At 46.8% G+C, this 284,814-nt stretch overlaps 10 protein-coding genes, 1 long non-coding RNA gene and 1 pseudogene across 34 annotated transcripts; 5 read left to right on the top strand and 7 right to left on the bottom strand.

Annotated features, from left to right (window-relative positions):
* Positions 1-19,055: 19,055 nt before the first annotated feature.
* On the bottom strand, positions 19,056-31,517 carry LOC306647397 (uncharacterized protein). The gene is made up of 4 exons (XM_079116726.1): positions 31,387-31,517; positions 24,102-24,228; positions 23,624-23,684; positions 19,056-23,218 (listed from the first exon to the last, which is right to left on the bottom strand). Exons 1-4 carry the CDS (start codon positions 31,387-31,389, stop codon positions 21,139-21,141), a joined length of 2,271 nt encoding a protein of 756 aa, XP_078972852.1. The 5' UTR covers positions 31,390-31,517; the 3' UTR covers positions 19,056-21,138.
* Positions 31,518-40,096: 8,579 nt separating this feature from the next.
* ATP13A1 (ATPase 13A1) lies at positions 40,097-57,322 on the top strand. Its single transcript, XM_079116548.1, has 26 exons — positions 40,097-41,247; positions 43,708-43,797; positions 43,904-44,094; positions 45,834-45,906; positions 46,108-46,263; positions 46,367-46,436; positions 46,518-46,624; positions 47,113-47,242; positions 47,350-47,405; positions 47,590-47,716; positions 47,793-47,930; positions 48,011-48,131; positions 48,600-48,757; positions 49,118-49,293; positions 49,370-49,480; positions 50,500-50,625; positions 51,504-51,612; positions 53,154-53,353; positions 53,439-53,535; positions 54,471-54,631; positions 54,702-54,816; positions 54,897-55,093; positions 56,153-56,295; positions 56,551-56,662; positions 56,751-56,894; positions 56,994-57,322. The coding sequence occupies exons 1-26, from the start codon at positions 40,672-40,674 to the stop codon at positions 57,102-57,104; spliced, it is 3,795 nt and encodes a 1,264-aa protein (XP_078972674.1). The 5' UTR covers positions 40,097-40,671; the 3' UTR covers positions 57,105-57,322.
* Positions 57,323-58,568: 1,246 nt separating this feature from the next.
* GMIP (GEM interacting protein) lies at positions 58,569-68,621 on the top strand. 4 transcript variants are annotated; one of them, XM_079116349.1, is made up of 22 exons: positions 58,674-58,818; positions 59,109-59,242; positions 59,723-59,807; positions 60,263-60,338; positions 60,426-60,483; positions 60,805-60,930; positions 61,024-61,088; positions 61,180-61,287; positions 61,898-61,978; positions 62,072-62,242; positions 62,338-62,475; positions 62,767-62,969; positions 63,286-63,392; positions 63,465-63,554; positions 63,919-63,996; positions 64,070-64,224; positions 64,419-64,607; positions 64,703-64,840; positions 64,939-65,135; positions 65,446-65,833; positions 67,632-67,698; positions 67,835-68,621. In XM_079116349.1, the coding sequence occupies exons 4-22, from the start codon at positions 60,273-60,275 to the stop codon at positions 68,200-68,202; spliced, it is 2,793 nt and encodes a 930-aa protein (XP_078972475.1). In that variant the 5' UTR covers positions 58,674-58,818; positions 59,109-59,242; positions 59,723-59,807; positions 60,263-60,272; the 3' UTR covers positions 68,203-68,621. The 4 variants fall into 4 exon arrangements, with proteins under 4 accessions (XP_078972476.1, XP_078972474.1, XP_078972473.1 ...); XM_079116350.1 differs by lacking the exon at positions 59,109-59,242 and having other exon boundaries at positions 58,569-58,818; XM_079116347.1 differs by lacking the exon at positions 59,109-59,242 and having other exon boundaries at positions 58,664-58,818; positions 63,474-63,554.
* Positions 68,622-69,432: 811 nt separating this feature from the next.
* LPAR2 (lysophosphatidic acid receptor 2) lies at positions 69,433-72,579 on the top strand. The gene is made up of 3 exons (XM_079116361.1): positions 69,433-69,665; positions 70,463-71,204; positions 72,004-72,579. The coding sequence occupies exons 2-3, from the start codon at positions 70,463-70,465 to the stop codon at positions 72,315-72,317; spliced, it is 1,056 nt and encodes a 351-aa protein (XP_078972487.1). The 5' UTR covers positions 69,433-69,665; the 3' UTR covers positions 72,318-72,579.
* A 3,130-nt stretch (positions 72,580-75,709) lies between these two features.
* PBX4 (PBX homeobox 4) lies at positions 75,710-111,697 on the top strand. 8 transcript variants are annotated; one of them, XM_079116763.1, is made up of 9 exons: positions 75,710-76,358; positions 90,658-90,731; positions 100,262-100,315; positions 103,134-103,381; positions 103,666-103,856; positions 104,241-104,376; positions 106,177-106,333; positions 106,718-106,824; positions 111,211-111,697. In XM_079116763.1, the coding sequence occupies exons 1-9, from the start codon at positions 76,111-76,113 to the stop codon at positions 111,220-111,222; spliced, it is 1,227 nt and encodes a 408-aa protein (XP_078972889.1). In that variant the 5' UTR covers positions 75,710-76,110; the 3' UTR covers positions 111,223-111,697. The 8 variants fall into 8 exon arrangements, with proteins under 8 accessions (XP_078972889.1, XP_078972890.1, XP_078972891.1 ...); XM_079116766.1 differs by lacking the exon at positions 111,211-111,697 and adding an exon at positions 84,169-84,314 and having other exon boundaries at positions 76,249-76,358; positions 106,718-107,908; XM_079116764.1 differs by lacking the exon at positions 106,718-106,824.
* On the bottom strand, positions 76,885-80,346 carry LOC306646415 (small nuclear ribonucleoprotein E-like; annotated as a pseudogene). Its single transcript has 2 exons — positions 80,275-80,346; positions 76,885-79,878 (listed from the first exon to the last, which is right to left on the bottom strand). The product of its transcript is annotated as a small nuclear ribonucleoprotein E-like (transcript).
* Positions 111,698-123,988: 12,291 nt separating the features above from the next.
* On the bottom strand, positions 123,989-131,699 carry CILP2 (cartilage intermediate layer protein 2). The gene is made up of 8 exons (XM_079116546.1): positions 131,542-131,699; positions 130,463-130,561; positions 129,796-130,068; positions 129,099-129,254; positions 127,842-128,120; positions 127,498-127,606; positions 127,043-127,200; positions 123,989-126,760 (listed from the first exon to the last, which is right to left on the bottom strand). The coding sequence occupies exons 1-8, from the start codon at positions 131,603-131,605 to the stop codon at positions 124,440-124,442; spliced, it is 3,459 nt and encodes a 1,152-aa protein (XP_078972672.1). The 5' UTR covers positions 131,606-131,699; the 3' UTR covers positions 123,989-124,439.
* Positions 131,700-132,229: 530 nt separating this feature from the next.
* On the bottom strand, positions 132,230-140,614 carry YJEFN3 (YjeF N-terminal domain containing 3). The gene is made up of 6 exons (XM_079116547.1): positions 140,489-140,614; positions 136,797-136,905; positions 134,560-134,670; positions 134,275-134,388; positions 134,047-134,197; positions 132,230-132,483 (listed from the first exon to the last, which is right to left on the bottom strand). The coding sequence occupies exons 1-6, from the start codon at positions 140,545-140,547 to the stop codon at positions 132,278-132,280; spliced, it is 750 nt and encodes a 249-aa protein (XP_078972673.1). The 5' UTR covers positions 140,548-140,614; the 3' UTR covers positions 132,230-132,277.
* Positions 140,615-141,128: 514 nt separating this feature from the next.
* Positions 141,129-148,856, bottom strand: NDUFA13 (NADH:ubiquinone oxidoreductase subunit A13). Its single transcript, XM_079116801.1, has 5 exons — positions 148,730-148,856; positions 143,035-143,113; positions 141,970-142,041; positions 141,515-141,584; positions 141,129-141,318 (listed from the first exon to the last, which is right to left on the bottom strand). The coding sequence occupies exons 1-5, from the start codon at positions 148,821-148,823 to the stop codon at positions 141,199-141,201; spliced, it is 435 nt and encodes a 144-aa protein (XP_078972927.1). The 5' UTR covers positions 148,824-148,856; the 3' UTR covers positions 141,129-141,198.
* A 20-nt stretch (positions 148,857-148,876) lies between these two features.
* Positions 148,877-155,719, top strand: TSSK6 (testis specific serine kinase 6). Its single transcript, XM_079116786.1, has one exon. The coding sequence runs from the start codon at positions 149,650-149,652 to the stop codon at positions 150,469-150,471; it is 822 nt and encodes a 273-aa protein (XP_078972912.1). The 5' UTR covers positions 148,877-149,649; the 3' UTR covers positions 150,472-155,719.
* An 826-nt stretch (positions 155,720-156,545) lies between these two features.
* On the bottom strand, positions 156,546-264,605 carry GATAD2A (GATA zinc finger domain containing 2A). Of its 13 annotated transcripts, none has more exons than XM_079116732.1 (15): positions 264,264-264,605; positions 220,715-220,810; positions 201,531-201,651; positions 193,884-194,152; positions 176,268-176,306; positions 169,840-169,972; positions 169,546-169,677; positions 167,990-168,079; positions 167,196-167,327; positions 166,862-167,029; positions 164,606-164,885; positions 161,883-162,193; positions 161,214-161,288; positions 160,625-160,820; positions 156,546-157,611 (listed from the first exon to the last, which is right to left on the bottom strand). In XM_079116732.1, the coding sequence occupies exons 3-15, from the start codon at positions 201,573-201,575 to the stop codon at positions 157,481-157,483; spliced, it is 2,001 nt and encodes a 666-aa protein (XP_078972858.1). In that variant the 5' UTR covers positions 201,576-201,651; positions 220,715-220,810; positions 264,264-264,605; the 3' UTR covers positions 156,546-157,480. The 13 variants fall into 13 exon arrangements, with proteins under 13 accessions (XP_078972858.1, XP_078972853.1, XP_078972860.1 ...); XM_079116727.1 differs by lacking the exon at positions 264,264-264,605 and adding an exon at positions 248,003-248,311; XM_079116734.1 differs by lacking the exon at positions 264,264-264,605 and adding an exon at positions 248,003-248,311 and having other exon boundaries at positions 176,277-176,306.
* Positions 264,606-265,150: 545 nt separating this feature from the next.
* On the bottom strand, positions 265,151-273,138 carry LOC306647441. The gene is made up of 3 exons (XR_013760104.1): positions 272,786-273,138; positions 268,408-268,500; positions 265,151-266,724 (listed from the first exon to the last, which is right to left on the bottom strand). It is a non-coding gene; the product is annotated as an uncharacterized lncRNA (long non-coding RNA).
* Between the last annotated feature and the right edge of the window lie 11,676 nt (positions 273,139-284,814).

Raw genomic sequence — 284,814 nt, 5'->3', positions numbered from 1 at the left:
CTCTCCTCTATGAACAGGAACACAGTCTCCCTCTAGCATCCATGGTGCCTGAGGCAACCGGGACACCAGTGACGGCCTTGACTTCTTCCCTGACAAAGATTCGCTCCTCCTTGTCAGGTCAGTGGTGTCACAGGGCCCCTGCTCAGTCAAAAACATCTGGGCATTCTGCCCTCTGAAGTTCAAGATAGGCAGGTCCAGCCTCACACACCTGGGGTTGCTGTCAGTCACAGAACTTTCCCTGTGCGGGCCACATGTGTCTGCATACCAATCACATGTGCTGAAACACTCATAGGCACATATGTTCCTCATTGTCTAGAGAGCCTTAATTGAATTCAGAAATTCCAAACCAGGTCTCAAGATCAATGAAGAAATCAAGTTGTATTTCTGAGTTATAAAATTTGATCTTCACCAGTGCTTAATTTTTTAACCATGCTAATCCCATGGATTAATATATGGCGAGGACCCATTTTTACACTCACGACGTTGGGTTCCTCCATTATTTATGCATTCATGAGAACGTGGGCTATGTGCCAACCTTGGCAACATAGAAAGATGCTGTCTCAAAATTAAAAATAAATAAAAGGGCCAGGATATAGCTGAATGGTAGCATGGCCCTGGTTCAATTTCCATTGCCTTCAAAAATATTGATTACTTGGTTGGTGAATTCACTTATCATGAAACGAAACCAATAAATAGGATATGTCAAGGTGAATTTACATGAAGTATATTTAAACTCTTCAAAAAAGTAAAGAATCTGTTATGTTTCTGTATAGTAATATTACAACAAACAAAAGTGAAATAAAAACAAGACTCTGCAAATCAAAAATAGATATGATGCACTGAAATTATAAATCATGAAAACCAAAAACATACTGATTGAACTAAATTATATATGTTAAATACATTGTCAAAAACCCCAAGACCCGAACTGAACATAGCAATAGAGAATTGGCAAACTAGAAAGTAGGACTGAGGAATTCACTAAGTACAGAAGAGAGTGAGAGGGGCTGCGGATGTGGCTCAGTGGTAGAGCGCTTGCTTAGCATGTGTGAGGCACTGAGTTAGATCCTCAGCACCACATAAAATAAATAAAATAAAGATACTATGTCCATCTACAACTTTTTTTTTAAAGAAGAGAGTGAGAAAGGGTGAAAAACACGAAAGAAAATGAAAAATGTGAAAGTTACCTCCAATGATTCCAACCACTAAATGGTTTCAGCACAAGTGATGATAAGAATTGTTGGCATAATTCTCCAAGAGGAAGAAAATAAGACATTACAGATCTCCTGGGCAACACAGAAAGATCCTGTCTCTTTTGCCTCTTATAGCAAAGGGAAGAAAGATAAGTATGTACCTTAAATTGCTTCTTTTCACCTAAATGCTGAAAATATTTATAAGAAAGTAATAAAATTGCTCTTTAGGAACTACACGTGATTGCTAGAGGACATGTGGCCTTCAGGCAGACTTTTAAACCTCGGGCTGAGTTTTTCAATCAACATTCCCTATGTATCTTTAAGGATAAATTTAAGAAATTTCATATTAACCCTGTTTTATTTTTAGTAATTTTTAAATCAAATGACTTATTTTTTTATGTGTTTATTCTTTTTTTTTTTTTTTTTTTTTCTTTTTGTACCTGCGATTAAACTCAGGGGCACTTAACCACATCTCCTGCCCTTTTTTGTATTTTATTTAGAGACAGGGTCTCACTCAGTTGCTTAAGGCCTTGCTAAGTTGCTGAGGCTGGCTTTGAACTCATGATCCTCCTGCCTCAGCCTCCTGAGCCACTGCGATTACAGGCATGCATCACCATGCAAGGCCGTACAATGTTTTTACAAACCATAAAAAAAATGATTTTTAAAATTTTGTTTGTAAATTAAATGACAAGTGTTATTTCAGCTGTTGCTGCCCTTGTCTTGCTACATGAACGTACATATTTGGGAGACAAAGAGTTAGGGTGAAGGAAGTCAGGTTTTATTATGATAAGTTTATCAGGAAAATGGCCAGATTCTTGCCCTAATGATATTTCAAAGAAGTGAGCCATGCACAAGTGCCTTCATGAGGAGCGACAGTCAGGAATGGACAGAAAGCTTTCTGCTCAGTTGAACATCTTCAGGGAATTTTTTTTTCTCTTAGTTGGAACAGTTCCTGTGATTATAAATGACATTTGACTCCTGGGCTAGTCCTGTAATCTTCTTTAGATGAACACTCTGTTTTCATACAAGTTAAACATTCTTCTTTTAATTATAGAACAGGATTAATAAATTCACAGCCCACATTTTGATGTTATTTGAAGATCATCAGGTGTTCTGGACTCTGAAAAACTAAAGAAAGATTACTGATTAGGTGGTCTGGGGATCACTGTTTTTTCTTTGTCCCCTTTTCCTGAAATGGTTGACTCTAGTAGGTAGAATCTAGGTCATTTAAATAGGGTTTTTCTTCTAGAAGTTACAATGTTGGACCAATGGGAACACAAAAACCAAAATAAATAAATAAATAAATAAATGACTTTACAAGGGGCAATTTTATAAAGCAAAGCTAATCTCAAATGGGGTATGTGTGAAAGGAAATGGTATAGTCAGCATCACTATCACAGATATGGTGACCGTGAACATGGCAATCTGAGAACTAGCAAACTGGAAAGTAGTACAAAGGAAACTGAAGCTGACAAGTATTTCAAAACAGTCTGGCACAGTGGTGCACACCTGTAATCCCAGCAGTGCAGGAGGCTGAGGCAGGAAGATCTCAAGTTCAAAATCAGCCTCAGCAAAAGTGAGGTGCTAAGCAACTCAGTGAGACCCTGTCTCTAAATAAAATACAAAATAGGGCTGGGGATGTGGCTCAGTGGTCAAGTGCCCCTGAGTTTAATTCCCAGTACCAAAAAAAAAAAAAGTATTTCAAAACAACTGTGTAAAACTGCTGAAGATCACCCTGTGCTGTTCACAGCTCAGCTGTGCCAGGGCAGCAAGGTTGGCTGCAGACAGGCCAAAGAAAGGGCCACGAGACAGCATGGGATATATCGTTTAATGTGGAAAGCTTACAAGAGCTCAGAAACTGTCCCAAGAGTTTAGTGGTGACAGGCTGACAGGGAACACCTCTGTCTGTCATGGTACTTTGCCAGGCAGTGCCCCCTCTCTCTTATGGTGTTTTATTCAGTGGCAGCCAGCTGGACAAGTGACATGTATCCTTTTCACAGGGTCCTTAGTTTTGTGCCTGTCCCCACTTAGAGAGGGATTTTATGTCTTAGACTATAATATAGTGACAGTATCAGAATTAGCTTACTTAGGGATGATCAGCATCCCAAGGAGCAACTGTCCTGATGTACATGTAAGGAAGTAGCTTTTTATAGGTAATACTAACTTCCCCTAGTTTCCAGTGTGTATAAGGGAAAACCAGGGCCCTCCAAGATAATATACATCTGGAATTTTGGGCCCGTGCTTGCTGTCAGTGTTCCCTTAACTTGGCTAGGTTTGGGGGGAACAGAAGAGGGGGGGACATAGGGACATGGTGTTTCACTGTCCCCCTTTGCACTTGGAATGATACACTCTACCCCCCATGTGTTTGAACGTCTTTACCATTTTATGGTACCCATCTTTTGTCATGTGCCTTGGGCAGCACATTTGGTTGTGTAACCAAATCCCACAACAGCAATGCAGAGAGAGCAATGGCCTGTGGTAAGCCATGTTATAAGAACAGATAGACAATACAACATACCTTTAGATAGCAGGGAGAGATTGTAACCACATAGAAACAGGATTGAAACCAAGTTTACCAATAGCTGTAATATGGGTCTGCAACTTAACATAGAGTTAGATACATTATAAGAATTATCAGGGATACACACACAACATTCTATTTTATTGAGGGCTCGGTACCTTTTGGTTGTAGTGCATATATGTAGCACCATTTTACTTCCAAGTACCACTTTTCATATTTGGATAGTTTCTTTATTAAGTGAAGTTCTGTCTCTGTGAGTATTAAGGCAGCAACTGCATGCTTAGGTAGAGCTTCACCCTGAATCTCAATAACAATGTCTGTTCTTGAAGAGAAACTACAAGTGGGTAAAGCCACCAGGCAACCTGGGTCACTCGATGCCTAGCTTTTACTCAGTAGCAATTAGTAGGAGCCATAGACAAAGTGGAAAGTATACAGGCTGGTGTCCACAGTCTCCCCCAAGTATATCAGCAAATTCAGTTATGAGGCAGGTGTGACCAGCCACGGGTGCCATATGTTCATAACCACTACCTGGGGGAGGGATATGCTGTCCTTCATGCTGTTCAACTTTGCCATCCTAAGTAGTCAGTGTCTGGGGGCACAGCAGCTAACTTATATTGATTGACAGGGCTCAAACTCATACTTCCAGAGGGTAGAGAGTTGTGACTGCCATTGTTTATTTTACAGAGGGAAGAACTTTTTTCAAATAATTTAATGTGTGCTGCACTTAGCCACCACAAGCTGTCAAACATGGTGTACCCCAGCAAAGGCTTAACCATGGTCAGTTGTTTCCACACAAAATAGCAGCCATGATATTTGGTGTCCTTAAAAGAAGGTAAATTTATACTTAAATCCATAGGGCAGTTGTTTAGTTGTGTCCATGAGTGGTAGGTGTTGTTCTAGTTTCACATCCACTTTTATGGTACCAAAGTGGCCCGTTTAGGTGTCCTAGGAGACCATGGAGGAGGACACAGTCAGTTTATTGTATACCCAGAAATTCATTTAATCTTGCACCTCCGTATTGGTACTTACCCATTGTGTGATTGTGTGTGTGTGTGCGTGCTGTCTTTTTACACAGCCAGTCACATTCTTAATCTTTTAAACATTTAACTTTACTTAGGTTACATATTTTCCAATGGCCTGATGGAGGAGCTTAGCTGTGCGTATCCATATAATACACAGTCACATGGTAGTCATTTTTAAATGTCTTTATTTGTTGTCCCCTTTCATAGTTGTGACCGAGGTTCTAAGGGCACTCATTTATTGTCTCGTTGTTGTCCCAGGACCCATTCGAACCCCATCAGGACAATCAAAACCATCCAATTCTTAGGGTTGTTTATGGACTCCTATGCCAAGTCCTGTAACTGCTCTACAAATTTTTTTGCTCGAGAAGAGGCCTCGAGGGGTTTCAGTTTCCAGTCCTATAATGGCTTTAATGTTTAAGTATAGAAAGTAGACACGCCAGCATCTCAACACTCAACACTCCCACTCGTGAGAATGGGAAAGACTTGGACTTTGTAACAGCAGAGTCCAACCAGATAACTCCTGAGGTCTTGGCAGACAGTTCAGGCCCTCGTTACATGAAGGAGCTGAAGGTCCATCCTCTCTCTAGGAGATGCACCACCACTGTTTGAGTCACCTTCTCTTGGTGGGGAAAAGACTTAGAAGTTAACTTCACATTATCAATATAGTGACACATCGATACTGTCTCAGGTTTTGTCCACCAGGCCAGAGCTGTCACCACCATCTTATGAAATATGTTGGGCTGCGTAAAGATCCTCGGTGAAGAGTGCTGAGATGGAATGACTCCACACCTTGCTTGTACAAGTAAATGACCAGCATCTGTCTAGTATGACCTTGAGGCATAAGCTGATAAGTTATCAAGCTACTAAGAATGACCACCCTTGAACTTATCAAATTAATCAGAAGTACATGGACTCATGGGTGTGTTAAACTCATCAGAAAAACCAGGCCCACGAGTTTACCAAACACTTCAGACCACCAAATGATGCAATCCCCTCATGTGAGACCCATTAAAAGAGAGGTTCCTTGAGACTGTCCTCAATGGCTCCCTGTCCTTGTAGTCTGGTCTCTTGTCATAGCCTTGTCCAGGAAAACTGCCACAGCCATGAACCTCTGAATCTCTGTCCTCAGGCTTTAGCAGAGTGCTGTTTCTCCTGCTGACAACCATGCAAGTCCCACCCCACGTTGACATTTCAGGCTGACACAGTGAAACTGTCACCCATCGGGACCTTGGCCTAGAATAAGTTCTTGCACTTTGACAGCTCTGTGTCCTGAACAAGTTTCTTGGCTGTTTCATAACCTTATCTGACATGTACAGTGGCTCTTTGTATTCCTATCTGCTCTCTGCCTCTCTCTGTTCTCTCAGTTCAACCTCCTGAACCCCTGTGGCCTCCTTAACCCTTTCTTAGCATTTCTGTAATATACATATATAAAGTATGATGTCTGACTTGAGTGTTTAGATATTAGAAATTAAAATTAGAATAAAGAACATGTGAATGCCAGCCTTATGACCACCAGGCGACCCACAAGTATTCAGTTAACTGCCACTGCTAAAAGTGGTGTAGCCTATCAGTTTATTGTTATTCAATAAATTCTGATATTGTGGAAAGACATACATGTGTTTGTTCTATGGTAATAACAACACACTCAAAGAACATACTAGCACCTTAATTGCCTCATCCTGTCCTTATCTTCTTCTTCTGAGGTGTTGGGTTAACAGGGGTCCCACTTATGGCGTCACAGTCCTTTTGCGTAACCACCATCCTTACTCGAACTCTTGGTAAACGTTGACCTTTTAGTTTGGCAAAGCAGCAGCTAGAGTTTCCGACTTTGTGTCAGCCCCTCCCCATGAGCAAGGAACTGTTCTGCAGTTCCCACTTGGGTTACACATGCTTCGTGCTCCAGCTTTAACTTCTGCAGTTGCTGACCCAGGCTCGGCTGCAGCTCTGCCTCCCTTGCTGCCCGCACTGTCATGAGCAGGAGCCACCTCACAGCTGTTATCGTACATAGCTCTTTTATTTTCCATAGGCCATATTGCTAGCCCATGAGCAACATTATTTTCTCAATCCTTGGGGTGTGTGGGGGCATCGACATACTCATGTGGTGGCCCCCTAGCATTCGTAATAACCACCGCCCTTCCCCCACAGAGGTGGAAGGTCATCCCAGGAGTTCCCCCCCGATGTATTTCCCCTTCTCAACTGCTATAGTGTCTGTGCTCCAAGGGGTTTCTTTGACCTCCTGGCTGGCTTACCAAAAATTGTCTCATCCACATTCCAGCTGTGGCAGGGCAGTGGGGGTAGACTGTAGAGAGGCCAAATAAAGTACCTGGAGACAGCATGGGAGACATAGGGTTTATTGGGGAAGGTTTACAAGAGATCAGAGACTGTTCCTAGAAGAGTTCAATGTCTACAGGCTGATGGCACCTCTGTTCCTCACAGTGCTTTGCCAACAGGGCCTCCTCTTCTTCATGGTGTTTTGTCCAGTGGCATCCAGCTGGATGGGTGACATGTGTCCTTTCTACAGTGTCCTCAGTTCTGCACCCATTCTCACTCAGAGAGGAGTTTTATTGGTGGCAGAAGCAGCAACGTCATCAGCACTATCTTGCTTAGTTAGCTTGTGTGACCAACATCCCAAGTAGCAACTGTCCTGGTGAACATGCAAGAAATTAGCTTTCTACAGATAACACTCACTTGCCCTAGTTCCCAGTGTATAGAAAAGACAGTCATTGTCCTCCAAGATAATACGTGTCTGAACTTTCTGGCTCAGGCTTGCTCTCGTGGTTCCTTTAACTTGGTTAGGCTTTTTGGGAACAGAAGGGGAAATTCAGGGATATGGTGTTTTACTATTCCCCTTTACTTTAGGGATGACACACATCCTAAAGTTCAATAGCAAATGAGGGACATTTATTTACTTTTTTAAATCTATGACTATTCTGTGAGGAATGTCATGGTATGTGGTATTAGAACCCTGGCTGCTTTCTGCCTCCACATCTCGGCTCAGTGAGGCAAACACTGCTGTGAACACCATGCAGCCGAGAACACAAGGTCCTCTGTCTATCACCCAGGCGCCCAGTCAGAGGGCTTTTATTTTTTAAAACAGTTGATATCATTTTTTATATGCCTTTATTTAATTAATTAATTTATTTGTAGTGCTGAGGATCAAACCCAGTGCCTCACATATGCTAGGAAGAGCTCCGCCACTGAGCTACAGCCCCAGCCCTCAGGGGGCTTTTTTGAAGGAAGAACAAAATGTGAACATTCTCAACCTACCTCCAGCTATCCATTGCTGAGTTACAACCTATGTATGTGTGCTTGAAAACTGGGGACACAGTTCTTGCACCCAACCCCTACTGATGGAATGGAGGCTGCACTTCCAGCATGGTATGCTCAAAATACTGGGAAAGTGATTCACCTTGTCCCAGCTCAGAAGGCAGTAGTAGAGCCGCACCAGGAGACACATGCCAAGAGGTCATCAGACTCTGAGCAGTCAGTTCCTAGAAAGAGATGATTACTCAGAGAGCAGTTTGCTATTGTCCCTATCCAAATTTTAGAACCCTACTAGAGCCATTATGCCTCATAAAACAGTTCCTATTTACTTGTCAAAGAAATTAATTTCCATTGCCACAGAACATGAGAAATTCAAGACAAGGGGCACTCCACACTCAAGACAGTGAAAATAGAGGTAAAAGGCAAATCATAGGGGCTTCATGGATTTAAAGAAGATTCAACTGAGACCATAGACCAGCTTGTATATAGGACAGAACAAGGGAATAATAATGCTAAGAGAAGTCCATTAAGGGTCTGAACAAATGTCAAACAGAAACCACAGACAATGTTCTATAAAGAAGTCACTACACAACGTGGTGGCACACACCTGTAATCCCAGGTAGGAGAGGCTAACGCAGGAGGACTATGTGTTCAAGGCCAGTCTCGGCATCTTAGCAAGAACCTGCCTCTAAAACAAACCACAATACATTTGCGTAAGATTATAGGGCAAATTTTCCCCAGACTTTGTTGAAAACAATAGAGCCGTTAGTCACCAATTAGTGCATTTTAATATCTGAGTGCTGTCCAAGACAGAAGAGATTCTCACCACTACTATTGTCACCTCAGGGTTACTGTGGGCAGAAATATAGCTGAGCCACCACCCTCTCCTTGAAAAGCTTGACAACTGTGAGGCAGAAATAGACTTCACCAAAATAACTGTCAGTCACTAAATTAAAAAGGCAAATAAGGCCAGGTGCAGTGGCAGTGACACACACATGTAATCCCATGACACTGAGGCAGGAGGATTGCAAGTTAAAGGCCAGCCTCAGCAACTTAGTGTAAGGCCCTAAGCAACTTAGGGAGACCCTGCTTCAAAATAAAAAATAAAAAGGGCTGAGATGTGGCTCAGTGGTTAAGCACCCCTGGCTTCAATCCCCAATCCCCAGTACAAAAAAAGATAAAAGAAAAATAGTAAAATAAGGCCCGGAGAAGGGGAACACACTCTGAGAGGGTCCTATGTATTATCTAAATAGTCCAATTTGCAACAAGAATTATGAGAAATGCAGAGAAACAAGTATGACCCATGTGTCAGTAAGAAAATAAAAAAGCTGGCAATAGACTACAAAAAACAACAGAAGTCAGATATGAAGGAAAAGACATCAATGTAGACATTTAAAACATGTTCACAGAGCTGAAGGAATGTAGAAGTAAGGGGTAAAGGAAACAACATCAAATACATTTGGAAGTGAACTACCCCCTCTGGAAAAAAAAAAACCCAGAACAACAAAAACAACCAGCAAATAACTAGGGTTAGTGATATTGCAGAGGAAATTGTTACTATATAATGATATTTTCTTTTGTTCTAGTATTTGACATAAAGTCTATTTTATCTCCTATAACTGTACTTAACCCCACTTTCTATTGATTTCTATTTTCAGGTAATTTCTTTTTTCTGTACCTCTATTTCTGTGTATCTTTAAAGATGTGATTCTCTTGTAAGAAGCTTTTAGTTCAACCGTGGTTCTATTTTGTTTTAAACCATTCAGATATTCCATGTCTTTTGATTGCAGAATTTAGTCCATTTACATTTAAATTGTTAGAAGGTAAAAGACTTATTAGCCCCACTTGGTTAGTTATTTCCTGATGGTTTGTAGATCCTTTATGTCTCTCTTCCTCTCTTCTACTGTGATTTAATAGTTATCTGCAGTGGTGTGCTTTAAATTTTGTGTATTTACTAAAAGTTCTTGCTTCATGGTTAACATGAAACCTCCATAAAACATCTCTTTTTTCTTTATTTGGTACTGGGGATTTAACCCAGGGAAACTTTACCACTGAGCCATATCCCCAGTTCTTTTTCTTTTTTGAGACAGGGTCTTGCTAATTTGCTTAGGGCCTCATTAAGCTGCTGAGGCTGGCCTCAAACTTGTGATCCTCCTGCCTCTGCCTCCCCAAGTCACTAGGATTACAGGCCTGCACCACTGTGCTTGGCTCCATAAAACATCTTAAAATTTTTCAAGTCCATTTTAAGCTGATAGCTACTATGGCTGGGATGTGATTATCCTCCCAAAGGTTAATAATGTATTGGATCTTGGTCCCCAGTGTATTGATGTTTAAAAGTGTTGGGACCAGTCAGGTGTGGTTGTGTATATCTATAATCCCAGTAACTTGGGAGGCTAGACAGAAGGACAGCAAGTGCAAGGCCAGCCTGGGAAACTTAGTGAGACCCTGTCTCAAAATTCAAAAATAAAAGGACAAGGGGTGGAGCTCAGTGGTAGAGCACCCTGGGTTTAATGTCAATTCTCTCTCACACACACACGGGCAAGTGGTAGGAACTTTATGTGATGGGGCCTAGTAGGAGATCATTAGGGGCACTATTAACTGTTCTCTCCCTCTCTCTCTTCTTGTACTGGGGATTGAACTCAAGAGTACTCAACCACTAAGATACATCCTCAACCCTTTCTATTTTTTATCTTGAGACAGGGACTCAATAAGTTGCCAAAACTGGCCTTGAACTTGCTAAGACTTGCCTCAGTCTCCCATGTAGCTGAGATTACAGACATGTACCACTGTGTTCTTCTCTCTTCTTAATTTTTGAAGGAAATTTTTGCTGGATAGAATATCCTTCATTGGTAACAGACAAGGCCACTGGCTGAGATCCATAGTCTGATAGAACTCCAGGGTGGGATACGGTTTCTGACTAGGCTTTGTAGTTAGTGGGGCCCGTAAATGGGTTTGACATCCAGCACATGTCCCAAAAGTCTTGATACTTGAGCAAGATTGACTGGGAGAGCTCCAGAGTAGTCTCCCAATATGCTCTAGTCACATAATGCCTGTGAGGCCCCTCCTGGAATCAAGGAGTCTTCCGTTTTCATGCACCAGTCCCAAAAGCCCCGCCCTAATTCTTCCTTCCTAGCTGTACTCAGTCCACTTGTGCCAACTCTCCCAGTAAAGAAGTTGACAGTGAGCCTGTCAAGCAGTGTCCAAGAAGCTAGGTAAGCTGGACATCCTCCTTGGTCTCTCTCTTCTCCATAGGAGGAGATGCTAGAGGGATTCTTCCCAGTAATATACTATATTGGTTTGGGAGAGTAGCAAAATACATAAAGTGAAACAGTTCCTCTTACCCTTCTGTGGTTTTCTTCATGGGATTTTTTCCTCCTCAGAACTGTAAGCTTTCCTCTGGGTTACAGTATTCTCATAAAGATATTCTCATTTGTGCAGTTGGCTAGTGAGTATTTTTGTGTGAGAAATGAGGGGTGGGGACATGGGATATCTTTCCATTTCGGGGGAATCTTTATTTTTTTTCTGACACTCTTTTTTTAGGGGGATGGGTACTGGGAATTCAACCCATGGGGAACTCTACCACTGAGCTATACCCCCAGCCTTGTGGTCCACCTCAGTCTTCCAAGTCTCTGGGATTACAGGTGTGTGTCACCATGCTCAGCTATGGCAATATCTTTTTTATTGTGTGTTGCAAATGGAACTGTTAATTTCATTTTCAGATCATTCATTGCTAAGGTAGAAATTCAACAGAATTTGGCATGTTGAATTTCTATCCTGCCATTTTCCTGAACTTCTTTACAAATTCTAAGCACTCTTGCTCATCTATGAAGAATTTTATTGCTTCCTTGACAATTTGGATGTCTTATTTATTTTTCTTGCCTAATTGCTCTGACTAGGTCTTCAAATATGATATTTAACAAAACTGGTGGAAACAGGTGACCTGTCCATATCCTGATCTTAGTGGGAAAGATTTCATCTTTCACTATTAACTATGGTATTCACTGTGGGTTTTATCTATATTGCATTTATTATGTTGAAGCAACGTTCTTCCCAGTTTGCTGAGTATTGTGAACATGAAAGTGATGAATCTGTCAAATCCTTTTTCTGCATCAATTGAGATGACCATGCTATCATTCTGCTAACATGACATTAGTTTTTTGATCTTCATATGCTTCATATGCTGATCCCTGCATCCCAGGAGTAAATCTCACTAAGTCATAGTGTATACTTTTTATATACTGCTGATGGTTAGCATACTGGCATTAATACTCATAAAGTACATTTATCTGTGGTTGTCTTCTCTTGTACTGTCTTTGTCGGGATTTGGTTCAGAGTAATGCCTCATAGAATGGGTTAAGAAAAAGATTTCTCTATAAATTGTTGGAAGATTTTGAGGATTAGGATTAGTTGTTTAAATGTTTGGTAGAATTCACCTGTGAAGTCTTCTGATTCTGGGTTTTTCTCGTTACAAGGTGTTTGATTATTGCATCAAACTACTTCCTAGTTAGATGTCTGTTTACATTTTCTAATCTTTCAATATTTGATCTTGGTAATTGGTACAATTCTAAAATTGATCTATTTCACCTATGTTGTCTAATTTCTTGCCATATCTCCACTTCTTAAGGTCTGAGGAATACAGGTCTTTTAGATGCAATCCCTCATGTTTATTAACAAGAACCTTACTGATGTGTTCACAAAGGACCAGAGGTGGGAAAGAATTATATAGTTATATGATTTAGCCTCATTCATGTGAGCGTATGCCCCTGGGATGGGACTTTCAATCCTTCTGACTGCAAGCTGAGGCACAAAGAGTAGGTGGGGGAAAATAGAGATTTTCTTTACCCCAGATTGGGCAGGATCTGGGGATATCCCAGTCAGGCTTTGTTGAAACACTTTCTTTTGAGGGAAGATCTGTTGAAAAGTACAGGATGCTCTGGATATACTTTCAAATGGGAAAATAAACCCAGGGAAAAGTAGACTTTTTGAAAGGACATCCAGAACAACTAATCCACTTTAGGACACTAAAGAAAGCAATGAAATATAAACCTAAATCAACCAGAAGAAAATAAATTTTTAAAAATTAGACCACAAAATAATGAAATTAAAAATCAGAAAGCAAAAGCTGGTTCCTTGAAAAGATCGATGAAGTTGATAAACATCAAGTCAGGTTAACCAAGAAAAGCAAGGCACAAATTACTAATATCCAAAATGAAGCAAGAGGGCTGGGGCTATAGCTCAGTGGTAGAGTGCTTGCCTAGCACATGTGAGGCACTAGGTTGGATCCTCAGCACCACATAAAAATAAATAAAATAAAGATAGTGTGTCCATCCATAACTAAAAAACTTTTTTTAAAATGAAGCAAGAGCCAGGTGCAATGGCACATGCCTGCAATCCCAGCAGATTGGGAGACTCAGACAGCAGGATCATGAGTTCAAAGCCAGCCTCGGCAAAATCAAGGCAATAAGCAACTCAGTGAAACCCTGTCTCTAATATTTTTGTTTTGTTTTGTTTTGCATGTGTGGTGCTGTGGATTGAACCAAGGACCTTTTTTCATGCAAAGCAAGCACTCTACCAACTGAGCGATATCCCCAGTCCTAGAGACCCTTTCTCTACATAAAATACAAAATAGGGCTGGGGATATGAGCTTAACTCAATGGTTAAGCTGAGTACAATCATTTGGTACAATCATTTCCACAATCCCCAGTACCAAATGATAACACTCTAATCCTGATCCCAATGGCTCATTTCCATCTCATAGTGCAAAGTGCATTCATTCCATCTCCAAGACTCCCATAGCCTTAACAGTTTCAGTATTTCTCAAAGTATCAAAGTCTCCTCTGAGACTCAAGGCAAACTGTTAGCTATATGCCCCTATAAAAATCAGAAAGTTATAGGCTTCCAACATACAATGACACAGAGTATTCCTATTCCAAAAAGGAGGAATGGGGCACAGAAAGGAGGGATGAAGCCAAACTTCAACAGACACCCTGCAGGCAAATATTAAATCCTATAGCTCCATGTCCAGCAACTGGAGCACAAGGTGGTAGAATATAGGCCCTAAAGGGTTTAGGTATCACCACCTGTATGGCCCTGCTAGCTGCAGCCTTAATGGCCACTTCTTGGGCTGGTTCTACTCATTTCCTGTAGCTTTTCTTAGCAGACATTTTATATTCCTGGCATCTCTAACTTTCTGGGATCTCCACTGCAGTTTTAGCCTAACTTTTATATCAAGTATTGTGCACGTAGGGAATGACTGCAGGAATTCTGACCCTGTGACAAACTGGATTTCCTTTGAAATCCCAGTGTAACCCTCCATGACCCCATAACTCCTGAATTCTGAATGTCTAAAAAACCAGCATGATGTGGATCATGCCAAAGTCTCCTACTAGTAGGAGAAATAGCTAAGCCCACTTATGCCATGGCTACAGAAGCCTCTGAGTGCTGCTGAACATGGGTAAGCCCATGTTCAGGGGTAAGCTTCCCAGGAAGCCAACTACTGAGGTGCTCTTGTGAGCAGCTTACTCTCACTTAGTCATTCAAAAGAATTTACACCTTTATGACATTGAACTTGGGATTGATGGGGTCTGGTCAAAGCCTGAGATGCCCTAAAGGCATCGTTCCTATTGCCCTGGTGCAAAGTACTTGGCCTCCCTTTAATTGTGCTAATCTCTTCAGAAACCACACCTTCCTCAGCCCCAACTTTATATGTACTTCTTTTCTGGTCATAGTGCAGGATTTTCAAATCTTTATGATCTCTGCCTTTTACTCTCAATGCTCAGAGTGAACATGGCTAAAAGCAGTCAGCAATTCCCATGCCACTGCCTGAATGCTGTGTTGCCTTCAAATTTTCTCTGCCATATTAGTTACTTCATCTCCTTTAAACTAAGTCTCACATAAAGTCTCAGCAAGGACAAAATGTAGATATGTGCTTTACCATAACGTAATACATATAGCTTCTAGGCCAATTTCCAGTACAGTCTTTATTCCCATCTGAAACCTCATGAGCCCAGTCATTACTATCTATACTCTTTGCAAAATTCTGCTCTTCTAAGTTCACACCATCATCATCCATTTAGATCCACTTAGAGCATTTTAAAATTTCTCTAACCATCATCATCAAGCCTTTCTAAACTCCTCAAACCAGTTCCAATGGTTTTCTGAACTACATGGTATGGTATAATCACAGGAATGACCCCACTTCTTGGTGCTACTTTTCTGTTACCTAGATTTTCTTTGCTGGGATGAAAGACATGAGACTATCAACTTAAATGAAGTTTATTTTAGCTCAAGGTTTTAGGGGTGTCAGTCTATGATCAGCTGCCTCCATTGCTTTTAGGACAATGGCAAGGTAGATACTTCACAATAGAACATAGTAGAGAGTTTCTCACCTCAGAGCAGCCAGGAAGCAGAGACATCAAGATAAAAGGTCCAGGGACAACACAGTCCCCAAGGGCATGCCCCAAGCACCCACTCCCTTTGACTAGGCCCCACATCCTATAGTCCCCACTGCCTCCCAATATTCCATTCAATGATGAATCCATTAATTTATTAAACCACTGATGAGGATGGAGTTCCCATGATCCAAACACTTCCCATAAACCCCACTTCTGAATATCACTGCATTGGGGACCTAACCTTCAAAACATGAGCCTTTGAGGGATATTACAGATCCAAACTATAATAGAAATAGGTTATAATTTTGTGATATCTTCAGGTATATGGTTTTTATATGGTGCTGGGGAGCAAACTTAGGAAATTGTATCTCCGATGTAAATACTCTACCACTGAGATACATCCCCAGAAAGAAGGTCAGGTCTCATTAGAACTCCTAATGGTTTAAGAACATGGAAGTTCCTCAGTCAATGAATTTCAAAAGAATTCAGTTCACAACCTATTTTGAATTAGTATAAAATTCGATCAATACCCATTTAACATTCTGTCTTATATTTTACTAAAACTTTAGCTGAAATTAGGTTACATTTCAAACTTGTATTCCAGGTTTTTTTTTTTTTTTTTTTTTTTTTTTTTTTTGCGGGGGTGTTGAGGTGGGGGTGGAAGTTAGGGTTGCTTTGAGGTTAAGGCCTGCTTGTGTATTCTACATATATTTATAAATTTCTTCTTTTAGAGCCTCCAATCAGTGCTTTCAATGTTACAGGCTTCCCATACAGCAATTCTATCATAGGGCTTAAGGACCTTAGATTTATGTCTGATTGTATTAACCCCTTTGCTATGGTTCAGGATTGCTGCAGGTGATTTTCATTATAAAGCAGGTCACTGGGCACTGGTTACCAACTTGTCTAATAACTTAGGTGAGACAGAATAGACACAAGCCACATGAAGTAGATTTATTACTTATAGAAGATAGGCAAGAGGGGACAACAGAAGTCTTAACTTTTGGTCCCCCAAGACTCAGCAAAGTTGCCAAGAGAGAATGGAGTCTTACTGAATGTGCCCATGAACTCAATCCCAGAAAGCAAACCACACTGGGTTTCATCTGTCAGAATAACAAGACTGACTCAACAGGCAAGAGTGAAGAAGGATGTCCAGTTTCCACAGGGAACTGAATGTAACATAGCATGGTCTGTTCTGACCAGCCTCTTGAAATCATAATGTTGCATCTCTACTACAGTCTATAGTTATTAAAATACAAGTGAGGAAGCAGGGAGAACTGACCAATCAAAGACGTAAAGAAGTATGGTCCTATACCTCAACTTTGAAGGATAAGGATGTTTGTTCATATAGAGGCAAAAGCAGTAACAACAGTGGCAGTGGAGGTATGAAGGGTTCTGGTGACCCACCTGCTAATAGATTTCTGGACCTGCACATGCCACATGGCTGCTTTTCTATTTTCATTATTAAAATCTGCCTTACGGGCTGATGGTAGAGAACTTTCCTTGCACATACCCCAAACCCACACACATCCACACAAGAAGATATACTTTCCATTTCTACTCATGTAAAGTTGTGGGTTTCACAGGTACTGTCACCATCTAATCACCAGTAGTGTAGATCACCTACATGACAAGGGGAAACCGGCAACACACACTGGAGAACAGCAACTCAGCTTCCAGAGTGCCATTCAATGTGGCTGAGGTGAGAGTCTACATGCAACAAGATCATTTTGTCTAAGGCCCTCAAGCCTTGTGATCCCAAGATTAGAACTCTGCATGCTGGTGATCAGCATAAGGAAAACACAGAGACTAGGGTTTTGCACTGTGAAAACAGCTGCATTACCTCCTCCCATGCTTTGGGAGGGGTTAACAGCAAATGCTCCTCCTTGCTTTCTTTCAGCACCTAGACCAAGAGGCAGCTCAGATGTCCACCTTAATATTCTTGGGGATCAGGAGAGTGCACATGACAGCAGCAAGGGAATCAGCAGCACCAGAAAATACTACACTACTCTTCCCTGTACACAATGAAGCTAGGCAACTGGGTGACACACTTACTTCTCTCTTGGGAATAGAATCCCTTTCCATTCTGCAACTTCATAAATCATCCCTGAACCTATCCCAGAGATAGACTACAATGAACGATGTTCACCTGACTACCCTAAGCATCCAGTCGAAGACCAGAGTATATGCCATAACAAAAAGTGGTGGCCTGATTCTTGGTTTTTAGGACTGGAATGCCAACTGGCTAAGGTGCTGTGTTCCTGCTGCCTTCATAGGTGAGTAACAAACAAGTCAAGCTGAGGCATAGCAAATTAACCATTCATGTCTAGAAGATGTGTTTCAGTATGTGTACTAAAGTACTGTGTAGACCAGTGAAAGTCAATCAGCAATTGTTGGTTCAGACTAGATAATAGAGAATGGAACTGGTAGCCAAGAACACTTCACTAATATAGAGTATATGTTGTTGGTCATGGTTAGACCATCCTGTTTTTATTGCCATTTGTTTCAACATCTTTCTATTCACTCCACTGATTAGGAAGAAATCACCCTAAGGTTACTGGGACAAACACATGATACCCATTACATGGCAGAGATGATTGGCAGGAGCTTATTATTTATGTATTGTCTCAGTCAAGAGGTGGAAGGTACTGTTAAGCTATGCAAGCCCACATAGGGATTATACTTCAGAGCAAAAAAGAAACCAGGGGGTTGGGGGGAAGGCTTGTAGTATCAAGAATGTGAGATATTCCTTGATTCTCACAAAGGGACGTAAGGTTTTTTTTATATAATTTAGTCAACTGGTTGTGAACTGAAATGTATTATATTACAGACTGATAAGACTATAATACCACAGTATGATACAATAAAGCTACAATATCCTATATCCCATGCCAATCACATATAAATACATACAATATAAACTAGTTACAAAAAGTACACATTAGTTTTATACAAAACCATACTATATGCTAATTATGTATATGCTTACATATACACGCACACACTACATATGCTAGATAATGCTACATGCTGTACAAGGGTACACAAATCTTTGAATGTAGATACAACAAACCTCACTAAAGTACTAGAAAAGCAAATCTACCAATACATTAACCTCCGTGGCACCCCATGACAGACTTAATCTAGAAAAGCACTTTTCACATCTGAAAGTCAAGTAATGCCAACACAACATATTAGGATAAATGTCCAAAACAACCTTGTCCCAAGAAATAAAGAAAAACCATATATCAAACCCCCTTCACGATGAAACACTCAATAAATAATGAACAGAAGGAAAGTTCTTCAACCTGTTTTAAGGCATTTACCTAAAACCCCACAGTTAACATCACACTTAATATGAGACCGAATGCTTTCCCTCTGATTAGATACAAAATACAGTCCTTTCGCAAATCTTTCTCCTTAGTTCAAAGTGAAGTATCCAAACAACAATCAGAAAAAAAGTAAAGGGAAACAAGAAAATAATTCACATGAAGAGATTCTATGACAAACTTTACATACTTGATACCAACTCTTTATTAGCAAAGAAAATGGAATAAACTTCTTTTTTTTTTTTTTTTTTTGGCGGTGCTGGGGATTGCACCCAGGGCCTTGTGCTTGCAAGGCAAGCACTCTACCAACTGAGTTATCTCCCCAGCCCTGGAATAAACCTCTTAATGTGCACACAAAAGAAGTAGCTTTTACCATAAGAAAGGTAGAGATGGAGCTGGGGTTGTGGCTCAATGATGGGCCACAGTCTGTGGTGATTCCATATCAGTGTAACAGAGCTTAAAAATTCCTATCACATAGTAAATACATACCTGACAAAGAGGCAAGAGAAGGAAAAAAAAAACTCAGAAGAAAAAAACAAGAAAATTCAGTGAAGGGTCTAGAAGAGAGCTGCAGACCTCAATAAGCTCCTTTAAAAGTTTGAAAACATGTACTCCAATAATCAAAGGTTCTCATAAATGGAGAGGAATGTCCAAGGTGTATTACCTGCTCACAAGCAATTCTGATGCAAAAAAGAAACAAACCACCATATACATATTTATGAAAATACTGACACTTTCTTAAGAATAGCCTTGGTCAGGTCCTTCAGAAGGGATTCCAGAAAAAAGCATTATAATAGGAAAGGAAAACGCTCATGTGTGTTATTGCCACTGGAGAATTTCCACTGGGACAGATGTGGAGTTGGAAGAGAGTGATACTGATGATCCTGATCCTGTACAGGCCTAGGGTGATGTGTGTTTGCATCTTAGCTTTTAACAAAGTTTAAAAACTAAAAACTAAATAAATAAATAATATACAAGTTCACAGAATAAGTATGTAAAAAATATTTTTACACAGCTGTATAAGGTGCCAAGGTAAGTGTTATTACAAGATTCAAAAAGATTTTTAAAAAATCAAGAAGTTTATAAAGTTAAAAAGTTACAGCAAGCTTAGGTTATCCTTGTGGAAAGATAATATTTTTATGAATTTAGTATACTCTAAGTCTACAGTGTTTATAAAGTGTATAGTAGTGCACAGTTACATCCTAGGACTTCACATTCAATCACAAATCTCTCACTGACTCACCAACAGCAACATCTAACCCTGCAAGTTATATCTGTGATAAGTGTCCTTCACAGGTATGCTATTTTTAAATTTTATATATCATATCCCTACTGTATCATTTCTATGTTTGGGTATGTTTAAAGACATATATATGCACACACACTTACCATTGTGTTACAATTGTCTATAGTATTCAGTATAACATACAATATAGGTTTGGATCCTAGAATAGGATACCCCCACCCACTCTAAGTGTGCAGTAGAATGTACCATATAAGGTTCTTCACACAATGATAAAATTGCCTGACAAGGCATTTCTCAGAATGTATCCCATTGTCAATTGACAATGATTATACCAAGAATATTTACCTCATTGTTTCTGGGCTAAAGAAATGGAAACTCAAGAGTCTAGAGATCTTCCTTCAGTATAAACCCCTCATAAACACAATATAATTGTAACTTGTGTAACATTTCATTCATATTGGGAAATGTGGAATATTATATAATTTGCACCAGCGTTTCAATATTACTTGCCCTTATAGGATTTCTTTCCAATTTATAGAATTTATTTCTTTTCATGACATTTAAAATAAATATTACAATAAAATTTTATTTGCCACTGGGTATGGTGGTGCATGTCTATTATCCCAGTGACTTGGGAGGGTGAGGCAGGAGGATACCAAGTTCGAAGCCAGCGTCAGCAACTAAACAAGGCCCTAAGCAACTTAGTGAGACCCTGTCTCAAAATAAAAAACAGAAAGGTCTAGGAATATGGCTCAGTAGTTAAGCACCCATGGGTTCAATCTCCAGTATCCAACAACAACAATAAAAGTTTACATGCCAATTACTAGGGTTTTAATTCAACATGCATACTTATATGTATAAGGTCTATCTCTAATGTGTATTATTATGTGTCCTTGAATGGATGTGAGAAAAAAATGGAGATATTCCTATATTCCACACATTTATAGGAATTTTCTCCAATAAAACTATTTTCATGTCTTCAAAGAGACCTGAAACAAATGAACACTTAACTCGGGGCTTTCCTCCAGTGTGAGAACTTCCACATTTTCAAAAAGAACTGGAAAAACTGGAGTCTTCACCAGTTTTTTATAGTCCAATAGTTTTTTATTTTCCTCCAATGAGTTCTTCATGCCTTTGAAGGGAATTAGAAAGTCCAAAGGTTTTAACAATGTTCACATTTTTTCTCGAGTATGGGTTCTGGCATGACTTTGAAGGGAACTGTGAAATCTGAAGGCTTTACCACACTGTTTACATTCACAGGGTGTTTCTCCAGTATGAATTCTTTCATGGCAACGAAGGGAATTGGAACTACTAAGAGCTTTCCCACATTGTTTACACTCATAGCGTCTTTCTCCAGGATGATTTCTTTCATGATATCGAAGGGAACTGGAACTACTGAAAGCTTTCCCACATTGTTTACATTCATAAGATTTTTCTCCAGTATGCGCTCGTTCGTGATATTGAAGGGAACTAGAACAACTGAGTACTTTACCACACTGCTTACATTCAAAGGGTTTTCCTTCAGTGTGAATTCTTTCATGTTCTTGAAGGTAGTTGTGACATCTGAAGGCTTTACCACATTGCTTACATTTATAGGGTTTACATACAGTATGAGTTCTTTCGTGCATTTTAAGGGAACTGGGAAATCTGAATGCTTTACCACACTGTTTACATTCATAAGGGTTTTCTCCAGTATGAATTCTTTCATGGTATCGAAGGGAATTGGAAATAGTGAAAGCTTTACCACATTGTTTACATTCATAGGGGTTTTCTCCAGTATGAATTCTCTCATGATATCGAAGGGCACTGGAACAACGAAGAGTCTTACCACAGTGCTTACATTCATAGGGTTTTTCTCCAGTGTGAGTTCTTTCATGATATTGAAGGGAACTAGAACAACTGAGCACTTTGCCACACTGTTTACATTCATAGGGTTTTTCTTCAGTATGAATTCTTTCGTGTTCTTGAAGGTAGCTGTGATGCCTGAAGGCTTTACCACATTGTTTACATTCATAGGGTTTATATCCACTATGAATTCTTTCATGCACTTTGAGGGAACTGGGAAATCTGAAGGCTTTACCACATTGTTTACATTGATAGGACTGTTCTCTGTTATGAGTTCTTGCATGAGATCGAAGGGAAGTGGAGGAACTGAGAGCTTTACCACAATGTTTACATTGGTATGGTTTTGATTCAGTATGAGTTCTTTCATGTTCTCTAAGGTTACTGTTGCGTGTGAAGGCCTTACCACATCGTTTACATTCATAGGGTTTCTCTCCCGTATGAGCTCTTTCATGCCTTAGAAGGGAACTTTGATATTTGAAGGCTTTACCACATTGTTTACATACACAGGGCTTTTCTACAGTATGCACACTTTCCTGATGTTGAAGGGAAGTGGAACAACTCAGTACTTTCCCAGCCTGTTCACGTTCACAGAGTTTTTCTTTGATATGAGTTCTTTCATGTTCTTGAAGGTAACTGTGACTTTTGAGAGTTTTACCACCTTGTTTACACTCAAAGAACTTTTCTTCAGCATGAGTTCTTTCATGTACTCTAAGGGCACTGGAAGAACTGAGAGTTTTACCACAATGTTTACATTCATAGGTTTTTGCTTCAGTATGAATTCTTTCATGTATTTGTAGGGAATTGGAAGAACTAAGAGCTTTACCACACTGTTTACGTTTACAGGGTTTTTCTTCATTATGAGATCTTCCATGTCTATGAAGGGAAGTGGAACAACTCAGAGCTTTATCACATTGTTTGCATTCATAAGATTTTTCTACTGTGTGAAGTCTGCCAGGTGTTTGAAATGAACTAGAACAAACAGAGGTCTTCCCACACTGCTGGCTGTCAGAGGGTTTTGCTGCAGTGTGAGTTTGCTGATATGTTTGAAATGAACTGGAGGAATCAAAGACTTTCAAACACGCCTCACAAGGAAAAGGGCCTTTTATCCTGTGGGACACCCTGTGACTTTCAATACTTCTGAGAGACAGGAAGGACTTCCCACACTGTTCACATTTATGTGGCTTCTCTCCATAATCCTCACACTCATGTGACTTGTGTCTGGAGTGAGACTTCAGGTGCCTCTTAAGGGATGAATGACACAGGAAAACTTTTCCACACACACTGCATTTACACGGTTTTACTCCAGGAGGAATTTTCATGCTCAGATTAAGATTTAAAGTGTGGGTGAAGGTTTCTCCACACTGACCTCTTTCTTCACTTTCACAGAGTCTCTCTACCAAATAACTTCTGTAAAAAATGACAAGTGCATTAGCAATGGTTCGACTATTAATACCTATTTATTTATTAGTACATCTTAGAGTTAGTTACATTGCTCCCTCAAATCAGGGAACATGTGGGAGTTTTGCCATGGTCAAATGACTTTAAAGTAGGTGGACTACACTGAAACATGAATCCCACTTAGCTATTTTCAGAACAGTGACATTCATGTATAAAGGTGCTTAGTATTATTTACAAGTGAACCGTTTTGTGAACCCTAAACATATTCGTTACATTTAAGTAAGTATTTCTGGTGAAAAATTTTCCAGTGGTAAACTTAAAGTTGTACTTATCTGTTTTGTATTTGTTCTTAAAATTTCATGACATACTAGGATTCTCTCAAAGGACTTTGATTTCCTTGTGTATGCAAATTACCTCAAATTTCTCCCAGAATGTTTGTACTGATCTTCAATGTTCTGGTCTTTCCACTTGTTTCCTAAAATGGGGACACAAGATTATTGAATTACTAAAAATTATTAAAAAAATTGTCCAGGCATGTGGTACACACCCATAATCCTAGCTAGTAGAGAGGCTGGAGTTGGCAGATTCCAAGTTCAAGGTTGGCCCGGGCAACAGTGAGACACTGTCTCAAAAAAATAAATAAATAAAAGGCTGCGGGTGTAGCTCAATGGTAGAGTGTCCCTGGGTTCAATCCCAAGTACCAATAAAAAAATTATATGAAAATTATTACTTTCTTGGTCTAATGTACACTGTAATGATTCCTATGCCTATGCCTACGCCTATGATCAACTCACCAAAATCTTCTCTTTTCACATTCCAAATCACAGAACAGCATGCATGACCAAGAAACACTTGTCCTGTGACTGACTAAGTAAAGGAATGTCAGTCTTACCAACAGAAGCCAGGTTCCTGAAGGTTTCCAGCATCACATCCCTGTAGAGATTCTTCTGGGAAGGATCTAGCAAAGCCCATTCTTCCTGGGTGAAGTCCACAGCCACATCATGAAAAGCCACTGAATCCTAAAACATTCCACATACATGTACAGGAGAATGAGTCTAACTAACAAACAGAGGATCGACACTCGATTCAAACTGTGGTTTCCAAACACACACTCCATGACTTGGTCATGAGAATTCTTGTCCTTGGATGACATCCCCTTCCACATAGAAGTTCTAATTCTAGAACTGAGCTTCTTAGGAAACAGCACAGTTGGAACACTCTCTCATTAGTAGGCTGCTGGAGTAAGATATGCTGCTGGATCACTAATTTCTCTTTGTAGAACTGGTTTCTGGTATCTGTCATAACAAAGTCCTACCACCTGATCTGAAGAGTTAACATTAGCAATCCAAAATCTGCTCACATAGTTCAAACTTTCTAGTAACAGGGAACTTGGAACTTGGAGGTAATCCACCAACATAAACCATAAGTGCTTCATTGTGCCTACATGATTTATGCAAACACGACAGTCATTTCTGAACTCCTGTTTCCCTTCTGAATGTCTAGTAATTTGTTCCATGCTCACAGTAGTGCCTAGAGGATAAGACTCCATAAACACTGTGGGCACTGAGTGTGTAACAAGCTTATTACTTGGCAGACACTATTTCAGGCATGTTGTCACAACTTGTCCATCAAGAAATTGAGCTCATCTTGTGTGATTACACCAAGAGAGATGATTTGGGAACCTGCAAGCACATTACTCCAGGCCAAATTTAATAAAGTACTAACTATGATAAGTGATTGATATATAATGATATATATAATGATATTGATATATAATGATCCTAACTGAATAATTTTTAAATTGTGAAATATCAGTGGAAAGATGACACAGGTTCTTAGAAAGAACTCAATATCACCACATTAACATCATCTCTTCCAAACCATACTTCATAAAAATCCCATAAATCTCTAAAACAGACTCTTCAGTAGTCAACAAAAACTGTTTTTGCAAACCTAAAAGGAATAACAAATGTCTAACAATGATCAAAGTCTAATGCAAAGAGGTGATGGCTTGCCTCATATACATTAAGGACTTTTCAACCTAATATTCAGAGCAGTCTTGTATTAGTAGAAAACAAATAGCCAAAAGGAAAGGAGTCTTCCATGAGCTGGCATTTGTATAGAACATGAAAAGAGCAGCACTTCAGAGCAGAGTGAGAAATCACAACCATTTTAAAACATAGGGTAAGGTAAACTGGTCTCTACTTGAAAAAATGCATTGCATTTCCAGTTATTCCAGGGACAATAAATTTGTTGTAGGTTCAAACGTGAAAGATCAGCCTAGAACACGTTCAGAAATCATAGACAAGTATTTCTTAAGTGGAACAGAAGGGATATATTTTATATATATATATATATATATATATATATATATATATATAAATAGTGATATGTATATAGTGATATATATAAAATATATATAATAGTGATATATATATTTATATATAAATATATAGTGATATTTATATATATAAATATATGTAATATAAATAGTGAAGAGTGGGAGATTTTCCATATATATTGATATATTTATGTTTTGAAGAATGGGAAGATGAGTAGCCAGCACATACACCACAACTAAACTGGATCAACAGTTGTGCAGCTGTTGAGAAAGAGAAAGGGGAGCAGAGGGCAAGTGGTGAATTCCAACTCAAGAGTCAATGAGTGGTTGAGGAACAGGAACAGTGGTTGTCTAGAATTATAAGTTAGAAAAAGAATGACAGGCTGGGATATAGCTCAGTTGATAGAGTGCTCACCTTGCAAGCACAAGGCCCTGGGTTCAATCCCCAGCACTGCAAAAAAAAAAAAAAAAAAGAAGAAGAAAGAAAAAAATAGACTTTTATCAGTGCTGGGCACATGGCTGCTCTGTTGGGGAGGGGAAGCTCCTCTCCAGAGAGTTGGAAAAGAGTGAAATCTTAAGGATTTCGAGAAAGGCCAACTCTACTATCAGGCATGTATGCAGTTTGAACAGAACAAAGATTTAAATACAGTGTAACAATGATGATGTGGCTGAATGGCATCCCTGCACTCCCAGGTACCTTCTCTGGATTCAGTGAGAGCTGGGAAGGGGAATACTCTTCAAAGGGATATCACTGTCTAGGTTGCGTGAAAGATCAGAAATCCCTGCACAGTTTTGTGTATTTGTTTGGTTCAGTTTCTGTCTTTTCTTTTTTCTCTGATTTTTTTCTATCCCCAAGACCCAACAACCTCATGTTCTTTTTTTTTTTTTTTTTTTTTTTCCAATTTAATCAATGTGTGCCCAATCCAAAAATCATCTAAGGATCAGGAGTGAGACTGTGGCATCTGGGAACCCTAGTCTGTGAAAGGCTGATGCTAGGACCTCTGAAATTGGCATTTTGAGTCTACACAGTTCTATACACACCAGTTGCACTTTGGGACAATTTAATCTGTCCAGATCTCAAGCTGTGGAATTTGTCATGGAACTTTCAGAGCCACCTGGGCTGCACAGGGTGAGGTAAGAGTAGTATGATATTCACAGGGGCACAGGAGTCCACACCTGTAGGTGTCTATCATTTGGGACTTTCAGAGTCACCCTAACGAGAAGGACAAGGCAAAGTACATGCTCTTAGTCCCAGGGACACAGGTGTGCACACACTTGCCAAAGCTGCTGGGTGTTCATCACGTGGGACTTTTAGAGACACCCTATGCCCTGGAAAAGGACACAGTTAGGTATGAGTTGTTAGCCCCAGGGACACAATACTTGCCACAAGACACAAAGCCACCTTCCCAGTCAGGGAAAAACTGAACAGCAGGACTGCAGACACTTGGATCATTCTCCCCTCTTAAAAACTTTTAGGTGCCCAGGAATGCCACAGAAACATGCTCCCCAGACTCATAGCAGGCTGGGGAAGAAAAGCACAAGAACTTGAGTTCTAGGTGGTGTCTGAAGCAGAAGACTGAGCAAGAGAGGTGGAGAACTCAATGTATGTAGGAACTGGTGCACTTCCTACCTTCACCCCCAGACACACTCAGGATTATGTAGCCAAGGCCTGAGCCATCTCCTCAGACTCCCAATAGCTGGCACAATTCAGTAAAAATTCCTGAAGGCCCAGTAAAAATTCCTTCCACTTCAAAGTAAGAAGCAACTGAAACCCTTTAAGTTTAGCTTTTCTTATATCACTCGTACTGTCTTCTGTATTGATTTGATAGATTCCCCCACCCTATTTGATATGGCATTCCTTAATCCAATTTTATGCCTTTTTTCTTTAAAGTTGTAACGTGTTAACTAGAGGTATTCATTCTACCGTTGTCCTCTTCTTTATGTTCTCGCCCTCTCTTTTCTCTCTCCTTGTTTTTTCTTCTCTTTCTCTGTCTCCTCTCTCTCTGCTGTTCATTTGTTTTGTTTTTCCCTTTGCTGGGGATTGAACTAAGGGGCACTCTGCCACTCATTTTGTTTTTGTTTTGAGACACACATGCTCCTGCTGGGCTGCCAAGGTACACCTCAGGCTGTGATCTTCCTGACTCAGCCACCAGAGTAGCTGGGGTCATGGCATGTACCACCACACCCAGATTTTTTTTTAAGGCTGCAATATGTTAACTGGATTTTTTTCATTCTTTTCCTCCCTCCTCTTTCCTATACTCTATTCCTCTTATTTTCTCCCCTTCTTTTCTCTCTCATCACTTCTCCTTCTGTCTCTCTTACTTTTCTCCCATTTTTCCTGTTTGTTTTGTTTTAGTTTGTTTTATTTTATTTTATTTTATTTTTTGGCTTACTGTTTGTTTGGCTTATATGTTATTTCTTTTTTCTTCGAAGTAATGTGTTAATCAGGTTTATTCATTCCACCTTTCTCTTCTTTTTCTTCTCTACTCTCACCCAATCATTTTTCTGCTACTTGCTTTTCCTTTTCCTGCCTCTCTTCCTTCCCTCTCCACCAATTTCTTCCTGTACTTTCTCCTTTTATACTACTCTTCTTCTTTCTCTTTTGTTTTCATATTCTGTATGTATATGAATTTTAAATGTCTTTAAATTGGTTTTTTTAGCCTATTATAGGTTATTACTCCAGTTTCTAAATATGGACTAGCAGAGTATAGAAAACATTTTTAGTAAGTATTTATGGTGTACAAATATACATTTAGCTCTCAAGTAATGACAGTTGCGGTGATCATCATCTCCTCTCAGAGTGGGGCCAGAAATTGATCAAAGCATTGTGAACATGTTCAGTAGTGCTTTGACAGAGATAGATCCCTGGCTTCAGGCACACAGTAAAGAGAAAGCAGCTTACTAAGGAGACCTCCGTATAACAGTAGGGGAGAGATTTGTTCAAACAGATGGAAAGGATTGGCAGTTGTTTGTCAGGGCTTGAAATACATTGTTCCAAGTCCTTTTGAACTCTGGTATTTCTGTTGAGAAATCTAATGTTATCCTCATTCATTTTCCTGTAATGCGAACTGTTGTGTCTCTCTCACAGCATTTAAAATTCTTTCTTTGGTCTGGATTTTATGGTTTCTAATTGGATATAAATTTCAATACCTCCATATAGAAATACAGGAAACGTGAGAAAACCAGGAAACGAGATGCCTCCAAAAGCATATAACTCCTCAATAACTGACTCCATAGATGTCTAAGTGGATAAAATCCCAAAGGATTAAAAAACTTGATTGTTAAAATAATCAATGATTTAGAAGAAGTCTAAAGAATGAATGAAGGGAGAAAAAAGGGATATGAAAGAGTATTTCAATAAACAGAGAAATTCTGAAGAAGAACCAAAGAAAAATCTTGGAAATGAAAAGAATCGAGTCTCTCCACTAGATTCAATCCATTTCGATCCATTTAATCTGCTAGATTAGGTCAATTTCAAAGTAGAAATCTCTCATTTCTTGGTGTGACCCATTCATTGTTCTAAAGCATATTGTTCAGCTGGGCCTTGTAGCACACACCTGTAATTCTAGCAATTTAGAAGGCTGAGGCAGGAAGACTGTATGTTTGAGGTCAGCCTCAGCAACAATACAAAAAGTTGGTTCTTCAAAAATATCAATAAAATCAATAAACCTAGAGCCAAGCCAAGAAAAAAGACAAAAAAATAATAGTATCAGAATAAGAGGAAAGATCACTACTAATTCCATGGATACTGAAAGGATCATTAAGGAATATTATGAAAATTTCATGACCACAATTTTGGTAACTTAGATCAAACGGGCAAATTCTTTAAAAGGACTAACCTACCAAAAGGCACATGAGGAGAGATAAAGATATGAATACATGTATTAATAAACTGACCTAGTGACAAATAATATTCCAAAAATAGTCATCTGGACTAGGCCCAGATGATCTCACTGGCAAATTCTTCCAAATATTTAAGGAAGAATTGACACCTGTTCTCCACAATCTCTTCCACAAAATAAAAGCAGAGAAAACACTTCATAATTAATGTAACAAGGCCAAAATTACCCTACAATAATGTAAGACAGAGACATTACAAAAATGGAAAACTACATAAGATGTGTAAGAATTCTCAACAAATGTTAACAGATTGAACCTTAAAATGTATTTTTAAAATTATACACTATAGCCAGGCACAGTGGCACACACCTGTAATCTCAGGGACTCAGGAGGCTGAGGTAGGAGGAGCACAAGTTCAAGGCCAGCCTCTGCAATTTAGAACCAATCTCAAAATAAAAAATAAAAGGGGTTAGGGAAATAACTTAGTGGTAGAGGGCCCTAGGTTCAATCCCCAGTATCCAAAAAGAAAAAATTCAAAAATCAATTAATGATCCATCACATCAACAAGCTAAGTAACAAAATTCATATGATAATACCAATTATTGTAAAAAATCACACAGCAAGAAAAGAGAGGGAAGGGGAACCACTGAGATTGAGAAGGAAAAAATTGTCCATAGATGATACAACTGTCTAGGTAGAAAATCCCCAAATCAACAAAAAACTCAGGGACCTAATAAGATGATATAGCAAAGTTGTAGAATATGAGATTAATATACAAAAGCCCATCATCTTGGGCTGCGGAGATAGCTCAGTTGGTAGAGTGCTTGCCTTGTAAGCTCAAGGCCCTGGGTTCAATCCCCAGCACAGCAAAAAAAAAAAAAAAACAAAAAAAAAAACACCCATCATTTTCCTGTATGATGGCAATGAATAATTGGATTTGAAATTAAAAACACAGCACCACTTACATAGCATCAACAAAAAGAGAAACAAATATAAATCTAACAAAGACCTATATGACAAAAACTACAAATTTCTAATACAAATATGGAAGAACCAAATAAATGGAGAGATATTCCATGACCATAGATAGGACACCTCAATATTGTTAAAATGTCAGTTCTCAATTTTAACTATGAATTCCATACAATCCCAGTAAAAATACTAACAAGTTGTTATCAATAACAAAAATAAATAAATAAGTAACTCTAAAGGTTGGATGGAACGGCAACAAAACGAAACAAAAGAAAAAACAATGGTCAACACAATACTGAAGAATAAAATGTACACAGGATTGACAATCCCTAACTGTAAAATTTAATATAAAACTACAATAATCAAGGGAGTTTGTGGGAAAGAATAAACAGTTTGACAGAAGAGAAAAACCAGAAATAAACCCACAAAAATATGGTCAATTGATCTTTGACAAAAGAGCAAAGGAAATTCAATAATGAGATTATGGTCCTTTCAACAAATCATACTTGGCCATCCGGACATCCATATGCAAAAAAGACATAAGACGCACACTTCCAAACTTTACAAAATTAAGTCAAAGTGGGATCATAAACCTAAATGTAAAATGCAAAGTTTAGAACTTGTACACGACCTTGAGTTTGGTAAGGAAGTTTCAGGTACAACACTAAAAGCAGGATCGAACGAGAAACAGTTAACCAGGACTTCACCTGAATTTCGGTTTTCGAAAAACAGAGCCTCCCCGGTCCGCACCGCACAGTCCGGGGAGAAGCTGGCAGCGGCACAGAGCTGCCGGTCGGGGATCGGGGCCCGGGCCAAGCCGCCGCGCGGAACCGGAGAGGCCACGGGGGTCCACCAGCCACACCCGGGCCGAGGGGACCGAGGGCCAAGCGGCGCCGGCGGCGGCGGCGGACTCGGCCGCAGACTCCGGAGCAGACGCGGGGAGGCCGGTCCTGCCCCAAGCGGTTTCCGCGGGATCCAACCGGCCTGTCCTCCCTTGCCTCGGACAACTGGTTCCCGCACTCACCATTTCCCTGCTTCAGGGTCTCTAACGTCCTCCCTACTGCTCCTATGGTCATTAGGGAGCCACAGCCAACAAAAGGCTACACCGGTTCTGAGCCTGCCGGGGGCGAAACCACAACCTGACGGTACGGCGAGCGAGCCCCGCCCCTAAGAGCCTGATTGGCTAGTGACCCAGTGCCCACCCCCTGAGGCCTGAGTGACAGGAGGAGCGATCTCTTGTGGTTGAGTGGAACTGAAATGATCAGTGGTCATAGCCCAGGCCAACCTCCCGCTGCCTCCGCCGGGACGGTCCTGGCCAGACCTGAGGGATAATTGCATTGAAGCAGAACTTGCTCCCAGTTTTCCAGACCGTGCACTGTTATCTTCTTGTACTCAATGGGTGCTTCCTGTTGTTCCTCCTGGACACCGAGTCACACGGGTGCTCAATCTTTAAGACTCGTCATCCAATGGAGCAATACCCTTACTGAGAGCTGGACAGCCCGCCAGACCACACGAGGCCAGAGTGGGTCAGGAAGTATGACTGGGATGTCCTCCAGGGATCAGGAATTTGGGTTGAAGTATGCCAACAATTGTTCACACCTTATCTCTCACGAAACACATTTTCAGTCCCCCCTCAAAAAAAAAAAAAAAAAAAAATCTATCTATCTATCTATCTATATATGTGCGTGTGTGTGTGTACACACACACACACACATACATATGCACTGAAGGGGGAACAAAATTATTAAACGCGTGGAAAAACCAGAGTTATGTGGTAGAAAGAAATAGAAATCAAAGCCACGATCCATATATAGGGAATAAATACACATATATGTATATATATATATAATCAAAAAAAATCAAAAAATTGAGGGGGGATACTAGGGATCTAACTCAGGGGCATTCAACCACTGAGCCACATCCCCAGCCCATTTTTGTATTTTATTTAGAGACAGGGTCTCACTGAGTTGCTTAGGGCCAGGCTCAGTTGCTGAGACTGTCTTTGAACTCAGGATCCTCCTTGCCTCAGCCTCCCAAGCCTCTGGGATTACAGGCATGTGCCACAGTGCCTGGCCCAAGTTGTCCTTTTAATGCTTAAGGAGCTCCTTTTATTGTTTACTTTTAGGAGAGGGCATGTTAATTGACTTCAGATATACTCAACTCAAGCATTATATCCTGTGCTAAAGATGTTGCTGTAAATGTTCAAGAGAACACATACATGGCACCCTTGACCTCAATGATAGAAAGCTGACACTGGTTGAGGGTGGCACAAGCCTCCCGAAGTCTGCTGTCAGGCCATCACCCAAGGTGCAGAACTGCATTTGCCCTTTTTCTTTTGGTGTTTCCTTTCTCATTATTACTAACCTTACAGAAAGAGAATGGATTAGAAGAAACTACTTCACCAGAAAAAATTAGATAACCTGGAAGAAGTGAACAAATTTCTAGAAATGCTAGAAATGCATAATCTACTAACACTGAATCATGAAGAAATAGAAACTTTGATTAGAACTACAACATGTGAGGAGATTGAATCTGCAATCAAAAGACTCCAGTGATAAAAGGCCAGGACAAGATGACTTCACTGGTAAAATTTGCCAAATATTTAAAGAAAAATTAGCAACAATCCTTCTCAAACCCTTCCAAACAACTGAAGAACAGAGAATGTGAGACCAGGCTCACCCTGAATCCAAAGTCAGACAATGGTACTACAAGAAAAAAAAAAAAAAAAAAACAACCAGAATTGTCCTTTATGAATACTGATACAAAAACTCATGAATGGAATGAGCAGCATGCTAACGGGATTATAAGTGTTGTATTTATTCCCAGAATGCAAAAATGGGTCAACATAAAAGCAATAACTATAGTATCCCACATTAACAAAAGAAAGGGAAAAGCCTACATGATCAGTTCTACTGATAGAGAAAAATCATTTGATAAAACTCATCCTTTTATCATGAAAAACATAAGTAGCTGCACTCAATGGGTACAGAATTTCTGTTTGAAATGATGAGAATTTTAGGGATAGCAAAAACAGTTATGTGACATTACGAATGTACTTAATGAAACTGAGTTATACACCTAAAATGTTAAAATGAAAAATATATGGATGCATATTTTACCACAAAATGCTTAAAGCTCAAAAAACAACAACAACAACAACAAAAAACAAATCAAACTAATAGAGATGAAAACTATTTAAAAATACAATGGAAGGTGCTGCAACCTATGTAGCATCAACAAAGGATCTGGAGTAGAGGTGATGGGAGATGGAAAAAAAAAAGCAGACATGGGCTGGGGTTGTAGCTCAGTGGAAAAGCACTTGCCTAGCACATGTGAGGCACTGGGATTGGTCCTCAGCACCACATAAAAAAATACAAGCAAATAAAATAAAATTATTGTGTCCTTCCACAACTATTTTTTTTTAATTTTTAAGAAAAACACAGAAAAAAGAAAAAAAAAAAAAAAAACCCAGAGACATTTTTAAGCAAAGCTGGGGCCAGGTTGAACACTGTCCCCTGATTAAGGAACAGTAACCCAGAACTAGCTCATGTTTACTATATAGGAAGGAAGTCATTATCAGGAAATTAAACTACAGGAACTTTGTAAATTGTTTAAGACTTATGAGTTATCAAGAGGCTTCTCTGTGCGCTAAAATGTTATAGAGCTAGAAACATTTTGTGGCTATCCTGTTGTCACAGTGTTAGAAACATTCTGCAGCTATTCTGCTACACACAGAAAACCCACTGTACTGGAATGTCTGATAACTATTGATGTCGGAGCCAAACATCCACGCTGTTCATATCCTTGCCTTTTGGCAAGAAATATTTCTGAGGCTTGGCTTTTGCCTATACCACAAGATCAGCAGATGACCTGGGTTCACTCGCTTTCCACAGGAAGAATAAACAACAGGAAAGAGACTGCAGATGAAAAGATGAGTAAAGTTCAAGATTTAGCCATAGAAACTGTTACAAGTGAAATACAGAGAAAAATAATAGAGAAAATGAACAGAATATCAGTGAACTCTGTATTGGTACAACTACAAATGCCATAATATTCTTATAATTGGACTCCTTGAAAGCAGGGAAGGATGGAAAAAATATTTGAGTATAATGGCTCCAAAAATTTTTAATTAGGTAGTAAGTATAAACCCAAATATCCAAAAAGATCATTAAACCACAAGCAGAAGATTTATTTTAAAAATTTTACACCAAGGCATATCATTAAGTGCTTCAAGACAGGAAGAAAGAAAAGTTCATTAAAGTAAATAGAGAAAAAAGACATTCACTATAGAGAAGCAAAGATAGAGTTGATAACATACTGATCAGAAATAATGCAAATCATCAGACAGTGGAACAACATCCTTAAAGAACTGAAAGAGTAATTACATCAACTTAAAATCCTATACCCAACCAAGAATAGCTATTCAATAAAGGGAAATAAGTACTTTGTTTAGACATAATGAAAGAGTTGCAATCAGCATTCTTACTCTATAAGAAATGTTGAAGGGATTCCTGAAGCAGAAGAAAATCTAGACATACAAAGAAGAATGAAGGGCACCAAAAATGACAACTCAAGTAGTCTTAATAATACAAAAGATTTTTACTATATCTAAATCTTTTTAAAAGATCATTGAGGGGTTAGCTCAGTAGCAAGGCATATATTTAGCATGCAGGTGAGCCTGGGTTCAATCCCAGAATCAAAAAAAAAATCATTAATGCTATAAAACAAGAATAATAACAATACATTATGTGGTTATAAAATTAATATGGAAATGCAAAGGATCTGGAATGAACAAACAGTTCTGAACAAAATAGAAAATGAAACTTTGGATAATATAACATTGCTTAATTTAAAAACCTATAAATAAGCTTTGGATAATATAACAATGCTTAATTTAAAAACCTATAAACCTTTAGTAATCAAGACAGTGTGCATTTGGCATAAAAATAGATACATACACCAATGGAATAGAAAAAAGTGTCCAGAAATATACCTACACATGTGGTCAAGTGTTTTTTTTAAGTGAACAATGCAATAGAAAATTGTCTTTCAACAATGCTCGACAACAGAATATGTATACACAAAGATAAAGAACATGGATCTATACCTCACAACATGTACGAATATTAACTCAATATGAATCATAGATCTAAATGTAAAACCTAAATTTTCACAGTCGCAAAGAAAGTATGGGTAAAACTATTGAACTCTATGTTAGGTAAAAATATTCACACAAATGAGGTGTGGGGGTGTTTTGCATTGGTAAGTCATGTGCATGCACAAGGTCCTGGGTGGATCCCCAGCAACACACACACACAAATGAGTATGACAAAAAGACAGGACCAGTTTAAAAGTTTTTAAATTAAGCTTCATCAAAATTAAGAACTTTTGCTGGACATAGTAGCATGTGCCCAAAGTTCCAGTGACTCAGGAAGCTGAAGCTCACTTGCACCCAGGAGTTCAAATCCATCTTGGACAACACAGGGAGACCCTGTCTCAAAAATAAATCAAGGGCTGGGGAGATAGCTCAGTCGGTAAAGTGCTTGCCTTGAAAGCATAAGGCCATGGGTTTGATTCCCAGCACCACAAAAAAATAAAATAAAATAAAAAATAAAATAAAATAAATCAAGAATCTCTGCATTACGATACTGCTAAAAAAAAAAAAAGATACTGCTAAGGAATTTTAGAGTGTTACCATCAAATGGGAGAAAATATTTACAAATGATAATCTAATAAAGTATCATATCCAGAATATATAAAGAATCTCAAGAACTAATAATCTTAAAACAAATGCAACAAACACTTAACTACAGGATTTGTATCAGAGGCATATAAGACTATGAAATGTCATTTGACATCATTATTCATTAAGTAAATGCATATGTAAAACACCATTAAGAATTTAAACTTCCTACTTGGAAGTCTCAAGTTATAAATAAAGCCTGACTATATCAAATGTTGATGAGGACGTGGAACAATGGAAACTCTCACACCTGCCAGTGATATAAAATGGAACAAACACTTTGGTGAATAGTTTGGCAGTGTCTGAAGAAGTTAAGCATATACCTACACAACACCCAATCATTTTGCCTCTAAGAAGAATAATAGAAAATTTCCTAGAGACACAATATCATGTTTTTACAAACGCTTTTTTTAATTTATTTTTTAAAATTTATTTTTATTGTAAACAAATGGGATACATGTTGTTTCAGTTTGTACATGGAGTAACAGCATATCATTTGCATATTCATATATTTACATAGAATAATGATGTTTGATTCATTCCGTTATTTTTTTCCTTCCCCCCACCCCTCCCACCTCTCTTTTCCCTCTATACAGTCCCTCCTTCCTCCATTCTTGTCCCCCTCCCACCCCCCATTAAGTGTCATCATCCGTTTATCAGTGAGATCATTCCTCTTTTGGATTTTTGAGATTGGCTTATCTCACTTAACATATTCTCCAATTTCATCCATTTGCCTGCAAATGCCATATTTTATTATTCTTTATAGCTGAGTAATATTCCATTGTATATATATATACCACAGTTTCTTTATCCATTCACCAATTGAAGGGCATCTAGGTTGGTTCCATAGTCTGGCTATTGTGAATTGAGCTGCTATGAACATTGATGTGGTACAAACTCTTGAATGTGAATTTTCATGAGTTTTATTCTTAATAGGCAAAATCTGAAATGAGCTGAAATACTCATCAAAGGTTGGATAGATCCAGGTGCAGTGGATATCTGTAATCCCAGCAACTTTCAAAAGATGGATAAACAACAACAAAAAAAATTATCCAGCATACATATCTGCTGATGGACAGTGATTACCTAGCGATAGATTGTTGTAATACAGGGAAGCAACAGTCAGCCAGCTTTGCTGTAGGGTCTGATTGGCTGAGCTGCCTCAGGGAAATTCTTCCTTGTCCCACTCTAGAGACACACAAATCTGCCTCTGCTCTCAGAAGTCAAAGGGAAAGGAAGAGGAGATCAGGCACCTGCAGAGATCTGAGGTGGAACTAGCAGAGACTGGGCCTGCAGCTCCTCCCCTGGAGAGGGCATGTGTGTATTCCCAGAATGTGTATGTAAAGGCATTAGGTTAAGTCCATACCTTCAGTGTCACTGGGAGGTGCTAACACCTGCACCCTATGCACCTGGAGAGTTGATTAGAGCCCCAGGTTTGCATGGCTGGGTTGCAACTTCCTACTTAAGAGACACTGGACAGGGGTTGGTGATAGGGACAGTGGGGGGCAGAGGGCAGCAGATGTTTGGATGGTGCCATGTTCTGGCATGCAGCAGAATGGCTGTTGGTGTTAGAGAAGTGAACAGATATAGCACCTAGTATTCTCAGGTCTGGTAACCCTGTTTGACTTTGGAGAGCAGAGAAGGGTGCGTTTGTATTGGTGCAACCATTGTCTTTTGGAAACTTGGGTGGTGCCCTAGGAGACCTCACAGGTGCCTACACCTCTGACCACTGCAGCCCAGGATCTTCTGGCTACTCCCAACATTGAGGCCCTTGGAGCAGTCTAGCTTAGTGCCTGGCCGCCCTTCCTGTCTGATCACAGATTACCTACCAGAGCCACTGCATACCAAAGAGGGAGCCAGACCTGCTGCCCTCCTCAGTATCCCCCAGTTCACCCATCCTGACCAGAACTGGTGCCCCATCACAATAGAGAAAACAAAAAGAACTTTTCCTGATGGAGATGCTAGATTGGGTGGAAAGGGTATTCAGTTACCACATTGCTGGGTGATCATGTCACTGGATAAGGATTGAGGAGGTCCCCTAGAAGGGAGACCAGTCATGGCTAATTGACTCTTGCCACAGAAAGAAATTTCAGGACATGTCAGAAGAGGAACATTGTAAGATTTATTTAGGAAAACAAGATTTATTCAGTGTATTTATTTAGGAAAACAAGATTTATTGCAGCAGGATTTTATGAACTCCAAGGAAGAAGTACAAGTACTTCAGAGTAAGGTGTGCTTTTGGGGTCTCCAGTTTTTCTTTTAAAAGAAACGTTAGAAATAGTGAACATGAGAAGTGTGTGGGGTAGCGACAACCTGGTGAATTGTCTTAATCATGGAGCACAGGGCAGGTCACAGTGGTCTGGTTCTTTCAGGAACTCTAGGTTGACATCATTTAGTTAATAGATAAGAATATGGAATGTACCCATGAGTCCCCAAGTTTTTTCCACTGCTTTTATTTAGTCTGAAAAACAAGTTGTGTAAGTTAGCATAACAATGTATGCATGCATTAATTTTAAACTGCTCATAATACTCTAAGATCAATAGGCTTATTAAGAATTTATATGTAGAGGAAAACAGCCTTGGGAATAATTGTGAGGGTGTTCATAGAGCTTCTTAGATTTAAAGTTATAGTTTCCTATTCCTTCTCTGTTAATCTCACACATGCTAGGCAAACACTACCACTGAGCTACATTCCTAATCCAGAACCCAGACATTATTTGTGAACATATGCTGGATTATACATGCTTTCTAAATGGAAAGTCACATTTCAGTTTGGAGCAGATAATGATATAGCTAAGCAACATGAATTATGAATGGACCCATAATTACAATAGTTCAACTTTATTAGAGTGTGAAATTGTTTCAGTAGAAACTACACATCAAATTTTGAATTTTGATTTTTTCCCCCAGGTTAGTTATGTGCAGTATGATACTCTCTCATGATGCTGAGAGGTGGCAGCAGGCTGCAGGTCCCAGTCAGTTATGTGATCACAAGGGGAAACAACCGATTCTCTATATTATAAGGTATATCAAGTAGGTTAGGTGTATTAAATGCACTTTTTACCCTGCAGTCTTGGGGATCCAACCCAGGACCTCACACAAGCTAGGCACTCTACCACTAACCTACACCCCCACTCCTTTTTAATTTTATTTTGAGACAGGATCTTACTAAATTTCCCAGGCTGGCCTTGAATTTACAATCCTGTTGCCTCAGCTTCCTTAATAGCTAGGATTAAAGACATATACCATAAATGCATTTTTGAGCAGTGGTGCCGGCCTGTAATACCAGTTACTTGGGAGGATGAGACAAGAGGATTGCAAGTTTGAAATTGGGCAATTTTAGCAAGACCCTGTTTCAAAAAAAAAATTTTTTTTTTTAAATGAAAGGGCTATGAATGTAGCTAAACGTAGCTCATGCAACTTGCACAAGGTCATGTTCAATTCCCAGTATCATTAAAAAAAAAGGCATTTTTGACTTACACATTTAACTTAAGACATGATCCTACTATGTATGTATGCACGTGTATATAAACATACATATACTATATATTTGTACATATGCATATATATATAATATATATTTGGAGTAGGGAAAGAGAGATTTATGTTGTGGTAAGGAAATGGCTCATGTGATTGTGGAAGCTATGCACTTTTTCTTCTTAAGACAGGGTCTTGCTAAATTGCCTAGACTGGCCTTGAACTTTCAGTCCTCTTGCCTCAGCTTCCCTACTCCCTAGGATTACAAGTATGCACCACAGTGATGGACTTACGAAGTCTTACATGTATGTATCTTAAGAATACCCAACAGTAGGAGCTGGGGATGTAGCTCCATTGGTAGTGTTTGCCTAGCACGTCCAAGGCTCTGGTTCACCAGCACCACAAGAAAACAAAAGCAAAAACAAAACTCAACAATATAGCCTACGAAATTGAAACATGCAATAAAAAATCTTAAAAGAAGTTAAAAGAAATTGCCACAACACATACATTTTAAAATACTGTTATTTTTTTCTCACATATACTAACTGTTCTATCCTATTAATTACTATTAATTGGCACTGTTCAGTAGTCCTATTTAGCGGTTGTGTTCAAATAATAGCATTTATGCAACACTACATTGAGTAATACATAATAATACATAATTTCACATAATCACCAATTTTCACTTCTTAATTTTAAACTAGTGACTTTATAGTGTATGTGTCGATTAACATTACAGCTTTTGTCTGGTATAGCTGTGTGCTAGGTCGGCTCTGTAATCCCGTCAGCCCCGGAAGGGAGGCATCTCCATCCCGGCCCTCATAAGACCCGCCCTCAGGCAGGCCCCGTCCCTAACGGACCCAGTTCCTGAACTCCGCTTTTCCTGGTCTGGCCCCTTCTTCTTACTCTCCAGGCTCCGCCCCTCGTGACCGGAGCTGGTGAAGTCACCAAGGAGGGATCGCCTCTTCCTGTTCAGGTTGTCATGGTGGCGCCCAACCTGCCCTGCCTGCTTTGTCTTTTCCGGTCATAGTCCGGCGTGGCAGCGGAGAAGGCCGATTTAGGCCTCTCGGGCCCTGTCATGGCGACGCCATGTCTCTTCTTCCGACCACAGGCTGTCATGGCGGCTCCCTGAGAAACCACTTCCGGACCCAGCTTTCTCGGTTGCCCTGGTGCTTCCTACTGCCAGGTCTACCATGGCGGCGATTAGGGTTCACCGGAAGTAATACATCGGAAGTGAGGCGGTGCCTTTGCCCGGAAACGAGCGCGGCTCTGGGAAAGATGGCGGCGGTGGGCAACACGGTGCCCTGCGGGGCCGGGTCTTGTGGGGCCCGGCCCGATGGGCAGCCCAAACCCGGGCTGCAGCCGCGCGCACTCCTTGCTGCCGGGCCAGCGCTCATAGCAAGCGGCGACGAGCTGGTTGCCGCTGTGTGGCCATACCGGCGGCTCGCTCTGCTGCGGCGCCTCACCGTGCTGCCGTTCGCGGGGCTGCTGTACCCAGCGTGGCTGGGCGCTGCGGCCGCCGGTTGCTGGGGCTGGGGCAGTAGCTGGGCTCAGATCCCCGAAGCCGCGCTGCTTGTGCTCGCCACTATCTGCCTCGCGCACGCGCTCACCGTTCTCTCGGGGCATTGGTCCGTGCACGCGCACTGCGCGCTCACCTGCACCCCGGTAAGTGCGCGCGCATGAGCCCGACCCCTGGCTAGGTTGGGCCTCGCCACCGATCTCAGCTGCAGCAGTCTTGTAGTTCCCCAGCACGTCCGGATCCTCCCATCTGCTAGGTCTGAGTCCCTAGTGGCGCCCTCTACCCTTTGGCTCAAGCTTAATCTTGACCCCGTTGCTGACTTGCTGTGCGATCCTGTTATGGATTTACTTCGTTTCTCTGGGTGTAATCATTTAAATTCGATAAAGCAAACCTGTAAGACTTGCGCATGACCCAGCATATGTTGCTGTTTGATGGGACCTGTTAGTCTAGCTCCCACACTGTCAAATATTCTGTTTCTCCAGAAACAGTCCTGCCTTCCTTCTGGAATGCCTATTACTTTGATTTTCAAAGTGTGAGGCTAGATCTGTGGGGTGGGTTCCCCCCATCTTTGATGCCTGGTCCTAGAACCAAGTAATGCTGTGCAGTGTTCAGCCTCCCATCCATGCTAAACCAAAAGCATGAAATGCAGTGAATTGCAATGTTTAAGGTGAGCTATTTGTGAGTAAACAGCTTAATAGCGCGGAGTCTCAATGTCCATCTTTAAGATAAGGGTGGTGATGAGGAGGACTGCTTGGGACACAGCTGCAAGATAGTGCATATAACTCTCAGTCCAGAGTTCTAATTGAATGGATACTGCTATAGAAGGTGGTGACCACAAACTGCAATAGGTTGGCAGTTGACATCCAATGACTGTGCCACCATCCTCTGTGCCTGCCTCATATGATACCAACAGGTTTGGAGCCCTGGGCACTGCCTCCCAACAGGTTTGGAGTCTGCCTCCACTGAGACTCCCTTCTAATCCCAGGTGTATGTTGACCTCAAGAAGAGGAAAAGGGGAGAACAGTTGCAGAGCTACCTTTTTTGGCTTTGAATGTGCATTGGATCCTCTTTCTTTTGACATTGAACCTATTCTCCCTTCCAATAAGATATCCCACACGAGGAGCCCAAACTTCTGGGTTTGGTGACTTTAGTTGGTACAATGAAAGACCCCAACAGTAGACAAAGGAAGGGAATTTGGGGATTGACATTCTCCCCACACCGTCACTGACTTCTAGCCACCTTTTGATCTGTAGCTAAAACAGTGTAGCTGTGAACTTCCTTTCCAGGAGGAGCTAAGCAGCCTTGGGGTTAGAAGAGACAGATCTGGGTTTGCATCACAACTCAGATGGATGGTTTTGCTCTTTGGGTTTCAGTTTCCCCCTCCTGTAAAGTGAGAACGGTAACACCTACCTCCAGGTGCCATTGTGAGAAGCTGAAATGTCATCTGCAAAGTGCCTACCATAGATCCAGTACCTTGTATTTTGTACTTTTCTTCCATGGCATTACCAGAGTTCATAGTTATGTATTTACCACTGTTTTATGCCTGCTTCCCTGTCTAGTCTACTCCCTTCATGGCAGTTTGTTAGAGCCATGACCATGCTCCTATCCTCTTCTTCCCCACCAGTCATCACAGGGTCTAGCTGAAAGGAGGGTCTAACAGAGCAGCCATGGAATGAATACAGCTCACAGGATTGAGGGAGTACTGCCTTTGTCTTAGGTAAACAGCATGAACAAAACAGGCAAAGCCAACTGCCTTTGTGACATTGGTGGGAGAGAGAACTCATTCTCAGCAACTGATGCTAAAAAGAGACAACGTTGAGACACTGCCTGTAATCCCAGCTACTCAATTACAAATTTGAGGCCAGTCTAGGCAACCTGATTTCAAAATAAAATAACTTAAAAAAGGAGTTGAGGGTGTGGCTTAGTGGTATAGCACTTGCCTCACATGTGCAAGACTTTGAGTTTGATCTCCAGCACCACAAGAAAAAGTGATAACTTTGAGATGAGCATGGGGACATTGCCAGGGAACTTTAGATGGGGCAGCCAGGAAAGGGCTTCTGAGCAGGTGACATTTAAGCAAAGGCCTGAAGGCACCAAGGGAGCCAATTGTATGAATGTGTAATCCAGGCAGAGAAAAGGGCACATACCAAGGCCCTTAGTTCAGTCACGGATAATCCTTGTGTGTTAGAGTACATAACAAGAATGGGGAATGGGGAGAGTCAGAGTGGTAAAGGGTGGGCTGTGACAGGGGCTTGGCTCATAAAGGATGTACTATGTGCCAGCTGTTATTCTTCCTACCCCCTTTGTTCTGGGATCAAACCTAGGGCTTCGTACATGCTAGGAACATTTTTAGCACATAAGTTGATGTCAGCTCTGGGTGTTGGGTGCTATCCATGACCCCAGCTTTATGATATGGGACCAGGAGCACAGTGAGGTGGAGTCCCTTATACAGTGACAGACTGGAAAATAGCCAAGCCAGCATCAGAGCGCAGGTGACATGTTTGGAACATGACCATGAAGCTGCTACGCCCATGTTGCCCCTGCCCATGGGAGCTGTGGACCCATGGGTTGAGAAAGGCTCAGTGGCAATGCTTTGCCTCTGGCAGGAATACAACCCTAGCAAAGCGACCTTCGTAAAGGTGGTACCGACCCCCAACAATGGCTCCACCGAGCTCGTGGCCCTGCATCGTGACGAGGTAGGGACCACCTCCTGGGACACCCAGATCAAGGGCTTGGGAGGGATTCCTCGATGCTGATGTCCCTCAGATCAGAGGCCTCTGTCACAAACACCTTCTACTGCAGGGTGAAGATGGGCTTGAGGTGCTGTCCTTCGAATTCCAAAAGATCAAGTATTCCTATGATGCCCTTGAGAAAAAGCAATTTCTCCCTGTGGCCTTTCCCGTGGGAAACACCTTCTCATATTACCAGAGCAACAGAGGGTTCCAGGAAGACACAGAGATCCGAGCAGCTGAGAAGAAATTTGGGAGCAACAAGTGAGTCCCTGTACTGGCCCCTTTTGCATTTCTACCCTGCTCTGCTCTGCACTTAAGGTGTCCAAGAATTGAGACAGAGGAATCTGACTTTTAGCCAAACATACCAGGTGAACATGGCACCTTTGGGAAACATGCTGTGCTCTAGAATCCCCCAAACTTGTCTGCTGACATGAATCACCAGAGGGCCTAGAACACGGAGCCCTTGCCCCATGGTGTGAGACTCTTAAACATGCTACTTCTCAAGGGAGCGTGGCCCATGGCCTTCCTCAGCAGCGGTCCTTATTTTGCTGTTCTTGCAATTTCCTTCTTCCTGTTAAATTTGTTCTTTAAACTTCTGTCCCTAGCCATGTATGTTATGGTGGACACCTGTAATCCAGCTATTCATGAGGCTAAAGTAGGAGGATTGCAAGTTCAAGGCCAGCCTGAGGAACTTAGCTAGACCTTGCCTTAAAATTTTAAAAAAGCTAGGGATATAGCCCAGTGGTAGAGCACTTACCTCTATTCAGGGTGCAAGACCCTGAATTGAATGCCCAGTACCACACACACTCAAGGATGTTAGTAGAGCTGGAAGTGGAGCTCTGTGGTAGAACACATGCTTAGTATGTGTAAGACCCTGGATTTCATCCCAAGTAACAAAAGAAAGACATTGATGGTCACAATAGCTATTCTTTTGTATTGGGTAGAATGACAGATGCTCCTAATGCGCTTTCTCCTTCAGTCTTTACCAAAACCACATATGCTGACATGCATCCAGGAGGGGACAACTTGAACTTGAACTGCAAACCCTGTCAAGCTCCCATCCTGGCCACTGTGGCAATGGTCCTCTTCCTGGAAACCTACAAGATCTCCCAAGGGATTCTTTCCTGGCTCAATGACTTTCAGAAAATTATAAAGGTGTTTACCATGACTGTTCATCTAAGGTGAAGATTTAGAAGAAGGATTTACCATTCTCCCCTAGCCTGAGATGGACCACATAAATGGACTGTCATCGACTTATCTTTCATGCCATTTTCCCTTGAGTAGAGGCCCCTAACAGGATACAGGATGGGAGCCCGTTGTTATGGATTATTTTTACAACAGTGGGGTCATTCTTTGGTTTCATCATCTCACATCCCATGATATCTGGGCATGTCCATTCACTTCAAGGGCAAAGCAAAGCAAGGATGGCCCTTGTTGGTTGGTCCTTAGACTGGGCCACCATACAGTGCCACAGAAGACACCCTTGAGCCAAGCTCTGTGAATTCTAGGGATTTTATTCAGGAAGTTAGATAATCCCAGTTCCACTGGGGGTAGGACTCAGGATCTGTGTTTTAGATCCCCCCCAGGGAGAACCCACAAGGGAAATCCACAAGCCAATGCCCAGCTGTCAGCACCACCTCTGTAACTTTAGGGCTCCCCTCCTTTGATTAGACACTCCTCCATTTGCTTTATCACCTGTCCAGGTGGCAGGGTTCTGATCTTGCTCCAGGCCCTCTAGGTGAGTGATGCCAGAGGAGCCCATTGCAGATTCTGAAGCCTGGGTTCTGCAGAGCAGGGGGCTGCGTGTGGCCAATTTGTCAGCACTGGGCAGAGCAGAGCCAAGAGGGAATCATGGTCTGCCTGTGTGGAAGCTTGCCATACCTGGGTCCTTGTTTCTCCTGGAGGCCTGCAGTGTCCCCAAGTGGAGGTGTCAGGGATAGGACCTTTGCACCTCAGAGACTTGGCATCAGTAACTGGATGTGGGGTGTGGTCTCTTACAGGGCTGAGATGGTGGTGCCTGACTTCTCTGAGCTTTTCAAGGAGAGAGCCACAGCCCCTTTCTTCGTGTTTCAGGTAAAGGAGTAGGTCTGTCCTTATCCCTGCCCCCTCCCTTGAATCTTTAACAACCAGTGCAAATCTGCCACCTCCAAACCCCAAAACCTCTCCCTGTCCTCATGGGTCAGAGCCTGTGGGTGGAATTTGTATTCCTCAGGTATACAGGGCTCCAGGGGGGGAGCACCAGTGAGCATGGATGGACAGTCCAGTGTCCCACAGGTGTTCTGTGTGGGGCTCTGGTGTCTGGATGAGTACTGGTACTATAGTGTCTTCACACTCTCCATGCTGGTGGCTTTTGAGGCCTCCTTGGTGCAGCAACAGATGCGGAACATGTCAGAGATCCGGAAGATGGGCAACAAACCCCACATGATCCAGGTACAGCCAGCAGGGCAATCGGGGGTGGGGGCATCCCTGCCCATTCTTGGGGTAAGTCCAACACAGATGTGTCTTTTGTGCTGACAAACACACCCCCATCTAGGTCTACCGAAGCCGCAAGTGGAGGCCCATTGCCAGTGATGAGATTGTTCCTGGGGACATTGTCTCCATTGGTGAGACCTCTTTCTGTTATATCTAGGTGGAAGCCCCTGCCTCAGGGCCACTGGTCAGTTCTTGCATCCTTCCCCCCACAGGCCGCTCCCCCCAGGAAAACCTAGTGCCCTGTGATGTGCTGCTGCTGCGGGGTCGCTGCATTGTGGATGAAGCCATGCTCACAGGGGAGTCGGTGCCACAAATGAAGGTGCTTGGGGGCTCGGGGAACCTTGGTCCACTCAGGTGATCTCCTGGCTCATTCATAAAGGAGGTAATGGGCCAGGAGATTATCTGAGCTGGGATCCTGTCCAGGCACAGATGGAGGAGGCAAAGTGGGCTTAAGTTAATGCTATGGACAAGAGGTAGTTGGGGGTGGTATCAGGGGGCTGAGGTGAGAAACTGCAGGCATGTGGAGTATATCCAGACACCTGAGAATGTTGGACTGAAGCAGGTAGGGAAACCAGGGAGGGTCTTAGTAGAGGCCAGGTGTGGAGTCACGGGGATCAGTGCTGCACATGTATGTGGTCAGAAGACAGGAAGAGACCTGATGACCTGGTGGGATTTGCTAGGTCAGGTACAAAAACCCATGGGGGTCAGACTGGCTCCTCCTAGTCTTAGGGTCCAGCTCTCCAGAGACTCAGACCAAGGAATCCAAGGCAGAGGATGACCATCAAGATCTTTCCTCTTTCCCTCCAGGAACCAATTGAAGACCTTAACCCAGACCGGGTACTGGACCTCCAGGCTGACTCCCGACTCCATGTCATCTTTGGGGGCACCAAGGTGGTACAACACATCCCCCCACAGAAGGCCACCACAGGCCTAAAGCGTAGGTGCCTCAAAGGTGTCCGAGGGTGTCCTGGCTCCCACCACCTCCCCCTACATTTGCTTGATCATGAGGTACTCGAATGATGATGGCTCTGTTTGTCTCCCCAGCGGTTGACAATGGGTGTGTGGCCTATGTCCTGCGTACTGGATTCAACACTTCCCAGGTGCGAGACTTCGACCAGGTCTAGAGAGGACAGGCCCTGGGGTGGGTAGTGGACAGCTGAAATGTCAACCCATTCAGACCCAAAACATAAGAGAATCTGGCCTTGATGCTCTTAGGCAAGGAAGGCCACCCTTCCCCTGCAGGTCTCCCAGCCAGAAAAGGCTTCTGTCCTTCTACCCCTCTAGGGCAAGCTTCTGCGCACAATTCTCTTTGGGGTCAAGAGGGTGACTGCAAACAACCTGGAGACCTTCATTTTCATCCTTTTCCTCCTGGTCTTTGCCATTGCAGCGGCTGCCTATGTGTGGATTGAAGGTAAGCAACATCACCCTGACGCCTCTTTGAGACCTTGCCCCCTTGGTTCTTAGGCTGGCAGGCCCTGTCCTTGCAGGCACCAAGGACCCGAGCCGGAACCGCTACAAGCTGTTTCTGGAGTGCACCTTGATCCTCACCTCGGTTGTGCCCCCCGAGCTGCCCATCGAGCTGTCCCTAGCTGTCAACACCTCCCTTATTGCCCTGGCCAAGCTCTGTGAGTATGAAAGGAGGGACTGGGGTACTGACTAGATTGGGTCCTGGTGGGACCTCTGACTCTTGACTCCCACTCCCCAGACATGTACTGCACCGAGCCCTTCCGGATCCCCTTTGCGGGCAAGGTCGAGGTGTGCTGCTTTGACAAGACAGGAACCTTGACCAGTGACAGCTTAGTGGTGCGTGGTGTGGCTGGGCTGAGGTGAGTGTCAGAGATCATGGATCTTAGGGGTGACCAGCAGAGGGGCTTCTGGGAAATCAAAGGACAAACAAAGTCCAGCCCAAACCCTTGAAGTGAAGACCTGCCAGAGACCCTGCCTCAAAGGTCTGCTTCCTGGGGTTCCCCATGTTGTCCTTTATAGGAATAAGTCCATTAGCATGAGGGCTTACTTCAGGCCCAGAGCCGCCAGCCCAGCCTCTGTTCCACACTAACCATGTGACCCCTTGCACAATGGATGACCTCTGGGGCCTTCTGTGAGGCTGGTATGGCCTCATGAGGACCCAGACTTCTCCCCAGGCTATACTTACTGATTGACACAGAACAAGTGCTTTGTTAGGGTGCATCCGTGGTGTCCCTCACTGGCAATTCCTGGGGTCCCCCCCCCCGGTAGAAGTACAGCTCCAATTGGTTTGCCTCTGTCCTGTAACCAGCTACTCCCCGTCCTTGCAGAGATGGGAAGGAGGTGACCCCAGTGTCCAGCATCCCTGTAGAAACACATCGGGCCCTGGCCTCATGCCACTCCCTTATGCAGCTTGATGACGGCACCCTTGTGGGTGACCCCCTTGAGAAGGCCATGCTCACAGCCGTGGACTGGACACTAACCAAAGGTGAGGGACTAGGGTTTCAGGCTGTTGTGGGTAAGTTGTCTTCTCTGGGCAGGTGGGTCCACAACTGTGGTGTTAGCCTAAACAAGTGGGCACAGGCTCACCTCAGTCCCGGGACAGGGCACATCCTTGGGTGTCCTCCTGGATTGGAATCCACACTGTTCTGGCTGAAGCCACAGTGCTAGCATCCTCCAAGTTCAGGTCTCCCAGCTCTGACCCCCTTGGAGCCAAGAAGCCTCACCTCTGAAAAGGCCCTGGGGGAAGCGGGAAAGGAAGGAGGTGGGGAGGCTGGGCGGAGAGGTGGGGGCTTGGCTGCCTCTTTGGAGCAAAGCCCCCTCAGGACTCGTACTTATTTGTTTCCAGATGAGAAAGTATTCCCCCGAAGTATTAAAACTCAGGGGCTGAAAATTCACCAGCGCTTTCATTTTGCCAGTGCCCTAAAGCGAATGTCCGTGCTCGCCTCCTATGAGAAGCTCGGCTCCACTGACCTCTGCTACATCGCGGCTGTGAAGGGGGCCCCCGAAACCCTGCACTCCATGGTGAGCCTGCCCTAGTCCTGGAGAGAGGTGGGGAGGGCAAGGGACAGACAGTGACATCCCCTTGCATTCCCTGCAGTTTTCCCAGTGCCCGCCTGACTACCACCACATTCACACTGAGATCTCACGAGAAGGAGCCCGCGTCCTCGCACTGGGGTACAAGGAGCTAGGGCACCTCACCCACCAGCAGGTAAGGATCTAGGCTCTTCATCTGCCATCCTTCTAGCTCCTCCCCTCCTACCTTGTACCTCAGATCTCAGCCATGGGACTGTATTATCTGGAGCACATCTGGGCCTGATCTGTCCTGACTCTGGCATGTCTTTAGAGAATGGCAGGAGGCATAGCAGATTCCCATCTCCAACCCTACTCCTGCCCTTCCATACTTTCTGATCACCAAAATGCCTTAGCAGCATCCTCAGCTCTCAGCCTCCATCTCTTCATCCACACATTCTTCTCCCACCTCCATTGCCAACACAACCACCCCTTTGCCTGCTTCTCCCTTGGCCCTTATTCAGTCTGCTTACATACCAGAGCCTCAGCATCCTTCTAGAATTAAATGTCAGGTTGTGAAGTTACGTACAGAGCCCTAGTCTAGGCCTAGGCTCACAGCCAGCACGTGTCCTTCCTTGTGGTCACTGTCTTGCTCCTGAACCTGGAACCCTCTGCTCCCCAGTGGCATAGGCCCTTGTCTTTTTAAGAGTCACCATCTCTGAGGCCTTCCCCACACCCCTAAATGCCACCAGTTGCCCCATCTCTCTGATGACACTCAGCACTCTGCTTTCTGTGATTCTCTTTTATTATCTGTTTCTCTTGGTACCCCGTGAGTTCCCTGAAGGTACAGGGTAGGTAAGGGTTATCGGCTACAGGAAAGAAAGTCCCCAACCTTTTGGACTCAGAAGCTAAGCCATAGTGTTCCATGACATGCCCATGTCCACAATCAGAAGGTACAGGCATGATCTGAAGGCCTGGATCACCAAGCCACTGCCAGACCCCATCTCTTGAGAATGCCTGGTGTCTTCCTTATCTCTCTCCTAACCCTAGCCTGACTCTCCTTCAAGGACAGGACCTTTCCTTCCATCCCCCACCCCAACACTGTCACATGAAACTCTAGTTGCTAAGAAAGAGCCTGTTTTTTCCACTCCAAGGGAAATGCAGAGTGGGAACTGGCGGGAGGGACAGATCGTAAAGGCACCTCACATCTGTCCACAGGCCCGGGAGGTCAAGCGTGAGGCCCTGGAGTGCAGCCTCAAGTTTGTTGGTTTCATCGTGGTATCCTGCCCTCTCAAGGCTGACTCCAAGGCTGTCATTCGAGAGATTCAGAATGCATCACACCGGGTACGGGATGGGCCAGGGAGGTGGCAGCAGAGAACAATGTCAGCCTTAAGTCTCAAAAGTGAGATTTTAGCCAGGTGCAGTCATATCTGCAGTGCTCACTCTGCCTCGAGCCAGAGGACAATCCAGGATACTCTTGACCCTTTTCATGTTACCTCCACACATTTCCCAGTATCACTGGAAAGCAGAGACTGTTCTCCCACTCCCCACCCCAGCCCTGTCTTAGAGAGAAATTTGCAGCTCACATTGTGGGGGTTGAGGGAAATGAATCGGCAGTTCCAGTCTGTCCTGGTGGTTTTGTTGTTTTGTTTTTTACAGTGCTGGGGCAGAACCCAGGGCCCTGCACATGCTTGGGAAATGTTCTATCACTGAGCTCCCTCCATCCTTTTCCTAGGAGTTTTTGTCTGGCTCTGGTGGTTTGTTTTTTCTGTTTTGGGACTTGGGATGCATTTTAGGGTGTGGGAGATAGGTAATCAGTCCCAGATGGTAACAGCTCCATGAAAGGCCTATTGGTTCCTACCAGGCCCTCAGAGGTCACAGCCCATCTTTCGCATTACTAGAATGTTCCCCACATAGGAAGCTGCTAAGCCAAGAGGGTCTGTACTAGAGGCTGGTGCTTAATTTGTATTGCAAACAAAAATTACAAAAGTTTGGGATTGAAAATAATTTATGGATGTTCCCAGAACTCACACATACATATAATTTTTGCAGTATCCCCTGGGTGGGGGTGGGTTGTGGCCCCAATCCCTGTTTGGGGTCAACATTAGAGGGCCTGGACCTCCCTCCACATCCTGCCTTAGAGATATGATGGCCAGGTCTCCAGACTTGGGTTCTGCCCTGCCAGGCCCACTTTGCTAAGCCTTCACTCTTGTCTCCCCAAGGTGGTCATGATCACAGGCGACAACCCACTCACTGCCTGCCACGTGGCCCAGGAGTTGCACTTCATTGAAAAGGCCCACACGCTCATCCTGCAGCCTCCCTCAGAGAAAGGTGACGCTCTGACACAGCTGTTGGGAAGGGATGCAAGGGAGATCTAGTCCAGGAATAGCTCCTGTCCCAGCATCCTGCCTCAGTAAATAGCACAGTGTCCTTAATCACCTACTGCCATCATGGCATTGCTAATCATACCCCCAGGTCATTGAGCAGCTTATAGGCAGTCACTGGAACACTGGTTCCAGGATCTGCAGTGTTTATTTACAGTAATGAGCCGCTGGGGGTTATACCAGCTTGGGGTTCCTGCACATTCCTAGAGTCACTGGCTACTGCTCTAGTGGCACTGGCTCCCTGGCCATCTCCTCATAGGCACCTTGGGCCCAGCACGCAGTCCCTGTACAAGTACTCCTCTCCCAAGTTAAGGGTCTTCTGGGCTCCCCAGCACCCAGTGAAGGCACCATTTGCCAAGTGCTCAGTATGACCAAACCCCAGGTAGGTGACTTGGTGCATGTTACCATGTCAGTCCTATCCTGTCCCACACTGTACAGTACTGCTTATCTTGCCCACACCACAGAGAAGGTCAGCTACTAAGGCAACTACTGGTGCCCCTGTTTTATACTCAAGGAAACAGAGGTTTGGAAGTGAACCTACTTGGCCCAGTTCACTTGATGTCACTGGCACAGAGTGTGCTCAGTGCAGGACCTGGGTGGGTAACAACAGAGGATTATAAGAGGAGTTACCTGGAGCAGTGGCAACATAGGGCTGTGGGTAGCAAATGTTTATAGGACCAGGTAGTGCTGGGTAGGATCCAACCAGGCCAGCTCCTGCAGCCAGCCAACAGCCCCTTGGAAGTGTTGGTCCCTGGACCCTGGGATTGTGTACAGGTGGCCCAGAGGGAACAATCAGAACTATTGATTGACAACAGAGCTGATCTAAACAGCCACAACAAAAGCCAAGAGGAGCTTGGTTTCCCTCCCACTTGTGACATTTCCAGGGTGAGTGGTCCAACATGGGGTAGGCTGCTCTTGGTCATCTGCATCTTCAGCTCCTGTATTCAGGCCAAGGCCAAGAGTTCTAGAAAAAGAGAAAGGAAAAGGAAAAAGAAAACACACAACTTGGGAGGGAGGCTGCTCTAGGAAAACGGGGTTTAAAGCAGGCAATGGAGATGGGAATGCATTAGGCAAGGGATTGGTATCGAGGGTGCTTTGTACAAGGTGAAGCGTGGTTTCACTTCTGAGATCAGGCAGACTGGGTTTGCATCTGGCCCCATCACGCAATCTCAAGCAAATTGCTCAGGCTATACCCAAGGGTTCAGTGAACATTCTCTTTGGAAGTGCCTGGAGCAGGAGCAGGATTGGGCATTTGGTGAGCCTATGCTTTTTTTTTTTTTTTTTTATTTGAAATGGCTTAGAATTTTTATTGGGCCCTTTTATTCTTTCCAAGCTTTGATCTTTCTTTTGAGCCTATGCTTTTGGTTCAGGTGTCCAGGGCTCAGGTCATGGGCGGAGAAGTGGGGGTTGGAAGATGGGGGATTCTAGAGAGGAGAGACTGACTAGTGGGTGGCTGAGCACCCTTCCCTGACCTTGGATGCCCCACAGGCCAAATGTGCGAGTGGCGTTCCATTGACGGCAGCATCGTGCTACCCCTGACCCCAGGCTCCCCAAAGGCACTGACCCTGGAGCATGCACTGTGCCTCACAGGCGACGGCCTGGCGCACCTGCAGGCCACCGACCCCCAGCAACTGCTTCACCTCATCCCCCATGTACAGGTGTTTGCCCGTGTGGCCCCCAAACAGAAGGTGCGTGTAGGGCCCTAGGGAGGCAGGTACTGGGGACCCTGGGGGTAGGCACACAGCCCCCACTCAGCATGTCTCTGCCATTCAGGAATTTGTCATCACCAGCCTGAAGGAGCTGGGCTATGTGACCCTCATGTGTGGGGATGGCACTAACGACGTTGGCGCCCTGAAGCACGCTGATGTGGGTGAGCCTTAATAGCAGCTGGCAGCTGTTCCTCCCTACAGGGTTCTGGTGTTGGGCACATATCACTGCAAGAAAACCTGGCCTTGGTTGCACACAGGCAGTCATGAAGGCACCACCTTCTATGAGGAAGCAGTACAAGGGATGGGAAATCCAAGGGTCCCAAGGTCAGAAAGGGATGCAAGTGACAGACAGAGGGTGGGAGAGATGGAGCAGTGGGGAGGGCAACTCAGAAAACCAGGGGCCAAAAATGATTGCTAGTCCTTCATAGACTGGGCTCTGCCAAATGGACACCAGTGTTAAACTTTAAAGGTCAACCTGAAGTTGTTTCTGAGCTTTTCCAGTGTTTGACTGCTTTACCTACTGAAGAATTGTGTGAAGAATTGTCTTCTTCCAGTTATCCTCCTTAGGCAATAAGTTTCTTTGAAAACAAGTGGAGTTATAACCCTTTCAGTGTTGTATTTTTTTGTTGTTTTATTTGTTGTGGATTTTGTTTTGTTTTGTTTTATTTTGGAGGGAGTACCAGGGATTGAACTCAGGGGCACTCGGCCACTGAGCCACATCCCCAGTCCTATTTTGTATTTTATTTAGAGACAGTCTCACTGAGTTGCTTAGCGCCTCACCGTTGCTGAGGTTGGCTTTGGACTCATGATTCTCCTGCCTCAGGGTCCCGAGCTGCTGGGATTACAGACTTGCGCCACCATGCCCTGTGTGGATTTTGTTTTCTTAAGTAGTTTATTGAAAGCAAAATGGGCATCTTCGGAGATCTCTTTAGGGAGGTCAGGTGAAATAGATTTGGAAACTATTCTGGACAAGAACAAGCTGAAAAACTTGGGGGTGGTCAGTGGTTCTGAGGCTGGCATGTCCAGTTCTGCGATGAACAGATATACTGGAGTCTGTTTCTCAGGGCCTTACCTCCTACTCCTGATGCCCTACCAGGTGTAGCACTCCTGGCCAATGCCCCCGAACGGGTCGTTGAACGGCGACGGCGGCCCCGGGACAGCCCAGTTCTGAACAACAGTGGTATCAGGGCCACCTCCAGGACGGCCAAGCAGAGGTCAGGGCTTCCACCCCCTGAGGAACCACCAGCTTCCCAAAGGGTGAGTCTCTGGAGGGAGAGGCTGGTAACCACTTTGGCCAAGGCTGATCCCCTGCTGCCCAACCCCACAGGACCGCCTAAGCCAGGTGCTGCGGGACCTCGAGGATGAAAGCACGCCTATTGTGAAGTTGGGGGATGCCAGCATCGCGGCACCCTTCACCTCTAAGCTCTCATCCATCCAATGCAGTGAGTCCCGGCCCCCACTATTAAGGCCTGCCCGTCCCTGTACAGCACCCCACCCTCACCTGCCTTTGCTCACCCCACAGTCTGCCATGTGATCAAGCAAGGCCGGTGCACGTTGGTGACCACACTGCAGATGTTCAAGATTCTGGCACTCAATGCTCTCATCCTGGCCTATAGCCAAAGTGTGCTCTATCTTGAGGGTGTCAAGTTCAGCGACTTCCAGGCCACACTGCAGGGGCTGCTACTGGCTGGCTGCTTCCTCTTCATCTCTCGTTCAAAGGTAGGCCCTGGAGGTGCTGGGAGGCCAAGGCCTAGCTGGCTGACTGTTAAAGGCCCTGCCACGTGCTATCCTTTCACCCTCACAGCAGCCCCTGAAAGGGCAACTCTTTTTTTTTGCAGTGGCAGGGCAGGGAAGTGTACTGGGGATTGAACTCAGGGACACTCAACCACTGAACCACATCCCCAGCCCTGTTTTGTATTTTATTTAGAGACAAGGTCTCACTGAGTTGCTTAGGGCCTCACTTTTGCTGAGGCTGGCTTTGAACTTGCGATCCTCCTGCCTCAGCCTCCCAAGTTGCTGGGATTACGGCTGCTGGGATTATAGGCGTGCACCACCATGCCTGACTCTGAAATGGGAACTCTTATCCCTATGTTGTAGTGGGGGATCCAGAGCCCAGAAGCTGTGTCCAGGGTGTTATAGGAAGTACCAGCAGGGTGGGTGTAGGCTGAGACTCCAGGATACCTCTGAGTGGCATATCTGGGGGACCCCCAAGGTTTATGGACTGTGGTCCATAATTGGGCCAGAATCCTATAGACAAGGAGTCAAATGGGGAAACAGTTACCAAAAGCACTCAGAGGGTATGGAGGGCCATGCAAAAAACTAAGTGGGTCACAGGCTACGTGGGACCTCCTTATGGAGTCTTATGCCATGCTGATCTTCAGGCTTACTCATAAAGAGGGAGCTGCTGGCAACCAAGAACTGAGCATAAAGTCCCTGACATGTGGGCTGACACCCCAGTGTCTAGCGTTTGGGAGTTCAGTGGGGTTAGTTCATGGTTGCCCTGTGGGCCCCACGGACAGCTTTGAGTGGGTTCTGGTACAGCAGGAACAGGGAGAATAGGATCTGTTATTGATTAAGACCCCCAAGACTGCTGTGGGGAGTCTAGACACAGGGCTCAGGGCCCAGACCAGGGCAGCAGTGCCAGCTCACCCTAGGGTTTTGTGACCGCTATCTGCACAAGGCCTCCCAGGAGGGAAAGGGTATAGCTTTGTGCTGACTGGGTAGGGTGGCCCTAGGGCAAGCAAGGCCCTGACCCCACTCCCAACCCTTCTGCTGCAGCCCCTCAAGACTCTGTCCCGAGAGCGACCCCTGCCCAATATCTTCAACCTCTACACAATCCTCACAGTTATGCTCCAGTTCTTTGTGCACTTCCTGAGCCTTGTCTACCTGTACAGTGAGGCCCAGGCCCGGAGCCCTGGGAAGTAAGTATTGTCCCCAAAGGAAGTAATGTCACTATGATTGGAGTGGCAGGAGGATATGTGTGCAGATGTTTATAAGAGAGCCTGGGGGTCCTCTTGGATATTGGGAGGGGTGTGAGGACAGCAGGGTCAGGTAGGTAGGGGATCCTGGCTCTGTGCTAAGGTACCAAGGAACCATAGCAAGTTCATGAGCAAGAGAGACTCTTCCCTTGCCCACCCCAAACCCCCAACCATCCCCTATCCCCGGCATCTCTACAGGCGGGAGCAGTTTGTAGATCTATACAAGGAGTTTGAACCGAGCCTGGTCAACAGCACTGTGTACATCATGGCCATGGCCATGCAGATGGCCACCTTTGCCATCAATTATAAGGTGAGGTCTGACCCCTTGCCCAGCACACCCTGCCACATGCCCTCTTGGCCCCTACCACATGCAGCCATCTGTCCCACTGTCCCCACAGGGCCCACCCTTCATGGAAAGCCTGCCTGAGAACAAGCCCCTGGTATGGAGCCTGGCCGTGTCACTCCTGGCCATTGTTGGCCTGCTCCTGGGCTCCTCACCTGACTTCAACAGCCAGTTTGGTCTTGTGGACATCCCTGTGGAGGTGAGTGCCCTGCAGAGCTACATCTGAGGCTAACCTGGGCCCAGCTGCAAAGACCTGGTCACAGGTCCCCAACTCATCAGCACTCCCTGCTCTTGACAGTTCAAGCTCGTCATCGCCCAGGTCCTGCTTCTGGATTTCTGCCTGGCGCTCCTGGCTGACCGTGTCCTACAGTTCTTCCTGGGGACCCCGAAGCTGAAAGTGCCTTCCTGAGATGGCGGTGCTGGTACCCACCGTCTACCCTGGTTGCCACCAGGTGGGAGCCCTGCCAGGGCCCCAGAAGAAAACAGTGTCCCCCATCCCTACCCCCATGGTGAGGCTTCCTGGCCTCACCCTTGGAAGACTGAGCTGGGGCCCCCACAGCCTTCTGCTGGCCTGGCTAGTGGAACCAGCCCCTTTCTTAAATAAAGCAGCATCCAGGATTTTAAGAAGCCATGCCTCCATGTTGTGTGTGCCACATGGGGGTCATTACAGATGACAAACCAGATGAATCTCAGGTACTGGAAAAGGTTAGGATTGATTGGTAGTCTTTTTCCCTCTTCCAAAAATACATGCTATAACAGTGTGCCTTCTTCTTGGTGGTATCTTAGATGTGTAGAACATGATCTATACCACTATAGATACTGACTTGGGTCATGTTTCTTAGGGTCCTATGCCATGGTGGGGCCTTACATCACAGATAAAGGTGGCAATTGCCAGGGTCTGACAGCCAGGATGTGACCCAGAATCCTGGCTTAGCCCTAGTACACTCTGATAGTGTCCTTCCTTTCAAGGGACACACTACAACTCAGTTACAGAGTAGTGAGCTGAGGATGTAATGGTAGAGCACTTGCTAGCATGTGTGAGGCCCTAGGTTCCTTCCCCAGTACCAACAGAAATAAAAAATAAAAATAAATTGTGGAATGGGTAGCATAAGCCAATTAGATTTGCCTTTCCAAAAGCCAAAAACTTAAGGAAGCAAAATTTTACACATACTTTAAAGTTTTTTTATATCCAGCCAAAAATCCCACAGTGCTGTATGTGGATGCATCTTCATAACTGACTTAGCTGCTTGTAGTCAGTCCCCTCCTGCCCACACGTGGCTAGCTTCATCCAGCAGTGTGCCATGAGTAAGACCCTGGGAACAGCAGCCAGATAGAGGCTGAGGGAGGGGGCCGAGACTGGCAGTGAAGGGCACTCACTGGACAGGGCCTGAGAAGGGGAAGGGGAACCTGATGCCACCTGACAGAAGTTGCTGAAGTCACCAGGAGTTAGATGCCATATCCCTGAGACAGGGTTCTCTGTGCCCCGTCCCTGAGAGGGGTATTCTGACTACACTCGTGCATCAAGAGCCAGGTCCGGCGTTGAAGACCGGGGGTGACGGGGGAAGCAGAGACTGGACCCCAGCACATTAGCAGGTCTTTGAATTCGACTGAAATCATGCAGAACATCAGGCCTCCACTAGGGGCCACCATTGCCCGGATGGGGTGTGCGTGGATTCCGAGATCTCACGTATCTCGGGGCATGGAGGTTACTGGGTCATAGGGTGTGGAAGTTTCTGGGACAGACACCCCAGGCCGACGATCTCGGGGCACTGAGACTCCGTGGGCTTTGGGTTGGCACAAATCTGAGAAAATGATCCGTCTTGGACGAAGTCTGGGACTTCGCCCCTAGTCTGGGACGCTGCAACCTGGCGAGACTGACGAGACGCGAACTCACGTGCCTGGAGCAGTGGTCGTAGACCCGGCTTCCTGGCCTCGGGGGTGTGGCTGCCGCGTGGGGCGTGGCCTTTCCGGGGGCGTGGTCTCAGCGGGGCGGGGCGAAGCTGGACCCGGGCGGCGCCGGCAGCGGCAGGAAATCGGGGCTGGTCCCCGCCGGCGTGCAGCCCAGTCCCGGGCCAGGTCTCCGCTGAGCAATCTCGGCTTAACCATGGATACATCAGAGCCAGGTAGGGGGTCTTGGATCTGGGCATCGGGGGAGACTGCCACGACGTCCCTCTCAGTGCCTAAATTGAGTAACCCCTTCCGTCCCTCTTGGTCTCGAGAGGCGGGGAGAGTTCCTGAATTGAAAGATCGCAGGAATCCACCGTGGTGGGGATCCCCCAACCGGGAGGGGCTCAGGACACCAGCGCTTGACTCCCCCCCACCCACTTCCGAGCCTTCACCCAGGACGACGGGGGGAGGGGGCCCAGGAAAGGGAAGTGGCCGCTTCTGCTTCTGATTTTTGTGATGGGGGCAGGGTGTCACGACCGCTGTTGGAGAGGGCAACGCAGTAGGATCCCCACAGGGCTCCTCCATAGCCCCAGGGAGCGGACAGTGTTGATCTGAAGCCCCTAGAAGAGGGGCGGGGGCGGCAGCAGAAATGTGGAAAAGGTCCGACTTGTGTTTCCGGATGTCTTTGTGTCTCTTGTATGTGGAGAGTCGCTCAGTTTTGAAGTCCCTTGTGATTTCAGTCTGTCCATGTGTTTATGCCGCAGGCTCTGTGCCTGTGTGTCCCACGTGTATTTCCATCTGTCTAGCCTGGGGTCCATGTGGTTCCATTGTCAAAGCCGGCTCTCTCCTCCCGGATAATGTAGCTGCATCTGGGGAATGTTTTGTTGTTTTGCTTCTGGGTCCCGCCTGTGTGGGTGTCTGCTCCTCTGAGCAGCTGTCTCTAGTTGTATCTGGGTCCATCTGCCTGCCCTGAGTTGGCCCCACCTAAGCCCATTCTCCCTGTATCCCACTCTCCCCACACCCCCACACTCTCTCTCTCTACCCCTCTAAATGAGAGTGGTTGAGGTGCTGATTGTGGCTTGTGTGTGGTGGGTGGAGGGAGGCAGTGGTTGGCCCATGTATTACACTCTCCTCCTCCAGGGTTCCCCCCAGCTCCCGAGAGCAGGAAGAGGTACAGTGACATCTTCCGGAGCCTGGATAACCTCGAGATCTCACTAGGGAATGTGTGAGTCTGAACCTGGATCACCCAAATCCTTCCAGGATCCCCCAAATCTTTAATCATCTAGGTGCCCTTAAGCCCCATTTGGAACCCGCAACATCTGGACCCACTTATATAATAATATCAAAAGTCTAAAATGGGATCCCAGATGTTTAAGGTATACCCCCAAACTGGCCCTAAGCCCACACATATCCTTCTTGTGACCCCTTAAAACAATTGAGATTGCTATAATACCACTCTATGAACCCCAAAGTTATCTAGGGCCCTTCAAACCCTTTATCAAGTTCTATTAAAAAAAAATTCTCACCTAGTTTCTGCCAAATCCTCAGACCTCCCAGACACAAGATGCCACAGACGTAATATCCAGGACTGTGCCCAAGGTTCCCCAGCACCTCCCCACACATACATGCAGGACAGACTGGACAGAGGTGACCTCTGACCCTTTTACTTCCCCTCCCCAGAACCTTTGAGATGCTGTCTGGAGACCCTGTACTCTCAGAAGACCTGGATCCTGACAAGGTCACCACGGCCCCTGTGGTAAGTGGGACTTGGGGGACAAGGAAGAGGGGCCTGAGCCAGAGTCTCTGCCTTGCTTGCTCCTGAATGCTGTCTCCCCCCCACCAGACCAGTGAAGCCAGCCGTTGGAGTGGCCCCTCCCCAGAGGGTCTTGCACCCCTCACAGGTAGGGTACTTTGAGGCCAGGATGGTGGGGTCAGAAAGGAGTTCTTTCTTCAGTAAGTCAGCACTGACTCTTCCATGTCAGGCATTGTTCAGGTTCAGGGGACGCACAGCAGTGCACACAGCAGATCCAAACCCCAGCCTGCAGGGAGTCCCCAGTCTGAGTAGAGAATCTGTAAAGTTGCCATCAGGGCACTGATCCCAATGCGGAAATTGGAGCCATGAGGGTGTAGGACAGGGGCTATTGGACTAGTCCCCCAGGCTCAGGGAAAACTTCCACAGGAGGGCAGTGTTCAGAGTTAAGGGTTCCACCCATCTGCCCCAGGGGAGGAATTGGATTTGCGGCTCATTCGGACCAAAGGGGGAGTGGATGCAGCCCTGGATTATGCCAAGACATGGAGCCGCTATGCCAAGGAGCTGCTGGCCTGGACTGAGAAGAGAGCCAGCTATGGTGAGGGCCCCTTATACCCAACCCCAGCCCTCAGGCTGTGCCTGAATCCCAGCTGTACCCAGACCCCTGATGTCTCCCTCCACACCCCCACAGAGCAGGAGTTTGCTAAAAGCATCATGAAGATTGCTGAGGCTGGCAAGGTGTCCATCCACCAGCAGGTAACCATGAGCAGACTTCCCCAGAGCCAAAACCTCCGGATCCCCAGCCCTGTCCTCCCATCCTCAGCATCCTCCTACACCCTACTCCCAGAGCCACATGCCGCTGCAGTACATCTACACTCTGTTTCTGGAGCATGATCTCAACCTGGGAGCCCTGGCCTTGGAAACAGTAGCCCAGCAGAAAAGAGATTACTACCAGGTAAGGGGCAGGCACTCTGATGTCCTTCATGTGGGAGGAAGTCACAGCTGCCATCATTGCCATTTTGCCGATGAGGAAGCTGAGGCCCAGGGATGCTCAGGAACTTGCTCAAGGTTACCCAGCAGAGATTCAAACCAGGCTTCCTGTGCAGTTGCCAAACTACTTATGTTTGTGAGAAAGGGCATATGAATGTTGAGTATTCTCAGAAGACCTTGGTGTATCTGGGCCCAGGCAGAAAGGATGGGATGATCACTGAAGTTCTGCTCATGATCACTCAGAGGAGGGAGAGCAGACCTGGCTGAGAAGACTCCCAGGAAGAATACAGACTCAGAAAAGGGTCCAGAGTTTGGGGTGTAACTCAGTGGTAGAGCCAGTGCTGGAGGCCCTGGGTTCCATCCCCTGTGCTGCATAAAGAAAGAAAGAAAGAAAAGGAAGGAAGGAGAGAGGGAGAGAGGAAGAAAGAAAAAAAAAAGAAAGAAAGAAGAGAAAAGGAAAGAAAGAAAGAAAAGTGTTCAGAAGAGAAAAGGCATGTGGGTGTAAGGAATGGAAAAGACTGGTGGGTGGCACCTCTGGGGTGGCCCTGAGGCTGCATCACCATCCCCCTTGCTAGCCACTGGCTGCCAAACGGACTGAGATTGAGAAGTGGCGGAAGGAGTTCAAGGAGCAATGGATGAAGGAGCAGAAGCGAATGGTGAGGTGCTGAGTGGTGGGGGATGGCAAGCTAAGGAATAAGAGGCCAGGCAGTAACTTACCCCCAAACCCCACCCTCCGGTGACCCTTCCAGAACGAGGCAGTGCAGGCACTGCGGCGGGCCCAGCTCCAATATGTGCAACGCAGTGAGGATCTGCGGGCCCGCTCCCAGGGGTCCCCTGAGGACCATGCCCCTCAAGCCTCCCCTGGAACCACCAAGCAGCAGGAACGTCGGCGACGGTCCCGAGAGGAGGCCCAGACCAAGGTGGGGATTCCACCCTGTGTCCCTCTTGCATCTGGCACCCCCCACTCTCTTCCACACGCTTCTCTTGCCACCACCTACGGCCTCGGTTTCCCCAGGCACTGGAGGCTGAGGGGTTGTATCAGGCCTGCGTCCGCGAGGCCAACGCACGACAGCAGGACCTGGAAAACACCAAGCGGAGGATTGTGTCCCACGTGCGAAAGCTGGTGTTGCAGGGGGATGAAGTGCTGAGGCGGGTGAGACTCCTTCCCTTGGCCTCACCCCGTTTGCGCCCCAGTTGAGTGCCCCTCCACCCAGCCCCTACACCACTTCTGGGACCGCAGGACTCACTTCACCTTCCTGCCAGCCGATTGGGCCCCAGACCTTGAATAAGCCTGGACTTCAACCAAGCCCCGGGCCCAGCTGACTGGCTAGTCCCTAAACTACAGTTTTGTTACCGCCCCGCCCCCAAACCCTGACCAGTTGGGCTCTGGCTCCTCCCTCAGGGGCCCAGGCCCCGCCCTTCCTTGACTGCCTCCTTCCCACAGGTGACCCTAGGCCTCTTTGGGCTGCGCAGAGCACAGGCTGAACGTGGTCCTCGTGCATTTGCAGCCCTGGCCGAGTGCTGCGCACCCTTCGAACCTGGCCAGCGCTACCAGGAGTTCGTGCGGGCACTGCGGCCTGAGGATCCGCCACCCCCACCGCCGGCCTTCTCCTTCCAGGAGTTTGCACCCACCCCCACGGTGCACAGGTGGGCCTTGGGTGCTGGTTTGGGAGTGGGCCTGGAGTTGCTGGGCTAGGCTTTTGATACTATTGGATCAAGTACTGAAGATCAGAGAACCCAAAGTCTCAATGGAATTTAGTACTCTGGGTTTTGTTTGCTGTAGATGGGTGGGGAGAATTGACCCGGGTAGTAGAAGGTTCAGGACTTTGGGTCCATGGCACTTAAGGAAGCAGGATGCTCGTGGGCATCAGGACTTGCAGACCTAGAAGTGATGCCTGGGTGCTGTCATGCCAGGCCAGTTTCTTGGGGATGGAGCCCTCAAACTCCTCTCTTCTCCTCTCAGCTCCCCTCTGGACTCAAGAAAAAAGCTCTCTGGGCCCCCACCTCCCAGGCTGGATGAGAGTTCCACAGAGCCGGGCCCTTGGGAGGACACTGGCATAGGCTGGCAGGGTGAGTGTCGGGAGAGCTGGGTGAGAGTGGTACCAGGCTAGGGGCCATCCTTATTGACCTGTCTGCACCTAGGGACTCCAGGTCCCACTCCAGGCAGTGATGTGGACAGCGTGGGTGGCGGCAGTGAGTCTCGATCCTTGGACTCTCCCACTTCCAGCCCAGGTGAGGAATAGGACCTGATCCTGACCCATTCCCCACCTATGGCCATATTCCAGCCCCTGGCTAACCTTGAAACCTATGTCTAATCCACCCTTGACCTCTGACCTGTCCCACAGCTCTTGCCTATTTCCTCAACCTCTGACCTATTCTCTTGATCATCAGACTTATAACTACCCCACACATGGCTGACCCATTCTCTAATGCTTAACTTCTGATCTCTCTGACCACTTCCTGCCCTCTGAGCTCTTTCCTCTGATCCATCTGTCGGAGGTTCTGGAAGCTCTGAAAACCAAGACTGTTTGTCCTCAACCCTGGAATCTCCCCATAACCCCTGTGACCTCCAACTTCTATAACCCTCTGTCCCCAGGCCCTGGTACACGGCGGCTGGTGAAGGTCTCATCCACAGGCACTGAATCTTCAGATGACTTTGAGGAACGAGACCCTGGTGAGGCTGGAAGCAGGCAGGGCGGAGCAGGGTGGGAGGTAGACCAGGCAAATCTGACCCTGTCTCCCTGCAGACATGGGAGATGGACTGGAGAATGGGCTTGGCAGCCCTTTCCGGAAGTGGACACTGTCCACTGCAGCTCAGACCCACAGGCTTCGGAGGCTGCGGGGCCCAGCCAAATGTCGAGAGTGTGAAGCCTTCATGGTCAGCGGGACGGAGTGTGAAGAGGTGTGGCCTGGACTGATGACCCAATGACCTTTGCTTACTCCTGATGACCTGAGATCCCTATAACCTTCCTGCCCCCAGGACCCACCCTGATCTGACGATCTCCTGTGTACCCTCCCTTCCCTGAGGATCCCTGCATCTGTCTTTTTTCCCACTGACCTCCAATGACCTCACTGACTCTATGATGTTTCCCCCAGTGCTTCCTGACCTGTCACAAGCGATGTCTGGAGACTCTGCTGATCCTCTGTGGACATCAGCGGCTCCCAGTCCGGACACCTCTCTTTGGGGTCGACTTCCTACAGCTTCCCAGGGACTTCCCGGAGGAGGTTCCCTTTGTGATCACCAGATGTACAGCTGAGATAGAACACCGTGCCCTGAGTGTGCAGGTGCTGCTTTGACCCTTCACTGTCCCCAGAAATGACTTTACCCTACTGATGGCTGGATCATAAGCTGGGTGTCTCTTTATGCCCTTGCCCTACAGGGTATTTATCGAGTCAGTGGGTCCCGGGTCCGTGTGGAGCGGCTGTGCCAAGCTTTTGAGAATGGCCGAGCATTGGTGGAGCTGTCAGGAAACTCGCCTCACGACATCTCAAGTGTCCTCAAACGGTTTCTCCAGGAGGTGGGTGCTCAGGGGACATGGGAGGGTGGGATGGGCAGGAGCTGAGGACCCTCAGCAGCCCACCTATACTCGTGTACCCCTACCCATTCCACCCCCAGCTCACCGACCCTGTGGTCCCCTTCCACTTCTACGATGCCTTCATCTCTCTGGCTAAGACCCTGCATGCAGACCCTGGGGACAACCCTGGGACCCCCAGCCCCAGCCCTGAGGTTATCCGCTCGCTGAAGACCCTCTTGGTACAACTGCCTGACTCTAACTACAACACTCTGCGGCACCTGGTGGCCCATCTATTCAGGTGTGCACTGGTCCCTGAGCCTTGAAATGTGATCCCTTTCCCTGGACATGTGATTGCTAACCTCTATGGCTGACCCCTAATACTGACCTCTGACCTTTGACATGTTTTCTGAGCTCTGAACCTTAATACATAACTCATAACTTTGGGTACTGACACCTGACTCCCATCTCTGGACATGTGGCTGCTAGCCTCAATGACCAGGACCTGAGACAGGGGCAAGTCACCACTAGGCTGACCTACAGGTTGTACCCTACTCTCAGCTGTTACCTTGCACCCCATACCCTGACCCTTCTCCTCACATCATCCCTAGGGTGGCTGCACAGTTTGAAGAAAACAAGATGTCTGCCAACAACTTGGGAATTGTATTTGGGCCAACACTTCTGCGGCCACCAGATGGTCCACGGGCAGCTAGTGCCAGCCCGGTTACCTGCCTGCTGGACTCCGGACACCAGGCTCAGCTTGTTGAGTTCCTCATTGTGCACTACGAGCAGATCTTTGGGATGGACGAACTCCCCCTGGCTACAGAGCCACTGCCCCAAGACCCAAGCCCAGCTCCTAGGCCCCTTACAACCAGCCCCCAACCTCCAGTCCCATTCCTTGACCCAGAGTTACAGTCTTCAGCCCTAGCCTTGGACCCTGACCCAGACCCCACGTCTCACAGTGCCCAGGAGAAGCATTCCGAGACAACACCCTCTGAGGTAGGCACCTGCTGGGCCCACACATGTGGGGAGAGCCTTATCTCTGTTTAATTCTCTCATTTTCTATCTTTCTTCCCCTTTAAAATTTCTTCCATTCTGTCCTTCCTTCCTTATTTAATCTGTGCTCATTCTGGAAGGAATGGTGAGGAATGAAGGGGTAGGTAATAATGGGGATAGCCCTGCAAAGGTGTAGCATGGGTGATCATTCATTCAACAGAATATGTATCAAACATCTAGTATGTGCCAAACATTGTTCTAAGAAACATCAGTGAGCTAAATAAGCAAGACCTCATCTTCTTGGTCTCTGTATTTTAGTGGGAAAAGACCAACAATAAACAAATATGGTATAAAGTCAGTTATATAGGATGTTACATGGTGACAGAGACAAGTACTATGGAGGAAAGAAAGGACAAGGAAGTGATGGGACACCAGGAGCACCAGGTTGATCAGTGGAGGACAGTTTTAGGAGTTTTGGGTTTTGTTTGGTTTTTGATACTGCGGATTGAACCCAGGGGCACTTTACCACTGAGTTACATCCCCAGTTCTTTTTGTTTTTTTGAGACTGGGTCTTGCTCAATTGCCCAGGTTAATCTTGAACTTGTCATCCTCCTGCCCTCAGCCTCCCAAGTCACTAGGATTATAGGCATGTGCCCCTGTGCCCAGTGTGGAGGGCAGTTTGTAGCATTAGGTGGGATAACATCGGCAGATTTTATGGAACAGGTAGATTTCAGCAAAGACTGAAAGGATATGAGGATGGAATGAGCCAGGTGTAAACTTGGGAAAGGTATCCCAGGCAAAGAGAACAGCTAGTGCAAAGGCCCTGAGGTACAGCTTGCCTGGTAGAGCATAACCCTACCTTATAATGAATAAGCAAAGGGAAAGTGGTAAGAAGTGAGACCAAAGAAGGATCGACCCCAATGACTCTGCCCCCTGCCACTACTTATGCATCTACTATGCATGGGGTATGGGCCACTACTAAGCTCCTACTATGTATAGAACATGGACTACCATTGAATCCACACCTACTGCTCATGGACACTATATTAGCTTCCTGTCGTCTTTGCCACAACTCTGAGAAGCAGATTACCATTAGTGAAAACTACTTACTGTTAAGATGTCATAGCTAAGACTTTATGTAATTAAGTGACCCTGAATGGCAAGTCATGGCAGTCAGAATCTAGTGGAGCTCATCCGTCAGCATCCGGAGCTCAGCTGTGGACCAGGAAAAGGGCAGCAATAGCTACTCCAGGCAGTCTGTGTCCACAGCCTTGCTCAGAACTCTACAGGAGGCTCCCCTTTTCCTCCGATCCTGCTACACACACTATCTTAAGGATCCCTTCTGCAGAGGTAGGAAGAGGCTGGCTGTGAGTTGTGGGTATGAGAAATGGAATAGCTTGTGACGTGATCAGTGTTTGAAACGTAGAGTTCAAGTCATTATTACTATTTGGCAAAAGACGGAAACTAGAAAGCTGAGGTAGGTGGGTAAAGGTGCAGAGAATAGCCTGGGATAGAGACAGTAGCTCAGCGGCACCACCCAGTCCTAATTGGAACTGGCTAATCCCCTTCCTAGACTGGCCCTCTGACGAAAAAGGAAGTTCCTGCTCCTTCGTAAAACTCACATTTGAATCAGTGACGCTGCTCTGTAAGGAGAGGCAAGCAGAACACTTTCAAGAGCACCGTCTGCCCCAAAATTGCAAAGGAGACTTTACATGTCCAGGAATAAACCGCTGGCTCTACAAGAGTCTTAAAGAACTGAAATTTTATCATTGGGGTCACATTCTTGGGTTTCTCCCTGCAGATTCCAACTCTGCAGAGTGACCAAAGAGAGGAAGTGGCTGAAGACACCAAAGATGGGGAAGGGGAAGGTGAGTGTATTGGAGAGTAGCTCAGGAGTTCTGGGGATGCCCCTTCCTGGAGGATGGCTGACTGAGAGATGATTTTGGGCAGGGGGAGCATCCAAAGGACTTGGGGATGTTAAGCATTGACCACCCCACTCAACAGTGTCCAGCCAAGGCCCTGAGGACTCACTCCTGGGAACACAGTCCCGTGGCCATTTCAGCCGCCAGCCAGTGAAGTATCCCCGGGGAGGTGTGCGGCCTGTTACCCACCAATTGTCCAGTTTGGCCCTGGTGGCTTCCAAGCTGTGTGAGGAGGCCCCTATCACAGTGCACCGAGGGAGTCTGAGGGGGCGTGGGCCAGGCCCTGCTGCTGCCTCCCCTGACAGCAGCCCCCTGCGGCGCACCCCACTGCCCAAGCATTTTGAGATCACCCAGGAAACAGCCCGGTTACTCTCTAAGCTGGACAGTGAAGCTGTGCCTAGGACCTGCTGCCCAGACCCTCCGCCTGAGGAAACTGAGGACCATCTCTGACCACCCTAAGGAGCTCAGGACAAAGAAGATGGACCCATATCTCCTTACCTCCCCCCACCTGTAAGGAAAGACTACATGGCCTAGGGAGGCCTAAAACACTTTTTGGACAGTGTCCCAGGAGTTCCCCACCAGACGCAAGTGGTTTCAAGCATCAGAGCCACTCAGGTTCAGAGGTCACTCAGGGTCAATACTCAGGGTCAGTACAAGGTCATGAGATCCTTGAGGTCTGCCCTAATCTTTGACCTCTGGGATAGGGGTGCATTTTACTACTTTGGTTGTGATCACTCCCCCTTTCCCACCAACCTCCTCAGATTCAAAGTAATCTATTTTTGGAGGAGGAGGGGAACCCAGACCCCACATCCTGGTGGCGCCTGGAGACTGGGATCAGATGGCCTCTAAATAAACTGCCCTATATATTCTTGCATGTCTGTCTTTGCCCGGGAATGGTCACAGGGAATAGGCCGGCAAGAGCAGCACCCCTGGGCTCCACTTTGCCCATCAGGGAAACCAAAGCCCCCTTTCTTCATGCCCAAACACCCTTAAAAACCTACAGGCAATTAAGGGCTGGACCTGGACACCCAGCTGAGTCACACCGCCTGGCCCTCCCAGAGCTCCGCGTCCCGGATCTGGTCCTACATAATCAAACAAATAACCATAGCGCAGATAACCGGGACAATGGGACTGTGTGCTCCGGAGCGTGGGAGCCCGGGGCCTCCACGCAGAAGCTGGGGGAGGAAGCCGCAGTACAGGGCAGAACAGAGGTTGCAGAGAAGAGACTGCAAGAAATCTGAGTGGGACAGAAAGGTTTCTGGGGCAAGGGAGGCGGCTGCAAGCGGTAGTTGCGAGTTGAGGGAAGCCGAGACTGGGCTGGGGTCCCTGCAGTGGGAGCCAAGTCGGATCAGGGCGTGGCTTGTAACTCGGCGGACGATTGGACACGAGGGAGAGGGCGGGGTGGGGCTGAGTGGGTTGGGGGTCCGGAGAAGTGACGCGGAAGTTGAGACCACCTTCAGCTGCGCCCTGGCAGCGTGAGGTCACGGCGGGAATTAAAGGGTGGCCGAGTGAGTCAGTTCCGAAGGCTCGAAACTGCGGGCGCGCGGGGTGTGCGGGGCCTGGGGTGGGAGTCCCGTGCCGGAAATAAAGGGGCGACCACAGGGCCGCACGGCGAGGAGGAAACTGCGGGGCCGCAGTTCCGGGCGACCCCACTTCCGACGCGATCTCAGGGGCGGAGCTTCCCCAGGTGGCGGGGGCGCGGTGGGGCTCCCCCAGGTGGCAGGGGCGGGGCACACGACCTGGGTGGAGGCGGAGGCGGGGCGGTTGAACCCCGCCTCCCGCGCCTTCTTGCCCGCGGGCGCCCGGCACACCCGAACGCTGCTCCGCTCCCGCCGCGGTTGCGGGGCCATGGACCTCAGGCCCGCCGCGATCCCCCACGAGCCCGCCCCGTCTGCAGCTTGACGGAGAGCCAGGTAAGGGCAACGGCGGGGCACGGGCGGGTGCAGGTCCCGGGAAGGGCGAGGCACGCCCCCTTCCCTGCTTCAGCCTAGGGGCACCTGGAGGCCCCGCGAGCCCCGGCTTCTTTGACCGCCCTCTTTGTCCGGGAGACCGCCAGGGTCCTCCATCTCACCCGGCACGGCCGATGCCCCGCCTGCTTTGGGAGCTCTAGCGCGCGAATCCTGCCGCCCAACTACCGGAGCCGCCTCGCTACCTGTTCTGATCTGCCCAGTCACCTCCATACCTTTCACCACCCGCAGGGTCTCAGGGAGTGATCTCACCCCTTCGCACACACGCCCCCTGGTCTCTGCTCGGTGCCTTGACCGCGGCACCAAATTGACCTTCCCTGGTCTGGCTTCTCAGCTCACGCCTCTTTTGTCCTGCCCTAACTTCCCCTCCCCCTCAGCCCTTACTCCCCTACTAGGTCATAGATTGGCGGCTCTTGAACCGGAATTGAACTGTAGATGAGTTTTGTTTGGTTCTTCAGGTTAAAAAACAAAATAAGTCGTTGCTTTGAGAGAGATATTTCATAAGTCTTTATTAGTAGGTTTTTATTAGTAGATGAGAATCAGCTGCTCCCCACCCCCCACCCTATGGCGCTTGCCTTTTCTAGGGCACCCTAGTCCCCACCACAGCCGATTTGCTCAGAGGTATCAAAGTTTGCGGCCCTTGCTCTTCCTGTCTTGTCTGTGACTAGCTGCTGCCTGCTCCTGTGTCCTTCCAGTAAAGGCCACTTGCACTGATACCTCTCTCTCTCTCTCTGTGCCCCCAGATGGTCACCATGGGCCAGTGCTACTACAATGAGACCATCGGCTTTTTCTACAACAACAGTGGCAAAGAGCTCAGCTCTTATTGGCGGCCCAAGGATGTGGTGGTGGTGGCACTGGGGTTGACAGTCAGTGTGCTGGTGCTACTGACCAACTTGCTGGTTATTGCAGCCATCGCCTCCAATCGCCGCTTCCACCAGCCCATCTACTACCTGCTTGGCAACCTGGCTGCAGCAGACCTGTTTGCTGGTGTGGCTTACCTCTTCCTCATGTTCCACACAGGCCCACGCACAGCCCGGCTCTCACTCAAGGGCTGGTTCCTGCGACAGGGCCTGCTGGACACAAGCCTGACAGCGTCAGTGGCCACACTGCTGGCCATTGCTGTGGAGCGGCATCGCAGTGTGATGGCTGTGCAGCTGCACAGCCGCCTGCCCCGTGGCCGAGTTGTCATGCTTATTGTGGGTGTGTGGGTGGCTGCACTGGGCCTGGGGCTATTGCCTGCCCACTCCTGGCACTGTCTCTGTGCCCTGGACCGCTGTTCACGCATGGCTCCCCTGCTCAGCCGCTCCTACCTAGCTGTGTGGGCCCTATCCAGCCTGCTTGTCTTCCTGCTCATGGTAGCTGTCTACACCCGCATTTTCTTCTACGTGCGTAGGCGAGTGCAGCGCATGGCCGAGCATGTCAGCTGCCACCCCCGCTACCGAGAGACCACACTCAGCCTGGTCAAGACTGTTGTCATCATCCTTGGTGAGTGAGCCACTTAGTCTGCCCTGGGCCACAGGGACCTAACCTAACCATTGTTTCCTGGGAACCAATGAATTCAAGAGGTAATCTGATTGAATATGATGGTAGGGCGTGGTTTGGGTGGGGGGACATTCTCCATGGAGATGATTGTTTTTTTGGTGGGGGGGTACCAGAGATTGAACTCAGGGGTACTTGACCACTGAGCCACATCCCCAGCTCTTCCATGGAGAGGATCTTTAAGCAGAGACCTCAGTGCTAGGAAAGGAAAAGAATTCCAAGCAGAGAAAACAAAGTGCAAATCCTAGGACAGGACCGGGCCAGAGCCCATGTGGTTAGCCTGCAAGGAGGAGAAAAGGTCAGCAAGGCCTTGAAGATCATGAACAGGGTCATATTTTGTTCCTGAGTCCCATGTGAAACCCTTAAGAGTTTTTAGCAGGGCAATTGTATGTAGAAGGAACTGGATGACGATACACTCGACCACCCTAGAACAAAGATCAACTCTTTCCAGTTATCCCCCTACCCGTCCTGCCACAGTAACCTCCTTTCCTTCATTGGACAAATCTCCACACAGAAGCATCCAGGTCCCTGTCCACCTTGTACTAGTGAGGAAAGGAGAGCAAATCAGGGCAAGGTATCCCCTCTTAGCATTTTTGTCCATCACACTGCCAAGCCAGCAAGACACATAGCGCTTGTAGCACAGTTATTGCCTGAGCTCTGGAGACCTCTCCAGCCCTGACCTCTGAGCCGTGAGTGCCAGGCCTCCTGACAGCTTGCTTTGCTCACTTTGGCTTCTATCCTGCAGGGGCATTCGTGGTCTGCTGGACACCCGGCCAGGTGGTGCTGCTCCTGGATGGTCTGGACTGCAAGTCCTGCAATGTCCTGGCTGTGGAGAAGTATTTCCTGCTCTTGGCTGAGTCCAATTCACTAGTCAATGCGGCAGTGTACTCATGCCGAGATGCTGAGATGCGCCGTACCTTCCGCCGTCTCCTCTGCTGTGTGTGCCTCCGCCGGTCCTCCCACAAGTCTGCCCACTATACGTCATCTGCCCGGACAGGTGCCAGCACTCGCATCATGCTTCCTGAGAATGGCCACCCTCTCATGGACTCTACCCTTTAGCTACCTTGGACAGGCTGTAGCTCTTGACAACTCATGGATACACCTGGCTTATCCCAACCAGCAGGACAGATGTAAAGACAGACCCATGGTCTGGCATAGCACAGCAGCACTCCCCAGGCATGCAACTCTGCCTGCCTGGGGCACGGGGAATTGGGGTCATCTCCAAGCACCTGGGAGGACTCAGATGGTGTCTGGGAATCTGGTTCTTCAATCATCTCAGGTTTTAGGGTTTTTGAACAGACATTTTTGTACTTTTACTGCACATTCCTGGTAAACCCTGTGGACTGGTTCCTCCTATGTGGTACTGTGAGTGGGAAAAGTAGAAGAAATGAGGGCCCTCCTAGGCCATGCTGTGCAGTGTGACAGGGATGGACTGTGGGCACACTATCTAAGGCTGATTCTTTAGCAGCACAGCCTGAGGGGTGCTGAGCATGAGCTGGGAAAGGCTTGTGGCCCTTTGCAGGCTGGCCTGTCTCGATTAGTATTGAGGGGACCCATAGGGAGGACATGGAACAGGGAGTAAACCTTTCCACTCTAAGGTCTCCAAAGCATTTTTGTCATCAACTAAATCTGTCTATTCTGTGTCCTGAAGTTGCGTCCCATGGCTGAAGCCTTCTGGTTCTGTTTTTTTCTCTATCCGCCCCTTTCCCTGTGTTCATCTTCTGGAGCCTGGGTGGTCTGTGGTCTATGTGAACCCTCTTGCTCCCACCTGCCCTTTTGTCCAAGTCCAGCTTGTTGAAAATCATACATGTAGCGTCTCCATCTCCTTGCCTGCCTCACCATCTACATTCAACTTAGCAAGTTCCAGTTAGCAGGGTGAAGAATTGGAGAGTTGCCATTTTCAAGCTCCTTTGATGTGTCTGGCACATTTATAAGTACTTTAGGTGCATTGTTTAACCATCAGCTGCACCTTGTAGTTCGTGTATGACACTTATTTTCACATGAGGACAGTAGTTCAGAGAGCTTGAGATCTGGCCCATGGTTACACAGCTTGGACAAGGCATAGAACTGCATCAAGAGATTAAAGGAGTCCTGGAGAAAAGGTTTCAGAATCCCAAAAAGCCTGGAATTAGTCAAAATTCAGCTGGACAGTCCCCTTCTCATCCACAGACCCAAGTCCTCAGATGTGCCATGCCCATGTCGAGCCCCTTCTCAGTGTCCTAAGAGGCCCCCTGCTAGGCACAGTGAGCCTAGAATTGGGTTGTTCATTCCTACCTCACCGGGGAGGAGACAGGGTTGTGTCTTTACTTCAGATTCACATGTTGAATAAAAGCAGGAATTTGAATCCAGCTCTCATCAGAGGCCAAATTCTTTTCTTTCTTTTCTTGGGTACTAGGGATGGAATCCTGGGTAGGCAAGCACACTGCCACTGAGTTACATCCCCCACTCTTTTTGATACAGGGTCTTGCTAAATTGCCTGACTGGCTTCGCACATGTGATCCTTCTGCCTCAGCTGGGATTACAGGCATGTACCACCATACCTAGCTAGAGGCCAAAATCTTAAATTATTAAAGCATCCATTTTGGGTGAACCAAAACCATCTAGGTCCTTCTACATTAAATGGATCTAGGTTTCCCATTGGGAGAACTTATCTCCTCTTCTGTGAAGTACCAAGAATATATCAAGATACTTGGTACTTCTCAAGGGTTCAAGTAGACAGCACAGCTCTTAGGACCTCAGTCTCCAGAGGTAACTACCCAGGCATTCATTCAGGCATATACCCATTAAAGATGCAGGCCTTGTCTCCATGAAGCTCCAGGTCTAATGGACAGACATGTCACTTTGGGTACCAAGGCAGTCGACCAATTCCTACAGGCTGGGCACCTCTGATGACCTCTGAAATTGGCTCTTTGACCCACTCTGAGTGGCTACTTTAAAATTTTTTTTTAATTTTATTGTAAACAAATGGGATACATGTTTCTGTTTGTACATGGAGTAACAGCATACCATTTCCGTAATCATACATTTACATAGGGTAATGGTGTTTGATTCATTGTTATTTTTGCCTTCCCCCCCCACCCCTCCCACCCCTCTTTTCCCTCTATACAGTCCCTCCTTCCTCCATTCTTGCCCCCCCCCCCCATTATGTGTCATCATCCGCTTATCAATGAGATCATTCATCCTTTGGTTTTTTGAGATTGGCTTGAGTGGCTTCAGCATCTTCCAGGTTCTCCTTTAGGACTTTGTCCCATCTGTTTTTCCTTCTTGGTCTCTCTTCTCTGCCAGGTGATATCAGGTTTTCTCTCTGCTGGTCTCTGAAGCTTTCAGTGCCCCTGCCCCAAAGTTCTCTGAAGGCCACTACTTATCAGGCCTCTTGTGTCGTTTTGTGTGAGTGAGTGACCTTTTGTAGCCTCCACTATGTAGCCTCCATGGGTTCTGTTACCTCCTGTTATTGGGGCCAAGCATTGGGTTTCTTTCATCAGCAAGCTTTCCATGTTGTTCTTACACTGGGCCAATGTGACTCATTTCCATCCCCTGTGGAGTGTCTGCACTCCTTGCAATCCAGTCACATCACATGATGTTTGAATTTCCTCTACAGCAACAGTGGGAAGAAGATTGACCCTGTCTGAAAGGATTCCCATTAAGGCTGAGGATTCTATTGAGCCTGTATCTGAAGTCTGTCTTCACAACAAACTGGGAGGTTCCAGAGGTTTCATGAATATGGAGAAAGGGTTCACATCCACTGTTCCTTTTTTCTCACTTGAGAATCCTTTTCTAATGCCATAAGTCCTAAAAGCTAGAAACAAAGACCTGTGAGGATTCTCTTTCACCTTGGGTTGCAATGTGGGGTAGGCACTTAGTATAACATTCAGTAACCATGTGCTAGCATTCTGCAGGCCCAGAAGGCTGTAAACAAAGATTGAATAAACAGGTAAGGTTGTGTGGTAAAGATAAACTAGGGAGACTGAGAAAGATAACTAAACAGTTGGTAGGGAGGCTTCTCCTTACTGTCTGATACTTGGGAAATTATTTTTGGTTTATAAATATATGATCAACATATTCCATTAAATAGATACACCAATAAATATATAAGTAACAACGATCTGAAGGAAAAAAAAAAAAAAAAAAAACAGGTAAGGTCACTCTTAAGTTGGACCTTGGAAATGAATAAATTGATTCTGTAGTGGAGAAAAGCTCTCGGTTCTGACCTGGCTGCCATCCCTGTGTCCCTTTGCCAGGTGAAAGGGACACCGAAAGTTCCAGGGGAAGAGCCCGAAGCCCTAGGGACCCACCCGATGGGACAGATTGAGGGGAGCGATAGGGGACCCAGCAAGGATCAGGGGCTGGGGGATGTGTCGATGAGGCTTAGAGGTGGGAGGGGTTCTAAGGAGGAGGTGACTTGGAGGAAGAGTGTGCGGGCCCGAAAAGGAGTTAGTTCCTTTTGAAAAGGAACTGGGGACTCCTGAGTAGTGGGAGCTGTAAGATATGAAAGTCTCTGAGGAGTGGGGTCTCAGGAGGAGAAGCGGTCTGAGAGCATGCGGGGGCGTGAGGAGGAACGCGGTCCTTGAGAAGTGGGGGTCCTGAGGGCTCTCGGTGGAGAAACGGGAACTCAAAAGAACGCGTGTGCGACGGAGAAGTAGGACAGTCAGTGTTGCACAAACCTAGACCGGAAGAAAGTGAGAGTGGGAAATGCCTCGGCAACATCCAAGCCTGCCCTGGGCCGTTGGCCTAGGTCAGTTCGGGGCGTGTCCCGGGGTAATGCGCGGCGCCCGTTGGCTGACGGTGACGAGGGGGCGTGTCTCCACGGTGCGCAGCGTCGGTTGGTTGGCTGCCAACGGAGGGGGCGGAACCCATGGGCAGCGGCGGTGGGCAGCGGCGGTTGGCTGCGCCGTCTGCGCGAGCGCTCCAGGCCTGGCGGCTCCTCAACCATAGCCAGGCCGCCCCGCCAATGGACGCCCCGCTGCGCTCGCCTTGGCCCGCGCAGCCACCACCTGCCCCGCGCCACCCGCCTCCCGGGCCTTCGCCAGGCCCTGACACGAGCGACGTCCTGCAGCAGATCATGACCATCACTGACCAGAGCCTAGATGAGGCGCAGGCCAGGTGCTCCCTGCGGGCTCGTCGGGGACCAGTGAAGGGGGCGGGCCGAGGAGGCGGGCTGGGGCAGCGAGGGCGACAAGGGGACTGGGACGAACTTCTGGGTGGGGAGGAGGTGCAGACAGATGTGGGGGTTTGAGGAGACCTGAAGGGTTCCAAGGACCAAGGGATGCAAGGGAATAAAGTAGAACGGGTTGGACGGCCTCGGGGGACTACGCAGAGGGGTGAAGGGTCTCAGGAGCTGGGTCCCCGAGCGAGAGGGATGTGTAGGGTGAAAGCGGGTTCAGGGTTACAGGAGGGCGGGGAGGGCTGAGAGACACACGGGACTGTCGAAGGACGAACGAACGTCTACACGGACCGGCTCTGGGATTTATGAGGACGGCAAGTTTGGAGGGCAGATAATGTGGGGAAAGGGGTTCAGGAATGTCTATGTAGAAGACTGAAGTTAAGCCGGGGTGATTTGGTGTGGGAACCGTAGGGGCTTTGGGGAAAAGGATTTGTAGGGGAGGTGGGTGGAGATGGAGGGCCTCCCTTTTTAAAATGATCTTGGCAAATATTGATTAGACGTTTACTAAGTGCAGGGCACTAAGCTGGGTGCTGACACAATCTTTGCTTTCAAGTTCATGGTTTGGGGGAGAGAAAATAAATATAAACAAGTATATATTCTGGTAAAGCCGTAAGGAAAGGAAGGCATGTTGTGGCAAGCCAGGTGGAGCAGGGCAGGTCATGGAGAAGGGACTTCGCCTTCAGAGGCCCTGGGATCCGGGGAGCGAAAGTTCCTGGTCAAGGAGAGCCAGGAAAAGAGTTGAGTTTGGAAAGAGGCTGGAACCTGATTACAGCTGGAGCCTACAAGTCTCAGTAAGGACTTTGGATTTTATTCCAGTTGCAATGGGAAAAATCAAGGCAAGTTTTAAGACCACCTGTCCCATTTACCTCCACTCACCACTTGTCAGCCAGACAGAATTGGTGAATTCTGATTCTCAAGGCAGTTCACTGTGTTTGGGGCCTGCTGAAATTATTAGAAAATAGGAAAGGAAGAGTAGGCTGTATTGAAAGGGACCTGTTTTGGAGTGGACTGCATAGCCAACGGAGTCATTCATGAGGATGTAGCACAATGGTAGAGGGTTATGTAAAGCCCTGGATTCCATCCCCAGCGCTGCAAAGTACAGAAACTGAAAAATCCAGCAGCTCCAGGAAGAATGAGGCAAAGAAAAAGGTGGATGCAAAATGCATTTGGGTGTTGTTGTTTGGTACTGGGGATTGAACCCAGAGGCTCTTAACCACATAGCCCTTTTTTTAATATTTCATTTTGAGACAGGGTCTCGCTAAGTTGCCAAGGCTGACTTTGAACTCACAATTCTGCCTCAGCCTTCTAAGTCCCTGGTATTACAGGCACTGTGCCACCATGCCCAGCCATGCATTTATTTTTCAAACTTTCTTTCCTTTGCTTCTTCTGGAATGTCAACTCTGTAGTTTCATAGCCTCTATCTGGAAAGTTAGGCGTACTCCCACTCTCCAATTATGTTCATTCTGCTTTTTTGGAGCATTACCAGGTGCTAGAAAAACCAAGATGACTAAGATGTTCTTTGCCTTCTTGGAGTTAATTTAGAAGTAAGGCATATGGTAGACTTGTCATAACAGGAATGTGCTGTATAGAGGTAATTCCTAGTATAAACAGAGTCTAGTAGCCTAGACTGAGAGAATGGGCTTTGTTATTTTTTTCCCTTTTTATTCCCTGGGCTATGCACAATGCCTGCACTTAGCAGTCAGTAAAGTTTCATGGCACTGGAGATTCTGAAAAGATTAGTAGGAGCTGGGAAAATACATGCTCTTCACCCCTAGGAACTGTTACCACAGAGGCCACACTGGTGTCCTGGGAGCTGCCTGTGCTCCTTCCAGTATTGGAGGGGAGCTGCTTAAGGGGCGAGCTTTGCCCAGGTGTGACCTTCCTCAGGCATCTATGGACCTAGCACAGCCCCAAGGCAATCTCTTGAGATTCAAGTCTGCCCTAGACAGTCTTTAGAATGGAATGTAATCACTCAACTCTTCTGCTACTTTCAAAGGCAATTGTTGTTGTTGTTTGTTTGTTTGTTTACAATACTATGGATTGAAGCCAAGAACACCTTGAAATATCTTCCAGACCTTTTTTTTTTTCCTTCCTGAGACAGGGTTCCCAAGCTGTCCTTGAACTTATGATCCTCCTGCCTCAGCCTCAAGTAGCTGAAATTACAGGCATGAACCACCGTCCTCAGCTTGTTTTGTTTTTTTAAGGATAAGAAATTAAATGGGGAGTATTCTTCGTGCTTTACCTGATAAAATAGTTGTTACTTAGCTGCTTCCTGGTTGCTGGCTTCTTTCTGAAATAGAAAGACCCCTGTAGCTTCTGTTTTGAGATTTTGGAAGCTTCATATCCCTTACTTCCTTGAACCTACCCTCTAGATGAATTCAAGGTTCTGAGTGTCACCCAAGTCTCAACAATAGTCTTTAACCCTTGGTGGGTCACTTACTGCACTGTGAAAAAATACAACTTGATGGAATCTCTTTCTCACAATATCCAAGCCCTCTGTATCCAAAGGTTTTGCATGCACAGATCAGACCAACCTTGGATTGAAAATATGTTGAAAAACTATATTGAAAAAGTTGCATCTGAACTGAACTTGTACAAGAATTTTTTTCCTGTCAGAATTCCCTACAAATATAATAACTATTGACATGACATTTACACTGTATTAGGAATTATAAGTAATCTAGAGATGATTTAAAGCATATGAGAGGATGTGTGAAGATTATATGCAATTACTTTGTCATTTTAATAAGGCAATTGAGCATCCCTGGATTTTGTATCCATGGGAGAGGGGGCACCTATTTTGGAACCAATGCCCTATCAATACCAAGGCACAATGACTGTAAACTCTGCAGCCTGGTAGATATAAACCCAGAAGTAGAAGTAAATCAATTGTGTCTCTCCTGATCAACTGACTGGGTGAGACTTTTTTTTTTTTTTTTAATAAAAACTGTCCATAGCATTCATTGTCATCTGATGATAACATAAGCTTGATCAAAACAATAACAAATGTTTCGGAACTATACTCCCAGCAAAGGACACCTAAAAAAAAAATGTGTAACCTTTTCTATAATTTCTCACTTCATTGATCATTTCAAGTTGAAGGTACTTTGTAGCAGAGTCTTACTTCTTTTTAACATGATCTGACCCAGTTTTTTCTTGTCTTTGTTTAGAATGAATCTCTTTTACATCATCTAATACAAGGTTCATGAACTCATCAAAACCAATAACACACTCCTTTATCTGCATATTCACTTGTTCATAAAGCTCACCTGAATCTAGAATCTGTTTCACAAGTATCTAAAGATGAGGTTGATGGAGCTGCACTATCACCACTTGCACTTTTTGGCCCTGGCCGTGGGTCACCAAGGTAACAAAGACCACACTGACCAAACATGTCAGAGAACAACTTCTGGGTGAGACTTTTGAAAGTCCTTCTGACCCTGCCCTCTCTAATTGTGCCTACCCTCTCTTTCAAAACCCTGGAGTCAGTTCAGTTTCTCTATCCAGCAAGAAAAAAAATTTCATTTCAGACATGAGGTCCTCAACCTCTTTTGTACCTTAAGTAAGTTCAAAGAAGGAAAACATACCTCTGTACTTAAGCCTGGGTTCTTAGGTACACCTGTCTGCATTATTAGGAAGACAGGTCCAAGTGCTTATGCACAATTCACCTTGTCCTCACAGCTGATAGTCTTAGAATACTGAACTGCATATTGTTCTTCCTTCTGGATTCACAGATAGTGATGGGATATTAGGGACTTTGGAGCACACTCTCATAGATTAGGCTCAGGCCAGGTTAGCTGGAGACTAAGGATGATAGGACTTTTCAAATGTTCTTCTGACCACCTTTGTTCACACTCTGAGCCCCAAGAGAAGGTTCAGTTCTGCTTCCTCAGATTTGGACTTTTCACTGATCGTGTTCTCAGTCATTTCTTGTCAGAACCAGTAAGGCAGAATATTTTATTTACCAAGGATTATCTATGTGGGCTATCATGCATAACGGTTTTGGTATTTTTGTTTTGTTTTGTTTTGTTTTTTGCTTATTTGTTTTTTATGATACTAGGGATTGAACCCAGGAATGCTCTACCACTGAGATACATACAGTCCTAGACCTTTTTTTCTTTTTTTATTTCAAGACAGGGTTTCACTAAATTGCCCAGGCTGGCCTTGAACCTGTATGGTTTTTGCCTCCTCCCTCAGCCTCCCAACTCACTGGGCTTACATGCATGTGCCATCATATCCAACCATAGCCTTTTTTATTTATTTATTTATTTATTTTTTTGCTGTTGTTGGTACTGGGTAATTGAATCCAGAACACTTTACCACTTAAACTATATCTCCAGTCCTTTTTATTATTTTTTTCTTTTCTAAAAAATTTTTGATGGACACATCTTTATTTCATTCGTTTATTTTTATGTGGTGCTGAGGATTGAACCCAGTACTAGGCAAGCACTCTACCACTGAGCCACAACTCCAGTTCCCTTTTTATTTTTCATTTTGAGATAGGGTGTCACTCAGTTGCTTAGTGCCTTACTAATTTGCTGAGGCTGAGCCTACCTAATTTGTTGAGGCTTCCTTATTTCAACCACTTTTTATTTTAATGCTTAAAAGTTTTTATTCTGTTTCAACATTTTTATGGGTGCATTGTATTTGTACATAATGATGGAATTTGTTGTTACATATTTATACATGCACAAAATATAACAATATAATTTGGCCAGTATCACTCTGTCCTCCCTCCTCACCTCCCACCCTCTGATCCCTTTCCTCTACCAATCTCTCTTTGATTTTCATGAGATTCCCTGCTCCCCACTACCACCTTTCTTTAGCTTTTTCCTCTTTAGCTTTCACGTATGACAGAAAACATACAACCCTTGACAACCTGAATTTGGCTTATTTCTCTTAACATAATGGTATCAAATTCCACCCATTTTTCTGCAAATGACATAATTTAATTCTTCTTTATGGCTGAATAAAACTCCATTGTGTAGATACACCACATTTTCTTCATCTGTTCATCTGCTGATAGATATCTAGACTGGTTCGATAGCTTAGCTATTGTGAATTGTGCTGCTGTAAACATGGGTATGCATGCATCACTATAGTATGATGATTTTACTTCTTTAGGATAAGTACTGAAGAGTGGTATAGTGGGTCACATGGGGGTTCCATGCCTAGTCTTTCAAGGAACCTCCATAAAGATTGTCTTAGTATCAACTACTTTTCTTTTTATTTTGTTTCTTCTTTCTTTGTAGTGATCAGGTGCTATGGAAGATCAGACAGATTTAACCTCATTTGTTCAGTATTCTTTCATTTTGTGCCATATCTGGTGGTAGATAGAAGATATAACTGTGAGTCTCAAAAGCTCATGGTTTTCAGAGAAGCAGATGCTGGAGAGTATGATGGCAGAAGCACCAGAGAGAATGCGATAAGGATTTAGCCCTTAAACAAGAGGAAAGTTACAGAGCATGGTAAATGCAGATGCATGACCCTAAAGTGCCACCAGAGTCAGCTGAGTACAGGCGCATGCCCCAGGGAAATGTCTTTGATCTGGCCTTTGCCCAGACAGAGCAAGTGGGCAAGTGGGCAAGCATGTGTACAACAAAGGCACGAAGCACAAGAGCATTCAGTGTGGTAACACTGGGCATGAGTGACAGATGTGACTTTTAAAGGTGGTGTAACTGCCTGCCTCAGCTGCTGTCTGACTGGACTCCTCACCAGGTAAGGAGTGAGCGTGCAGTTTGTTCTGTACCTTGTAAAAAGTCCTTCTCAAAGTACTCTGACCTTTCTAAGAGGTCTGTCCTGGTTAGGAAGAAAGATAACTCCTCTCTCCCTAATATCCATTCTTTTTTTTTTTTTTCTTTTAATATTTTTTTAGTTGTTGACGGACCTTTATTTAATTTCTTTATTTATATATGGTGCTGAGAATCAAACCCACCACCTCACATGTGCTAGGCAAGTGCTCTACCACTGAGCTACAATCCCAGCCCCTAACATCCATTCTTTAGAAATTTTAAAGTGCTGGGGATGGAACATAGGGCCTCACAAATAATAGGCAAACACTCTACCACTGAGCTCCACCCCACAGCCCTCAGTAATGTCTTGAGATGCTTATTTATCTACTTTCAGAGTGACTACTCCTCCACCCCCAGTAACTTAAAGACTTTTTTTTTTTTTTTCTTTTTTTTTTTTTGGTACCAGGGATTGAACCCAGGGGCCTTAATCACTGAACCATATCCCCAGCCCTTTTTATTTGTTTATTTTTATTTAGAGACAGGGTCTCATTAAGTTGCTTAGGGCCTTGCTAAGTTGCTCAGGCTGGCTTTGAACTCGCCATCCTCCTGCCTCAACCTCCCAAACTGTTGGGATTACAGATGTGCACCACTGCTCCCAGCAAGGTTTTATTTCTTTTTTCTTTTTTTGAATTTTTTTTTAGTTGTTGATGGACCTTTATTTTATTCATTTCTTTATATGCAGTGCTGAGAATCAAACTCAATGGCTCACATGTGCAAGGCAAGCGCTCTTACACTGAACCACAAGCCCAGCCCAGCAATGTTTTATTTCTTAAGGGTAGGGAACATGTCTTCTAATTTTTGTTTTGTACATAGGTCTGTCTCTAGGAGATGCATAATATTATTAGGTTCTTTATAATAAAAATCATCCTTCTAGAAATGAGAATAATTATGGAAATTTGATTCCATCTTTGGTTCAGTTGTTAGATCATTGTCGATGTCAGGGAAACTTTTTCAAGAAGCATACTGTTAAATAAAGACAAGATCTCTGAATATATCTCATAATCCCAGGTAATTTAAAATTATACCTTGCTGATTAAAACAAGTCGTTTCATAATTGTTTGGAAACTGCTTGGAAATTACAGCTTAAATTAGAAGCTATAACATAGTGTTGGTAGACTTAAGAATGTGGATTATGTTCTATTCATTTCTGGGTTCCTTGGTCCTGAACAGTGACCAGAATATAGTAATTTCTCAATATTGTCTGTCTCATTAATTTCCATTAAATAAAGCTGGAGAGAATCAAGCTCTATACTTTCATTTTCTGGCATTATTCTATGTAAGTCTTAACATTCAGCTGCAAATTTTTAGGATTGGTTCTAAAAGGATGTTCACAATAGTCTTGAGGTTTTTTTTTTTTTAATTTGGTTGTTTTGTTAATTTAGAAGCATCCTCAGAAATCTCTTTAAATGATTTAGTATTTCTCATTGATTGGAATTATTCTAAGGAAACAATTTTTTCCACATTTTTTCTTTGTCATTGATTGAAATTTTGCTTTTTTTTTTTTTTTTTTTCTTTTTTTAGTGGTGCTGGGGATTGAACTCAGGGTGATGCTCATGCTAGGCAAGGACTATATCACTGAGCCACACTCCTAGCCCTTATTATTGTTGTTTGTAAGATGCACGGATTTGGTAGAATATGTTCATATATTTGTTAGGAGTGCCACTGTCAGCCCTCTTTTTCTCCTACTTTCTATTTATCAGTTTATAATCTTTTAAGGCTTATCAGCTACATATTGCTATGTAACAAATTACCATAAACATAGTGGCTTAAAACAACACACATTTATGATCTCAGGATTTTCTTAGATGAGGAATCTGGGCACAGCTTAGCTGATCCTCTTCCCAGAGGATCACAGGGCAGGCTATGTTCAAGGTATCAGCAGGGCTGTGTTCCTGTCCAGATTTCAGTGTCCTCTTCCAATCTCATGTGGTTGTTGACAGATTTCTGTTCCTTGCAGTTGTGGACTAGAGTCCCTATATACTTCCTCGCTATCAGCTGCGGGCTGCTATTAGCTCCTAGAGGACACCCAGAGTTCCCTGCCACTAGCCCTTACTGCATGGCACATGGCTTCAAGGCTAGCAAGTGACTCTCCAGTCAGCTAAGGTATGAAGTCATAGACAATGTCACATAACCATAGGAGAGACTGTAGCATCATCTTTGCCACATTACAAATCAGAGGTTCTGCCTGAACTCAAGGAAAGAGCATTATACAAGGGCATGCATGACTCATTGGGGGTTACTTTAGGGTGTGTCCACCAAGTAAGTGAATTCTTCCCCTTGGTAACCTTCTTGATTTATTGGTCAGTAACACTTTGTTTAGGCATTGCAGTCAGCTCCTTGATCACCTGTAGGCCAAGAATAAGTTCAAAGCTTAGGCATTTTTCTTTTCACCATAAATTGCAGAAACACTCTGAAATTATTTTGCATGCATTAAAATATTCTTTATACTATATTTAAAGTAAGATTTATTTATTTATTTATTTATTTTTTTGCGGTGCTGGGGATCAAACCCAGGGCTCTACCGACTGAGCTATCTCCCCAGCCCAAGTAAGATGTTTTATAAGTAGAAAATTGATTAAAAAAAAAAAAATTCCTTGAGTCTGCTTTAGGAAAGCAGAATAGCCAACTTTATTCTCTTCTCTCTTCTTGTTAGAATGAAATTTATAGGAGAGGGGAAAAAAAAAAAAAACTCCAAAGGGAGTCCATATTAATTAATGGCAAAACTACTTCTGTGAAAGAAAAATGTTTAACATTTTAGGCTTAATATCCTCTATTGTCAACTACTGTATACTGTATAAGAAAAACTAACATTTAAGTTTAGATTTACAGAAAGTCAAATCTTATCCCCCACAAACAGTTTAATATTTGGAGTTCAGAGACATGGATCTTCATTTTGTACCCCAACTGTAGTCTTTTGAAAAGCATCTCACAGGGTGCATGGTAAATTTGGAAGGCCCTTGGAAAATCAGAAGACTCATAGATAGTACTATGGTAGGGTTTGACTTTTCTTATGATGTTAATCACATCTGACCTCCATTATGAAATTATTGATTTTCAGGTATATTATCCAGTCTTGGGCAGTGGTTTTTCCTTTGTTTGTTGTTGTTTTGTTTTATTTTGTTTCAGCAGTTCTGGGCATTGACTGAGGGCCTGCCGTTTGCTAGGCAAGTGCTCTACCACTGAGCTACACACTTACCATCTTTTCTTCAGTGGTGGTCCTAGGGATTGAACCTGTGGGTACTTTTTCCATTGAGCTACATACTGACCCTTTTTTATTTTCATTTTGAGACAAGGCCTCACTAAATTTCCCAGTCTGATTCTCCTGCCTCAGCTTCCTGAGTAGCTGCCATTATAGTCATGCACCACTGTGCCTGGCCTACAGTTTCTGTGTGTGTGTGTGTGTGTGTGTGTGTGTGTGTGTGTGTGTGTGTGTGTGCTGGGGATTGAACCCAGAGGTGCTTAAACACTGAACCAATCCCTAGCTCTTTTTACTTTTTATTTTGAAACGGGGTCTCACTGAGTTGCTTAGGGCCTCACCAACTTGCTGAGGCTGACTTTGAATTTTTGATCTTCCTGCCTCAACCTCCCAAGCCACTGGGATTACAGGCATGCACCACTGCTCCCCACTGCAGTATCTCAATAATGAGTGCTTGGATGATAGAGGTATAGAATTTAAACTTATCATAATAGCAAATATTAAAATAACGGCATAGTAATCATAAAACTTATTCACAGAAGTTCTGCAACATCTATATACCTTCGCAATTTCAGGTACTCTTACTGCCTCTTTTTCTTTATCATTTTCTCCCTCTAGACTGGCTATCTGGCATATAAATATGTGCTAGTGTGCTAGTGTCTCCTACCTTTAAAACACAGAAAGAAGCCAGGTGTAGTGGCAAACTCCTGTAATCCTAGCTACTCAAGAGGCTGAGGCAGAGATCACAAGTTCAAGGCTAACTTGGGCAACTTGATGACACCCTATCTCAAAATATAAAGGTCTGAGGATATAACTCAGTAGTGGAGCGCTTGTCTGGCATGTGTGAGGGCCTGGGTTCATCCCCAGCACTACAAAAAACAAACTAACGAACGAATGAACAAAAGACACAAAGAAGTTACAACCTTTCCTTGACTCATCCTGTCTTGATTTGTACCTGAGATTTATTTTAATCAGGCATGGCAAGATGAGAGAAATGGAAATAGCTGACTTTGAAAGAAGAGTTGTTTTCTTACAGTTTCTGAGAGGAAGCAGCACACTGTGCCACACAAGGCCATGTATGGAATCCCCTGGTCAGTCAGGAGGCAGAAGGAGCAAGGGAGAAGAATGGCCCAGAGACTTTGTAGTGATTTCCACAGGAAGAAATGGGCAAGTCAGGATAGGCCAGTTTGAGTAAACTTGGGATTGGATAGTATGAATAATTTCAGCAGGCTCTGTGGGGGTGGTCTCTAGTTGTCCAAGACCTGGTCCTGGGGTGATTTAGGACAGGGGAAATATTGGCTTGCTGTGAAATAAAGGAGGTGGTTGGGATGTAAGCTTTAGATCGGTTGGTTTGCATGTGAAAGGCCAGGCATGTTCAGCACAAGTTGTTTTTTATCTCTAGGAAGTAGCTACCCCAGGAGGAGCAGTCTCTCCTGTTTCCAGGTTGTCACACACCATAAAATACAGAATATAAAAAATGTGATTAATACACCATTTCTTTTAGCACTTGCTGCACATGTTTGCTCTCCTTCATGATAAGACATCACAGAGTTTGTGGTTGCTGCTTCTGCTTCCTTTCCACTTCCTCTCTCACCTTCTCCCTCCATTGAGTCATCCTTGGCCTCTCATTTCTCAAAAATTACGCCTCTCTCCTGAAACACTTTTTCTTGGTTCCTCCTCACTGGCCCTAGTTTGGTCCCACTTTCGTTCAGTCTCCTTTATGGATGCTTGTTCTGCTTAACCTTTACAAGTCAAGTCCCTATTCTTGTGCTGGGTTCTGATCCCCCCAGTCTACATTCTCCTGTGGTGATTTCTGCAAGTCTTGGGGTTTTAAATACAAGCTCTATACCAGCAACTCCCCACTGTGTAGTGTATATTTCCAGTGTAGAGTCCACATCCATGTACTCAGCTACCTATCTAATGCTACCTCTTGAGTAACCCAAGGAATCTCAAATGTAACCTGATCAAAACACAGTTCTACTTTCCAGCCTACTTTCGAATCTGTACCTCTACAGTCTCTCCACTATCACAGTTAATAGGACCACTGTCCATCCAGTTGCTCAGACCTAAACTGGTATTTATCTTTGAATCTTCTCTTTCCCCGAAACCTCATGCCAGTTTATGGGAAAGTTCTATTGATTCCACTTCCAGAATCACAGGTCTATTTTTTTTTTTTTTTTAATGTCTACTACCATAAATCTAAGCTAGCAGCTTTACTGCTGTATTCAGGCTATAATAGCCTCCTGACTATTATTATTGGTTCCACTCTTGCCTTCCTGTAGTCTAATCTCCAGAGTGATCACAGGGATCTTTTTAAGATGCATTTTAGTCAGTCTTGATGGCGCACACCTATAGACCCGGCTACCCAGGAGGCTGAGGTGGGAGAATCACTGGAGCCCAGGAATTTGAGGCTAGCCTGATCAATATAACAAGGCCCTATCTCAAAAGTAAATAAATGTAAATTAAAAGTAAGTAAATACATAAAATGCATTTTGATTGAGAATAGTCAAACTATGGAATAGAATTGAGTACAGAAATGAACCCATACATCTGTGGCAAATTGATTTTTGACCAGTGTCCCAAGACACTGGGGAAAGAATAATCTCTTCAATAGTTGGTGCTGGAACAACTGGACATCCATGTTCAAAATAATGAATTTGTGGGGACTGGGACTGTAACTTGGTGGTAGAGCACTTACCTAGCATGCACAAGACCCTGAGTTCCATCTCCAGCATCACATACACACACACACACACAAAAAAAAAAAAAAAAAAAAAAAAAAGGAAAAGAAAGAAAAGAACAAAGTTGGAGCCCTGCCTCATACCATACAAAAATTTATTCAAACATTGGGCTGTGTGTAGCTCTGTAATAGAGAACTTGCCTAGCTTGCAGGAGACCGTGGGTTCAAAATCATAGTGAGATGGGAAATAAAGAATTGAATAGACATTTCGCCAAAGAAAATATGCAAATGACTGATAAGCATATGAAGAGATGCACAACATCATTAGTCATTAGGGAAATGCAAATCAAAACCACAATGAGATACTCCCTCACACCCTCTAGAATGGCTATAATAAGAAAGTAGACAATAACGAGCATTGTTGATAATATAGATAAATTAATATACACATAGATATAAATTGATGATATAGATAAATTGGAACCCTCATACATAGTTAGTGAAAAGGTAAAATGGTATAAATCCTTTGCAAAGCATTTCAGTATTTCCTCTTGAAGTTACTACAATTTGACTTCCTAAGTATATGTGTACACAGAATCTTTTACCTGAATGTTCATAGCAGCATTATTCCTAATAACCAAAAAGTAGATACAACTCATTTGTCTATAAACATCATTACCCTATGTACATGTATGATTATACAAATGGTGCGACTCTACTTTGTGTACAACCAGAGAAACAATAGTTGTACCCCATTTGTGTACAATGAATCAAAATAAATAACTAAATTTTTTAAAAAAGAAATGAATGGACAAACCGTATTCCATCCATGTAATGGAATAAAAAGGAATGAAATATTGATACATGGTACAACTTAGATGAACCTTGGAAATATTCTGTGGGCAAAAAGTCCAATATGGACTCGGTGGGCTGAAATCATCGACAGTAGGGCTACTTTCCTTCTGGAAACTCTGGGGGAGAGTCTGTTTCCTTACTGTTCTCAGCATGTTGAGGTTGTCTGCATTCCTTGGCTTGGAGTCCTTTTCTCCATGTTCAAGGCCAGGAACATAGCATCTCTCCGACCTTTATATCATCACAGCTCTTTCTCCACCCACAACCAGGAAAGGTTCTCCATCTTTAAGAGCGCCTCTAATTACATTGGGCCCACCGGGTAATCCAGGTCATTCTCCTCTTCCCAAGGTTTTTAACTGTAATCATATCTGGAGAATTCTTTGTTCCCACAAAGGTAACATATTCAGAATTCTGAAGATTAGCACATGGACATCTTTGGGAGCCATTATCCTGCCAACTAGTTCTATCACAGGCAAGCAAAAGTCAGGTTTGTCCTCCCAACTTACAAGAGCTAGCTCCTACTTGTCTCTTTAACTTCACCTCAGAACTCTCTCTCTCACCCATTCCCTGATTTCATGTTCTCACAGGGCTTTTTCACTTGCTGTCTTAGAATTTCTCATTAAATTTTATCTTTCTTCAGCCTTTTTTCTTTGGTAACTTATTGTTTGACATCGGATTTGATATCATCTCAAAGAGACACAAACTCCAGTAAGCCACCTAACCATCACTCTGTCATGACCCCTATTAAAGTCACCACAAAGTACCTGCCACAGCTGATGGATTTCTTGTTTGTGTATTTGCTCTTACCCCATCCATCTTAACTATCTTAACTATCATGGGTAGAGACCTCAATTGCCTGTGTCTGTGTGACATTGGAATGGTGTATGGCACATAGTAGGTGCTTAGTAAACTCCTGCTAAATGATGTCACATGACACTGGGGAGGATGGCTAATGTTTCTGCTTATAGTGTGAAGACATCTTTCACATCATTGGACCTTGACATTTCATAGGTTTTTTTGTTTTGTTTTTGGTTTTTGCGGTGCTGGGGATTGAACTAAGGGCCTTGTATTTGCACGGCAAGCACTCTACCAACTGAGCTATATCCCCAGCCCTGACATTTCGTAGTTTTTAATGAGTTGACTATTTTAGACTTGCATTGTTTAAATATTTACCTATAAAGGGGAATGTTTTGACTCTTTGTGCAGTTGTCCCTTAGATATTTAATTACCTTATATAAAATGGTATAGTATCTGCACATAACCTATGCACATTGTCCCATAGATTTTAAATCATCTCTTGATAACTTATGATACCTAATACAGTGTAAATGCTATGTAAATAATTGTAGTATTATTTAGGGTATGGTGACAATTTACAAGAGAGGTCACAAAATAAGATGACTGTATTATTGAAACCAAAGTCTGTACATGTTCACTACAAATGAAAATATTTTTCTAACTATTTTCCACCTTCAGTTGATTTAATCCACAGATGCAGATGCCGCAGATCTGGAGCGCCAACTATATATTGCTCTATTTTAATCTTGCACAAAACAAGTTCATATGAAGTGCTTTTGCCCATTATCTTCACAAGAGGAGTTCTTAGTGGTCAGAAATAGCAGGCTGGGTTTGATTTCTTAGTATGTACAATCTTTGCTTTCATGAACAACCTGATGCATCTCTTTTTCTCACATGTACCTCTGTCACCTATCTTTCAGAAAGCATGCTCTGAATTGCCATCGGATGAAGCCTGCTCTCTTCAGTGTGCTGTGTGAAATCAAGGAAAAGACCGGTAGGCCATTTCAAAGACACTGTTGTGTAGATCCAGGACCTCAACAAGCATGAGCCTCAGGTTCTGGCTCATGTGCTTTGTGGGTAGTTTTTTGTTTTATTTGTTCAGAGTTGGTAATACATGACAGTAGAATGCATTTTGACACACTGTTGTGGGTATGTTTTGTTTCTTCCTTATGGGTACACTGGTTTTTGGTGTATCACATGAATTTATTTTGCAGTTTTTAACTAGAGAAATACTGTTACAAATAAGTTACAAGCAGCAGTGTTCTAGAACTAAGAGGTGTTGTGACCTTCAGTTGTATAGAAAAAGGGAAGATGACAGAACTAGAAATGTAAAATATTAACAATTTTTTTGTCTGTTTTAAGCATCTAAGATAATCCCCATGGAAGGCTTCTGCCACTGCAGATTGTTTTATTTTAAAAAAATCTTTGGGCTGGGGAAGTGGCTCAGTTGGTAGAGTGTTCACCTCAAGTGCCCAAGGCCTTGGGTTCAATCCCCAGCACCCCCTACCAAAAACTCTTTTTGTTTTGAAGTAATTTCAGACTTACAGAAAAGTTGAAAAAATAGTACAAAAAGGTATTATATACTCTTTTCCCAGCTTTCTTTAATGTTGCCCCTTTATAAATTGTAGCTTACTTAATGAAACCAGGAACTTAACCTTGATACGGTAAGTACTCTTTTTAACTAAACACAGACTTCATTCATAGTTACCTTTTTTTGCGGGGGGTGCTGGGGATTGAACCCAGGGCCTTGTGCTTGTGAGGCAGGCACTTTAATGGTCATACTAGGAATTGAACTCAGGGACAGTACCATGAGCTTCATCCCCACCCCTATTTATTTTTGAGACTGGGTCTTGCTAAGTTGCTGAGACTGGCCTCAAACTTGTGATCCTCCTGCCTCAGCCTCCTAAGTCACTGAGATTACAGGCATGAACCACCACACCTGGCTAATAGTTACTTCTTTTGGGCCAACTGCTGTGGGCAGAGGAGAACCCCATAGGGCTGCTTCCTGGGGGTGGGGAAGGGATCAACAGGGAACAGCTTGGGGCTTCCTGTTGCTGGTGGTGCATATGCCCGCATGTGCAGCACTAACACTGGCTGGGTTTTATTAGTTACAGAATGCAATGAATCAATGTGACATAATTTCACTGTACTAAAGAGCAGATGGCTGCAGACAATGTCTTGAGGGGCTGGACATATGTTGGCCATTTCCTCTAGGGAAGTTTCTCTCAGTCCATAGGACTCAGGGCTCATTCAGTTACGGGACCACTGTTTGTGTAGACCATCATGAAGAATGCTGAAGCACCAGCAGGGAGTGCTGTCAGTAGCTTGAAGGCAAACTTGCTTAAAACCAAGTTATTGCTAGTGAGAGGCTTGTGTGTGTCCCTGAGAAAGCCAAACTTCTGTGTTTCATTTGCTGGAAGCTATAACATTTGTCCCTAGGTCATCAGACATTCATACACATGAGAGAGGCATCTGAGTAAGGGGTTGGGGACTCCAGAGTGTCACAAACCTAGAAAGGCTAAGGAGTGTCTGTGGAGGATAAGTTGATGCAGGGTGTCAGTCCAAAAGGGGTCACAAAGAAGCTGTCAGCAGCTGTGGCCTGAAGTGGGCATGGGGCCAGAGGCAGGGATATGTGAGTGGAGAGAGAACATGTGGAAGGAGTTAGGTGTACCTAGGGGTAGGGGTGGGTGGGAGACCAATTAAGCAAATGTACTACGGATAAGAGGATTGGGGTTCTCACTGCTGGAGAAAGGAGTCACAAACTGGGAAAGAGAGAAAAACAGAATGAACACTGTTGTGGTGAACTAGAATTAAAGATATTAGAACAAATACATGGTTTTCAATATATATAGATATATAAAAATAGACATGTGTATATATATATGTCACCCACAAATACTGCTCAGTTCTGTGTCCTGAGAGTGTCTGGGAGCAGTGACATCCTGAGAGCAACGAGCACATATAGGACCAAGATCTACTCTAAATGCAGCCAGGGTCCCTTGGAGAACTAGCTGTTGCAGACTGGGACAGAGAGAGAGTAAAATATGAGCCTGGAGCATGTCATGGCAGCCAGTAAGGAAGTGCTCAAAGGATAATGTAGACAGGTCAGAAGGACATGAAGCCAGATTGAAGGGTCTCCCACTAACTAAACGTGGGACAACTTGAGCATCAAAGTAAATGATGATAGTAATTGACTGTGATAAAACAAGATTCTGAATCCATCCTGATACAAAATAAACAAAAAAAAGTTAATGAGGAATAGAGTATTCACATAGCCTCAGAGAAGCTTCCTACAGAATACTTATTACAAAGGAAAAGGGGATAACTTTAAAAAGAAATCTGGCCAGATGTGGTGGCACACACCTGTAATTCCAGCTACTTGGGAGGCCAAGGCAGAGGATTGCAAGTTCAAGGCTAGCTTCAGCAATTTAGTAAGACCCTGTCTCAAAATAAAATAATAAAAAGGATAAGAGGTGTAGTTCAATGGTAGAGTACTTGCCTAGCATGTGCAAAGTCCTGGGTTCAACTGCCAGTAACACACACACACACACACACACACACACACACACACATACACACACACACATACACACACACACACAGAAACGAAAAGCAAACAAAAAAGAATTTTGCCAGTTTCCAGTTTGGATTCTGTTGTCTCTGGGGCAGCAGTTGGGATTGAGGGAGACAGATGTCTTCATCTGGAATTGTGAGCAGGACATGAAGTAAATAATGGATAATTGTTTTGCTGCGTCAACATTCCTGACTGACAGCTTTGAACTGGAGCTAAGGACAGAATGGTGCAAACCCTCTTGCTTTTCTTGTGCTTTTGACAAGAGAGGAGAAAAAAAAAATTTTTTTTTTTCTGGACTTGCCAATCCCTTATCAGCATTTTCCCAGACTCCCAGGCTTCAAGGTGCCTGCTCAGGACTTCTGACACACAGAATTGATCTATGACCCTGGGTCTCAGAGCACAAGCCACACATGTCCAGTTGGGCATTTTTGGTTGTGGTGAACAAGGATAGGATAACAACTGCACATATTCAAAAAGAGCATGCCAGCTGGACATAGTGGCACACACCTGTAATCCCAGAGACTCGGGGGTCTGAGGCAGGAGGTTCACAAGTTTGAGGCTAGCCTCAGCAATTTAGCAAAATCCTATCTCAAAATAAAAACTAAAAAAGGGCTGGGGATGTAGTCCAAGTTTTTAAGCACCCCTGGGTTCAATCTCTAGTACCAAAAAGAGAAAGCAAGCTGATCACAGTGAGCAGGGATCCACCTGCTAGAGCTGAGAGAGCAGTGACCATCTTTTCACTTCAGTGGGAAGTGCAGGCCAGGTCACTGTGGGTCCCACCCATAGTCCACAGGCCTTGATGTACAGAACAGCTTGGCCTTCTAGTTTTAGGAACAAGCCACCTGGTGGCAGGAAAGTAAGTGAGATTTCAGTTCCACTCTACCTTCTAATCCCATGACCAGGAAGGGCCAAGTCTCAGCCCAAAGAAAACTATTCATGATCCTGATCCTATGGTGCCCACAGGTCAACGTCCAATAAGCAATCTACAAGCCACAATCCTGGTGCACCTCACACCAAGAAATGTTAGGACACAGCTTCTTCTTGATTTAACCCACAGTTCTCACATTGCCTTCCTGCTAAAGTTCGCAACAGGCATTTAAGGTAAAAGGCAAACTTCCACAGAGCATTTAAGGCTGGTGACTATGATAGAACCTGGGCTGTGGGCAGGCAGCTCAGTGCTTCCCAGCATTGTTGCCCTGAACCCTCCAGCAGCCTTGGGCAGATGCTACACTTACTGATGAGCAGCATAAAGCTCCCAAGAGGAGAGGGGACCTGCCCTGGGTGCACCCAGTAACCCAGTGGCAGACTACATGCTGCCTTACTATACTCTGTCTCCTCTCCTGAAGGGGACTGTGTCCCTCACAGTCCATATTCACTGACCTTAAGTGCCCACCTGTGTCTGCATCAATGATGACTCCTGGCTGCTGCCATCTGTGCCCTCACCAGTACAGGGTCTAGGATATGTTGTTTTCAGAGACTATCTTGGCACCTAGGTGAAGCACAAGTGTCTTATACTTTTAGTGAGTGAAGAATTGTTTCTTGACTGATACACACTAACTGAAATTCCCTTCATCTTCTTCATCCTTAGAGTTTCAGAAAATCAAGTGTCTGTGGGCCTGACTTACAACACAGAGCTTCTCATTCATATCAGCCTGAAAAAAAGTGGTCCTCCATGTAAACCTGAGGAGCTGGATGCAATGAAAGCTCTCTGTGGCATATCCGAGGGGACACAAGTGATACCATTGAAGCTCATCTCCGGGGTTGGCTTCACCAGGCTTTATTCCTGGGCATTCCTGCCAGCAGTGCTCTCTGACTGCAGAGGACACCCTTGATGTCCATGCTCTCTCCCAAATCCTCCTTCCCAGAAACAGCTCTCTTGGTGTCCAGGGAACCAGAAAGTTCTCCTTGTTGGAGAACTTTAAATCTAGTTAAGAGGACCAGATGCTGGCCACAGTCTCTGCTAAAACCCTGGGGCTAGGTGCCTTGTAGAATTCATAAGTGTTGGATTTGAGGATGTCATTCACATTGTTGTTCACAGTAAGGACTGAGGTGTCGCCTGAATTCAAACAGTGGTATTCGTCATGAGAGCAGGAACATTCTCACATGCTGGTGCAAGATTAGGCTTTGCCTCTGTGTGAACTTCAGTGCCAAGTTGTATGGGGCTGAATCCCAGAGGCTCCTTAAAGAGCTATCAATGACTCTGTAGGCTGCTTTGTCTTCCTGTGCTGTGACTGCCCCCATACTAATCCCAGGCATACATCCGGGTTTCAGTTTGGCCAGTTCTGCATTCATTGTGTCTGAGGAAGAAGTCCTGAAGACTGGGCTTGAGCCAGGCTTGCTCTGGGGAAAGGAACCCTTGCTATGCTGTGGGAGCCAAGTGAGGTCCTTGCCAAGAAGTGTAAATAGTTCATAACAGGGAACACCCTGTCACTTCCTGACAGGGTGCTGGCCTTGCTAGTAGTTGGCAGGCACAAGCGACCTACCTCGTTTCCCTTCCTCATCAGGTATCAGGTCTGTTGCAGCTACAGGCTTGTGATCTATAGGTTCAGCCTCCTGACTGAGACCTTGCCGTGCTCCTACGACCTTCTTCCTGTCCCAGTAATTACCCTTTGGGCCAGCATGTGACTCCTGACTCAGATCTCTTTCTTATTGTCTGTATCCATTTTCTGTAGGGCTTTTCTAAGAGTGGATTCCCTAGAGCTGGGGAGTTATTTTCCAGATGTCCTTTCCTGGCCCCCAGTCTAATGACTCATGAATCAAGACTCTGATCTAATCTGCCAAGTAGCTCAGGAGATCTGTAGACTAGAGCAGTGGTCACTTCAGGCAGCCGCTGTGCCACCCAATCCAGGATGGCAGATGTGTCAGATGGCAGTGGTGGCAGCATAGCCTTTCAAATAATGTAAAAGCTTTGAATTATTTGCTTTATGTGGATGGCTTGTGTGGCATGTATATCTCAATAAAGGTGTTATTATCAACTTAAGGACTGTTAGAAGAGGCACTGTCTCAAGGGATATGTTTATGCCTTAAGGCCTTAGTACACACTAAATGTACCAGGAGTTACTTTGTTGTTTCCCGCCCTATTTTGGTACTGAAATTCAACCCAAGGTTTTACCCCTGCTACATCTCCAACCCTTTTTTTCTTATTTTGAGACAGTGTCTCACTAAATTGCCAAGGCTGGTCTCAAACTTGTGCTTCTCCTGCTTCACCCCCCCACCCCCCCCACCCCCTGCCCCAGTCACTGGGGTTATAGACGTGCACCACCACACCCGGCTGGAACTACTTTGTTCTTGTAAAGTACATTTTCTGGCAGCATACAGCATGTCCCTGCCCTATCACGTGCTTGGCACACAGTGGATACTAGTGAATTTGTCAGAAAATACTCAGTGGGCCAATCATCTAGAACATCCTTAACATCAGGTCCTTGGACAGTTTCTTTAAGAGTTGTGAGGGTAGCAGCTGACCTAGAAACCTTTAATTCACAGATGGGAGATTGGAAAGAGGGGGTTACTGTGTTTGCTGCTGGCCTATCACTCTCCCCACCCGACAAGACTCAGCCAAATAAAGACCACACCTTGCAGTGACTTTAGCCCAGTTTCTGAAGCTTCTAGACTTTTTTCATGGCTCCTGTTAGTTTTCTTTCTTTCTTTGTTTTTTTTCTCCTTTTGGTGGTCTGGAAATTGAACCCTGGGGTGCTCCATCATTGAGCTACATCCCCAACCCTTTTCATTTTTCATTTTGAGTTTGGGTCTCACTAAATTGCCCAGAATGTCCTTGAACTTGTGATCCTCATCCTGCTTCAACCTCCCAAATCTCTGGGACTAAAGGTGTGTGCCACTGTGCTCAGCGGTGCTGCTTTTCTTTGCTGTGACTTTTAAATGTTTGCAAATCCCCGGTGGAGAGGATGGACTCATTTTTCCAGTTATTTTACCCAGCTGTGTTTTATATTACTGCACCTTGATGGCTTTTCCTTTTCCCTTGAAGCTGACACAAGAAAGGAAAATGGCCCAGGAAAACCAGCCTAAAAAAGCTGCACATTATTTTTACTCTGTTAGCAGTTCATGTGGTAGTTTATATTTGATTTTAGCCAAAAGACCAAGAAGCAATCATGTAGTTTATTACAGAATTGCAGATCTTTAATTATCAAACATGCAAGCATATTAAAATGAAAATGTTTTGCATACTTCGTTTTAATTCCAGCACCTTAAGTTGTGATGTATTTTAATTAAGGATTAATTAGATTTGATAGAAGTTTGTGTATATGATAATACTTCTATTTGATGAGTATCTAGAGTGTGGCAGTCATGACTTCAGAAACTGATGAGTATGTGCTAAAGAAATATCTTTTTAACATGTGGTGGCATGTTTGTAATTCCAGGGACTCAGGAGGCTGAGGCAGGAGGATCACAAGTTAGAGGCCAACCTGGGCAACTTATTGAGATCCTGTCTCAAAATTAAAAAGGACTGGGGACGTAGTTCAGTGGTAGCACACCACTGGGTTCAGTCGTCAAAATGGCAAACAAACAAACAAAAACAACCAAGTGCCTTACCAGAATCCCTTGAAGAATTAATCATATTTTTACCTTTGGTTCTTTGAGGACAAGGGAAGCAGGAACTGATGGAAGTTGAGCTAACATTCTAAGATTCAAGATAGGAAACATTAACCCTAGCACTGGGCCTCCCCTGTAGAGCCCTGGCCAGCAGCTCTGTGCCATTCGAGTCATAGCAACAGGAAGCCCCATTTCCCCACTCAGGGGAAGCTGCTCTTATCACCCTAGAGCTTAAGCCTAGCACTTAGTCAGTGCTCAGGACAAAAAATACAATTAAAAAAGCTTCAGAAAGTTTCTGGGAGGGAAGAAGTCCCTGAGCTGTACCCATTAATGATGATTGTCCCCCTTGACTACAAAGATACTCTTGCTCTCTCATCCAGGCTTGTGCTGTGGGTGGGGGCAGAGCAACTTTGGGGAAGTCAGGGTGGAGGTTCACCTCTGAGCCTTCTACTTTTCCCGGTATCTTTGTTTCATTAGGAGAGAAAATTAAAAACAACTTGGGGTAATGTTCCTGTGTTAGTCTCCTGGGCCGCCATAACAAACTCCACCAACAGAGCTGAGCCTTCTGGTCCCTGCAGCTTTCCCAGCCTGCCAGTCAAGGACCCTGGGGGAGCTGAGGGGCACATCTGAAATGCTCTCCAACAAGCCACGGGAAATGAGCTTTCTGTAATTGATGATAACAAATGGCTAATGAGCATAATTAAGCCAGCATTGGTGCACTGGGAGGACAAACAGGGCTGAGGGAGCTGCAGGCCAGAGGAGCAGCTGACAGAGGGCAAACGACTCGACCCTGTCCATACAGGTTGAGTGAAGTCCAAATGCATGCATTTGGAATGTTAAGTTTTGCTTTTACTGATAGATTTATGTTGCAAAAATGTATAGTTCTAAGGAAACCAGGCATGTAGCATGGGATTGCCTCTCATAAGGACACATTCAGGAGATACACACAGTTAACTCCACAGGGCCCCAGTATGACAGGTATGTTGTTAGTGCCTGAATTCATTCACATCTGTCCTTTTACAACTACAAACGCTGTGGTAGTAAGTGCCCTATAAATACATCTTCATTTATAGGTGTCAGTATAAGTTCTCCGAAGAGAAGTTTGAAGATCAAGTTATGCATGTATTCAGTATTAATCAGCATTTCAAAATTTTCCCCCATAAAGGAGATGTGTGTGTTTGTGTGTGTGTGTGTGTGTGTGTGTGTGTATAAAATGTTTTTTGGTACTGGGGATTTAACCCAGGGGCAGTTTACACTAAGTCACGTGCATCCCCAGCCCCCATTTTTCTTCTTCCCAGCCCTTTTTGTTTTTTATTTTAAGACAGAGTCTCACTAAGTTGCTTATGGCCTCGCTAAGTTGCTGAGTCTGGCTTTGAACTTGCGATCCTCCTGCCTCAGCTCCTGAGCCACTGGGATTACTGGTGTGCCCCACCACTCCTGGTAGAAAGGCTGTATTTTTTTAAGTTCTCAGCACCTAGTGTGGTACCTGACTTGTGAAGAACCCTCAGATATTTGCTGTTGGATGGATAGATAGATAGATAGATAGATAGATAGATAGATAGATAGATAGATAAGCAGACAAGAAAGAATCCTTGTGCCCAGCAACAGCCCCCATCACACACAGGGACACACTTTCATTAAGCCACATGTTCCAACATTGACAACTCCTTTCCCTAATTCAGTTAAACCTGTAATGGAAAGTAGGAAAGTGCTTTCTCATTTGACCTTAAGATGGGTAGACTATTCTGCTTTACCCCGTGGACTCAGGCATTTCACAATGGCCCAGAAGAGTGAAGAGGAAGGCAGGAGAAGGGCCAGATAATGGGCTGTTACATGAGAAAGACTCTAATGTGGCTTTGAGATGGAAGAAGATAGCCAGAAGGAAAGGAGGAAGAAACTGAGAGCTCTAGAAGCCAAAAAAGCAAGGCCACCAGTCCTCCCCAGAGCCTCAAAGGAAAGCAGCCCTGCTGGTACTTTGACTTTAGCCCAGTGAGACCCATATCAGACATCTGTCCCACAGAACCAGGAGATAATGCAGTTACCTCGTTTTAAGCCACTAACTTTGTGGTAGTTTGTTACAACAGAAACTCATGTACTTCAGTGTCATTAAAAAGTCTCTGAAAATATGATTGTTGATGGCTTTGTAAGATTATCTTACGAGGGGCTGGAGTTGTGGCTCAGTGGTAAAGCGCTTGCCTAACTTGTATGAGGCACTGGGTTTGATCCTCAGCACCACATAAAAATAGATAAATAAAATGAAGGTATTATGTCCATCTACAACTAAAACAAAATTTTTAAAAAAATTATCTTATGAATTATTCTGTGAATCTACCATAATTTACTTAACCGATCCCATGTGCTAGCTGTTTTGGCCACTTCTAATTTGTGTCATTGTTAAACAGACAATTTGTGTGGCTCATTTGCACCAAGGATGTTCCCCGCTGAGTGCTTGTTAGGTAAGTCTCCACCATCTCTGTTGCCACATTCCACCATTCATTCTGCTTTGAAAACTTAACAGAATGTGTAGATGCTTCTTTCAGTCTTCTAGCTTTTCTTAATATTGCATTTTGAAACTTGAGTAAAGCATAATTTGGGAGAAGGTGGGTTGCTATTCTATGTCAACTATCAGTTTTCTGCCAGGCATAGGGCACATGCCTGTAATCCCAGCAGCTCTGGAGGCTGAAGCAAGAGTATTAAAGATTCAAAGCCAACCTCAGCAATTTAGCAAAACTAAGCAACCTGGTGAGACCGTTTTAAAATAAAAAATAAAAGGGCTGGGGATGTGGCTCAGTGGTTAAGTGCCCTTTCGTTCAATCCCTGGCACCCAAAAAAAAATCAGTTTTGTGCTCTGGCCTTGGATAGGCTAATTTTGCCTTTTGTTCAAATTTCACATTTATAAAATCTATTGTATGTATACTTAGCACTAAGTGTTGAAGTGGATATCTCTGAGGAAAATTCCTATTCCATATCCCTTGTGCTCCTTCAGTTGTAACTAGTGAGTTTTTGATAGAAATGTTCTTCTAGTCTGTAGGAAATAAGAAAAGACATTTGAAAATTACTAAATATCTATATGATAGATTAAGCTGAATTGTTACTTATTTGTCAGTCAGTAGCTGATAGTATTAAGAGAGCCCATTTCCAAGAAAACACATTCTTTTTTTTTGGAAAGGCAACACTTGGTTAACATCACCACCTCTTTCACCCGCCGGAAGGTAGGTGTCTCCCATTCCCTCAGGAAATACCCCTGCTGCACTCTTTCACCTCTTTCTTTCTCTGTAACCACAGATATTTCTCCTGTCCTCAGGAAGCAAAGAGCCAGGCATGGTGGCATTGCTTGTAGTCTCACCTACCCACGAGGCAGAGGCAGGAGGATCTCTTGAGCCCAGGAGTTAGGAGCCAGCCTGGTCAACATAGCCAGGTCCCATCTCTTTAAAAACAAAAACAAAAAGGCAAACAAACCCAGATGCCCACAAGACCACCCTCCTTAGGTCTGAACTTCACTCTGTAGCTTCTGCAATGGTGTCTCCCTCCCCCCACTGCATTACTTTCACCTTTATCTGGAACTTTCTAGTCAGATGCTACTCCCACATACCTCTGCAATTGCTTTTGCAGAAGTTAGTGACACTCTCCTAATGACTAAATCCATTTTTTGTTTTTGTTCTTGTTTTTGTTTTGAGCCATATCCCCAGCCCTTTTAAATTTTTTTTTTTTTTTTTTTTTTAATTCTGAGACAAGGTTTCACTAAGTTGCTTAGGGCCTTGCTAAGTTGCTGAGGCTGGCTTTGAACTTGCCATCCTCCTTCCTCAGGCTCCCAAGCTGCTGGGATTACAGTTCTGCGCCACTGCATCCAGCTAACTAAACTTACTTTTTTACCCTATGACTTTTTCTGTATTTTTTTCAACCTATCTGATCATTTTCTTTCTGTCTCCTTTTGTACTGTTCCTTAAATGTCAGTTTTCCAACTAGTCCAGGTCAGATAGCTAGGGAGAGAGATGTGTACATATAGATTTCCAAACACACCTATATGCTGGTCACCCCAAGTACACACCCCCGGCCCAGACTGCCCTGTTCAACCCCCAAGTTTCAGGGAGTAGCTGCCTCCCAGCCACTGGGACATCTGTGCTTGGCTCAGTCACAGGACCAAGCTGAAGCCCCATTTCCACCCAGCCCCACCTGTATAACCTGCTGTTCTTCATTCTCTGACACCTGCATCCAGTGACCTGACTTCCTCATAGCTGCATCCACCTGATTGGCAGCCACTTATCAACTACTTCCCCTGTGGTCCAGCCCTTCACTAGTATAGGTCCTCTATGGCTTGTCCAGATTATAGGGCCAATTTTCTTGTTTCTTTGCTTAAAATCTTCCTGTGGGTGTTCCATCTTTGCTGGGATTTTTTTTTTTTAATAGTTCTGAGAATTAAACCCACAGGTACTCTACCAGTGAACCATATCCACAACCCTTTTGTTTATTTATTTATATTTTTAGATAGGATCTTTCTAAGTTGCTTCTGAGGTTGGCTTCAAACTTGCAATCCTCCTGCCTCAGTCTCCCAGGTATTTGAGATTTCAGGTGGGTGCCATTGTACCTGCTGGTACCTTCTTTTTTTTTTTTTTTTTTTTTTTTGGGTGCTGGGGATCGAACCCAGGGCCTTGTGCTTGCAAGACAAGCACTCTACCGACTGAGCTATCTCCCCAGCCCCCCTGCTGGTACCTTCTTAATCAGGCATTTCTTCTCCAGCTTTTTAACATCAACCCTACACACACACACACACACACTCTCTCTCTCTCTCTCTCTCTCTCTCTCTCTCTCTCTCTCTCTCTCTCTCTCACAGCAGGCCCCCTCCAGTTCTATGTCTGGATCCAGCCACACCACCAATGCCAGGCTGCCACTTGCCTTTATATTTGTGTCAACATCCAGAGTGCACCCTCCTCCCTAGCACTTTGGAGACTTGGCTCAGGAGTTCTGGCTTCCCAGTACCAGGCACCTTCCCCACTACCCTGCCCAACCCTGACCTTGTGCTCACAGCAGTGGTGGAGTTCTGCCCACGCAAGCTGCTCTGAACTGACCTGCCTCTCCCCAGCCCACGCTCTATTCCTGAAGGCAGCATTTGGACCAGTGTCACAAGGGGTTACTAGGTGTCTGTTATCAAATTTGATAATAAAGAGTTTCTTTCCCCCAAAGAAGAATGTTCTGCCATGGCACCAGTGCTGTTTACTCGTGGTCTGTTTTCCCTGCAGGGAGTGTATTCTGATCCATTTTGTCTCTCTTATCTAGTGGTAAGCATCCGTGGCATTCAGGAAGACCATCTCCCCGATGCTCAACTCATGAGACTGGATAACATGCTGCTGGCTGAGGGCATGTCCAGGCCGGAGAAGAGAGGAAGAGGAGGATCAGCAGCGGTGGCCAGCACAGCAACACCAGGTGGCTGTCCAAATGACAATAACATTGAGCACTCTGACTACAGGGCCAAGCTGTCCCAGATCCGACAGATTTACCACTCTGAGCTAGAGAAATATGAACAGGTGATCTTTCTGCATGGAAGAGTTTCTATCATGTGAATGCGCATTTGTCAAAGCAAAACATGGGACATTAACCTCCTTTCTTTTGTGGCACAGAACAGGGAGAACACGCAGTTGGTCACTACAAAGGTGTCTGATTTTACTTAAAACCCTTTGTGTTTACTTCTCAGAAACCAGCCTGTATGTGACCATGGGGGTTGGCAGGTGGCTGATCAGGTGTGGAACCTGCCACCCCACATCATCCTGCTGTGTAGTCATAGGCTGGCATGTCTGTGTCCCCATCCCAGGCCTGCCGTGAGTTCACTACACATGTCACCAATCTTCTCCGAGAGCAGAGCAGGATGAGGCCTGTGTCCCCCAAGGAGATCGAGTGCATGGTTGGTGTCATCCATGGCAAATTCAGCACTATCCAGATGCAACTGAAGCAGAGTACCTGTGAGGCCTTGATGACCCTACGCTCGCGGTTCCTTGATGCCAGGTCAGGGACTCCAGCTGCCCAAGACCCTGTGGGTTCACCCTTAAGAAGATGAGCAGAATTAGTGCTGGTTGGGATTTTTCCAGTTTTCTTTTCTTTTGTGTGTGTGTGTGTGTGTGTGTGTGTGTGTGTGGTTGATTGGTTCTGGGGCTAGCACCAGGGCCTTGCATACACAGGGTATGTGCTCTAGCACTAAGCTACACCCCCAGCCCCTAGTTTGACTATAAGACCATTCTGGAAGCTCTGGCTGCAGACTGCTGGTACAGGCCTCACACAGCCTATTAGAAAGAAGACCCAAGGATTGATTGCCTTTTTTAAAACTGCTAGAAGCACAGTTGGGAATAGGGGACCATTATATACACAGACTAAGGCTGTCTGTCTTTACAGGCGTAAGCGGCGAAATTTCAGCAAGCAGGCAACAGAAGTACTGAATGAATATTTTTATTCCCATTTGAGCAACCCTTACCCCAGTGAAGAAGCCAAAGAAGAGCTAGCCAGGAAGGGTGGCATCACAGTATCCCAGGTGACATCCTCCCCTGCATGGCCTGTCTGACCCTGGAAGGTGTGGAAAGTTAAGTCCCATTGAAAGGACACATAGAAAAGTTAATTAAATGTGTGGATCAGGAGCCAAGTGGCCAGACTCAAGGTCACTCTGACTGGGCTTAGATCCCCGCTCTACACTATTGAACGTGGGACTTGGGCAGGTGCTCTTCTCCCTCATCTGTGAGACAGGGATGCAGATGCACCCATTGCAAGCCCAAGGGACCCCTGAGGAGTGCAAGTGCGGTGTGGTCCCCTTAGTTGAATGAGGTTCTTGGGGTGGAGACTGAAACTTCTTTAGGCTGGAGGTCTAGTCCCTAATTCCATCCCCAGCACTGAAAAAAAAAAAAAAAAGTTTCCTGATGCAATGCAAGTAGAATGTGATGTCCCTAAGGTGATGCTCTGGAGTATAGGGTCCCTGACCCTGTTGCCTGGCATTTGGCCACCTGTGTCCTCTGTGAAATTGAGGACAGAGGAGGCCAAGGAAGGTTTTAGATTGGGAGCGGTTAGTCCAGGCAGCCCACAAGCAGTGGACGTGGCCAGGCCATACCCATTAGCAGCATGAGTGTGCAGAGTGGGACCCGCCATGGCACCCCTCTCGTGTAAGCACCACTCCCCTGCCACCAAAGCAGTGGTAATGAAAGGCAGCTGGCACATGGTATGTTCTGCCTCACTGAATGTCACCATAGTCCTCTGACATAGTGACCCCCTCCTTCCCACTATGCAGTTAGAGAGGCTAAGTTTCTAGCCCTTAGCCACCATGCTCAGCCCCCAGTTCAGGCTCAGTCTAGTGCATCTCTGTGACAGAGCACTCAGAAGCCCCTCAGGGTCATTCAGGTAGCAAAACATCACAGGGGTTCCACCCACATCTGACTGCTCACCTGGGTGCTGCTGTGGTGTCCTCAGAAACAAGCCCAGAGCTGAGGTAAGAGGCTGTGCCGCTGGGTCTTCAGGACTCCAAAAGAGGTATGATGCTTGGCTAGCCATCAGGAACAGCAGGTTACAATCAGATTACCTCAAAGCTGCTCTAGTCGATGCTCAGGGCAGGAGATCAGTCTTATGTCCAAATAAGCAGAAGTGTGGAAAGCATCAGCCTGACATGCCAGGAACTCTTCTGTCTGTGGCCTGGGCCTTGAAACCCTACTACCAGCAGCAGAATTCTGTTCTAGAAGCCTCTCCCTACTTTCATTCATCCACCAAGTATCAGTGTCTCCCCAAATGACTGACAGTTGAAGCATGGCTCCTGAATTGGGGGCATAGTCAGGAGAGGGTAAACGGAGGGAGAGAGAGCACCATTAGAGCAGGCAAATGGCTGAGGCCCATGGATATCTTCAAGACAGAATCAGCTCCAACTCAGGCTGAGGAGGTCTGAGAGAGAAAGGGGTTAAGGTTAGGGAAAAAGGGATAAAAAAACTGAGCTGACCCAGCAGCTCAGGAGTCTAAGGCAGGAGGATCATGAGGAGTTCAGAGCCATCCTCGGCAATAGCAAGGTGCTGAGCAACTCAGTGAGACCCTTCTCTAAATAAAATACAAAATAGGGCTGGGGATGTGGCTCAGTGGTCAAGTGCTCCTGAGTAGGGGAAGGAAGGAAGGAAGGGAGGAAGGGAGGGAGGGAGGGAGGGAGGGAGGACATTCTTAAAGGTGCCAGGGTCATCCATAATCCCACCACCATCACTCGCCTGCAGTGGGAATAATAGGCACCTCAGAGGCAACCCACATACAGTCTGTTCCCATCACATCTCACTCTTAGCAGCTTTTTGGCAGCTTCCACATGTGTCCACAGGTTTCTAACTGGTTTGGCAACAAAAGAATCCGGTATAAAAAGAACACAGGGAAATTTCAAGAAGAGGCTACCATTTACACCAGTAAATCAACTGTGGATGCCACCAAAGCAAGGGCCCTGGAGAGCCAAGGCAGCTGCCTGTCAGTGCCCAGCCCTGGTGAGTGTTGGCTGGGCCTAGCACCCCTGAGCAGTGGTCCCCTACCCAGCTGGCCACTGAATCACCTCTTTCTTTGTTTGTACTATGAAATTTCCGTTTTTATTGCCAAGATCCCACCTAACAGATAACAAGAGCCTGTGCCAGTGTTGTGGGGACACAAACACTAATAGCAGTAAGACAAGATGAGAGCTGTGTGGCGAGGAGTCTGCCTGCCTCACTAGACCAGTATCCTCACCACAGAGGCAGGAGCTGATGCCATGTGGGAGCTGCATTCAGGGTCTCTTCTGACCAAGGGGCTGGGCAAATGCCACCTGAGGACTCACTGACTTCAGCTGACCCAGCCCGTGCTCTGACCCTCAACCTGACCCCTCCCACTTCTTCCAGGGTCCTCTGGTCCCTTCCCACTGACCAGTGCTGGGGATACGTTTCTCACCCTGCAGACCCTGGCCTTTCTCCAGCCCTCTCCTGGGGGCAACTGCCTACAGTCCCAGGTAGGTTGGGACACAGTCCCATGGAGCCCTGGTGGATGTGGGTCCTCAGAACTGGGCTCTTTCCAGCCATCTGATGCTTCCACTCATCTCTTACAGCAGTGTCCCAACCACAGGGTCCACATTGTGACAAAGGTTGGCTGAGCTGCCTCCAGGGCACAGCTCTTCAGGGTCCATGCAGCACACACTGTTCCTTTAGGCTCTCAAAGGCTCCCACCTCTGCCCATTGCAAGATGTTAATTCATGGCAGCCACCAAAACCAATCAGTGGACATGAGGACCCAAAATGAGGTCTTTGGTTGTGGAGGGGAGGAGCCTCCCTCCTGGAGCAGTGTAGGAAGGGTGGCAGGCAGCATCAGGGGAGGCCCAGATGCAACATGAGAACATGCTCTGCTCTATGCTCAGACCCAGTCACTATCTACCTGGAGGTCTGGTCAGGATGGGGCTCTCTCACCAGCACCACTTTTCCTGCTGCCTTTTGTCAATGCCCACCTTGGGCAGACTGGAGATCCATTTTGGTGACTGGGAAGAAAATAAACCAAGGATCTTGAGTAGCCAAAGTGCCCTCCAGAACTTTCTAGAGGTGTTACCTACCCTTTTCTCAGGCCTCTTCAGTCTGCCCTAATGGTCACAGGGTCCTGACCCTGCTCTAGAAGAGGGTTCAAGTGGGGCTGGCTGGCCCTCTGTGTGTGGATTTTCCAGAAGATACTACATAGACACAGGAGGATGAGCTCACCAAAGAGGCGTCATCTGAGGCCTTACAGAGTCCATGAGTTTTTCCTTTTTTCAGTACAGAGGACAGAACCCAGGGGCACACTTACCACTGAGTTTCATCCCTAGCCCTTTTTATTTTGAGACAGGGTCTCACTGATTTGCCCAGGCTGGCCTTGAATTTGCAATCCTCCTGTCTTAGCTTCTCAAGTTGCTGGGATCATAGGCATGCCATGAGTTTTCTTCACAGAATGTCATGTCCTGGGCTGGGGATATAGCTCAGTTGGTGGAGTGCTTGCCTCCCAAGCACAAGGCCCTGGGTTCAAATCTCCAGCACCGCAAAAAAAAAAAAAAAAGAATGTCATGTCCTACTATATGTCCCACATAGCTGAGGATACAGCTCATTGATAGAGCACTTGCCTTGGGTGCATAAGGTCCTGAGTTTGCCCCCCAACATCACCAAAAAGAGTTGCCTCTTGGCCCCCTCCTGATTTTCACCACTCCCAGCCCCTGAGGGCTCAGACAGTATGCCTGCTGGCATGGAGTCTGCCCTGGCACCAGATGGTACACGCCCCACTCTGGCCCTGCAGTGGCAGCTCTGCCCTCTATTGCTGTGGCAGCCCTCAACCAGCGGCACTTGAGACAGGACCTTGTCTTTCTCTTTGTGCACCTGGGGCTCTGTCTTGTGTCTTGTGCATAGCGCAAGTGTGTTTAAGATGAATTATGAAGTGAGGGTCGCAGCCTTGGATCCAGGAGATCAGGTCCTATCAGCCCCACAGAGTAAACAGGGAATGTTGGTCCTGATGTGGACCAACACAGGCCACACAGACCACATAGGCTCCTCTTCCTCTGCCTACCCGTATCCTAGTCAGCATGGCCACAGCCCCCTGCCCAAGTCCCTCACAGAACCCCTACCACAACACACAGCAGGTAAGGACCTGTCTCGCCCAGGTACCTTCTACTGCACCCTGCCCCATCACCCCCTCATGTGGGGACACGGGCCTCCATTCATCATCCTAAGGATGCCGAGTGCTGTATGTCCACCTGAAGGTAGAGTGTCCCCCTGCAGCAAGTGCTTCCCCCAGCTGCTCTGACTAAAGGGCAGAACAGCCCCCAGCATGCACCGCATCCATGTGAGTAGGGGCAGGCCTGGTGGACAAATGTACAGCTGGGTGGGCTCAACACTGTCCCTGCACCACAGATAATGCCTCCAACCCCTTGTGATGAGGGGACAGCCCCTGCCCATCAGTCATGGGCCCTACCCACCTGGCTGCCCATCCAGGCTAGTGTTTCTCTCAGAATCCTGCCATGGCATTTCAGCTCCAGGACTTACCTGGTCCCCCTCTCTCTCAGAGCATAGAGACCTCAGCTGCACCTTGATGTCATGTATTCCTTTATTATAGACCCTAGAGTCAGCCCATTCAGGTCAGCTTTCCTGCTGGGGAAGTTCATCTGTAGCACAGGTCAGGTGATGAGGCTGGCCATAACGCAGGGCTGACCCCTCCATCCCTTCCCTCCTCTCCTGGACCTTTGAGGTTATCTGTCAGCATGTTCTAAGCCTTCCTAGGGACATGGGGACTGGGTGGTCATCAGCTTTATGGCAACCCCCTCTGATGCTCAGTCTTTGTATTTTCAGGCTAGGGGCGGCTGGCAGGGGGCCATGCCCCCGCAGTCAACTGCCTCACCTACTGGAGACCCCAGCAGCATCAACTCAGATGCATCTAATTAAGTTTGGGGGATATGCAGAAAGGGTACCAGGTGACTCCCAGGGTGGCCAGCACTCATGTTCTTCTGCACACGTAGTCGATTACCTCAGAAACTTGGGGCCCCAGGTGACAGTGCTCCTTGCACCTGGGTCATACAGCCAGTGACCATCTCACTCGTCTGCTGGGATTTGAAATGGATGAATGCTGCTCATTTTCCCACCTGTTGTTTTTTTTTAAATAGTAATGTTACATTAAGATTGAATTGTCTCTTCTAGAACTTGTCCACAAATTTTCTCATTAAAATTTTTGACTTATTTTAATTTTGATGTTTTGTAATACCAAACTTGTGTCAGGTTATTATTTGACAACATGGGAGCCATGTCATAGCTATGAGTGTCATGTGAGGCCACCTCTGCCCTTTGTGTGCCTGCTCTCCCCCCTCCTGGGGTGTGCTTGTGTTCTGTTCTGATTTAAATCTGTCCTAAGCTCAGAATTTTGCTGGAAATTGGTTTGGCATTTTTTTTTGTTGTTTTTGCTTTTTTTATATTGTTCTTTTGTTTTCAGTTGAAATTTAATTAAAAAGGATAAACTTCCCAACCTGTTTCTTCCACGTGCCATGAAGTCCTGCTGGCCCAAGACTTGGCACTTGGCATCAATTCCTGATTGTCCCTCTCTGTTTCCTCAGCAGACCTTCCTCTGCCTGGATCTTCCCCATCTCCTCTCCACCCCTCACCAGGCCTTGGCTTCCCTACCTACCACTGAAGAGCAATAATGGGGTAGAGCCAGGCTGTGAGAGTTCAAATATGCTGCTAGGCCTGGAGCAAATACTGTAGCCACATGTCAGTTAGTGTCACAGTGTCATGGTGACCCTAACTCCACCTTGTCAGCTCTACCACAACTAGTAATTGAGCTCCTGTTCTATCTCTTCACACATCCCAGGAAAACTCCTGTGGGCCTCCACTTCAGCTCACCCCAAGGTGTTAGCCAGCATACCCCTGGTTTTGCCTCTGCCCCTCAAGGCCCCTCCATTCTACCTCTTCTCCCTGAGCATCAAAGCCCTGTAGGCAGCACAGCACGGTGCTGGCGTGTGGCCTGTGAGAGTTATGGACACAGGACAGATGAAAGACAGTGGTCTTAGCTGGGAGTTCAGCCCCTGCCACTAAGACAGGGGCACCCCAGCCTGTACCATGAAAGACTGAGAGCAAAGACTGCTATAAATGAGAAGGGCCTGCCCTCCTCTGGTCCTCACCAGAGTCCTGCTCAGCCCCCAGCAATCCTGGCTGCCCTCAGACTCACCTTGCCAGGACTCTCCAGATTTGACCAGGCAAGGCCTCCAGGTTTCAGGTGCTCTTGCCTGGCTGTACCCCCACACTGCCCTCCATACTTTCTATTTCTGTTGTTTCTAAAAGACAAGAAATAGCTGGGTATGGTGGCACACACCTGTAATCCCAGCTACTTGGGAGACTGAGAGGAGGATCACAAGTTGAGGCCAGCCTGGACAACTTAATAAGATCTCATCCCCCAAAATAAAAAGGACTGGGGATGCCAGGCACAGTGGTACATGCCTGTAATCCCAGCAGCTCGGGAGGCTGAAGCAGGAGGATCATGAGTTCAAAACCAGCCTCAGCAACTTGGCACGGCCCTAAGCAACTCAGTGAGACCCTGTCTCTAAATACAATATAAAAAAGGGCCAAGGCTGTGGCTCAGCGGTTAAACACCCCTGGGTTCAATCTCTAGTTCCAAAAAATAAAAGTCAAGAAATGGATTTCAAACATAGGCAATATAGAAGGCATTCTTGGTTTACTTGAGAAACTAAGGCAGGAGGATAGAAAATTTGAGGCCAGACTGAAGAGTGTAGCGAGACCCTGTCTCAAATAAAAATAAATAAATAAATAAATAAAGGCTGTGCCCAGGTGGATGCAGCCCTACTTTGACACAAGATGTACTGCCACACACATTGCCTTTCTCCACAGGACACATCCTAGAGGTCACGCCTCATCCATTCCTGTGCCAACACGACCTCTGTCTCCTGTCAATGGAATGCTTGGATGGGAGCCACTAGGGTGGGACAGCCTGGGCTTCTGTACAGGCTGGGAAGGGGTCAGGCCAGGACACAACTGCACAGGACATCTGGCATGAGAGACATGGTCCCTCTGTTGCCCCTAGACAGCTGGGTCTGTTTGTTGTGGCTGTGGTGTTTCCTCCTACAGCAGCTTGGGGTTTCCATCATGGACAGCAGAAGATCCAGGCTCTTTCTCTCCATGCCCTGAGTTCCTGTTGTCATGGTGTCCTATCTGCCTGCCTCAGGGGCCTGCAGCCCAAGATTCACAGACTCCCTGCTCTAGTGAGTTAGGTTCCAGAGAGAAAAATCATCAACACAAGAAAAGGGGTGGGTTGAGGGCCAGCCTCAGGGGAGGCTATTTCTTTCTCTTCTTATTGTAGTAAAATAGTTTGCCATTTTGTTGTTTTTGTTGTTTGTTTTTGCGGTGCTGGGTTTTGAACCCAGGACCTTGTGCTTGTGAGGCAAGCACTCTACCAACTGAACTATATTCCCAGCCCAGTTTGCCATTTTTTAAGTACACAAATTATTGGCAGTAATTGCATTTGCAATATTGCGCAGACATCACCTCTAGTTCCAGAACATTTTCTTTCCCTCAAAGGAGACCCCATCCCCATCAGCAGTCACTCCCCAAACCCCTCACCAGCCCCTGGCTGCCACCCATCTGCTTTCTATCCCCGTGGATTTACCTGTTGTGGACATTGCACATTAATGGAACACCACCGTGTGGCCTTCTGTGTCTGGCATCTTGTGGCATCGAGTTGTCAGTTCATTCACCTTGTAGAAGGTGTCAGTGCTTCATTCCTCTTTATGGCTGAGCAGTATCCCATTGAGGAAGGTGCCGAGAAGCAGGAGCCCACACAGTGGGAGCGTTGGGAGCTCTGGCCTCCTGGGCGCCCCTCAGCTGGTGCTCCCATGATGCATAGAGATAGGATTGCAGGGACACTGGAGAGGAAAGCACGGCTGACAGGAAGATGCCACTGAGCTGGATGTGCCTGAAGGTGGAGCTGCAGGACTGCTGATGAGTGAGAGGGCCTGCGTCTTGGGCAGGACAGACGAAACAATGGAAGGGTCAGTTCAACATGGGTGTCACCACACAAGTGGACATCAGTCACATTCAGAGAAGAGATCTGCTCTGCAGAGGGAAATTCAGAAGCCAGGAGAGGCCAGAATAAGGGCTGAAGTGAAAGGATAGATTTCAGAAGCAGAAAGGAAGTTCCATTAGGATCAAAAAGTGACTGCCAAACCCAGCAGAGTAGGTGTGACACTTGGAGAGATTGGGAGACTTCAGTAATCAGAGGAGGTTCATGGCAAAGAGGTTGCCAGGGAGGCGGGGCGTGGGAGGGAACTGAGGCAGTGAGTGTAGGAGAGTGGCTGGGCAGGTCCCGAGGGAGGGAAGAGGTGAATGCACCAGGCAGGGACCCCGGGCCCTGGAGACAACACCGAGAAGGACAAGGCTGGTGCTGACCTGCAGCTTCGCCTCCTGCTCACTGGCCCCCTCCTCCGGCCATGACATGAACACCCATCCTGGTTCTGAGATTCCAGGCGGGCTTCTTGAGTTGTTTTCGTTCAAGGAAACCCTCCAGAGTCAAGCTGTGCACACTTCACTAACATTGTGTTGCATTGCACTGCTCAAATATGCTGAAAATGTAGTCAGATGCAGTAATCAAACCGCAAAGAGGACAGGATCTCAGGGGCGTCCCCTGGGACATCTCCCAACTCATCCTGCTGGCCAACTGGACACTGAAGTCTCCATGCCACAGGTAGGGACACTGAGGCGTGAAGGGTTCATGACCTGCACCCCATCCCTGTTAGGAGGGAGAAGAAGACCCTGAAAGCAGTGCTGAGAGGACCGTCCATTAGGACAGCTGCCCAAGAGGTACTGCTCTAGAATCTTTTCACATTAAAAATGCATGTATTCTTTTTCAAAATATTTTTGTTGTTGTAGATGGACATCATGCCTTTGTTTTATTTTATGTAGTGCTAAGGATTGAACCCAATGCCTCACATGTGCTAGGCAGGTGCTCTGCCACTGAGTTACAGCCCCAGCCCCAAAATGCACACACTTTACCCCATCAGTCCCCTTCTAAGAATTTTTCTTAAGGTATGTGTGCACACATGCAAAATTATGAGGCATCTATTGCCATATATTTCATAATTGCAAAAAATTGGAAACAAATGTACCAGTCAGTGGGCACCCACCCAGTCAGGCTCTGTGATGCGAGGCAGGAGTTAAAGACTGGACCAGCTCTTTTGTGGTGGGTCAGTGCAAAGAGCAGGGGAGCTTTGGCCTCAATTGTCGAAGGAGACACTGATTGCAGCCCTGGCCTCTGGGGAGGGAACCACGGGGACAGTTTGCATTTTAAAACCCCTAAGAAGTGGGCCTAGTGTGCACAAGGCTCAGGTTTCTATCCCCAGCACCACAAAGAAAATCCCGATGTAGGGAGGAACGTGGGAGCCCCTGGAATCCTGATCACTCCCTTCACCCTCAGTCCTGCTCATTATCCCACCCCCTACCATCAATCTGGGGCTTGGAGGTGTATGATCAGTGGTTTCCTCTGAGAGGAAGTCCACCTGGAGAGGAAACTGCTGAAGATGAGGGTGGGGGTGAGTGGAGAGATCCAGCTGGAACCTACTGCAGTGGCTTTGGAGGCTGAGGCAGGAGGATCACAGGTTCAAAGTCAGCCTCAGCAACTTAGCCAGGTCCTGTCTCAAAATTTAAAATAAAAAGGGCTGGAGAGGTGTCTCTGGTTAAGCACCCCTGGGCTCAATCCCTGGTACCAAAAAATAAGAGGTCCAGCTGTAGCTTCCCACCATCAGCCACCAGGGGTCCCCTTCACCTGGCAAGCCCTGCTGAGAACACAGATCTGAAGACCTGCCTTTTCTAGGCTTGGGCCCCAAGAAGGTGAGGCTCCCCACTCCCTGTGCAACTGTGGGGTCCAAGGGCCCAGTTCAGGACAGGAACAACCTCTGTCGTCATTAATAATATAATTAAGTGCCCCTTTCAATGGTATCTGACTTCCCCAGGCTCAGCACCCCTCCTGTGATATTTGCTTATATTTCATTTGCATATAATTAGCATGATCCACTTCATTTGAATTAAATTTGCATATTTACATGCCACTTGTATGACTCTTAGATTTGTCTTGCTCTGTGAGCCAGTTTGGTGGGTAGCAGTGATTGGGCATCTGAGTCCCCCTGGACAGCCTTTGTGAGGGGTGGAGACTGCCTCTTCCCCTATCAGATTCCAAGAAGTCACATCTCAACTCAGTTCTCAAGTCACTGAGGCAAACGCCACTGTGACCCAGGCAGGGTTCTAAGCAGCCAGTCACAGGGCATCATGGGAGTATCAAGGGAACTACTCCAAGGGGTCTACTGGGGCAGCTGCATTTCCACCAGCTCCCAGAGGATGCTGACGCTCTGGCTAGGCATATTCTCCATCCAAATATCCACCCACGAGGAAGTTTCTTTCCAAATGCCCATCATGCTAACTGGCAAAGGTCTGCGATCCCCTGGAGATAAAAGGGGCCGGGCTTTCAGTTAGAGGTTTTCCAACTCCAAATACCTGAATGTGATCTGGTCTGGTGTAACTGCCCCTGCCCTGGTGTGGCCGCACTGGTGTCACCAATCACAGGGTGATTGAGGCAAGATGCCAGGCTGCCAGATCTCTAAAGTCGCCTCATTTTGGAATAGCAAGAAATTAGAAAATGAGTGCTAAAGCTTCCAAACCTCAAAACAACATCCAAATATTTAGGTGCCTGAGTTCAGTCAGGAATTTCCATTGGCCCAGGATAGCGGTGATTCACACAACAGTCACCAGAGGGCACCAAAATGAACAAGGGAAAGTCGGAGGGAGTTGGCACTCTGCCCATCCCCTCCCTCCACTGAAGACCTGGAGAAACTGAGGCACAGGCTCTCCTCCAAACCTTCTGGAGTCCCCAGCCCCCACCCTGCCCACCCGCTCTTCCCAGCTCCTCCAGCTCCTGCCAGACACCCCTGGCCTGGTCCTGCTGCCTCGATCTGCAGAGCCCAAAACAAGGACTGGAGGCTCCAGGATCAAGTGCTGCCCTCTGGGACTCAGTTTCCTCCTCTGTGAAATGGGGATAGCAGTAGCTCCCACACCAAAAAAGGTTTGATGGGAATCACATGTGCACAGCAAAGCACTGAGGACCGTGTCCATGTAGGGGGTGCTCACAGAAGGTCTGGGGTTATTTGGCCCATAGGGACAGCCAGAATGGAAGAGGGAGGCCACTCTTCTGCCAGATAATGACGGCCCAAGGGCGGACACAAAGGTGGACAGGCCCCATCTCCCCCATCCTTCTCTACCAGGCCACCAGGGGGCGATCCTACAACATGAGTAGGATCCAAGCATGTTTATTACTGGGCCCTAGTTTCCCTGCAAAATCCCGCACTCTTCCCTTTCCCACTCACTCTTAGAGGTCGTTTCTCTCTTCACTGACCCCTCACGACCCTTCCCATAAACACATTCCCACGCAGAGCCATGCCCCCGCCTGTGGCCTTCTCCCAGCTCTTGGTCAGGTTAACTGCTCTACGCCCCCAAACCCCTTTCTTTGGCGACTTCACTTCCCCTAGAATCCTTCCCTGAGTCCATGACTCTCTACCAGCCCTGCCTGGCTTCCTTTTTCCCCACCGCCCCTTCCTCACCAGGCCACCGCCTCCTGAGAGCTCAGCCCAGGGACCAGGGCATCATCTCCGGCAGCTGCAGGCCTGGCTCCTGCGGCTCTCCTCCAGGCCTGAGGCCTGTCGCCTCCCCACCTCGGCCCAGCATCTCGCTTCCTCCAGTCAAGGGCAGAGAAGGGGGAGGCAGTGTGACCATGGGGACAAGGTTGCTCCTCTCTGGGTCAGTCTTACACCTGCCTGGCCAATGGGATTTTCTGGATAGAAGCAGATCCTAGGAGGTTCCAGGGGTGACAAGAGGCCTGGCCTGGGGGGTGGGTCTGTCACCTCAGTCACTGCGCGTGGGCCACTGGTAGAAACCATCCATCTCTCCTAAGACAGAGGCCGAGCAGGGCACAAGGAAGGCGCGTGGCCTCTCTACCTGGACCCCATTCCAGACTTTGACTCTGGCCCCTCCCTTCTGGCTCATCCCTTCGCCCCCTTGTCTGGCCCCGCCGTATCTGTATTTTGGTCAGGGCCCTGAAGCTCCTTCACTGTGGAGCTGACCTTCTCCACCTCCAGTAAAGCCATAGGGGTCACCTTGGACAGAGGGAAGGGTCAGAAGATGAGGTTGGGAGGTAGGATAGTTTCCGACCTTGAAGAATAACCACCAGAATGCACCCTCCCAGGGCTGTTGAGTCTTTTTTGGGGGGACGGGGGGGCCAGAGATTGAACCCAGGGATGCTTAACCATTAAGCCACATCTCCAGTCCTTTTTTGTATTTTATTTAGAGACAGGGTCTCGCTGAGTACCTTAGGGCCTCGCTAAGTTGCTGAAACTGGCTTTGAACTTGTGATCCTCCTGCCTCAACCTCCCTGAGCTGCTGGAATTACAGGTGTGTGCTACTGCCCCCTGCTAAGTGTGTGATCCTTGAAATGGGAGTTTTGAGCAACACACACACACACACACACACACACACACACACACACACAAGAGAATTTGAAAATTCTGCATACCCAAACCCTAGAAGAAATTCCAGATCCCCCAGACCATGCATGAGATTTTTTTTTTTTTAATTTTTTAAGTGTATTGCATGGGAAGATAGAGGGCCAGATCACAGAGGTTATAGCCAGGCCCAGATTAGGCATGCAGTGATAGTTTCAAGGTGGAAATTTCAAGTTTGCCTTTGTCAGCGTCTGCCGAGGCCCCACACCCAAGCCCTAGGAAATATTTTTCTTGATTTTTATTTTTATAGCATTTGGAATGGAACTCAGGGCCTGGCACATGCTGGCCACATGCTCTACCACGAAGCTACATCCCCACACCCCCTTCCCCACAAGTAAACATTTCTGTTCCCCTTAGATTCCAGGCTGTTTCACATCCCAATACATGGGATCCTGGAGAAAGTGTGGAGGTTCCAAGTCCTTATAAGGAAATTGCAATTCTGATTTGGGTGCCTTGGGGAGTCTTAACTATCTTCACCCAGAACCAGAGCAAAGCCCTCCTGGAGGGTTGCAGAAGCTGAGGGAGGGAGCTCTTCGTTACCCCGAACACCCCAACTCAAATCCCTTCTCCTCTTGCCTGTTCCTGAAGGAACAAGTGTGCAATTGCAGTTATTGCACACTTACTGCACACCAGTCTCAGGCGTTCAACAAGACCTTAAGGGGCAAGACCTTTAGTCCTCTGGCAGGGAAACAGGCTGCAAACTTGATTGAGGAAAGGTCCTGGCACTTACTCAAGAGGCCAGGTTTTTCACTCAGGGGTCTCTGTGATGACCCAGCAGGTGTTCACCCAGGACCCCTGCTCCTGCCAAAGGAACTTTAGAAGCCATGGACAATGTATGAACTGGAGAGTAACCTACGCCAGTCAAAGTTCTTAAAGCCACTGCAGACCTGTGTGGGCCCACATGCAGTTCAGCTTTTGGCCACTAGGGGCCGCACCCACCTAGAAAAACGAGATTCCCAGGGGCCCTGTCCAGGCATCAGATGGAAATTTTCTCCTATTTCCAAATTTGCCCATGCAATCTTCAGAGACAAGTTCAACCCTCAGAGTCTCAGTTTCTCTAGCTGTAAAGCGGGGCAGTAGCAGGACCAGCCTCACCGGAGAGGCCAGTGAGTAGTGCAATAAAATGCCTCAGCATCCAATAGCGCTCAGTAGACCTGTGGGATACACGGATAATGCCACGACGTGGCTACAGGCAAGGAGCATTTTGGGGTGAGATATTTCTGGGACATGCTGAACTGAGAGGACATCCTCAGGTCCAGGAGGTGGCTAGACCCTAGGAAGGGAGGGATTTCTCAGGGTGCGCATCTGTGTAGCCAAAAGAGTCAGAGCTTCCTGTGGAAATCGTCCCAGTTACAGGCTTCTGGTGGGTTGGCATGACAGCTGTAAAGGGGTGAGCTCCTCCTCAGTAGGGGTGTGCAAGCAGAGGAGGGGTCTTTCACAACAGTCCAGGAGGCCAAGCGGAGACCTGATTCTCAAGGACACCCCAGGAGGCAAGTCAGTCTGGTGAGGGGACTGCGAGTGGCACCGCCCACAGCCTGATTTCCCGGGCCAGAGAGCAGGCATTCTCCAGCTCCGGGCGCTGGGCAGGCCACTCCTGCCTGTGAAACGTAAGCTGGGCCTGGCCCCGTGGGCTGCGTGTTTTTCCAGTGGCTTCTTCAGCCACGGCCTGACCACAACCCAGATTCCGTTGGGTCGGCCATTTCCAAGTGTTTGTGTTCAGCTGGGCCAGACGGCAGGCGGGGGCCAGGACCAGGGGCCCAGGCGTCCCAGAAAGTCAGTCAAAGCACCCCAGACAGCACACACTTCCTCTCCCTAGAAGCCCACCCCGCTCCAAGACCCTTCCCAACCAAGGAACAAGGGGTGAGGGTGATCTTGCTGGAAAGACCCAGAGGAACTTGTGTGTTCCATGAGGGAGGCCCAACAGTCTAGCCAGGACCCCAGGTGCAGAGCCATGGCCCTTGCCAAACTGACTTATTTGAGCTTTACTGTTCTGGTCTTCAAACTTTAGAGTCAGCTTAGGCCCAGGCTGGGAGCCACAGCTGGAGGTCAGAGTCCAAGGTTGTGTGTGAACAGCTCTGCCTCTCTGTGTAACCCTGGGCAAAATGCTCCCCTCCCTCTGGTTCAGTCTCCTCAGCTATAAAATAGGACAGATAATAAAACTCACCTTAAAGGATTGTTGACAGGATTCAACCCAATCCGTGGCAGGTGCTTACAAACCCGCTGTCTCCATATCCCTCCCAGCTGAGTCTGGCTCTGCCTCCCCCAGCTGACAGAAAGCTCCCTGGAGACAGAGGCTGAGCCCCCAGAGGCAGTAGTGAGGCCAGGTCTCACTGAGACCTAATCCCAGCTACTCTGGAGGCTGAGGCAGGAGGGTGTGCAAGTTCAAGGCCAGACTCAGCAACTTAGCCAGACCCTGTCTCAAAATAAAAAGGGTTGAGAGTGTAGTTTAGCGCTTGCCTAGCATGTATGAGACCTTGGTTCCATCCCCAGTACTACAAAAAAAGAAGAAGAAGTCACAAATTGGGATTCATCTGTTTCCCTTCTCTGCCCACAATCTTCGCAGACAAAAAGAAAACTCGAAAAGCAGCGTTCAAGACTTTTGGACGTCTAGATTTTTGGACACCTGGCTTCACAGACTGATTTACCTTTCAGTGCCTGTATAAAAAGGCCCTCTCCTCCAGAAAACCTTCCCTGGGCCCTCCCCAGTCCCTGACCCTCTCGCTGACCCAGACTTGACCTTCCAGGCTGACGTCTGGGCCCGGTTCTGCCTCGCCCTTCTGACAGGGTTCTGCTCAGGCCAGTCCCGGGGCTGGGACTGAACATCCTTCGCCATGTCTGTACCCCCAGGTCTGCGTGGCCAGACAGTGCCGTCTTTACTGGGCGGGAGAGTGGGCTGAGCTGGGCCCCTCGACAAGGGAGCCACTCAGTCTGGGGTGTCCTGGCTCTGCTGGGGGTTCATTTCTCTACCAGTCTTCTGCTGGGAAGAACAGGGGACCTGAGCTGCAGCCTCAGCCACCACCAGGTTGGCCCCCTGCCTTGAGCTCCACCAGGAAACTCAGCTCGTCTAGGATGAGGGGGCGGCCAGGCCCAGGGGAGGCCGAGTCCGGAGTGGGAGCCCCCTCCCCGCCCTGGCTGGACCCGCCAGACAGACTTCGAGGACATACCTGAGGTTTGGCAGACCCGCCGGCCTGCGCCAGGACTGAGTCAGCGGCAAGGAAGGGATTCAGGGCTTCCCTGCGGCCCCGGCTCCAGCCCCCCATGCTCCTCTCCGGGGCTCCAGGGTGGGCTGTGCTGCCCGCACTGAGCTGGGGCCAGGGCTGCTCGGAGGCGCTGAACCGGGGAGGCTGGTGGGAGTCAGAATCAGCCCTGACCCAGGTCATTGGGAGCCAGAGTGCATCGGAGAGCTCCCGCTACGTCAGGGTCTGGGTGGCCTCCGTCAAGTCCAGCAGGTCCCGCCTTGTGTGCTTTGCAGGTGTGACTGCCCACGTGACTGAGGGCGACAGTGTCACCAGTTGGGTGACAGGTAGGTGGCCAGGTTGTAAAAGGGAATATCTGATGGTGAGGACAGGGACTGAGCATGATGAAGACAGTGTGACCTCAGGGCTGGTGACAGTCATGCTGGCCGTGAGTGACACACAATGCTGCTTCCCCATGGTGGTGGCCCTGGGTACTGCTGCGTAGGTCCCCCTGTGTCTGGTGTCTCCTGCTCCCCTCACCCTGGGTGTCCTCCTTCCCACCTGCCTGGAGCCTGGGGTCTGGCCTCACTTCCGGCCCTGGAGGGGCCAGGCAGCCGGACACCAGCATTGCCCTGGACGGCTCGCTCCTGCTGGCCTCCTGCCTTTGTTTCCACCACGAATGCTCCAGCACCCCACCTGACAGAAGCCAGGTCACCCCGCCAGGCTGGCTCCAGTCTTTGGGGTCTGAGACTGGGTCATACCCAACTCTGACGACTGATGAGAGAGACAGACAGGGGAAGTGGTGGGTGGCCACACCAGTCCACAAGGCCCTGATAGAGGAGCCAGGGATGTTCAGCCAGGACAGGAGGCAGCTGTGGGGAGGGGGCGCTGGGCTGCAGGGTTTGGACTCTGCAAGAGCCACCATGTGGGAGGGAACAGACCCCAGTTCCATGAAACACTTCCCAACGAGCTGAATCCAGTTCCAGGGGAGTCTTGGTCCTGAGAAATCGTGTAACCCTTTTCTGCTCCAGCACCTTCCATAGCTCCCCATTGTCCACTGCAGGTTCCCAAATCAGCATCTGAGATCTGTTCACCTCCCCTCAGTGTCTCCCTTTTGATGCTGCCTCAAGTGTCCCTCTTTCAGCCTTTGCATATATGTTTCCAGTCATCTAGAATGTCTTTCCTGCCTTTCCCACCTGGCAAACTCCTACACGTCCTTCAAAACCCAGTGCCTGTGTCTTCTTCTTTGGGAAACATTGCTCTGCCCTCTAACCTATGATGTTTACATTTGCTGTGTGACTCTGGGCAAAGTCTTTCAGCTATGAAATGGGGATGAGAAATCACTCTCCCTAAAAGCATATTTGGGTGCCTCAAGACAATATACATTAAATGCCCTTAAAGTGAGTTGGATCATGGCAGATTTGGAGGGGGGTGCATCCATTCAGAGCTCAATGTGTGTTCGTTTTTATTTTCTTCCTCTTGGATTCTGTGGTTTTAAGACTCTTGTTTTAAGCATTTTACTGTTCCAAGATTCTTCTCTCCACCGTGGTGTTAGGAATTTTAAGAACCCCTGGTTCTAAAATTATAAAAGTCTAAAATGCCGTGGGCGGGACTAAGGGCCTCCTTGTGCCCTGAGGTGACCCCAAGGTGGCTGGAGCCAGGGTCTCTGGGGGTCTCACGCCCCCCCAACCCCCTGGGCTGTGCAAATGTGTTCTGGCAGCCACGGTTGGCAGAGGGGAGGTGGGCAATGGATTTTCCAGAAGGCAAATGGCCCCTGTTCCAAGAGGGCAGGGGCGGGACTCCTGGCTGGAGGCTAGAGTGAGGGGACTCAAGCAGCGTCAGGAGGCACAGGCCTGTGAGCTCGGGGCCATGGCTTCCTTCTTCGGGAGCCTTGGTGTCTTCCTCTGGAAGCTGGGGGCAAATGCTCCCACCTTAAAGAATCCTCGCAAGGGTGGAGGAGAAGGGGCAGCAGCCGGCCCTGGACCGAGCTTCGCTTGGGCTGCACCCTCCACCTCAAATGCCCTCCCTGGCCTGCTTCCCTCTGGGCCCCCTGCCACTCCTGGCCCAGTCAGGTGGACAGGGGGCTTCAGGAGATGCCTACCGACCTCTCCCCACCCCAGGGAAGGGTACTGGGCCAGGCTGGCCATTTGCCCCACCAGGCTGGCTGCCCTGGGCTTGGCAGCGGCCAAGGCCCCAACACTTCCTCAATGAAAGGTATTTGGCCACGAAGCAGGACACCTCATCACCCCAGGCCTGGAGGCTGCAGCGGGCTTTGCCTGCGGCCGCCAGGGCACCCCCCCATTCCCGCCACTCCCTGTGACCCCGCCAGGCAGCTCTGAGCAGGGTCTGGGCAGGCAGGCCCAGAGCCTGGATCGCCTTGGGCAGAGACCTGCCCCTTTAAACATCCCTGTCAGCTGGGGGTGTGGAGATAGTGAGTTCTGGATAAATACCCATGTCCCTCGTCCATGGCTTCCATGGGCTTCCAAGCAACTTCCCATCACATTCCACCCTGGCCACAGCTAGGGTACTGGTGCCTGCCTCCCAAACCAGGTTCCAGCAGAGTCCTGGAGACCATGAGAGACTGTGGGGGATACGTTTGGGTTTGCCAGTTTCTCCCTGTCCCTCCAGGCCGCAAATCCACCCTTGGGACCCAGGAGGATGTTCCCAGGAGAAGTGGCCTGCAGGAACCTGTGAGGATTGAAGAGGTTGGGGGGCCCCAGGGCCCAAGCCAAGAGCCTGGCATGTGGCAGGCAGCCAGGGCGTCTGGGGTGTGGTCATGGGGAGAACAGCCGAGGGTCCTCGGGGCTGCTCCCCCTCCCCCTCAAGGCTGGCTCTCCCAGGGCCTCGAGTGCTGGCAGGGAGGACAGGGCCGAGGCTGCATAAGCAGAGGTTCAAGCGTGCCCCAGGCTTCACTCCCTACCAGCACCCTGGGGACGGTTAGTGAGGCACAAGTCCCTCCCAGGCCTCCCTGCGGGCCCCTCCAGCCGGGCCACATCAACACCTTCAGGGACCAGCATCTCCAGGCTGGGGTTCCCCTGGTGTGCATGGAGAGGGCTCGAGACTGCCAGGTCACCCAGAGAGCCACCGCTCCCGCTGGCACTGGTGCCAGGCCCAAGGGCCTCAGTTTCTCTGTAAAACTGGGGGTGGGATCAGAACAGTGCCTGTTCCTTGGGATGCCATGGGACCTGGTCACACACACATGGACTGTGAACAGCCATGCCAACTCCAGACTGAAGGGTCCTGGCCAGGTCAGAAAGCCCAGGACCCTGGCCTCGGGCAGCTCAGTCACCCTGTGTCCACAGCATGGCCCCACCTCAGCCGGGCAGGGCTCAGGGTGGGGCTGCCGTGACCCAGCCGAGGAAGCCCAGGGCGGCTTCTTTTGCTGCCGTCTGTCCCAGGAGCTCCCCCGCCAAGGCCCCTCCCTGCCCACTGCAGCTCCAGGGCCCACGGCCAAACACAGCTGGCTCAGGAGGCCAGGCCAGGCGCAGCTGCTACCGTGCTCAGCGGTCAGGGCCTCACAGGCTCTGATGGCTCAAGAGTGACTCCGCACACACGTGTCACAGACGCATCTGCTGGGGCATGTGCCTACTCCAGGTAGGCCCAGGCCACATGGAGGCCTCTGAGCTGCTTGCTTGCACACACATCCATGTGTGCCTCTGGTGTGTTTCTGTGTCCGAGTCGCCAGCCCCAACCTCTGTCCTTCCGTCCCCAGAGCCTTACATCACGAGTTGGAAATAAAGCATTTTTAATTGAGCCCCGGAGCACCTGCCCCAACCCCACCAAAGGGATTTCCAAGCACCAAACACAAGAGAATTGTTACCCGCCCCCTATCCCCAGAGCTTCCCCTGAAAAGGGACCACAAGAAGCCCCTTCCCCACTTTCCTTGGGCCCAGCCTGGATCCCCCACTCACATCCACAACCAGCCCCCTGGGCTTTATTTCAATAAATAATCCCAGAACAAAGCTTAGGGCAGGGGACCCTACAAAGCTCAGCAACGGGCAGAGAGGGCTTCATGCCAAAGGGCAGAACGTCTGAAATCAAGGTCAATATACATGTGAGAGTCAGGGAGCAATTTCCACAGAACTGTGTTGGGTGACTATCTCCCGGGAGGCTGGCTCCAGCCACTGCCAGAGCAAACTTCATGTCACACAGCAATAACTGCCTGCCTGCCAGTCTGACACTTCCACCTTCGGACACCTTGTTTTTTTCTTGACTCTAAATTCTGGTGGGGTGGGAAATGGGACCCCAAAAACCTGGGGAGGGGGGTCTCTGGGGAAGAAGTGGGGTGAGGCTTCCCAGACTGAGGAGTCCAAAGCGAGGCAGGGAGTGAGGTCATGGGCCCAGGTCACTGGCCTGTCTGGGTGCGGAAGGAGCTGGTAGCCCTGGTCTGTGCCATGGCTGCCTGACCCATCTCCCTGCGGATGTCACCAAGCGCTGATGCTGGGGACTCCAGCAGCCTCTGGAAAAGGTTGGGCCGGGCTGGTGGCTCCCTGCACTGGAAGGTGATAGCCGTGCCGGCATCAGCCTTCATCTCCCTGGAGAAGCCATCAGAGGAGCCATCAAAGCAGCGGCCAATGGCAATCTCCTTGGCCAGCCTTGGGCTCTGGTCAGTGACGGTGTAGATGCCATAGTTGTGACCCAGAGGGTCCAGGGGGGCTAGCATGGTAAAGGCAGCCTGGTCGTCGGAGGGCACAGGTGGGGGGTGGCGGGCTAGGTAATCCTGAAGAAGCCCATTAACCGCCACGCGGTGGCAGCTGCCCTGGGGCGTGACAGTCACCAGCGTCCTGTCCACCTGACGCTGGTCAAACAGCATCCCACTGCACTTGAACTCCACGCAGGCGGCAGAGATGCCGGGTCGCTCGGGGTCTCGGACGCTGCGGGCATCTCGCAGGCCGTAGAGCTGGCCCCGGGTGTGCGGGTGGCTCCCGCCTGCGTTGTGGGCGCGCACCATGTACTCCTGCGGGCCTTGGATCTTCACTTTGAGGAAGCAGGCCCGGAACTCCTGGGGATTGGGCCACCAGGACAGGAGATCACCTGTCCAGGAGGCGGGCGTGCCTTCCCGGAAGGGGACCACGTTGTACTCGTACTTGTCCGCCTCCACTCGGGAGAAGCGAAAGTGGCTGGCGTTCACCGGGGCCTCCTGGCATTCCCGCAGGCTGCGCCACGGGTACACTGGGCCTCTGGCCTCGGAGGGGACGCCGGGCCTGGGTTTTGCAAGGTTGATGCGGAAGCCGTTGCGTTTGAGGGCCGGGTCGTCGTGGTCGGTCCGGCGGTACCCCAGCCGGTCCAGGTAGGGCTGCGCGACGCCCACGGCCGCCGGGAGCGGGCGAGGCCGGGAAGGCGCCGGCTCCAGCTCCTCGCCTCCCAGGGTGGCCGAGATGAAGGCCGTGTAGGCGTCGGGCCGGTCGGCGTCGCAGAAGGCGGGGAGGCAGGCGCCGTTGGGGCCGGTGACCACGCTGTCGAAGCGGCCCCAGGCGCGGGGGTTGGCGGAGAAGCCGGGGGCGGGCTCCAGGTTGACCAGCGTGACCACCACGCCCTCCACCTGCTCGCTGGGGGAGAACTTGTCGTTGACGTAGGCGCGCACCTTCACGAAGCAGCGGCGGCGCTCGGGCACGTCCAGGTTGAACAGGCGCCGCTCGCGGATCTCGGTGTTGCCCACCAGGAAGACGCGCTCCTCCCTGCGGACCCGCGGGGCCGCGGCCCCCTCGCGTTGGAAGCCGCTCTCTTCCTCCCACAAGCCGTTCTCGGGGTTCAGGGACCACAGCTTGAGGGCCTCCATGTGGCCAGCCATGCGGATCTGGTCCGCGGCCACACGCACCGCCACAGGCCCGGCGTGCAGCTGCTCCGCGGAGCCGGGCGCGCGGAGGTCCACCGAGAACATGCCGTAGGTGCGCAGCGGCGCCAGCTCGCCGTCACTGTCCACGAAGCGCAGGTCACTGGGGGCTGCGGCCGCCGAAGTGAGATCTCTGGGGTCCACGAACGTCACACGGGCCTCCACAGTCCCCGCGTACGGTTTGCCGTCTGCGTGGCGGAAGGATCCGGGCGGCAGGACCAGCTCCCCCAGGGGCGCCTCTTCCCAATCCCCGAGGGGGATCGTGTTGCTCTGACTGGCATCTAGCATGACCGGCGCTCCCTTCCGCATGGCCTTGACCTCGTGATACACGCCAGCACCTCGAGGGTCAAAAGGCAGGACCCGGACAGTGTCCATGAACTCGCCACTGGGGTCCACGAAAGTCACCACCAGCCGTTCTGTGGAGGGCGGCACTTCAATGGTGAAGTCGCCTTGGTAGGAGGTGAAGCCGATGGGTTCCTGGCCCAGCAGGATCCTGGCAAAGCGCAGAGGCTTCCCGGAGTCCACGGCTACCACCCGGCCCCGGACCAGTCCCCGAGGAGGCAGACATTTCTGGCAGCCACACTCGGCCACCACCTTCACTGGGAGGATGTAGCTGGAGCAGTGTATCTCCCTGCTCTCTAGGCGGCGCACCGAGCAGCAGCGGGAGCCAGGGTCCCCACACCGGGGACTTGAGCCTGCCGGGCTGGGGCAGCGGGTGTCGGGGCAGAGGCCTACATCCAGGTAGGCAGGGCCTCTGCCTGGCTGGCTACAATCATCTGGGAGCTTGATCAGGTGTTCTCGGGGCCGCGGGTCGCAAGCTGGCTGGCCTGGGGCTGGCGAACCAGAAAACAGCTAGGTCAAGGCAAGAGGGTAAGGTTTGTGGAGTACAGGGCTCAATCCAGGAGTGGAACACAAGCCTAAGGTGAGGACTGGAGTTTGAAGGTCAACCTGACACCCAGATGAGCCCAGGTTGGTGCTCAGTAGGGGGCTGGGTTGGACTCAGTGGAGTCAGAGATGAGTTTGGATGTGGGGTTCCATTTGGGGTTGAGGCTTAGCTAGAGTAGGGGCTTGATTCACGGTCTGGGCTTGCTTAGGGCTGGGGCTGGGATGCTCACCAAGCACGATGAGTTGGGCAGCACCCGAGCGCACAGCTCCTGCCTCATTCCACGCCTTGCAGTGGTAGATGCCCGCCTGGTCTGGGCGCAGCCCTCGAAGCTCCAGGTGGGCCCCATACCCATGTTCTCGTCTATCCAGCAGGGTCCCATTGTGGAACCTGGGTGTTGGGTGGACAACACCATGGGGACACTTGGGGTGAGATGAGATGGTCTGTCCCCAGGGAGCTGCAGAGTGGTTGCCCCAGGGTCAGCCTCCTTGCTGGGGAGATGAAGTATGCTCATCTTCCATGGTAACCTCTCTGCCATCCATTAGCAAAGCTTCCCCAACTTTCCAGATGGGAAACTGAAGCCAGCACCCACCTCTGGAATGTTTTTGAGGCACCACATAATCGTGTGAAATCCCATTCAACCCCACACCAGGACAAGAGGTACCTGAGCTTGGGGCAGAGACTCACCACGAGTATTTCTTTGGCATAGGGGTTCCTGAGGCTTTGCAGCAAAAGGTTACATTCTGGCCAGCCTCTCGCACTCGGGACTCAGGGTGCTTCACCAGGTAGGGCTTCCCTGGGGGCAGAGGTGGCAAAGGTCAGGACCTGCCCCACTACAGCTTCTCCCAGGGACCCTTCCCAAGAGCAAAGCCCCATCCATTCCCTTTGCCCAGACATGACCTGCCTGCATCTTCCCCAACAACTGTGTCACATCTTATTTCTTTCCCCCTGACTTCAAGTGCTCTGGGTGACCTAGAATAACCTAACCAGTCCCTCAGAGCCCTTATGCTCTCTGTTGTGAGGGTACTTACGTAACTTATCAAGGACAATGGTGACCACAGTGGAGTTGGTGCCATTGGCCTGGGCCTGGGCCACACCTACAGAGAAGCCGTCCATCTGGGCACTGACGTTGGCCTGGTTGCTGGCACAGAATCCAGGCACCCGGAAGGTTCCTTGAGCATCACTGGTGGCTATGGTCCCAGATCGGGCTCTCAGGGACACTCTGGCTCCTGACAGTGGTTGCCCAGATGGTGTGACCACCAAACCCAGAAGGATGTGGTCAGGGCACTTGCAGGTGTCAGGGCCGCACCCTGGCAGGACACAAGGAGGCAGCAGGGGCAGAGGCTTCTACACTCCATCACTCTACAAACACACCTAGATTCCCTACCCTGTATTATGTCCTTCAGAGGTCACCATGGTGAGCCTTCAATCAGCCCCTAGTGTGAGGGGGAGATGGAACTGAGTAGTCAGGGCTGGACCAGAGGGAGGGAACTGGGGTCCAGAGAGATCGGAAAGATCCCCTGAGGAGAGGACAGGAGAGTTGACTCTCAAGGACTGAGAGGCTCCTTCCAGCAGGAGAAAACATATCTTAGCAGGGGCCGTCTTGGGGAGACAACCTCTCTCCGCTTCCAAACCTAAGGCCTCTCCATAAAATGGAAAATTCCACTGGAAACTTCAGGGCAGAGGCTCTGGAAGGGCAGAGCCAGGCAGGGTGGGGTGGGGACCCCACCATTGGCCACCGTGTGCCCCCACCCTGCAGCGGGCTCCGACGGAGCAACTCCAGACGTGTTTGTGGAGCCCAGGACCAAGCGGAATTTCCAGTCGCCTCCTGGCTGGCCCGGTGTCTGGCCCTGGGAGGGCCTAGGCACCATGTCTGCCAGTGTGAGCGCGTGTCTGCGTGGGCGTGGGGGACGGGTGGAGGCTGCAAATGCCACGCGCGTGCACCCCAAGTACAAGAAGTGACTTTCATTTGCCCATGGAGATATCTATACATGGGCCGTGCACACAGGGAAAGCGACCGCTCAGCTCTGCTGGTGTCTGCCTGCATGCACACGAGCCTGTGGCAGCCACCAGTCCATACGTGCAGTCACCAGTGTTCCTTGGACCCAGGGAGGGGAAATTTCCACCTAGCCGGTGTTGGGGCCCTAGGTGCCTGGTCGCTGCCTCCAGGCTTCCTCCTCCTCCCCGTCTCTTCTCTCTAGACCCCCACCCAGCTTCCCGCTCTAAGCACATCCCTCAACAGGCCCCGCCTCGAAACAGCGCTACTCCCTCCATCCCCGCCTTCCTACCTGGGCACGGAGGTCGCACACACTTTTGTGCCTCCAGGGAACGCCCTGGACACGCATCCCCAGCCGGGCCTGGGCAGCTGCGGCGGCGCAAGCGACGGCCGGGCCCACAGCTTCTAGAGCAGAGACCCCAGGGACCCCACGCGCCCCAGGCGACCTCTGTGGAGGGCAAAGAGAAAGGTCAGGCAGCTGCCCTTCCCAGGAGCCGCACCTCACCTGGCGACAATGTGGGACCGAAGGCCACCAGCACCACACACACATGCACCCTAGATGCATTCTAGGATGGGCACTCCCGCCTACCGTCACCATCAGTGCTGACCTGGCGCACCCCTTGAAGGTGCAGTTCAGGTACCCCTATCTCCCCTTCGGATAAACTCTGAGGTTCACCCTGCTGCTCTTGTTCCTGAATACATGTGGGGCTCCAGACGCCCGCAGAACACCATTACAAAAAAGCAAATGAGGGAAGGAAATGTGTCCCTGGGGGAAGGAGGTGGGGCCTGACCTGCGGAGTTTCCTACCTGGGAACAGCTGCTCCGGGCCCCGCCCCGCCTGGCACGCCTCTCTTGGGCTGTGCTCCTAAGGGGCGCTCCTTCCCAGCCTCGCCCGGGTCCACACGGCCCCTCCCTCTGCACACCCAGGCCCCACCCACCGCCGGCGGCCAGCTCCACCGACTCCAAGCCACGCCCCACCTCGCCCTCACCGAGCGGGCAGCGGAAGCGCACGTGGTAGTTGGAACAGCGGCGACCGCGCGGCTGCTCGCGGTTGAGGCACCAGAAGCCGCGCGTGGGATTCAAGTGCACACGCTCGCCGACCGCAGACGGCAGGGCCCAATCGGTGGTGCGCGCCTCCAGCGCCAGCGGTCTCTGGCACACACGGGCTGGTCCGTAGTAGAAGCGAATGGCCGCCAGGCTCTCGAAGTCGCCGTCTCCTCCAGGATGGTCCACGTTGAACCAGGACGTCCACTCGCTTGCCTCTGCGAGCACCGCACGCTCTGAGATCCGGGTCGCAGCCTGTCGGCCCCCGTCAATCGTACAAGGGCCTGACCTGCTGCTGGGCTCCCTTCACCTGTCCTCTAACCCGCCCACGACCGCGACCAAATTCAGGACCTTGTAAAGGACGGTTGACCTCCAGACCTCCACTTCCCCAGCCCCAAAGCTTGAGCTGGCCCATCTGGGCACGCTGAGATCCTGCTGCTGTTTGACCAGTCTCTTACTTAGAAGGCTAATTTAGGTCCATTGGGACATCACTTCCAGGAGCGGCCATATCCAGGCACCAGGATGATTCTGGACCCTTCACCTAGTTTGTGTCCCTTCCTTTCATGACCCCACTAGCCTGAGTTCGTGTAAGTCCACAGCAGGCTGACTCACCTTCCCAGTCCTCCAGGGTTGGTGAGGGCTGCCCAGGGTGAAGTGACCGTCCTTGCAGACCCCATGCAATTCCTGTGGGCTCCTCCACTGGGGTAGCATCTGGAAGAGTTGGGGAAAGGAAGGACGGTGATGGAGACAACTGTGACCCTCCTCTTGTGCAAGAGGGAGGTGGTGTTCATCTCCATTTTACAGGGTAGAAAACTGAGGCTCTGATAGGACAGAAGCCAGCTCTAGATCGGTGGACTATAGCACACCCTCTTCCAAGAACCTTTCCATTACCAGCCCCAGACTCCTGCAGCCCTGTCCCTTTCTCTGGCCCAGCTCCAACTCCATATGGGCTGGGGGAGTCTTCATTCCACTCTGCCCACCCCAGGCCCAGATCTCCCCTTGGGTGTGTTTAGCAGCCCCAAATTTAGTCAGGTTCACTCGACTGTGCCTCTACTCTCGGGAATGTATCCACTTTCATCCATTAGGTGACCTGGAAGTTCCTCCCTCCATCTACCCTTTCCAGCCTTTTACTTGGGGCCCAATCTGTCCTTGGAATCTAGACTGTCTTCTCTGGTCTCAAGGAGATAGTCCAGTCAGCGTGAGGACCTTCCACAAGTCCCTTCTTCCTTGGAGTCTCAGTCTCCTCTGAGAAATGGACCCATCACCAGCCTCACGGGGTGGGGGGAATATTTCAGAGATGGGGATTGCTTCTGTGGGTGGTGTGGATGTTGCAAGGGAGGGGATGACTCTGATCCCTTGGTCCAGGAAGGGATACCTGGAGATTCAGAGTCCAAAAGCTGGGACTGGGTGGGTCATGCGCCCCACCGTCCCTGGAAACCAAAGAAACCTAAAGTTCACATCCACACTCCTAGCGCGTCCACTGTGTCTTCGGGAGGGCAGGGAATGAAAGAGGTCCTCTCCCTGCCCAAGATGATCCAGAGCTCCGTTTCCCCATCTCCCCCACTCCAAGGCCGGCGAAAGGAACTCAAGCCCTAGGGAAGCACGTAGTTGCCTTGGTTCTTTTTCCTAATGTAGCTGCACGCAAGCCTGGCTGTCAAGCCTCCAGGAGCCTAGGGCTGAGGGCATCTCACCTCGGGCACCCGCCAGGTGCGCTGCGGCAACACAGAGACAGAACAGTGGTAGCAGTGACGCCATCTCTGGGTCCGAGCCTCCGAGGGAGGGTCGGGGCTCCGCGCTGCGCTGGGATCCGACTCTGGCGGGTCTGGCGGCAGCTGGGATTGAAGATGGGGGCGGGACACGACACAAGCCCCGCCCTTCTTAGACCACGCCCATTGTAGGCCACGCCCCCGGCCCTGGGTGACCAGCGCTCAAATAACCACTTCTGGATCTTCCCACCTCTTTGCGCTCTGTATTGCCTTGGCCCCCGCCTTCGGCTGGCGTGTGTTTCCCCGTCGCCGGCTGGGCCTCCTTCCCACCTTTTACCCTCCAAGTTGGGTCCCCAGCTGCCTGCGGCGACTACCACTTGCAATCGAATCTGAAGCTCCCAGGACCTACGTGCGTTAAGCTGCTGGAAGTCCTCCGTCTCTAACTTCGATCCTATCGGTTTCAGGCTACCCTGAGCAGTCTGGGAGTCCTACCCCTGAACCCGCCCTCTTCGGGTTGGAGCTTTTTGGGAGAGCGGCGGGAAGTTCCACACTACAGCTCCCCTCCAGGTCTCCCGCCTTGGGGCTTCCCCCTGGGACGCTTCTCGATCTGACCCAGCCCCAACCCTTGCGGCGACCGGGCGCACAAAGGCGGCGGAGACGAGGTGGTGGTGGGAGATCTGTTTATTGGTGCAGGCCCAAGAGGCGTGGGCGCGGGTGGCGGTCACAGAGCCGCGACGCAGTCGGTGCCGGTGTATCCCGGCAGACGCAGAGCAAACTTGCGGCGCACGTCGTCGGGCACGAACCTGCCGGCCACGAAGTGGTGGCGCCCCGAGAAGCGACCGGCGCAGCGCTTGGGTGCTGCGAGCGACACCAGCACGTCTGGCCGCAGCCCGTCTTCAGCGTCGCCGCCGGTCTCCGCGTCCCAGCCTAAGGGAGGAGGGGACGAGCCGGGCGATCGGGGGCTGGAAGGGTCCTCCGCCCTCAGACTAAAATCCTGCCCTGTCTCCCCCACCCCGCGACACTGAGCCTCTGCCCTCAGACTGCGGTCTTGCTCCCCCCACGCCGGCTTTCTCTTCAGACCCAGCGTCTGCCCCTGACACGGGGGTCTTGGTCAGACCTGTCCACCCATAGGCCCGAGCCTCCACCTTCAGGCCCGTCTCTCCCTCTCCTCGAGGTGTGTTCTTCCCCTTCTGACCAAAGCCTTTGCCCTACACTTTTTGGTACCGCTCCCATCCTACTGCTCGGTCTCCCTCCTCCACCCAACCATCCTCTGCCTTCAGACTACATCGTTTCCACCTGCTGCCCTTTCCCAGTTCCGCCCAGGCCTCTGCCTCCTGACCTGGTTGGTACCCATCTCCATGCTTGCCTCCCCATCAACCCTGAGCCTCTGGACCACTGCTTCTTCCCACCCAGGCCTCCCACCAGACACCAGCCTCACGGTTCTGACCAGATCCCCACCCTCTACTCAGACCAGCGGTGTCCCCGCCCTCAGGCAAGCCTCCCCCATCAGACCTTCCTCCTGGCCCACTTTCTGGCCTCCAGCAGGACACACCCATCTCCCCACCAGACCTGAACATTCATCCTTCCCACTGGCTAGAAAACACCTCCCTCTGACCTAAGATCTCTGCCCTTGCCCTCACACTAGATCCTGTTATTTGACTTGGCAAAGGCAACCAACTCTTTTTTTTTTTTTCCCCCTTCTGTGCTGGGGATTGAATGCAGGGCTCTGCGTATGCTAGGCAAGCATTCTACTACTGAGACATCCTCAGCCCAGCACTGTCATCTCTTGAATGAGCTTCCACCTTGGGTCTAAGGGCCTTGCCTTCCCTCTTGCCTCTGACCTGAATCTGGGGCCACTAACAAGAAGTACTGGTTCCTTCCTCTGACTATAATGCTTCCTTCTCTGACCCTAGCCTCCACCCTCAGAGTAAAGGCCCCTAACATCACTCTCTGGCCTATCAGGGTCACTCCGTCCCAGGCCACCTGTTCAGACATGAGCCTGCAGCCTAGACAGCCGCTTCTTCCCTCAGCCCCCCTACTCTGTGCGCCCGGCTGGGATGGTTCTGGAATCCTGAAAACCAGGGGACATCCTCTGGAGCCCAGCCACCCCCATGGAGGGTCCTGTAGGCCAGCGGCTGTTTATTCCGTCTGCCTGTCGCCTAATGGTTCCAACAGGCATGGGGCGGCGGCCAGGGCAGGCGTGGCCTTTGCTGGGTGAGCTCACGTCTACCCAGGCAACTGGGCCAGGGGTGGGCAGCAGGCACACTGGGTTGGGCATGAGGGGGAAGAGGGATCCAAGGTCACCTGGGGTGGCAAACTTTGTCTTCCCCATCTTTGGGATGGGTGTGACCTTTGGCCTCAGTCAGAGAGCACACTCCAACCACTCTGGGGAAACTGAGGCTCAGAGTGGGCACGCAGGCTGGGGCCACCAGGAGCCAGTGTACAGAGACCTCCGCCCAAGCCCTCCCAGTTCCCCTCAGCTTAGCATGCCTGAGGGAATGTCCAGGCTCACGAGGGGGATGGAGAGCAGCTTTAGTGTGGCCAGTGCACGCGTGCAGGGGCCCCCGACCTCACCGGGCTCCACACCAGGACCGAGCACGGCATCCACCACCAGCCCATAGGCATCGTTAATGAGCTGCACCTGGGAAGGGAGGTGAGTCTAGGGTGGCCCTTGAGCACCATCCTCTGCCTCCACCCCCACTGGCCACCCAGCACCACCTCTGTGGGCAAGTAGGAGAGGAAGGGGATATCCATCTTCTCGCACTGAGTGGTCAGGTCCCGGTGCAGCAGGTCCAGGGAGCGTGTCGGGTAGAAGATGGTCGGCTCGTACTCCTGGAGGGGGACCAGGGGTCAGCACTGGGGATCCTCCCAGGTATTCACAGCAGAGCTCACCTCCTGCCCCTGCAGCAAAGTCTCTCTGGGACTCTTAGCAAGAGGAGGAGCAATTTCTGCAGGGACAAGGTGGGGGTGACCTTGGGAGGCCAAGGGTTCCTTGCTACTCACAAACACCCGCAGGTGCCGGGCACAGACCAGCCCCACTGCCCCGTTCTGCTCCGGGCCACACACCACCAACACTGTCCTCTGCTTCCGGGAGAGAGCAGGCAAAGGGAACACCTGGCAGGGGACACAGCGAAGCAGGACACTCGTGATTCCTCTCTGCACAAGTGGGGAAATTGATGCCGGAGAAGGGGAAAAGGATCAAGGCTGGGGCCTGAAGGCAAGAGGACACAACAGAAAGAGAGGCGTTCTGGTGGAGTCCTGTCTCAGGCCCTGCCTAGGCCACGCTGCAAGGCCTGCCTCCAGCCTCCGCCCAAGGCCTATGCCCCACCAGCGGAGTGCAGAGTGCGGTTTGTTTATTCTCGCCTGAGTCGCAGACATTCCTCCACCTTTTTCCACCGCAGTGGCTGCCCCTCCCCGCCATGTTTCCAGGACTAAGCTCCTCCTGGAGGCCCCAGCGTGGGGGAGCCAGGGGAGGAGGGGGGGACTTCTCTAACCCCTGCCCTGCCTTGATAACTCTCTCCATCTTTCTGTCTCTCAGACTCTCTGTCTCTGCCATCTCTTTCCTTTGAGTCTTTTTGTCTTTCTGTCTGTCTGTCTCTGCCTGTCTGTTTCCCCCTCTCTATCGCTCAGACTCTCTGTCCTTGTGGGTCTCCCTCAGGAGCTCCATGTCTTATCTGTCTCTTGGCCTGTGCATCTCTTTCTTTATAACAGTTGCTAAGGGCCCTGGTGTCTGATTCCCAGTCTTGCTCTGATTCTCTGTGGCCCTGACCCCGTCTCTCCAATCTCAGCTTTGCCTCTATCAAATGCAAGCAACAGCCCGGTGGTGCCACATCCCTGTAACCCCAGCTACTGGGGAGACTGAGGCAAGAGAATGGCAAGTTCAAGGCCAGCCTCAGCAACTTAGTGAGAGACCCTGTCTCAAAATAAAACAAAAATGGCTAGGAATGTAGTTTGAAGTACAGCAGTTGCCTAGCACATGAAAGACCCTGGGTTCCATCCCCAACTTTGAAAAAAAAAGACAGAAAAAGGAAGAGGGCAACAATGGATCTGGCCTAGGCACATGGAATATTTCGGCAGGGTGCCAGGGGCCAGAGACCAAGGTGTCCTCCAAGCTCTGACTACAGAGTAGAAATTATTCTCCTCCCCTAGGTCTCAGCCTGGTCTTAACCCTCCATGAACATGATTATGACTTCCACCATTTCAGGCTGAGCCCAAGTCTGGCAGAGTGAGGACGTCCTACTGGCTAGGACTAAGGGACTTCAGAAGGATGAGGAACTTCCAGTGCAAAAGCCGGACAGTCCAGTCACCAAGCACAAAGCGAGAGTTTGCTGCACTGGTTCCCTTTATGGCTTTCGTTCTCATTGACTTCCTTCTCCTTTGGATGCTTCACCCAGGATATTTCATTTGGAAAAACATTTAAGTTAAAAAAAAAAAAAGTTCCATCTACATGAAGATACTGAGTTTCTTAAAAACTCAGTTTCTTAAAAACTCAGTGGTAAGAAAAAGATGAAAAAGAAAAACAGGAAGAAAAAGGGGAGGGCGAGGATGAGGGAGAGAGATGGGAGGAGTGGAAGTGGGGGAGGGAGGGAGGGAGCCTGCGGAGCCCTGGCTCTGTGTGCAGTGCCTCCCCAAGGCATCCACATTGATGACCTGCTTTGTCGGACCCATTCATTACTCCTTTTTGTAGGAACCCAGCCGGGCACGGTAGGCTGCACAGCAAGCACTCAGTATCATTTCGCCTTTTCTCTCCTGTCATCCTGTAGCACCTCAATGGGTGGAAGAAAACACCTAGGTTCCAGCTCTGCTTCCAACCCTTGGGCAGGTACTGCCCTGCCTCTGGGCCTCAGTTTCCCTGCCTGCAGCATGGGGTTGTTTGGGGGCGATCAGGCTGAAGGAGGCAGGTTGCATCTGCAGAAAGACCCAGTGTCTGCACCTCAAGAGCCCCAGCACCCTCCAAGTCATAGCCTCCAAGTCTCTGGGGACCCCTGCCTCTGCCCTGACCTTCTCTGATACCCTGGATCCCCTGGTTCTTTGGGGCCTGGAACAGGGATGATCCTCTCTGGCCTATCTGTCCATCTGAATCTTGGATGGGCAGATTCAGATCCTCAAGAGAGGGAGGATTCTCTCAGTCTGGACCATCCCCGTCACAAGGTTAATGTGTAAGACCATAATTCTGCTGGGACAGGTTGGGGGTCAGTCAAGAGGTCAGTCGATCAGGGGGACAGTCAGAGGTCAAGTACCTTGGTCACAGCCACGGCACTAGCATGCCCGCACAACTCCACTAGCTGCTGCCGCCCAAAGCGATAATCCTCCAGCAGCTCTCGCTCCAGGGCAGCTGCCTCCGCCGTGCTGGGGGACAGAAAGTGGGGAGAGTGGCTCAGAGACACAAAGAAACACAAATATGAGAGCCAGACACATAGAGACTCAAGATGGAGCCAGAAATGTTCCACAAATGTTAAGGGGCATGTCCCAAAGCCACTTCTCAGCCTCTGCTCCCCAGTAGCTTCTGAATTGCAGACCCTGCCTCTTCCTCAGTTGCCCCATCCCACAAGCCCCTGGGGGGAATGGCAATCAACAGGTTGGAGACAATCTTGAGGAGCGCACCCTCTGGTGGTTGAAGGAGCACGTGGCAGCCAATGGTGGTTTTACTGACGCCAAGCCCATCCAGAGGCCCCCAGCCATCAAGGCAGAAGGAACTCTGAACGGCGATGGAGAGTGAAGGACTTTGATGGGAGAGATGGATTGACTTCAGGCGGCGGGAACCACTGAGCAAGCTCTAAGATGTCGGAGGCGGTGGAGTAGACTGGGCGAACCTGAGGAAGGTAGGTTTCGAAGGCTGCTGCGAAGTTCAATGGCTCACTCCAGGAGGTGAATGTGGGACATGAGATTATAAGACCCTTTGGTGACCCTCTTCAGGGGTATTGAGGAAATTAAAACATATGTGGCCAGAGAGATGGGGCCACCCACTTTGCTGAGTGACTGCTGAAGTCTGCCTCTACTCTGGGTAAACCTGAGGGCAGGAGGGACTTTATAATTTGTGGAGCCCTGTTAAATTACAACAGGGTGCCCTTGTTTAAAAAATTAGGAATGGCAGGTGTTGAAGCTGAACACTGTGACACACGCCTGTAATCACAGTGACTCAGGAGGCTGAAGCAGAAGGATCACAAGTTCAAGGCCAGTTCTCAGCAATTTAGTTAAGGCCCTATCTCAAAATAAAGAGGGCTGAGGTAAGGGGTATCTGTTGATCTAGGTGGGTGCAGTGGCGCACACCTATAATCCCAGCTGCTGGGGAGGCTGAGGCAGGAGGATCAGGAGTTCAAAGTCAGCCTTTGCAAAAGCAAGGCACTAAGCAATCAGTGAGACCCTGTCTCACAAAATAGGGCTGTGGATGTGGCTCAGTGGTCAAGTGCCCCTGAGTTCAACCTCCAGGACCTAAATAAGTAAAGTGTTGAGCTCTCGTAAGTGCAGAGACCAACCCAGCCCTTGCTTAGGGGTTTCCAAGGAGCACAGGTTTGGTGGCTGGGGAGAGGGAAAGCTGACATGGAAGATGTTCCTCACTCCAGGGTCAGAGGTTAGTCCACTGAGCAGGGACTAAAACCTGATGCCAGCAATATCCCAGCTTAGTCCCCCCCTTCCCTTCCTGCTGGGGATTGGTGCCTACCACCCGATTCAGCAAGGATGACAGTGGGATGAGAGTCATGGAGGGCTTCGTGGAGGAGGTGTGGAGTATGGTGGGAGGTAATCCAGGTAGCAAGAATAGCAAGGGCCAAGGTCCAAGGCTCTGTCGAGGGAACAAGTCTGGCTTACTTGAGAGCTGAAGCAGAGTGAGAACAAAGTAAGGGAAGGAGCAGAAGGGCAGGCAGGGACTCTGCCCAACTGAGAAATGTGGTCAGGAAGACACTTCAAAGGGCCTGTGAAGATGGGGGATGGGAGGCTCAGGTAAGGGAAGTCTTGTGTCTGGGCTGATGAAGGAAGAAGCTAAGGGCCAGGCAGGGAAAAGGAGCCAGATGAAGAGGGCACTAGGGGCAGGTGGTCCAGCTCCCAGGAAAGCACATCTGAGAGGCATGTTCAAGTTCAGGGTGAGGAGGAATCTGGCAGGCTGGGAACATGGCTCAATCCCCCATCTTAATTTCTTTTTCTTTTTTTTTTTTTTTTTTTTTTTGGTACTAGGGATTGAACCCAGAGGCACAACCATTGAGCCACATCCCCAGCCCTTTTTTGTATTTTATTTAGAGACAGAGCCTCACTAAGTTGCTGAGGCTGGCTTTGAACTTGAAATCCTCCTGCCTCAGCCTCCCGAGCTGCTGGGATTACAGTCGTGAGCCACTACGCATGGCTCCCCCATCTTCATCTTGTGACAGCTCCAGCTGCTGTGTCCATAGGAGAGCAGGGAAGGAAGTAGAGGATGGAAGCACCACCCACTCCTCCTCTCCTGTCCCAAAATTTGGGTTTCTAGCAAACTTTTCTTCTTTCTAACTGGTCATTGGAGTGCTGGGGCTAGGAACCTTGGGATGGGGGACAGCAGCAGTTCTAGGCAAGGTGAGAGTGGAAATTAGAGCCCAGCGGGAAAGGGAGGAAGCAGGGCCAGTCCTTCTGCTACTGAAGGATTCTGGAGGGCTCTCTTGCTTCTCCCAGTCTCAGTCCCCAGATGAGAGGGACTGCAATCTTGGGTTTCCTTGACAGAACCAGAAGGGCTGAAGTGACCTGGATCCAAAGGGAACTGGGCCTGACATTCCCATAATGCTTCCAGGAGGGGCAAGAAGTCCTCAGGCCAAGGTACCCATACTGGTACCCTAGCTGCCTAGAATTTGTCTGCTTCTCTCCACCCTCACACCTCTGCCATTAACGCTCACCTGGCCGCCTGCATGCAGCAGTCTCATCCCCCCAAACTCCTCTTCAACATGAGCTGCGGGGGCTTTGGATGCTCGAACACCAGATCACATCACCTCCACCACAAACCTGCCTATGGTTCTTCAGTGCTCAGAGAATATTCAGATTCCTCATGGTGCCTACAAGCAGCCTGTAATGCCTCTGACCTCATTGCCTCCGTTCTCCCATGTTCCACCCACCCCAAGGAGCCCCATCTCTCTCAGTTTGAGGCCCCCATGGCAGGTGAAGCCACAGCTCCTGCTCTTCCAACTCCTTTGAATCTGGATATCAGCTAGTCTCTGGACAATATCTGCCCTGAGCAGAGGCACAGGGCAGACAGTGGGCAAAGGCCACTGGGCCAAGGGCTGTTGGACGAATCTGGTTTACAGTGAGATGTAATGCCCCAGCTGGGGTCCTACATCACAAGGGCACAGAGGAGGACACAGGCCCTTCACCAGCCCCAGGGCAAACAGTCTATGCAAATTCTCAGCTCAGGCAGCAAATTCCCTCCCCAGGCCTTGGTTTCCTCCCCTGGACAAGAAAGTCCTGCGGGGTGGATCACCAAGATGTGTAAGAGTCTTTGAGGAGCTCACTGCAGTTCTTCCAAGCTGGGGAACCAGTTGCTGGGACTCCATGGTCTCTGGGAGAGGGTCAGAAGAGGTAAGCCCTGGTTAGGTTGGGGTTGGCGGAGTGACTAGAGATGTTGATGAATAATTCATAAGGGGCAGGCCTGCCTCGGATGCAGTTTCCCTGGCAACACAGCTTCAGAGGCGTCAGAAGCAGAGGCAGGCTGTCTTTCCAGTTAGATGTGGGATGGGCCTCAGGTCCTCCGACTGCATCCCAGCCATATTTCTGCATCCAGTCCCTCATCCTTGTTATGCCTCTGCTTCTATCTCCCCCGCCCCCATCCTGGCCACACTCCTGCCTTCAGGACCAGGGACCCCCAGTACAGTTACATCCCTTGTCTCTGGTCTCACTGCCCCATCTGGACCATATTCTTGCCTCAGTTCCTCCCAGTCTCGCCCCGGCCATGCCCATTACCATTTCCCTCTCCCTGGCTGACCTGAGGAAACGCCGCTCCTCAGGCGTCTCCGCCGGGTCTGGACCCACGGCACTGCTCATGGCCAAGGTGAGCGGGTGCACGCAGCGCGGTCTCCCCGCTGCCACTGCCTTTTAAGCACATCCCGGGCAAGAGCGTCTGCCCCCTCCCACTCCCCCGCCCACCCAACGTGTCCACCAATCAGGAGACGCCGCGGAGGCGCTGCGCGTGACTATTGGTCGGTGCGTGTAGGACTTAACCCTTCTGTGTCAGAGGTGCAGCCTCCCAGGCGAGCTAGTGGAAGTTCAGACTGGGATAGAGGCAAGTACCAAGTCTGGCGATGCTGTGATTGGCCGATTATCTCTGCTGTGGGATCCCGGGCTGGGAGAGAAGGGCAATCCCCACCCACCAGTAGGCCGCCCGCAGAGAAGGGAGGGTGACTCAAAGCTGACACCAGGGCTTAGAGATGGGAGGGGTAGGGACTGCTGACAGTTTCAGCGGGGTGCCGGAAATCTTAGCAGCAGAAGACAGATGGATTCGGGAATGACCCTGGTATATTTAGAGGTTATCAGGGGTCATACCTGCAGAATCCTCCATGCCACATGTGACCCGGTGGTGCCAGACAACCCCCCGCCACACACACACACACAGAGTCCCCAAGGCATAGACAGGCAGGCCTCCAGAGTGTTTATTTTTTCCCGGCGGAGAGGGTTACGCTGACCAGGGCATAGCATTTACGTGTACAACATGAATCCGTAGTTAGCGTTGAGAAGTTCCTCCATGGTGCGCAGTCCGTACAGCTCACCTATTGTGGGGGTCACCCAGCGCTGTGTGTGGAACACAGATTCACCCACCTGTGGGACAGGGGGGTATTGGTGGAGGCTCAGCACCAGTCAGTACCCCCCAAGGGCTGGTGGCCCCTGTGCTGGGGCCAGGAGCTGCCATTTCCCCCTTACTGGACCTGGCCCGATCACTCCCTCTCAGTCCTGGCCTTTCTGTAGAAGGATGTGTGAACCCTCCAGGCCTGTGGCCCTGGTGGCCAGGACCCACCTTCCAGTCGGGCACATCCTTCATGATGATGGCCTCCTCCTCCAGGTTCTCCCGAAGCATCTGCAACATCCTGCAGGGATGGAACAGGTGGTAGGGGCTGAGCCTAAGTGCCCTCACAGGCCCTTGCCAGAGGTACCTGCCTCTCTCCTACTGCTTCCTTTCCCCATCCCTCTTCTTCCTTCCTTTCCTCCCCTGGCAAATTCCTATCCTGTCTCCTGCCCCTGCCCCTGCCCCAAAGTCCCTTCCTCCAGGAAGCCTTCCCATTCTTCCCTCTGGACTCTCCACTAGGTCAAGTCTCTGGCCAAGTCTCTTCAAGGGTGATGCCAGTCTTGTGTGCTCCAGGGTGCAGCTGACAGTTCTAGCATGCACTGTGGCCACTGTCCTGGATGTAGGTAAAGCCTTGGAGGCCAAGACACTCAGGCCTATAACCTCCCAACCCTCGCCAGTGGCCCTACCTTCGATCCCTCTCTGCCTGAAACAGTGGCATCAGTGCAATCCGGGCTTCCAGGTCCTCAATCTGTAGGCGCCTGTGAAACCCAGAAACGAGAGTAGGGTGAGGCAAAGTGAGAGTGTGTATAGACAACACGACCCTCAGACACCCAGGGTGCTATATGGGGCGGCAGGGGCGGGAGGAAGAAGTAACAGTGGCAGCCTGGAGGGTGGTGGTGGGAGGACAGAGCTGGAGATGAGGGCCAATGGGCGGGTGAAGGCGAGAAGTTGGCAGAGGCGTCTGTCCACAAGACTGTTGGCTTAATACTTTCTTTTCAATTAAAAACTTTTTTTTATCCTAAAAATAGCCCTGCCTGATGATCGCAGTGAGGGAGGGGGGACAGATTCATCACGGGGTTCTGGGCTTTAGAAAACCAACAACCCCTTCATCTCAAAATAACCACAGGGTGTGAGGCCAACACAGGCGGGGCCTGTGCATCCCTTTTCTTCCCCCTGCTCTCTGGCAGTTTCCAAGGTCTCCCTGGTGAGGCAGTCCAGTGTGTGCTTTGAGGCTGATGAGGGAAGTGCACAGTGACGTGACTCAGGGAGGTCTCTGGTCCCATCTCCTCTCCTGTGACCCAGGATGATGAAGGGATGCCTGGCCTTAGTTTCTTTGGCCCCAGGGGGCCACAGCTTCTGGTTTTGAAGCCCGGATCATCATCCTTGCCTGCTTATCACTGACAAAAACCTGCTGTGAGGGTATGTCACAGGCCTGCCCCTCTACCACTGAAGGGCCTCCACTAACCTGGACCTGCAGGGTTCTTGGCCTTAAAGGCTGAATGGGGGGCTGCTGAACACCTGGTCATGAGCTCCTAGCTTACCAGACATTTATTGAGGATACAGTCTAGAAATGGAAGTGAAGGCCAGAACCTGTACTTCCAGGCCGAGTCTGCGTGGCCACGTCTGACACATACTCCAGCCTCACTAGCCTGGAAGGAGACCGTACTCCAGATACTACTGCATCCCTGACAACCGGTGAGGGGGGATCTTATCAGAAGACACCCCAACTCCTCCCCAACCACGGGACCTACCTGCGCTCGCGATTCCACTTCATCATGCCCCAGTACCCAAACAGTAAAGTCCCGATGCCCACAGCAAACATGCTGTAGCCTGTGGAGACAAGGAGGCACCCCATCGGTGTGACAGTCACTGCCCTGTTGTTTCCTCTCATAAGGCAGCATCTACTTGCTATACAAATACTCTAGAAATACAAACAAGAGGGAAGGCCGAAGTCTTCCCCAGAACTCCCCAGGACTTGGTGGCAGTCTTGGTCCAGGGTGTATTTCTTCAGACTCTATCTGTGAATGGCTAATGGCCCCATTCCTTCCATTCAGTACTGGTATGAGGCACCAATCCCCTCTTCCTGAGCTCCAGGGCACTGTTATTGTGTCCACCTGCTTTACAGTCAGTCAGATGACACCAGGAAGCTTTTTCTCTCACAAGTGGGACTGCCTGGGCTGTAACACCTCTGACCCAATGCCAAGGTTTCCGGAAGGTACAGACCAGGCATGAACTGTTGGAGAACCCAAGGGTCTAGATGTTTGTGGTTGAGTGGCCCTGGTTCCATCTTCTAGAAGGTTATCTGGTTTCCAGTCAAGCATGCTGGTCCCCACCAGGAAGGACGGCTTTGAGTGTCCATGGCTGGGTCTTAGCTATGGTATCTCCTGGCCACCTGGGCCACCACCCCTGTATGCTGCCCACAGAGGGTAGCATGCAGCCACTGGAGGCAGGTACTGTCCTGCAGGGTCACCCAGTCAGTCCCTGGGCTTCAGGGATGGTATTGCTACCTCTGAGCTCAGCAGGGTTTGGCCCCCTGCCTAGCACCCAGGGAAGGGACAGAGGCCACCATAAATATTTACTGAGGACCAGCAGGAGCCCCTCCTCTAATCCTGACTGACAGGCTGAAGGCCAGCAGGGGTCTTCAGGGAGGCCTTAAGTCACCTGGGGGCTGGTCCCCTTTCTGCTCCCCGCTAATCTTTCCAACCTGTCTCTTCTCCAGATGGGTCTGGTGGATGCTGGGACAAACTGACAGGCTCAGGTCAGTACAACTCAAGCTAACATCCAGTAAATGAGAGAAGACAGTGGGTGAGGCTATCCCTGGGCTTTGTAGGGTGGCAGAGCTGGATTCTGGAAGTCAGGACCACATTGGTGCATGTGGGGTACCACCAGTATGTCCATCTGTCAGCTCTGGCATGGGGTTGGTTGCCTGACACCTCCGCTAGATCTGGAGAAACGCTCAATTTTTTACCAATAGTGAAAAAAAGTAGAAAGAAATACACACTCAGGGTAAGACACTTGCACATGCGGGGATGATATGGGAGGGTGGGCAGGATAGAAACAGTGTACTACCACCCTGGCTTGAGTCCTTGGGGCACATTCTGAGTGCTCAGGACCAGCTCCTGGTCCGCCACCTACCTTGGGCACTCAGCCTTCTCCCCACTAGATCAGAGTATTCAGTAGAGTAGTCTCATTCTTTTCAGCAGTTACAGAGAACCCAGGGATCTCCTGATTCAGTCCCAGGGGACAAATCTGGATCACCCTCAACCTTTCTGTGTAGCAAACAAGCCCCTGTAGTGATCCTTGGTCCTTCCACCTGGAAACCCAAGGGTGGGACCCCCCTTTAAGATAAATTCCAAAGAACACGAAGGCTTTTAGGATAATGCAGGACCCTGCATCTGCATTGCAGTTCATGTAGACTCTCAGGTTATAACTGACTTTGGTCTGGTGGGGCAGGGCTGAGACCTTAGGCCCTCAGGTAAGTCTGTGCCTTGAAAGTTGTCCGTCTGGTGAGGAAGCCCTACGTGGAATAGGCACAGAATGGTATGCAGGCCATTTTTAAAGACCCGAGTAAGGGGCTGGGGAGATAGCTCAGTCGGTAGAGTGCTTGCCTTGCATGCATAAGGCCCTGGGTTCGATTCCCAACACCGCCCAAAAAAAAAAAAAAAAAAAAAAAAAAAAAGACCCGAGTAAAAAAGTTCACAGACTGGAACACAGCACTGAACAGATGGCAACACTCCCCAAATTGAGGTACACACTCAACACACTCCTTATTAGAACACCAGCTTTTTTCCCCCTCTCGCAAAAATCAACAAGCACATCATGCAATTCACATGGAAACGCAAGGGACCAGAACAGCCAAAACAATTTTGGAAAAGAGGAACAAAGTTGCAGGACTTGCATTTCACCATCTCAAAACTCATTAAGCAGCTGTGTGTACAGGACAGTGTGGCACTGGCATGAGGACAGACATGTTCGTCAATGGGGGAAAACTGAGAATCCAGAAATAAACCCTCATATTTATGGTCAATTGATTTTAGACAGGGTGCCAAGGCAATTCAATGGAAAAAGAAGGCTTTTCAACAAATGGGACAATTGAATGGCCAGCCACATGCAAGAGAATGACGTGCTCTGTCCTTATTCCATACACAAAAATTAACTCAAAATGGATCAAAGGCCTAAATGTAAGAGCTAAAATGAATGCTCTTAGAAGAAAACAGAGGAATAACTCTCTGTGACCTTGGACTAGCCAACAGTTTCTTAGATATGCCAGAAGCACAAGTAACTAAAGAAGAAATAATTGAACTTCGTTGAAATGAGAAACTTTTGTGTTTCAAATGATACCATTGATTAGTTGAAAAGACAATTCAGAATGAAAAAGTATTTGAAAATCATACATCAGATAAGGAATGGAATACAAAATATAAATTCTTACAATTCAATAATAAAAATTAAATAATGCAATTTAAAAATGTGTAAAAATTTAAATAGACATTTCAATAAGGAAGATATACGAATGGCCAAAAAACACACAAAAAAGATAAGGTTATGCATATCAAAATCAAAATGAGATACATCACATACACTTAGAGGGTATGAAGGAAAAAAAGGGAAATAGGCTAGGGATGTATGTAGTTCAGTGGTAGACAGCTTAGCTAGCATAGCCTCAGGCTCAATCCTCAGTTCTACAAAATAATTAATTAATTAGTGCTAAGGAAGTATGGCTCAATTGGAAAAGTTTGGCAGTTTCTCAAAACGTTAAGGGCAAACTTATGACCTAGCAACTCTGCTCTTGGGTGAAATTCATCCATGAGAAATGAAAACCTATGTGTGGGGCTGGGTTGTGGTTCAGTGGTAGCGCTCTTGCCTAGCACATGTGAGGCACTGGGTTTGATCCTCAGCACCACATAAAAATAAATAAATAAATAGGGGCTGGGGATGTAGCTCAGTTGGTAGAGTGCTTGCTTTGCAAGCACAAGGCCCTGGGTTCAATCCCCAGCACCATAAATAAATAAATAAATAACAAATAACAAATAAAAAAATAAATAAAATAAAGGTATTGTGTGCATCTACTACTAAAAATTTTAAAAAACCTATGTGCACACAAACACTTGTACAAGAATATTCCAGCAGCATTTATCATGACAGCTAAAGGTAGAAACAACACCTGTAATCCCAGTGATTCAGGAGGCTGAGGCAGAAGGGTCACAAGTTTGAGACCTGGCTCAGGACCAGACCTTATCTCAAAATAAAAAAGGCTGGGGGTAAAATAAAAATAAATAAATAAATAAAAAAGCTCAATGGTAGAGTACCCCTGGGTTCAATTCCAATACAGGAAGAAAACAAAACAAAATAAAAACACTATACAACTAATAAACAACTAAGCTAGACCCCCAGGTGGACACACTTTGAATGAGTGAATTGTATGGTACAGTATGTGAATGTCAATGAAGATATAAAAGATTCAAGATTATAAAGGATAGCCTACTGGCATCAGGAGGGAGTGAAGAGCTGGTATGAAAGATGAGTGGAGGAGGGGCTGGATTAAAGGTGGCCTGAACCAGCCTGACATGTTCTGGAATGCTGGCAGTGAGTGGTACAGGCAGAGAGGGGAGTGGGTGTCATGCTACAAGGCCTTGGACAGGACTGGAGAATGGGGGTACAACAGATTGGGGGAGGGCTTCTAAGGACCATGGCTCACAAGAGAGGAGGACAGAGGGTAGGGACAGGGGATGGGTTGGGGACCTTTGCACTCACTGATCCCCTGTCTATCAGGCTCCTTTTCTGAGAGGTGGTCCTGGCCTAACTGGGATAAAGCAGGCCCTGCTTATTCCAAGCTTTGCCACAACTAGAAATTCTGGCATGTTTTCTCAGCTGCACTCTGAGCATCTTGGGACAGGATCATGCCATGCCTTCCCTCACTCAACAACCGGATACTGAACAAAGGTACAAAAATGGAAGACTGTACTACCAGAAGGGGTACTATCCTCATCCCTCTGCAGCCAGGAAAGACTAGAGTGGGTTTATATGAAAAGGGTGCGTGATTACAAGACCTGAACCCAGACTGGTATTTAGAGCAGTGCCTGCATAATGGGAGGCACTGCTGTGTCATGAACTAGAAGAAGCAGGGGTAAGTCACATTTGACTTAAAAATGAAAATAAGATGCTGATTCAGGAAGCCCAAGGGCATCCCAGGGCTGGGATCTTTCTGTGTCCTGGTGTGAGTGCAGGTCATACATGTGCTGTACTGGCCTGGGTGTTAAGTTATACCTCAAGAAAAGAAATGAGGGGCTAGGGCTCAGAGGCAGAGCTCTTGCCTAGCATGCATAAGGCTGTGGGTTGGTCCATACACAGCACTGCAACAAGAACAAAAAAAAAAAAAAAAAATACACTCAGTTCATTATATTCCTTCAATCCCAAATCTAGCCTGTAACTTGTTTTTGCAAGGTCCAGGAGGTAAAAACATGGTTACATTTGTAAATGATTATTTTGGCAGCTGAGATCCTCTGGTCCTAAAATGCCTAAAATGTTACTTGTTTCTGTGGTGCTGGGGATAGAACCCAAGGCCTCTGGTATGGTAGGCAAGTGCCCTGCCATTGAGCTATATACCTCCAGCCTGACTCTACTACATGAATCTCTTTTTTTTTTTAACCATGCAAATGAATTGAATGTTCTGCTACTGAGCTACACCTGCTCGCCTTTTTCATTTGTATTTTGAGATAGAGTCTTGCTAAATTGCTGAGAAACTTGCTACCCTCCTGCTTCAACCTCCTGAGTCTGGGATTCACTGGGATTATAGGTATGCACCACCGTGCCTGCCACATGCACAGGTTTTAAATGTAAAGTTCAATGAGTTACAGTAAATGCACTCATCTCTTAATTATGTTTAAATTTTTATATTTCTTTTAAATCTGAGTGCTTTGGGCGCCTTTTACGTTCTCTTTTATATCTTTCTGCTTTGAACCCAATAACAAAATTTGAAAAGTTACAACATTTGAAAATTTAAGAGGACGAATTCCTGGGACATGTGGTAGGTGGGAGTTACCAGCGAGTTTGAAACACCGCCTAAAACATCTTATAAATTCCCTCCTGTTCGGGGTTTATTCCCCAACTTTGCTTTTGTTGACCCTGGGGAAATTGTAGCCTCCGTGGAACTTGTTTCCTCGCCTGTGAAACCTAAGAGGGGTTGAGGGGCTGGGGCACAGGCTATATCATACTCTTTAACCCACTGTAAAATGGAAATAATTACGGTGACTGACTTCCTGGGCTTTAGAAGGAAGCCCGAATAAGAGCTACTAAGCAGTTATTACTGTTACTAATGAAGCCACGGGGACCCCCGGGCCTCCCGTCACACCTTCAGATAAACTGAGGTCCGCTCGCATCCCCGAGTCCCGCCTCCACGCCCCGATGACTCAGACCCCGAGAACCTTGGCGCAGAGCTACACTGACCAGACAGTCCGCGGCGCGGTAGGTTTCGCTTGTAGTCTATAGGGCCGTAGCCCCCTGGCGGGGGCATGTCCTGCTTCACCTTCGACGCCGCCATGCCAGCAGAATCCTAGACTTCCGGCCGTGGCGGAAGTGACGTAACCGCCCGCAGCCATGCTGAGCGTGGCGGAAGCGCTAGCGAAAATCTGTGGCACTGGGGAACCTAGGCTAGGCTATCGGTATAGTTTTTCCACCTCTCGGGAGAGTTCTGGCGGCGGGGCTTCTGAGTCTACGTGCGTGCTCGGGCTGCGGTCGTGTAGTCCCCCGATTTTCTCTTCCCCAGACGGCGTGAATCAGTCCTTGTTCGCACCTGGAGGCCGCCAGGGCTCCCTGAACTTTGCACTAAAAGCCCTCGCGTTCTCCTTCCCCCTGGACGATGCACAGAGGGATCAGAAACCCCGAGCTCCCTAGGGAAGCAGGTTCCCGAGTTAAGTCCTCCTTTCCGTTCTCATCTCCTTGGTGGTACCCTGCGGGCACATGATCAGAAGTTGGGTAAAAGAGGTTAGGGGGACTCAGAAGGAAACACTCCAATCCCAGGAACAGATTCTGCTTCCCAGTGGTGGTCGGTACCCCTTGTTAGTGGCCTCTGACCAGGAACTGACCATTCTGGACGATTGAGTCACAAAGCATGAGGGGCTTAGGGAGCTCGCAGGGCGGGGTCCGGGTGGCCCCCACCCCGAGGTAGAGTGACGCCCGCAGTCACTTCACAAGGCAGAAATTGTTACCTGGGAAATAAAAGGCACCGTGGCGGCGGGAGCTCGGGAGTGGGCACATGGGGGTGCGGGTGTGCAGGTGCCAAGCGCCATGGGTTAGGCCCGAGATCGGAGTCCGGCCGCCCCCCGACAGCAGCCGCCTCCTGCTCCCCGCGCGCCCCGGGCGCCACCATGTCGGGTGACAAACTCCTGAGCGAACTCGGCTATAAGCTGGGTCGCACGATAGGCGAGGGCAGCTACTCTAAGGTTAAGGTGGCCACCTCCAAGAAGTACAAAGGTACGGTGGCCATCAAGGTGGTGGACCGGCGGCGAGCGCCCCCGGACTTCGTCAACAAGTTCCTGCCTCGAGAGCTGTCCATCCTGCGGGGCGTACGGCACCCGCATATCGTACATGTTTTCGAATTCATCGAGGTGTGCAACGGGAAGCTGTACATCGTGATGGAGGCGGCCGCCACCGACCTGCTGCAGGCGGTGCAGCGCAACGGGCGCATCCCCGGGTCGCAGGCGCGCGACCTCTTCGCGCAGATCGCGGGCGCTGTACGTTACTTGCACGACCACCACCTGGTGCACCGCGACCTCAAGTGCGAAAATGTGCTGCTGAGCCCTGACGAGCGCCGCGTCAAGCTCACCGATTTCGGCTTCGGCCGTCAGGCTCATGGCTACCCAGACCTCAGCACCACCTACTGCGGCTCGGCAGCCTATGCGTCACCTGAGGTACTCCTGGGCATTCCCTACGACCCCAAGAAATATGACGTGTGGAGCCTGGGCGTAGTGCTCTACGTCATGGTAACCGGGTGCATGCCCTTCGACGACTCGGACATCGCGGGCCTGCCCCGGCGCCAGAAGCGCGGCGTGCTGTATCCCGAGGGCCTCGAGCTCTCCGAGCGCTGCAAATCCCTGATTGCCGAGTTGCTACAATTCAGCCCATCAGCCAGGCCCTCAGCGGGCCAGGTAGCGCGCAACAGCTGGCTGCGCGCTGGGGACTCCGGCTAGGAGCCGGGGTTCCCGGGGTTCCCGGCGAACCCTGCACTGAGCCAGCGCGAGGCACGCGCGAGAGGCACGCTTCCGGAAACCCGCGAAGCCGCCGCTCGCGACTGCACACGTGCTCTACCCTTTCCCTTCCCCTGCGCGGCGTGGGTCGCAATTGCCCGGGTTCGGAATCTAGTTCCTCCTCCACGATCCCGAGAGCTGGAGGGCGCATGTGCATCCTTGAGTCCCGCCGAAAAGGCCCGGAGAGGGGCCAGACGAGAGGAGACGGAAGCTTTGCGCCTGCGCGGAATGAGCCTTGGTTACGCGGCAGATGGTGGCTTAGTGGAGGAGCTGCCGGCGAGCGGACATGCGTGGAGGGCGTCCCTCCCCAGCCAGCCGCGGATGCCAGATTTTCGGTTAGAACCTGCAATAAACTCGCTCTTCCTCGCAAAGTGGCTTTAGCGGTGGCCCCTTTTACGGAGCAGGGGGGAAGGGGCCGCACCGGGGAGAAGTCTGGCTCGGGCTGCCCATTATAGAGGAAGGCATATTGAGGCTCTGGCTTCCAGTCTCAGAAGAGAGTTGGGAGGCCGGGCGTGGTGGCGTTCCGAACAACTCGGGAGGCTGAGGCAGGAGGATCGCAAGTTCAAGGCCAGCCTCAGCAATTTAGCGAGGCCCTAAACAATTTAGTGAGAGCTTGTCTCAAAAATAAATAAATGAAACAAAGAAATAGGTCTGGGGATGTGACTCAGTGGTTAAGCACCTCTGGGTTCAATCCCTGGTACCAAAAAGAGAGAAAAAAGTTGGGAGGATTCAAACCCGAACCTATGGGATTCCTCAAATAGGACAAATTCAAAGGGTCTCTTGTTATCCCCGGATTCCCGATGATGCTGTCAATGGGGATGCTAGGTGTAAACTGGGAGTTTACAGATAAGGAAACAAACCCACCGAGATGTTATTTTAAAGCTGCGATTGGAAGCTAGATCTTTTTGTGGTGGGGTGTGGATGGAAGTCCTCCTTGGGGAGGGCGACGTGCCTCGGAGAGCTTGAGGATAGAATCAGAGTGAATCCAGCTCAGTCCTCATGCATTTCTTAAGCACCTGCTTGTGCCAGGCCCTGGAGCTCAGTGAAGAGGCTTCAACCCATCCCTGCCCTCAATGAGGAAGCAAGTGAAAGTTAAGTAAAATTAAAGAATTGCTTGAAAATAATTGTAAGCCAGGCGTGGTGGCACACACCTGTAATCCCAGCAATTTGGGAGACTGAAGCAAGAGGATTGCAAGTTTAAAGCTAGCCTTATTAATTTAGGGAGACCCCATCTCAAAATAAAAATGGGAAAGGGCTTGGGGATGTGGTTTAGTGGTTAAGCACCCCTGGGTTCAATCCCTGGTACCAAATAATAATTGTAAGTTGTGTTAAATGCCAGGTGGAGGAAGGGATCATCCATGATATAATGCCATCACTTTTTTCTTTTCTTTTTTGGTTCCAAGAATTGAATCCAGGGGCACTTAGCCACTGAGCCACATCCCCAGCCCTTTTTTTGTATTTTATTTAGAGACAGGATCTCCTCGAGTTGCTTAGGACCTCTCTAAGTGGCCAAGGCTGGCTTTTGAACTCCTGTTCCTCCTGCCTTAGCCTCTGGAGCAGCTGGGATTACCAGCATGTGCCACTGCACCCGGCTAAAAGCCATTTCATTTGAGTTGAGCCTTGAAGGAGAAATTGGAAAAGGCAGCGGTTTGAATAAACCAGGAAGTTCCTGTGCTAGAAGAGGGAGCAGGGAGAGGAGCTGGAGAGCTACAGATGTATTTCCAGGGGGACCCCACATTGCCTGGGGGAGACTGGGAGTTTTGCCCGCCATGAGGTTACTAGGTTTGGTGACAGCTGCTGTCTGCCATTTCTGGTGTATGGGAAACATGTTCCTCAACCCTAATCCTGTTGCCTTCATCTGACCCCCACGTGGTCCCCGAGGGAGCTTCTCAACTGTGGGTGTCACCATGTCCAGCCAGTGCTCACTCACCCTCCATAGCTTTCTGGCGTCTTGGAGTTTGAGTGCCAGCTCTCTTCTTACCACCTTCAAATGGACCGTGGCCCCATCCCTCTCATTTTGCAGATGAGGAAACTGAAGAGTGGTGTGCTTAGCCTTTGAGTTCTGACTGGGTTGTCACAGCTGAAGCAGAAGACTCAGTCTTTCTGATTTACATTGGAGGACAGCCTCCACTGCACTTAGAATAAATCCACATCCTCCTCACCTGTGTCCTGAAAGTGCAGCCACGCTGTTATCCTGTTTTTGACCTGCGTGCCTCATCCCACGTCTGAGCCTTTGCACAGGCTCTTCTCACTCCGGGTCTCACTTCCCCTCCTTTCATTTGAGTTAACCTGGAATCACCTCCTCTGGCACACCCTGTTCTTTCCACCTGGATGGCTACTGCCACATCCCCAGTGCCCAGGACATGGCACATGCCATTGGTCCACTGATGAATCTGTAGGAAACTTTGAGGCCCGACTCCATGGCTACACAGCCCCGCAGCCCAGTTCAGGAGGAAAAGAGGTTTCAGGGACCAGGGCTATTGCCCCATTTCTCCACTTGAGAAACTGCAGTCCAGGGCTGGATCTGCCCCTGGTCCACTGAGGTGACTTTATGTGATCCAGGGAAGCACAGGAGTCTTGAGGGTAGAAAGTAAGGACCAGAAGTTCCCCCAAGTGTGTTTCTTGAGGTCAGTGTTGGATTTGGGACACTAGTCAGGATCTTACAGGTGGAACAGCACAGGCTTGGGTTTATTATCTACTGTGCCTTCTACCAGCTTGTGCATTGCTGAGGTGACTCAGCACACTATAGTCATGGCTGTTGGGAGGTATGTCAGCTCCCAGGCTGGAAGGAAAGATGCCCCCCAAACAGCAAAACAAAAACACCTGGGAGAACAAGGTCATATTTTATGCATTTCGGAATGCACCAAAATGAGCCCATGTTTCACTTTAAAAGTAAAATGTGCCAGCCACTGCATCTGTAATCCCAGTGACCGGTGAGGACAGGCCAGTCTCAGCAAACTTGGCAAGACTGTTTCAAAATGAAGTAAAAGGGGCAGGGAATGTAGTTTAGTGGTAGAGTGCTTGCCTAGCATGCATGAGGCCCAACAATAGGTTGAACCCCTGTTGTTGAAAAAATGTTTTTAATGAAAAACAAAATGTGAGGGGCTGGACCGTAGCTCTGTTGTGCTGAGATGCACGTGGTCCTGGGTTCAGTCCCCAGCACCAAAATTAAATGTGAAACTTGGAGCACCTGAAAACAAATTTTCATCAGGAATCATTCATTTCTGGAGAGAGCCCACAGCCTGGACTGTGCTTAGAATGTACATCTGTGATAAGTCCTGCAGCAAAATCCTGCACTCCAGTTGGGAGTATGGAGGCTGAGGGGACTGAGGCTGCCTGATGGGTAAAACCCACTGGGATCTGGACCACAGTCCTCTGACCCTGTGGGTAAGTTAGGCTCAGAACCCCAGGTTCTGATGCAGATAGTGCCTAGGGCCAAGGATGAGTGGGGATGGACTCCATCTGGTGGGATGTCCTAATAGCGGGTGCAACCCCTTCCTTTCTTCCCCCAGTAATAAAGCTGCCCCGGGACTGGGACAAAACACAGGGATACCAAGGCCGAGGGGATGAAGAAAAGTACAGTTGACACATCATCCATTTCTTTATTGTCCTTCAGAGTCTAAAAGTTCCCCACGATACAAAGTATGGCCACCAATTCCAGCCTCTTTGTATCGGAACTTCTATTCTGGTTTGGTGGCAAACATTTTTTTTTTTTTTTTACATGTTTTATTATCAAAGATTTAGTCACAATAAATACAAGTGACAACCTCCCCACCACCCCAAGATCCCCTCATACCCTGCACTAGTGTAACCATCTATTACACTTTCTTTGTCAAGGATTATAAAAGTGTTTGCTGTCTTTTTGATAAAAGCAGTTGAAATTCCTTAGTCATGTGCAGTATGTAACTCAGCATCAAAAACCCTATGGTGGAGTGGCATGGACCATCCTTCCCATTTCAGATATCCTTGTTATAAGTATTTCTATAGAAAACTTTCCTGTGTTTTTCCAGCCAATAGGAGTGAATGTGGAAATGGGATACAGGGAAGCTGTTACCTCATTCCCTCTGCCTGGGGTGAGCGTCACAGAGGTCCTGGAGAGGTAGTTAGGACCCAAGGCCGCTCAGTGCTACTGTCCCACCATCAGGGGATGCCCATGCTCACCAGGGGTATATGGTCAAGATAGCCAGAGCTGTGAGTGGATCCAGGTGGGCATGTGTGAACACAAACTGTCATTTCAAACTTCCCCAACCTCACAACAGGTGATGGCCCTCCCTAGTTGGCCACAGGTTCCCAGTTGCCTTGGAGGTTTGAGAGATAACTGGAGACCACATAATCACAATCTTTGGGCCTGAGGGCTCCCGTATGTTCATGTCTCTCAGAGAAGACCAGGACTCGACAGTACTGCAGGGAATGGCGGCTGGTTTGGAGGGGTGTGCTAACAAATATCCTTTCGTGGTATGGCTAAACCCCACACCCAGAGAGGTATTCAGTCATGCCTTTAGGTGTAACAATAAATTTCAGCACAGAATCACCCATTTGGGGCTTTATCATACAAGTTACATCGCGAAGAGGGAACTCGAAAGAAAAAAAAATTTTCAAGACAGTAGAAATGAAAGATTAAGGCATCTTACATCGTCCCCTTTAAAAAGTTAGGTTCATGTCACAGTATGTCGTCCCTGGGAATGCTCCTGGGACACAGAGTTGGGGAGGTGCTGGAGGAGCCAAGGTCCTGGCCACCCTGTCCTCTGCCTATGGCACCCTGTTGAGGAGTCATGGTCTGTACTGACTACAGACTGTCCTAGTTAATAGCCCTAAGTCCCAGAGGAGAAGTCTGGCCAGGCTTGGAGAGCTCAGGACATGGTAGGGGTGAGACTGGGCCCTCTCTTCAGACCTGGTAAATGCAAGCTGGGTGCTCAACCCCCCCCCCCCCCCCCCCCCCCAGTGCAGGGAGGACTTGGCTTGGCTGCCTGATCCTGAGTTTACTGTATATAACTGAGGTTTCTTCAACAGGAAGGGGCCTCCCAGGCACTCCTGCTTGGGGAGTTGGAAGATCTGGCCCATGTCACTGAACAGAGAGGGCTAACAGCTCAGGGTAGTATAAGACAGGTATTTATTTGCCAGGCACACAGAAAAATGCGAGGAATAGAAATGCTTGCATACTTTTTTCCTTTTTTTTTTTTTTTTTTTTTTTTGGTGTAAAAACACCCCCCCACTCAAAAAAAAAAAAAAAAAAAAGTCAATTACCCTCTTTTCCCCTGAATCCCTGGATACTGGAATGAAAGCCAACCCCCCTTCTCTTGTAGCCCGGCAAAGTTATGCACTCAGAACAACAAAAAATTGGTGAGAAATTCAGGGTTTAGCACAAAAAACTGGAACAATTTCCAAAACAAGGTCCACTACTGTGTGTCAAAAAATGTTTTCTAAAGACTGATGATATTCACACGTGAGCATGGGGGTTAAATGAGCCTTTATTAGAATGTTGTAGCAGTTGTGTTTGGAGAAGGCGGTCCTACAGAATAAGGATTTTAAATTAAAGTCCCTAAATGCATCAGTAGGAAAACGGGCTGGAGAGGAACTGGGGGAACAGCGGTGCCCAGTCTTCTTGTAGGCACACAGATGTGCATGTACATGGGACACCCTTGCATGGGCACAGAGCTGGCCCAGTGTGTGGTAGACACACAACAGCTTCCACCTTTCCTCAACTGATTTTTAAGGAGCGAGAGGGGAAAGAAATAAAAATAAAACTAAAAGCAGACCTGATCCTTTAAAAAAATTTTCTGTAGATTCTAAAGGGGAATAGAGAGAGAAAATAAGAAGTCTGAAAGCAGACCCTGACAGCAACCCCCAGTTTGAAGGAAAGGCTCTAACTAAACCCAAATGGAAATCCTTAAGTCTGGGGAAAGCAGCCCGCCACACACCTGGACGGCGCCTCCCAGCCTGGACACACCTGTGCGCTCACTGACAGGTGCACATGCCAGGGTGACTTGAGATTGTGTCCATCAAAAAGAAAAGGAAAAGAAAAGGAAAAAATTTAATAAAATAAACCACAACAACAACAACAACAACAAAAAACCCATAGCAGCCCTCCCCTCCGCCTTCCTGCTCAGGCTCCTGGGTGTGGCTGCCAGCTGATTCTCTCCTCCCTGATTTGAGGGCAGCGCACAACTTCGGGAATCCCTGGGTCTCTGGCTGCAGTTTGTTCTTCCGCTACATGTGGGAAGTCTGGGGTCTCCGAACGAGCAGCAATGGAGGCTTTCGGCTGAAGCAAGGGCCATGTTGGCTGTCCCTGTGTCCATCAGTCATCTGGGTTGGGCCAACCATCTCTGCTGGGGGCTGAGGCACCATCAGTGACCCACCCTCCAGGGTACGGGCCTGGTGGGACTACACTGTGCACGACAGGGACCCCTGGATCTGCACAGTTTACTTTAAACTCCATCATCATGAGGTGATTAAAAAAAAAAAAAAAAAAAATCTTTCAACCTATAGGTTGCCATGGGGGAGGCGGTCGAAGACTGAGAACCTAAGATGGGGAAAAGCAGAGAGAAAATGAAACGCCCCGCTCGACTTCAGAAGCCCTGGGTGCCAGCCTTGCCTGAGTGTGTCACAGTGTCCAAGATGAACCGCCTGTGTGTGCCTGCCGGGGGCGGAAGGAGGGGGCCAGGAGCAGAGCCAGCCCCCGAGGTTCACTTTTCTGCTGGTGTCGGGCAAACTAAAGGCAAAGAGAGAAAGGAAGAAAGCCCATGGGAAGGTCCCTCAGTTATGATCCTTGCCCACCGTGAAGCAGCACCCCTCTCCCCAGCTGCGATGAGGCTCTGCAACCAAGGACTGAGGTCTTGCTTCGGCAGCAGCATGGCCATCACTCGCTCGCAGAGGGCGATGTGGTGTGTCCTTTTAGACCAGGGGCCAGGTGGGAGGGAGGAGGGAGCCTGTCCTCCACTGGGCCTGGCTCGCACTATTTCCACGTGGCCGACTGGGGGATGGAGCGTGGTGGGATCATGTCGAGGAGGTATTCTCGCTGGCGGTCCACAGCGGAGGATGTCTTATGAACTGCCAAACTTGGGCTGACAAAAGCCAGGGTCCCGCCTGCAACAGAATACAGTGACAAGCTGAGATGGCCCCTGGTCAGTGGGTTCCTGGGAGAATCCTACCCACAGTGGAGCCAACTGAACACAGGCTATAGCCTCGACCCTGCCCAATACATACACAAGACCACAAACCCACCAGCCCTATAGTATTATCATCCCCAAGTCCCAGACCTTGAGCTAAAGAAAATGCAAAAAACAAGTAGATCACCCTGAAGACAGTTCCTGGTTCTGCCAAGGTGATCCCAATCACGGGGTAAAGGTCAGATGATCACAGTCAGATTTCAGGTGCTATGTGAACCAAAGTGCTTACCACAGTGGTAGGCAGAACAGTAAAACCCACCGACAAGGGACTTGTGCACTGATGTAGTGAAGTCTGATGAAATGCTATTTGGCCATTAAAAACAACCTGACCCTCAAATGTTTTGGGGACCAGGTCTTAGTGTGTCACCTAGGCTGGCCTCAAACTCCTGGGTTCAAGTGATCGTCCCACCTCAGCCCTCAAAGAGCTGGGGACTACTGCATGCACCACTGATGGGTTAAGAATTTTTTTTTCCTCCCCAGGACTGGGAATTGAACCCAGGGGCACTCTACCATTGAGCCACACAAGTTTGAGACAGGGTCTCCCTGAGGTGCTGAGGCTGGCTTTGAATTTTCCGATTCTCCTGCCTTAGCCTCCTGAGTTGTTGGAGTTACAGGCGTGCACCACCACACCACAAAATTATTGATGAGACAGTAAGCTCATTTACACATTAGAGAGATTCTGGCTGGCAAACACAGGAGGACACAAACAGGTAAGATGCATTTACACATGTGACTCAAGAATACAGAGGAAAGACTGGGGAAATTCCCTTACTGTGGTATTTATTCTCTTGGTGTAGAAATTATTATTACTGCTATGGCCTTTTCTTTCTGTCTTTTCCCATTTCTACAATGAACAAGCATCACCCTTATAACTGGGAAATAAAGATACGATTCCTACTCCAGCACATACCAGTTTCTGGACTCCCCAGAACGCCTAGCAACACTATGCTACCTACTCTAAGAATAATACAGTGGAGGCCAATACATTTTTTGGAAGAAGTGTTCACCCCTCTCTGCATAGTGAAGGTCTGCATTCCAGAAACGGGGCACCTGGGCTCTGCCAAGAGCTTCCCTCAAACCACAGCCCAGAAACCCTGGGGGATCTGGGAACACCAGCAAAGACCCTTTTGGGAAACCATTATGCTTGATCTCTAATCCTACTAAAAGATTTGTGCCTTCAAATTTTCTTTCAGATTTTACCCTTGAACACACACTAGTTTCTTTTCCTTTTTCTGTGTTGGGTGCCAGGGAATGAATCCAATGCTGCACACATGGTAGGCAGATCTACCCACTCAGTTTCTTGATGGATTTCTATCACTGTGTCCACACACACTCATTGTTTACTTCTCCTTTTTGTTTGTTTTGTTTGTTTTAAAGACAGGGTCTTGCTATGTTTGTGAGGCTGGTCTCAAACTCCTAGGCTCAAGTAACCCTCTTGTGTCTCAACCTCCAAACTGCTGGGACAACGGCCTATGCCACTGTCCAACTCTACTTACTTTGTATGCTTACAAATTTCCCACTAAAGTAATTTCTGACTAGCTCAACAGTTCTTATCTGTTTGTTAAACATGCCAGGCAAAACATGTCTGGGTGGTCTATATTTACCAATGTGCTCTGCTCTCCAGGCCACCTACATTCCTCTGTGATCAGACAAACAGCTTCCCTTTCCTGAACTGTCCCTACTGAGGCTCTGGCATGGGTGCATCCTTAACCTTTGGTAGCTACATGAATAGGAGGTTCTCAACTTCCATTTGCACAAACAGCCTGATTTCCCAAGTTCTGAAATCTTGTGACGGCCCTCTTCTTCCTATGGAGATACAGGCTGCAGGGAACGACTGAGAGCACTTGGCAACTACACAGAAAGCACTCGCCCATCCCCTTTGCTTGGCCAGTCCTTCTTGTCTACTTTTCATTTTCCCATGCTTGGCACACACACAAAATATTTAACCCTTGTGTTAGCAAGTAAGTGAGAATATGTTACAAAAAGGGAATTGGGTAGGGAATGACACCAGGGACAGTGGAGCCACAAGTCAACTGAATGCCTGTGTCAGGTTCTTTCCCTCCGCAAGTTGTTCCTCCAGGAGGCTTCTGCTGCCACCTCATTTCACCCTAGTCGTCCCTTCTCCCTGCATTCTTGCTCTTTTGTACTTTGTACCACTTGGTGTGTCTAAGACAGGGTGGGAGGAGAGGGTCCCCTAGAGCAGTGAACGAAGGGCACATTCTGGGTGAGCGAGAAATGCAGTGAGTGTGTGATGAACAATGCACTGACAGCACAAACAGATGTTAACTGTGGCAGGACAAGGCTGGGTGGCTGCGAGTAGTAAGATGGGTTTGCTCTGAGAGGAGTCCTCACAGAGGCTTGGGGTGGGGGTGGAGAGGTGGGCGAGCCCCTGCGAACCAGGTCTGCTCACATTTGAGAGTGTGGATATAGCGAGTGCTGTCACTTATTCAGGGCACACTAGGGAGGGACTGGAAAAGATGAAGCCAAAGTCAGAGGTGGTTCTTCTCAGGAAGCAGGTCTGGGGCATGAGGCCTTTCATGCCACTTCTGTTCACCGTGTGAGCGAGCATGAAGGAGACTGGGTGCAGTGGCGCACACCCATAATCCTAGGCTTGAAAGGCTGAGACAGGTGGATCGCATGTTCAAAGCCAGTCTTAGCAACTCAGCAAGTACCTAAGTGACTTAGACCCTGTCTCAAAATAAAAAGTAAAAAAGGGCTTGGGATGTGGCTCTGTGTTTAAGCACCACTGGGTTCAATCCCCAGTACCAAAATAAAAAGGAACGAGGGAGGCTGAGGTGGAAGAGTTACTTGAGCTCATGATTTTGAGACTAGCCTAGTAAATGGTAAGACCCTGTGTCAAAAAGGAAAAATAAGGAGGGGTGGACCCGATGGCAGCAGGGTCCAAGAATGGAGCCGCAGAGGCTGCCCACCTGTGCTCAGGGGCGTTTTCTTCCAGTTGGAGGTGGTGCTGCCCTTGGCAGCACCTGCAGCTCTCTCGGAATGTCTGCCAGTCCTGCTGACCAGGGCCGTGGCCGAGGCTGTGTTCTGCAGTTTGGGTGACTGGCTGAATGTGTGCAGTACACCACGGGGCGTTGTGGCTGAGCCTCGGGACAGCTGACTGGAGGCCTGCAAAGGAGAGAGGGGACAATGTATCATGAGGGGAAGGGGCAGCCACGGGCAAGATGCTCAACGCAGCCTCTCCTTGTTCTGGCTGACCTCTTCCCACCCACACGAGTCCCTAAAGTCCAAAATCAGGAGACCAGGTAAGTTATACCAGGGGGAAGGAAGAACAAGGAGAGAGAGAGAGAGAGAGAGAGAGAGAGAGAGAGAGGGGGGGGGGGGGGGGGGGGGGAGAGGAGAGAGAGAGAGAGAGAGAGAGAGAGAGAGAGAGAGAGAGAGAGAGAGAGAGAGAGAGAGAGAAGCAGAGAAAAAGACAGACGCAGGCAGCATGACAGTCGGTGACTGACGTGGTCGCGTCTATGGTTGGGGGCATGAGGCTCCCGGTGCAGTGGTTCTGACCTGTAGCACAGCCCCGTTACTCCAGTCTCGGGCCTCTCCTGAGCGGAACGCCAACTTACGCCGGGGTTTTATGACCTACACAAATAGGGGTTGAAACTGAGATCAGCAATGTCTGCTCCACTGGCTGGCTCAAGGTGACCTAGGGTGGCCGAAGGTGTGTCCCACAGGACAGGCCCACCCCCTAATGGCAGCCTGGGGGACTGCCAGCTTTAGATGCCATATGGGGTTCTTGAGAAAACCTGTTTAGTGATTTACAGATGACTTCCGAGAAACCAAAATTGCCAAAAGGCAGTTTCAGGTCTACAGAGGATGGGAAGGAGAAGCATTAAAAAAATAAAAACAAAAAAACTTAATTTCAAACTTGCTTCTCCTTAATTTAGCAAGAATATTTCTGCTAAATGGCCCTTTGGTATCTCAATGTGGCTTTCAGAATAGTCTTTTCAGACAAGAAGTTCTTGTCAGCCAGCACACTGCAAGTGAAAGCTACAAAATCTAAAGAAACTGCAAATTAGTGTTTTCGCCGCCAAACACCACTATTAAGTGCAATTTAGACACGCAGTTAACAATCAGGCGGATGAGCGCTGAGTGGGACAGAACAGAAGAACATCCTGCCTTCTAGGGACAGCTCGCTGCTAAGGGCAGCTCGCTCCTGGGGGAGCCAATTCTCACCTGCTTCAGAGCCAGGTGGGGGGCAGCAGTGGGCTCAGCCTTGGTGGTGGTGGTGGGGGCCGTGCCCTGCTGCAGCAGGCGCTGCTCAATCTCCTGCTCCTGTTGCAGCGCCTTCACGAAGGCGGCCTTCAGGCGGCTAGTATGCTCCACCTTGAGTGCCTTCTTCTGGTTGGATGTCATGCAGTTCTCACACATGATGGCCCCGCCCTTCTCCTCCCGCCAGCGGCATGTGAAGTCTGTCTTGCACTGTGCACACATGTAGGGCTCCTGGGATAGCACAGCGGCAGCTGCCGTAGCCGACATCCTCCCTGCTGCAAGGAGACAGGTGGGAAACTCCTATCAAAGGGACAGGCTGGTGGAGTATGGGGACCCCACCATCCTCTGCCCGGGCTGGACATGAGACTCCAAGCAGAACAAGAGCAGCAGACTGGACCACTGCTTCCCAATAGGTTAGGACATCCAAGCTTCAGGGAGTGTGGTCTGTTTGTTGCACACCAACTGTGTGCAGGCACCAAAATGGCCAAAAGTTGCTTTGGAAAACTGGGTTGAATGTCCTTGGTAACACTCCAAAGACTTTGGCAATGCTGGTCTGGTTTCTATATCCTGTTTGACCCACAATGCCAACAGATCTCTGAAGAGGAGACCATAACCATGCCAGGTTTCAACTTGCTATGGTGGGCGTTACAACCAATAGACATGTTAACAGGACGAAAGTGCCCTGTGGATATTGAAGGCTGTGCTTTAAATGGGTGGGGGACTTGTCCTAAGAGGCTGAGGCCAAGATAGGACGACCAAGTGATCTCCAGATCACATGGCAGGTTAGTGGCAGAGCCTGAGTCTATCCCAAGATAGGCCCCAAGGCTGCACTGTTTGGCCATGAGGACAAAGTACTCAAAGAGAGTAGCAGGTAGAAGGTGTTCTGGGCCCTTGGTCCCCTTGTCTGGAGATAGAAACAATGTCTCTGTGGTTGGCCATAAGGAGGGTCACTGGCTCCTGCTCAGGTGTAGGGTCAGTACTCTTTGCTTTTTCTGCTCAGGTGTAGGGTCAGTACTCTTTGCATTTTGTTCCCACCTTCATGGTGTTTAACTATTTAAACACTCAGGGTGTAACTATTTCTTGGTCATTATAGGCCACAGCACAAGGCCAGGGTATAGCTGGAGACTGATGCTGAGAAACCCTCAGCCTTACTTCTCCTGCTTGGCCTGGCCTTCCACAGTCCTGAGCACAGAGATGTTTTGTAGGTTCCAACTCTGAGGAAGTCCCTGGTCCCACAGAGCAGATGGGATGTCACTTATCCAAGCTGCCTGTGCCTAGGGTCTGCCTCAGGGCCCCTGCCCTAAGCCCATGCCTGCATTTCACAGGGTCTGACAATAAGAGCACCTCGTGCACACATACAACCCTGAAGAAGGATGTGGCATTTGTTTCCCAGACAGCTGTGGTGTGACCAGTGCCAGGCAAAGTTGTGCTGAGCTGCCTGGCCTGGGGGCTCTGAGAGGTATCCTATTTTTGGCAATGGTAGAGGGAGATTGGCCCCTCATGATAGAATGAACAGACAGCTAGTCTGGGAGAGCAGACACTTGCACAGGCAGGTGCAGAGTAGACTGTGTCTATCACAGTCCTGAGGGGCCTCCTGCCCACCCAGCTACCCCAGCAGTTTTTTGTTGTAGAGCTCAAGGCCTTGCGCATGCCAACTACACACTCCATGCCCTCTCAGCAGCAGTGTCTTTGCCAACTCCTCCTTGTTGCAAAGGGCCCCAAATACAAGCAGAATGTATCAGAGCCCTCAAATCCCCAATAGCACACCCCCTTTGGTCTCTCTGGTAACTACTGAGCCCATCTTACAAAAGGATGATGCCCAGTTCCAAGGGACCTGATAGAGTCTTCCATGAAGCAAATCCAAAGTGACTGCACTGTTCTGAGGTTGTCAGTGAGCTCAGAGGCCCTGGGCACAATCAGGCTACAGGAGCCTGGGGAGTGAGAATGCACCCTCCCCATACCCTAACAAAGTGGGGGGCACTGGAGGACCATAGTTCTGTTGCCCACACACCCTGCTCTATCTCTGCATCCTAGGTGGTGGGCAGGGAGAAGATGCTTCTCCTCTGTATATTCCCTATACCACCACTGGCCCTCAAGTCTGAACTGGGTGGGACCAGCACTGGCCTGAGCTGAGGAACCAGTGGTCAAGGGTCTGAGAATTCTGGGCCCTGGCCCAGTTCTGCTGCCTCCTCTACTCAAAGAATATGACGTGATCTCTCGGGGGAAAAGACTGAGGCTCACTGCCCTTTTACTTCATCACCAACTCCATCTCAGGGCATAAACGTCATCAGTCTTTGGGGGAACAGGTTCCCTGAGGAGCAATGAGGTGATCCACCTCCTTTCCAGAAGTCTCCAAGGTTGTTCTTGATAATGACCCTGCAGGCATGCTTTCTACACTATTCCCAAAGAGGGAAAAGAAGTAGGCTGGGTCCAGGTAGGGACCAAGAAAGACCAAAAGAACTCAAGCCCATGCATGCCCAAGGGTCCTGCTTAAAAGCCTGCCAGCCTCCCACAGATGCCTATCCTCACCCTTACCCCATCTGTACCAGGGCCTCCCGAGGACCCAGTTATCAAAGACCCCAACAGAACAGTGTTCTATTTCGTATCAGAACTGACAATAAATGGTGTCACACAGTAGAGGCTCCAACGCCTTTAGCGGCAAGCTGAAACCAGCCAGAGTTACTTACCTTGTGTCTCCAGTAGGTTCTGCACCACCTCCTCCAGGCCAACCAGGTAGATGAACTCATTGTTGGCAGCACTAGGCAGGAAGTTCATCTCTGGGGCCGGGGGTTTGGGTGGGGGGATCTCCAGCAGTGTCTTCTCCAGCTGTTTGCGTAGTGCAAGCTTGGCCGCTGCCTGCCGGCTGGCTGGAGACTCACCAGAAGTAACCACAGAGGCCACACTGGTAGGGGTGGAGCTGGCCTGAGCAGAGGCAGCTGTTGTCCCCTTCAGTGATGCTGGGGTGGGCTTTGAGAAGACAATAACCAGGTCAGTGTGCCCAACCACAGAGGCAGGCTCCCATGGATCCCCGCAGTACTGACATCCACATCAGCTACACTTGGGGTCCTCTTAAATAAAGTAAATCTGAGGGCTGAGATGTGACTCAGAGGCAGAACACTTGTTTACCGTGTCCAAGGCTCTGAGTTCCATCCCCAGCACCCACACCCCAAACCAAAAAACCCCAGTAAATCTGTCTTAGCAGGTTCATGGAAGGCAATGTGTCATAGGTAAAGCTATCTGAAATGAACAGCCCTAAGAGGCAAGTGATGTCTAACCATACTCATGGATGTTAGTGGATGCTGAATACACTGCACACAATTAAAATTGATACTTTGTTGTGTTTGCCAAACGAGAACAACCATGAGACCACCACAATCGAGACAGGTTCCAGAGGAGGTATGACAGGGGCTGCTCACCCCATAAGCATAAGTTGGTGCTTATCTGGGGTGCTAATGCTCTGGTTAGTTCTGAATTCTTACTGGTGTTATAGGGAGAAGCAGCTCCAGGGCCCACCCTGTCCCTTCGCCCCACCCTCTCTGCTCCTGTACTAGGTTACTGTCCTCAACAGGATCACAGCTGTTGCCCCTTAGTGGTCTCCACCTGCTCCATAACTGCTTACGCCAAAACCCAGAGTTAACTATACCAGTGCCCTTAGCTTCTTGGGGTTGAGGATTCCTCTGGAAGTCTGACAAAAGCCTACGCACTATCCACAGTAAACAGATATACCCAAGTATTTGCAAACAACATATCAGATACTTTCCAGGGAACCTCCCCACAGAGGGTCTCAGGAAATTACCTGGCTGGCTTTGCCACCTCCAGTCAGCAATCAAGACCTAGTCCAAGCTTCCCCAACATTTGACCAGCCAGTTCCCCCTCCTCCAGCCCAGCTAGCAGCAGAGTCCACAACAGGCCTGCCTCTGCCCACCCTCAAAGGACACTGAGGATAGGAGACACAAAGTTTAATGGGTGGGCAAAACTTCTTGCCCAGGTCAGTCTTCTGTTGTGCCCAGAAGACCCCTGAGCAGAAGTAGGATTGGTCGTCATCTCTGCACTTGAACTCAACCTTAACAAAGGCAGGTACACTGCCCAAAACTTCCAGCCTTGCTCTTGTCTAAAGAAGGCGGGTAAAAACAAACCTCGTCAAAGAAGGAAGAAAGGATGAACGTGCTTGTCAGCAAAAGCCCCTGCAGACCCAGTAATTTTGTATGTCAGACAATGCTCTTGCTTCCAGCCTGCCCGCCTCCTGGTCCTTCTCTTCCTATCCTGCTACTCAGTGGGTGGGGACAGATCCTCCCCATCTCAGAGGCTCTGTACAGAGGTGAAGGGACAAGTGGCTAAGAATAGAGCACTGGTGCTCTGAGAACATCTGCAGACGTGCTCTCTTCTCATACCCGTGCCTGAGGACACAAGTCAGCAAGAACGAGGCAGGGATGCAGAGGGCCCTTAGAGGTCTCTGGTGCCCCCAAGCTGTCTCTTGGCCCATCTCCCATTTCACTTATCCCCCAAACCCTACTGTCTCCATGTGTCACCATCCCTCTACATGGATCAGGGGAGCAGACCCCACTCCTTAGCCTGGGTTTCACTGGTCCCATACTTGTCTTCTCAACAGCAATTCACCTTTGCTAGGTGGCAAATCTGCCCATGGCCTCCATTCCCCTATGGTCTCAACAGCAATTCACCTTTGCGAGGTGGCAAATCTGCCCATGGCCTCCATTCCCCTATGGTCTCAACAGCAATTCACCTTTGCTAGGTGGCAAATCTGCCCATGGCCTCCATTGCCCTATGGTTCGAACCCCTGTGGGAAGGTTCAGGGCATCACCCTTCTCTGAGTGAGCATGCAGATCATATTCCATAACCCTGGGAGACATTTTGATACCTCAGGACCAACTAGGGGCCCTTGAAAGAATATACACACCCCTCCCAGCCTTGGTACAGACCCTCACCTGTGGGAGGTTGACAAGCAGACTGGTGTTGGGGACGTTGGCGACACGGATGAGTCCCTGCTGGATGATTCTCTGTCCCTGAATTTGCACGCTGGGTACAGAGGCCCGGGGGGCCAGAAGGAGAGGCGGTGGCCCCGTGGTGGAATGTTGTCGGATGTTGTGGATTTGCTGTTGGGTTAGGGGGAACAAGAAATCCAACTAAGACTGACAATAGAGGGAGGCACAAAGAAGTGGGTACCACAGCCCCAGCCTTAAGAGCAGGAAGGGTCCTCCTCTGGAGGTGGCGGTCAGTGGTTGGGGCTGCTGAGTCCCCAACCTGTGTGGTCCTTCTCACCTGGGCCCCCCTGACGAGTGGGGGCATGACGACCTGTGAGCTCGCCTGTGGCCCCAGCTTAGAAGACACCTGCTGCCCGCCCCGGACCAGGGGTGGCGGGATGACACTGCCAGGCATTCGAGTTGAAGAGGTCTGTCAATGACACCAATTTCCACATTTATGTGGCCTTTTATCTTTTAGAAAACAGATTTATTGTTTTTATAAAAGATTATATTGGTTAAAAAATAAAAAAATAAAAAAACAAGAAAAATTAGCTAAAATACCTATTTATACTAAATGCAGATTCCCACAAGAGCCAGGGAAACCTGGGATCACTCAGGAATGAGTTAGGACAATGTAGCAGCACACTGTCACAAGACACTGGCCCCACAAATGCCCAAAGACAGCATGTTAGGTAGGGTGAACACCACCTGCTTGAGGGAGAGAGGAAGAAGCCCTTTTAGCCCTGTGTCTGGGAGTTACTTCAGGCTGTGCCAGGCTGCAGGCCACCCCTGGGAGAATGGTTCTTGTTCCAATCTTGCTGGGGATGGTCACTTGGGGGGGCCTTCCCACTGCTGACTGTGGTTTCTGTCTGTGACATCAATAGTGGCCTGGTTTGGGGAACACATGCACACCTTTTCCCCTGATCCGTTGGCCAAAGGTCTCACTCCAGCTTTCTCTGAAGGAATAGGCAACCTTCTGCTTCTGCAGGACCTGGGATCAGAGCTGCTCAGGAGCCCGATGGGCCCATTCCAGGCTACAGACAGCAGTACTGCTAGATGGGCACAGAGTCAAGACACAGAGGGGACACTGACCTGAAGTGATGTCTTGCCAGCAGGAAGGTTCTGGGTGCCTCGCACAAGCGGAGGAGGGGTAGTCACAGTGCTCCCAGTGGAGCCCGTGGGCTGTAAGAGACATACAGGAGGTTGGGGATAGGGAATGGGGATGACACCAGCCCCTTTCTTTCCACTACAGAGTCACCAAAAAGCTGTTAAGTCTGACAGGAGAGGATTGATTTCCTTCCTCCTCCAAGCACATCAGACGTTCAAAGATTCTGTTTCCAGCCTGAAAGTGGTCCTGTCTGTACCAAGAGTTGGCCCATTCTACATGGGCCAAGGGGAGATTCTGCAGTAACCTCTGCCTATCAGCATTACTTCCGGACTACTCCCACATGGGGTCCAGGCACCTGTTTTGCCCGCTGAGGATGGACAGCAGCAGCTAAGGCAAAGAGCCCTGGGCCTAGACAGTTTAATCCCAACCTTAGTGAGAAAATGCTGGGTATGAACACTTTTTACTTGATTCTGCCTGTCCCCCCAACTTTTGGAGTGGTAGGGTGGGTGCTGGGGATGGAACCCTGGGCTTCACTCGTGCTAAGCAGACACACAATCACTAAGCTACACCACTGGACCATCTGAATGTTGTTTAAAGTCACATATTCCCCTAGAGAAGGGAGAGCAACAGACTTGATTCACTTGACTGAGACTTCAGCAACTGATGAAGTTCATGGTACAATCTGCCCACCCACTTGCTAAACTGGGGGTGAGGGGACCCAGGAAATGACAAACTTCCAAGTCAGACCAGCAGGTGTGTCTCCTGTCTTTCCTCAAGCAGCTGTCAGCTCTCATTGTCCTAGGTGCACTGACTTTCTGGTTTACTGAGACAGGAATTAAAGTGTACAAGGCAAGTGTATCTGCAACCAGGAATCTTCCCAGAACAGGGCATTAGAAAAGCCCAACAAAAGTTCAACTTACAGTACATGTTAAACTTCACAAAAGCAACAAAGAGGTTTCAGGGAAGAAGGAACAGGAGGAAGACCCTCACTAGGGATCAGGGTTGAGATCTATGGGGTGCTTAGTACTCATCCAGCTCAGATAGGATGAAGAAGGGCAGACTGCAACACCACAGGAGGAAGGGAAGGGAAAGGAAGGTGCCAGGGCAAGGCCTGCAAAAGTCAGGAACTTGCACGGTCATCTATGGGGCAGTAGGCCTTTTTGAAAATGAGATTAGGATAGACCTCTCGACTAAGAACTGTGCTTCCAGCAGCACTAAAGACAACCATGCTCCATTTCCTAGACACCTTCAGACTAAAAGAAGTGAGTTCTCCATACTCAGATTCAGAATACTCTAGACTAAAATTATTTCAACAACTTCTTACTTCGACATCCTTCTAGGTAAGTTCAAAATGCACACTTGAGTTTGCAAATATCTGTTTGGACCTGTCCCACAGTCCCAGGAGGAAACCCTAACCCCCTTTGACCAGACCTTCCCGCCTCCAGCACTCTAAGGGGTGGTAGGTGTCAAGGCAAGATAGTGACCAACTGCCCCTGGTTCTGAAAACAGCTTCCAATGACCTGGGCAGGGGATTACATACCTTCTGGGTGGTGGTTTCTTTTTGTATTTGACTCTGCCGCAACTTTTTCAACAAAACAAGCTTTGCTTCTTCTAATCTCAACTCTTCTTTCAGTTGTTTAATCATTCTTTCTCGTTCTTCAGGACTGCTTTTCTGAAAAAGTATGAGAATGAGGGTTAAGAGGGTACTCAGCAGAGAACCCCATTACCAGCTCCACATTACCAGCTCCACACAGGCACAACAAACAGGGCTGAGCGTAGTTGGGGCTGCAGTGGGTAGTGTGAACAGAGGAGGCCCTCCCACCACCAGGCTCACCAGCAGGGCCTCAGTGCTGGTCTCCTTCAAGGCCATCTTGGTCAATCCATTTACCCGTGGGCTTAAAGGTTGCTCATTGTCAGAGAGCACAATCACATCAGGCGAGGGTGGTCTCCTTTCAGACTTCATGTCACTAGGGGGTGGAGACAAAGGGTGGTTAACAGAGCAGAATGCATGACCGCCAAAGTGCCTATACTCTATAGACACACAGTAAGAAAGTGGAAAGTGTGTCACTTTGGCCTGGTCTCCCTGCCCCTATCTCCGTCACATGGGCAGCTCTTCCCTTCAGGGTCCTGTAAGGCCCATCAGGTGCCATGGCACCCCTCTAACCACATGCATCATGGGGCACTCAAATCTGCCAATTCACAACTAAGCCCTTTGATCCCTGCCTCCACATCCCCTGGGGTGAGGGCCTATGTGTTCCCAAGTGTAATATGGATATTTTGGAAAATGCTGCAGCTCCCTCCTTTACTATGTGGCCTAGTTTTGGATAAAATGCTTGGTTTCAGATCCCAGGGCCTTGGCTCAGTCTCAGTTGATTGTTAGGCTCCTACGTACTAGGCATGATGGGATGCCCATGCCTCAAAAACCTATCCAGCTGAAAACTACCTGATGGGGAGCTCAATCCTCCATGAATCATTCTTTCTTCTCTGCTCAACTTCTTTGTCAGGCATACTGATGACCTCACACCTGCCTCTAGAAAACAGGGCCTCTTTCCAATTCACAAGGCAGCCTGAAGCTGACTGCTACAGGCAATATATGGCATATATGGCAAGTGGCAGCAGTAGTCACAAGTTATAAAATCAACAAGAACCTCTCCCAAAGACCCAGGCACTCTCCACTCACCTGATCTACTCACAAACTGGTTCATTTATGACCTCCTCTATGCTCTAACACTGTATAGACTATTCTGCCCTGCAAATGACAGGGCCACCACCCTGCCTGTGTTATCCTGCCACCTTTTGAACTCAACTTTGACCATCCCAGAAGCCCCAGTTCAAACCGCATTATAAAATGCTCTGATTACTTTTGCCCACAACCTCTTTGCTTTCTAATGAATGTGCTCCCCTCTGTGCAATGGTGTGTTTTGGAAGCTCACTTTTCCCAGTGAACTTGACCTTAGTTCTGTTCTGTCCTCTTCTCACTGACGACCCATGGCATCTCCCTACAATCTGGGCAGTGTCAGGGGCTGACAGGGAAGCCCCTGTGATTTTGCTATTTTGTCAAAACACACAAATATCTAAGTATGTGGCCGTGAGATGATGGTATGTCACACATCAGAATCCAACAACAGTGAGTATCCAGTCTGTGGTAAACTACAAGCCAGGCTCTGAGCTAAAAGCCCCATTGCCCACTATGCCATTTAACCTATGCGGGAACACACCAGTGTCTGAGATTCTCCCTTTCTTATGTAGGATGTTCATTTACATTTGATGCTACTGAAGCCAAAGGGCTGAACATGTGCTTTGGTGTCACTGATATAACACATGGGGGAGAGGGGAGTCAGTCTCAGAAACAACACCTGGCTCCCAAATCAAGCAGCTCCATTTGCTGATGGCACACTGCAAATCTTCCCTGAAGATCTGTGCTTATATTCATGTTGGAGGAATCAAATCCTTCGTTTTGTGGTTAGAAAAAGCAGCTAAAAACACAACATGCACGCTAGGTGGCACTGTAACCCAGGGGATAAAATTGGATGAAGTTAACTGAAGTCACAGCTCAAAGTTCTCCCAGCTTTTTCCACTAGACCTCGGCAGAGTAAGGAGACAGTCACTAGGATGCAGAGCTTGACTCTACTTTAACAGCACATGGAGCACTCCCCACCATTCCTGAGGAAGCTGTGTCTTCAGGAAGGGCAGGCAGAGTACCAGAGGCTCAGGCTTCACCTACTCTACTCTAGACTCACCAAATGCCTACTTGGACCTGCTGTCACTGCTCTTTTCTGGCCTTCCTTGCCCTACGAGTCAGAGGTACGTGACAGCTGCACCTGGACACTACTCCTGGCCCTGATCTGACAACTTGCATGGTTGCTGACTGGACTGCCACAGAGACAGGAGGAGTGGACTGCAAGTTGGCCGATTCAGTCTACGGTCTCTAGGCACAGGGTTCTCAGCCTGCATTCAGATATCCAGAAATGGGTAATTTATAAAATGATCCAGGGTATTTAACTCAAGTCTCACCCAAACCACCTCCAGGTCTGTGTATCTCTCCTCACTGACACCACCCATGATCAACTTTCAAGGTAACCTGGTGGCTCTAATTCCATGCTCTTTGGATGTACACACAGATAAATGTGTCCAAGGTGGATGGACTTGTGGTCCCAGCACAGAGCTACAACTTCTGGTCTCTGCTCAAATGGGCTCCCAGGTGAACTGAGGAGCAATCCAGGTGGCACCTCATATAGAGTTACAGAAGACAGACACACTTCCTAGAAGCATACAGGCTGAAAACAGCCGACTTACAGATTTTTCATTATCTTATTAAGGGTTATGCACTTCTTTCAAAGGTAAGATAACTACTAAAACTTGAATTTGCCTGAGGAAAGAGGGCAGGGCTAAGGACAGAGGCCACTAAGCAGTTGAAGCTTCTTCCTGAGAGGGCCACTCTGACCTCAGTGCTCCCTGGCCCCATCTTGGCCTGAGACTAATCAATAACTCATCCAAGAGATGATGTCACCACCCATCAATGATCACTCTGCATCCCAGCAGCCAGTAGGGAGTGAACTTCCTGTATGCTAATCAGGCCACCAAAAAGTCACGTGACAAAGGCATTTCCCTCCTTGGTCACATGACCCTTTAACAGTGCCTTCCAACGTGAAAACCATGGCAACGGGCGGTTACAACCGGTTTGTGACACACAGCCTTCATTTTGAGAAGGGAGGTAAGGGTTCAGGTGCTGTCAGAAAATGGAAGCGCCAGGCTCACCCCAGGGCCGCAGACATTTCCTGTGTCACACCAGCCCCCAGGGAACTCTGCATGTGTCCTGAGCACCAGGTTATCTCCTGCAAGCAGAGTGGGCCACTTGTCCCTCTACTTCCCAAAATGAAAAACTTTACTAAGCTCACATTTTTAAAGAGGAGGTTTCAAGATGCTGGGTACGTTTTTGGAGAGTTTTTAATTAAAAAAAAAAAAAAAAAAGTGGTTCAAAATACTTGCAAGCATTATTTTAGGGGATTTTTTTTTTTTTTAAACTATAAAAACTACTTAAGGTCAGGAGAATAAAAGTTGAGGAAATCTAGCCCAATGTGCTGAGAGGACTGGAGCCCACTTGGTCCACGACACTGTCTTCTTTACCCATGGCAGTTCTCTCAGACACCAACTTTATTTGGAAACTATGTGATATTTCAGGGCAAATCCAATAAGCCCATTCTGCCTGCCCATCTTGAGAACCTTTATGTAAAGTATAGTGATCAAAAGATATTTTATGTGACCTACAAAAATCTCTGGAAGAAGGCCAGGCTGTTAAAGGCATAAATGGTCTTACCACAAGCCAGAAATTCTGTTACCTGCCAGGAACTTCCACAGAGTATCCTGGAGGGGAGGCTAGGATTATAAACTTCACATTCCAATCACAACCCTAGCCCACCTACACAAGGCTATCGCTCTTGTCTGATCACCAACCAGAATCCATGATGTGGTTAATATTTAAAATCTCCTTGATTCATGCCAGGGAAGGAGTCTCATTTAGGGAATACAGAGCTTGGATCTTCATGGGTCTCTGAACAGAACTACATGATGTCCAGGGAAAGCATACTTCGTTCCTCACATATTCATTTATTCTTTCATTCATCACTCATTCATTCCCTTACCACTCATTCACATTCACTTGCTTGGATTTGCTCTTGAAAGTCTGCCTACGATTCAGGAGCTGCCCTAGGTGGTAGTGGAAAGAAAACCCTGAATAAAAGGGAACAGATCTGTTCTTCGGGTTCATGGTTCAATGAGATTCATAGACATAAAAACAACAGAAGGGTAGGCAGGTAGAGGTAAGACCCAGGGGACAAGTTCACAGGCAGGTGTGGGACTGTCAGGCCAAGGTAGTGATCATGGTTTGGGTAAGAAATAAAAACTAAGAAATAACTGTCAAAAACACATTTAAGAGGAAACTCATCTAAAAAACTCATCTACTTACTCAGTGTAAGTAGCACAAGCACAAAAAAAATCTACACCTAGACACATCTCATTCCAACTACAGAAAGTCAAAGAAGAAAACTTTGAAACTACAAACAGGGTTGGCTCATGGAGCAGGCAAGTGTGCCTTACCTGGGGCTTAAGGAAACAAAGCATCTTGTGATCTGGGTCCTGGCTGATCAAAGTCTGCTACCTTTTTTTTTGGTGACAGGATCTCACTATGTTGCCAAGCTAACCTCAAGTGATCCTCCTGTCTCCTGGGTAGTTAGAACTAGTCACACACCACCACCGCTGGCTCAGCTTGTACACTTCTGTAAATGCTCACCTTGGATTCCTCTAGTTGTTCCCCCAAAAGAGCAGAGCTGCTCACACCCATCTCCCAAGACCAACCTGATTCACCCTAGCACCCCTAAACCCCAAACTCTTGACCACCAAGCCCAGGGCCTATGTCCCACACTGTTCAACTTAGTGAGCACCTTCTCAAAATAAAAAATAAGGGCTGGGAACATAGCTCAGTGATATAGCTCCCCTGGATTAAATCACCAGTAGCTCCAAAAAAGAGGTAATAATAATGGGGCTGCTCATTCTGAGGGCAAACACTTACCCAGGAGCCCTTTTACCCATGCAGAGGATGGAGAATCTCCTGTGGCCATGCCCATTTCCACCTAGGAGAAGTTATTTGCTTGTAGTCATTCCAGGGCTTTCATGAGGCAGGACTGGAGCACCCTAACATCAGGTCATGTAGGAGCCTCTCTAGAGCCTCTCCAGAGGTGCCAGACAGGCCTATAGGCAGCCCTGAAAACTCGGTGGCAATACCAGACTCCTGAGAGGACTCAACAGGAGTCAAGTCCAACCACGGTGCTCCTCAAAGAGGATCAGAACTGAGTTTCCTGGGGTCCCCAACTGCCAAGGCTGGGGAGACAAGAGTAGCAAACAGACCTCCTTGCTGTTTCTGAGCAGGGGCTATAACACCTACTAAATCTCTACGAGTGGGTGCCCAGAGTTTTTCAAGGAGAATATGTGAGCCTGGCGCAGGGCAGACAGACTTGAGGGCAGGAATTGGGCCTGCTATGTGTGCTGGAGTAGCCAGGACTAGCAGGGCTGGCAAGCAAGGGTGGTTCTTCTCCTCCTCCTCCTCCCTTGGAAAACAGTTCCGGGATAAGGCCTATGAATTCAGGAGGAATATACAGCAACCCATGTAGATTGACTGATAATCTCACACATGTGGGTGGCTACTAGCCATGTGCACACAGCTGCTGAGTTGCTAAAGGAAGTGCAAATCCACTTTATAGGATTTCTGAATTCTGTGTCATTATGTCTTTTAAAGCAACAGATTCTGAAGACCAGGCCCTATTCTGTGAGTCTAGGCACTTAGAAGGCTATTAATAAAGAGCCCTAATATTCAGGATCCACCTTGACAAAGCCTACCTGCCCATCTCCACATATATCTACAGAGGAGACCAGGAGGTGCTGGCTAAAGGCAGCATGGCGGCCTAAATTCCTCTTCTGCCCCTCTCACTGACGTAGGCAGGTCTGTGGCTTGATTTCTGAACTACAGAATACAGAAGCTGCTACACTGTAAATTTTCAAGGTAAGGTCACAGAAGCCTTGTAGCTTCTGCCTAGGCCTTCATCACACCTGCTCTGGGGGATGTCTGACTGCCCCAGACCAACATGGTGTAACACCCAAAGTCAGCAAAGGGAAAGAGATGGAATCAGGCACAAAAAGGACCAGGCCAACTCCAGCATGAGTGATGAAACTACTGGAACCTCCAGTGCAGCCTACATGGGACTGCAAGTACCAAAGAGCCCAAGAAGCAGTGCCCAGCTAGGTGAAATTAGACAACCAGCAGAAGAGACATTAATAGATCAGTACATTGTTCCTTTAAACCACTAAGCTAATAGGGCTGCCAGCCCAGCCTAGGGAGCCAATCCACATTCCCTTAACTCTGCTTCCTCCTTCAGACTGTCTCAACAGAGACTGCCCATTCTAGACACTACCCTAAAACAAAACAGGGAGGGAGAAGGAAGGAAAGAGGTTTGAGCAAGTCACCACCCCATTGAACCTTAAAGTTGTCGCCACAAAGGGACCAGCAGATACAAGACCTCGGGTGACGCAGAACAACTCCGGGAAGGGTGAGCAGGAGGCCAGAGTTATGCAATGGGAAAAAAAAAAAAAGGGATGAGGAGAGGATCCCATGAAAGAGAAGGGGAAGACTGAAGGCACCTTAGTGTCAGGCACTGCCTAAAGCAAGATAAGAGTCAAAACCAAAAAGCCAATTTCACATGCTGCACTCACTGTACCCACCACCATTCAAGAAGCACTTCCAGAGAAGTCCTATGAGAGAGAGGGAAAAAAAAAGGAATAGTTACCATTGGTTCTCCAGGTCAGTCCTACCACTGGGCAGCATCTCCTTTGATAGGACCCTGTGTACTGTGTGTGTCAACACATGGATTGTAAATTATTTCAGTCACTTGGGCTTGGGGCAGCTCACCAGGACCCCCCACAGCCCATCCTCCTTTCCTAAGGTGTGGCCTTCTTTCTGAGTCACTCAGTGTGATTAAAAGGGGAGTTCTTGGGGGCTGGGGAGATAGCTCAGTTGGTAGAGTGCTTGCCTTGCAAGCACAAGGCCCTGGGTTCAATCCCCAGCACCGCAAAAAAAAAAAAAAAAAAAAAAAAAAAAAAAAAGGAAAAAAAAAGGGGGAGTTCTGCTATCTACATACCCAAGCTACACTCCAAAGCCAAAGAACATGTTGACTGGAAGAGGACACAGGCAGTGGCATGGTGCCTGCTTCCTTCCTCAGGGCCCCAGAGTCTACCTACTCCTCACCAGCCCCAGACCCTCTACAACTCCTCTGCCTTCCATCTTAGCATCCATTACAATTTCTCCAGCCCGTAACCTGAGATCCTCTTGGCTGAGATGTCAAGAGAAAAAGCCCAGTGCCTGCTCTGTAGGGGCCTGGGAGTCAGAACACATTTTGCTTCTCTGCCACAGAGGCCGTGGAGGTGAACAGCTGGGATGGGATTTTTGAAACCCAGCCATCATTTTTCCTAGAGACTTCAGGTCCAACTACCACTCTGGGATTCTGTTATGGTAAGCCCTGCTACAGCTATGGCTGAGCATTTCAGGAGAGAGGGAGTGAGTGCTGTCCCCCGCCACCTCCAACCGCTGCCACGCAGCAGCAAGTGGTCCCGGCCCCCCTGCTAGGCCCTAAGGAGTTCCATGAAGCGCCTGCTCTCAGTATCAGCAAGGGCAGGAGGTATCCAGGAATGCAGCAGGCCCCCAGGAATCAAATGGCCACCAAGAGGGAGGCTCCTGTAACAGGAGCTAGCTTTAGGGACACAAAGTAGCTAAAGACTATACAGACAACAGGAAGGCTCCATGATGGCATGCTCACTGAGGCCCATGGCCCACCATCTGCCCAAGGAGGTCACTGCAGCAGAACCCTGTCAGCAACTGATGTCACAGGGAAGGCTAAACCAAATCCAGCATGTTCTGCTTAGAAATTCAGGAAGAATCATTTGGTAGAAAAGATCATAATCATAATCACTAAGCCTCATTCCCAGCCCTTTTTATTTTTGAGACAGGGTCTCCCTAAGTTGCTTAGGGCCTCACTAAATTGCTAAGGCTGGTTTTGAACTTGTGATCCTCCTGCCTCAGCCTCCTGAGCTGCTAGGATTACAGGCATGTGCTACTGTGCTTCACTGATCCTGTCACGTTTGGTAAAATCATCCACAACATCTGCTAACCCTTTGCCAATGACCTACCACCAAAATGTACCCTTTGATGTAATCTTCAACAGTTCTACATCACCCCCAGTGTATAGCGAGGAAGCAGCCTTGAAGGCTGAGGGACTATCCAAGGTCTCGGTTGGGACTTGAAGATAACCTGGGCCCATACCAGGGACTGGCCTGCCATATACACCCTTCACTGTGGTGGGCCCTCAAAAATGGAGATGCAGGGTTGGAGAGGAGGGAGCCCATGTGAATGTTGGCTCTGACAGCCATTTTTCAGGTTACCAAGTTACCATTTTTGGAGCCAGGCACAGTGGTGCACGCCTGTAATCCCAGCAGCTTGGAGGTTGAGGCAGGAGGATTTCGAGTTCAAGCCAGCCTCAGCAAAAGCAAGATGCTAAGCAACTCAGTGAGACCCTGTCTCTAAATAAAATACAAAATAGGGTTGGGGATGTGGCTCAGTGGTCAAATGCTCCTGAGTTCAATCCCTGACACCCAAAAACAAAAACAAACAAACAAACAAAAAAAGTTACCATTTTGGAACAAGCTAATCTTTATTTATATTTTAAGAATCCTAGATAGCTGGCAACATTTGCATGCTGTCCTGGAGAAGTGATATGGACAAGGATGTGGGCCTCCGACTTGACCAGGAAATAGCAACTTGTCCCCAGAAAGGATCAGGAGACTGTCAGAAACAGAATCTGTGGCTGGCAAAAGTATAGGTTCATGGCACTCAGCAATCTAGGTTCCCAGAGTGAAGAAAGTGAAGGATAAACAGGAGGATGAGGCAGTAACTGCAGTACCAACACCAGCATCCCTTCTGCCTCTGGTGCTTGCACATGTGCCAGGCCACGGAATTCTTCTAAGGAGCAACATGGTCAGAACTTCCCAAGTAGAGCAGAGGACAGACTCCCTATAGCAAATGAACATCTCTTGGGCGAAAGACCAGTTAGCTCATCAACACAAAGCAAGAAAGAAGTTACCTGTATACAAATGAAAAACCACAAACAAGAAACAAGCTCTGCTTTCCAGTTTGCAATAACCACAAACGTTAGCAGTACATGGAAAGTGCTCACATAACCCTTTTAGACTTCAGTGTTTCAAGTTGCTGGATCCTTACTCACTAGCATCTGGCAAATTACACTGTGTCCTCCTGGCTCTAGGTCAGTTGTGCCCCATCCCTGACCAGATGCCCATGAGAACCACTGAAAAGCTAAGGGTGCCTCTGCAGTTGTGAAGGGCTATGTAGCCCAGTCATCAAACTACAAAAAAGGGCTTTGTTTCTTCACTTACAAATAGTATACCATGAACAGGTTATCATGAAACGTGATTAAATTTCAAACTCTGAGGATACATCTTTTCAATGTCCTGTTACAAAGGGTAACAAGATGAAGCACTCCTTTTGCATGCTGAATCAGGATGGCACCATGAAAAAAACCATGTGTCAACATCTGTGCTACTTGATGGAAGGGCTGACAGACAGACCAGGGAAATTAGATTTGGGTGTCAGGCAACTGTTTCTCCCAAAATGTTCAAGACAAAGCCTGTCAGTTCACAGAAAACTCATGGAGATATTTATTGGTCAGTGATATTTAAGATATTTATTTTTCTTCTAATAGGCAAAATTTTAAATTTTGGAAAACTGGTATTTGCTACTCACTGTGAGCCCAACACCTTCCCAACACATCAGAGGTGGTGTGTAGAGACCTGACTGTGATACCCATGGTGAAATGTGTCTCTGAATCATTTCTGTAACTCCATAAACTAAGTCACGTTGACAGGGTGCACCTCAGCTATGATGTGACAAGAAGGGCACTTCGCCCCTGTGGTCTTTGTCCCTATCTCAGTCTAACTGTGAGAAAAACATCAGAAGAGTCCTAATGGAGGGACACAGAACACCTGACCATCACTCCTCAACACTGTCAAGATCATCAAAAGTAAAGAAAAATCTGACAAGCTATCTCAGGCCAGAGGAACCTAAGGAGATGCGAGTACTAAATGTCATGGGAGCTGAGACAAAAAAAGGATATTAGGGAAAAACTAAGGAAATCAATATAAAATATGAACCTAATTATGAACAGTTTAAGGATCTTGATTCACTACTTCTGACAAATGTTCCACAGAAATCTGCTAAAAGTGGGGAAACTGGGTGAGGTGAACAAGAATGAATCAAACTATTCTAAAATTAAGTGGTTTTTTTTGTTTTTCTTTAAAGATTATTCTGTTCAAAGTACAAAAGAGTCCAATGAATTCTAATATAATCAAATACAAAAAGTTCACTAATGAGGTCTCAGAGTCTAAGGTGGAACTAACTGGTGGAGAATGGCCATTTTGTGTTTTGGTTTCACAAAGGAGGAGAAACGCACAATTATCCAAAAGGACAACTGAAAAGTTCCTCTATTCTGACTGCTTCTCTGTGAGCTTTTTTTTTTTTTTCCTTCACATGCTTCAACTCTAAGAGCATATCACTAAATGCAAAAGCAGAGAGGAGAATCTAGCAGCTGTCTTCTTATTAAGCCAAGTATTCAAGAGATTTGCAAAATGTAGACAGTCACCAATTTATGATAGTTTCACTGATGATTTTTCAAATTTATGATAGTGCAAAATCAATATGCATTCAGTAGAAACTGTACTTGGAATATTGAATTTGAATCTTTTCCTGGGCTAACAATATATAATATGATCCTCTCTTCCAATGCTGGGCAGAGGCAGTGATCACAGCTCCAAGCCTGGTAATTGTGAGAGGCAAGAGACAACACTATAGTGTGTTGCTAAACTAAGATGCTCAGGAGGTCAGGCAGATTTTGTGCATTTTCAATTTGTGGTACTTTCTATTTATGATGGCTTTACTGGTATGTAGCCCCTCATAAGTAGAGGAGCATCAAAAAAATGTTATTCATGCTAGTACTTCATAGGCTTACTATTGTCATCTTTAATTGAATTTAAGAATCTTCAAATTTTCTAACGTAGATATGTTCTGCAAATCCAAATGCTGTTTGGGGCCCAGAGATGGAAAAGGGGCCACAGTGCTTCAGGCAGAGTTTCCTGTCTTGGGCAACCCTTGCAGTCCCATCACTAAGACAAATGCTAGCTCCATGGACTAGTTCTCCTGATACATCATGGCCTATGTGATTTTTTTCTTGCTGCCAAAGTTCTGCTTTGAAAAGCAAGACATACTGGAAGTTCAATAGGGCTCACCCTACACACACGCCAGTTTGCTTGCAAAATCTATTCAATCATAAGCCACCAAAACTGGTAACCCTGCCAGGCATGGTGGTGCACACCTGTAATCCCAGTGGCTTGGGAGGCTGAGGCAGGAGGATCATGAGTTAAAGCCAGCTTTGACTACTTAGCAAGGCTCTAAGCAACTCAGCGAGGCCCTGACTAAATGAAATATAAAGAGGGCTGGGGATGTGGTTCAGTGGTAGCGCCCCTGGGTTCAATTCCTGGCACCACCCCTGACCCCCCCCCAAAAAAAAAAAAAAAAAAAAAATCAGTAACCATTAACCATAATCTTGCTAGGCTCTTAAAATACCTACTTCTACAGTCCCTATAGTTACCTATTCAGAAAAAACATGGCATGGCAGGGTGACCTGGACACTGTGTGACTGCAGATTGGGAGGTCAGGCATAGGAAAGTGGCTCATCAGGTTCCCCTGGGCTTCTAATGCTGGGCTACAACCCTGCATCTCATGTCCAATTGCTCCCAGATTGCCACTACCCTGGCCTTGTAAAGTCCTACATTGTCCAGCATGTCTGTCTCTACTCTCTCATTAAAGTGCCCTAAGCTTCTGGGCTCTATACAGACCCAGAGCATCATCTCTCCTGTCTTCAGAGGGGATTCTCAAACCCAACACTCAGTCACAGCTGCATGGCCAGCCCTTCTCAGCTCCCAACAATCCAACTCAGTTTATCTTTCGGGTTTCTGCTTTTAGCACTGTGTGCCTTTTGACCCTGACCCCTATGCATCCCGATTTCTAAGCTATGTGCCCCCTTGAGTATAGTACTTGGACTATTCTTTTTCACGATGTCCATAGACAATCTAAGTCCTCCTGAAGGGAGGTAAAGTTGCTGAGTACCTGAGTTGACAGTTCTCTTGAGAAAGCTCCCTTGTGTTCAAGTTGCTTCTGAAAGTCATCAGAGCCCCTGTCTTAAGAAATTCTGTACATAAACAAGTCTCAATTCCACTAGTACCTGAAGTTTTTCAATTTGATTATATCACAACTATTTTAAAGATTTAAGTTCTAAAAATAAGCAGCCCTATGGCTTGGAACATGAGGAAGGGGCACAGTGCAATGTGTGGTATATCTCGCATCTCTCCGCCCATCAGACATAAGCTCCCTGTCTCCTGCTCCCAAGGGAGGACACGGCCCTTCTATGTCACCATGGCACCTGCAGAGCCTTGGCCACAGGGAACTCAGTGTGCCCAAAGGCAGATGATTGGTCCTGGTTGTGTGTGTCACATTGCCTTCCTCCCTTGGGGATCTGTGGCTGTCCCCTGTCTTGTCTTTTATTTTCAGACACTCTTGAGTTTCCAAGGGTTCTTCTCATCAGCACTATGACAAATTTCACTCTACAATGAGTTGGAGACAAGAAGGGCTCAGAGGGGAGGGGTGAACCAGCTCAGGTCACAAAGTGAATCAGTACACATCATATACGGGTTGCCAGACACCCATGTTTTTTTTTCTACCAGCAGCTATCCCCTCAGACTAACTTTATTATAATTCGTGTGCTTACCTTCTTGAGAAGAAAAATAAATAGGTAGGCTATTCTTTTCTTCCTAGAGCTCTTTTAGCAAATTGGTAAAATATTGCCTTCTAGGTATGACTCCTGCTTGCCACCCACTCCGGGTCACACATGTCCTAGCAAGGTTCCAAGTATCCTCTCCTGTTTCTACTTGTTCTACACACATAGGGCCCTGCACCCTGGTACCCACTCCATTCATTCTTCCTCTTCATCAGATCAGGGGCAATGAGGGAGATGGGCCTAGGGAGCGCTCAGGGCAAAAACTGGTTATAAACTAAAAAAATCAAACTATGTGAACCCAGTTTTAGCTGGCATGGTAGAGGCAGTCCTCCCTCCTGTGTCCCCATAAATTATATTTAAATTACCCACCATAATATCCAAGGCATTAGTTATAGGAAGAGGAGCCTGTCAACAGGCAACCAAGCACCAGCCGGAATGCATGCTGGGAGGAAAATGTTAAGCAGCACAACAGCAGAGATAGAAGTCAGTCATTTTAAGATAGGATAATGCTAAGGAGGAGCTGGAGGTTTGGTGATGACATACAGTTTGACCCATCACCAGGCATATACTATCTACCCCCACCATGTGAGCTGAATCACTTTGGGGACTTAAGAAATAGGGCACCCAGAGTCTGTCATCCTCATACCCCAAAATAATCTAATGATTTTTAGAAGTACAGGTGTATCTCAGATTTCAGTGATTTCAAATCTCCAGCAAAGGTCTGGAATAAGGGAAATGGATAGAAAGACAGAAAAATGCGATCAGAGGCCCACAGGGAAGGGGTAAGGCAGAAACCAAGGCAGAGACAGGAGTGACGGAGCCCTGGAGAGGTGGCAACAACTAACGCAGGGGAGAGCACAGAACCCAAAATCAATTTCTGAGGGAACATACCTCTCAGTTCCCATGAGCTGAACTTGCTACTCAACAGCTAAGAAACTCAGGCAGACTGTGGATTTCTAGTTGGAGCTGAAAAAGCCTCTCCCGGGGGGGCCACCCAGTCTCTACTGAGAAGTTGCCCAGCAGCAGACAGAATTAAAAGTGAAAGGCAGCAGCTAGCCTGAAACAGGTGCTGGGGAGGGGCTGGAGCAGTGACAGGGGAGGGGGCTTCGGGTGTGGATCCCAGAGCAGCACAGAACACCAGAGGACTCCCAACCTCCAGACTACAACATCCAGGGGAAGTAGCCTTCTTGTAGGATCTCTAAAGCACCAATGGGGGTCAGTCCCTGCAAGAAAGGCTATAGAAGAGTTAGAGTGAGGGGTCACATGTCCCTTACTGTGTGAGAACCCTGCCCTGTCCCAAACATCACCCTGACAGCTGGGCTACATTCATCCATCTTGCTCAAGGATGCATTCCAGTAGACAGCTGGTTGGCAGGCCATGCACAGCTGTGGTGGGACATGGTCAGGAGAGTGGGGGTAGAGACTCAGGTCTGCATATTACTGGTGAGGAGTCCCACCTGTCTCCACACTGGTGGCTAGTACAGAAATGACCACATGAGTTCCAGCTTTGTGAGAGCACAATGAGCAGTAATTCATTTCTTTCCACTGTAGAACTGGCCTTGTGCATCCATCAGCGAGGAAAATGTGAGAGTTAAGGACACAATCACACATATTGGTCAGAGCCTGGACCCTCACTTCTCTGGGGACCAATGGTTAAAACTGTGAAGACTGACAACACTAAGGAGGATAAAGCAGTCAAGTTACCACACCCATGAGTGTAAAACAGTTCAGACATTTTGTGGAAAAACCTGGCAGTTTGACACAAGTAAACACACAGCAATGCTTTGACCCTGCAGTCTGACCACTTGTCAGACTGGGTGTGTATTAAGAGAAGAGGGTGCTGGGGCTGTAGCTCAAGTGGTAAGAGTGCTTGCCTGGCACGTGAGAGGCACTGGGTACAATCCTTAGCACCACATAAAAATGAACAAACAAAATAAAGGCATGTTGTCCATCTACAGCTACAAAAAAAGTAATAATAATAAAATAAATAATAATTTAGAAAAGAAAATGTTTAAAAAAAAGAGAGAAGAGCTGATCATTCACACGGCAACATCTGAAAGGTCAGGCACAGCAGCAGTATTCATACCAGCCACAAACCAGAGACTATGCAGATGTCTATTACAATAGAGGGGAAAATGCAGATGTCTATTATAATACAGGGGAAAGGATGCACCACGCATGTCGCTCAGCAAGCAGCACACCATACACAAACCAGGGGTGAATCCCACAACACTAGCAGTGAGAGAAGTCAGATCCTAAGAAGCACATAGTGTGTGAGTTCATTTCTAGGAAGTGTCAGTCTAACACGGGGAAGTACACTAAGACAGGGAGGCAGGAAGTAAATGAAGGGCTCTCCTCAGGAACATTTTGGGTGATAAGGTTCTCCACCTTGATTAGGGTATGGATTACTCAAGAGCATGCGTATGCAGAACTCATTGTCTGGAGCTGCACCAGCATCTCTGCTGCTGGGAAAGTGTCCTCCAAAGGCTCACGTGTTATAGGTTTGGTGCTCAACCCATAGTAGTATGGAAAGTGGGAGAGCCTTTAAGATGCAAGGCCTGGTGGGAAGGCTTAGGTCACTGGGGGCATGCCCTTTGAAGAGGACTGTGAAACTCCTTTCTTTGTCTTTTTCTCTCTTTGCTTCCCGGCTTCCATGAGGTGAGCCGCTTTCTCCACCACACACTCCCATAAAAATGTGCAATTACACCACAAGCTTCAACAGTGCTCAAAATAAACCTTTATTCTTTTTAAGTCTTTATTCTTTTTGAGCTAATTAAATTTCAGGTATTTTGTTACCACAACGAAAAGTTGACTAACACAACCTCCTTGCAGAAACAGACCATCCCATTATTGCCTTTATCTTTCCTTCCAGAGCAGCTACTATAAAAGATCATCTATACTCAACAAGAAGTCCACCTATGGCTCTTGGAGTCGTTTTGGAAAAGTTAAGTGATGCATACTTTTTCTGGCTGTCCCCATTTCTGTACAGAATGAAAAGAGGTTGTCCACACAATCCTATGCTCTAGACAACAGGCAGTTATAATACCTCTTAACTTTCAGATTTCTTTTTGCTTTTGCAATGGGAGTCAGATATTAACATGAGTATAAAAGATGAGCACACAAACACATGACTGTGCTACACCAAATCCTATCAATAATTTTTAGGAAGTGTATACAGTTATGCAGCCACAATCCAACTTCAAAGCACTTCCACCACTCAAAAAGTTCCCTTGTGCTGCTCTGTGATCTGTACACTTGCCCAGGGCAACTAATCATTTTCCATCACTTATAATCCAATAAATTTGCCTGTGTGTACACACACGAGCATGCTTGCATGTATATGTGAGGGGGAGGGGAAGGGGGGAAGGGGGAAAGGAGGGAAGGGGAGGGAAGGGGAGAGAAGGGGAGAGAAGGGGAGAGAGGGGGAGACATGTTGGGGGTGGAACCCAGGGCCTCTATACTCTACCGCTGAGCTCATCCCCGTAAGTGAAATTAAGTGATATGTAGTCAATCACTGAGTCTGTTTCTGACTTAGCATGGTGGGCCTGAGGTCTATTACCCATTTGTAGTACATTATCCCTATGGTTTTTCCTAAATTTTTTGTTTATTGTTTGCAGTACTGAGGATTGAGTCCAGGGGAGCTCTACCACTGAGCATCCCAGACCTTTTATTTTTTAAAAAATTTTGAGCAGGATCTTGCTACATTGTCCAATCTGGTCTCAAACTTTCAAATCCTCCTACCTGTCTTCCATGTAGCTGGGATTACAGGTGTGCACACAGCTGAGTTCCTTCTTTTTAATGCTGAATAGCAATCTGTTGTATGGATGTAGCTCATTTATTTTACCCATGGAAATATGGGTTGTTTCCACTTTGGGGTCATTATAAAGCATGCTGCTATGGACATCTACATACTTGTCCTGCTGTGGATGCGTTTTCATTTTTCTTGGGTAAAGTGCTGAACCATACAGAAAGTTTTAGAATTTTATGTCTAGCTTGGTCAGAAAATGCCTACTTATCCTATTTTATATTCCTGCTAACAATGTATGATTCAATTTCTATACATCCTTGTTATTGTCTTTTCGTATTATAGCTATCCTAGAAACTGTTTGATGGCCTAAATATGGCATACCCTGGAGAATGTTATGTGTGCACTTGAGAATATATATTCTGCATTCTACAGATGTTGGTCAAGCCAAGTGGGTTGGCAATGCTCTTTGAGTCCTATATAAGAGTGCTGACTTTGTCTAGTTGCTCTACCTATCATTAACAGTGAAGTCTCTAACTATAATTGATGAATTGCCTATTTCTACTACCAATCCTATCAGTTATGTCTGAGGTATTTCAGGACTCTGTTGTTAGGTACAAATACATTTATGACTGTTATGTCTTCCTGATGAATTATTACAAAATGTCCCTTTCTGGAGTTAGTAATGGTTTTTATCTTGAAGTTTGTTTTATCTCATATTAATTAGGTCACACCAGCAGTCTAATGGTTACCCATGATATACCTTTTATCCAGTATGACAATCCCTGCCTTTCAATTTGGGGTACTTAAACCATTCACATTTAGTGAAATTGTTGATATGGCTGTGTTTACACTTGTCATTTTGCTATTTGTTTTGCCTTCTTTTGTGTGAAATATCTTTTTTGTGTGTGCATAAAAATGTTTAATGTAACTGTTTGGTAGGGTTGTAAGTATAACCATCACAGCAATCAGTATGGAGGTTCCTTCAAAATACTAGGACTAAAACCACCATATGACCCAACTAAATAATTCCTAAACATTTATCCTGAAGAACTAAAGTCAGGCTGGGTGTGCACGCCTGTACACCCAGTGGCTTAGGAGGGTAAGACAGGAGACTCAAGAGTTCAAAGACAGCCTCAGCAACAGCAAGGCACTAAGCAACTCCATGAGACCCTGTCTCTAAATAAAATACAAAATAGGGCTGGGGATGTGGCTCAGGGGTCAAGAGCCCCCTGAGTTCAATCCTTAATACCCCCACTCAAAAATATTAATGTCAACATACTATAGTAATACATGCATACCCATGTTAATAACAGCACAATTAACAATAGCCAAATTACAGAACCAGCCTAGGAGTCTGTCAACAGATGAGCGGATAAATAAAATGTGGAATATATACACATTGGAATTTTATTCAGACATAAAGAGCAATGAAATTATGTAATTTTGCAGAAAAAAGGATGGAACTCAAGTATTAAGTAAACTCAGAAAGTCAAGGCCATTCATTCGTGGAAGCTAGAGAGAAAAAAGGAAAAATAGGTGGTGGGGGTCGGGGGAATCTCATGAAAACAGAAGACAGACCAATAAAATAGTGGAAAGGGACCCAGGGGAAGGGAAAAGAGAAGGGAAAGGAGAGGTACTGGGCAATGAAACTGACTGAATTATACTATGTTTTTCATATATGTAACAACTCCCACTATCACATACAATAATTATGTTCCTATAAAAATAAATAAAACAAATTATTTTTGGTGCAACACCTTAATTCTTCTGTTATTTTTTAGAGTTATTTTCTTAACAGTTGCTTTAGGGATTGCAACAGAATTTTAATTAGTCACAATCTACTTAAGATTAATATTGCCTTAATTCTAGTGAAATACAGAAACTTCGCTAAAATACTGCTCAATTTCATTCCCCTTTTATTGTACTATTATCATATATATCTATGTATGTATAAACCCAGCAGGTAATTGTATAGGCCCTTTGGTCAGTTTTTAAAGTGTTTAAAAAGTAAGCCTTTTCCATTAACCCACACATTATTTCCAGTGTTCTTTTTCTTCCTGTAGACGAGTTGCCAACACGTCATTTCTCTTCAGCATAAAGAACTGGCAAATGTGCCAGCAACAGTCTCTCTCAATCTTTGTTTATTTGACAATGTTTTATCAACCTTTGTTTCTGAAAGACAGTTTTGCTGAATATTATAAAAGTCTGGGTACACTGGATGTGGTGGTGCATGTTTGTAATCCTAGCAACTTGGGAGATTAAGGCAGGATTACAAATTCAAGACCAGCCTCAGCAACTTAACAAAAACCTGTCTCAAAATAAAAAGTAAAAAGGACAGGGGATGTGACTCAGGGGTTGAAAGCCCTTGGGTTAAATTCCCAATACCCACCCCCCAAAAAAGTCTGGGTTACAAGTCAGGCATGGGAGCTCATGCCTGTAAATCCCAGCAACTTGGTGGTTTAGGCAGGAGGATTTCAAGTTTCAAGTTCAAGGCCAGTCTCAGCAATACAGTGAGACCATGTCTCAAAATAAAACATCAAACCAAAACAAAAAAAGGGACTGGGATGTAGCTCTGTGCAAAAGTGCCCCTGGGTTCAAGTTCCAGTATAAAAAAATAAAATAAAAAAATCCTGGGTCGATGATTTTCTTTTAAATACTTTTAATGTCATTCAGCTCCCTTTTAGTTTCCACTGCCACAAGTTAGAAGTTAGCTGTTCCCTGTATGTGATAACTGGTTTTTGTTTTTTCCTTGTTACTATCAAGATTTTTCTCTTTTTCTTTGGCTTCTACAGTTCCATAGTAATGTGTCCTTGTATAAATCTCTATTTCTGCTACTCAGGATTTGTTGAGCTTCTTGGATAAATTCCTCTTCAAATATGTTTTCTGTCTTGCCCTAAACATAACCAAAGCTAACAGACTCATTGTCCTTCAACACATACCCATCTCCAAGACTGGTCTCCAAGACCAACAAGACCATGGGAGAGATGCTGTCCTTCACTCCAAACTGAACTACTTTCACACCTACAGAGAAGCTACAAGTCCTCAACCTGCATGGGCTAGGCAAAACTTCCTCACCAAGCAGTTGGTAGAGGGTATGGGAATATAGCCCCAGGCCAATTGCCATAGAATCTCACTGATCTCATTGAGAATTTAGCAGTTTTTTAAAATATAAACTCTTCTCAGATTGTTGTATACTTCTGGCTAATTTCCAGAGTGCTAAAGTGATTTTGTTTTGTTGTTGTCACTTCCAACCTGCTTTATCATTGCATTTTTGGAAAGAGTATTTGATAATCTCCTTGCTCAAAATTGGAGTTGTCCTACAATTACTTTCAAATACACAACATATGTTAGGAGCTTAAGTCAGAAAAACTACCAAGTTAGTCAGGTATAGTGGCACACACCTATTGTAATCCCAGCTACATGGAGGCTGAGGCAAGAGGATCACAAGTTTGAGGTCAGCCAAGGCAACATAGTGAGACCCTGTCTCAAAATAAAAACTAACACTGGTTGGTTGGAGCTCAGTCATAGAGTGCCCCTGAGTTCAATTCCAGCACTCCTCCCAACCCCACAAAAAAAGACTGGGAGCATGTCTGGCTTGGTGGCAGAGCACTTGCCTAGTATACACAATAATCCCTAGCACTGGAAAAAGAAAACTACCAAGTTCTCTCTGGAGTGGGGACAACACAACACGGCAGTTGAATCACATCATTTTATCTGCCTCTGCACACTCCAAATCATCCCATATATTATAAATATGTACATACACATATATAAACATATCTCTACCTATACCTCTTGGCAACAATTCACTAGCCACTTTCTTAAAGAAAGGAAAATTCCCTCTCCTAGAAACCATTCAGCCTCTGGTCTTTAAATTGCCCAAATTGGACTGGGGTTGTGGCTCAGTGGTAGAGTGCTTGCCTAGCATGTGTGAGGCACTGGGTTCGATTCTCAGCACAACATAAATATAAATAAATAAAATAAGGTATTGTGCCCCTCTACAACTAAAAAAAATTTTTTAAATAAAATACCCAAATTGGGTCAGAAGATGGGAGTAAGACAGTTTAAATTTTTTTTTTTTTTTAATAAAAATAAAGAAGATGTAGTTTTGAAAAAGCACCAAAGAGAAATTCTAGAAACAGAACAGACAACCTTTGGTATCAGTAGAGGGGTCCGGTTCCAGGACCCCCTGTGGATACCAAAAATCTGAAGTTGTTCAAGAATCCTTTCTTTTTTAAATGTTTTTTAGGTTGTTGATGAACCTTTATTTTATTCATTTATTTATATGCAGTGCTGAGAATTGAACCCAGTGCCTCACACATGCTAGGCAAACACTCTACCACTGAGTCACAACCCCAGCCTGTCAAGTTTCTTATATAAAATTATATAGTAGTATTTGCATAGAACCTATGTACATCCTCCTATATATACTTTAAATCATCTCTAGAATACTTGTGACAACACAATTTAAATGCTATGTAAATGCAAAATAGTTACACTGTTTAGAAAATAATGACAAGAAAAGAAGTCTGTACATCCAAATGCAATACCCCCCTTCCTCCCTTTATTTTTGGTGCTGGGCACTGAACTCAAGGCCTTGTGCATGATAGGAAAGCACTATACCACTAAGCTATACCCATAGTCCCGCACCCAAATATTTGATCTGAGGTTGGTTGACTCTATAGATACAAAACCCATGAAGGACCAACTGCGCTATACAGCAGTAAAAATGAATCACTGCTATATACAACATCACAAGTAAATGTCACAAAGACAATAATGAATGAAAGCAAGAAGACAAAGGGCATATACTATGCAATTCCTACAAAAGCAGAAAAACTATGCTGGTGGGAGTAATCACAACAAAGTGATTACCAGCTGGACATGGTGGTGCATGTTTGTAATCAAAGTGACTCAGGAGGCTGAGGCAGAAGAATCCCAAGTTCAAGGGCAGCCTGGGAAACTCAATGAGACCCTGTCTCAAAAGGTATGGGGGGTGGGGCACCTGGGGACTATAGCTCAGTAGCTCAGTGGTAGAGTGTCCCTGGATTCAATCCCTAGTCTAAGGATGAAGATGAAAGCCAGGTTGAGGTAGGGGAGGGGAGGGGAAAGAAAAGCGATTACTCTTGACAGTGGACACAAGGGAGGCTTCAGGAGTGCCAGCAATGTTCTGTATCTTAATTTGGGTATCTACTTTGTACTATGTTTGCTATATTTCAATTTAATTTAAAAAGATGAAAATTAAATCATCTTGGCATGACAATTTGAAATTGACATGCTGAATCTGGAGTCAAAAGAGTGTCACCCAACCTACACTGTGGTTAAATAGAACTATGTCCTATATGAAATTAACCCTTTGAGAAACCAATGGCACAGCCACAATGTGCTGGAGGGAGACTCCCAAAGGGTCCCCGCAGCCAGACACATCCAACAGAGATTCAAAGATTGATTTCAGTCACTTACTCCAGAATGGATTACAGATTTAGAATGGCTCTGGGCCAGACATGATCCTTGGTTCTCCTTGATTTTGTCAAAACTCACAAACGTACTTTCCCAAAGAACCAGACAAGATGTTCAATGTGGGAACCTGGGGTGGAGGGTATACTAGACTTTACATGAGACATCTTGTTTTGAGTAAAGCTACAGATTGAAAGGGAATTGTCATCAACACTGCCTCAGTGGGCTTCCTGCCTATACTCCAAGTGCCAAGGTTGATGAGTATCACGTACTCGTCACCCCCATCAACCTGCAAAACCCATTTGACCAGTGAAGGAATTCGGACTAAGGTCATCCACCAAGGAACAGACAGCATGGCTCGAACTCAGTTCTACCTGCTAGCATCCAGAGCTGGGTCATTTCCCTGTTCTCACACTGCTACACAAATCTCCTGCAGTGTCTCTAGTGCTCCAGGATCCTTGCCCCCTTCCTGGGCTGATCTCTGTTCCTTGCATCCTCATATACTTTATATATCTAAGAAAAGCACACAGACCAACTTTAGTTAACAACATCGTATTTTCTAAATGACTTCAGTTTGGAAGTTAATGGCTCAGTGGGGAAAGGAACCAAGAGGCTCAGAGGACCAGCATAGTCCAGAAAGATCTGGGTTGGATTCCCAACTATGAGCTCCTTTGACAGTTACTCTCCCTCACATTTCATGGACCTGCTCTGCAGAGAAGCATGGTAATTAAGGGAGAAAATGCAGACCAAGAACAAGAGGAACCCAGAAGCTCCCCATGGACATGACCTCCTGCCTTCTCATACCCTGACTCCAAACCCACCCCTGGCTGCTCATCCATCTGAAAACAGACCATGTCAAAGTGAGGGTAAGTAGTTTTGAACCATTCATTCATTCATCATCTTTTTATTCCCAGAACTGAAAATGAAGTCCTGGGTTAGAAGGGGGATTGCAGAAAGCAGAGTCAGAAAAGCCTTTTCTAGAACAATGCATGTCCCTGTAGTTGAAATGCTTTCCCAACAGGAAGGGGTGTTCGATTTTCCCACTTATCTCAAGTAGATATGTATTCTAAAAGCCAAGAGACACCAGGCCAATCTCCGAAGCTCTTAGGATCCCAACTCTCTGGGCTCCAAAATGGATTTAGCACAAAGATTATAGGCTGGGAACCCTATGTCAGTCAACACTGATGGGGAAGGTGAGAGAGGTATGAGTTTCTCCTACTCTGCAATGGTCATCCCTGGGCAAACAAATGAGGAAAAACAGGCCTTTCACAGGGGAAGGATTTTGGTGGGCAATAAGGGAAGATGAGCCAATAGTCACAGAGGAACCTGTCGAAGGACTACAGCCTAGAGGCTGAGCCCTCAGTGGGTATCTGAGTGTGAACATTCTGAAGAGCTTCGAGGGGAGGGGGTGATAAAGAATCAGATGTGGGCTGGGGGTATAGCTTAGTTGACAAAGTGCTTGCTTAGTAAGCACAAGGCCCTGAGTTCAATCCCCAGCACCGCCAAAAAAAAAAAAAAAAGAAAAGAAAAAAGATGCTGGGTGTGAAACCTCTTTATGGGGGGGAAAAAAGGGAGGTTTTCTAATGAAGAAAAGGGGAGTCTGAGTTTTTTTAAGTTTTTACTTTTAAGTGCCTCACAAAAGCTGACCATCAGGCAAAGTCATCCCTGACATAATTAGTGATGACTAAAGAGGAACCAAACAATAAGCTGAACTAAGGGGTCACCATAACGAGTGAGAGGACCCTTCCTCTGATGAGCAGAACCCTAAGCAGGGCTCCCAACTCCAACACCAAGTGATTAAGGCAGGATGTAGAATCCCTAGCCTCCTGACCCACAGATCTGTAAAGCAGGGAGACAAAACCAAATGAAAAACTCAAGTCTTCCTATAAACCAAAAGCACTGAGTTGATTGATATGACACATAAACATGTTTAATAAAGATATGCAGACAGTAAGGAATCTGACAGGGATAACACCCTCCTCCTCCTCCTCCTCCTGTGAGACCCACACCCCATTCCCCAGGACCCAAGACCCCAGAAGGGAGGTTCCTTGGCCGGGATGGCACAGTTGTCAGTGAAGTGATGTCAGCAGTGGAGCCTATAGATACACGCACGACAAATCAGCAAAGGTGCTTCCTCCAAGCCTGCTGGGGTCCTGGAGTACGGTTCACCTCTGCCTCTCCATTGAATTTCTCTTTGGCTCCAGCCCAACCCAGCAGGTCTCCCACTTACCTGTGTGAGGTACGCATATCCACTGGCCCGTCGCTCACCAGTCCATCACCTCTGCTCATCACCGTGGCTTCTGCTGCCCTCAGCAATCCTTGGGCTGGACCTGCTCCTGGCTCAGGTGTCACCCTTGTATCTCCATCAGAGTTTAAGTCTGAAGCTGATGATCCTCTCTCCATTTTCATTTTCTTGCTCTCCACATCATCCTCTATAGGGTCCAGTTCAAGAGCTCGTTTCTGACTTCGTGTTCGGCATGCTTCCTCAGTCATTCTGAACTTTGAGGGGAGGAGAAGACACAGCATTTTAACTGGGCACAAGGAAATTACTACCTTTTAAAAACTTTTCAGGGTGTTGACTTTGACTGTATTCCTTGCTGTATGGTGATGGCAGAAGTAGGTACAACATACAAGTGCAGGTCCACCAAAAGCATCTCCAGGACATTTCTTTATAGTCTTGGGGAGCCAAGTTCTATGTCAACCCATCAGGGCTAGAAACCTGTGAAGCACTGAACAAACACAATGGCTGGGGGCTGCTTATCAAATAGGAATTCTGTGTATTCCAGAATCAAGAGCAAATACACGGAAACTTTTCTAGATGGAAAATGAAGATCTAAGGGATTGTGAGCATCTGCACATGTGGAAACTAGGAAGGGGGTAATCACACTGTCCAAGAAGCAAGGTCAGGCCAGCCCAATCCTTCACTAAAGTGAATGGTTGACCCTTGCTTCTTCCCTTCAGTGAGGGGAGGTCTCCTCACTCCCTGCTCACCTCCAGGAGACAGGGAATGAGGGTGACATTTAACCCTTTAGTTGCCAGTATGGTACACTCTAAGGAGAATGAGGCCTGGCCTATCAATGTGCCACCACCCTGTACCTGCAGCACACACATATCTTGATTTAAAGAAGAAAGAAAAGAAGGGAAAAATAGCTGAGTCAGTTTTTGATCCCATGACATCATTGGGCTCCACATGACCCTTCCCAGGATTCAGTCTGAGAGACAAAGCACTTTCCAGAAAACCAGTCTGAACCGGTTCCAGACAACAAGCTGAAGTGCTGTTAACCCTCACAGAGACAGGATGGAGGACAGCGCAGCATGCCTGTCTGCAGGGAGGCAGCAGGCATTCCACAGCAGGATCCAGAATACGGGCACTTTTAAAGGGGCCACTCTAAGCTCAGGTCAGACTTTGATGTGTGAACAGGTCAAGGGCAACAAGACTTGAGAAAGTTCAGGTCTTAAGAACTACTCCAGAGTTTACAAGGGGACAAGAAAGAAATAAGCTGCTGAGCTCTCGTACAATTTGCCATGTCACAGTTTTCCATGGACAGTTAGCACCCATGTGTATGAGCCCCACAGAAAAACCTGGCTCACACCTTTGGCATGCTATATACTGAAGCCTTTGATTCTATTCGTGCTCTCGAAGGAGAGTACCCACCTTCCCAGTGCCTCAATTTCCTTATTGGCAAACACTCTGGGGAGGTTTGTCTCAGGCAGCACTGGGTAGATCCAGTCCCAGAAACCACCTTCTGGGAGGCTGGGGGCAGAATGGTAACGAAAGGGTCCCATAAGTACATACAGAACTCAATCCTGAAATGACTCACTTGCCACCTTTTTAAAGGAGCTGACTTCACAAGTGAGCAATAGAGAAGGGCCCTGCCCAAATGAGCCCTTTCGTGGGCTTATACTGAAAGGAAAAAGTGACAGCTGCTTCATGCTCCTGGAACCGGAGAGAGTAGACTGTCTGCACAGACTAGGCTAGCTGGGCACAGCCAGCCCATTCAAAAGGGTCAAAGTAAATAGATCTCCCAGCCAGGGCATCCTCGGGTTCTCCTCATAGGTCTCAGGAGGCTCTGTGTTCCCATCCCCATATTGATGGAAGAGGGTAAGACCTAACAACTCTCTCAGCACCACTCAGATGCCATAGTTTAGCCCTAACATGACCTAGACTAGGGGATGGCAGTTGGGTCCCAAACCTGAATGACTTGAGCTTTCAGACTTTGGCCTCACTTGCCCTCCCAGCCCCTCCTGCAATTCCAGCCTACACCTACCACACATCCCACACCAAATGCTGGTCCTCCGCTGCCTTCAGCTTGCCTGCTCTGTGCCCTATTTCTCTAATCCAGGCCAGCTGCCCTTCCAACTCCTCCTACCTCAGAACTCCTTCTAAAGTTATATGACTTCTGCCCTTCCACCAATACTCCTTGACTACAAATTCTGTCAGACCTGCTCACTGACAATCTGTGTGTTCTTTCTTCCCATGAACCCCAGACAAGTCTCTGCTCTCTGAATGTCAGTTACCCCTCCTTACTGTGAGCGGAATGGGACATCTCCCGTTTAAGCACTGCCCAAAGTGAGAGCTTCTCAAACATTCTGGAACTGGATGAGAGGAGAGTTTCTGATAGCTACCTTGGATAGCAGGTACATGTACTCCAAAGCAAAGACCAGGGAGCAGACTGTCTAGTGAAAGATGAGGGGAAACCAGGACTTCAGCCAAGAAGGGCTCCACTGAGCCAGGCACAATAGTACACACCAGTAACCCAATAACTCAGGAGGCTGGGTTGCAAGTTCAAGGCCAGTCTCAGAAACTTAGTGAGACTCTACCCTGAAAATAAAACATAAAAAGAGCTGGGATATAGCTCAGTGGCAGAGGGTCCCTAGGTTCAATTCCAGTACCAAAGGGTCAGGGGGAGGCCCATTGAGGTTAGAAGATTCTGCCACTTAAGGGTGAAGTTCCAGTTGGGGATGTGAGGATGTGGGGGATGTGGCTCAGTGGTTAAACAAAACAAACAAACAAAACAAAAAACAGGTCTGGTCTGGTGCCTATAAGGGTTGGGGGTGGGCAGAGAGATGGATGAGGAAAATGCAAACACACCATATGACACTGACCCTTCTGGATGACTCACAAACACCCCTGACCCCAAGCTTCCCCACACAGGATCTTATAAGATCTTATCTTATATTCTGTTCCATGAAGCTCATCAAAACCCAAGACCAGGGCTCCTGGGCTGGGATTTAAACATACATACAGTTTAAAAAAAAAAAAGTTGCCGAGCTCAGTGGCATACACCTATAATCCCAGTGGCTAGGGAGGCTGAGGCAGTAAGATATTAAGTTCAAAGCCAGCCTCAGCAAAAGTGAGGTGCTAATAAGAAATTCAGACAGACCCTGTCTCCAAATAAAGAATACAAAATAGGGCTGGAGAGGTTGTTCAGTGGTTGAGTGCCCCCGAGTTCAGTCCCTGGTGCCCCCAAAAAATAAATATATAAATAAACCCAAGAACCTGCTTGAAGTCCTCCCAATTAGTCCACTTCACCAGATGGTGTCACTGTTAGTATAAGAGGTCAGGGAAGAGCAGACCCACCCCAACACTGAGTTCTGGGATCAGTGTCTCCAGCAGAGGAACACCCCAGCATGTGCTTAGTGTGCAGTGTCTGGGTGGTTCACTTTGAAGCCAAATCCAGGCCCAGAGTTGATGGTTAGCTTCACAGCTCGTGCATGTCTTGGACCTCTAAGATGCAGGTCACTGGGTGGGGAGGGGGCCCATCCTGCAGATGTCTCAGTGGGCTCTGACCTCCCCCCAGACTTGCACCACCTTCATAGTCATGTCCTTAAAGCAGACCCTGCTACTGGCCAATTCCTGGCCACCACAGTGCTTGTGGTCCTGGGGATGGGCTATGTTCACAAGGTAAGTTTCCTTCTTCCTCAGGGCAAATAGAACCAATGCCCCCAGCAAACCAGGGCTGGTAGCCACTACACTGCAGGAACAGACTGCAGGGCTGGTAGCCACTACACTGCAGGAACAGACACATTTGATAGCCACAAAGTTGTCAGAAGAAACCAGTTTTGATGGCTGATGCCTATATAGGCAGAAATCCCAACAGAAGCATGCCCACTTTAATGGTCAGGGCCCTAAGGCTGCCAGGTTCACTTATCAGTCCCTATTTCTCACTTCAAATACCCCAACTCCAAGCCTCAGGCCTACAAAGCAAGCAATATCAGTAATGCTAAGATGGACCTGATGAATCATCCTCTAGCTCCCCTGGACTAGCAGGTAGGTGGGGACATAAGCCCAGGTATCCCTCAATCCGGGGTCAAGGAGGGCAGACTCCAGTAGCCCTAAGGGCCTTACATAGACCCAGCCATGAGGACCTTGGCCAGCCCAGAGTAAGAGGGCCACTGGGGCCTCAACAATCCACAGATGGTGGTGCTTTACCACGAGTGCAAGTTCAATAATCTCTATTCCATGCTGCTTTGTTTTAGTAAAATGACACTATCCAACTGGTCTGAGAACCTCAGACAGAAAACGTTCTAAAACAACTGCAAGAGACTAAATGATGCTGTTAATGAGAACCAGAAAATTTTTCGTTTATTAAAAAAAATTTTTTTAGTTGTAGCTGGACAGAATGCCTTTATTTGTTTACTTTTATGTGGTGCTAAGGATCAAACCCAGTGCCTCACACATGCTAGACAAGTGCTCTGCCACTGAGCAGGAACTGTGGAAACCCAGGGCCTCACACATGCCAGGCAAGCGCTCCATCACTGAGCTACAATTCCAAACCCATAGGTAGTATTATTAATAACACCTCAAGGGTTGGGCTCTGATTTATTTCTGTTTATATTTTTAATTATCAAGAGACATTTATACCTCAGCACCACAGTCCCAGCCCAGGAACCAAACTTTTTAAAGAGGACTCAAGAAACAAAGAACCCAGGACAAGCACACCAGGACAGTCAGAAAGAAAGAAAGAGAGAGAGAGACAGACAGACAGACAGACACTCCTCTCTCTGTGTCTGTCTGCCTCTCTCTTTTTTTTCCTGGTACTATGGACTGAACCCAGAGACGCTTAACCACTAAGCCACATCCCTAGCCCTTTTCATTTTTTATTTTGAGACAGGATCTCACCTAGTTGCTTAGGGCCTCACTAAGTTGCTAAGACTGAATTTGAACTCATGAGCCTCCTGCCTCAGCCTTCTGAGTCCCAGGATTACAGGCGTGTACCACAGCACTGTGGTTAGTAAATGTCTCTTGATAATTAAAAAAATAAACAGAAACAAATCAGAGCCCAACCCTTGAGGTGTTATTAATAATACTACCTATGGGTTTGGAATTGTGGCTCAGTAATGGAGCGCTTGCCTGGCATGTGTGAAGCCCTGGGTTTAATCCTCAGCATTACATATAAATAAATAAAATAAAAGATCCATTGACAACTTTAAAAAAAAGTTAAAAAAAATACTATCTGTACTATAATATGGTATTTATATTGTACTAATATTCTACAGGCTGAGTATCACTTATCTAAAATACTTGAGAAGCGTTTCACATTTGAGTTTTTCAGATTTTGGAATGTTTGTATAGACCTTACCAAATGAGTATCTCTAATCAGAAAATCTGAAACTTGAAACACTCCAAAATCCAAATTTTTTCCAGCATCATGTCAGTACTCAAAAAAGAGTTTAGAAACATTTCTGATAAGGGATGCTCAACTTGTTCAAGTAATACTAATATAATATTCATATTCCAAACATGAAAAAAATGAGATTTGGTCATAAGTGGGTTAAAGGATGTGGTAGAGGGACAGAACTCATGTTTTGAAAAGTAGATCTGTCTGGGGTTGGAGGGGAATAGTGAAGTAACCAAGAGTGTCAGGTAACAGTGCTGTAGGGACATAAAAAGCACAGGGTAGTCACAGCATGCAAAGGAGCAGGGAGCTCAGAGAGAAGACAGCATCAGAACTCAGTTTTGAAAGGAGACACGCCCCCAAGTGGAGTGCCCACAGGAGGCACATGCTAGTGCCCTTTAGTTCCCACTGGTCAGAGGCAAAGTTGGAGGACAAGGTATAGGAAGGTGCTGAGCTCACAGTGCCACCATGATGACAGTGGGATCTGGGAAGACAGGAGGGTTCCAATTTGTTCTAGTGGATCATGTGGCTGGTGTAGTCAGGGTGGGAGGACCAAGGAGAACCGAGGGTGGGGGGAGTTCCCAGCACTTTATGTCTCAGACCTGGATGGGGACAGCAACGGGGACGCAGGCTGAATGAATGCTGGGTGTACTCTGAAGACCTGTCAAAAGCTGGATGAGAGGGGAGGGGTTTGCTTTGTTTGGTTTGATTTTGCATGAGCAACCAAGACGGGATTACTTTTCTGAGATGGGGAAGGATGGTCAACAGTGCATTTAGACACAAGGAGTCCTGTACACAGGGGCAGCCACTGGCCTCAGGGCAGCTAGGGACACCTTTTCCTGCCAGGAAGGAAGAAGGGTCTATGAATCAAATGGCACTGGGTCAATGACAGGGACCAGGCACCATTCTCACTAGCACTGGGCCAACCCAAACTTGAACAGTATAAGTACATACAGGAACAATCTACTCTCCCCACTGCAACGCAGTTTGAGGAAGCTAAATCCCCTCTGGTGGCTCCCTATATTTTAAGTCAAACTCAGGTGTCTCAATGTAGCCTAAAAGTACCTGGGGAGGGAGAAGACAGCTAAGTCTTGTTTTGATGCTGTGTTTCATATATCCTCCTAAGCAGAAGAGATACCTCAATCTGTCTCAGTGGGCCTGAGTCACTTCTTCACACACATCTCTAGGTGAAAGAGTGGCTGGGATTCATTCTAGAGGAACTCAAACCAAAAATGCCAGCTCTCAACTTTTAAACAACTTCAAACCTCATTAAGGATTAGTACAAGGAATACAATTTAACTCAGGAGATAGAAAAATGTTCCAAGCAGTCAACCTCCATAACCAGAAATAGCACAGAAGAGAGAGGAAGCCTCAGCTCTGCCTTGTACCCAGGGCTGGCTGCAGGAAGTTGAGTCTCAGTTTCCCCATCCTTACATCACTGACATGCAATATAAGAGACATGGAATGATGCTGAAAACAGCTTGAAGGAGAAAGATCAAGTTGCACAAGAGTACAGTAGCACCCACATGATTTTAAAAATGGTTATCAATGCTAGGTCTGGTGATGCACACCTATAATACCAGCAACTTGGGAGGCTGATGCAGGAGGATCTCAAGTTTGAGGCTAGCTGGTCAACTTAGACTTTGTCTCAAAATAAAAGAAAAAAGGACTGGGGATGTAGCTCAATGGGAAAGTACCCCTGAGTTCAGTCTTCAGTATAATAAAATAAAATATGAATCATCTATAGGGAAAGAAAACAAAGAAATGTTACTCAAATCAAAACTGAAAGGAACTGGACCAAAATCAGCCAAAGACTATCTCTGACAGGTGGGTTATTAAGGAACTTTCACTTTCTATAGTAAACATTTCTGTACTGTCTAAATTCTTTTAACAGTGACTATGCATCAGTCTTGTACATTAAAAAAAAAAAAAAAAAAATTCAATGATTAAAAAGGAAAACCTGGCTGGGCACAGTGGCACATGCCTATAATCCCAGTGGCTGGGAGGCTAAGGCAGGAGGATGGTGAGTTCAAAGGTAGCCTCAGCAAAAGTGAGGGGCTAAGCGACTCAGTAACTGAATGCCCTTGAGTTCAATCCCCGGTACCAAAAAGAAAGGGAAAACCAGGGGCTGGAGGTGTAGCTCAGTGGTAGAGCACTTGCATAATATGGGGGAGACCCTGGGTTCCATCCCCAGAACGAATGATGGGAGGGAGGGAGGAAGGAAGAAAAAGAAATCTAGATAAAATAACACCACCAACCTGCTCAAAGTTCAAGTATAAGCCAAAGGATGGGGTAAGTGGCATCCAGACTGGAGGGAGGAGAGAGCTAGGAGCAGAGACAGGGTTGGGGACGGAGGCCAGTTCCTTCAACAGTTAGGACCTAGGAAGGACACAAGGTGAACATATCATCTTCAGCATTTCAGGAGAGGCCCCTGCCCCTTTTCCATTGTTTATTGGAAACATCTATACAGCTTAAAAAACCCATTGTGTGGGCCATTTACCAGAGACTCTCAAATTTTAAAACAGTAAATCCAACCCCTCAGCTCATCTGCACAGTAGATGCACTAGCCTCTCTGCGTGGTCACCACAATAACTACCAGGACAGTGACCCTCATCAAGGCACTGATGGGGACAACAGCAAATATGCCCACATCATTCAGCAGTTTCATCTCTCCTGGCTTGCTGCTAAACTCTTCAATAGCAGAAGTTTCTCTTTTCCAATCATCATTTGCCTTCATTTTCAGTGAGCAGCACACAGTATGGGCTCAGTATGCACTACTGAGTTGAGCCTACATTTCTGTAAATTAGCCTTGCAAAGTCTATGGTTCCTGGGATGCCCTGTAGCAAAGCCAACAAGTCAAGTACCTTCATGAAAAACTCCAGCACTCTGACTTCAGAAGGCATGTGGTGTGGACTGAGACACTGCCTCCAGAAGAGATCAGGGCAGGAACAGGAGAGATGTTCCAGGCAGGGGAACGGCATGAGCCAAGCTGCTAAGCAGGGAGGTCTCATGACCAGGAAGGAGGTCCTGTGAGTCCTGTGCTAAAGGTTTTCACAAAAAGAGAAGACGACTTACTACTCACTAAGTGAAGCTGGATTATAACCTTAGTGGCTGTGAAACTAAAGACACACCAGAAATACAGGCGTTTTTGTTCTTATACATATCAGGATGGGCTCCTCATTCAGTGGTATGACTAGACGACCCCTGGGCCTTCAAGGACCCTAAACTGAGAAGATGCCAGAAAGAGAACCTCCCTTGCAATGGTTCTAGAACATGACAAGCAGTGGGGAGGTACACATTGCCTTGTGCCAAATGCTTCTCGTGCATACCAGGGATGACAGTTGCCACTCACTGAGAGACTCCATGAGCTCAAGACAGGCTTGTGTGCTCCTCAACAAGGTAAAGAAAATCAAAATCTAGCTGACCTAGATCTGAAATCCAGGCCCAACCCCTTCTCTTTCTACCTCAATACTCTGGGCAACCTGCCCACGGCAACACCTTCCACCAAATGATTCAAAAAGTCTTTGGTTAACCACATTTAATTGCCTGTTTTCATCTGAAATGAACGGGCAAACGGTGGGGCTCAAGTGATGCATGCACATGCCAGTGTAGGACGACAATGGAGCACCCATCCTTAGATGCCTCCGTAGCAGCCATGCTGGACAAAATGAACACTTGCCCTGCCCCAGGCCAAAGAAGCCTCCGCAGCCATAAAGTACAAGCTCCCCTACCCCACTGACAAAGTATTCAGGATAACACTGCTACCCATCATGTATGACTGTCAACATCCCTGGAAGAGTGCCAGGCACACACCAGGGAAATGGCAAACATTTAATGCATTAGCAGATTTAAGTTTCAGAGAGGAGCTCTATGAGTGAGGTGACAAGACTGAACCCCTTAGATCTCCCTTTCAACTTGGATCTCCCAATCCAAGTTTATTGCTCTTTGTTGTTAACAGGAATATGGAGTCTTCTTCCTAAAATGAAGTTTTGCCTTAAAAAGGGCAACTCCTAACACCAACTGAGCCTTTACCCCACAAATGATACTCACACCACCTACTATATGAGCAATACTACCCAAGAGTGAGCCCACACCTTATGGTGTTTGCTTTCAAAGCACAGTAAGTTCTGCTGTATCACAGCATATATATAATGTTCCTTAAATCATCGCAAAATGTGAGATCAGGCGTTAAAAATGAAGGGCTTACGGGAATAATGGGGCTAAGGGCACAACTCTACAAAATTTCATTCAAAACACAAAAAAGTTAGAGATCTGATAAATGTGGGTACACAGGAAGTGCGCTTGTACACATATGCAATGGCTAAGAAACACACAAATGTCATACAAAGTCTGACCTCTCACCTTGGAAAGACTAGGTACTTGTGACCTGGTGGAATACAAGTTACTGTAACCTTACCATGAACTACTAAAAGAAGCCTGTCCAACCACAGTAGGGGACAGGAGTGGCTATAACACTCAAGGCCAGAAAGGAACTTGGTGTACATCTGCTGTGTGGGCACTTTGATTTTGTGTACCAGTAAGCATCCTGTTTAGCTGAGATCAGTTTTCTGGATTCCCCTAGAGAAAGAGAACCCAACTTTTTCTAAAGGGAGACCACCCAAAAACTGGCTTCTGGGGACCATTCAACCTCTTCACGTGAGTCCCCATGGTTCATATAATGCATACCTGAATGGGTGCATCTATGTCCCAATAAAAATTTATCAAATGCACCATCATTCCACAGACCACAGTTCCCAATCTCAGCCTGTGTGTCTCCTGGACAAAACCACATACAATATTTGCGCCATGCTCCAACTCTTCCCTAATGTATCAATAATGCTGGAATAGATCTGTTTTTCCTAAACAAGCCTAATGGCAGAACTGACAGGACTCAAATAAGTAAATTCAATTTGAGCCCAGGCCTGAAGGTTAACTCTTTTTTAAAAGTATTTTTTAATGCTTACAGACCTTTATTTTATTCATTTATTTACATGTGGTGCTGAGAATCTAATCCAGTGGGCAAGTACTCTACCACTGAGCCACAACCCCAGCCCCAAGTTAACTCTTTTGACAAGTCAAAAGAACTTCTATTTCAAAAAATAACAATTGCAGACAGGATAGTTTGCTGCTGGGTCAGTTTTATGCTATCCTAAAAGCCTTACACATTTGGAACTCTCAAAATAAATAGGCCCCTCATAGAAGGAGAGTTTATGTGCTATAAACTTGATTACTCCGGTAGACAAAACTTTAACCCAGTTACAGAACAAGTGCTTCTTCGGTGGTGGGTGCCCAATGTCAAGGCCAAAGCCCTAAGGAAAAGCACAGAAGCTGTGAGGGACTGAGGGGTACATGCCTAGTGGGGATATTGTGAGTGGCAAAGGAGAAGTCCTGCTGAGGATGGGGTGGAAAGTGTGACCCAAACACACTAAGGTTGAGTGTCCGGAGGCCTATGCGTCCCTATGGATCCCATGTGGTGGGTTGAACTACAGGGCATGGGTTCACCAGGTAACAAGGACTGGTATTCATGAACCTCAAGGATGGTAGAGAGGGACTGTCTATACCAGGAAACCCTGAGAAAGATGTTTTACTAAGTGGAGTGGAGGGACATCCAGGAGGCAGAGTCCACACTACTCTTCTGGACCCTGCTCTGTGCTGCCCATGACTTTCCCACTGCAGGGGCAGATTCTGAGCAGACAGACATTCCTGTGTTCTATCTAAGGAAAGGACAGAGATCCCAGAACAAAGTCACTGGGCAGCTAAAGGTCAGTACTTGGTACATTTCAGCAAAAGCTACAGTTCCACATCTCAGCCTCAGTCCCAGAGGAACTGTTAGGACCTAACCAGGTGCAGGCTCCAACTGGTCAGCACCTTGGTCCTTCAATTCTGCCAACAGTCTCATGAATACTAAGACTGGTCAATGGGCACATCACTTCACCCTCAGTCTGGTGGCATCCTGTCCAGCTCACTTTGGGGCTGCCTGGATTGAGAACTGGATATGGGTTTTCTCTTTTGCTTAAAGTTGAGAATGGCCAACAGAGCCACCAGGTAGATGACCACTTTATACAGAGAGAGATGGGAACAACAAATTCTTCTGTCTTGTGGAAGGGGCTTAGCTGCTCTTTCAAAGGCTTCTCACAAGGTGGGCAGTGTCACCATTAGCCTTCCAGAGACAGAGCAAGGTTCTCAGGGCCTGAGCAGGGGGCCCTTGGCCAAACTATGCTGTGGTTCCCAGGAAGCCACAGGCAGCAAAAGAGGAAAAAGGAAAAGGAATAACCAAGTACCTGTGACTTAAGAGCATCTGAACCTTCAGAAAAGACACTTGTCAAGAGACACTGGACACAGAAAATAGTCTGGCAACACAGACACCTTCCCACCCCCTTAAACTATAGCACTCTGGAGGAATTACACATGGAGAAATCCTGCCCCCCAAAGCCTAAAACATACACATAGGCTGTGTGCTTGTACTCATTCAAATCTCCCCCATGCCTGTCTCTCACACACACACTTTTCATCCCCTCCCCCACCTCTCAACTCTTGCCCAAATAGCTCAGAAAAGGTCTCTTTTTTCCTGTATTTAACTCAAAGCAAAAGTTCTTGCAAGTGATCAGTGTCCACACAGCTACTGCCCTATCTGTCTCAAGAATAAGGTAAACTACTAAGGTTGGAAATAAGACCAGGTACAAGGGCCAGAATAACCAACTTGTGAAGAACATGAAGGAGCCCAGAGCCCTGAGAGTCTCCCACCACATTCCCGCCCACCTCCTCCACTACAACCTACTCTTCCTCATTCTGGGTGAGAGCAGCAAGGCATTTTCAAATCACTAACACTAAGACCTCATTCACGGCTAGCACTTCATGCTGAAAATACATGGTAATTTCAATATCCAGACAAGTCAAAGAAATGGCTATTGTGTGCCTCTATGGACAATGCATGAATTCAAAAGGAAACTTCCTCAGCATTAGGAGTTGGTCAGCTACTAAATGCCTGGGACATGCTTTCTCCTAGTTCACAGCTTCCCTGGTTTGACATGGACTGCTGTCAGGCTCCTCAACCCAGCCAATTCCAACAAGTACTCATCCTGCACCAGATGATAACTGGAAGAAATTAGTGATACCTCTCCTCTGTGGAGGTAGGAGGAGGACGACCTTGGGGTCCTGACCCTTGAGGGAGCACAGAATTAAGAGATGTGAGTTATCTGGTTACAAGACAATGCTGGAAAAGGAGTACACCATCCTGATCCAAATGAAATGAGAAAAAAAAAAAATCTATAAATTCCTCATTTGAGTGGGACCTCAAATTCAAACTGTAGAGATGGAAGGAGGAAGAAGGTAACAGAAAAGGTGACATGACAAATATATATATATATGTGTATAAATATATATATATATATATATATATATATACACACATATGGGAATAATTAAAACCTGTTTCCTAAAAAGTAGATGAAGGCAAATAAAAGAAGATTCAGCTGGGTGAGGTGGCTCACACATCTAATTCCAGTGGCTCAGGAGGCTGAGGCAGGAGGATCATGAGTTCAAAGCCAGCCTCAGCAAAAAGTGAGGCACTAAGCAACTCAGTGAGACTGTCTGAATAAAATACAAAATACAGCTAGAGATATGGCTCGGTGGTCGAGTAACCCCGAGTTTGATTCCCAGTTCTCCCCACTTCACAAAAAAAAAAAAAAAAAAAAAAAAAAAAAGATTCAGACTTTTTAACAACTGTATTTTAAATGTAACAAGATAGCTTAAAAACAGAGAGGCTACTCCCATGTATTCAGTGTGAGAGTGAGAGGGTCACAATGAAAATGGGCCTCCTAGGAGGTTTATAGCCCTGAAAGAATCCAGGGATAGGGAAGGAAGAATCCCAACTGTCCCTCTAACTCTACCCGTAGAGCTCATACCACAGTCTGCTTTTCTTTTCTTTTCCTCCCTTTCCTTCCCCTCCTTCCCTCCCCCCTCTTTTTTTGGGGGGGAGGCAGTACTGGGGATTGAACCCAGGACCTGTATTTACCATGCAAGCATTTTACCATTGAGCTACATTCCCAGCCCAGAACACATTCCAAAAAGACATGAACACATACAATTTAAATGAAATGCCTCAGGCTGGGGGTCAGGCACAGTTGTAGAGTGCTTGTGTTAGCATACAAGGCCCTGGGTTCCATCTCCAGGACCACAAAAATAAATAAATGAAGAATCTCTCCCCTCATACCACTGAACCCATAAATTCAAGCACTGATGCTGGGGGTGAGGGTACAACAGTCCTGGCAAGAGTTTTCTATCTAATCTTTCCAAGAATAGACACTGTTTATAAGTGTGTCAGATACAAGTGTTGGGGGAGAGGTTAGATCCAGGAGCATCTCAGTTGCTGCCTCCTAACAGAGGGCACTTGTGACAACCCAGGTGTATCCCCACCTGGGTTGATAGCTAAATGATGGCTCTCCAACTACAACAGTAATGATCTGCCCAATGTACATTCATTCCTGTCACCAAACACTGTTTCATCTTCTGTCCTTGGTAAACTATCCAGAGATATAAGTTATCAAGAATGAAAGGAGTGCTGGGCATAGTTACACACGCTTGTAGTCCCAGCTACTCAGGAGGCTGAGGCAGGAAGAATGCTTGATCCCAGGAGTTCAAGACCAGCCTGGGGAAACAGCACAAGACCCTGTCTCTAAAACAAAACAATAACAAAAAGGGTCATGGGTGAAGCTCAATGGCAGAGCACCTGCCCAGCATATACAAAGCCCTGGGTTCAATCCCCAGCACCACAACAAAATAGAATGAAAGAAAAAAGAGAAATGAAATGTCCAATGTTTGCTCTTACAAATAAACAAACTTACAATTTTTAAAGTAGATTTATGGCATTCCTCCAAACTGTTTTGGATACACTTAACAAAATTAACATGGAGAGCAAATTATCACAAACTTCAAAATACTTAAGCTAAGTAACTGCCAACATTTAAAAAGTAAAACTTCAGGGTTGGGGATGGAGTTCAGTGATAGAGCTCCTGCTTGTCATACACAAGATCCTGGGTTCAATCCCCAGCACTAACAACAACAACAACAACAAAAATTTTTTTAAGGAAAAAAATTAAGTTAAACTTTGATAGTCTTCAAATTCCTACATGCAAACCGCATCTAAGCCTTCTACAGTGAAAGATAGCACTTGGTAGCATCTCACCTCAGCCCTGTCTCAGAACAAAGTAGTTTTTAGGACAAGTCATCTCTAGAAAATACAAACCCCTTGCCATAGTAAATGCCAGCATGCTAACAGTGCACCCAGTCACAAGATATGCAAAAAGAGGCCCAGAAGAGCCAGGTTCCCAAGTCTCAACTTGGAAACAACTGGGGGAAAAAAACTGGAGAATCATTCCTTCTGAGGCAGGATGGTATAGGACTGTGCTTTAATCGCCCCTTACACACAGCTGAATTACCTGAAAATTTGAAACTACCACAACATCAATAGCATGCTGGTCACTGAAGTTCTCACACAGAACCCAATGGTCTCTTTCTGCACATGGGCCTGTGTCCTGGCCTCTGAGCACCCTTTCCCAGTAATATGAGATGAAACTTTGTCTCCATCTCTAAGTCACACTAGACAATAGGAAAAAGTGCACCTATAATGATCACAAATTTATGAAGATAAAGGCAAGTAGCAAATAACTGTCTTTAAAACTGACTGTTTCCAGGGCAAGACTTGGCTTCTATGCGTAATACTTTGAAAGTGTTCTAACCCTAACACTGTCTAACTGAGGCCCTGCTGGAAGCAGTCCCATATAGGCGCCTGAGCTCAAGCCCAACCTTGCAGCCCCAGGGAGAGAACAGATGTTGCCTGACAAGCACACAGCACAGAAGAAACAAAAGTGCCACCTATGAAGGGGAACCTAGGCAGTATTAAACCAACACAGATGAGCAGTAACCAGAGTCCCCCATTTGGAGTGCCATAGTAAGGGCTAACTGGCTGAGCTTCCCTCCTATGGGAGGAGATCAGCACTTGGTCCTCTTCCATCTGCCTACTGCGCTGGGAGCCTCCTCGGCCTATGAAGAGTTAGGTCTGCCATTTCTGTGCCATCTGTGATGTTCACATCACAAAATGGGAGGCCTTAACCCTTCGAGGCCTGCACTCCCTCAGGGCCCAGTTTAGCTGCAGTCAAATCCCTAGCTCCACCAAGGCCCAGAGAGGAAAATGACAAGGAGGTTTCACACAGAATATTCCTGGAAAGGCAAAAAAAATAAAAACAAAAACCTTCTCTGTTCCCAAGAGGGAAACACTGAGTGGAAAATGAGGGACCCAGATATGCATCTTTTGTCATTTTCATCATGGTACCCAACAATAGGGTAAGCCATGGGCAGCTAGAGACCAGGGATGATCAGAACCAATAGAGATTAGTTTTTACTGAAAAGAAACTTTCTGCATGGGACCTATCACAAATAGTCCTTGAAGCACTTTCCTCTCCCTCTGAATAGCTCGAACAGAAATCCTACCGATACTCTCCTTCCTATAAAAAGTAACCTTCCACCTGTGGTAGGAGTGAGGGGTTCTATAGACAACGACACTGCAGCAAACCTTGGGCAAGTGCTGAGCTGAGCATGAGTTGTGTGCAAAGGTTCCAAATTAGTTCTCCTTTAGTAAAAGCATGCTACTCAATAAGACAAACAAAGCACTTGCCCTGGTCACAAGGCCATGCAGCCCCTCTGCCCATCTCCAGACACTCCAGCCAAATGATTTTCTCAGCTGATAAGCTCACTCCCACCTCAGGGCCTTTGCACCTCTGATCTCTGCAGGGACACTTCTTTCTTCACATCTCAGATGTACTTTACACATGCCAGTTGACATTCTATTTACTCATCTGTTTGCACACTTCCATTCCCGTTAAGAACAGGGGACACGCCAGACACAATAGCACGTGCCTGTAATCCTAGGGGTTCAGGAAGCTGAGGCAGGAGGATCAATCATGAGTTCAAGGTTGGCCTCCACAACTTAGCAAGACCCTAAGCAACTCAGTGAGACCCGTCTCTAAACAAAATATTAAAAAGGGCTGGAGATGTGGCTCAATGGTTAAGTGTCCCTGGGTTGAATCTCCGGTATCAAAAAAAAGAAAAAAAAAGAAAGAAAAAAGGAACAGGGGACACTTCTTGTTCAGCTGGCACAATGCTTGGCATGAGACACTGAACACATTTTTTTTTTTTTTTAACAGATTAGAAAAGATACATTGAGAACTCCCAGCTATTATTCTATTCCCCTTCTGGTTAAATAAGCCAAAATGTCTTCAGTTCAAGAGAAAAAATAATAATCAAAAAACAAAAACAAAACAAAAACAAAAAAAACAACCCTGGGGTTGTAGTTCAGTGGTAGGGCACTTGCCTAGCATGTGTGAGGCACTGGGTTCAATCCTCAGCACCACATAAAAATACATAAATAAAATAAAAGCATTGTGTCCATTTACAACTAAAAAAAGAAAAGAAGAGAAACCCAGCAGTATGGAGTGGCCCACCTATGCGCACTCAGAAGTTATAACTACAGTCCCAGAGTTGGAGGTCATCCTGGGCAACATAGGAGACGTCACCAAAAAAAAATAAAAATAAAACGTGTGTGTGGTGACACATGCCTGTAATCCCACCTACTTGGGATGCTAAGGAGGAGAATCATAAATTCAAGGACAGCCTGGGTAATTTAGCATGACCCTGTTCTCAAAATAAAAATAGGATGGAGATGTAGCAGGAGTGGTAGACCACCCCTGGGTTCAATCTCCAGTACCACAAAAACAAAAAAAGTTCCTTGTCTTACATCACATATGAAAATTAACTCACAATGGGTCAAGGACCCAAGTCTACAGAACTGTATGAAGTAAATGTAAAAGGGTAAAATCTCATGATCCTGGATTTGGCAATGAATTCTTAGATACAAAATAAGTATCTAAGTAAAATATTAAGAGAAAAAAAAAGATACCTGGGCTGCATTAAAACATTTTGTGCATTGAAGAACACTATAGATATAGTGGGGAGGGGGGCAAAGAATGGAAGAAACTATCAGTGAATCATATACATGATAAGGATTTAGAGTCCAAAATACATAAAGAATTATTAGACGCTGGGGATGCAGTTCACTGGCAGAGCACTTGCCTACTATGTGTGAGGCCCTGGGTTCCATCACTAGTACCAACCTCCACCCCCAAATTTTATAACTCAACAAAAAGACAAGCAACTCAATTAAAAAATGGGCAAAGGGGCCAGGTGCACACCTGTAATCCCAGCAGCTCAGGAGGCTGAGGCAGGAAGATGGTGAGTTCAAAGCCAGACTCAACAACTTAATAAGGCCCTAAGCAACTCAGTGAGACCCTGTCTCTAATAAAATATAAAAAAGGGCTGGGGATGTAGCACAGTGGTTAAGCACCCCTGGGTTTAATTCCTGGTACAAAAATAAATAAATAAAAATGGGCAAAGGACTTAAAGAGACAGTTCTCTAAAGAAATACAAATGCCCATGAAAAGAAAATCATAGTCATTGGGGAAATGCAATCAAAACACAATGACATACCACTGCACACTCATAATCAAAAAAGTAGAAAATAACAAGTGCTGGTGAGGATCTAGAGAAATCAGACCTTCGGAGATTGCTAGAAATAATGTAAAAAGGTCCAGTGATATGGAATACAACTGGAAGTTCCCCAAGAAATTAAAACGCAGAATTACCACGTGATTCAGCAATTCTATTCCTAGGTATATGCCACAAAGAATTGAATACAAGTAAAACAAAAGTGTGTACATGAATATTAAAAGCAATATCATTCACAATAGCCAAAGAGTAAAAACAACATAAATAGCCAACAATAGAAGAGGGGACACATAAAATGTGTATCTATATTCATTGGAGTATTACTCAGTCATAAAGGAATGAAGTGTTCTCATCCGATGTAAATGAACCTTGAAAATATCATACAAAGTGAAAGAAGCCAGACACAAAAGGCTTGCATGATCCCATTTACATGAAATAATCAAGAGAGGCAAATCCATTTAGGCAAAAAGATTAGTGGTAGCGAGGGGCTAGAGGAGGGGAGAATGGAGAGTGACTGGTAATAGTTACAGGGTTTCATTTTGGGATAATGAAAATGTTCTGGAATTAGAAGTGATAGTTATACAATATTGTGAATGTATTAAATGCACACTTCAAAATAGGGTTTTGACAGGGATGGTTGTTTCTGGTTTTGCTGTTTTTCCAGGACTAGGGACTGAACTCAGGGGGTGCTCTATCACTGAGCTACATCCCTAATCCTTTTTCTATTTTTATTTTGAAACAGGGTGTCACTAAGATCACTAAGATATCCAAGCCAGCCTTGATTTTCTTTGGGGGGGTGGAGGAGATCAGAGATTGAACCCAAAGGCAAGTAACCACTGAGCCACACCCCCAGCCCTTTTTTATTTAGAGACAGGGTCTCACCGAGTTGCTTAGGGCCTCACTAATTGGCTGAGGCTGGTTTTGTACTCATGATCCTCCTGCCTTAGCCTCCAATGCTGGGACTACAGGTGCTCAGTCATCATACCCAGTTTGGCCTTGAATTTTTGATCCTCCTGACTTGGCCTCCTAAGTAACTGGGATTACAGGCTTGTGCCATTGCATTTGGCTAAAAGAAAGTGGTGAATTTTTATTATGTGAATATTACCTGTGGTTTTTCTCTTTTTTTAAAGAGGTGAGAACTAACAGGGAAAAGCAGTTTTGTTCTATGACAGCATAGTCTCTGGTTCTCAGGGAAAGATACTTGTTTTGCACAAGATCCCAAACAGTCACAGGACCCTCCAGTCATCGTGTCATGAACTGTGAGTATTCACAGAGACCTATGAAGTCACAGCAAGCCCACCAAACAGATGGGAAATAAGAACCTTCTCACAGCAAACGCATTGATGTCCAGGAGTATGACCACATGGGACACACCTGGGACAATTCGCTAACAAGAAACTAAGGTGGAAAGAAGGGAAGGCCTCAGACTGGTGGGGTCACATGAGCCACCACCAGCAAACACCTTTAAGTCAGGCCTTTTCACCAATTCCACAATGATTAAAAAAAATATATATATTCCATGGCTTTTTATTAGCACACTGCTGAGGATATGCCACAGGCCTCAACTCACAAGGTATTTCACTAATTCACTTGTCTAACCACCAGTAACACCCATGGGGGTTTTAGTGACAGTCCTTCCACCCAGAGTAGTCCATGCCCGAGGATTTTGTGGAAGAACACGAAGAAAGGGGTGACAGTAGACACAGCACAGAGCACAAGATTCTTGGCGCCTACCACATCATCAGTTGAATCCCTAAATCACAACTGCTAAGCCCTATGTTTGATGTTGCATGGAAAACCAGTTAAACCACCTATTTTATCCACTCTTGATTGGATACAATTACTGTGGATGGAGGATACCAACAGGGAGGTGACACCGATGTTTGAGGGAGAGCTAGGAATGGAATCCAGGGCCTCACACGTGCTAGACAAATGTTCTACCACTGAGTTACCACACCAGTCCTTGACACTGGTGTTTAATCAAAAATTAACTTACAGAATGAGAATGGTGTCAAAGTACTAAGAGAAGAAGCACAAAATATGTTTTAGGCACCCAGCAGGGGAGGGAAGGGAGGCTCAGAGGCTTACCTTTTAGAAGTTGCTATCAGCATCACAGCTAGTCAGGTCAAAACCAGCCCAATTCAGCATAGTGGTGTGCACATCTGTAAATCCAGTTACTTGGGAGGCTGAAGCAGGAGGATTGCCAAATTCAAGACCAGCCTGAGCAACTTAGCAAGGTCTTATTCTCAAAACAATTTTTTTTTTTTTTTTTTTTTGCAGTGGGGGTGGTGTGTGGGGGGGGGGAGATGACTAGGGATTGAATTCAGGGGCACTCAACCACTGAGCCACATTCCCAGCCTTATTTTGCACTTTATTTAGAGACAGGGTCTTGTGGGGAGCCATTTGTGACCAGAAATTAAAACCAGGTTTGGTGAGCTGTCAGACACAGAAATCTGGCTTTCAGGAACTGGCAATCATTGAGAGATTGTTCCAGATTGCCTGAAGTATGTGATGTCCACGCAGTGGCTCACCACTGGGAATTTGCTGGTCTTACTGGGATGATACACTAAAGCAAATGGCTTCCTTAACTCCACCCCACCCTGTTCCTCACAGAAGCTCCTCCTGGTCCCCCTTTACCTATATGACTATAAATAAAGGGAAGGTGGTCTCCTCCATCTTTGTTAGAGCCAGACCTAAACATGGTTCAATTCGTCATGCCCCCTTTGATTTAAAAAGATAATTGTCTCCTGTGCTTATTCTATTAAGTAAGATTCTTAGTGACTGATCTACAGCCAGCTCATCCCTCGGACAGAAACCCTTTCCCTCACCCATGCTGGACGCTGGACATGGAAGAAATCCTATAGGATCTCACCAAGTTGCTTAGCGCCTTGCTTTTGCTGGGGCTGGCTTTGAATTCACTATTCTCCTGCTTCTGCCTCTCAAGTCACTGGGATTACAAGCGTGCAGCCTGTCAAAACTATTTTAAAAGAGCTGGGGATGCAGCTCAATGGCAGAGCACCCTGGGTTCATTCCTGGTAAAAAAACAAATCAAAACAAAAAAAAAAAAACCAGAGCCCATTTCACCTCCACATATCTTAGCTTTCTCACCTGCAGGAAAAGCACCCATTTAATGGCTAAAACTTTCCAGGAAACATGGGAATAAAAAGGGTAGATGTGTGTGCCATTACTACATAAAGAAAGCAAGTTGTAAAGAGAGGCTGTTGTGGGCCTCTCCCACCAAGTTGCTTAGTGCCTTGCTAAGCAACTTGGTGAGACCCTTTAGGATTTCTTTCATGTCTAGCATCCAGCATGGGTGAGGGAAAGGGTTTCTGTCATAGGCCAAAAGTTGTCAGATCACAGCCCCTCACTAGAATCTCTACTCAAGGTTAAAATTCTGACAAGAAGTCCACACTACAACTTTTGTAAACTGCCAGCTTCCCTGCTCTGGATGATCTATGTGTCAAGAAGCTCACCAAGGGAAGGCTTGGGTCAAACCCAACTTTTAAACCTGTTATTACAGAAAATTTCAAACATATCCACAGAAGTAGTGAGAACAATCACTAGACTATGCCTACCACTCAGGTCCCCTGGTCACCAGGGAACAAGTCTTATGGCTTCTATATGCTGCTCCTTTCTCCTACCCCTCCACTACCTTTCATGAAACAAATCCTTCTCAATATAATTTATAAATGAAGGGTTCAATGTTGGTGTCTACATGGCAAGTGTGATCACAATACCACAATGACACCTTTGACAATTTAACGGCCACTCCTCAATCTTTGTTGGAGCCAGACTTGGTTGAAATCTTTATAGTACATGTGCGGGTCACCCCCAACTGCTCCGTACTTGTTTGCAATGATTCTCAAGAAATTCATTTGTCCTGTTTCCCACAGTTGGGTTTTTGGGGTGGTTTAAGTTGGCATACTCCTGATTTCCTGTAATCTGGTAAGGTATGATCAACACACATCTCTCTGGATGATGACCTCCTTGGAAGTTAGTGGTCATTGAAGATTGCTATCTCCCTTTGCACATATTTTAGCACTGTCTTCAGAATTAGAAACAACAGTTACATTGTTTCAGATTATTTAATAAGAAAATGTCAATAGTTGTGCTGTCCGCTCTCCATTAGCCACATGCGCCTATTTAAAGTAAAATTAAGACATGATTTTCTCAATAATGCTAATCCAGTGTCACATATGGACATGTGTACAAAACATCCTCCATATTCTAGAGAGTTCTATGAGACAGTGCTACTCAACTTTGCCCTCCAGTTCACTATGCTTAGTCCTCCATAGTTCAGTTCACAGAAAGGAGGCAGGATACATACTTCCTTCTCTCCCTCTAATAATTTTCTAAACAAGTTGGTTTCCTAACATCCTCTAAAGAAGACTGATGAGTTTCTTCCATTGATCACCAATATGAACCTGTGGATTTTAAAAATTTATTTATAAAATTAATTAATTAATTAGAAACAGGGCCTCACTATGTTGCTCAGGTTGGTCTCAAATAATCCTCCTGTGACCTGGGGTTGTGGCTCACATGGTAGAGCACTTGCCTGGCAAACAAGGCACTGGGCTGATCCTCAGGACAATCAATCAATCAATCAATCAATCAATCAATGGTATTGTGTCCATCTACAACTTAAAAAAAAAAAAAAGAAAATCCTCCTGCCTCAGTCTCCCAAGTAGCAGGGCTAATATGCCCAGCTGCTCATGGAATCCCCGCCTCCATTTTGTGGTACTGGGTATCAAATCCAGGGCCTTGAAAATGCTAGACCAAGTGCTGTTTCACAATTGAGTCACATCCTTAGCCCTAACCCATGATTTTTTGTTTGTTACCTACAATGGAACCCAGGGCTGCTCGACCACTGAGCAAAATCTAGCCCTTTTTTTGAGAAAGATCTCAATTGCCCAGGTTGGCCACTGAATTTGTGATCCTTCTACCTCAGCCTCACAAGTTGAAGGATTATAGGCATGCATCACAGTGCATGGCCTAGAAGTCAATTCTGTGTTTTACCTGAATACTGTGATTTTGTATTTGTGTTATCTTTTGTGATGATTTTTTTGATTCTTATGTGTGAGCATTATTGTCATGTTTTGGGGTACAAGCCTGAAATCCCAGATACTAGGTCGAGCCTGGGCAACTAAAACCATGATTCTGAAAAAGTGTTTTAAAAAAATTTCTGTTTGGGGCTGGGGATAGAACTCAGTGATAGAGCACATGCCTAGCATGTGTGAGGTCCATCCCCAGTACCACACAAAAAATAATAGTATCTGTTTGCCTTTAAGATATGTCACTAAAACATTGTGTGAAATAAATCCTGTCTGAGAATCCAGTCACCAACCTGAGTCACAGCTAACATATACCTAGATTCAGTTATTTAATTTTGTCCATGATTTTTAGGGATTGCTCTGTAGCTGCCACCACTGCTGCCATCACCACTTAATGCACTTTTGTTTTATAATTATACAAAATAAACACATAGTCCATTAAAGACACCTAGAAGTCTCCTCTACTGCTCCTCCTGGAAATGATCAGGTGATTCTAGTTTATACTAGCTTTAAAAAAAAAAAAATTTAAAAAAAATACACCCACACACACACACGCACGCACGCACACACGCGTACAAATACACAAATGACAGTATACCCCCAACTTTTTCTTAGGTCAAGCAGCAGCACACTGCATCTCTTCTTCCTTTACCTTGCTCTTTTTTCCACTTGTCATTTCACCTAGAAATCCTGTCACCACAACATATAAAGGGATCCCTCTACCTCCCTTCACTCGGGGGCTGGATTCCACCCACTGGTGATTTATCCCATCAGTTACCCAGCCCCAAAGGAAGCACATTTCAGCCATTCTGGGTTCTGCTATTTCCAAATGTGGTAATGAATAAATCTGTCATGATTCTTTCTTATTTTTGACAGTGTACCTTTGGGAAACATTTCTAGAAGTGGAATTACTGGAGCAAGGGGTAAGCACATATATGGTTTTGCTAGATATTACAAATCCCCCTCTGAGGAGCTGGGAATCCCCAGAAGCAACTGCAGCAGTGCCTGACTCCCTCCAATAGTGCAGTGTGGTACACCTTTGGGTGTTTTCCCAGGTGACTTTCCCGCATACATAGTTCTTATTATCAGAAAGACTACACTTTGGTCAAGGATCATTTACATTATTTTTTCTGTAAAGCATCTACTTTTCAAAAGTCACACCCATTTTTTATCCTAACACCCAACACAAGGTCCAGCTCTTAGCACATGAGCAGTATGTCCCTAATTAAACAAACAAAACTCCTAACAAGTGAAATTCAGGGGCAAACATCACATCCGTGAACCTAAGAAGGCAGTGTGACCTCTGTATGCACAGGAATAAACAGGAACTCATATAGGTATTGTGTGTGAACTATGTGTGTGCTTTGGGAATGGGAGGGAGCTGCTGGACATACTACATTCATCCTTTCCCCTTCTTTCTCTGTGCTGGGAGGCAGGAATAGGAAGACCCCAGCTGAACACAGCTTCAATTCAAAGTGGATACAGGCTAGAGAGACATACCAAAACTTATAGACTATGGAGAAAACCTAAAATCAGCTTGTATGCTAGGTTGTCTAATACAGAAAATGCGCATATTTACAAATCTTAAAAAACAACTACTACTCAAGGGTGGCTTTTGCCTATTTAACACTGAGACTCATGTGCCATGACTATTCACAAACTTTCCTTTCCTATTAAGTTCCTTTGTACACTGGGCAGGGAAGAAGATGGGCCCAAAGGAAAACCTCAGATGGCCTCTGGAAGTTTCCTTCTCAGGCCCCAAACTGATTACTTATAATGTTCTGGCTGTGTGTTTCCAGCTCTATAATGAAGAGGGAGGTTTCCACCTTTCATTCAACTAGTACTTGAGGCTCAGAACATGTGCTTATGAGTTAAGAAAGGGCCCAGGAGAGGCAGGGGTGCCAGTCCCTAAAGAACCTTAAGCCAGCCCTACTGCTCTCAGACAATACCTTGGGATGCATAACAAAGAACAAGCTGCAGGTGCTTTCCCCTCAACAAAGGAGGTGAACTTTGTAACACAAAACACTATGAGAGCTACATGGTCTCAGCAACTCAATCTCTGGTACTTCTCTTCCTCTATGTTAATGTCAAACATACCCAAACAGTAGTGTCAACAAGCACAGTGGGATCCTCAACTATGCTAAGATGATAGCATAGACTTCAAATCTGTCCTTGTCTCCAAAGAGCTCTAGAAGCCCTAAACAGGGCTGGAGAGACCTAAAATTGTGTATCTACCATGGACAACAATCTAGTAGTTGCAGAAAAAATTTAGCAAGGAGTTAACATATAGACCCACCAATTCCATTCTTAGGAATAGACCCAAAAGAATGGAATACAGGCATTCAAATAAAAACTGGGCATAAATGTTAAAAGCAGTACTATTCACAATAGCCAAACAGTAGCAACAACCCAAGTGTTCATCAATGAATAAATGGGAAACAAAACATGACTATACAATGGATTATTATTCAGTCATAAAAATGAAATAGTAATACATGCTACAATGTGGATGACCCCTGTAAACAGACGTGACAACAGACTAAAAGGGCCACATTATGAATGATTTCATTAACATGGAGACAGAAAGCAGATTAGTGGTTACCAGGAACTAGGGGATGAGGTATGGGGCATGATCACTGATAGGTATGGAGTTTCTTTTTGGGATGATGACTAGTGTGGCGATTGCTGAATACTCCTCAGTATATACACAGACACACACTAAAAAAAAAAGCAATGAAATTATATACTTTAAATGAGTGAATGATATAATTTAAATGATGTACAAACTGCATTCCAAGTTTAAAGATTTTGTAGGCTGGGGGAGTATAGTTCAGCAATAGAACTTGTGCCTAGCATGCATGAGACCCTGGATTCAACCCCAAGCATTTTTTTTTTTTTTAAACACACACACACACACACACACACACACACACACACACACACACACCAGGAGAAATTGGTTTTGTTAGAATAGCATCTTCAAAATGTTTTCCGGATACCAGATCACTTAACCATATCTTTCTGCCATAAGCAAATAAGAGCTGAACTCTCATAAACTGACCTCAACACCTGTCATATACTACACTCAGCACAGTAGTCAAGTCAGAGAAACCAACTCTCAATGTAGGGCAGCCAATAAGACACCATTGGATTTTGGATAAGGCCCTAGGCAAGTTACCTGCCAACTGCAGTTAACAGTCTGTGAAAAGAAGCAGCTGGCCCAGGAAGTGGTTGAGTTGCCTACAAAATTCTAAGACATGTTAGTTCTGTATTTTTTTTCAGGGAGGTGACCCTGGGCCAAAATGTTACTTCCAGGACTTGATAGTAACAGAAAATCCCACACAAGTGTCAGGATTTGGCTTGCTGAATTTGAACTCCAGAATTCCCTGAAGGGAGGGCCAAACTCAGCTTTCTAGCAAGGCACAGGGTAGGGTAGGAGTAACAGCTCCAAGCACCAGTGCAAGGTTCTGTGCTGCACAGTGATTAATGAAAAATTCTAAGCTTTTAGGGCAGCATTGGGAAACTACAGGAACAGCCAGGGGGGCAAAAGGTCATCTGGTTGGAATTACCCTCTACCTCTGATTCTCTTCTATTTAGGACCAAGTTTCAAAAAGAGTGACCAATGGGAATGTTATCTTTACCCAGAAACTCAAAGGGTAACGTGGAGACAGCAAAGAGTGCAATCCCACAGCTACTTGTCTCCCTGTCTTCTCTAGGAGGTGGCTATCAGCTTCTGAGGCAGTGCTTGCTTACAAGTGTCCAAGAAGCTGACTGAGGCCCACTGGACAAGTCAGAGCTTTTCATTCCACACATACCAGACCCCAAGCACTCACCTGGCCTCAGGAAACAGGACGGGAAGCACTGGTCCTACCAGTCAGCCATGGCCACAGCTACGTCAAAGGGCAACTTGCATCAATGTGCTGACCAACCTAAACCAAAGAACAAAAAAGGAAATGCTGAGTTCCCAAGGAAGGATTCTAGAATATACTGGCAATTTAAAATGTCTCCAGAACAAGGTGTGTAAGTCAGTGATAGATCATTATCTAGCTAACATGGGCAAGGCCCTGGGTTCCATCCCCAGCACCAAAAAAATAAAATATCTCCAACCACTACACAAGCCAAACTTTAGATTTCAGGGGTTTGCCTCTGCTGCCTTCTGTAACAGGGGCAAGCTGAAGAAATAAATTTCTATCTACTCCAAGGTATGAACCAACGTGAGGACAACCAATAGACACCAATCATTCCAGTCACTGTCTTCACCACTATTACTGGAGATGTGACCCAGGTAAAAAGTCACATGAATTTAAATTATTTCTACCTTTTTCACATACTGAATGCAAAGATAATAGTTTGGATTTTTGTTATAATAGTAATGCCATTAATAACAGAAATAATACCCAGCATTTAACAGATGCTGTGTATTCCTGATACTATGTTTAAACACCATATATATCCATATATATCTAAATCCCCAAGACAAATTTAGGGGTGGATAACAGGATCATGCCCATTTTATAGATAAGAGATTTTATGTGTCTGATATTCAGGAATTGACCAGGATCAGAGAACACATAGGTAGTAGTGCTAAGGGCTCACTCAGGAATTTTCTCCAAAAGTGGCCTCTTTTCTCAGGTACTAGCCTGAGGAAGTCACCCACCATTCCAGGAGGTGATGGGTTTGTCCTTAAGAAAGATGAGAGAAGAATGTGTTTGAGAATGGGCAGACTTTACCTCCCCAGATAAAGGCAGCTTTACTTCTAACCTCAGGGATTATACCTACAGGGTTTACAAGTGCCTATGGACGAAGGGGATGCCTATTGTACAGACAGGAAAACTAAGGCTCAGGAATATTCAGGAGGGTTAGATGTATGGTTCAGTGGGAGAACACTTGCCTAGCTTGGATAAATGTCCTGGATTCCATCCCCAGCACCAGAAGAAAAAAGAAAATTGAAAAAAAGAAAATGTTCAGGAATTCTCTCAAGGTCACAGAGATAGAATGGTCCCAGGACATCTACTCCTGGTCTATGGAATCAGACATCCAGGGCTGTGGGCCAGAGGCTGAACCTAGTGAATTGGCAAAATCCCAGACTCCCAGCAGTTAGCCCTGTTCGTTGTAGCTTGACGGGTGGTGTCAACATCACCTTTGTTGTCATTCTTTGCACTCACATGACTAGCAGGAGCTTTCTCTGATATGGAACCTTTATTTTTAAACTGGGTTCACAGCAATTCACAGTTCATGGGCAGCAAGAAACACTCCGTGCAAAATAAGGATGAGCGCAAATGCCAGTGATCTCTGTTGAAAGACCTTTGGGTACCAATGAGCACAAGGCACCCTCCTAAAAGAAGTCAAGGGCTGACCACAGACACCACGAGGCTAGCTTCACATGAGAAGCCCTTTCTGCCATTCTTTTTGACTCCATTCAATCTGGGAAACCCAAAGCTTTCTTCCACATCCAAAATGAAGCCTCTTTACCACAAAAGTGTTAAGTATCCAAAGTCAGCACCCATACTTGCCAGGCATCTGCTCTGTTACAGGACTAAGGTCAACACAGGCAGTTCCCATCTTATGATGGCTTGACTTTTTTATCCCAACTTTACAACAATATAGAAGCAACACCAATCCAGTAGAAAACATAACTCTCATTTTGAATTTAGACCTCTTCCTGGGGTGGTGATGTGCAGTTCAATCCTGTCTCAAAACAATGGCACAAACGGCAACTCCCTGAAGGCCTCTAATGATAAGAGGAAACAACCACCATGTTGGTGGTGTATTACCAAGCTATGATGTTTGTTCAGTAGGCTAGGTAGAGTCAATGCATTTTTTATTTATTTTTCTGGTACTGGGGACTGAACCCAGGAGCACTTACCACTGAGTCACATCACCTGCCCTTTTTATTTTGAGACAGAGTCTCACTAAGTTACTGAGACTGTCCTTGAAATTACAATCCTCCTGCCTGAGCCTACCCAGTCCCTGGGATTACAGGCATGCATCAACACACCTGACTGCATTTTTTATTTTTATAATATTTTCAGTTTATGATGGATTCTGCCCCACTGTAAGTCAAGCACCACATATATACCAATATCAGCTGTGTTTCTACATACTAGCAACAACCAGAACTCAAGATCTTAGAAAAATTTTAATTTACATTAGCATAAAAATGTGAAATACATAAGGATAAAGAAACTATAATGAAAACTTAAATGGAAAGAGATGCCAGAAGATATTGATTTCTCTCCCAAACTGATCACTGTAGATTCAACATAATCGCAATAAAAGATTTCCAGAAGACTGTTGTAGAAATGACAAGAATTTTACAGAAATTCTAAATTTTATGTGAAGGCTGAGGGTGTATCTTAGTGGTATAGCATGTGCTTAGCATATGCAAGGCCTTGGGTTCAATCCCAAACACATACAAAAAGCGAGTATAAAGTGAGAATGTAAAAGACCTAGAATAATGAGAACATTGAAAAATGGACAAATTTGATATACCCTACCTGATTTCAAGACTTACCATAAAGCTTCAATAACCAAGACCGTGTGATATGTACACAGAAACAAGTAGATCAAACAGAATAGATCCACTCATGTGGGAATAACTCACTTTCAACAAGGATCCAAGTACCCTGTGCTCTGTATAATCACAAAACACACAAAATCACAATATAACAGTGCACCAGGGGGTACAGTGTAATATGCAAGTTTTAAGGTAATCCCAGTCTTTCAAAATTCACTACAGCTTTCCCCAGTTTGCAGCAAATCCATTCTTCCAGATAATCCAGATTGAAATTGAGAACCGCCCTCTTGAAATTCCCCTAACATCCAGCCCATAGGCAATCCTGTTGGTTTTCCCATCAAAAACATCTGGAGTCTCAACTACTTCTCACACTGCCACTGACCATACAGTCTCTCCCTGCCAGCACAAGCACTTCTGAACTGGACTACCTGATTTATTCAGCATGAAGCTCTGTCCTCTCCTGATCCAGAGGTCTACCAGGCACCTATCAACCCACCCCATCCTTGACTTTTACCTGCTCCATGCCTACTGGCCTCCTGACCATGCCCCATATCTCCTACATACCAAGTATCTTCCCACTGGGTTCTTTTTATGTTTTAAACAAATCCCAGCAACTGTCATTTCAAAATCTATTCTTCCAAGAAAAGGGTGCTGCAGTGTGCACTTGCAGGCCCAACTACTCTGGGAGCTGAATGACAGAATTACTTAAACTCAAGAGCTCAAGATCAGTCTGGGCAAAAAAGTGACGTAGTCTTCATATATAAACACACCCACACACACACACACACACACACACTCACACACACACATATCTCAATCTGCATTCCAAATTGAAAATTGAAAAGGACCTTTAAAAATGTAACAATGCAGTACATATCCAGCTCTACCATTCTCAGAAGAGACTGTACATTGATCTGTCCTGGAGATAGTTACAAGAATGTTTGCACTTAAGCTGCTCTCTGGTTCAACCATCCTACTTCCAGATGGCTGACACTTGTGTCCCTTCAGCTGCTGTCTTTGCTCCAGTGTCTTGTGGACAGCCATCATGCTAACTGTTCACCCACACTACTCCTTCTCTTCCCACAGTCTATATAACATGGCTACTGTGACTATGGACTTTCTCACCCAATAAGTGTAAAGGTCACAAAGAGCAGGGCTATCTGATACCTGATTTTACTTCAAGAACCTACAACTGTGACACAACTGTGTTCAATAAACATTTGAATAAATGAAAGGGGATGGTATAAAACTAAAAAAGAAGGACCCAATCTGAGGAGCCCATGACAGCAGCCCCCTTCCATATAATTAGTGCAAAATTCACAAAGGCACCAAGACTAAGACCACTTAGCATTCTTAGAATGAGGAGCATTTCTTGAAAATGAACTATAATTGCTTTTCACCGTTCTATCATTTGCACTGTTTTGCCATCTACCTCACACCGGCTGGGTTCAGAGAGCTTTTACTATTTTTATTTTTAACCCATACATTTAAAACAGTATCAAGTAACCTTTAAGTACACAATTACCAACTCATAAGAGACTCTTCTGCTCCCCTGATAAATCATTATGGTTTGGCTTTGACCCTGCACCTGAGTACTCCACTTACTGACACATGTACACACAAGCTCTCTCGCACACAACCCTAACCCACAACTCACCCCAACACAACTTCCCAGTCTGAGGAAAGATCACACCTGATGAGAGGGTAGCCATGGTGATTTACATGAAATCAAGTCACTGTACTTTGGGTAACATAAGTTCTTTGTTGCTATTTTATTCTCTCCAGTCCAAACAAGCAAAGGACGGCTCTCCTTTTAGGAGGCATTGGTCAGACCCAAGCTGTTCCCCAGGGAGCTCCAATAACACTATGCCCATGGCCACTGCAGGACGGTTTGTCTGGGGCCATATGCACTTGGTGGAGAAACGTAGGCTCTAGGAGTTACCCCTGGAGGACCCGTTGCCCCTTGCACCAGCTAGGCTATGCAGAAGCTGCTGCACACCTCCATTCTCCTGTCACCACCTGAACTCACCAACTGTTTTACTGTCTCTAAAATTTTTCAACCAGGCCTACACCCAAATATTTAGCACCAACTCCATCCAATCCTGGGAACATGACATTAGGTCCAACAAAGTCCAAGATGTAACCCAACCATAAGTTTACCTTCCCCTGCTCCTCTGCTAGAATCCCAATATCCACTTGTTTTGCACAAACTGAGTGTCCCCTTCACAACAGTTACCTGTGCCTACGATCTCTCTGCTAATGGTCCTATCAACTGCACTGCCAAATTCTCAAGGAGTGGAACTCACCTGGCTCTACCAGAAGCTGAGAAACTGAGGCAAAGCAACAGTGGAGCATATCAAGGAAGCTCAGAGGTCATGCTGTTCCAGCATGTGCAGGCCAGTTGGGGAAGGAGTAGTTTGGACCAAAGACTTCTTTTGTCTTCTTCTGCTACTAGGGATGGAAGCCAGACCTTCTTCAAGTTAAGCACACGCCCTGCCACTGAGCCACACCCCCAGTCCAGATTTAGTTTTCTAACATGGGGATCAGAACACTATTGGTTGCCACCTATTTGGGTAAATTAAGTTTTCCTGGGACACAGATGCCTAGTATATACAATCTAGTCTATGGCTGCTTCTGCTGCACAATGACAGAGATACTAAGTCCTGAAAACCAAAAATACTATCTGTCTTGAATGACCAGGAGAAAACTTTACCCCTGACAAGCTGTTAAAGGGCTGTTCAGGGGCTAGGGTTGTGGCTCAGTGGTACAGCACTTGTCTAGCACATGTGAGGTACTGGGCTCGATCCTTAGCACCATGAAAAATAAAACAAATATTGTGTCCATCTACAACTAAAAATATAAAAAATAAAATAAAATAAAGGGCTGCTCAGTAAAGAGACAAAGATGACCCTAGCCACAGCAGCAGTCACTGACAAGACTAGTCAGGACAAGCCAGGCATGATAGCACATGCCTATAACCCCAACAACTCAGGAGGCTGAGGCAGAAGGATCACAAATTTAAGACCATCTCTGGACACTTAGTGAGGATCTGACTCAAAACAAACATTTTAAAATGGACTAGGCATGTAGCTCAGTGGTAGAGCACCTCTGAATTCAATCCCCAGTATCCAAGGGGTGGCAGGGGGGCGGCAGAAGCACGTCTCAGTGCTCAGGCTCTGGGTCGGACCCAGAGGACATAAACAGTATCTGTTCTCCCCAAGGCACAGAGCCTCATTAACCCTGTGTCTCATAAGGCAGAAGAGAACTGACTCTACAGACTACAGATGCAAAAAACCAATCTCAGAGGGTCACAGAGCTAATAGACTGGCCATGCAGGCCCAGCCTTGGCAATCAGAGCTGGCACTGGAGTGGGAGGTGCACAGAGTGCCAGTCTCTACTCCCAGATGCCCACTGGGGGCCACAGTCAATATGTGCCTTGAAGCCCCTGGTTGGCCTGTCCCCCCTTCAGCTATAGGTAACCAAAGCCTCAATGAGGGAAGGACTGTCTACTCCTCACACTGAACCAACACATCCCTTCTTAATTCCCTTAAAACTCCCTAATGCTCACAGCACCTCACAGTGGCGTTCAAAGCCTGCCTGTTTTAGTGCCAGGTACACCTGTATACATATACCTACCTGTGCACACATCAAGTTCATGGCTCCAATCACCTGGCCTCCTCTCAATTCCTCAGACCCACCCTGCCTGCCTCCACTGTTGGACTTTGCACAAGCTGTTACCAATGCCCAGAGAGCCCATCCTTCTTCCCTTCCTTCTCACCCATCCTTCAGATTTAAGTACCTGTTATTCAGGAAAGCTCTCCCAAGCTAGTCCCTCCCCTCCAGCCCTTTCCAGCACCATGCACTGTCACATTACTTCGAGTATGAAAACTTAGTTTACTGAAACTTGCTATCTGACATCAAGTACCTTACCAGGTTCATCCCCCAAAGACTACAGATCCCACAAGAGAAAGGGTTCTTGAACATCTCCTCATTCAACACCCAGATGGGTATGGAGGAGGAGCAAAGGGTAAAATGGCACTCTCTGTGTGTTGCCAATACCCAACCATGATGTTTCCACCACAGACTTAGGAAAAAACATAATGATATAAACTTCCCTTAATTAGAAGCAAGTTAGCACCAGGAAGCAGCAACTGTAGATAGGCAAGGCCACAGCCCCAGTCAAGTGCCTGAACACAGGGCTTCCCTGAGCAACACAGTTGCTGCCTGCACATCCCACACAGGTACTCGTAAAGGTTCCAGAGGTCCCAAAGGTCTTGGGTCTCCCAGGACCTTCTCTGTCATCACCACTGAGAATTGAGAGCTGCCCCAGTGCTGGCAGGGTCATGTTCTGCATGTCCCTCTTCCCTTCTGACTGCTGAGGTTAGTATCCCACCCTAAAACCCCCAGTTACAATCTTCACAGGGATCAAAATTTTGCCCTCTCCCCTCGAGAAGGTTCTGCCTCCACCATCACACTACCATACTTTCCCTTCTCAGCATTCCAGATCTCCCTTCCTATCATGCCACCAAACCAACCCAAAGGTTAAATATCCTCTGCCCAGCCCCAGCCTTCCTGACAGTTAATGAAATCCAACTTCCTTAGTGAGAGCTAGCCTGCTGTTCAAACACCCTTACATAGCCCCTCAGGACTCAAGGTCATCCTGGAAACCAAGTGCCTTGTCTACCAGGAAGGATCTCCAAAAGAAGTTACTAGTACTTTTTATACTAGATTAAATGTCCTTATCCAAAATACCTTAGCTCCTACCTGGATGCTTCTTCTAGGGTTTCCACCCTCACTCATCAGCAGCTACCTGGACAAAACTGCATAAAAGCTGGCTGGGCCTGGCTGCACATGCCTGTAACCCAACAACTCAGGAAAAGCAGGAGGATCACAAGTTTGAGGCCAGTCTCAGCAATTTAGTGAAGTCCTATGCAACTTAAATAAACCCTGTCTCAAAAAATAAAAAGGGCTGGGGATGTGGCTCAGTGGTTAAGTGCCCCTGGTTTCAATTCCTGGAAGGAGGGGATGCAAAAAGCATAGAAACCCCTGTACTTAAAATGTCCAGAAATCAATGTCTCTCAGACTTTATATTGTGTTTATTTAATATTGAGGATGTTCAGTTTGATAAAATATCTTCTGTTAGTAATGAGAATCTAGGAACTGGTGTCTCCTAATAATACTGTGAAATACACATTTATTCTTATACCTGGTTTGGCATCCTTAGGATCTCCAAAATCATAGTTTTTTGCTGCATGCTGACGAGGTGACCAGTGGCAGCAGCCCCTAGGTAGCCTCTTAAGCAGGGGTACTAGTCACTGGAAAGAGCAAGGCAGGATTAGCAGGCTGGGACCTTCGTCCCCACCTCAGCCTCAGGGAAGGGAAGAGGGCCTAAAGATGGATTTGATCACAGTTGGTTAAGAAGATCATCAGTCGTGCCTATTTAATGAGGCCTCCATAAAGCCCTAGAAGGATAGGATTCAGAGAGCATTCAGACAGGGAACAGTCAGAGGTTCCTGCAGAGTGGCACACCCAGAAACCATGGAAGCTCCCTGCCCTTCCCAGCATGCCTTACGTCAGGTGCCTCTTTTCCACATCCCTCTTATTACCCTTTATCCTAAGCCAAGAAAGGCATGTAAAATGTTTCTCTGAGTTCTGTGAGCCTCTCAAACAAATGAACTCTACCAGAAGAAGGGCCCAAGAACCCCAATTTACAGTCAAAGCACAGGGAAAGCTCCCAGGGGCTGGTGATGGGCATGGGGAGCAACAATGGAGAACTGAGCCTCAACCTGTGGCAGCTGATGCTGTCTCCAGGTGGAGAATGTCAACATGGAACTGAGTTAGAGAAAAACCAGCTGGTGTCTGCTCCTAAAAGGCTACCTGCTTGGTGGGGGGGTAGGGGGGTAGGGGGCTGGGGGGGGTGGAGGGGTTGCGGTTACCACCTATCTAAGGCCATTAAAGCATTTTGTGCTATCTTTCCTGACTCCCCTTAAATTTAAATACCAATATGTGTCATATTACGGGAACTCACTGACAAATAGCTAAAGGAAAACATGAAATACCTGTGATCCCCAAGCAGTACACCAGAACATATACCTCAGATGTTCAATGTTCCTGGATGCTGTTCTCCCTAAATCCACTGAAGATTTTAGAGGTCCTAGGGTCACTTCACCAAGCTGGAGAAAGTATACCCAGGCCCTGTTCCTACAGGGACTGGAAGAAATCCTGTGGAATCTTTGTGCTCCAAGGCTCTGCTCCCAAGATGATGTTACAATGAGTCTTCTAGAACCACATGAATCTTCTTTAAGCCCCTAGTACCTCGCACAAGATAAACTATCAATGTGAGCAACTTTATCCTTTCCTCCTAAGCTAACGCTTGAAGGATAGAATATCTGTTCTTATAAAGATGCAGATATTTCCGAATTCAAAGTTTATTTATTATGGCAAAACATACATAAAATTTACGTTAATCATTTTTAAGAGTGAAATTCAGCAACATTAAAAAATATTTACACTGCTGTACAACCATCACCACCATCCAACTCCAGAACTTTTTGCTCTTGTAAAACTGAAACTCCATACCTATGAAATACTCCCTATTCCCTCCTACCCCAACCTGTGGCACCCGCAGTCTACTTTCTCTCTATGAATATGATGACTCTAGGAACTCCATGTAGGTATGATCACACAGTATATGCCCCTTTGAATCAGAATTATTTCACTTTGCATGCCTTCAATATAGAGCCACAGGTATCACTTTAACCCTTTGGCGCCAACACATGTACAGAACAAAGTCCATGGGACTGCAATCCTGAAATGCCAAAGCATGGCTCAAAACCCTGCTCCCTGTCCAGTTATGGCCCTGACATGCTCCAACAAACAGGCCCCTGCCTCCACTTCTCAAATAAACTGTACTTGGTGCAGCCATACATATCTGTAACCCCAGAAAACTCTGGAGTCTGAGACCCTAAGCATCTTAGACCCTGTCTCCAAATAAAAAAGTAAAAAGACTGGGGATGGGGATGGGGTTGTAGTGAAGTGGTAGAGCATTTGCCTAGCACATGTGAGGCACTGGGTTCAATCCTCAGCTCCACATATAAATAAGTAAAATAAAGGAAGTGTGTCCATCTACAACTAAAAATACATTTACTATGAAACAGCATCTCACTAAGTTGCTGATGCTGGCCTTGAACTTGCGATCCTTCTGCCTCAGACTCCAGAGTCACTGGGATTACAGGTGTGCACCACTACTCCTGGCAGGCACAAACTTTTCCTCCAAGTAGAAACCAGGGACATCACTGCTTGCCCCAAATCTACACCCTGGAGTACATGAGCTAAACTCAAGGACCCTTACATAGCCTCACTAGGATGTCCTGAGCATCTGTCATATCCAACTCCAGAAAAGGGAGACTAGACAACCAGATAGAGACCCCGCCAATTTACATCACTGAAAAGGAAAACACAAACTACAAACCCTTCCTTGAGTTCTAAGCACCAAAGCCAGTCTATCTTATAGGCAAGGTTGGGCCCATACATAGCCAAGTACACAGAACTGCATGGAAAATAAATCCCTGAGTGAGAGAGCCCCCCCACTGCCAAACTATCTGACAAGAGGTACCCAACTTGCACAAGAGGGCAAGTTGCTTTTTTGCTTATCATTTCAAACTGGAAATGCTCAAGCACCCAAATTATCAATTGTATAATAGAATAGAGTAAGAAGAAGAGGGGTGAATATGACTGGGGCGTGACATGTGCCTACAAAACACAAAGTCCTGGGATGACTCTAACAAGGGGTGGGGAAGGCTGGGGAGATTAGCTGAGATGCAAGGACCAAAGGAGAAAGTATTCAAGGAAAGATCACAAAAAGAGTCAAATGCAGAAGACAGCACCTCTGCTGTAGCAGAATGCCAACAGGTTTTGGCAGCAGCCAGCCTTGTCCCCGGGAACATGCCACCCATGTAGCCACTACATCTTTCAGAATCTTACCCAGCTACATTAGTCTTATAGTCAGCTGGTGTTTTGGTCATTTCATGCCAAGAAAGAAAACCTCCAGTCTCTGAGTTCTTATGGCAAGTTTTCTCGGGTTTAAAAAAAAAAAAAAAAGCCACACATGGGCCACGGATCTGAAAAGCCAGAATCCTTCTTTCACCAATGACAGCAAGCATCAGCTGCCTCTGAGAGATCCTGATCCTGGTCACCTGAATGTCCTGAGATCATGAGCCTCGTCCTCAGCCAAGTACCTTCTCCCCACTGTGGAGAGGAGTGGCCACTTTGTGACAACACAGGCACCAACCTTGATCTGCTTATTTACCAGTAGGGCAGAGACAAATGAACTACCCTGAGTCTCTCCAAGAGACTGACGGCCAAAAACTGTTCCCAGAGTTTACTTCCCCACCTCATCAACCATCTTTGAATAGGTGGTCTTGGAGAGTAAGGCACTAACCACAGTTTGATAAGGTAACCACCTACTGAAGGTTCTCCCCTGCAAGTTAACTATGAACAACATGTATCTTACTCTCAATAATACTTTCCTGGGGCTGTGGCTGTAGCTCAGTGGCAGAGCGCTTGCCTACCACGTGTGAGATACTAGGTTTGATCCTTAGCGCCACATAAAAGCAAATAAAATACAGGCATTCTGTCCATCTACAACTACAAAAAAATTTATTTAAAAAAAAAAAAAAAAAAAAGAATACTTTCCTGTGAAGGGAGGTGGGAAAGCTTGTTGCTCTTCAAGAGCACTCTTTAAAAATGTTGTTAGAGGTGGCTCCCAAAACATACAAATGGAAACCTGGGCCTGTGGGAAAAGAAAATCACAAACCTAAAACCTAAACAAAAACCACCAGGGAAGTTCATAGTAACTTACCCTTGTAATGTCCAAGATGAGACTGACCAATCACTTTGTAATTTACCTTTTGTGTGTGTGTGTGCAAGCACTGGGGATCAAACCCAGGGCCTCACATATGCTAAGCATGTGTTCTAACACTGAACTATGTCCCCCATCCAATACTGACCACTTTGTAGAGTTAGCAGCAACAACTAGGATTGCAGAAATTTAACCAAAGAAACATATGCAGGCAGACCACACAGTCTAGGGAAGAACCCAGTTTTCACCTTTAATCTCCCACCTCTGAAGAAAAATGCTCATGTGACCCTCCAGCACTTCCTGGGAGGCTATGTCTGGGTGCTTGATCTCCCATGAGCAACGAGTCCATGAGCTATCCCACTGCAGCTAAACAGACATAGCCTTAGGTGACCTCTGCACTTTTATCCCCAAGAATCATTTGGGCTGACAATGGAAGACAGGGAACAAGTGACTGAAGTCTATTTAAGCTGGTAATATGTAGAATACACAAGGATCCACCTTAATTCAAATCTGGAACCACCCAGACAAGCAGTAAGGTCAATGTCATCCAATCACAAATGTTTCAGACACCTCCACATCCAGTTAAAGACAAGAGAGGAGAATTAATGGGGCACATCCTCTGCACCCATCCTGTCCATGCCAACCCCGCCTTCTATAATACAGACTTCCAGAAACCCAGTTTAACATGATATTTTACATTTAAGCAAGTTGGGAAGCACTTTTCAAATACAAAACAATCTATAATCATCTGACCAAACACTTCTTTGCTAAGAGGCAAAATTCAAATTCTCTGACCATCAGGTGACGAGTCAGTCAACATGATCCAGTAAATTCTCAGATTTGACTGGAACCACCCACAAACCAAACCATGCCATGGTACAAACTAAAGCCATGTGGCCAGCTCACAGGGGAGCTCAGTCCAGGAGAAGCCCAAGAATCCTCTGGATTTGCTCCAGGTCCAGGCCAACAAGCTAGATCTAGATGCTTCAACACTGCCACAAACTCTGACCACACACTATAGCCATCACAAAAATTGCATGACAAACTTTAAAATGCTACAAAGCAAAGTGCTGGGGTTGGGGGCATAGCTCAGTCGTCCATCAGTATTTAGCACAAATGAGGCCTCTGGTTCAATACACACACACACACACACACACACACACACACACACACACGAAGAAAAGTGATGGCCATGCTTGTAACCCCAGCAACTCAGGAGGTTGAGGCAGGAAGATTCCAAGTTCAAGGTCAGCTTCTTAGTAAGATCTTGTTTCAAAAAAAAAAAGGACTGGGGATATAGGTCAGTCATAGAGTGCCCTTGGGTTTAATCCCCAGCACACACACAAAAAAGCTACAAAATCCTAAGAAACTATAACAATGGCAACATCTATCAGTAGATCATGGCTGGCAATATACATCAACTAAGAACAAACTGAGCTAGGCAAGGTGATACACACCTAAAATTCCAGTCACTTTGGAGGCTAAGGCAGGAGGATTGCCAAATTCAAGGTCAGTCTGGGCAACTTAGCAGAACTCTGTCTAAAAATAAAAAACAAAGCCAGGCACAGTGGCACAAAACCTATAATCCCAGCAGCTCCAGAGGCTGAGGCAGGAGCATAGCGAGTTCAAAGCCAGCCTCAGCAAAATCAAGGCACTAAGAAACTCAGTGAGACCCTGTCTCTAAATAAAATACAAAGTAGTGGTGGGGATGTGGCTTGGTGGTTGAGTGCCCCTATGAGTTAGTCCCTGGTACCAAGAAAATAAAATAAAATAAAATAAAATAAATAAAATAAAATAAAATAAAACAAAATAAAACAAAATAAAATAAAATAAAAAGAGCTGGGGTGCAGCTCAGTGAGAGAGCCCCTGAGTTCAATCCCTAGTACCACCACACACACACACAAAAATTTTTTTACAAGGATGTGAACAAACTCTATGCCTTCCTAACAACAGAATAATAAAAGTATGATAGCATACTGCCAGAAATAGCAGGGGCTCCTCAAAGAGGAGTTCTGTTGCACAGAACTCTCAATTCTCCTCAACACCAACTCCAAGCCTTACAGGGTCAACTGAAGCCGAGATGGAGAAAGTAAAGCCTCCTTGAGATCTTAGATGGGGCAAGGAGGAGATGAGGGTTGGATGCCCAACTTCTCCCCTACATAGACATATCCTATCACTTAATCCTCACAATTCATTGAATTTCCAGGCTTACAGAAGGATACCAAGGCTTAGGCAGAGGAGGTGCCATGTGGACATACAGCCCTGCCAGCTGGGAGCAGTTCTGCTTGCCATAACACACAGACAGCATCTCAGGAGCAAGTAGGAAGATACATGTTGTGGGGTCAGATACCTGGACCAGAACAGTCAGAAAAATGCCAAACTGCCAGACTTTCAGGATAGCTGGTAAGGAGACCTGGAGTCTGGAAATACATTTGGGCTTCAGTCTTTGAGTGGGAGCTTTCCTTGCAAGGTTTTAGTACCAAAACTGATGAGTTATAAGATGCAATGCAAATTTCACTTGAATATCTGCCTTAAAATAAGAGTGCTTACCTAGCACCTGTGAGGCCATGGGTTCGATCCTCAGTACGACATAAAAATAAATAAATAAAAGGTACTGTGTCCACCTAAAATTCAAAAGTATTAAAGAGAGAGAGAGAGAAAGAGAAAGAGAGAGAGAGAGAGAAGAGAGTCTGAAAAAAATCCTGAAAGTCATGAAGACTTGGTTTGTGCCCTTAATGGACTGTGCCTACATCTAACAGTCACCTCAAAGAAAGACAAGGGCCCACAAAAGGTAAGACTGCCACACAAAACCCATATCCAAGGAGGAGTAGCACATCTTTCTTCCCTTTGCACACAACAGAATGACACATGGGCAAACATACATAGAGCTGTCATTTGTACGCAAACATGAGTCCAATGCATGTGGGAAAACGAACACACATGGAGGGCCTCAACGCACATGGAGCCAATACATATATACATACATCAACATACACAAGCACATGCATGTGTGCACACATGTACACACACACAATCAAACTTTGCCCTCCATACTTCTCTGTTCATTTTTTGAGAACTTAGTGCATCCCAAAGAAGAACTGTTATGTGATCGGATTCCCAAACACCCACAAAGTCCATCTCCCCAGTGTCTCCAAAGCACAGTAATACATCTCCTAGAAAGACAACATGGACAGACGAAGGGACAGTACACAGTACAAGAGGAGAGAAGGGGGCAGGGCAAAGGGATGAAGAACATCTCTACGTTGTCTGCTATCAGTGTTCACTCTTCACTCACTCCTGCAACTTATCTTTATTGGCCAGCCTTGCAAAGGACTCCATTGGAGAAGGAGTTGATGGGGAGTCCACTTCACTGCCCCAGGCTGTGCTACCCTGCTCTGTCCTGCCCTCCCATCCCATCCTCTGCCTCCAGCTACCTCACACAGACTGAGGCTCTACCTGTCACACCAGCACCAACATCCAGCCTGAGACCCAGGCTCTGTCTGTCCCCCAGACCCTTACTTACTACTGCCAGGGTAGGAGCAAGTCTACCATACTCAGGCTCCAAAAGAACCAGACTTCCTCAGGAGTGCTCATCAGCTTTGATCAGGCTTTCCCTGATCTTTCATTGAGAAAACTACTGCTAGGCATACACATTCAAAATGTTACAGAAAAGACCACTTATGAAAACTTTGGGGACATCAAGAAAATCATCTTTAATGTTGACAAGAGATTTTGTTACTAAAGAGGAAAAAAAAAAGTGTAACAGTGACTACTAATTATTGAATTCTTTATTTGGTGCCAGGCAAGGTGCCAGCACTTCACATGCCTGATTTCATTTAATCCTCACAACCACAGAACTAAGTACTACTGTTACCACCCACACTTCACACAAGGTACTGCTGTTACTCAGTTCATAAGAGTACTGCCATTATTACCCACACTCCATATGAAGTACTGCCATTGATACACACTTCAAGACAGGCACTACCAATGATACCTCCACTTGAGAGATTAAAAAAAAAAAAAAAAAAAAAAACAAAGCTTAAGGGAATTGTCCAGTGTCATACAGATAAGAAGTCAAGTGGGGGAGCTGGGGTGTGACTCACTGATACACCCAAGCTCCCCCATTTGCTCTCCTTCAGTATAGAGCAAGTGCTTTGCATACAAAGCCCTCTGCAAGGCCCTCAATTGCATCCCCAGCACCACATACACACACACACACACACACACACACACACACACACAAGTCTAATGGGCAACAAAATCCAGGTCAGCTATCTTGAAGCCCAGGCTCCAATCTGAACTGCCACATCATGTACAATCTGGCTATAAGACTATCCTACGGTTAATCATTCCCAAGGCTCTGGAAGAAATTCCTAGAGCAAAGACTTAAGGATCAGCACAGACCCAAGACTGCTTTTCTAAGTACATACTTACTTAACCCTTCAATGAACTGCATGAAATTCCCAGAGAAGTGAGCCCTACTGTGCACACCCACACATCCTGTGGAACGCAGCAGATTCAATTACTGGTTCTCACCTTTGCAAAATGCACTAAAATTCTCAAATGTGCCCCCATGTGTACAACCAACTACCTGCCTTCTGTTGACAAAACACTTCTGAATCCCTGCTGCCAATCTATAAGCCAAGAGCAGGGGCTTAAAGGATTTGACAAGCACTTCCCAGCCTAGGTCATAACCACGACCAATTTTCATCTTCATTTCCAAAGAGACATACACACACCAACCACATACTCAGGACAGGAGCAAAACAGGGTCCCTCTTCTTCCTACCACCAGGACAGCACTAAGCATCCAGCTACAAGAGACAATGAGCAGAGTAGACAGACCAGAGGGCAGAGGACAGGTCTCCTAGCCACTGACATAGCAAGGGGATTTTGAAGATGGCAGAGGACACAAGATCTGGGAGACAGTCCATAATCAGCTAGGAGGGCCTCCCAGAGTAGGTGATGATCAGAGTACATCTTAGTTCATTTCTGCCTAAATTATCTGATCCCTTGCTCCCATCCCTAACTTTCCCAATCAGGACCCTAACAGGGACTTGGTGATCATCAGGCAGATGCTAAATCATTTTATACAAATGCCCAAATCCCCAAGGCTCCTATCTTTCCTGTGGCCAAAGCCCCTCCCCATTCTCAATGGAATACTCAATTCTGCCAGAAGAGCCAAGACGTGAAAACATTTGAGCAATGCATGAAACAACTAAACTTCCTAAAACCAGCAAGCAGCAGCTGTTAGAATAATTCATGTGGGTATTTCAGAGATATATCTTAATCACCCTAGGTCTTTCTGGAAAAGTGTCTAAAACTTCAAGTGGGAAAATGCTTAGAATCTAGAAAATACAAGTTTGCAACCAGACCTCAAGGTTCTGGGATCACAACGAGCCTTTCCTGGACCCCTGAAATGCTAGAAAGCTCTTTCTCAGGCTAGGTTAAATTCTGGGTACTTCTAACTTCCATCACTCCATTGATACTTCACTGTTATCCTTCTTCTTTCGCAGGTATCCCAGTCATCTATTTCACAGCTCCCAGTTCCATCTTCACCCCTCCCCACCAGAACTACAAAATCTCCAAGGGCAAGAATGGGCCATCTCAGTCATCACCCCCAGAGGCTCAAAAAGCTAAGCAGGAAAGGAACTCCCAACAGTTGTCAAATGGACAGATGAATTGTCTTCAGTCCCTGGTATCCATTTAATCCCTACCCAATCTTCCTGCAGTGTCTCTGGCACCTGTTCCTGCTTTTTATTCCCTGTCAAATCCAAGGCCTTATCAGTTCATCTCTGCCTTTTGTCAATGGCCTTTTCCCTCCCCAACTGGCCTCCCTGCCTAATGTGAGTCAACACTCCTGCTCAGAGTGCACAACTCCCTTATGCGTTCTCCCTGCTTTTAGGATAAAGTATAAACAGACTACTATTTTAGATCACTGACAATAACTGGAACTTGTGGTTTTCAACTTATTTCCCAGTAAAATTTTCCACAAATCCTGGGGTCCAGGAGGGTGAAGTGTCCTTGGACATCTCTACAGGGGCTATAGATGACCTGAGACCAACCACATCTCCTCAGAATAATGGGATGGGGGATTGAGGGTAGAGGGTGGGGGCGGTGAGAGGAATGGAGCAGACACCCCATCTTTTTCGTGGCATGTAACAAAAATTCTATTTGAGTCAGGCACAGTAGGACACAACTACCAGTAGCTAGTAATCCCAGCTACTCAGGAGACTGAGACAGGTGGATGGCAAATTCAAGGTCAGCCTGGGCAACTTAGTAAGGCCAAAATAAAACAAACAAAAGGTTAGGGGTACAGCTCACTGGTAAAGCACTTATCTAGGATGTGCAAGGTCCTAGGTACAATCCCCAGTACCACCAATAAAACAAAAACAAAAACAAACAAATAAAAAAGAATGCAATTTGTATAGCACACTGGAGTAAAACAAGGTTACTTACAGCCTGAGGCGCTGACTGAGGGCTGAGGCTGCTTGGCTACTAAGACATCTCTGCATCCCTATCACCCATCGTAGCCCACCAGCTAAAGTGTTCTGCTTAAAGAATCCCATTGCTAATAACACACCTCCTGCTCTGGTCATTTCATAGTGTGGCGATGCAATGCCTGGGCTGCATTTCACTCTCTGGGGCACCTTTTGGTATAGCTCAGGCTCTTAAACATCAATGAATTCATATTTCTAGATAACTTAAACCATATGAGTATGTAAACATAGTGGTAGAGGGTTTGCATAGCATGTGCAAGGCTCTGAACTATATCCACAGCACTGAAAACACACACACACATACACACACACAAACTTTAAAATAACCAACAATGAGCCAGGCACAATAGCACATGCCTGTAATCCCAGAGACTCAGGAGGTTGAGACAGGAGGATCCCAAGTACAGGTCAGCCTCAGCAATTTAGCAAGATTGTCTCAAAAAAATAAAAAGGACTGGGAATGTAGCCCAGTGGTAAAACACCTCTGGGTTCAATCTCCAGTACCACACCCCCCACCAAAAATAGGAAAGAAAAAAAGAAAAAGAAAAAGCCAACAATGATAGGTTCACAGACTCAGGAGTTAAACAGATAGAGGTCCCCTAATTTTTCTAAGTAATTTTTGTTTCCTTTTCCCTTCTGCAATAAACCAAAAGCAACAGAGTGTGTGAGCTCCCATCATCTTAAACTTCACAGAAGGTGGGAGCAAGTTAAGTGTGAGTTGCTCACTCAATAATGAGCCCCTTCCCTAAACAGTCAACTGTCCACTTTTGCTGCCCTTTGGAGCATGGTCACTTGATCTTATTTCTAGAAAGAGGAACCCCTTTCCATACTCTCCAAGAGTAGGAGCAAGCTGTGGCTTAACAGCAGGAAAGGCCTCCCATCCAATTCTGAGCCAAGAAAGCCTGGCTTCCCAATAGGCCTCCTGAAACCCTCTACCACTCCACACCTTCTCTGAACAAAACCTATTCAATCCCTTTAACCAGTTGTCCTGTGATACTGTTAAGACCACCCCAGTAACCAGAACAGACTCTTCCACTTATAAAGGGTATGCAAGAAATAATTCCCCTTAATGTTCTCAGCAGCTAGCATCCTTAGCAGAATGTAAAGGCCTCACTCTTGCCCGGGACTTGCATAGCTGACCAGGGAAGCCCATGTGGGACCTGACATGTGGTCTGTTCCCTGCCAACTTCAATGAAATGCTCTTGGATATTGAAATGGTCACCCACTTATCACCTGAAGGATGTCTGTAAGTTAAGTGAAATTACTTTTTAAATAATAGACAGGGAAAAGCAGTTTTATGCTTTTAAAATTGAAGCCATCACCTACTCGATTCCAAGACAAAAAACCCTACTAGTTTTTTTGGTTTCGTTTTTTTGTGGTGCTAAGGGCCTCTCGTAGGTTAAACAAGTGCTCTACCACTGAGCTACAGCCCAGCCCTACGGTTTTATTTTTAAAAGGCAGCCCTGAGTCAGTACTTCCTATCAGCATCCTGTCCCATCCTCACATTGTACACCCATGATGACCTCAGGGCTCAAAAAGAGAGAAGGCCCTGAGGAAGGAAAGTGGCAAATGGATCTACGTTAATTATGTGAGGAAACTAAAAACAAAACTAACAAAATCATGAAGAAATCAATAACAACTATGGAGATTAGAAAGACTAGGGAAGTTTTAGAAAGAGCTAAGTTCTTGTTCCCTCAAGTCAGTGTTGGGCAGGACACTCCTCCACTTGAGTTCCTGGTCACACTCAGTAACATGAAGGAGTTGCCTGGCTTGGATTGAAGTCTACATGCCAGGTGTTGAGTTCAGCAAAACTGGGTGCACAGCAGAAGCAAGTCCCAGGTGAATCCTAGATTGTTTGTTGCCCAACTACCAAAAATAGTTACATTTCTAATGCTATGATTTGACAAATACAAATTGACAGTAAGGCTACAAAGACACTACAATCCACACTCAGTACATTAATACCAAGACAAAAGCGAACCTAGGCTGGGTTATAATCCCAGCAACTCATAAGGCTGAGGCAGGAGAGAAGTTTGAGGGCAACCTCAATAATTTAGCATGGCTCTAAGCAACTTAGCAAGTCCCTGTCTCAAAATGAAAAGGGGCTAGAAATGTAACTCACACTCCAGACCTGGACCCTCCTATGACTGACAAATAAGGCTCTCATCTTTTCCCCAGATTTCAACATTAGGATATACCACTTGAAAATGAGACAAGAAGACTCAATAAAACTTCACTACAGGTTTGGTGAAGGGAGGCAGGAGAGCGATGACCCACATACAAAATGCTGGGATGATCAAACAAGTGTGTTAAGGAAAGTGCTAAACACTCGTGAGAACTCTCCCTTTTCTAGCGGATGTGAGCAAATCCCAAAGTGGAAGCCGACTCTGGCATCCTGTGAAAAACCTTACCATTGAAGAGGGTTGGCAATAACCCTTAAAGAACCCAGGAATACGGCATTAAACAGAAAATGAAGAATAGGTGTTCCATCAATGATACCAAGTCCTAAGAACATCAGAGGTCCCAAGTGACTCAAGCAATTTAACCAATGCCTTCAGACCAAGAATTCAGTATACGATTCTCTACCCAAATATCAGGCATCATCACTGAAAAATGTTATTTCCTCTACAGATATGAATGGAAAGAGGCAACACCTAAGTTTCCAGAACTTGCTGGCAGAGTGAGCCTGTACAAAACACATAAGAAAACTAAAAGTCTGGTCAGCCACGATGGGACACCCTGTAATACCAGTAGCTGGGGAAAGTGAGGCAGGAGGATCACAAGTTCAAAGCCAGCCTCATCAACTTAGTGAGCCCCTCAGCAACTCAGCAAGGTCCTAAAGCAACTCAGCAAGACCCTGTCCCAAAATAAAAAATAAAAAAACGGCTGGAGATGTGGCTCAGTGATTAAGTGCCCTGGGTTCAACGCCTGGTTAAAAAAAGAAAGGAAAAAAAAAAAAAACTAAGTCTGCTGTTGCTACCATAAAACTCTACAACTGGAAACTCAAGTGATAGAAAACACTGGCTTGAAACCTGCTCACCTTCAAGGTCATGGTGATCAGCCACCTCTAAGGTTAAGAATGTGTTCAATATAACTTAACAGCCCCTGCCTCAAAGGCTAATTGCACAGAACAGCTGTGACTGGAGGAAATGGGAGTAGGTGCAAGTTTAGGGCCACAGGGTTTTTTACTTTCCCTCCAGACAATCTAACTGATATTTTAGGTGAGAATCCTTTACAGTGAACTCCAAAGACCCCCAAATTGCTAGCTTGCAGTGGGATTTTGTTTTAAAGAAAACCTAGCCAGGCATCTTGTCCATACCTATAATTCCAGTTACTCAAGAAGTGTAGAGCTGGGGAGATAACTCAGTCAGTAGAGTGCACAAGGCCCTGGGTTCGATCCCCAGCACCGCCAAAAAAAAAAAAAAAAAAAGTGGAGACAGGAGGATCAAAAATTTGAAACCAGGCTGGGAAACTTAGCAAGACCCTTGTCTCAAAATTAAAAAAAAAAAAAATCAAAAAAAAAAAAAAAGAGCTGGAAAATGCAGTTCAGTAGTTAAGAGTGCAAATGGGTTTAATCCTCAGTAACAGAGAGAGAGAACCTAGTTCTTCAATCTGTTCCATTGTGCATGCATGATAACTGAGATGCAATACCAGGGGATAGCTGTGTCATCTGTCAGGGAGAAGGAACTTTGGCTCCAGGATGAATGGAGAAATAGACGTTGGGCCACTCCAACTGCTTGCAAACACTTTCCATTTGTCCTCACAGCTATCCTAAGGCAAAGATACCATTCTCATCTACACATGCAAAAGCTGAAGCCTACTGGCCAGGTGAGCCAGTCAAAGTTAGAGAACTGTAAACAGTCCGTGGTAAAGTCAGATCTGTCCAACTCCCAAGCTAGCTAGGGAGCCATAAGTCTAGAAGGGAAGTCCAGAAGGACACAAATGCACAACAACCAACCTACTTCAAACACTGGCCAGAATCTCTGAAGTGATAAAGTCAGAGAGGCAGCGGCCCCTCTTGGCTCCCAAAGGCAGGATCCCATGACAGATCTGTCTGGCAAATAACTTCCCATCTCACAGATGGAGAGACTGTCCCTGAAAGTCAGGATGGTAAGCACAAAGCCAGGAAAGAGGGTACCTCCTTTCCTTGGTGGGACACAACCAACCCAGTCATTTGATACCACTAGGGGAACCCTAAAACTAAAGAAAAATATATACAGTTTGAAATCGGAAAACGTGAAGCCAAGTCTTAACTTCAGCATAACTAGTAAGTGATACTTCCAAATGCCTCTCTGAAGGGGACTTTGCCTTCTCCATCTGAAATGCAGATACGGGCTGTGGCACAAAGTTGAGGTAAGGCTCCAAAGGACACACGACAGACATACCCACGAATGTGGAGATGCTTCACGCACAAGAAGTGCAACAGTTGTTAATGCTTGTGTGCTGTGGCTCATCCATTCTAGTCATAATGACAGACACCCACCTTTGAAACACACACTAGACACTGGGGTAGACCACCTGCATTTGCTATCTTATTCCCAACACAGTCTCCCATAGTAGACAGCAAACACCACCCACCTTTACAGAAATGGAAATCAAAGGACCAGTCGAGCTGAGTCCCTACAAAATAGCCTGAGGAGCTAATCCCAGGCAGTGGGAGGCTAAACCAGGGCCAAGCAAAACTCCTGCAGGAAACTCCTGCTCAGTAATAGGACCACAGCCTCATCTGGCAAACAGCAAGCAGCACTGGGCCGTGCCAGGGAACAGCGTCCCTGGCACAGGAGGAGCTGGTCTGCCAATATAATGTGGCAGTATTCTTTTCTTTTTTTTTTTTTTTTTTTGCGGTGCTGGGGATCGAACCCGGGGACTTGAGCTTGCAACACAAGCACTCTACTGACTGAGCTATCTCCCCGGCCCCAGTATTCTTAACGTGTACTCAAAGGCACCATCTGATTTAGGCTGAGTTAAGTTTCAAAGTTCAAACCAAAGGGTCTGACTAACAAGGCAAGCCAGGCAGTACTGGGTCCAGAGAGAGCTACAGGAAGAAGGACTGACTAAAGGATTCTTCAAACCCCTCAAATAAGTAGACTTTCTCTGCAATCCCACAAGGCCACAATCCCAGCAAAGACCCTCCCTGCCCCAGCTCACAGCCCCACCTGTCTATCTTTGAATAAGTAGCTTCAAGGTCTTACAACCTCAACTGCAAACTCTTACCTCAACCTACCAGGGGACCCATTTGGACTCTGCCCGTCTCCAGCCAGCATATCCTAACTATCCTGTTTCAGATGTGGTTCTCTACTCTTCACACACAAATATGTCTTCAATCCTTTTATATTAAAGAACTCTAGAGAACCAGGAATCAGAACAGGAGGTTAGTCCCCAACAAACTCACCTGTGAAACACAGAATACCTTTGGGAAGGTGAAGAGAGAGAACATGAGTGTAGCACATGGAGAAACTGCAAGAAGCCTGGGCTGTGCCAACGTGCGGACCAACAGCCTCAGGACCTTTACCCTACACCCTGGAGGGTTTCTGAGAATTCCCAGTCAATTCCTGAGGCTACCTGCAGGTATTCTATTCGAATAAGTTCCTTTGTCTTCTAAAAGACTAACCTACATTTTCATCAGTCAAAAAGAGGTCACAAATACAGCCTGGAAAGCACAGGGTGGGGGAGGGGCCAAAGTCAGAGTCTGACATTCTCTCTACTAAAAAGTCCTGGATCTTTGTAGAAACACAAGCAAGCAGGATCTCTCCAGTCAGGACTTTAGTTTCTGAGAACACCAGTCTCCCTACCTTTTCACTGTGATCAATTAATTCAAGACCCCTGTACTTTTTATGCCAACCTTAACATACTGCCTAATTCAATTCAGAGAGATAGCTTTGTACAATTAGCACATAAAATAAGTTTTATTACCTGAAAGAATAGTAATCTGAGGCCAGGCTCAGTTACCTCCTGAAACAATTCAGATAACTCGTGAGCATCTATTCTAATGACCACACTTAACAGGCAACATAGTTCTGTAAGCCTCAAACTATGACACTGACAACTCGTTCTTCTGGTTCTGCAGTGCTTCCCAATCCCAAGACAAGAAGGTTAAAAGGAAATCCCAATGATGCTCAATTACCCCAGGACAAGCTGCTCGTAAAGAATTCAGTCTGTTTCACAATCTTCCTAGTTTTCTACAATGTGCATAAATTAACTGATTATCAGGGGAAAGGTGTAGAAAAATAGGCCCTGCCTATTCCACTTGATGGCACAGGAACACCAAGAGTCCAGGCAGGTACTTCTCCAGGCAAGCATAGTAGGTGCCCATGCTTTCAGATGTTAATGTGTGCTGATGGTCCTTAACTGAATTCACTGGTAAGGACCATTACGTTTGCCTTCTGTTGGGAACTGACACACCAATATCTGAGAATCTGTATGTTGACCTTAATTTTCTCCCCAAGAAAACAAATAACAACAACAACAAAAAAAAAAAAATCAACACTTCAAAATAGTTTTCACAGTTTTTCTCACCCACATCCTTTAGAGGCATCCTTCAATGCTCTGCTAAGACCCAAAGAAGTCCTGGCTCTGAGCTTTACCCCACCAGCTCTTCCCTGTCCTATCCCCTTCCATGAGAGTCCCACTACTCTCAGGGATGAAATTCGAGACACTACCTCATCCCAGGGATATCCAGCAGTCTGCCCACCTGGTCTCCAGCCTGCCTATCTATTTTCTTATGTCTCTCTCTGCTCCAACCCAACAATCTTCCTTCAGGTCAAGCACTTTCCTGCCAGAAACTCTTCTCTATTCTTCACCCACTAGTCTCACAATAAACTCCACTAAGCAGGGATTCTTAGCACAGTGCCAGAGGCACAGTATGTATGCCAATATGCATTGAATAAATCCACAAATCACTTCTTGGAATGCCAGAAATTCATAAAATAAGTGGTACAAAACAAGTCAGGGGAGATATTGAAGAGTTAATAGTTAAGATCTTTAAAATGTGTTTCATTACTAAAAAATGTTCCTCATTAAACACACACACACACAACACAGAAATACCCCCCAAAACTTTTAAGGCAGGGAGAACACATGCTAATCCTAATCCACAGGTTTTCATTGACACTTTGGTACAAGTCCTTCCAACATTTCTTCCTTCCCGAGTAGCATTTCCCCCCTCATTTTCAAAATATAAGATTGCAGGATCTGCCAAATGATACTGCATTAATAGAGATGACCTGACACTAGAAAAAAAATGATGTAATGTAAGTGGAAATAACAATACGTGTATATCAATAATACGCAAATCTTCCCATTCTCTTACACTACTTACAAAATGAAAAGCAATCCTTGTAAATACCAGTTTCAGTATTTTAAATAAGGAATAAAAGATGAAAGGAGGGGTTAGTAAGTGAAGGGAGAAGATTCTAGAAAATGATTCTCAAAATTCCCACACTCTAAACTGCTTCCTCTAGTCAAGGGCCAACTTTCTAACTTCAAGGCCTAGGACGTGAAATGTAATGAAGCAACTCCACAGCTCCGCTCCACAGAGCAGGTATTTCTGGTGTCCCCACACCACCAGATCATTTCCCACTTCCATGCAGAGATGCACAGGAGCCTGGATAAGAAAACTGCCTCGTGTAGTTTCAGGAGTTCCTGGGAAATGCTCATGCAGTGGGCTTGAACACAGCAGCATTCATGGGCTCTAGAGTCCCAAGCCAAAGTTCAAGCCCCACTTCTAAGCAGCCCTGGGCAAGCACCCTGGCCTCTAGCAGTCCCAGTTTTCTCACCTGTGAAGTGGAGATTATACTACCCAAACATAGGACCATTACAAGCACCAAATGTCTGTCGTGGAACTAGCACACAGTAGGCACTAAATGTGGGGGCCAGTCAGAGCCATGAGCCCTCCTCCGCAGCTTGCAGTCAGGTCCAACAAGCTACTGATATTAGCATGTATTAACAAACTGCTGCCAGCAAGCATTCTTTATGTAATCTAGCTTAAAAGAAAACTTGTAACTACTACCAAAGAAAAAGTACATCAACAAAACAGGATAAGTCCAAGGCTGAAGCAAAAGCACAGAGGACTGTCTGTCCCTTGGTTTCTCTGTACTGCCATAGCCAGGAGGTGTCACTGTGTGAATGGGCACACTGAACCAGAGATGTAAGGGGCGCTGTGTACTCCAAGAAAAACGAAAGAAGTAAATGGAGATGGAAGAGAGAAAATTCAAGGCTCAGGTGACTCACCAGGACTTTGTTCCAAAGAATCCAAAGCTCTTAAGATAAGGATGAACTACACACCTAAAGATATTGGGTCAAGTTATACAAAATTAAGCACTCTGCAAAATTCCCAAGGCAGGGCAGAAACATGCATTCAAGGGTTGTCATTCAGTCTCTAAGGGAGAGATCCCCATTCGTTTCTTAGTCTCTGTGTGCACACCCCAAGTGTCCGACTGTCGCTGCGGCCCTGCCCATAAGCCTTTCCTTGTTGAAGTGATCAATTCCGATTCTTGGCAATAATCCCTTTAAAAGGCCAGCTGCTGCTGTCTAGTCACTGATGCCAACCCATTCCAGGTGGGAAAGAAAGAAATCAATAGAGCCATCTCCTAGATGGGGAAGCAAATTTAAAGTGTAGGGCCTTGAGAAAGGATGGAGCCCAGAGAGGGGGAAGGGTCCCGCGGCTCCCGGGGGTCAAGCAGGAAGGGCGCGAGCAGGGGAAGGGCGGGGGGAGGGCTGGCCCTGCAGGCGTGGGCGCGCGGGGACTCTTATTCTGACACGGGATCCGTCGCCGCCGCCACCGCCGCGGGGTTCAGCGCCGCAGCCTGGCCCGCCTGGGACCCCCGCCCCTGCACAGGACCCCCGCCCCGCGCGCCCACGTGCCACCCGCCCGCCACCCCCTACTCGTCCCGATTGCTCCGAAGCGGCGCCTCGCGGCCCGGCCCCTCCCCGGCCCCGGAGGAAGCGCAGAAGGAAGCGGGGAGACGCCGCGACTTTCCGGGACCCCCGCCCCACCAGGCCCCCACGTGCCCGGGCAGCGTCGGAGCCGGGAACTTTCTGGGGCAACACAAGAAAGACGCTCCCGGAATACAAGGAGTAGAACTCGCTCGCTCTCACTTTTCCACGCTCACCCGGGGGTCCTCTACTGACCCCATACCCCAGGACCCTGCCTGGTCCGCGCCTCCCACGCCGCTCGTATCCACCGCGTGCCCCCACCCCATCTCCGGGCTCCCGCCCCCAACCAAGTTTGGTCTGGAACTTACCGGGCCGCGGGTCGGCCGGGCCCTAGGGCAACGCGCGGGTTCGCAGGGCTGCGGGGCCGGGGTCGCCCGCGGGGCCGGGCGGCGGAGGGGCCGGGGGCGCCGGGCCGTGCGTGTTAGCTCCGCCTGTGGGGCCGCCCGGGCCCGCGGCGCTCGCTCCGCCGGTCCTCCCGCCCGCCCGCGCCGCCGGCCAGATAATGCGCCCCTCGGCCGCACACATGGAGCCCGGCGCCGGCGTCACCGCCCGGGACATGCGCACCAGGTCAGCGCGCCCGGCCCGCGGCCCCCAAAACACCGGGGAGCTCTTAAAGGCGACGCCGCCCGCCCGCGCCCGGCTGGGCGGGGCCCGGCGGGCGGTAGGCGGGGCCTGGATGGGCGGGGAGAGGCTTGTGGGCGGGGCTCTGAGGCGTAGGAGGCGGGTCCCGGCGGCTAGGAGGGCGGGGCGAAGCAAGCCGGTCCCGCCCCGGAAGCACCGCCCCTACCCACCGCGCTCTCACGCGGCTCTTGGTAGGCTATTTGGTTTCCCACGCGGGCTCGGGCGGGTTCTGTACTGGTTGAGACCCAGCGCCCTCCACAGGCGGAGGGGTCGTCGCCCCTTCACCCGCGGCAGAGCCGGGAGGGCCGCGCCCAAGGCTGACTCACGACGCGCTCACTGCTGACCTCGCTCCAGCTGAGTTGAGCAACCTCTTAACAACTCTGCAGCCTCTGAAACGGGGGTTAAAATACCATCCTCGTGGGGGTCGTCACACGTAAGTTCCCCTGTGGAGAACTTCGACCACGGTTTCTTGCGGGTGGCGGGTGTGGATCAGCTGAACGATAACTTTTCCAGCACAGTGAACAGAATGCTACGAAGAAAGAATCCACCCACCTGAAGACACTTGGGGACGACTGCTCTCTCGAGTTACCTCCCTATCTGCCCCGTGCCTGAGAGAAGATGAACACCCCCTCCCCCAAGAAGACAAATCTGCATCCCTCACTCTCCGGAGACACAGAGGAAATACAGTGTAGCCTGAAAGAGAACTAGGCTTTGGAGATGTTAAACTGCATAACGAGAAAACACAACTTCTGTAGGGAAATATAAAGTTCATAGAAATCCAGTATCACGAGGCTCTTTAATGTCAAAGAATCACCAGAACAGGCTCTTTTCATGTTCTTTTTCCGACTTAATTCGTGACGAGACGCCTAGACTCCTGAAGAGTAGTGATTTAATTTTTTTTATAACATGCAATGCAATTTTAACAAAAGTTCCACCAAACATAACTCTACCACTTGCAAAGTAATGTTTCATACTGTAGTTCATCTGAAAGATAATCAATGTAATTTCCACGATTGGGTGTCTACCCCAACTTGAAAAACGTTTCACTTAGAACTACTTTTACAAAATTGTTTTTCTGATACATGACCTCTCCTAAACAGGAAGTTTCCAAAAGCCCCCTTTTAATTGTGTCTAGTTTCACACACAACTCGCAACTTTTTTTCATTGATTCCACCCACATGCACCCCAAAATCTTCCAAATGCTTAATGCAACATCTGGTACAACCTCCCCTGGGCCAAAAGAGAAGCATTCCTCAACCTAAAAATGATACAAAATATAAATTGATTATTTCTAAAGGCTGCTCTGACCCAGTTTTGTCAGCAACTTGCTTTGCTACAAAGAAATTCAAATGTTCAAATTCAAACACCAAACAAAAACATTCTTATTCTCAAAGTGGTACAGGAATTCAGATAGTTCCCAGATTCCATGTGCCAGGATAGATTAGAGCAAATGTTTAGAAATTTCACTCTAATATAGCGGGGGTATATTTTAAGAACTGCTTCAAGCTGTGATGATTAATCAGATGGTGTATGTTAAAGCAACACAAGCAAAATATTACCTCATGACTCCTTACATAGGTCTCGATTAATGCCAACTTAATTAACTACAAAAGGAGCAGAGTGTGGTCAGGATAGAAACCTGAGACTTCAGATAAATGTAAGGATTCCAGAGTCTAAGCTAGCAAGCCCTGTGTGAGTCACCAAGGTGACAAACTACCCTGTTTTAAAGAGGGAGGCATCAGCTGTAACATATTAATGACACACCCCTGTGGTCTGAGGTATGCACTTGTGACAGGTGGGCTATTCCAAAGGGCAGTGGCAGCTTCTCCAGGTGAGGAAGTCAGGGAATGGGGGACAGTGGGCAAAGGTGAAATGGCTACAGGGTTTATGTATGTGATAAGAAAAGAAAGTCATGTGTATAGATGGATTAAGTGACAAATGATAGTGAATCCAAACCTGTTTGTGGGTCTTTGATTAGGTTTAGCTGCTTGGACTAAAGTCCTTGCTGCTTCCATGCTTAGTGGTAGACTAAACAGCAAATAGTTCAGCTAGTGATTATGAAATATGATGCAATCACCTGCACATGTCATTCTAAAGCTGAAGAAACTAAGAGACGGCTTGGGCTAGAATCATGTTTTTCTCAGTTTTCTCCTCACCTTAAGAGTAAGTTTTTAGTACAATGCATTATTAACACTTCTGGGGCAAGTGCTGGGGTCACAACTTGCCTGGCATGCACAAGGACCTCAGTTTGAGCCTTAGAGTTAAATCAAACACACTCACACACAAACACTTGTTATTAAATTTTTCTTTTAAACTCATTTTAAGCTTCATATCTTTCATAGACCAAATCCTTGCTAATAATAGGCCTCCTTATACCCTAACCACTATAAAACAGTCTATCTTTCAAATATACTATTAGATAAACTTCTAAACACCATTTCAGTCCTTTCCTACACAGTTGAGGAACTGAAGAAAAACACTGGGGTCTAATTCCATGTTTATGTCTCCTTTATACAGAAAAATGGCCAAAGCCTATACACAGTGTCAAAATGACTGAAAAAGAGTAGCATCACCTACTGAATGTTGAAGGTATTGTACTTTTTTTTAATGAGAAAATTTCTTTGAGACAGGCACAATGGCACACACCTGTAATCTTAACTACTCAGGAGACTGAAGCAGGAGAATGGCAAGTTTGAAGCCAACCTCAGCAATTTAATGAGATCCTAAGCAACTTAGTGAGACCCTGTCTCAAATTATTAAAGAACAGTGCTGGGGATGTGACTCAGTGGTTAAGCACCCCTGGGTTCAATCCCTAATACAAAAAAAAAAAAAAAAAAAAGAGAGAGAGAGAGAAGGAGGGAGGGAGGAAAATTTATTTGAAATTTCTGGTGGACAAAATACAAGATGCCTTATTATGATAAACACTAGGTGACAAAAACTGTCTAAGAGATCACTTGTCCCAAGACTTTAATGGGCTAAGGAGCCTGCAGGCACATTCTCCAAAAGCTGACAGGCTGGTGACACAGAAAGAATGACTGTAAATGTATGTGTGCACATACACATACACACACACACACATACACACATACACACAAGAGTTGGCGGTAAGCTCAGTGGCAGAGCACTTGCCTAACATGCACTGGTTGGATCCCCAGTACCACCAAAAAAAAAAAAAAAAATTATTATTACCCTTGTGAAAAACCACTGACTGCTCTCCCTACTTTGCCTTTTTTAATATTCTAAAGTTTACACTGTTTTTGCTGACTTTCTCCCCAGTGCTGAGGATTGAACCCAGAAGTGCTCTACCACCGAGCTAGGACCCAGTTCTTATGTTTTGAGATAGGGTCTCGCTAAGTTGCACAGGCTGACCTGACACTTATGATCCTCCTGCCTCATTCTCCCAAAAGTTGGGCTTATAGGTCTGTGCCACCACACCTGGCTGTTTTCACTGAATTTAGGATAACATAACCATAATATCTAAGGGAGGACTGTTTTAAAGTTATTTCACTGCAAATCCACACTCACACAGTGAGAATACAAGGCAATTGGCTGGGAAAGGAAAGGGAAAGATTAATTTTCACATGAATTTGATTTCCTTAGTACTTTGATAGTTTTGATACTTCTTCAGGATTGGAAAATAGCTAAAGGTACTCTTACAGTGATGTTGTATGAAAACCACAATACTTCCAATGTATTACCATTGCTAAAAATGTCATTTTGCAATCACAATATTCCCACACTAAATGAAGAGTTAATGGGAGACAAAAACAGCTCAGCAGTACTGTTGTCCCCTAAGGGGCTGAGGATGTCATACATAACCTGGGTTCATTTCCTCAGTATTGGGGGTAGACTTAGTCCACTTTGTCAACATGCATTTGTTGGGTTGTGAATGCTATGTGTAACCACAACTCCTTACACTTAGAATTCAGGCTCCATCTGAAGTTAGGCAGTTCTTTCCAGAGTGCGGCCCTGATGATGTCCCTCCTGCTTCTACAGGGCTCTGAGCACAAACACTTCCCTAAAGGGTTAAGCACCAATTGCTCAGAAGTCTTGTTGTGAACCGGAAGTGCATCTCCCACTGTCTTTATCTGCATGTGTCACTAGTTGGCAAGGAATATCTCTTTTGTGTCTACACATGATTTACAAAAAAAGTTCCCACCTAATCTAGATCAATGCTAAGTCTTCAAAAAGTTAGTAAGTAAATGTGTTCTATGAATTAAGGAATCAAAAGAAGAAAATCAGAAAGTATGATAAAAAAAAAAAAAAAAAAAAAAAAGACTGTCTGCCAGTCTTGAGTCTAGCTATCTAGCTATCAGCCTATTCAAACCTGCTCTGCAAAGAAAGACTGTTAGTCACATCATTCCTGGGTCTGCTAGTAAACACCCTTAGTTTAGAAAAAAAAGAAAATGGCATGCAGTTCAAACCCCGGTTGTTAAACTGGCAAACTGTCCAACTTACTGTTTTCTGAAGAGAAGGGGAAAAATATTCCTCCAAGGTATTTTTCTAATAGGATAGGTAACCCCTCCCCCCATACAGGTGGAGGGTTTTTCTAGTTTATTTTCTCCTTCACAGAGTGATAACAAAGAACCACACCCTCTTGAAGGCCTAATGAGGCCTACATTTCACTAATTCTTGGTTTGAGAAAATTTTTCATTTCAAATTTAGGTCAAAAGTCAACCTTCGACAGGGACACTTTGAGAGGTTAAAAATAAATCCTAAAGTTTGAAAACGCAATGAAAGTTTAAAAATTATTCTTTTTTTTTTTTTTTTTTTTTTTTTTTTTTTTTTTTGCTCTATGTAAATTTATGATTACACAAATGGTATGCCTTTACGCCATGTACAAACAGAGAAGCAACATGTATCCCATTTGTTTACAATAAAAGAAAAAAAAATAAATTAAAAAAAAAAAAAAAAAGAAAATATTTGAGGTTTGTAAACCATGCAGGCTTCATTGCAACTACTCAGTTTGGCCACTGTTGCCCAAAAGCAGTCACGGACAATACTTAAGTGAAAGTGTAGCTATGTTCCTATAAAATTTTATTTACCATAACACATGACTGGCCCATAGGCCATACATAGTTTGCTGACTCTGGTCTCACCTATTCTTGTATGTAAATTTCTAACTCAGCATCCTAAATGGCCAACATATTTCTATATTAGTTTCACTAATAGTCTGAAGTTGTTCTGTCTTTTTTTATTTTTATGGTACTGGGGGTTGCCTCACATAAGCTGGGTAGTTTTTATTACAAAATATTTCAAAGGAGAGTGTTTTTGTGTGCATATATCTAGACATATATACATACTTACATATAAAAGGAACGAAGTATAACAAATGAACAGCATGCTTCCCCACACCCTTGACTGGGCCTCTGAGGAAGATGCCTCAGTAGACACCACTGAGGTTCTGCCTCCCTGACCAGCTGATTCTTAAAGGCACTGCCTGCCCACCTGTTCAAACTTCTTACATACTTGGGCACCATCCTTCCATAATGTCCCTCGAAACCATCCATGGTTCTTTCCCTTGCTCCAACAGGGAAATCACATCAGGCTTGGGAGTAGAGAGTCCTCAGAACCTGAGTTGTGTTTCCCTGGATCCCTCTCTTGGAAAAGTACAGCATCCACAAAAAGCAACTGGTACAGCTCCTCCAGGTTGTACCTGATGGACGTGCTGCCCTGGATGGCCCTGACCGCCTCGTGCAGCTTCCGCCACGTGTCCTGGGTGTAGTTGTCCGGCAGCCGCGGCCTGTCTCGCCATTGAGGGCTCGGCCGCGCGGGACGCCGCCACACCAAGGGCCGGGCGCGCGGGGAGCGTGTTCCCAAATGGGCTGGGGACTTCCCACATCGTCTCGCGGAACGCGCGGGGACACCCCAGGCCGAGGGCTCCCGTGCGGACTGGGACCTCCCCGTGAGCCGGGAACGCGGGCACACGTTCCTGGCGGCCTGCCTTCCCTCCTGGCTCGCAGTCCTAAGGGCTCCGGCGCGCGCTCTAAAAATTATTCTTGATGTGTTAAGAATTTTAGACCAGGGCTGGAGTTGTGGCTCAGTGGTAGCCAAGCACATGTGAGGCATTGGGTTCGATTCTCAGCACCACATAAAAAAAATAAATAAAGGCAATGTGTCCATCTACAACTAATTTTTTTTTTTTTTAGACCAGCTGAAGGTCTACCCAGTGGCACACTTCTGAAAATCCAGAGTCTGGGGAGGCTGAGGCATGAAGATTGCAAGTTTGAGACCAGCCTCAGCAACTTAGTGAGGCAGTCTTAACCAATTAAAAAAAAGGAGCTGGGGATGTGGCTCAGTGGTTAAGTGCCCCTGGATTCAATCCCCAGTATTGGAGGATTTTTTTTTTTTTAATTTTAAGACAGGGTCTCACTAATTTGCTCAGGGGCTTGCTAAATTGCTGAGGCTGGCCTCAAACTTGCAATCCTCCTGCCTCAACTTCCTGAGTCACAGAGATTACAGGCATAAGCCACTGTGCCCAGCTAAAAAATACTTTTTTAATTTCAAAAATTATAATAATTTAAAATCAGTTGAAAAGACAACAATTCTGGGAAAAAATTCTTTTTTTCAGGAAGCAGCTTCCTGAAAGCTCCTTTGCAGGTTAAATTCTACATAGACTATGTACCATTACAAAGTCTAGATAGCTTGATTTCACTGGTCATCATTGGTTACTTATTGAGGAAAGCTCAATTTAAACATTTTGAGTTCAATCTTTTTTATTTTTTTTTTTTTTTTGGTGAGGGTGTATATTGGGGATGGGCACTATTCCAATGTGTTACATTCCCAGTTCTTTTTTTTTTTTTTGGCGGGAAGAGAGGGGTACTGGGGATTAAACTCAGGGGTACTCCACCACTGAGCCACATCCCCAGCACTCACTTTTGCTGAGGCTGGCTTTGAACTCGAGATCTTCCTGCCTCAGTCTCCTGAGCTACTGGGATTACAGGCACGCACCACAGTGCCCAAACCTTTTTATTTGTTTTTATTTTGAACAGGGTCTCTCTAAATTGCTGAGACTGGCCATGAACTTGCAATCCCCCTGCCTCAGACTTCCTAATTGCTGGGATTATAGGTGTGCACCATGGTGCCCAGCTTGGATTCTTTCTTAGATTATATTATGGCACATTTTACCTTTCTACCTTTGAGTAACTTTGGCTTTTCTTGCTAAAGTACTCTGTTCCAACTCTTGACTTTGAGATGAGGATACCTCATCAAGTTGAGAGAACTTGCCTGGCTGTTTTTCACATGCAGATCCCTTCCACCCACATAATTCCTCACCCCAGAATGCCTAGCCACCTAACAAGTAGTTCCTCCCTGTCCCGCCTTCTTCCTCCATCCAACTGTAGCATACTGCTGCACTTACTGGTTCATGCACCTGTCTTTTCTTGGTAGCCTATGAGCTCCTATTCCCAGCCAAATGTCTGACCCTTAGCAAGTTAAATTAGTATTTCCATATCCTTTGAAGACAGGCTTTTGCTAGCACATATGCAGCCACATGGAGTCTAGCTATTCAGTGTTTCCCTCAGTTGCCCCATCATGCTTCAGGAGGCATTCCAAGTCCATATGGCAAGTATGATAAGGTGATACTGCTACAATGAACAGAGGGATCTCACTGGGAAAAAAATCAGCCAACACAGGAACCTCCACATCAACAACTCTCAGGTGTATCTAGTATAAGCCCCAACATGGGAGCTTGCTCTTAAGCAGTCTTAACTGCTGTTGATAGCTGTCCAAATTGTCAGAAGGGACAGTCAGCCTTGATATAATTCTGTAACAATACCTTTAATGATCTGGCCACTTGTGCTTTTACCATGCCCATACCACAAATCAGGATTTGTGGATCAAACCTGAGGATCAAAAAGATTAGGCCACTTGTATTAGGCCATTTTCCTGAAGTCACAGGCCAGCAAGTTGTGGAATCATGACTCAAACCCAAGGTTTTCTGGCTCTAAAGTTTCTACTGCACACAGTGACTCCCACAGTACCTTTACAGGCAAACAGACATACATAACTACAAACCATTCTTCAAGAGTACACCCTTGCTGAAACACCTATCTTCTATGTGTTTCTCTAAGTTCTACACACACCTCTAGGGCAGCCCTGGGAGAAGATAAGCTCCTGAGAGCAACACTATGAAAATGCAATAGGAAACCATTCTGTTGGCCATTTTGCCAGAAAGGCTTCTGTATTGTGTGTGTATTAGCCAAGCCCCCAGAACTGTCAAGTGAAAATCCACAGGTGGCTTCCAGCTCTAAAGGTAAGCCACTTACCAAAAAAAAGGAGTACTTGAACATATTTTCTATGTTCAAATTGGTGCCCAAGAACTAGGCCAAGAGGGAAAATAACAGGAAGTAAGGCGGGAGCAAGCATCTACTTCCCAAGGGCAGCAGAAGCCCAGAGATGGGAGCCTGGTCACATGCAGTTGCATTACTTGTCCACATCCACTTCCAGTCCAGGCCTGTCTCTCCAACTCCATTCATTACTTGAGAGGGAAGGCAGGCAGAATAGACTACCAGAAACTCTCCTTATAACACTCTCCTCCCTCTCCCCTCTGTGCCCTAAAGAAGAATCCAGCCCTACTCTGACTCTACCCATCACAGATGCATATACGTAAGAAAGTCTCCTGTCAAATAACTGGTCTATGTGAATTAACATCAAGTCTAAGGGTTGGGGTTGTAGCTCAGTGGTAGAGCACTTACCTAGCATGTTGAGGGCCTGAATTCAAACCCAAGTACAGCCAAGTCAGGTGGGTGAGGGTGAGATGATAACATCAAATCTAAGATTTCTAGCCTTGCCCTAAAATAGGAAAATCAAAATAGTACCTTTTCAGCCAAGCACTGCACAGTGGTGGATGCCTATGATCACAGCTACTCGGGAAGCTGAGGCAGGAGGATCACAAGTTCAAAGCCAGTCTCTAAAACTTAGAAAGACCCTGTCCGAAGGAATGGGCATGTAGTTCAATGGTAGATCACCCCTAGGTTCAATCCCCAATACTGCAAAATAATATATAAATATATGGCACTTTCCCAGTCCCGGTTGAAGAGGAAATCGCATGCAAAAAGAACCTACCATTACATGACAAAGCAGTCCTCCATTAGAAATCTCACTTTTCTCATCGATCAACAGCCAAGTACCTCCCTCTCTGAATTTTTTTTTAAGATTTCAAGTAGTGGGGCATGATGGCTCATGCCTGTAATCCCAGTGGCTCAGGAGGCTGAAGCAGGAAGATCATAAATTCAAGGTCAGCCTCAGCAATTTAGCAACACCTTAATTAGGCAGTTTAGTGAGACTCAAAATAAAAAATAAAAAGAGCTGGGGATATAACTCAGAAATCTGGGTTCAATTCCCAGTGCCAAAAAAAAAAAAAAAAAAAAATAGATTTCAAGCAAGCCAAACCAAACGTGATGGCCCAACTACTGAGGAGGCTTAGGTAAGAGGGTCACTTGAGCCCAGGAGTTCAAGGCCAGCCTGGACAACACTGAGAGACCAGATCCTGTCTCAAAACAAAAGATGTCAGCCAGGTGCAGTGGCATATGCCTGTCATCCCAGTGACTCAGAGACTGAGATAGAATGATCACGAGTTTGAGGCCAACCTCAGCAACTTAGTGAGACCCTATCTCAAAATGAAAAATAAAAAGGGGCTAAGGATGTGGCTTAGTGATTAAGCACCCCTAGGTTCAATCCCTGATACCAAACCCACACACACACACAGATTTCAAACAAAGCAAGAAAGACTTTTAGAATTGTTCATGCATTGCCACAAAGAAATGCCGCAGGACTCCAAAAACACACACCACCACCGATGTCAAGAAAAGCAAAGCTGAAAATATTCCCTATGGTGACCATCCCGGACTCACCATTTCTCCAAGTTTACAGCCACAGTCATCATGGATCAACTACTGCCAACAGCTGACAATCAACTGGGAAAAATGCCATAAATTCTGCCTCCTTTTAGAGGGAGGAAATAAGTTTAGAGAGGAAATTAAGAGAGGTAGGGAGGTTTTGCTTCTAAACTCCAAGAAACCACCCCAAACTCTCAATGAGGCTAGCTGCAGTATTTCGGGAGATTCCCAGAGACCCCACAATACTATTTCATTTGTTTGTTTTCTTGTCCGCAACAGGGATGCAAGGTCCTGGAGGGCCCATTGCAACAATTCTGCTCGCTACTAGACCTCAGCACCCAGCACATGCTTCTCAGACATGCAAACATTTGTTGCTGAATTTTCACTGACATAGGAAGTTACATCAACCAGAAAATTTAACACTTTCAAATTTCTAATCCAATTTAAGTTACATTTTTAAAAAACTTATTTTCAAGTCGGGCTTGATTCCTAACAGAAAGAAGGAAAGAAAATAAGAGAGAGAGAGAGAGAGAGAGAGAGAGAGAGAGAGAGAGAGGGGAAGGGAGGAAGGAAGGAAGGAAGGAAGGAAGGAGGGAGTGGGGCTGGAACTGGGGATATAACTCAGTGTTAGAGCATTTGCCTAATATGTGCAAGGCCCTGGGTTCAATTCCCAGCTCTAAATGAATAAATAAGTAACAAGGAAAAAAAAACTATTTTATGTCCACACAGGAAAACTTGCCATAAGTAAAGCTCTTATTTGAGTGCTCACACATCCCTTATAAGCCAGCTTAGAGGAATAAACTCTTTTTTAAAATATTTTTTTAGTTGTCAATGTACCTTTATTTTATTTATATATATATATATATATATACAATGCCTCAACACATGCTAGGCAAGCACTCTTCAACTAAGCTACAACCTCAGCCCCAGAGGAATAAACTCTTCTACAAATAACTATACCACTATAAACAAAGGCAGCCAGAAATGATAAAGCAAAACTTAATACTAGAAATTAAAAATAACACCATCCATTCATTTGGATGGACCCACTCCATACAGTAGTTTTATCCGCATTCCAAAAGAGGTCAGCTTATTTATCATCAAGATCCCACAAGGATTGAATGCCCCCAGTGCTGTCTCCAACAGGAAGGAAACCCTGACTTCCTAGCTATTTCAGTTATATAAATCAACAGTTTATCAGCCAGAGTTAGAAGCTGACCAGTGTTTGGACCCACATGCCTTTTACAGCTGCCCACCAATGGATAACCATATTACATTACCTCAAATAAATGTACCTAGATCAATATCATTTCTAACTATCCAAGGTCTTTTATTGCTGTAAGGATCCTTCAATTAAAAAAAAATTTTTTTTTTAAACTTCCTGTTAGATAAAGAGACACGGTGGTGGCGCCACCATCCACCCAAGTAAAGTCTGTGGTACACAAGAGACAACATTATTTCAAAGAGAAGAGTGATCCCTTTAAAGTTGTTTACCTCATTTTTTAATATTTTTAAAATAATAAACTTTGCTCCTTTCTCATATAGTGGATGTGTATCCTTAAAAGAAATGAAGTCAAGGCCCTGGGGTTTGATTCCCCAGTGCAAATAGGAAAAAAAAAAAAAAAAAAAGAATTGAGACAAATTTAAGTTTGGTGGATTTTCCTTTGCTTCAATACAAAGTCATGTGTATGGTGGGAGAGGGTTAATAATTCCAGGAAAAAAAATTCTTCTTCAAACTTGGGAGCAGCCCACTAGGGGCCTAGTTCAGATTTTCACCCATTATTTCCCTCTGGGTTTTATCCATCAGGGGCAGAAGCAGAGTCCATCTGCTCCCACACTAATAAGTGAAGAAGGCTAGGCCCAATTTACGTCACAATTCTAGGGCTTACACTAATTGCTAAGAACCTTCTTAAAAATAAATAAGTGTCCTGCTCACCTTGTTCCCAATCCATTGCCATTGCTCTCCTACCCTAGTATTGCCTTCACTCCCCAACCCCAAAAGAGCTAAATTATTATCACTACAGCTCTATAGACCCTAGTCCCGGGAGTGAGGGAATGAATTCTGATCTCCTCATGGGCACTAAGCCACACACTGGCCCTCTCCAAGTACTATTATTGTGTGGCGTCAAATGCCTTTGTACACCACTTTCCCAGTCTTTTGTTCCCAAATCTGATCCATTACCATGAAAGAACAGTTCATCTTTCAAAGTTCTAAAGTGTATAGGAACAGATCGCTCACCAGGTAACTGCTGCATATCACTCACTCAAGCAGCCTCAAAATATGGATAAAATCCTTTATGTTCAACTATTTTTTTTTCTTCTCACAATTCTTCAAGTTCCTTATAATCTTCTATTATGCCTATGATCTATTTAGAGTAATACCTCTCCCTACTTGCCCTTAACTCACAAATTATACCCATTTGACAGAGGGAGAAGCCAAAGCCAAGGCAAACACCAATACCCCACATAGCAAATTCAGCTCTCATCTGGTGAGATGAACACAGAAAATTTTTTACAAAGAGCTCATGGGGCAGTGGGTTTTCCAAGAGACATAACCAAGCTTCTTTCTCCTCAGGGACATTTAGCTTTGGCAGAATGTCAAGCACTTCCTGGTCTGGGATTCCAGGCCAGGACCCTAATCTCATGTGCAACATAACCAACCATTATTGCACCTCAATCATATATGGGGAGCTGTGCTAGGTGCCTCCAGTTCATTATTTCAGATTCACTCAATCATCTAAGAAGCATCTCACGCAGTAGGTATACACACATTCATAGCAATGGGTTCCCTCAAATATTTATAAACGTGCCAATTTTGTGCCATAACTTGTCCAAGGCTACACAACCAGGAAGGGCAAAACCAGAACCTGATCTTTCCCTCCACAATAGAGACCAGTGGGTGCCACAAATAGAAACAGGAGAACCCTGAAGTTGGGAACTCCAAGGATAAATGAGGGAAGACTTTCTCCTTTAGATAATGAGGAGGAAAGTCTCAAGAAAAGGGGAATACCTTGCATCCCCCCAAGGCTTCACATGTTGAAATTTAATCCCCACTGTGATGTATTAAGAGGAGAGAATTTAATCCAACTATGATGTTTAGAAGTAAGGCCTCTGAGAAGTGATTAGAGTTAGATAAGGTCATTAGAGTGGAGTCCCCATGGTTGAATCCTGGGGGCTTAAAAAGAGAGAGAGAGAGACCAGTCACAAACACATATACATGAAATGATCCCTGTTTCTTGACACACGATGCCCTGCAGCACCTCGGGACTCTGCCAGAAAGAAGACCATCACAAGATGTGAGCCTTTGCACCTACAAAATGAGCCAAAATAAATCTCTTCTTTATAATGTAGCCTACCTCGGGTATTTCATCACAGTAACCAAAAAAAAACAGACTAAGGCAAACCTTCTGACTTTAGACACCAGTTCCCTTTTTAACACTCTACCCTGCTGGTCCTAGGTTTTCATTTCACATCTCTGCACTCATCTCAGGACAGCCTAAGCCCCAAGCTCCCTACCATCTTTCCTCTTCACCTCAGGGCAGTGCTTATAGCTGACCAGGAAGAGGCAGTAGAAGAGTAACAGGTCTGTAGCAGCCTCCTGCCTGGACTTGACTATCCCAGGAGCAAAGGGCCCAGGAAACTCTCCAACCGCCTTGCCACAGAAGAAAATAGCTCGAGTTGAAACTTGTGTCCACATGGTCCACCGACAGATTTAGAACTCAAATTATAGCCTCGGCAGGAGTCTTCACAAAGGACTCAAATTAAGCAAGATCCAGATGGAAAAGAACAGGAGAGAGACAGCCTTAAGTCAAATTGTAAAGTGAACTGAAGTTCTAGCAAAGTCAGAGGAAGAACCTGTTGACTGGAGTTCAGTCTGTATTTCAGAACTCCACTTCAGTCAAGTTCTCCCCAAGTTTTTAGTCTGAGACTTGTGTGCAGACACGAAGTGGTTACAAGTTACTCAGGTTTCAAACTGAGTTCATTCCTGTCCTTTGGACCATCTCTCAATGCCAGCATTCATCTACTTGGGCTCCTGAGAACTCTGCGTTTGGCAAAACAGATAAAATTAGCTACCGGAGTGAACCTGGAATCCAGGGTGGGCCATTAAAAAAATACGTAGAAATCTGCAAAAGCCACATAAAAACTTCCTTTGGGCCAGGTTGAAGTCACCTAAAACTTACAGCAATGTAGACAAATTCTGTCCCCTGCCTCCCTTTCACTCTTTCTGGATCTAAGGTGACCCATTTCCTGCCTCTTGCCTGGTCTTTCAAACCAGGGCCACAACAGATCTTCTGTTGATCAAGGGGTGAACCAGAAGGCTCAGGGAGAGAAAATGCAGCAGGAAGACCCAAAGGAGCATTTTCTTCTCCTATTTTCGGAGGGGGGACGGGAGGGAAGGTAAGTTACACTATGCAAAGGGAGGACTGAGGGATAGGACAGGAAGTGGGCTGGTCCCACAGCTTGACAATGTGATAATGGAGAGACAATGTCTCCACTCCCTCTGATCTCCACACTGGCCTGACACTGGCCTGCAGTAGCCCCAGGGCTGAAAAATGAAGTAACCAAGGTGGTCATCTAGCAACAATCCCCAGCCCTCAAGTCTAGCAGGTCTAGAAAACAAAGAAAACAAAGGGGTGTTTTTTGGTTTTTTGCCTAAGTCCCTCAACTTCCCCTCCAGTCACAAAATCCTCCAGGCCACTGAAAGCTGAGATAAAAGTCCAGAGAAAACCCCCAGCCTAGAAGAATGAAAGAAAAGGGGGTGATCTCTCCCTCCATAATAGATGGGTGCCACAAATAGAAACAGGGGAAACTTGAACTTGGCCACTCCAAGGATAAATGAAGGGAGTCTTTTCTCCTTAGAGAATCAAGAAGGTAGGCACAAGAAAGGGGGAATACCCTTAGGCAAGTAAGAATGGAACCCCTCAAAATGCAGGGGAACCCCTCAGAAAAATAAAAGGACCCACAGTGTCTCCCAGCAAGAACAGGAATATCTTGGGAAAGTGGAGGCATATTTCAGAGATGGGCGTGACCCATAGAAGTGGAACATCTCACAGGAGGGGGAAGAATCTTCAGAAATTCCAAGAACTCCTCAAAAAATTGCACAGCCCCACAGGTTAGTAGAAGACTCAAGATAAATATACTTTGAAAGTGGGGTATACCTCAGAGAAATAAGGATCCAGTCAAATGTATGCGCATTCCTAGTACCCCCACACACACCAGGAAGTGAAGGAACTCATCGAAAAACATAGGGTTCCATCAAATTGGGGATAACTCAGAAAAGTGGGGAACACCTCCAAAAAGGATTCTGAAGAAACAGGAACATTCCAGATTAGCTGGGAAAACTTGGGAGAAGGAGGAAGTTACTCAAAGAAGTGGGGCCAGAAAAGCAGGGAAAGTGTCTCACAAAGGTAGGGGAGAAAGAGGACCCATCAGAAAAGTGGAACAATAGCTAAGAGAAGCAGGGACCTTTTCAGAGAATATGGGGGGTTCCCTGTAGAGGGCCGGGTTATGTCCTCAGAGAGGTGGGAGTCCCCCAAAGGAGGGTCCCCTCAGAGAGTAGCAATGTCTCCTTAAAGAGGTAGGCCCCCAACATGGAAGCAGGGGATACCTAAGGAGAGAAGGACCCCAGAAAGGTGAAGGGGCGTCCTCCCATAATAGCAGGGGTCTCTTTAAAGAAGTGGAGAGAGGGTCTCAGAGAGGCCAGAGACCCTCAGAAAAGGGGGTGGAGACGCTTCAGAGAACCAGGCAGTCCCTCAAAAAGGTGGAGTTTCCCTCAGATGGGGCTCCTCTCAGAGGCATGGGTCCCTAGAGAGAAGGGGGTCCTCAAATAGGTTGGGGTCCTGAGGGAGGCTAGACTCTTGGAAAAGTGGAGGGGACTTCAGAAAAGGTGGTGCTTCCCTCACACAGGTATGGGTCCTAAAAAGAGGCAGGGGTCGCCTAGAGACGCAGGGGTCCCCAAGAGAATGAAGTACTCCACAGAAGGGCGAGGGACCCTCAGAGAACCCGGTCCACTAAGCGAACGTGGTGCCGGGGAGAAGCGGAAGCCCCAGAGGAACCCTGGGCACCGGAAGCCACGGACCCCCGCCAGCGGCGCCAGCCCCGCACTCACCGAAGTTGCTCGGCGTCCCTGTCGCGGGCGGCTGGGGCCCCGGACGGCCTCCGGCAGCGCAGTCGGGTCGGGTCCGGTCACGTCCCACGGTTGCGGCTCCCTCAGGTGGCGCCTACCGCGGCGACGGCAGCGACAGGACGACCGACGACCGACCGACCGACTGCGCGGGCGGCGCGGGGCGCGTTTGGGCAGCGGGGTGCGCGTGCGCGCGCCGGGGCGCTGACCCCGGGCGGGAGGAGCTGCCGCGCCGCGCTCGGAGCCGCCGCTCGGTCTCGCCGCTCGGTCTCACACTGAAATTGCCCGCTTCACAGCCCGGCTTCCCCGGTTGCTAGGCAGATTTCGCCTCTCACACTTCCGGGTTGAGGCGCGTCTAGCCGAGTGGCGGCGCCGCAGGCCAATGAGCTCTGGCCGGGGCTCCTAGAATCCGCACCCCACAGAGGGTGTGGCCAGTTTCACGACGGACAGCACCCTGCGACCAATGAGCGCGTGGGCCGGCTGGCCCTCGGGATCGCGCCGGTGTCTGGGGCGGGCCCTAAGGGGTGGGACATGATGACTGACAGAAAAACTGCCAATGGGAGAGTGGAGCGGGCTACGGGGCCACTCAGGGTCCTTCGAAGGCAGGACTTCAACTTCGGGGCGGGAATGCTATGAGGGGTGGGGCTTGGGGGACGCGTCAATTCGTGGCCGGCTCGCTTGGACCCCGAGGGTGGTTTGCCTGGGCCGCCCGGCGGCCGGCAACTGACTGGGCAGGGGGTTCCCCGCAGTGCTCAGCAGGGGCGCCCCACCCACAATGCACCGGAGGCGGCCAGGGCCGGGCGGGCGTGGGGCGTTTGCGCCGGGCGGCGGGCGGGGCCGCGGGAGGCGTCTCTGAGGAGTCTCTGGGCGAGTCGTGGCTGGGCCTTGTCCCTGCGGGGCTTCTTTGCCCCTGCGCTTTTTCTGTCTGGAGTTGTGGCTTCGACCTTGTTCTGAGGAGAATGTTGGAGATTCTTGCCTCTGGCCCCGTTCTGAGGAGAGTCTCGGGATTCTTTTCCCGGGCCCCCGTTCCGAGGGGAGTCGTCAGATCTTTTCCCTGGCCCTTCTAAGAGTTTGGGGATTCTTGCTCTGCTTGTTTTTCTGTAGAGACATGCCAGCTGAGGATGATTTTGTAGATTTTGGACTCTGACTCTCATTTCTAAAACGTGGGGGCTCGGGATTCCTGCCCTCCTTATTGAAGGACTTTGGGGAATTCGGGCCCACTGCTTTTCCCAAGGATCGTCTGGGGGGCAACCTCTGCCACTTTGAGCACTGTGGGGGACCACTGCTCTGTGCCACGGCTGAAGAAAAGTGGGTGCTGCGTGACCCACTCCCGCCATCATATCTGAAGATAAAATGTTTTCCACCCCCCAAAAAAGGAAAAACTGAAGCTTCAAGCACCCCTGCTTTCTTCAGAAGAGGATTGCAGGAGATTGGTGCCCCTTCCACTCTATTAAAGAAGTGCCAAGGAGTTGTACTTCTCACACTTTTTTTGAGTGTTGTGGGAAGGATTCCCTTTTTCCTGAGAACTGCCACCATCTGAATCCTTTCCCCAAAATATCATGGGAAGTTATCCCTCCTTTTTGGAAAAACTGCCCAAATAGCCCTTTCCCCAGTTTTATTTTGTTTGAGAGGGTTGTTTTTCAAGGGGGTTGGTATCCAGGGCCTCAGGCATGAGGTCTCAAAGTTGCCCAGGCTAGCCTTGAACTTGTGATCCTCCTATTCCAAGTATCTGGGATTATAGGCCTGAGCTGATAGTCAGGCAGTTTTTTTGTTTTGTTTTGTTTTGTTTTGTTTTTTTTATCTGTGCAGTCCTCCACTGTTTCCCACGGGACAAATCTGTGGCCCTTCCTGATTCTGACCTCTGTTGGTTCCTTCAATCCCAAAGTTTCTTTCTGCTGGGTAGGGCCCTTGTAAGCATTCCTGCTTCCCACCCACCCCCACATAAAGCTCATCTGTCACCCCAAACTGCAAACAGTGCTTCTGCTGTTGCATGTGGCCTATGCCGGGTCAGAGACCTTCACCCATCTTCCCCCCCCCCCCCGTTTTACAATTTTTACCTGATTTCCCCCAAAAGGACCCACCTTTGCCCTTTTTATGCGTTGAATCAAAGTAATGAAGGAAGCAGCACTGAGACAGACCCCCAACACTGTGAGGATGCAGTATGGCAAACTTTCATTACCCCTACTTTGTTCATGGAAATGGGCAAGGTGCAGAGATACCTGAATTATGTGGTGGGACGGATAAGCCAAGATGAATCCAGTAAAAGGAAATGGACCTGTTATAGAAGGCAGAATGTTATACTCAAGATATACAAAGAAAATGCTGTAGGAATTTAGAGGAGGAAGTGATTAAATGAGATAATGGATGTGAAATTGCTTTGTAAACGATGAAGCAGTGTGACCATGTTGAAAGGATGATTGTTATTGTTACAAGTGGGCTGCCATTCCTGGAAGAAAAGTAAAGAATACATTCAGAGAATCACAATAATGGATGGTTGGCAGGGAGTTCTGTGGGGACTGACACCCAGAATGAGCTCAGCCCCAACTGGCAAGGCTGACAGAGTCCTGGCTAGGGAAGGAAGCCATTGTAAACATGAAGACAGCATGTTCCCGGAGCACCTTGTTGGCACCTCTCCTTGTAGCACTTACCACATTCTGCAAGTATCTGAGACTGTCAGAGTGGAGGATAAACACTTGGACTTTGGTGGCTGCCACAGCTGGGGTCGAACCCATGCCTGCCACTCCCTGGAAAGGCCAGTTATTTTCCCCATCATATAAGAGAACACCAGCCTCCAAGGGTAGCACTGAGAATTGTGAGCTGATTTGCACTGTGTCTGCTACACAGTAGGGTTCAGAAACTTTTAGTTTCATTTCAGGCACCCATAGGAAGTTTTCCAAGTATAGGAAACCGACCTCATTCATTTAAGTAATCCCTCAGTGCTTTGCACTTAACTTCTTTATAGTTGTTAAACCAAACCAGGATCAAAGAGCAGCCTGTTGTCCAACCCTATCATTTTATACATGAGAAACTGAGAGACACAGAGGACAGTCGGGACTGGTTCACATCCTACTGCTATTTTATGGAAGAATCTTAAACTTGCATTGTCTAAATCTCAGACTCAGCCCATATACAGAAAAAGTGTGAAGAAGGCTGGTCCTGTGCCCTTTAGTCTTTATGCAAAGTAAAGCCATATTAAGAATCTAAAATTTAGTTGAGTATGGTGTTGCATGCCTGTAATCCCCTCTACTCAGGAGAGGAAGCAAAAGGATCTCAAGTTCAAGGGCAACTTAGCCTGGACAACTTAGACCCTGTCTCAGAATAAAATTTTAAAAGGGCTGAGTATGTAGCCAAGTGATAGAGCGCTTGCCTAACATACACAAAGCCTTAGAATCAATCCCCCCTCCAAAAAAAAAAAGAATAAAAAATACCTGAAAGCGGGGTGGGGCTGGGGATATAGCTCAGTTGGTAGAGTGCTTGCTAGGATTCACAAAGCCCTGGATGGGTTCAATCCCCAGCACCACCAAACAAACAAACAAAAAGAACCTGAACTATCCTGAGCCTTGGGATGGAGATGCAGCTCAATGGTACAGTGCTTGCCTAGCATGCCCAAGGTCCTGGGTTTCATCCCTGGCACCACCAAAATAAGAAACAAAGAAAATTTAAAAATTAAATTTCCCTGAGTTTCATCTTTCTCTTATTTGATTGAACTCAAGGGAACTTGGCCACTGAGCCACATCCCCAACCCTAGTTTGTGGTTTTTTTTAGAGACAGGATCTCACTGAGTTGCTTAGCACCTTGCTTTTGCTGAGGGTGGCTTTGAGCTCGAGATCCTCCTGCCTCAGCCTCCAAAGCTGCTGGAATTATGGGCAGTGTGCACCACCACACTGGCTCATCTTTCTCTTAGACCAACTCTGGAAAATGTTTCTTTGAAAGGAGATTCTGGGTACAGTTTTAATAGAGTCCCCAGACTCCAGAGCATAGGATAATTAGGGACCCTCACTAGGGTCAAGTCCATTCACAATAATTTTGTCAAAGGGAGCTTGCAAATTCAGTGAGGTTATTTCAGAGATACCCCATGCAGTTTTCAGACTGACCCCTGGAAATGTCAGGACCCATTATTAAATCTCACTTTTTTATTTTAAGAATCCACAGAATTTCTTTAGTTTTTTGGAAAAGGACATTCCCAGGGTAGAGAAGTTGGATATCCATGTAGCCTGAAATTCTAAGCACAAACAATCCTGGCTAGGTGTGTTACTCAGTGGTAAAGTGCATGCTTAACACCTGTGGGGCCCTGAGTTCAATTTCCAGCACACACACACAAATCCCATTTGGCTGGAAAATCATTCCTCGAAGAATTCAAAGCAAAAGGATTTTTGTCAGAGAGAGTAAAATGCCATACAAAAAATAGATGACATAGCCACTGCTTCTGCCCTAAGGAAAAAAAAAAAAAAAGAGAGAGAGGCACATGACTATACCAAGGATGTGCTTTCCTTTCCATGGTGGTAGCAGCGATTGCATCTTTGCACCAAGGCGTGTCCCTTCCTGGGTCTGGGAAATCATGTGGGCAAACTGGCTAAGTGACATTCACATCCAAATAGGGAAATGGGAACCAAGCCAGGCCACTCCACAGGCAGTAAGGGAGGCGGTTCTTCAGTGGTAAATAGAAAAAACGAGGGCTGGGTGGGTGCCAGCCTGCAAGACCTCTTATTGATCTCCTTCAAGACATCCTTGGACCAAGGAAGTAGTACCCATTGGCAATGAAAAATGACAATTGCTTACTACCAATGAAAAGGAAACTTAGCAAAATTTAAAGTTTTCCAGTGTCAATCAATGACAGGAACAGTCCATAAACACACAACAAAGCGCCCCTCCATCATTATCTCCTAAGATTCTTGACCAGCATAATTCATTTGGATTTGCCAAGCATTTCGAGGGTCACATATGTAAGTTCCTAATCTATGGAAACCTGTATCTTTTGGTAGGTCTGTTGGAACTGACCTTGGTTGTTCCAGGGAAGGAATAGTGAAAAGTCACTGTCTATTCTTCAGAGAGAAACACACACAACCAAACCAATGTATTGACCTAAGTAATCCTGCTGCTTCCCCAGGGAAAGTCAGGTGGCACCTAAATTACCCAGGGGTGGAGAACTGAGTGTAATTTTATTGATGTTGGTTGACTAGAAAATCTGGATTTGAGTCCAGATGGAGTTCAGGAGACCTTTCAGCCGAGGTTTTAGATATGTAAGTTGAAAACCTAGAAGCAAATCGTACCTGGTTTCTGATTGACATAATTAAGTGGGATTAGTGATAAGCTTTTATCATTAATTAAAATTATCTAGTCAGTTGAGGTGGCACCCACCTATAATCCCAGCAGCTGGAGAGGCTGAGGCAGGAGGGTCGCAAGTTTAAAGCCAACCTCAACCATTTACCAAGGCCCTAAACAACTGAGACCCTGTCTCAAAATTTAAAAATTAAAAACCAACAGGCTGGGGATGTGGCTCAGTGTTTAAGCACCCCTGGAATTAATCCCTGGTACCAGGGGAGAAAAAAAAAAAAAAAAGAAAGAATTCACCTTAGACACATGTGGCCACTTTATGTGCAGAAAGGAGGAAGTAAACCAGTGCTCCCAGTGCTAGAACCAGGCTCAGTAGCGCAGGCCTGTAATCCCAGCGGCCGCGGAGACTGAGGTAGGAGGATGGCAAGTTGGAAGGCAGCTCAGCAACTTTGTGAGACCCCGTCTCAAAATATAAATGAAAAAGGCTGGGGATGTACCTCAGTGGTAAAGCGCCCCTGGGATCAATCCCCAGTACCAAAAAAGAAAAAGAAAAAATAGAAAACAAAAAAAGGGTTTTTTTTTTGGTACTAGAGGATTTCACTAAAGCTGTAACTTCTTTTTTTTTTTTTTTTTTCCCTTTCTGCTGCTGAGGATCTAACCCAGGGCCCTGTGCTTTCTAAGCCCATGCTCCACCACTGAGTTACACTCCAACCCCTATGCATGCTCCCTTGGCCACCTGATATTTTCATTTTCTTCTCTCTCTCTCTCTCTATCTCTCTCTCTCTCTCTCTCCTTTCTTTTTTTGTCCTGGATATTGAACTCAGGGTCTTATACATACAAAGCACACACTCTATGTTTTTGTTTTCCTTTTTTCTAAGTACACACATTAAAATCCCAAGGAGAGCCGGGGTTGTGGCTCAGTGGTAGAGCGCTTGCCTGGCATATGTGAGGCACTGGGTTTGATTCTCAGCACCACATAAAAATAAATAAAATAAAGGTCCATCGACAACTTTAAAAAAATTTAAAAAGAAGAAATCCCACCGAACCCATCTTTACTAGAACATGGTTCATGTTTTGAAAAGAGTTCCCCATGTTGCCTTTGGCTAGGCCAGTTTTTGCCTCCTTTTCTCTATCTACTTCTCTTAGCAGTTGCATGAAATAGAGGGACGTAGTCCCATTTTGAAGAGGAGACTCTTGAGGCTCAGGGCTTTTTTTCTTTTCTTTTCTTGTGCTGGCGATATAGCCCATCACGTAGAGTGCCTGCCTCCTTTCTTTTCTTTTTTCTTTTTTTTTTTTTTTTTTTTGTACCAGGGATTGAACTCAGGGACACTTCACCACTGAGCCACATTCCCAGCCCTGTTTGTTAAAAAATATCTTTAGTTGTAGATGAACACAACCCAACCCCCTATTTTGTATTTTATTTAGAGACAGGGTCTCACTGAGTTACTTAGGGCTTCACTTCTGCTGAATCTGTTTTTTTGTTTTTTGTTTTTTGGGGGTGGTGCTGGGGATCAAACCCAGGGCCTTGTGCTTACAAGGCAAGCACTCTACCAACTGAGCTAACTCCCCAGCCCCTGAGTCTGGTTTTGAACTCACAATCCTCCTGCCTCCTGCCACTGGGCTCATGAGGTGTAGACCACCTCACCTGGCAGCCTCAGGGCTTTTGATTTGGCCAGGGTCTCCCATGAATAAAACCAGAACCTAGTTAGTTATGAAATCCAGAGATCTTTGCACTTGCCCACACCCTTCCCAAAGTCTTGGTTGTGTCAAACTAGACCTGGATGTAGCTGGGGATGTAGCTCAGTAGTAGAGCGCTTCCCTGGCATGAGTGAAGCCCTGGAAGTATCAGAAAGGAAGAGAAAAAAAATCTAAAGATCTGGTTGAGCTTTTCCACTTCCTGTGGGGGTGCTGAGAGTATGTTGGTGACTAATATTTTTTGTTTATAATGTTCTTTTGGTACGCTTTGTATTAATGTAGCACACAAAGTAGCTGGGCTTAGTTCTCCCTTCCTTCTTCCTTTCTTTTTTAAATACTGGGGATCGAACCCAGGGGTACTCTGCCACTGACCTACACTTCAACCCTTGTTAATTTAATTTTTTGAATGGCCTCTGCAGGTGTGGCTAGAAGTCCAGAGCACTCTCCATTGCACCACAGAGCCAATTTAATTTTTTTTTTTTTTTGAGACAAGTTTTTGCTAAATTGCCCAGATTGGCCTCTAGCTTACTCTGGAGTAAGTTGCCCATCCTTCTGCCTTTCCCTCTGGAGTCACTGGGGTTACAGGTGTGTGTCACCAAGCCCACCAGAACTAAATTTAAAAAAAATTTTTTTAGTTGTAGATGGACACACAACCTTTATTTTTATTTATTTATTTATATGTGGTGCTGAGGATGGACCCCAGTGCCTCACACAAGCTAGGCAAGTGCTCTACCACTAAATTATAACCCCAGCCCCAGAACTACATTCTTCAATAAACACATAGTAAATATACATAAACACTCGATATATACACTGTAAATTACATTTAAACAGTAAGCGCTTAGAGTCTTCCACATTTTCTGCATACCTGCTTATTTTTCTCCCCTAGAACACCCCCCCCCCATTCATATAGGAAGTTCTATGTCAGAGAATGTCAGAACCAAGAGGAAGTTAAGAAATCAGAAATCTGGGTTGGGTTTGTGATTCAGTCATAGAACCTATGTTTAACATGCGGGAGACACTGGTTTCCATCCCCGCAGTGCAAAAACAAAACAAAAAAACCCTTCAAATCCAAGTGCACTGGGAGACGAGATGCCTCTGTCAGTGGCACAGGCAAAGCTCACTTGATCCTGGGATGAGGTTGGGAGTAGTCCGAGGAATATGGAGCGAGCATTAATAAGGGAAAATGTTCCCTTAGGGCTGGGAATGTGGCTCAGTAGCAGAGCACTTGCCTAGCATGTACTAAGCCCTGGGTTCCATACTAGCCTACAAAAGAAAAAAAGAAATGAATCGACCAGTCTATCTTCTACATCTCACAAAGAAGAGCCCAGCGAGGGTGTGACTTTAGTAAGCTAACCCTTCAAGGCGACAGCCAAGCTGGTCTCTCAGACAAGCCTGCCTGAATCTCAAAGGCCACAGAGATTTGCGGCCCTTCTGAGGTTGCTGAAAAATGTCCGAACAGGCAGTGAAGGGATCCAGGATTTGTGCACCTTCTCTTGAGTGGAATTCGGAAGTTGTCATGAGCTCTGGATACTCACAAGTCGTGTGTGTCCTATGGGTCATGTGCGCCTCTGTGGGGGACATTTCCTCATCAGTGCCAGACTGCTTCCTAGCGTCCATGTTGAGGCTTCCAGGCCAGGCTCTGACAAGCCGACGTCACTCCCTGCCTTTGGCTTTGGACCAGATGGGTTGAGGGTGACCTTCCTGCTGCATGGCCTCTGATGCCACCTCTGCTAACCAAGGCTCAGGTCCTCTTTATGAGAATTTTCTCATGGATTGTTAATGAAACACAGACAAACTGGGAGAGACTTTCTTTAAACTTATAGAAACATATTCAGTCAGCATGGATTACTGCCCCTCCTTGCTCCCAGAGGGGCTGGTTAGCACTGGGCAGGTGGCCCGGTAACCAGTCAGAGGGTAGCCTGGAAGGAAAGAGAATAATTGATGGTTCTTATTTTGTTTTGGGGTTTTTTTTTTTTTTTTTTTTTTTTTGTGCAGTGCCAGGAATCAAACCCAGGGCCTGCTACCACTGAGACACACCCCCAGCCCTTATTTTCTTCTTTTGGATGAGTAACTTCAAGAGTTCACTCATTCATTGCTGTATTTGTGGGATAAGTTATTCCACAAATATTTAACAAACTCCTAACTAAGCCAGGCGCTGTGGGCTAGAACAGGGGGCAAAAGGACAAGGGATAAGATGGCTTTCTCTCACCCAGACCCTCAGGTTTCCAGTCCTCATTTGTCCAGGCTGCCACCAACACTTTACACCTCTTCATGTCCCTTTTAGGGAGGTTCTATTCTATCATAAGCTCAAGGTCTGCCTAGACAACTTAGCAAGACCCTGTCTCAAAATGAAATTTAAAAAATTAAAAATGTGCTGCACACTGTGGAGCACTCTTTAATCCCAATAACTCAGGAGGCTGAGACAGGAGGATTTCAAGTTCAAGGTCCATCTCAGCAATTTAGCAAGACCCTGTCTCAAAAATAAAAAAATAAGAAGGCCTGGGGATGAAGCTCCCTGGGTTCAATCCTCACTACCATACCAAACCAAACAATGGGACAGATAAAAAAGATAGGGGAGGGGCTGGGGTTATAGCTCAGTGGCAGAGCGCTTACCTAGCATGGGTAAGGCACTGAGTTCAATTCTCAGCACCACATATAATAAATAAAATAAAAGTTCATTGAAAACTAAAAAAAAAACAACAAAATTAAAAAAAAAAGATAGGAGAGAAAGAAAGAGAGGGGGGGAGAGAGAGAGAGACAGAAGGAGGAGGAGGAGGAAGAGGAGGAGGAGGAGGAGGAGGAGGAAAGAGGAGGAGGAGGAGGAAAGAGAAGAGAAGAGAAGGAAAATAATGAGCATGTGCTATGGTTTAGATATGACAAAAATACCCTCCGCAGGTTCAATGTGTTGAAACTTAGCCCCCTCTGTGAGAGGTCATTAGGGGTGAACTCTCATGATTGAAGATTGGTGGGTATTAGGCCCTGGGTTCAATTTCCAGTACCATAAAAAAAAAAAAAAAAAAAAAAAAAAAGAAGAAGGCATAGAGACAAGGACATACACATACTCCTGTCTTTCTACATGCAATGCCCTGGGCCACCTCGGGACTTCACCAGCAAAGCCATCGATGGGCAGACAGGGTGGGAGGCTGAGGCAGAAGGACTGCACGTTCGCGGTCATTCTGCGCAATTTACAAAACCCTGTCTAAAAATAAAAATTTTAAATAAGGGCTAGGGGGCAGGGATATGAAAGATGGTGGAATGAGACAGACATCATCACCCTAAATACATGTATGATTACATGAATGGTGTGAATCTACATCGTGTACAACCATAGAAATGAAAAATTGTACCCCATTTGTGTACAATGAATCAAAATGCATTCTGTAAAAAAAAAAGAAAAAAAAAAAAAGATAATAATAAGGGCTGGGGTATAGCTCAGTGGTAGAGTTTTTGCCTAGCATATATGTGAGGTCCTGGGGTTGATTCCACAAAAAAAAAGAAAGAAAAAAAAGAAAGAAAGAAAGAAAGAAAGAAAGGAAGGAAGAAAGAAAGAAAGAAAGAAAGAAAGAAAGAAAGAAAGAAAGAAAGAAAGAAAGAAAGAAAGCCTTCAACAAATATAAGCCCTGGATCTTGGATCTCCAGAAGGTAAGCCACAATAAATTCATTTTTCTTATAAAGTTTCCCAACTTCAGGTATTTTGTTATAATAATGCAAAAACAAACTAATATAGTATGTGATACTGTGAGTAGAGAGGTGTCTGACTGGAGCAGGGGGCTGGGGTTCAGAAACAGGTAGACTTGAAGAAAGACCTGAATTTTAAAAGTAATCAGCTTGAAGATTAGCATTCCAGGAGAAAGGGATCAGCCAGTGTCACAGTCCTGAGGTAGGACCAACTTGAGCTGGAGAGGGGCCCCTGCCCACTGGTGAGAGCGGCAGACTGAGTGCAAGCCTGGGAGTGTGTAAGAAGAAAGCACTGTGAGCTCTGATTTCCATCAGTAAAATTCCTTGTTCGGTTTGTGTGTGTGTGTACAGTGCTGGGTATAGAACCCAGGGCCTTGAACATGCTAAGCTAAGCCACATCCCCAGCCTAAACGTTTTTGTTTGATCTCAGTTATCTTCCAGCTCTGATTTCATTCCTACATTCCTTTATTCAAAGATGTCATTGACCCAGCTATTAGAGAGGCTGAGACAATAGATCGCTTGGGCCTAGGCAACTGAGTGTGCAACTCAGTGAACAAATGAGTCTCAAACACAAACCAAAACCCAAAAATAGCCACACGCAGCGGCGTATGCCTGTAATCCCAGCCACTCTGAGGCTGAAGAAGGATTACAAATTCCAGGTCAGCATGCGCAATTTAACAAGGCCTTGTATCAAAATAAAATATAAAAGAAAATAAAAAGGGCTAGGGATGTAGCTCAAAGATAGAATGCCTCTGGGTTCCACCCCCAGTACCATTAAAAAAAAAAATGTCATTGAATATCTAGAGAATGTAGGTTTAGCAAATGAAACACGGGATGCCCAATTAGATTTGGGTTTTTGTTTTGTTTCTTGGTATTGAGGATTGAACCCAGCAGCACTATACCACTGAGCTATATCCCCAGCCCTTTTATTAATTTTTATTTTTAATTAATTAATTTTTGGGGGGAGGGACTGGGGATTGAACTCAGTGGCCTTAACCACTGAGCAACATCATCAACCCTTTTCATTTATTATTTTGACACAGGATCTTACTTAACTTGCTTAGGTTTAGGTTCTTGCTAAGTTGCTAAGGCTGACCTTGAACTCTTGTGATCCTCTTGCTGGGATTACAGGTGCACCACCATACCAAGCTTTTTTTTTTTTTTTTTTTTTTGCGGTACTGGGGATTGAACTCAGGGCCTCGTGCTTGCAAGACAAGCACTCTACCAGCTGAGCTATCTCCCCAGCCCCCAAGCTTATTTTTTAAAAAAAATTTTAGTTGTCTTTTTAAAAAAATATATTAACTATACATATGTTTTAGTTATCAATGGACCATTATTTTACTTATTTATAAGTGATGCTGAGAATCAAACCCAGTACCTCACACATGCTAGGCAAGAACTCTACCACTGAGTTACAACCTTGGCCCTATTTTTTACATTTTGAAATGGGGTCTCACTAAGTTGCTGAGGCTGTCCTCTAACTTGTGACCCTCCTGCGTCGGTTTCCCCAGTCCCAGGGATTACAGGGGTGTACCATCAGGCCCAGAGCCCAGTTAGATTTGAATTTCAAATGAATCCTGAATACTTTTAGTATAAATACATTCTAGAGTGTCACATATCTTCCATGCTCTAGAGTAGGTTCAGGTTTGAATAATCTACTTAATATGTGGTTCAGTGCCTTTAAAGGCACTGGTCAAACATGAAGCTCAGAGTCTTTTGCGGCTTGAGAGACAGGGTTGAATATGTTTCATAAGTCTTCTTTGGGGCTGGACATGGTGGTGTACACCCATAATCCCAACAACTCAGGAGGTCAAAGCAGGAGGATTGCAAGTTCAAGGCCAGCCTTGGCAATTTGACCAAGTCCCGAAATATCTTAGTGAGACCCTGTTGCAAAATAAAAGATAAAAGGACTGGGAATGTAACTCAGTGGTAAAGTGCCCTGGGTTAAAAAAAAATAAATTAAAAATTATAGGAGGACAGGCATGTAGCTCAGTGGTAGAGCACTTGCCTAACTTACACAAAGCCTTGAGTTGCATCCTCAATACCACTGGAAGAAAAAGTCTTCTTTGGAGCTGGGGGTTTGGCTCTGTGGTAGAGTGCTTGCTAAGCATTTGTGAAGCCCTGGTTTCCATCCCCAGGACTTAAAAAAAAAGTCCTTTTTGACCCCAATTTGTGACTTTTTTTAGTTGTCAATGGATGTGTATTTTATTTATTTGTATGTGGTGCTAAGAATCAAACCCAGGGCCTCACACATGCCAGGCAAGTGCTCTACCACTGAGTCACAACCCCAGCCCCAATTTGTGATTTAAAAAAAAAAAAAGATTTTTTTAGTTGCAGTTGGATACAATGTCTTTATTTTATTTGTTTATTTTTATGTGGTGCTGATGATCAAACCCAGTGCTTCACATGAGCTAGGCAAGTTCTCTACCACGGAGTTCAGCCCCAGTCCCCCAAATTATGATCATGAACCCCAAGTTGTTATCTTCAACTGATGACGCTTGGGTGCCTACAACTCTTGTGAGATACTCACATCACATGGCTCTAAATTCCTTTTCCATCCATCACAGATGCTTACCATGTTGCATGAGGACATGGAGCTGGATGCTTGGTTCCTTGGGTGACCAGAAGTAGGCGTTAATACCAGGTGTCCTTTTTTGAGGGAACAATGGGAACATGTTCACACTCAGTTCTCACTGGTTGTGAATAACTAAGGTAAGGCATGAAGGTCGGAATGTTCTAGAAAGAAGTGATGTGACCATGCTGTGGGCCGTGAATCCCGTCACAAGATCACATAGATGTTGTGGTATCTGTCTGTATGCAAAGCCGATTCTGTCCCCAAACTCTGCAGACAACACATGTGGGTGTTCCTACAACCCAGCCAAAACCAGGTGTGATGAAAGGCCATCCAGGACACATCCAAGACTTGACAGATAATTCTTTTAAAAAAGTAGGTTTTGGGTCTGAGGAGGACTGCATGGTGAGAGAGAAATCAATCATAGAATGAGTGAGGGAACTGAGTAAGGCCCCCTGGGGATTTCCTTCTGTCAGTGCCAGGAATATCCCAGAAAAGAATTTTCTGGAGCCAGAAAGAACTTCCTGGGGAGGTGAAATCCCCCTTCCTGATATGAAGGGGCAGTTCAGGAAACAGCATGGTGGCTGGTAGGCACAACCATAGGGAGGCACTCAGACTAGGGACCCAGCTCTGAGCAACTGAATGGATCAGTTCCTGGTGAAGAGTAGGTCAGGTCACAGCCCTGTCCAGTGTCCCAGGTGCCTTGGTCCTCTGAGCACCTGGTTTTGGATTATACATTATATAAAGAAGTCAAGAATGGACCTTGGCACTGCCACCATCTGACCCACATGCCTGCCACATGTTCAGCCCCAGTGCACCACCCCCACCCCTGAGTTCTGTTCTGGAAATGTGGACCTGCGTATGGTGGGAGAAGAAAGACAGTGGCTTTGGCCTGAGGGGACATTCAATCCCTTCCCTGGACAAGGGGATCAGTCAATCTTCCTACCCACTGGTGACCTTATGGATGACTCTAGATGTTAGTTGTGTACAAGGTGTTAGTGGTCTGGCATGGCAGCCTCTGCCCTCTGTACATAACACAGTCAGGACTGGCAGCCCCAATGCCCACCTGGTGTCCCCTCTGGAGTACCCTGACAGGAGAGACCAGAGCCTGTAGTCCCAAACCCTGGACACTTGACTGAGGCAATAGTAGACAGATTCCGCAGACGTCTGGGTCTTAATGGGATGTTGTCAAACACGGACTGGCTTCCCAAGGGAGTCCCCCTCCCCCTCTGTCATGTCGTAACATTGCCCCCCATCCTCCGGTTATTCCAGTCCACTGTGTGCTAGTCCCTTCTCACAGATGGGACAACTCCCATTTGAGGCGCATTGCTGAGGATTGAATGTCCACTCTCCAAGGGAATTTGTCCCATGTGTCCCTGCTGTGTTCCCAGTGTACAATAAGTGCTCAATAAATGTCTAGGGAGTAACTGAGGGAACAAAATAACACTGACACCTGAAGAACCCTGGTTCTTGTCTTCTCTGACCTTGCATGTTACAGGACGGGAACCGAGAGGCTGGAAGGGGAAGGGCACTCCAACCCCTTTACATGAGGACAGAGCCTGGCCAGATGGGTCTGGCAGCATTCAATTCACCCTTCCTAGTCAGTCTGGGGACTCCCAGGGCACTACCTGGTGGGGACACTGCCTGGGCTGCCCTTGCGGCTCTTGGGCCCACCGCGCCCCCTGGTGGCCAAAGTTGGGGCAGGCCCCTGGGCTGCAGACAGAAAGCGGCAACACATCCAGATGAAGACCTTGGGACATGCACTTCCGGTTCACCACAAGACTTCTGAGCAGTTTGTGTTTAACCCTTTACGGAAGTGTTTGTGCTCCGAGCCCTGTGGGAGCAGGACATCAGGGCCCCCCGAGTCTCTGGGGATAGAATGTGCCTAACTGCAGATGGAGTCTAAACTCCACTCTGCCTAAACTTCAGTGGACAGAAAACGCTCAAAATAAAATAAACACATGTTGATAAAGTGGACCATGTCTAGACAGCCATGTTTCATAGAGTATTTTTTTGGGGGGTGGGGGTTTCTGGAAATGGAACCCAGGACCTCCCTCTTGCTAGGCAAGTGTTCTACCCCTGAACTTTATCCCCAATCCTTTTCATGTTTTATGTTGAGTCTCACTAGATTGATCAGGCTGCCCTCCAACTTGCAATCCTCCTTTCTCAGTCGCCCCAGCAGCTGGGATTACATGTGTGCAGCACTGTAGCTGACTTCAGGGAGATTTTAGCATACCTGATGGACATGGGGGCCATGGGTACTGCTAATCTGTCTCCCACAAAATCCTCATTTATTACTTATTTATTTTTATTTTTATTCTTTTTGCTACTGGGAATTGAATCCAAGGGCACTTTCCTAATGATCTTTACCCCCAGTCCTTTCTGATTTTTATTTTTTTATTTTTGGAGTATGACTTTCCATTTCTCTAATTGTACACAATGTAGAGTCACACCATTTGGGTATCTGCTTTTTATTATGAAGCAGTGTCTTGCTAAATTGCTTAGAGCCTCACTAAATTGCTGAGGTGATTTGCGATCCTTCAGCCTCAGCCTCCCGAATCACTGAGATTACAGGAGTGCACCACCACGCCCAGCACACAAACTCCTCATTTAGTGTGAGAATGTTCTGATTGAAAGATGGCACATTTTGTAGCAGCGCTAGCACATTGGAAGTATTTTATTTTTCATAAAGCACCTCTGTATGAGTCCCTTTTGTTATTTTATGGTCCTTGAAAAAAGTATCAAAACTATCAAAGTACAAAGAAAACTGCATTTACATGGAGATTTATCTTTTCTTTTCCTTTCCCAAACAATTGCCCTGAAATCTCACTGTATGAGCACAAATTTGGAGTGAAATAGAGTTTAAAAATTGTGAGCAAGGGCTGGGGGTATGCTCGGTGATAGAGTACTTGCCTGGCCTTGGAGGCCCTGGATTCCATTCACAGTACAGCAAAACAGACAGCTTGTAAACAATCCTAGACTCCCCTTCTCTGGAGACCCTACACTGGTGGTGGGGTGGAGAGATTGCATGGCCCGTCCACCCTACCTCCATTTCTCATTCCTAAGTGGGGTGGACATTCTTCCTGTTCTCTGATCCCAAGTAGCACTGTAACCTCCTGCATCCAGTTCTGAGTTGATAGAGATTGTGTTGGTGACAAGGCTGGAGTGGGTCAACTCCAGGACCAGTAATACAGAGGTAGGGCTGCCTGCCTCTTTGGAAGTGGCTTTTTTTGGTAGGGAAATGTAAACCCAAAGCACTCAGTGAGGTCAAGGGAGAGGAGCCAATACACATTGGGAAGATTCTCACCCGATCACGGAAGCTGTGAATTGGTGGTTCAGCTCAACATTTATTATTTTTTGCAGTGCTGGGGATGGAATCCAGGGCCTCATGCATGCTAGGCAAGCCCTCTACAACCCAGCTACATCTTTAGGTTTTTTTTTTTTTTTTTGAGACAGAGTCTCAGTAAATTAGTAAATTGCCTAGGCTGGCTTCGAACTTGTAATTCTCCTGCCTGCACCTCCCCAAGTCACTGGGAGTACAGGCATGTACCATAAAGCTCTGCTCCACTCCACATTTTATTCAGTTCTTGCTGCACAACAGCAGGTCCTTTTTGGCATTTCTGAGGGGGACCTGGAGTAGTGATGCTGTGCTCTGATACAGACATCCTGGGTGAGTGTCCACCACACCCTCTGCTGGATCTTTTTAGAGCTGCAGCATTCACTCAGTAACCTGGGATGCCCTGGGAACCTGCCTACCATGCATCAATCCTGAGCCATGCTGTTTTGGGGTGATGTCAGGTGCCATGGCTGAGGCAAGCTTTATCAAAGTTGTCAGAAGTGATGTGGGGCTGAGCCCTGGCAGCAGAAAGGTGGGACTATGTGAGGAATGTCCAGGAATCTGAGATGCTGGCAGGGGCAGCCCAAACCAGCGGGGAGGTTGGATGACATCTAGGTGGGAGATGGTGGCTTGGACTTGGGGAGGGGAGATGAAGGCAGCCAGGAACACATAGAGTGACAGAATATGTGAGGCTTGGAAAATGCATGTGTCAAATTTAACTAATGATTTAACTAATGATTGCTACTCTGACTAATGATTACTTGCTACTCAGGCCAGCTGACCCTGGCCAGTGTGAAGTCCACTGGGCTCTGGGGACATTTATGTTAGTGAGCTTTTTCATCACTGTGACCAAACTACCTAATGAGAACAACCTAACAGAGGAAAAGTTCATTTGTCTCATAGATCTCAGTTCATGGGCTGCCAATTTCATTGCTCTGGGCCTAAGGTAAGGAAGGGGGCAGGGGAGCACAGCAGCTCAGTTCTTGGTGACCAGGAAGCAGAGCGAGAGAAGGAGGAGCCAGGGCTACAAGATGTAATTCTGAGGGCATGACCCCAGAGACCTACTTCCTCCAGTCATACCCCACCTGGCTAGTTACCACCCAGTACATTAGTCCTTTAAAAGTAATCCATCAAATTAATAAATCCTTTAATTAGGTTACAACTCTCATAATCTAATCACTTCCTCATTTCATGAGCTTTTGGATGATGCCTCACATCCAAACCTTCATAGCATTCCAGTTACCCACTTTCTAAGGGTGTCCTTCAGACTTCATAGCTTCTCTGCATTGTCCCTGTTTGTCCTGACCAACTTCTCTGGCTTTCTCTCAGAGGTTCCAAAAAACTCAATGATCATGGTGGCTGTGCTTCTTTTATCAGGGATCCTCTGGTTCCTCAGATGAGCTTCTACCTCTTCAACCCAGGTGCCCTGAGATGTGGTACTGAAGCAGGGGCTCAAGCCTGGATAGCTCTGCCCATCTGGGTTGCAGTACCTGTCTCTTGCCTATATGAGTTTCCCTCCTGATTCCTTCTTGCTATTTTCTTTGCATAGTCTGCCCTTGATGGACCCCTCTCTAGTTCTCAGGCCCTTCCCAGCATGTTGGTCCCACATACATCCCTTCCTACCCGGTCTCTTCCACCTCAGCCATTGCTTCAGACTCAACAGGTTCTGAGAGGTTGTCTGTGTGTCTCTCATGGTGATGGGCTATGGACTGAATGTTTTGTGTCCTTCCCTCCCCACATTTGATTTTTTTTTTTTTGGTACAGGGGATTGAAACCAAGAGCACTTTACCACTGAGTCACAATCCCAGCACTTTTTTGTGTATTATTTAGAGACAGGGTCTTGCTAAGCTGCTTAGGGACTCAATAAATTGCTGAGGGTGGCTTTGAACTCACGATTTTCTTGCCTCGGCCTCCTGAGTTTCTGGGATTACTGGCATGCATCATTATGCCCAGCCCCATTTGATTTGTTGAAATTTCATTCCCAATGTGAGGGTATTAACAGTGGGGGGCCTTTGGGAGGTGATTAGTCATGAGGGTGGAGCTCTGATGAATGGGATTAATGGGCTTATAAAAAGAGACCCCAGAGAGCTCTCTTGCCCCTTCCACCATCCGAGGACACAGAGAAGATGCCATCTATAGAGTAGAAAGTAGGCCCTCACAAAGCACTAATCTATTGGTGTCTTGACCTTGGACTTTCCAGCCTCCAGAACTGTGAAAAATACATTTCTGTTCTTGATAAGCTGTTCTATGGTGTTTTGTTACAGGAAATGAAGCACAGTGAGACAGAATGTGAAGTAGATCCTGGGAGAATGTCCACTGAACAGACTCTCAAGTGCTGATTTCTGGAAACTGGGTGTACTGAACAGTGGAGCAAGATGAATGTGGATACTGCCTGTGGAGGAAAGTCATTCACTTCTTGAGTGGGGTTGGTCAGTGGTGCTCAGTCCATGGAGGGGTACAGGGCACAGCTGACACATAATGTCTTATCAGGAGGCTCCATATTGCCTTGGTCTGCGGGTAAGTAAGGCTAAGATAATTGTGTCTAGGGTCACTGTGTGCAACATCAGTCAGCTCAGGATGGGCCTGCTGGTCACATGTGGACTAATACCTCCCAGCTGGGAACAGTGGGCCTGCTGGCAAAGTGGTTCCTCCCACGATGGCTTTGCCACACTACTCTGATTGAGCAAGCTTAGGATACAATTCCTGCACGGGGGCCTGTGAGGAATGAGGTGCTCATGGACAGAGCCTTGTCTGTCTGTCTGGAACATTCCAGCTGCAACAAGGGACAAGCAGAATCCACCTTGGGTGAAAAAGCTGCTTGATGCTGAGTTGGTCCTAAAAGGCAGGAGGAGGCCAGGCCTCACTGGTGGGAGTATCATGTGGTGAATCCCAGGCAGGATGTTGATGAACCCAGTGTCACATCTAGTGTTTAGCATTTTGTCCCAGGATCGTGGCCTGAAGAAATCTTCAGATGAGCCCCTCTGGAGAGTAAGCACTGATCAGGTCACCTTGAGATATTCTCTAAGGCTGTGGCTTAGAGACACCCTATGTGTCCACCAGGGGCACAACAAGCAAAGCATGGTGGACACTCCCTGCAGCACATGGCACATCAAAGAGAGCAACAGTTTTTTTTTTTTTTTTTTTTTTTTTTTTTGGTGGTGGTGGTGGGGATGGAACCCCAGGGCTTCATACATACTAAACAAGCTGTCTGCCACTGAGCTGCATCTCCAGCCCCCTACTTTTTTTTCCTGCAGCTCTGGGGATTGAACCCAGGAACACTTTACAACTGAGCTACACTCCCAAGTCTTTTTATTTTTTAATTTCAAGATATGGTTTCACTAAGATGCTGAGGTTGAACTTGAGATCTTCCTGCCTCTGCCTCCTTGGTAGTTTGGATCACAGGCTGAGCCACTGCCTTGCATGTGTACAGGTGTGCATGTGTGCACCTGACTCCGTTTGTGCACATTAAAAACGTGGGTTGACTGGGGTGTGGTCAGTGGTAGAATGCTTACCTGGTATTCACAAAGCCTGGGTTGCATCCCCCATACAAAAAAATATACAAAACACCCCCCAACACACCAGAATGAAAGACATGATCAAACCAGAGAATTAAAAATCACACATTCATCTGGGGGCAGTGGTGCATGCCTATAATCCCAGCAGCCAGGGAAGCTAAGGCAGGAGGATATCAAGTTCAAAATCAGCCTCAGCAACTTAGCAAGACCCTGTCCGCCCCCCCACCCCCATGCTGGGGATTTGAACCCAGGGCCTTGTGCTTGCAAGGCAAGCACTCTACCAACTGAGCTATATCCTCAGCCCAAGACCCTGTCTTAAGAAATAGTAATAAGAAGGGTTGGGGATGTGGCTCAGTGATTAAGTGTCCCTGGTTTCAATCCCTGATACTAAAACAAAACAAAACAAAACAAAACAGGGCTGGGGATATAGCTCGATTGGTAGAGTGTTTGCCTCACAAACAC

Source organism: Sciurus vulgaris, assembly GCF_902686455.1.
Source record: "Sciurus vulgaris genome assembly, chromosome: 16".
Lineage (NCBI taxonomy): Eukaryota > Metazoa > Chordata > Mammalia > Rodentia > Sciuridae > Sciurus > Sciurus vulgaris.
This window is presented reverse-complemented; position numbering and strand designations above follow the sequence as displayed.

Excerpts from the sequence above, each read along its gene's own strand:
- YJEFN3 (XM_079116547.1), bottom strand. The coding sequence starts at position 140,547 with ATGAGCAGTGCCGTGGGTCCAGACCCGGCGGAGACGCCTGAGGAGCGG. Across the intron at positions 136,906-140,488 it reads GAGGAGCGGCGTTTCCTCAG|CACGGCGGAGGCAGCTGCCC; the intron begins GTCAGCCAGGGA and ends TCTGTCCCCCAG. Across the intron at positions 134,198-134,274 it reads TCTCCTACTTGCCCACAGAG|GTGCAGCTCATTAACGATGC; the intron begins GTGGTGCTGGGT and ends CTCCCTTCCCAG.
- GMIP (XM_079116350.1), top strand. Across the intron at positions 63,393-63,464 it reads CACTGGCATAGGCTGGCAGG|GGACTCCAGGTCCCACTCCA; the intron begins GTGAGTGTCGGG and ends GTCTGCACCTAG. Across the intron at positions 64,225-64,418 it reads GCGGGACGGAGTGTGAAGAG|TGCTTCCTGACCTGTCACAA; the intron begins GTGTGGCCTGGA and ends TGTTTCCCCCAG.
- LOC306647397 (XM_079116726.1), bottom strand. Across the intron at positions 23,685-24,101 it reads CAGGAACCTGGCTTCTGTTG|GAAACAAGTGGAAAGACCAG; the intron begins GTAAGACTGACA and ends TCCCCATTTTAG. Across the intron at positions 23,219-23,623 it reads CATTCTGGGAGAAATTTGAG|AAGTTATTTGGTAGAGAGAC; the intron begins GTAATTTGCATA and ends CATTTTTTACAG.
- CILP2 (XM_079116546.1), bottom strand. The coding sequence starts at position 131,605 with ATGGCGTCACTGCTACCACTGTTCTGTCTCTGTGTTGCCGCAGCGCAC. Across the intron at positions 128,121-129,098 it reads TGTGCGACCTCCGTGCCCAG|GGTGCGGCCCTGACACCTGC; the intron begins GTAGGAAGGCGG and ends GTGTCCTGCCAG. Across the intron at positions 127,201-127,497 it reads ATGCCAAAGAAATACTCGTG|GTTCCACAATGGGACCCTGC; the intron begins GTGAGTCTCTGC and ends CCCAACACCCAG.
- TSSK6 (XM_079116786.1), top strand. The coding sequence starts at position 149,650 with ATGTCGGGTGACAAACTCCTGAGCGAACTCGGCTATAAGCTGGGTCGC.
- GATAD2A (XM_079116732.1), bottom strand. The coding sequence starts at position 201,575 with ATGCCACTTACCCCATCCTTTGGCTTATACTTGAACTTTGAGCAG. Across the intron at positions 176,307-193,883 it reads GATATGCGTACCTCACACAG|GACTTCTCTGGAAGTGCTTC; the intron begins GTAAGTGGGAGA and ends TCTCTCTCATAG. Across the intron at positions 161,289-161,882 it reads CCCACCTGGCTCTGAAGCAG|GTCATAAAACCCCGGCGTAA; the intron begins GTGAGAATTGGC and ends CTATTTGTGTAG.
- PBX4 (XM_079116761.1), top strand. The coding sequence starts at position 76,111 with ATGGGCAGCGGCGGTGGGCAGCGGCGGTTGGCTGCGCCGTCTGCGCGA. Across the intron at positions 76,359-90,657 it reads CTAGATGAGGCGCAGGCCAG|AAAGCATGCTCTGAATTGCC; the intron begins GTGCTCCCTGCG and ends CCTATCTTTCAG. Across the intron at positions 90,732-100,261 it reads TGAAATCAAGGAAAAGACCG|ACAATTTGTGTGGCTCATTT; the intron begins GTAGGCCATTTC and ends ATTGTTAAACAG.
- NDUFA13 (XM_079116801.1), bottom strand. The coding sequence starts at position 148,823 with ATGGCGGCGTCGAAGGTGAAGCAGGACATGCCCCCGCCAGGGGGCTAC. Across the intron at positions 142,042-143,034 it reads AAGTGGAATCGCGAGCGCAG|GCGCCTACAGATTGAGGACC; the intron begins GTAGGTCCCGTG and ends TGGGTTTCACAG. Across the intron at positions 141,319-141,514 it reads AGGATGTGCCCGACTGGAAG|GTGGGTGAATCTGTGTTCCA; the intron begins GTGGGTCCTGGC and ends CCTGTCCCACAG.
- LPAR2 (XM_079116361.1), top strand. The coding sequence starts at position 70,463 with ATGGTCACCATGGGCCAGTGCTACTACAATGAGACCATCGGCTTTTTC. Across the intron at positions 71,205-72,003 it reads GACTGTTGTCATCATCCTTG|GGGCATTCGTGGTCTGCTGG; the intron begins GTGAGTGAGCCA and ends TCTATCCTGCAG.
- ATP13A1 (XM_079116548.1), top strand. The coding sequence starts at position 40,672 with ATGTCTCTTCTTCCGACCACAGGCTGTCATGGCGGCTCCCTGAGAAAC. Across the intron at positions 49,481-50,499 it reads GGCACCTCACCCACCAGCAG|GCCCGGGAGGTCAAGCGTGA; the intron begins GTAAGGATCTAG and ends ATCTGTCCACAG. Across the intron at positions 54,632-54,701 it reads AACCACCAGCTTCCCAAAGG|GACCGCCTAAGCCAGGTGCT; the intron begins GTGAGTCTCTGG and ends CCAACCCCACAG.